This window comes from Ammospiza caudacuta, chromosome 4 (assembly GCF_027887145.1).
Source record: "Ammospiza caudacuta isolate bAmmCau1 chromosome 4, bAmmCau1.pri, whole genome shotgun sequence".
In the NCBI taxonomy this organism is placed as follows: Eukaryota; Metazoa; Chordata; class Aves; order Passeriformes; family Passerellidae; genus Ammospiza; species Ammospiza caudacuta.
Genome location: NC_080596.1, coordinates 52,070,685 through 52,313,841, shown reverse-complemented (window position 1 = coordinate 52,313,841; position 243,157 = coordinate 52,070,685). Strand labels below are relative to the sequence as shown.

The window sequence follows — 243,157 nt, the reverse complement described above, 5'->3', positions numbered from 1 at the left end:
ATAACATTTTTATAGACAGGGATCTTCAAAAGAGAAAAGGGTAGCAGAGAGAAATCCCACGGAGTATCCAAGCAAGTAATCAGCTGATTTGATCTTAATGGAATTCTGTTATTTCCACAATAACAGAAGTAAAGTCGATATTTATCAGAACAGTTGTACCATATGTAATTTTGTGTTAAAAAGTAGAAAAAAAAACGCATGTTGATTCCCTGAATGAACTCTGTGGGATACCCCAGGCCAAGATTTTTCTTAAGGCCCATGTTTCCTGCGGCTGGTAATTGCAACATTCTCCCAAAAGTTGGTAGATGTCTGGGAACAGATCTGAGGAAATTTCTGCACACAGAATTCTGAATTCCTTCAGCTTTCTTCATTCCACTGAGAACCAGGAGATGCAGCTGAGCCTTACAGCACACTGGGAATGCTGGTGCACTCCTCTGAGGAGCTGCCTTTCTTACCTGGCAGCCTACTGCCTGACACAGCTCCAGGCAAGGAGCCACAGGCAAAGGGCTAGCAATGTCCATGCAGCTGAGAAGCAACAGATCAGTCATCTTCTACCTATGATAAATAGGTATAATATATATTAAATAAATTAAATTAAGGAAGTCTTGCAAACTGAACTTTCCAAAACTGCAAAAAAATAGCACCAGGAGGGAGACAGCAGTAGGACCACATGTGCTGTCCATTGCAAACACATATCCATTAAATAGTTTTGAATTCTTTGAATTCAAATGAGACTTAACAGAGTAAGTCCATGAGCCATTGAATTTGCCTGCTTTGTGCTTATACACAAAAATTAATTCAAAGAAAGTAATTCAAAGAAAGTAATGAATTCTGCAGATTTGTAGTGTAAAATACAACCATCAGTGATTCATGTTTTGCATTACTAGATTTCCAAAAGACATTCACAGACAGACCTCAGGTAAGTAATTAAGCCCAGCTGATCCAGTGGTGAAGAGATACTGCAACCTCTCCTTACAGCTGCAGTGAACATTTTAGAAGAGCCAACATCTAACATGACATCTAAAAGTCTTTAGGTTAGAAAAAGAGGATCCTTTGTTTTGGATTACAAGAGCAAAGATCAGCTTTACTAGTCTTCAGCATTTCTTTTGCAGGCCCCTAACATGTCCATACACATATTTTTCTAGTTTATGGTTCAGCCAGATACTCCTGGCAAAGTTGATAGGTACATGGACTAAAATCAGTTACATTGTACAGTTCCAAGAAAAACAAAAATTTAAAAAAAGGGAGCAGAGTAAAAGCCATTAACAAAACAAGAGCAGAGCACATGCAAAACTCCTTAAGAACAGCATGTCCCAAAATAGGAGGATGTAGCCTTCTGCCCCAGGAGACACTGAACACACACCTATCCAAACCCCAGCCCCACAGGACATTCTGGGCAACACACACCAAGGCCTGTCTGCACCAAGAGCTGGAAGCCACCACCACCACCTGAGTCAGGAAACAGCTGCCAGCTCTTGGTGCAAAGTTTGGCAGCAGGGACTAATGACCCATCACATACAGAGGCAAGAGCCACTAACTGTAGGTGTAACTTCTAGAGAAAAAAGCAGAAGAAATCATTTCTCACCTGAGAGCAATAGCTTGGCAGCAAGGAAAAGCCAGTGGTTATTAGTGGCATGGCATGGCATGGCATGGCATGGCATGGCATGGCATGGCATGGCATGGCAAAATGAGTCCATTTATAGGTTACCCAGGCACAATGCCATCTGGAGCTAGAAATTATGGAGCACAAAAGAAACACAATCTCTTCCCATCAATAAATTGGAGTAATTTGGCTGACTTTATGCAATAAAGCTGAATAATGCTGTAATGCCAAGTTCCCTTACAGTTGTACTTTAGTAGTTTCCCTACCCCGAAGAACCAGACTTCAAGATCAGCACAGGTAAGGACCTATTGCTAATTAGGTTTTAGCTAAACTCCTATGCAGTTTGTGCAGCTCTCATGCAATTTCTACTGGAAGTCATTTTTGGCTGGGTTTCCTGAGGCATTGAGTTTCTACTGTCCCTGAGCATGTACATTTGTGTGCCTACCTGGAGTCTCCCAACAACATTTGAATCTATTGAGAATATCAACCAATAATTTTCTTTTTGTTCAAAAGCTAAAAGAACAGTACGGATCTGAGATACTAGATTCCTACAAGTTTCAACAAAGCAGAGGACAAAGCTCACATTGTCATCTGCCTCTTCTCTGGCAGAAAGAAACTTGATGAACTCCAGCCTTATTAGACACAAAACCCAGTCTTTTCAGTGAAACTGGAATATTTTTGACATTACATTGCTTTATGCACTGAACAGCACAGAGGTTGCAATTTTAGAATCTCTGCTGGTTCACCTAGTTCACCCTTACAGGAAATGTTCCTTCCCTTTGTACTGCAAGTGGAGGATTTCTTGACATAAATCACAAGGAAAGTCACCCAGGGGCTGAGGGCCACATTCCACCAGCTGTTTCCCATCACCAAGGAGCCTGTTCCCATGAATTCTCACATATTGAGGATGCATTGCTAACACGTCCTTGGGAGTATTAGTAAAAAAAGGCTGGATTATATCTGTTATGTAAAAAAATACTTTAAAAATGGGTTCTCTATTACAAAGCATGACCTCCCCACATCTGTGACTGTGCATTTCTTCCTACCTCCTTGGGCACCCAATCACCCTGCAGCCCAAGGAAGGCAAGAGATCACATGAGAATAATGAATTTCAGCATGTAGTAATGCTGAAATGTATATGCACAGGCTGAAAGAATTAAGTGACAAATAAAAAAGGTGGCATTTCTTAAAAGAAGACCAGGTGACTTTGGTCTACTTGCTGCCTTGGAGTGCAAAGGCAACTCTAATGGTGCTGTTTGTTTCTTGCCATGTGTATTTCTCAATTATTTTGTAAGTAACCTTGAATCTCCCAGAATTATAAAAGCATCCCTTCTTGTCTCATGCTGATGCAAATCTAAGAAATGGCCGGGTACTCACTCTTTTACATTTTTTATTGCAAAGTCCAATTGCATTTGAGTGTGAATACCAATGAGGAACTAATATAATTACATGGCAGCAGAAGCATGTCATATTGCTAGAGATCATCTCTGACCAATTTCTTTTAACTCATCCCTGGCTCTCTGTACCTGCACTGTCTCAAACAAAAGTATAAAATCAGTCCCACTGCCAAAGTGTAAGAAAGATGGTTTCCTTTAGCAGATCATGCCTTTTGGTGAGAACATCAGCCATCTCATCCACATCTGTGAACATACCAGTCTCCTTGTTCCTGTCTCTGAAACTTCATTTTCTGTTTTGATCTAGCTGACAACATATTACCTGATTTTTTTAGATTTTTAGAAGAAACTTTGAATGTTGTACACTATAGCTAACATTTCTGAAACAAATCAGGCAAATCATAATTTCAAGAAAGAGCTTATTGAGACTTTGGCATAGATAAAGAATTCAGGATTGGGTTTCACAAAGGAAGTTTCCAGCAGCTCTCAGATGATCCAGTGTCACTCTGGCTCCCATTTAAAACAATATAAATAGAAATACAACAGATCTGAAACCTCTGCCTTCGTAGCCCTCAAAAAAATCTATTTAATCTATATCCTAGGAATCCTTCCCCACAGATAGTCCATCACCAAAGCAGTTCCTGTGGAACTCTAACAGTTCCCAGTTATAAAAATCCCCACACCTTCCAGTGCCTTTCATTACTCTATTAGCTAAACTAGCTGAGTAACCCAATGCTTAAAAATAGCCAGAGCCTTCTCTCTGTAGTACTCTCCTCACAGGCCTGCAAAAATCCAAAGAATGATATTTGTGATATTTGCCTCATTTTCTAGGCTTTGGTGGGAGTCATTTGGTCCTTCTGGAGAAGCCCTAAAGCAGGTATGAACTAAAATTTTACAGAGGAAACAGTGTATACCACCAAATGTAACTGAGGTTGATTTAAAGTAAAAAAAAAATTATGGACTATCTTGATGCACTTATGAAAGCATTCATTAGTACTAGAAGAGTAAAAATCCCTTTACTGCTGATACTGCATTTTAAATATTAATTCACAAATCAAAATGATAGCAAAATGTGCATACTTCAGGATAGGGTGTTACTGGTTCTTAAAACCACCTAACCACCTTTCAGAAGAAAGCATAATTATGTCTCAATATGTTTCCCATCAGAAAGGCTTGCTTCAGAACTCAGAAATGTTCTACAGACTTATTAAGATCTTTTAAAAACACAGCTTCTTGGCATATATAATTGCTTTTGCTTTGCAAAAGCAGTTTTATAAACAATAGTCAATTCCATACTGACAGTTTTCTGCTCATATGTAGTTCTGGTTCCCTTTAGCATACCAAGATCAAAGCTGACATGGCTGATATGAAAAAAAAGATTTTTCTGAAATCAAGGGAAGAGTTCTGTGAAACAGAGAAAAATGCAATGAGCGCCAGCAGAGGGCAAGTAACATTATTTTTATAATTCACTTTTTATATTTTGGATCTAGACATGCTGATTTTCTGATTCAAATTGCAGGTCTGCTTATGCAATATGAATTTCTGTAGGTGCCTTTGAGGTGGTGAAATTAAAACTTCCTACAGTGTGTCTATTATATTGCAGGTACTGATTTCATTAGCTTTTGGTTCAAAAAGCCTCTTGTACAAAGTTTTGTTTCTGGTGTAAATTACATACTCAAGAGGCCTCTCCTTAGTACCTGCAAAACCAGAGAGATTTCCTGAACACCTTTATGATGGTTAGCTTGGGGGGTTTTGCCCATGCCACTGCAGGCCCCAGAAGTGAGCTGCTCTGCCAGGTAGGGACTGGGAGAACAGCAACCCATGGCCTTGAATTGGGCCAAAGGAGCAGCATCTCCTGGGAACGACACTTACCAGTTAGTGTGGTGGCATGTGCAAACTCCACAGCTATTCCACATGCTGCAGCCAGTTAATTAGAATGAGCTCACACATGGAAGAAGGTAGGAAAATACAGATATTGGCAAATAGAGCAGAAAAGCAAGGACAAAATTCAGTTCATTGATGCTAATTGGGTCTCTTTAAACTCTCACACCTTTGGCCTAATCCTTAGTCACAGGCACAAGTTTCTTTGTCAGTGGGGCTCCTCACACCACAAACTCTCCTCAAGATGTGCTTCTGGTTACAAGTTTGTTTCAGGTGTTTTTGTCCTGTGTAGGTTTGTCCTATTTACCCTGCTCATGTCTACCTGCATCCAGCAAAGTGTAGCTGAAGATGACACCACTGTAATGGGTCTTGTGAAAGGTCTGGCTTTTTTCATTAATCTGGTCTGGTACAGTCTCCACAAAGGCCTTATCTGTCACAACAGGAGACCTTGGCTTGTTCCAGAAGTACCTAATTCTCTGAGCAAAGAGAAAAAGAAATAAAATCTGACAGATAGTACAAAGAGCAAGCTCTGTTCTCCATTCTTTCTGGTCCTTTTCCTTGCCATCTGCTGGAGGCCATTATGTGCCTTTCATTTCTCTGTAGATATGTAAGGTCAGGATGCACATTTCAAATACAATGCCATGTTTTAGCTGCTGCTTCTCAACTGCTTGTCAACTGGAGCTCCAGTCCCCTTCTAGCCACTCACACTGTGTTGTTATGCCCCCTATTAAAAACTTAATTTTGATGGTTATATTAAAAAAAATCTTTTTCAATAAAGTCTAACACCTATTAAAAAAAAAGCATCTCATTGCACATTTATTTCTGTCAACAGCAGTATCAGAAACCTGTCTTCTTGTTAAAGCAAAAAACCATTGAAAAAAGATTTTTTCAGCCTTTTCTGTTCAGTGCTGCAGTAGAGGACAGACAAATGTAGGATGATACTACAGACTGAACACCACTACATACCCTTAATTAGAAATCCATTATTACATAAGTTGATAGAGAATTTAAAATGAAGCTATGTAAACACTTTAGGTCAACTATTAAGAAAAAGTCACAAATATTGAAAGTAGCATCTGTAGCAGATTCTTCAACAGAAGTTTCACTGGTTGTACATAAAAATGGAAGTTATTATTTGTGACCATTTGTTATTGAGAAAATACTACTAATTTTGTATTTTTGAGTGGTTGATGTTGAAAACTAAGAGGAAGCAAAAAAAAGTTCACTTCAGCAACACACTAAAAATTAGTTTTAAATATCCATCTTTCACTGAAGTACAGAATTTCTAGGTATTTTTTTGTTTAGTTTTCACAGTACATCTATAAATTATATGAATACATCAGCACACGAGTTTCTTCTATCCAAACAACATCCCAAATGATAGAGCACACTTTTATGAAATAAATTGCTGTTATTAAATCTGCAACTATAAATAAAAGTAGTTTCCATTCCTTTTGTCCTAAATTATAAAAAACAGCATGGCAACAATAAAAACAAAAAATAAAGCCTCTTTTCTCTAGAAAAGCCCTTCAGCAATACATGCCCATCAGATGAGCGAGAGTTATACCTTCAGACACGCTTCACACAATACATGGAGCATTTAAATACATAAGGAAGGCCATATTCTTCTATAAAGCAACTAGATCTGGAGAAAAAGAAAAAGCATAGTCAACACAAATATACCTATAAATAAAATGAAGAGACTTGATAAATTTATTCCTTACACTCACAATTAAAAAACCAGCATCCTCCTAACATGCTGCTGGACAACCTGTAGTAACTCTTTCCAGATTTTTAATAAAATTAAGCAATTATCAATTCCAACCTGATTTTTAGTTTGAATTTTGTACCATTTCTATAAGATCTCTGTCTGTTATTTAATCCATTATGAAATTTGTTGCTTATGGAAATTCAAGATTATGATAAAACCATATCTGCTAGAGGTTGCACTCCTTTCACTAAGATACATCTTCAACTCGTTCATCTTTAGAACTCTTTACCCACTTCTCCATTCTTCAATTGCGGACACTGAACATGTATGTCTGATTAAATAAAAGGGAAACAATGTATTTAGGTTTCCTATTTATTAGACCCATTAAAATCCTTTTTAGAAGCCTTTCTACAAGAGCTCATCTTCCTCCTCTGTGACCAGTACTCTGAAGTCCATTATTTTGTATTAGTGTACTAAACTTTGCATATATGAAAACCTATGGCACAACAAAATACAGTGGAATAAACTCAAGACCCTGATTTTGAAACTAGGAATAAAGTTAAGTCATCAATAATTTTCCTTATTATTACACAAAGCTTGCCTGAGACACACACATGCACACAATGAGAATCATACATCAGTATTCATGTAAGCATTACAGATCATTTGCTCTTTATGTATGGAAAAGTGCTCTAATAAATAGTAGAAACTGTAAGACCTCTGGTGTATCCTTCCCTAGTGTTAGTGCTTTTAACTTTTGTTACATACCACAATCAAAACTCCATCAGATTTCAGAAAAGTTTAGAGTAGAATTTACCAATTATCTCCTGTATTAAGTGAGCTAGGAATATCTTTCTCATAGTCTATGTAAGTCAGCTCCTCTCCAGCACTGCATCCCCTTTTGAGAACATTAATATTTTTAATTGAAAAGCTACCAACTAAGATACAAAACCTAAGCTAAAAACTACAACTTTACTCTGAATAAAGCTGCAGTGCTTTTTCTACTTCTGAGCACTGAACAGAGTGCCTAGAGAAATTGTGATGCCTGAATCACTGGGAAATACTCAAGACATCTGGAGACAGGCCTGTACATCCTGCTCTACATTACCCTGTTGGAGGAATGAAGAAAACCTCCAGAGTTCACACCCAACCTCAGCTGTTCTGTCATTCTACACTAGTTTTGTTTGTAAAGGTGATTTTCCCTAAAAGCTTCTAAAAAGATTGAGTTAAGTGATTCATAAATGAAAAAGCAGCCTACTACAATTATTCACACACAAAGTCAGGTGTTTATTTACCATATTTACAAGTATAAATACATTAATGCTACAAATACTCTCATTCTTTATTAGCATGGCACTTTAGATAAGGTAACATAAAATGCCAGTAAGATGCCTTGGTTTCACCAGGCACCTGTGCAGTCACTGCCAAAGTTTTACCAAAACAAATATGGCACATATTGTAAGTGATTATCTTCCAAATGTCTGTAAATCTTTAGTACTAAAAGCAACTGTACATTAGATTTTTATATTTTTGGTCAAATAGATACAAGAATTTATTATTTTTATTGAAGGATTAGTAATTCATTCAGTCATAAGAGTCTTCTGACTTCAGTATTTTACAGCACCAAAACCTTTCCACTTTGCAGTAAACACGTTTTTTCCCCAAATCATTTAGGGAGCCATCACCAGCAGATACTGTTGACCTGAATTCCATCATTTCAGTTGTAAGACAACCTTCAAAAAGGAGAAAAGGAACGAGATTAACGTTGGTTAAGAACAAAATTTAAGCAGCCTATGAGAAGAAGCCTATGAATCCCACAAAACCATGTCTTAAAATACCTTTCTTTACCCTTTACTGCACTCAAACCATTCTTTAGCTGCCTGCAATCAAAAAGCAGAATAGCAAGTCCAGGTGCAGTGAGATTCCTCCTGCACAAAGCAGAGCCAAGGGACCAATTCTGAAGTGAATTCCTCCTCGTGTGCCCACAGAACTAAGTATGGAGATGACACATCCCACAGCTTCCAGACAGACCCTCAAGCAGAACAAAGGGCATGAGAACACTCAAATCTGTCCTGGATGAATCCTTGCTCACATACTATTTTTATTTAGTTCTGCAGGAAGACAATCCATATGGAAGCAAGATGTGAAAGCTCATAAGGGCTATAATTTCCTATAAACACTATTTTCTTCAAATCCTTATTTTCCTTAGCCTTTTCTGTTAAGAAATCCAAGACCCTTCAGTGTCTCAGAAGCCTTATAGTTTCACTTGAAATTTTTTTCTTGGGTCACTATACTGTAATCTTTGTAACTTTCTTCCTGATTCACCATGTGCCATGGAAATTAAAGGACTTAATATGAACCAAACAACACTCCCAGACATTTTGTGAAGCTGAGGGAAACATGGGAGTTCTCACCAATCTTTCAGCATAGGATAGGGGTAATCAAATTAAAGAAATTAGATTTAGTCTAGATAGTAGGAAGAAACTTTTTACAATCAGTGTGGTGAAGCACAAGACACAGATGAAACACTGAAACATTGGAGAGTGGTCTGAGCAACCTGATCTAGTAAAAAATGTCCATGCTCATTGCAGTGAGCTTAGACTAGACAACCTTTACAGATCCTTTTCAATCCAAACTATGCTATGATTCTATGAATTCTGCTTAAAATAAATCAGTACCTAACAAGTCAGGAACAAAGTATTATATCAGTAGAAGTTACCTTATTTGCAGCTTCCAGTGCATTTATTAGGTTCTGCAACTCTTCCTTATTCATCTCTATAGAAATTGGCTTAATTTCACCATTTTCTCTCACATCCAAATCAAGATTGAGGAGTGGCATTTGCAGCATGGAGATCTTATCACTGGAGAGAGCAAGCTATGTAGATTGACACAATAACAATAAAGTATAAGGTGGAGCCATTAAATTTTTAGTCTTTCATAATGTCATATCTGTATTTTATATTGAACTTGTAATACCAGAACAAACATCAGCATGACAAAATTAACTTCAATAAGTAAAGTCTGCTGTTTTCAGGGTTTTTTCCTCCATTATTGGGATTTTTGTTTGTTTGTTAATACAAACAATACATTGAATAAAGACCATCCTCTTCACAGACTTGTCATATACACTTGCCAAAACCAATTTGTTAAAATTCTGGGCTACCACATTTTGGTATTCTAGGTGAAAACAAAGGATACATTTGCTCATTTTAAAATACATTAAAATCAAAGATCAGTTGATAGCACTATAGGTTAGTATTGAACAGACCTATCTTTATTTAGAGTACAGATTGCAGAAGAGCTCAATCATGGCAAGTTAAAAAAAATAAAAATCAGAGCCAGCTCAAGGGGGGAAAAAAAAAGTGGTTTTAAGAAAAATAATAGTTCAGACATGTACCAGAAATTTGCATCACAAAATAGAAAGAAACTCAAAAAATTCTCTAGACAAAAAACTTAAAAGAAGCCACAAACAAAAAACAAGAGTTCACGCAAGTTCATATTTTTGTCACTAGTAAATGCAGTTAGCAAGAGATCAAGCCAATAACAGTTCATCAAAAGCACATTATGATGCCATATCTGCTCTTGCAAAAACTTGTCTGTTTTGGGCATTGTTCTTGGATTTCCAAAGCTGTTTGCTGCAGAAATTATTGAGCACTCTTGTAAACATGGAAAACTATTTAACAGCTCTACAAATGTGTTTAACAGCTCTCACAGTCTAATCAAAACTATAAACAGTATAAGTAATGTTTTTAAGTCTTTGATCAAGCTTAAGGTCTTCATAACCTCAAACCACCATCCAAACTTAGGCAACTCCAACATCACTGGTTTATTACCAAAACAGAAAGTCCAATGATAAATTATTTCAATCCAAGTATTAAATGTCCATTGCAAAAATATGAACATTTGAAGAAAGTGAAGAAAACTTATCCTGAATCAGTCAACTAATCTTAAAATTAGGCATATACTTCTTCTTCCTTTGAGAGTAAACATTGTTTATTCTGGCCTCAAAATTATAACAGCATACAAAACGTTCAGGTGCTCCTGAATAGCACCAAGTCTCCCTGAGCAGCTTTAAAAGAAAAGAGGGGAAAAACAAAGTAAAACAAAATTTTAAAATTTACATTTCCAAATTTCTGACAAGTCTTTGATGTTTTTGCATCAGTCATTAACGTGCTTTTGCAATACCTATAAAAATTGAACCACTGTGCAGAGGCCTAATGGGACTAAACCAAGTTACTTCCCTGTTGTAGAACATTCCTTTCAAACATTGTCAAGGCAACAGTCTCACCTTTAACTGCCAGTCAAAATCCTGCAGCTGGGCAGAAGAGATTGCATGTACATTTTCTACTAGGGCATTCCTGATTTCTTCTTTTCTACCTTTCAGACATTTTGTGATTGCTTCTTGATAATCTGAATTTAACTCCACTATCTGCTGAGCAGCCTACAAAAATAAAAATAAAAATTAAAACCATGATTATTTGCACTATGAAGCACAGAATTAACATGTACCACCTGCAATAACTAAAATATCTAAGCTGATAGCTGCCCTTTGTGGCTGCTCTCTGTCTTTGGTAGTTAAGAGTCAGTGTTTACCACAGCAACACACAGAGAAAAAAATCATTTAAATTAAAAGACTCCAGAGAACAGAGGTTTTATCAGCTTTCTAACATGCAACCCTCAAATCAAGAGAACATCACACCCCCAAGCAACTCAGATGTAGGTCTGCAATTTTTTCTCAGCATCAGGGCAGAGGCTAAATACATCAGCTCAGCTGAAACAGAAATACTGATGTAGGGAGGTCCCCAAGGCTACATAGGCTCCCTCAATTTCTTTGACCCAGCTGCTAGCAGGTGGTCAAAATACCAGAAATATGCAAGAGATGAGAATTAATATTTCTAATAGATTTTGCAAAGTTTATACCTATAGGAATGTCCTGAACTACAGTACCTGCATCACACAGTCCTCCATTCACACTTAGATTTTTACAAAATTTATTTACATACAGTCAATATTTTATACCACTCCAATGGTATAAAATACAAATAAAGAAAACCAAACAAGAAAGTGAACTGGCTTTATTGTTAATGAGTAGTATTATATAAATAGATTTAATCTGGGGATACTCAAAATACCAATTTATGTAATTAAACCAATATTTTAACAAGTATCCTGTGATATTAGAAAAATATTTAAAAATCAGCATCTATTTCACTTTTTGTTGTAGATGTCTTGGCAGCCTAAATGCTGCTTACCTTCTACCTATTTAGGTTGAATCCACTACCTATAAATCCTACACTATAAAAATATTTTAGGATTAAACAAACTACAGAACTAATCACTCCAGTCATGATCTGTCCAAGTCAAGACAAATCAGTAATGAGCCCTTACCTCTTCATCAGACATATTTTTGCCAACTGCAGTTTTGAAATATCTCACAGTTTCTTCTAAAACCTCCATCCACTCCGACAAGCTCCAAACATTGCCATAATCCTGGTACCGAGGGTACGCACGGCCACAGATGCCATCAATTACCTTATGAAGGAACTGAAAGGAAGTGATACGTAATTTATAATTCTCTCACGGTTAATCCGTACTTCTGAGACTGAACATGAGACTGATCAAGCACTTCAGTTACCAACCCTCCCTCCACTGGGGACTGCCTCAGTGCTTCCGGACGGCAGAACAGGCACTCCCTGAACATGAACCCTCCTCCCTTCTCCCCTTAGAGACAGTTCACGAGGTGCGGCCCCAGGAATCACAACCCGGTTCACGTTCACCCTGCACTTACAAGCGGACTGCACAGCTGTGAGCACAACTTCAGCGCTGCCGAGATGCGGAGGCACAGGGCGGCTCAGCCCCCCGCGCACCGGGGCTGCCGCACAACCCGAGCTGCATTTCCGAGCCGTGGGCCTCCCTACTATCCCAAAGCACTGCCCTCTGCCACTGCGGCCTGGCGGGAGGAGAGGGACAGCCCGCTCTGAGCCCCGCGCCGCCGGCGGACCCTGCCTCCCTCACCGCTGTCGGAGGGCCCGGGCCCGGCCCACCTGCCCTGCCCGGCCCTGCCCGGAGCCCACCTCGAGCGCCCGTTCCGCCGGGAGCTTCTCCAGCAGCCTCGGCATCTCCACCTCGTGACCGCCCCGCCGCCAGCGCGCATGCGCACGTGCGAACACCCTCCCTCATCCGCCCGAGGACACGGGTTCGAGTCCCAGCCCCGGTGTCCCGACCGCCCGGCGCGCTTGGGGAGCAGAGTGTGCGCCGTGCGTCCTGCGGGCGAATGAACCAGAACCCCCCGAATTTTACAAGCTTTTATAGGCCATAACACTTAAGCTATGTTTGCATTCTGCCTGCCTTGCAGCTTTGGTTTTTGCCCCTGAACAAGTTAAATTTGCACTTGGTGGCAAGAGAGGAAGCTCAAGACTTAGAACGGGCACCACATCTTCTGTGATTTTAAATCAAATTGAGGAAGTCAGGAGAAACACTGACTGCAAAAGCCCGTGCTGCTTGTACAGTGTTTACCGTGAAGAGCTCATTTTTTTAATGCTTTATCAAAGTGTGAATTCAATCCTAGCCAGAATAGTGGAGGAGGTTTATGGAACAGCTTTTTACATTAGCAGTGACCTTCACTTCAACCATGGTTGAATTGAACACTTCAGCCATGTGTTGAATTGATGGGATGTGAATGCGAAGAAGCAAAATTGCTCTGATCACTTTTACAAGAAAATCTGTAAGAATTCAAGTCACAGCAGGTCACAAAACTGCACAGACTGTTATACCTGTAGGCAGACTTTATTTCACTGGAATCACAAGGCTAATTTACAGTCAAACAGTTATGCACATGTAGGTGCAACACTGGGCTGTAAGAATACCAAAGCAGCTACAAGTCCAAACTGGTGGATAGAAGGTGTTTGTGAAAAACCCACGCTGGTTAACTCAGTCTGCAGCACAACTTCTTCACAGTCATGTGGCCTTGTGGGAATGATGTGGTGCATTGGAGTTCTGGAGAAGAAATACATGGGGAAGAACCGACTTCAGGTTTTGCTGACTGAAAACTTTCAAATTCTCCCCATTTTCTTTAGGGTTTGCTACTGCTAGTAGATTAAGCTTTTAGGAAAATTTATTCCATTTTATTATGGAGAAATTACTCAAAGCTGCTGTTTAAATGAGGAGTAGATGAAATTTCAAATTTGAAAAATTATTTTCAATACTAATTTCCTTTATTCCCCCAGAGATTTGTTAGATAAGTGGAAACTTACCCACTTGGACTGACCTGTGTTGTGCGCTACAAAACAGAGCACCAGGGGGAGCGTCTGCTCCAAACAATTCAAACCCAGCCACAACAGGAGAAATACGAAGGTGATCCAGACTTGCAATGAAATAATTTACGAAATAAAGAGAGAGGTAGTGAGCGTCCCACTCAGTTGAAGGGGATCAAACAAGTGAAAAATGAAAGAGAGCAAAGAAGTAACGCATGAAGACAGGAACAGAGAGAAGAGCATAGGAAATGGCCATCCCACGTGACACTGTCCCAGTGAACATTTTCAAAGCAGCTAATTTTCTCCCAGTCTGAGGAATAAAATATTTCGCTTTTCATTTTTTCACATATATGTAGTTTCAAAGTAATATTTTTGATTCAGCCTATTGGCCCATGAGGAGCAAAGTCAGACAGCTCAAGGAAACCACAGCTGGGTTATAAATCCATCTTTCAGAGCTCATGTTCAGCTGGAGGGAAGTAGGGGATATAAAATTGGCCTTTGGCAGTTTGGACTTTGTTTGGAACTGCATTATTTGTATCTGCCATCAAGCCTTAATCTTTAAAAATGCCTGGTTTTCATGCTTCTGTACCACAGCAGTAACAACCCATATCACCCCTTGAAGTTAAGCTCTCAAATAGCCACAAAATCAGGGAGGGAAACTTGTAGAACGGTAAGTAACTAGGCATGGATTTCAGAGCAGCAAGGAAAGAAGCAATTTTATGAGAGAAAAGTGTAGAGTGAACTTTACATTATTTTATCCACATTGCTGATGACTTGTAGGGGGGGGGTTATTTGTTTATAAAGAAAACCCACAAGGTAAACTACAGTAATTAAACCCATTTTAAGATCAATCCTTTTGTTTCCCTTGGTTTTGGAAGAATGCCAGTAATTAAAACATTGGGAAATAATAACCATAGGTTATTAATATTATAGTAACATAAATTTTATTATAACAATATAGTAATAATTATATATTATTATATATAATATATAATTATTGCTATATATAATGTGTACATAGTATAGTAGGATAGTGTTGTAATGTTTTGCGGAGAAAAGAAGAAGTCTCAGTACATTGCTCTAAGTATATCCAGCTGGGGAGAACATCCAAGCACCAGTGTAAGTGTCCCACAAGGAACTATTAAACAGGTATGTCAATAGAAATAAATAGGTAACTGAGTATTTTACCCACACAAAGAGGACAGTAAAGGCATTTTTCAATGCAGTGGAAACACTGAGACTGCAGTTGAGATTGTGCTGAGCTAAACGTGGGTTGCTGTGGAGAAGGGAGGTCCCACTGGTCCCCTAGTCCCCATTGCCAGCTCAGTTTCCTCTCCCAGACCCTCATGCCTGCACTAAGGCCCTGGGGCTGCAGGATGAAACTGCAGCTGATGTAGATGAAAAGTAATTTTATTTTTGCATTCTTTTTTTTTTTCCCATGGGTTAGATTTCCACTGTGAACAGAGCACCATTTCTGACAGAAGTGACCTTTGCAGTTGGGAATGAGGGGTAAGACAAAACTACCCCTTCTGGTAGCCCATACTAGCCCATACTTAGATGAAATTGGTTGACACATGAATGTCAATCAGTGAACTTTAATTATTAAATCAGGAATCTTGAAAGTTCTTGTAGAAGCTTACATAGAATCATAATCATAGTGATGTGCTGCAGCTGAAGGAGGTTGAAAAGAACATATCTCTATTTAATGTTTACACTCTTATGAGCCAGTGAAGTTCATAGTGAGGCTGAATGAACATGACACTGATGTGCATAACATACTTTATCACCTATTTGCTGTTCATAATCTATAATCATAAGTCCTTCTGAATGACAAATCTGTTTCACAAATAATTTTACTTGTAAATTTTGGACATACAAAACCATGAGAAGTTTTGGTTCTTTTCCTCAGTCCCTATTCAGTGAACATAACACTCATGTATTCACTCTCTGAGACATGAGGAGTGCAGTGTGTCATGCACACTGTGGATACAGTCTGTGTCCACAGCTTCACACATCTCTCTATCATGTCTCCTTTTTCCAGTAAGAGATGTAACAAAAGGAACTTAAATGTTCCTGAATTCACGTCTCACTAATATTTCAAAATCATGTTGTTGGTTTCTGTAGCAGTTCTGTCCTTCCCACAGACTGCACTGAAGAACTAGCAACAGCTCTGAGGGGCATTGCTGTGGTTCAACACCCCTTAGAGTCACAGTTTATGCACTGAAATTTGTACTGCCTTTCATGGACAAAAGCATACTGAAGAGATCATTCAAAAGAGCTCTGCTACACTGTAAGATCTTGAGGGAGGAAATGCTACTGTTGGGAACACTCCAAGCATACTTGGAAGTACCAGATGGAAAAAAATACTGTACATATTACTTGAAATCAGTTACTATCACAGGTGTGTAAAATATCTGCACTATGTACCTCTCAATACCTGCCTGGCTGTGCCAGGAGCTGGTATCACACCTGGTATTCTGCAGGACAGAGGCACAGGAATAGCTTAGACTAGAAAAGTGACATCCTAAGTACTCCAAGAAGCCTGTAGTTGGCTTGAGCCATATCCCAACTAAAACAACTGCTTAGAAGACCAACTAGAGTCAGTAGCTGGGACTCTGCTCATGAGTACCACTGGTCACCACCTTTTGTAAGCAGCTGGGCACTACAGACCTACCCTGCCTCTCCTCTCCTGTCCCCAAGACACACTTCTTTGCATAAGCTTTGGTTGGAGAGGGAGGAGTCTTCATCTTCCATCCTGCAAGAACATTATGAATATTCTCCTAACTCTCCTTTCTACAATTCAGACCCTTTATTTCTTATCCCATGCTCAAGAAACCTGCAGAAAGTTTATCTTCTCTATCGATACCATTTCATAAGGAAAAATCTATTGTCACCATTTCTATCCTTCTATGTCTCTTTCTTCATGCTTTAAAATTCTGGATGAACTGAACACCAGGTACACATCAGGACTGGAATGATACTCACAATTTTCAGGCCTAATGATTGTAATGTCTGGAATTCAAAATGACAACAACAGAAAATTAGCAATCCCTTTTAGGGTAGATGTAGTAAAACTAAGTCAAAATATTCCCTTGCTTTTCCAAGCCCAAACTTAAGATTTCAGTATTAATAATGAATGGTAAGGATGTGTTAGTGCATTTCAAAAATCTTTGGACATCATAAAACAGAAAAAAAAAATGCCCATAGGGTAGATTATGGTGACTCTTAACCCTAGTAGTAAACAACAATTAGTAGATGCTGGAATATGCTGCATAGCAAGTTGCACCGACACGTCATAATAGCAGTGGGGAGAAAGTATTCCTAAAATAATAAACACCCCACTACAAACATGTAATCTACACAAGGACTTCAGGGTCTGTATTTATTATATAACTCTGAGTTGAGAGCTACTATTACAGCTTCTATGGATTTTACTTTTATCACATATTTTGAAATGAAATGAAAAGAGCAGCTGATGAAAGTTACACTGGCAATACTCTGTTTCTGCTGACAGAGGTTGTTTCAACCAAGGGCATATACAGAGAAGGCAACTGTGACAGACTAAGAAAAAACAGTTTGCATACAGATACATCCATACTGAGATTTTTTGACTAAATCTCTTCCAGGGTAAATAAAGCCAACTTTCTCCCAGGAATTCCTCATAAAATTTCTTGTAATTTATAAGTCTTTCTCAGTCTTGTCAATCTGTGTCCATCTTGGCAGCACATTGTATTAGCCAGATTTTCTGGACTTCTTTGTGGTCTCTAAATAATACAAAGCAGCTTTTCACATTTCTGCTTCCTACTGCTCTTGTCTTTTCCATGGGAAATAAGAATTTAATAGGCTTCTCCAAAAGATAGCAAAACAAATACTATGAAAGTGACAACTTCTCTCAAAGCTAACTGACTATTCAAGTCTTAATTTGAAAACTAGGTTTTTAGAAGGAATTGTCAGTGTCCTGGACAGCTTCTGCATATTTACCAGCTTTTCAAACTTTGCTAAGTCTTGTTGCAGTTGTATGACTACATGACCTAGGACTTCCATGACTCCTGCAACAAATTGTGCTTTGAATCATATTACTGCAATTCCCCTTTTTTTTGGTTCTTCTTCTTTTTTTTATCTTGAGCGTGTCTCAAATTAGCAAAGGCACAAAAAGAAGAGAGGCACTTTTTTACACTGGAAATTTTCTCATGGCTTAGTTCCTGATGAATAAGACACTGCATCAATCCAAACATCTCAGCTTGCCTATGTATAATTTCTCTCTGTACAAAAAAAAAAAATTCTAATTTTTCAAAAAACACTTCCAGCCATCTGAAAAAATCTGGACGCCCTCTAGTGCATGCCCAGGTGCAAGAGTTTTGTACATAGGAAAATGTACAAAAACCCTACATACAATAGGGTTTGCTATTGCAATAATGAATGGCAAAAATTGCTATAGGAATAATAAATAAAATAATGAATCTTATTATGTAGGGGAGAGTGGTATTTTGATTACTATTTTTCTCACACCAAGTTTTCAGTGAGTTGATTTTATTACATCAGGAGAGGTATTTTTAATAAAGTAGGTGACATTTACTATAATTTAGAATTACTCTGGAGCAAATTCTAGAGAAGAGCTATCTAGAAAATTTGTTTGCATTGTGAAAACATGACCTACTTGTTCTTCCAGGTGACACAATAAAAAATGTAGTCAGAAATTTTCATTTCACGATTTGGAGAATATTTCTAGAGAAATACTGAGCAACTTAAACCAGGAAATTTACAATTATGATAATTTTCCTAGTTTTTCTTAAATAATTATTCTCCATATACAGGCAAAATAAAGAGAAAATATAAATTGTTCACTTCAAAACAGGACATGTTTTCCTTATGTTATTTACAATGCAATATATTACAAAGTTCTAGCAAGGAGCAGTTGGTTTAATATTGTCACATAGTGCAGGTTACAAGTAAACCCTAAGCTTTCTTCTAAATTTGAACTTGACCTACAATACTTGTGAAAGTATAAATCTCTCTTGTCTTTACCATGGGTATTGCTTTCCATTCATTCATCTTGGATCTGTGATGCACTGGGCTCACCAAGTGGATCAGAAACATCCATGTGGTAACATTTCCTCCAAGTTAGCTAAAGCTGTACTTGTGCTTTGTCTCAGCCTTGGTCTACTTTTGTTTGGACTTTATCTTGGTTTACTGGCTCTAGAAGGTGAAATTATCAGATATAATGTCTGCTGGGGCAAAGTTTCACCTTCAAAAATGTTTAACTATACATAAACCATAAACATTATATTTTTTTCAGTGTGGTGTCTTGTGGACACTTTTAATCTGGTTCCAGGGTTCCTAACCTTAAATTAACCATTTTATGAGAAACCAGCCTTGGATTTTCCCTTGTGAAAAACACCTGAGAGAATAAAAAAGTTTGAGTGGTATCTTCATATCTATCTGCTGGATTATTTTTATTTGTTAAAAAAATTGATATAGTATTTGTGGTCTAAGTAGTTAAGTTAGAATACTGACAAAATTTGCTTGGCCGGCTGGAGTCACTGTCCAGTAGAAATTGTGTTAGAAAAACTGAAGGAAAATGTAATAGGAAAAAAAACCACTTGAAAAATATTATAACACAGACAGTAACTTTATGCAAGCAAAGACATAGAAAAAATACAACAGTTACTAAATATTTCATTTGATATCACTGACTCAGTTCCTTTTGTTAGCTGATAAAGTGGTTTGATAAAAAGAAAGTGTAGAATTAAGGTTATTTGTGGACCAGATAAATTCAACAAGCCAACTTGCTTCTATATACAATGAAAGGGAAGGCACATAAGTATATATCCTAAGTGCATATCAGAAGTGTTTTGACACTCAATTATACTGTAACAGTGTAAACCAGCTAATGACAAGTTAGATAGATATGGCTGAAGATTAGCCATGGAAACTGCCACATCAGAGCAAATAGAAAAAGAAGGAATAAAGCAATTTTCCAAGTGTATCAATCTGCCTATTTGCAATTCCACTTAGCTAGAACTACTTTCCAATCCTTCACACTCCTCTATCAGTACACAAGTATCAGCATTACATGGTGTTTCCTTTTTTTAGGGTTAGTTTTGTGTCTCCTTATTCAATGGGCCTGTGTTAGTTCACAGGGAGTGAATATGGATTGTTAGAAGCTTGAGTCGAGTCTCCCCACAGATTACCACCTCAGCTTCTCTATTGGGTAAAGTAAAAATGTCAGGATAAGAGGTCAATTCCTGATGCAGTAAGCTAATTTTAAATTATTTTCTGCTTGTCTTGTTAATTCAGAGCCTCTTAAAGACTCTCAATGAAAGACTTTCAGATTCCTTGTTAAATTCCAGCTGATAATTACTTTATGCAGAAAGGATAAGATGAAAATCTCTAGAACAAAAAGTCTCATCTCAGTGGCTTTCAGGTTGGAAGTTCCTAATACACACAATGCCACACCACAGTGAGTGGCAATCAGTAAGTCCTGTGCCAATAACAATAACTGCTACTGGCTGCTAATAACTGCTCTCCAGAACTGGCATCTAATGCCAGCTTCCTTATTCCTTCCATTCTGCAGTTGCCTAAACTTGATGGTATAAATCACAGGCAAAGAATGAGGATTACATGAGTGAGCATTAGTCAGTTATTCCCTTAAAACTTGTCTACACAAGCTATGTCACAGCAATTTATCCAACATTAACCAAGGTCTGAATGGATTGTTAAACTGCACTACACCTTTGGCTGGACGCTTTCATTCCTAATTTAGTTAGCCTTTGGTCAGGTTGATATGTTTCATTCTTATCTGGTTTACTTTAGCAAAACAAAGGTGGATTGATAAACACCAGGAACAAAAAGAATTATTTAATGGAAGCAGTGGTCACTGTTAGTATATGAGCAAATGGGTATGAAACTGAGTTTAGAAGCTACAATATAATTCTTAACCTTCACAGCAACCAAACTCTGGGGCAATTTTTTAGCAGAGTAATATGAGCAAAATACCTAAGTAGTTTTAGAAAAATTCAGTCAGTTTATGAAACAGATTATATGGCATGCTTGCAATTACAAGGATTTAATGACCCTGAAAATGCCTTTCAGGAAAGTTCCCAAATAATATTTACATTCAACTCTACCTCTTTCAAGATTTTAAAATGTATATAATTTACATAGGATGTATCTTGCATAATAAAATATTTTAAAAAATGCTCAATCTTTCAAACTGAGCATGTAGGCTCAGATTCACTAACAAACACTTCCATGTTGTGGTGTTTATTCTCCCTTATTCCAATTTTATTTGTAACCTGAAAGTAGTAATACCTTCTTGTCTCACAGGGAGCAGGAAAATTGAAGGAAAATTCATGCCTATTTATAAAATGCTCACTCAAGTGATAAAAACAATCTCCTCACAAGGAAATCAATAAACCAGTACAGATCTAGACAGTGTATGGTAAATAAAGGCTATGGCCACACACAAACTAGAGCAGATAAACAGCTGTTTGTTCACTGTGTATCCATCTTCCAGGGGTCCTGCCAGGAGATACATCTGATGATCTGGAGGAAATTACCTTAGTGATAAGCACAACAGACTGCTTTAATTTGCTCTGGCAGCATTGCTTAGGACTCTAAACACATATAAACACATTTATGAGCCAATGACCTGGTAAACAATTATTCAATGTACTTTAAAATTCAAGGGTTTTTTTTTTTAATCTCTGCTTTGGTTAAATTATTTATATTTACTGCAGAGCTAAGGAAGTAAAAACATCATGAAATTACTGGATAGTAATAAAATCCCTTTCTGGATATGTTATTATTAATATGTCACCACATCTTCAAATGTATTTCAACTAGAGTGGATATCATAATATGTCACTATTTACCTGTAAATATACACTGGATCTCCTCAGTATATCCACTGACCTGATATGAATGCACTAAGCTGATGTGGGAGTACCCACACTGCAGTAATGATAGCCATCTATGTCTACAACCCCAAATCCCCACTGGCACTGCTATTTATGTGTTTTGGCACTGGAATCATCAGTGGGTATGGTTCTCTGGGGAAGAGATTCTCCCAGAGAAGAATCATACCCAGGTTTTCACATTCCATTAACCTGAGGTGCTCTGGGAAATGTTTGATAGCATGCTATGGCAAACTTCCCTCTTCCTTTCAGGTCTTCATTGGAAAGTTTTCAGTTTGCCAACAAGTTTAGTCAGCAGTTCATGAGTTCCTCTCTTTCATGTGTCCCAAACAGCGTCTGTATGAGCACAGCAGGCTGAGTTGTTCATGCTTGTACTTGCAGTTATTGCAACCATGAACAGATGGAGAGTCTGAAATACACAAAGAGCTCTGTGACTGTCTTGGAGTCATCAACAGCTCTTGTGTCATTGGACTAATGTCAGGGAAATTCCTGAAACTTCAGGAAAGTGTGGGGGGGTGCAGAGCACACATGGTCACTCAGAGGGTTGGACCACGATAATACTTACTGGATTTAGTTATGAAAAGTATTCATAAAGACTGGAAAGAATAATCAGTTCTTGTCAGAAAGACAGATACTGAAGAAAAATGTACTTCTAATATCAAAATTATTTTAGTACTTACAAAGCAATACTTACAGGGCATTCACATCTCATCCATGACCAAAGTGTTGAGAAACTTCTTATTTAAAAACATACTTGTCTTCATATTATCACCAAGAGATAACAGAATTGTCATTATTCTTGTTTTCATTAGTGGTGGTTTCCAGCAGGGAAGGCACTAAATGGTTTAGGGCACTTAGTGGCACTAAGATCAGAATGGAATTGAATTAACTTAGCTCTTCTGTGTGACTCCAAAGCTGGTCTGAAGCCACTGTTTTAAACTGAATGTTTACAGTTAGTGTGTGGGCACTGACTGTTTACAGGAGCAAAAGGTAGTACTGACAGGTGAGGATCACATTCTTTTGTTATTACCACTACCCTGGATGACCTGAATTTCAAAGTTTTCCTTGTTCATGTGGCAGTTCAGGAGATGATATAAAAAACACCTGCAGATCTCTGGGGAAACAACAACAAAAAAAGGATATATCTGTGTGGAGGATGTTCAGTGTTATTACACTTCAGACACGCTGGATGGTTGCTTTGCATGCCTGGAATCAAGACCATTCATACTACTGGACAATTGTATTGAAGGATAAAAGTGCAAACGTGTAATGTGCAAATGTGACTTGGCAATGGCCAAGTCAGGAGTCAGCAGTGCCTCCCACTCACCTGATCAGCCTTGCCTCTCCAAACAGCTCCCATGCTCTGCTTCAGCACATCTAATTAGAGTGCACAGAGTGCTGCACTAAGGCAGCTGTGCTCTTTCTGGCAGCCAGAGTAGCTCATTTATGGCTTGCTCAGGTATTTCTGCATGCACTGATGTAGAGGCCTAATTGAGGCAATTGTTATTGCTGCACAAACAAGGCAAACAAAATAATACATTTCATAGTTGGAGGCTTACAGAATGGACTGTCATGTATAAAAAAATGAACGGGAAATGAAAGACTCTGGATATGAATTATTTACAGTTGCAATGGCACTACAGTAACTGTGGTTGGTGACAAGCCCTGTGATATTCTCTTCTTTGTCAAGCATCTTTGCCAACTTGAATGTTCCAATAAATCAATGTTAACTGATTAAATCACTTTAAAGTAACTGGGTTTTGGCAAAGCCTACTACCACCTTGTATCTTGCAGCAGCTTGCTCTGCCCTCCCCAGAGCTGATTCCTCTTTTCTGCAGCACCTGAGCCAGCAAGGGAGGTAGATCCTGCAAAGAAATAGAACTCTACATCTTTTTCTGCCAAGAACCTATGTCATTTCAAGACAGTAGTGACAGACTTTCTTCATGTAGAATTTTTATTCCATCTGACATGCCAATGTGTTTTGAGATTTCCACTAACCATATGGGCACTCCAAAGAGCAGACCATCAGCAGCTATACACTAAACGTAACCAAAATGTTTTCAGTGTGTGGTCAGGGGTGCAGGACATGCTAGAATGCAGGAAACAGTGGAAAAAACCACCATGCATATAGATGGGAAGGAGAGCACAACCGAGTACCACTGCTCAGCACAGCCCTCCCAGCTCTCTGCAAGGAATTGTTGACACTGGACAAGCACTGGGAACCCCAGTCTATTCCGATAGGGACCAAGAGATCTGCAAATAACATTTCCTGGTGGATTTTTTTCTTCTTCTTTCTTTTTCAGCAAAAGATGGTCTTGAATCAGGAATCCTCTCTCTTTCATGTAAAACGCTGTGTGATTTCATTGTAAGAGGCAGCCTCCAAGAGTGCCCTGGGAGGCAGTAAGATCATAAAGGAGAATGTGGGACTTCACAAGGGTTACTGATGAAAAAGGTAATAAAGGACAACGTGGGACTTTACAAGGATTATTGATGAAAAAACTCACTGAGATTCCTGACGGCAGTGATTTGTGTAAGGCAATTTGGGCAGATTCTCAATAGCCAGAGTCTTACTTCCTAAAAAACAAGAGGAAGTGTTTACTGACCTTGATTAGCCCAGTCGCTGGAAAATTTAGGTTTAGACAGGCCAAGCTGCCCTCAGTGTTGTAAATGACTGTAAAAAAGTAAGACCATCAGTCCTTTACGAGCTGTCAAGGGTGTAAGGTTCTGTGACAGTCGTACTCCTGCCCCAAACTCCATCTGCCGAGGCCTTAAGGCAAAGGAAAAACAAACCTTTAAACAATAACTAAACCTCTACGGCAGAGAGCAAAGCTCCCTCACCCAGGGAGCCGCTTTTGGAAGGGTCCCCGGCCGCAGCCCGGGCCGGCGTTCCCGCCTCAGTCACCGCTCGGGGGAGAAGGATCAGAGGGGAAAGGGGCGAAGGGAACGAGCGGCCGAGGGCTGCGGTGGGCAGCGGAGGGGCGGAGGCGGCCGGAGGGGCGGGCAGCACCGGCGGGGCGGGGCGGGTACGCGGCCATTCCCCGGGGATGTGCGCGGCTCCGTCGGTAAGTCCTGAGCAGTTTCATGGGGCAACTCGCCCGTGGGGCCGGGTGCGAGGATGGTGGTGCGGGAGGACAGCGGTGCCGGGCTCCGGGGCCGAGACGAGGCGGGGGAAACGCGGAAGCCGCGGCCGCGGGGGAGCTCCCCTCAGCCCGGCCGCCGGGCCGGAGAGCGCTGCCGGCACCGGAGCGGCCCCCAGAAACTCGGCCGTGGAAAAGGCCAGTGTGGGAGTTTGTGTTTTTAAGTGTCCCCGGGACCATGAGCGACCTCCACCCCCCCCCCCCTCCCCCCCCCACCGCCACCGCGTGTGTTCATCTCCTCGACTTTGACTCCAGAAACAAAAGTCTTTGTTTTAATAGCTCACCGTGGTGACTGAGGTGTCAGCTTTTTGCTACTTCACAGATTCATGGCAGGGAAGTAGACTGCAGTCCGTGTAAATCGCAGGGAAATTCCTGAAGGTCCAGGAAAGTACGCAGGAGTGCATAGTGCATGTTCACCCGCAGGATTGGATCACAGCAGTTACTGGACTGAATTATAAAAAGTATTCACAAAGATGAGAAAGAATAATCCAAGTTTGTATCTGAAGGACACACTGAAGAAAAATGTACTTCTAATAACAAAATTACTATTTTTTTAATACTTGCAAAGCAGTACTTACAGGGTATTCGTGTCTCTCCAATGACCATAGTGTTGGCAAACCTCTTACTTAATAACATACTTGTCTTCATATCATCACCAAAAGTTAACAGAATTGCCATTATTCTCGTTTTCATTAGTGGTGGTTTCCAGCAGGGAGGGCACTAAGTGGTTTACCTAGGATTGGGGTGAATCAAATTATTTTAGGTCTTCTGTGAGACTCCAAAGCTAGTCTGAAGCCAGTCCTCGAGACTGAATTTTTACAGTTTGTGCGTGGGCACTTACTGCTTACAGGAGCAAAAGGTAGGACTGACAGGTGAGGATCACATTCTTTTCTTAATTGCCACTGCCCTGGATGATCTGAATGCCAAAGGCAATAACCAGAACTGATACATGTTTTTAATGAACACTAGACTGAAATTGGGGCCAAGTGCTCTAAATGAGTACTCAAAGATACTCTCCAATCAGACATTCCTGTCCTACCTTGCTTATGCCAACATGAGTACTTTCATAGCTGTAATGATGGATTGGGAAATCCAATGGTGTTACTGTCTTTGAGTTAGTAAAAGGTCTTGCAGATCAGTGAGAACCAGGTTCAGTGAGTACCAGACTCATTATGAAGGAGTTGACTAAGCCAGGAGTGGAAGGCAGAAGTGAGCACAATTCTTTTCAGTGTTAACTTTTAACTCAGTTCAGCTGCTCAAGACAGTGATTATCTGGTGTCTTAGATAGTTTTGGGGTTACCAGGGTTAGAATTTCAGCATTCTTAACTCCTTGCATATTTTGTTTTTAGGCCTCTATATATTTTGGCTGAATTTTTATTAATAAAAACTTTAAAGATACACATTTGTAGTTGAGCCCTCAATTGCTGTAGGTTACTTCTCACTTTCAGGTTTGAAATAACATCTCAAGAGTATGTTTTATAGTCTTACAGGAAATCTCTAGTGGTTAAAGTGGATTCACAGGTTATTCCTGTCAATATATCCCCAAGCAGTAGGCTTGGGTTTTATTGCTCTGTGGCATATTTGATTGTCTTCCTGAGGTTGTACAAGAGTTGGTTTTGTCAAAAATTCACTAACCCTGGAGAATTAGACCTGAAAACCTCAATGCATACTTTGGGAATTTATGGAACTTTTGAGTAGCTGATAATGTAGGTATCTTAGAAAACCAGAAGAATAGAAAAAATAGTCAGAAACTTAATCTAGGATTTTAGGAACTCAAGTACAATTTCTTGCATTAATAGGTACTTTCAGTATAAATTTCAATGAGCGTGCTAGACCTTATCTAGACAAATGAGTTCTAGCCCTTCAGAAACCAGCAGTATGCCAGTGTGGATCCATTTCTCTTAAAAGTATTTATGGTAGCATAGGGAGTGTATGTGGCTACAAAGAAGAAAAAAAACAAACCAAATTCTTCTGTGTTACATGAACACCAGTATAAATTTTTAATATGGTCCACACCTTGGTCTTACTGTGAAATTTATGTGAATTTCACACATAGCAAAGCATTTGTAGTGACTAAATGCTGTCTGACCATAAGTTAAAGATATACCTGTGTGGAAAGACAGTCATAAAAAAAGACTTAAACTGTAAGGTTTTGGTTTACAGTTTTGAGACCAATGTGGCACATGAGAACATGGCATAAAGGAGAACTTTTCTGATGGAGAAAAGGATGTAAAATATTTTCATGGATGACCACTCTCCAGCAGTCCTCAGTTTTATTTTGGAACTATTTCACCTGAAATTTAAACCTAAAATTTGGTAGTGTATGGTTTGGTTGTGTCTATAGGTACAAGATCTGTTTGGCATCCTAAATAACTTTTCCCAAGATGAAGGAGATTTTCTGCTTTTATACTGTTTTATATTTTTCTCCTCCCACACTATAGTATGTTAACCAGTATCACTTCATGGTTTACTATTAAATTATCTTGCATCCATCCTTGTGTCGTGGCCTTGGCACTTCTTGGGTTTTAATGCATTCTGCTGGTTCTTTATAATTTGTGAAGAGCTGTTGATGGCTGGCTTAATGTGGGAACTCAGCACATCACTCTGGGTGTCCAGAGTTACCGAGACAGCCCTTGGGGGGCTTGGAGATCCTGGAATGTTGCCAAAAGTACCTGGTGGCTTGACTTTGGCCCTTCAAGGGGTGTGCCACCTGTTTGAGGACATGAGAGTCATTTGGGAGCGAATGGTGTAAGAATGATGTATCTACAGGGTGAAATATAGATTTTAGAGTTTTGGTACAGGGGGGTTATGGAGACAAGATGGAGGGGTCAGGGCATGTCTTGTCCTTCTTCTTTCTTCTTCTTGTCATCCATTTTCTGTGGTGATGTTGGCACTTTGGGATTGGTCTGTGGTGAAGGTGCACTTGCTAATATGGGTGAACGGTATTGGGAAATAAAGGTAAATATGATGTACGGAGCTTTTAGTATAAAAAGAGACAACCGCCCAGTGGGAGGTCAGAGTGCCCTTGGCTGCCTTGCTGGTCAGACCCGTGTTGGGCAGAAAGAAAATTCTGTAGATAAGAAATAATAAACAATTCGAAGACTGAAAATCTGAAGAGTCCAGACTCATCCTTTGAGGCGCGGGCTGTCCCAGGGCCATCCTACGCGTGTCCGGGCAGAGACGAACGGGACAAACAGCCGGAGCGGACATTTGGCGTTCCTGCCGGGCATCTCCCACCAAGGGCAGCAGCCCTGAAGCGCTGAGCGGGCAGCTCCCGAGCTGGACGTGTTCCCAGGAGAGCACTGATAACTCCTTGGGAAAGCAGCCAGAAGGGTCTGAAGAAGCAGCAGCAGCCACCAGGTACTTTTGGCAACATTCCAGGATCTCCGAGCACCCCCCCCCCCAAGGGTTGTCTTGGTAACTCTGGATATCTGGTGTTACAGGGCTTGCAAGGGTTCCTCAGGGGTTGAAGAGAGAGACGAGAATCTTGACTCCATGATCAGAAGGCTGGATTTATTAATTTATGATATAAGTTACGTTAAGACTGTACTAAAAGAAATAGAGAAGTTCAGAAGCTTGCTATGCTAAGAATATAAAAAGAATGAATCAACAATGGAGCTCTCTCTGATTCTGTCCCAGAGAGAACTTGTCTTTGATTGGCCCTTAATTGTACGCATGCAACATGGGCTAATCACAGGTGCACCTGTTGCATTCCACAGCAGCAGATAACCATTGTTTACATTCTCTTTCTGGGGCCTCAGCCTTCCAGAAGAGGGAAAAATCCTAAAGAAAGGGTTTTTCACAAAAGATGTCTGTGACACATCTGGAGTGATGTGCTGAGTTCCCACAGCTTAACATACTCATAATCAAGAAATTTCCTTTCTAAGATCCAAGGTTTTTTAAGGCTTGCAAGGTTTCAGTGTTGCCCATGCTAAATTATACTTTGTGCATGGATAGGAGTGCATGGTGAAATAGTGCCACAGCAGTTGATTGTTTATACTAACATCTGCCTTCCACTCTTAATTCAAGAATTCTTAGATCTCTTTGATAAATATATCTCAGAGTTTATGGTTGCAAATGATCACATAATTTTCTCAATTTGAAGTCTGGATTCCTGCAGGTTTTTGGCTATTTGTCCCATAAACTGACAGCAAAAGTCTCTTACCCAGATCTATTTGGCACATTAGAATGTCTCAGCAGATTTCCTATTGGCTTGCAAATGTGTGACAAATTTTTGAAATGTCATGTTACAGAGAAAGCAGCAAAGGAGAAAAGATTCGTTCTTCAGCGTGTGAATTGATCTTCAGCCCCTGGTTCCCTGAAGCTTCTTCATTTTTTGCTAGCTTCTGAGTTTTAAAACTCAGAAGTTTAAAAGAGGATAAGGAAGAGTTTTTAACGTTTAACCTATATATTTCTGTCAGTGTAATGACAAAAGTACTAATGTAGTTTAGTGAACCTGTGCAGTAACACTTGCTAAGAGGTTTAAATGGGACTGTTGTATGGATTGGGGATGATCCACACTTCCCCATTGTGTAGTGTGGCTTCCATCTAGGATAGCATTTTTTATATTCCCTGGTCACCCACAGCCTCAGACCTAAGGGGGAGATTCATTGTCTGAGCTGCTTGTCTTTGAGGTGCTGTAGAAAATTTTCAGCTAAGATAATGAATTTATTTTATTGCATTTCTGTTTGCCAACAAGTGCCTTACCATTTACCCTGACATATTACTTCTACTGGAAACTAGCCCAGATGAAGGCCTACTGTACACTGCCTGAGAAGCAGCAGGATAGAGACACACACCATAAACATGCATGTGTCAGAGGTCTGGGGAACATTCTTGTGAAATACGTCATTTACCAAGTGCATTTAACAAAGAATTTTCTGAAAGAAAAATGAGGACTAATTATTTGGAGATCATAGCAAAAGAGAAGGATGTTGTCAGAAGGGAGGAAGTGGTTAGGAGAAGCCAGGGTAAATGGTAAGGCACTGCACATGACATGTGAGCAAATGACCACAACATAATAGTAAGGTGCACTACCAGAGCAGGATAAACATAGGCTAAATTATCTACACATCTGTTTTGCTGGTGATCTTAAGAAATTATCTAGTATGAGAGCAGTCAGGGATTGCTCAGTGACTTGCCAAAGGCTACCAATAACATAACTGGAACTAAGGAATTTTTAGTGTCAGCTCCATCCCCCACCAGGAAAGCTGGGAGTAAAGGGTTGCATGCAGATATGCAGGTGATGCTTCACAGAATTGGAAGCTGACAGAATTTACAAAAGACAGTGGAAGTCACTGGAAAAGAAAACAACTTACAGACGTGAAATACACCTACAAGAGAATGCTTACGTGGGGCTTTATCATTCCAGGCCCTTCTTCTGGGGTACAGACCATTTAAAAGTAGGGATTTTCTCAGCATTACCACTAGCAGAGAGTTCTCAAAGCCTGTTTTTGTTGTGATATAGGATGGTCAGACAAGGAGAGTGTTGATCTGTCCTGTGGGAAAACTGATGCTGTTGTGCCTTGCTTTAACGAATAGCCAGCTATTGCCTGTTAACCCTATCTGGTCCCTCCAGTTTTTCATATCTCAAACTGCATTATAAGAAGAGGAAAGAATCAGAGCACGTGAAGGAATTGGTGTAGAAAAAAAGCAAGAAAGCATATAAACCCAGTGTCATATAATTGCCTTCCACTTTTCATTGTTATCATTATGTTAGTAACAGTTAGTAAGCTTACTACAAGAACTTCCCTTTTTGAGTGTAAGACATGTCTGAAATGCCTCTGTATCAGCTGTTTCCATTTAGCAAGATCAAGAGTGTTTACTTGGACAGTGTGTAGGGTGAAAATAAGGATAGGTTAGATTGTGTGAGGCTGTCCTCAGAACTTAGCAGGTGATGTTTTAGGCTTCCTGTTTTCAAATGCATGAACATTATTCCTGGGGGTTTTAAACATAAACATATTTTTTAGAAATTAACTTCTAAAAATAGTGCTTCAGAGTAACTCATCTTGTAGATCACTTGCCAATGTTTCAAGAAATATCTGCTGTTTTGTATTTCTTTAAGATCACATTAGCTGGGGAAACTCAAAACTTGGCTATGAAAAATAACATGACAAGAGGGTCAAATAATGTTTTAAGGGAATTAATTTATCAGAAAAATTGTTTAAAATAGCTTTTATTTGATATTTGGTGGCTTAATCCTCTAAAATGTCTAACATTAAGTTGATGAAACTCCTGACTGCAGAAAATGTGTTCAATACTTTATGAACCAAATTTATTGAAGAAGAAGAAGAATAAAATTACTCAAAATTGACTTAAGAAATGCAAAAGAGGTTTCTGAAGTTTGAAATATCAAAAGTGCTTTTTTAAAATGCTGATGCAAATTATTTGAAAAAAAAAATTGCAAAATAGTATCTCAGTCAAATCCCAGGTGAGTCAGAGGGCATTATGGCAGAGGAGGAGATCCAGATACTTTTTTCCCAGCATGTCTGTTAATTGTCTGATTCACCTCTCTGATGATAGGAGATTATTTTTTATTTCTCATACAATGTTTCCAGTGCTGTGGGTTTGTAGTTATTTCTCATCCCTACAATCTTCATTTTTCTTAGATGTGGTTACATTAGAATACTGGAGATACTGACAAAAACATGCAGTGCACAGAACTGAATCTGATGTTTCCTGTTCCTTTTTAAGCTCTGCTTCTCTGAGGAAGGGTGGGACAGAGGTTTTGGGCCTGTGTCAGGAGTCAGAGAGGATATGTTTGTGGTGAGGGGTGACTGCTCTTCAGCAGCATTGCATGTGCAGTTAAAACTATTAGCTCCTCATTCAGTGGTGGGGAATTCCTTCTTAACATGCTGCCATGTTAAAATGTCCAGTGCTCTTCCTCCCTGCTTTCCCATCTGCTTTATTTTGTATAAATAGTGGTCACTGGGCATCAAATGCTAGAAAAGAGAATAGATTATGGAAACCAAAAATACTTAGATTTTGGAAGGTTTTGAAATTTGTGAGGTATACTTTAGCTGTATGCATTATTTTGCCTATATAATTTTCACTGAATGAACAGGATCTCCTGTTTAAGCTTTTGCATTCCCATTAGCCCTGGGAGATCAAGAAAGACTTTCTTTCTTCTTCATCAGTGTCAGATGTTTGTTTGCCTGGTCTTATGAAAACAAACATGATTTTCACTACAAATATAACCTAATTTCAGATATCTGGCTGGCGGTATCTTGGGAAATTTCCTGGCATTTACTTCCTTAAGTTTGCTCCTAGGTCATTGTACACTGTAACAGTGTGTAGAGATATGTCAGATTATTGGGCACAAGTGTGGTTAATGGACACACCCTGCATGATTCATGCTAAAGATGAAGACTTGAAGGAATCTGATAAATTTTACAGACTAAATTGTGGTAAAACTCTCTGTGATAATCCAGCATATTTTTAGTTAAAGCAAACATTTATTTTAAAGGTCTTCCATTGTGCAAAATCTGTTTTACAATTACTGATTTGTCACAGCAGAGACAGTTAAGGAGAATTGTTGTTTCTTCAAATGGCCAGGCCTTAAGGTTGCCATCCAGAATCCAGAAGTTTGGGGCTTTTTTAATTGCTGAGTTGCTGAAATTCCTTATTGCTGGAAAAACACCCAACCTACCTCTTTTCAGCCAGTCATCTTTTAAAATTCTTTAATTTCCAGTTCTTTGTTCTTTAATTCAGTCCTGGCTTTTGTAGATGAGTCTGTGTTAATTTGGGGGTTTGGGAGCTCTAGGTTTATTGAAAGTCATGTATGGATTCCACTAGCAGTACGTTCTTCAGTCCCTAAGCATTTTTGAAAACCTTTCAATCTCTAACTTGTTGTCAGGCTCAGACAATTAACAGACATCCTGGGAAAAAAGTGTAAATTTACTGAAGCATCTCTTTCCCATGTGTACTGATCAGTGTTCATATGTATGTCTGTATGGTAGCCATACATTTAAAGTGATTAATTGGTGTGAAGTAGCTGCTCTAAATGTGAGTTCCCCTTTCTGGAGGAAGGGCTGACCCTGACTAAAATAGGATAGTAACCTCTCTGCAGAGGGCAGTCCCTCTGGGAACTGTCTCCCAGGCAGTAGGATTAGAGGAAGCAAAGATAGAAGATGCCACATTCTGTGAAAATCAGAGGATGCCATGTATTTTAAAAAATCTTCACTTCTTCTTTCTTGCTTCTCCTAGAAGTCCCAGACATTGCTACATTCCCTTGTGGCCTTTGGTAGTCTGATGATTACTGGGACCACAAGGTTTAGGACTGAGGAAAAAAGGAAAGCCATTTCCTCAGACTGGACCCTCATGATGTCTGGGGGAGCTGAAGGGCCTTGGAAGTACAGCAGGGTAGTGCCAGGGGATGCTGAGAGGAGATGTTATATAGAGTTTTTGGTGGGTTTTTTTTCTCCTTCATGTGCAGGTCATGGTTTGTAAAGAAGGTGATTTTCATGTACAGAGTTACAGTCTTGTGAGGCCCCATGACAGTCAGTAGCTACCACGTCTAATGGTGATAGGACAAAAATGTCCCATCTTAATTTGATGCGATGAAGAGGCCAGATAAGCATCAGAGAAAAGCTTTCTAGCTGTGACACCGACATCCTGGCTTTTTAGGAAGTGCGAAGAATCTCCTTTTTCAGAACAGAATGGGTTGATGTGGAGATATGAATAGTACCCAATTTTTAGAGGACCTGGTGAGGGCATTGCACTCACATGTCAAGAATTCTGAAGTTGTAATAGAAGAATCAACAAAGATATGTACAAGATAGTCTGGATAAAATAGTCAAGTTGATAGTTTGGAAAAGTCCTATTTAGAGCAACATTTTGGAAGAATCTGAGCAGGACAGAGTGGCATTTGTCAGTAGAAGAGAAAGATACCACATGAACAGAAGCTTGAATTGATTGAAACCAAAGTCAGGATTAGTTTGATAACCACACAGGAGAGTCTTTTGTAAAGAGATTTCCTTTAGAAAGATCCAGCAATTTTTAGAAGCAGCTTTTGTGTGGGAGTTTAGAAAGAGGCTTTATTAAAAAATTTTGCTAGAATCTACGCAGGCAGTAAGATACCAGATGGAAGGAATGTAACCCAGAGTGAGAAGTACTGGTGATTTTGGGCTTGTACAATTTATAGTTTTAAACAAATATGAGATGAACTGTTCTATGGAAGAAGTAATACAAGAAATGTAGCAACCATTAGTTAAAAGTTTCAAATTGTAAAAACCTTTGTTATAAAAACCAGCACTTTAGAGCTTCTACTAAAGCATGGTTTGTGCAAGAGGCCTTTTCTGACTGCACTGGGTGATTTGATAAAGTGAGCAACACATATATCTATAAATGAGTATCACCTATAGCTATGAACTTTGCCTCTCTGTAGGAAAAGAAATTCCTGGGTAGAATGCTAGAGCTTAGCTAGGTGGATAAAGGAGAAGCATTGGCATGAAATTTATTAATCCTCTGTCATTTGTTAAAAGTTCTCAAACCTCTTTAATTCACTAGAAGAAGTTTGGTTGATAATAGCTACTTAGTGCCTTTCACTGGCAAGTCCTCACTTCGTGTCTAAGGCTGTACTCAGATGCATATTATTAGATTGTTGACTTCTGAGTTTAAGAAGTTTTGTTAACCGTCAGCACGGACTGCAGTGTCTGAGATGAGGATTCCTTTCAAAATGCTGTTCTCTGCAGAATTAGCAGCTTGTCTGCCTTTCTGCACCATGCTACAGCATGAGAAACTGGTGGGTGGACTGCTATTACAAAAATATTGTGCATTTTAAACAGAGTAATCAAATTATAGAATCCTGAAAGGTTTGATGAAATTCAGATAAATTCAATCTTTGAAGCAGAAGTTCCTGACTTTACATAACCTATTAACAGTCTGGGTTGGGTTCATTATGAAAATTAGTTTTTTTTCCCTAGGTTCATTCAAAATGGTAGCTGTGACTTTTTGTTGAAGCCTTTACAGAATTGTTGTGTAACTTGCTGTATTTTCAGACATTTCAGAGAGATGATTCTCCTTGGACTGTAAAGTGTTTCAGGTGCAATGGCAGATCCCATCCGCTGGGCCCGATACCGATGGCAGCGACTGATATCAACAGAGGGCAGAGAGTGCAGCAGCAACAATTCAAGTACCAAGTGCTATCAATCATCAAAAACTACTGGCAAACATAGGATAGTGATACCCTGTTTGGGACATTTTAAGGAAGAGTATGAAAAAGTATCAAAACTGTACATGAACAACAAAATACGAACTACTAGGTATACTTTATTGAATTTTTTACCACGGAATTTATTTGAACAATTTCACAGGTAAGGAACTCCTTTTTGATTGTGGTAATTCTTCTGAAGCTGAATCCTTCTATTTAAACATTTGTGTGTGTTACTATATATTAAAAAATTATTCCTCTTGCTGACCTATCACTTCTGAAAAGATACATTATATATGGCCAGAGTTTCTTGAGTATCATCATTGTTGAGCTATTCCTTTTCTCCTTAGCTTATGTACTTTCTGCTTGTTCTGTTCTTTGGACTATGGAACTGTTCCTTGCTCTTGGAGCACTGCCACACACCAATCAACAGTGGGATTTTCAGCTTATTTCCTGCAATTGTCTATTTCTGCTTCCCTCGTGTCTTTCTGCCTTGCCAATTTTTTTCTCTTCTGCTTGGAGAGCTGCGGATTTGTCAAGCTACACAAGGAGGTTACAGGATGGCTCCCTTTTTAAAATATGTCATCTTCCCTAAGAGATGATAAAATTAAGTTTAAAGCACCTGGAAATCTGAGAGTGCAAAATTCATCAGTGCCTCACTCTGGAAAACATGTGCTTGGACAGCAGTCTGAAAATACAGGAGAATTCTTGGTTTCTGCATTACCTGGTCATGTATGTTAAGCAACTGTGTTGCTAAGTAGTCTATTGACTGGATAGTGAAAACAGAGTTTGGGATACTTATTCCTTAAATTGTGGGTGAAGAAAATATAAATTGCTGGTAACTTAAATGTCTGTATAGCATGGAGTGGGGAAATGAGGATCATTGCCTGCTCGCACAGTTAAATCCTGTGTTTTCTCTTTGTTTCAGAATTGCCAATTTATATTTCCTATTTCTGGCTGTCCTAAATTGGGTTCCTCTAGTTGAAGCTTTCCAAAAAGAAATTACAATGCTACCTCTGATTGGGGTTCTGACAATTATTGCAGTGAAGGATGGTCTGGAAGATTATTCAAGGTACAAAATGGATAAACAGATAAACAACTTAGTAACCAAAGTATATAGCAGGTAAGAGACAAGAGTGTTCGTGGTTTATTGTTATTATTTGACTATGACTATTATATGAAAGTAATAACTCTTTTGCTTACCTTCTGGATACTTATAGAAGCATAAAATAATGTAATTTGGAAAAGGTCTCTGAAGTCATTTAGTCTTAATCCCCCAGCTCAAGCAGGGCTGTTTAGATCTGTTCACTCAGGAACTAATTGTGACTAGATCACCAGTTTTGTTAAATGGTTATCATATTAGTGTAAAATCTGGAAAAAAAGTTCTACTTTGAGGCAAGTGAGTTCATGCGTGTGTTTGTACTGTACTAACCGAGGCACTTTGACTAGTTAAGCATTGTCAAACATAGCATTTGTTTTGAAAGGTGTATTTTTAATTATTTTTAAACAGCTTAATGGAAATTGAAAGGTTGCTAGTTTATCATTCATTAATGGCATCACGTCATACTCATAGTGTGATGCCATTTCCCCAAAGAGAACAAGATGGTTTTCTACTTGTGTGTATCACACAGTTCATTCAGTACAAGTGTTAACATCTGTATTCCACCATGCAGGACTGCAGTGTTATACAATGTGGGTGCAAGTCAGGCAGGCAATCTGCTAGTGGTGAGTCTGCTAGGCATCTATTATCATGGATGATAAAAAGACAGGAATGCATCATATTCTAAATTAGCCATCAAAAAACTACTCAAAGAATATACCAGTGCTGTCCACATAATTGTTTTTCTTGTATGCCTGTCATAAAAGGATATTCCAAGATGTAAAATACAAAAATGAAGGAAGTATAGTGAATGGGTTTTTTTTAATCTTTTTTGCATGCTCTGTTTCCATGTGGGAAAACAAGTATTTTGGAAAATGTCACTTTTTATATGTTGTAGTAGCCATCACAAATAGCACCTCTAGATTTTTCTCAGTTTCAGCTTATGCATTTGTAAAAAAATAACTGTTCTTCTGTGTATTTCAGGAAAGAGAAGAAATACACAGATGAGTGCTGGAAGAATGTCAATGTTGGGGACTTTGTCCGGCTTTCACGCAATGAAATCATTCCTGCTGACATGGTGCTGTTATATTCCAGTGACCCAGATGGGATCTGTTATATTGAAACTGCAGGCCTTGATGGAGAAACCAATCTAAAGCAGAGACAGGTGGTGAGAGGATATTCAGAGCAGGTAAAAATTGTGCTTTTCTGGTGGTGTAAGAAAGCTGACATGACAGGTGGTGAACTAAAAAAACCCAAACAGCTCTCTAGACTGCCTAATTCATGGTAGCTCAGCAATCCCCATCTGAAAATCAAGGTACTAGGTAACACAGTTCTAATTTGTTGCTTGAGTGGTTTTGGAGCAAATCTTTTCATGTTCACATAACCCAGAGAAAGACAGGTCTATTTCAAGTAATGAAAACCAGCAAAATTAACAATTAATGTAAACCTCAAGTAGTTACTTATGGTGCATAACATGTCATGGGTGAGAAATTGGAGTTTTTTAGAAGGGATTTCTGTGCTATCTAAAGGCCTAGAGAGAAGAGCAGGTACTATCTTTTTCACCCTTTCTTCACATTGCATACACTTTGTTACTCCCATATAATATTTTAATATTATTATGCCTAGCAGCCAGAATGATGGAGGCTGGCACAAAAAAGACAATATTAAAAGATTAAAGAGTCCTGACATTTCTGTAGACTTCAGTTCTGCTGCTGGAACACCATGCTTAAAACAACTGCAGGGAGCTTCAGTGTTGTCCATAACAATGGAGTGTTTAGACCTCTGGAGATAAAAATTACCTGAACTGCCTCTGAATTGACAGCAGTGGTGAGGAAATGAGGAGAAGTTGTCTCTAAGTGCCATTCCTTAGTGGGTCTGGTAATACCAAGGGTGTGACGTGCTATCCATGTACGAGGCTGTTTCTTATCCCCTAACAGTCACATGCTTACTTTTATTTTTACTTCTGTTTTTATTTTTATTTCTTGATTTAATCTTAAAACAGCAAAGCAGGAAGGACTGTTTGATCCTTTTTTATATACATATTATTACACAAAGCAAAATTCCAATGGTTCTTCAGGCTTACAGCATATTGAGGTGGCCCAATTCTTGTAGCAGCTCCTGCTACCAAGGTCTGATTTGAGTTCCACTCAAGAAAAAGACTTTTTCATTTTCTGAAAGCTTGTATCAAAATTCTAAGAAGAGTCATGCTGTCCAAAAAAATGTCAATTCTTTCACCAGGACTATTCATTTTCGTAATCAAATAGGAAAAAAATATTTATAGTTCCTGTAGAATCTTCTTGTCAGATGGCTTGGTTTTTGAATGTGCAGTCATGGTCTGCTTCACAGACCTTGAGTGCACCTCCAGCTGAGCTCCAGCCTGGGAATTTGTCCTTATAAACTCAGGCTGAGTAAAACTGGCAGTGCTGTGTAAGGGGTTGACTGACTGACCTCTCCCACTTTTTAACCTCAGAAGAAAAGGAATAAACAACACCAAATTAAAGAACATATGAATACAAGAACTACAGAGTCTTAATCTTTTTCCAAGGTTGTTATGTCCTGCTTCTTTGTGACTGAGGAAGTAGAAGCACAACGAGAAAGTTTATCAATGGGACACTGTTGATGCACATGGGATTCCTTTAAGAGAAGACAAGGCAAAATGAAAGCAGGAGGCAGGTGCTGAAACTCTCATAGTGATTTTTGAATTATTTTTTTCAATGGTTAAATGACAACAGGAAAGAAATGAGGAAACTAACTTGAGGCTTCTTAAATAGCAGTGGGTGATGAAACATAGAACACTGTCTCCAACCATCTTGGCATTCAAAGAGAAATACATAAAACAGAAGAGAACTGAGTTCCTGAGGGTGATAAAACAGTTTTGTGAACAAATTGACATTACTCTGCTGCTTTCAAGATACTAAAATGTTGCTTCCTCTTAGGAAGGGTTTAATCTTTTTCTTCTACCCCTCATGTGGTTAGCTGAACCATGTACAGGTTCATGGGGGTGGAGGAACTGATATGCCATTAGCACTAACACTGTGAGCAGCAAATATTTCCTATTAGATTACAAGAAGTAGCAAAGAACTGCAGCAGTTGGTTCCCTGTCAGCCTGTATGGTCAGTGACTGAATCCAGCCCTGGCTGCAGCATCCTCAAAGCTAGTGGCAAGTGCTGTTCTTTTCTTCTGGGAAGCCTCAGCCAAGCTGATCAAAGGCATTCCTAGGTCTCCCCTTCCACCTTAGCCATACACCCACTCCATTCCCATGCTATGTTATCAGATTGTGCGTGTGGCAGGAACACAGCACAGCCAAAGCAAGCGGGCTTGGCCCTGGGAATCTGCATCTCCCCATGTCAGTGAGTGTCTGATGCCTGTCATTCCCAGCTCCCTTACTCAGTTTCCATCTTTATTGTCTCCCTTCTTTAGGGACCTTTACACAAAATTCAAGTAATTCTAATTCTGCCAAAATTTAAATCTTCTCTTTTGTGCCAGGAAACATAAGAAAACTTCTCAAGAAATAACATACAAAGGCTTCTACCCTCAGTATTTGCTTTGCCAAAATTACAGTTATAATGAAAAAATATAGAAAATAGACTTATGGTCCAGGAAGATGTGAGTGTCCATATCAAGACAGCTGCTTTTGGACATAGTTTTTGTAACCTCTGTTTTATGCTGGCAGAGTGTAGATAGTTGTGTCCACTATAAATTACACCCAGAGTTTCAGTGCTTGCTGTTTCAAGGTACATTACAGGAAGCTCCACCAGCAATATATATTTAGATGTTTCTAGACAGTGGAAGAAAATAATTTACTGCTTTGACTATTTCACTTTGAGATTAGTTCTTATTTGGGTAATCAGTGTACAGTGCAAAATTCTTGCTAAGCATCTGTCAAACATTCTGTCTATAACATCTTATAGGAATGTTGTACCTCCAATGCAAATCAACATGAGAAGGGCCAGTAGGGAGACAGGTCTTTCACAGTTAAGTAAGTTTGCAAAGAAACTGAATATATCTGTGTCAAAGGCTGTGTTCATGCTGACTTCAGGTCGATGCAGTGCAACAAATCAATATAGCAAAACATAGCAAAAAAGAATTTTAATCAAGCTAACAAAGTACTTGTGACAATATGATGTCTTCTGAGTTTCAAATTCTACTTACAGGATTGTGTTTTAAGCTCACAGATGCTATTCTGCCAGTGTGAAGTCATCCAGTTGATAGAGTACAGCCTTCTCAGAGACTTGTAATTATTTTGAAGATATATTCACTAACACCTGTGAACTAGGTGAATTATGCTTGGGAGTTTGAAACCTTGGTCATTGGGTTTTTTTTAAAAAAGTAGAACAAATTACTTTCCAAAGAGTTAGTGGCAGATACTCAGCTTGGAAATGACTCAGTTTTACCAGAGGGAAGCCTGTGTTATACTAGAGACTAGAAGCATATTCATATGCCATCAATTGAAATTAAATCACAATAGCAGGTAATTCCATAGATAAGGCCTTTTGGTTTTTCTCTTACTTCTGGTCATGTTTATTCTCATTAATACGGGAGAGTTAGTTTACTTGACTTTTCACTGAAATTCTCACCTGCTTTTTGTTTGCAATATGTAGTTCTGGTCTTTTATAACAGCCTTTCTTTGGTACTTTTAAGTCTCAAACATCATTGCAAAGTTCTACCTGCTTGCTTTGTGTTAGCACGGAAACCATCCTGGTCATGGTTTTGGGAAAAAAAGTCTGTTTGCAAGAAATTCTGCTTGCAGAGAAGACAGTGTCTCTTTTTTCTGTTTTTTCATTATCATACAATGAGAAAAATCTATGGGAAATCTCTGCCTTTCAGATTACTGCTTTTGTGTTTTTTTCTTCCTCCTCATCCTTCCACACATTTTTTTTCCTCTCCAGTGTTCTCAAAATATCAACAATTCAACTGATACTTGACAGTGTTTAATATTTACAAGCAAGTCCTATGGTGTGTAAATCTGATTTATACTGAGTAGGAGACCATCAACACCACCAGCAACCTACAATTTAGAGGCTAAATTGTTAGGTAGTGATATCTGAACCTCTAAATTTACAATGTTTTTAGGTTCTACACATTTTGTCTGAGTTCTCTGGGTTTTTTTCCCTTCCCATGGCTTTAGGTCTCTGAAATTGATCCAGAAGAATTTTCCAGTAGAATAGAGTGTGAAAGTCCTAACAATGACCTCAATCGTTTCCGAGGCTTCGTGTAAGTAGGCTTGCTGGCTCTTTAAACTTATTGTCATTTGTTTTGGCATTCTTACTAATTTTAGGAGATCTTGTAATGTTTGCTTTAAGAAGTAGTGATATGGATAGAGGTCAGTTTGCACCACTGCATTTCTGAGTGCAGCACAACAGACAGAGCTCCAGAAGGGTTTTCTGAGCAGCAGATGGGGCACTGATGCTTTTTATTTTGTATTAAATATGTTGAACATCTTAGTTCAGGTTGTTTTGCAGACTTCATACTTGAAATAGCTGTTTTAAATCTGCTCTTCATAATATATGGTATCTGTAGTATTTGGTCTGGACCTCAGCCTGACTGGGCAAGCTGCATTGCTTAGAATTAGAAATCAGAAGGACTGGCTTACTTTCCTACTCTGATTTCTTTTGTGTAACCTTGAGTCAATTGATCAAACTCCTTTTGACCAGTATGCCTATCTCTGTCTTTTCTTCAGACTGGGTTTATGAGTTTTCTTCATGGTTAGGGTTGGAGGGGACATTAAGGTACTAGATGATTATTAAGGTCCCTTCCAACCCCAGCCATTCTGTGATTCTGTGATACTTACATGTTTATGACTTTCTATAGATAGTAGGAAAACAAACTACTTTTTTACCTGTTTTCAGGTTTTGAGCGTTAGAATGTCTTTATTCTTCCCTTTGCACACTGACACATTAGATATTTGAGAATAAAAAGAAATAAATATAAATCTTCGTCTCTGAGGAAGCACCTTGACAAAGAGTGGGCCTAGCTGCACTGGAAGTATACCACAGGAGTGATGGTGCTCACAGGAAATTTACGATGAGATTTAATATTTTTTTCAAATATTTTCTGATGCTGATAATCTGAATAGGATAGGGGTTTAGATTTCCAGTGTTTAGATTTCCAGTCTTTTCAATAGTGTTGCCTGCTTCTCAAATACCATATGGCAAATGTTCAGATTTTAAAGGGTGATCTGCTTTCCTGTTACTCCATTCATTTGAAAAGTCCAATCAGACATGTCAGGATGGCATTCAGTGACTTGCAGCTTCTTTGGGAAATCTGTTCCTAATGGTTTTGCAAAGCCTGGTTGGTAACTGCTGGATTCCTACAGCTGACATGAGGTGCTTTTTTTTTTTGCAGTGAGCATTCAAACATGGACCGAGTGGGTCTCAGCAAGGAAAACTTACTGCTCCGAGGATGCACAGTAAGAAACACAGAAGCTGTGGTAGGCATAGTGGTATATGCAGGTTAGTGAACTGCCCTGGCTTTCACAGACTTGCAAACAAGGTAGTTGTGTGCCCTAAGAAACAGAACTGTACAAAGGGGAATTGGGAGAGTAAAAGCTTGAATCCAGCAGAAGGCAGCCATAGGTAGAAATATTAAGAATTCATATCTGAGTTAAGTTTGTTTCTGTTTTCACCGTAACATCTGATACATCTGATTATTCCTGGAAGGGCAGATCTGTTGTGTGTGAACAGATCCTCATCCTCAACTTGTTAGTTGCAATGGTAAACTGAGATTTTGAAATGTATATGGAAATGTGTGACTTGCTTAGGACTTTTTTCTTAATCAAAACTGAAGCCTCTGCTGTTCTTCTGGTTCTGTTCTACAATTTGTAGAAAGGACAGAGTTTTTTACACTAATCAATATGATGTATCCAGCCAGATAGTTGTAACACAGGTGTAGGGTTTTGTAGAAAATGTTAAAATAATGGAAGGGTCAAGAATAATGTTTCTAAAGGAAAGAATATTAGTGACATTTTATGTAAGCTAATGAAAGTTGACTTATATATGACAGATTTTGATTTAACTTGTTCAGTTTTCTTTAGGACAGGATTCATGTGTTGTAGGAGAATCTGATTTACTCATATTTATAATGGCTGTTCAAATATTACTTAATAGAAATATTCTGTTTCCCAAAGCTTTGGAAATATAAAGCACTTGCAGTTGTGATACCTGTTATTAGAGAATTCCAACCTCCTTTTTGGTTGCAGGTCATGAAACCAAAGCTATGCTGAATAACAGCGGCCCTCATTACAAGCGTAGTAAATTGGAAAGAAAAGTGAACACTGATATTCTTTGGTGTGTTCTGCTCCTACTTTTGATGTGTTTAACTGGTGCAGTAGGTAAGTGAGAATTGCTCAGATTCCTGCTATTTTCCTTTCTCAGCCTACAATGGTTAGTTTTTTATTTTGTGGCTGATTGATTTTGTCAGTCTTCATCCAGGTGTAATTTCCTGAAAGGTGGGAGTTCTGTGAGGTTTAAGTTAATTTTGTCATGTTTGATCTGGAGTGTGGTTAAAAAGTTTGTTCCTGATGTGAATTTTTGGGTCTGGATCCTGTTTCTCCATTTGATTTATCTTTTTTCTAACTAACTGTTCAGCAAAACTCCTGTTTTCCCCTGGGATTTTTCAGGTAATTTGAGATACATGTACACGCTGAGGTGAGAGACCTAGTGTAACTAGAGTTGGACAGACTTGGTATTTTAGAGGTTGATTAAAGTATTAGCTTGAGTACATATAAACAGACTAACTTTTCTGACAGATCATAAAGGTGTTTAAAATATGTTAAAATACGTTTAATAAAACTTCTTCAGATTACACTTAAAAGTTATGACATGATAATGTGTTCACTAGTAGACTAAAACCTAAACAAGCAAGGATAAGAAAATTAATTGCCAGCAAGTTTTTTTGGAGGGAAGAAACTGTTTGTGAAGTGTAGTTAATTTTTGTTTATTTCTGAGATATGTTGTATAGATGCAGTTGATGGAAGGCATGTAAGGTGTTTCTTTACATATGTATTGAAACTTGGGACTCCTGTTGGGGAAAAAAACCTCAAGATATAAAATTGTAGTTTAAAAGCTTAGAAAAAACTGCAGAGTGTAACAGCTAACATAATAACTCTGAGCCGTGAAACGCTTTATGTAAAACTGATTGACTTTATCTTGTTTTTGTTTTCAAGGTCATGGACTTTGGTTAAGTAGGTATTCGGAAATACCTTTTTTTAACATCCCCAGGCCAGATGGGAAATCAAATCCTCCAGCATTAGCAGGCTTCTATATGTTCTGGACAATGATAATTTTGTTACAGGTAACTGATCTGCTTTGAACATGGGTCATATTCTGATCTCAATTGTACTCTTGAAGTAACTCTTTGGCTTCAGTAGAGCTACTTCGTGCTTGTAACTGGCCAAAGACCTTGGTGTTATTTAATCCCTATGTTTTATTTTGCTAGGTCTTGATCCCTGTTTCTCTCTATGTTTCAATTGAAATTGTCAAATTGGGACAAATTTATTTAATACAGAATGACATTGATTTTTACCATGAGAAAACAGACTCAAGTATTCAGTGTCGAGCACTAAATATTGCTGAAGACCTTGGCCAGATTCAGTATATTTTCTCTGACAAGACTGGAACCCTCACTGAAAATAAGATGGTTTTTCGGAGATGCAGCATTGCAGGACAGGAGTATTGCCATGAGGAAAATGGTAAGACACTCAACCTTTGTCCACCTGGATCATTTTTCCAACATATTTGAAACCATGAACTAAATATTCTTTACTCCTTATGGAAGAAGTTTCATGCTGTCTGTGAGTTTTAGGCACTGAAGTGCTAGTGTATGCTCATAGAATGCTGTTTTCACAGTGCAAGGTAAAACTTGAAAGCTGAATAGTGTACGTAGTTCCAGTGCTTTCCAGAGGTTTCAGCTTCTGGCATGTGGTCAAACACTCTCAGAACTCCAGTGCAAACACTTGGATATGTTCTTAATCAAGCACATGATAGCATAGGAGTGTTTCCATTTGCTGCAGAGATTCTTTACACAATTGATTTGTGGAGAGAAACAGAACTGCATTTACATCTCTGGCACAAAGGTGTTACACATGTCCAGACAAAGTTTGATTATTGAAACTTGCTTTTCAATTAAAAACTCAGAAAATGTGTATCTTTTTGCGAGGCGGTGTCCAATACTGAAACAATAAACACAGTTTGAATGAGTTCCTGCTGGCAGCTGTATTTATCAAACCTCTGACATACAATCCTGATCCATCATAACATAATGGCTAGAAAACTCGTCAGAAGTCTGGTCCTCTTTTTCTGGCTTAAAGCAGAATTGTTGCTATTATTCTTTATGAAATTCTTTGTTTTATTTCTTCAGAACCTCCAGTAAAGTCCTATTCAGTGCTTTCTCAGGCATTCCATTCTAATTTGTCCCATCACCTCTGACAAGGTTTTGTTGATACCTAGCCTGAGTTCATCTTGCCACAATATGGAGCCATTGGGTCTTCTGATAGCCACAGTGTTCACGGAAAACAAGCTATTACCTTCCTACCTCTATGCAATTTCTCTTCACTTGAACATGCATTTGACTCCCATCAATGTGCCCTTCTGGAGGTTGTATGACACTGGTTTATTTGAACTCCAGTTATGTAGAATTCAGATAATTTTTGTTCTGTCTTCTGGATTCAATCCAGTAGAATGCTGCTCAAACAGGAAGACAGTGTGGTGGCTTGTTACAGGTTTAATTTTTCATACATGGTGGATTATTCTTAACTATATAAGTAATTCCTTACTTTAGAGACGTTTCTTTTGCTCATGGAACAGTAATTTTGTTTCCCTTTCCTTAGCAAAGAGGTTGGAATCCTATCAAGAGATTGATTCAGAGGATGAGGATTCAGCTGATTGTCACTGTGGCTCTTCAACCCCTACATCAAAATGTCAGGGGCACAACTGCAGAGCTGTGTGTGAACCTTTGAAGAGAAAGTCTTTGAACCAGTTATCTAGTAGTTACTCTGCATTCAAAAGGCAAGATGAAGCAGGTGATATTCCCAACTCAGGACACATGGCTTTCAGCAGTCCCATAGTAAGTAGAAGCTGTTTGGTTTATTGCTAAATTTCTGAATTAACTCATGAAGGTATCTCTTTTTACTCCCATTTGATCAGATTGGTTGTCATTTAAGAAATCCCTTCTCTCTTCCACCAAAATTTGGGGTGTCATGATGGCTTGGTTGCATGCTGTTTACAGCTGACATTGTTGACATATGTTGGCTCATGAGGGTCTGTACTTTGACTCTTGCTGCTCTGCATCCATGATCAATTCAAATGAAATTACTGACTTAATAACAGTTTGTTCTTTTATTTTAAGAGGTTTCTAGCATTTTCCTTTGTTTTTAATAGGAAATATCAATATGGTCAATACTTATTTGAGGTTATGTGAGGAGAAAGCTCTGCTTCTGTACCTGAAGGTATCTGAATATCATTCATCATTGTTAATCTCTGTTGAAGTGTCTAAAGCTATGAACTAAGCCTTTAGTGTTTACGTCTTTGGGCAGGAAGTTTGCCATTTTCAATGGACTAGCACAAGGCAGTGAAGATGCCAGTGTTCCTCTGTTTCCTGGTATTACAACTCAGCACAGGAGGGAAGTTGTATGAACTTCTACATTTTGATCGTCTGTAACTGATTTAACCTCCAGAGGCTAAGTTTATAACCTGATGGAAACTTTTGTTCATTTCAAAATAGGAAACAGATGTTGTACCAGACACACAACTGCTGGAGAAGTTCAGTCAAATTTCTTTTCATTCCTATCAACAATCAGAAGAAGCTAGCAGCGAGTTATCTTTGGAGACAATGTATATCACTGATTTCTTTCTTGCTCTGGCAATCTGTAATACTGTTGTAGTCTCAGGCCCCAATCAGACACGTCAGAAGGTAAGGTCATGCTTTTGGTTATTTGACCATATTTGCAAGTAGCTGATCTCCTTTTGGTTCAGTTACAAAAATAAAAATACTATTAACTGACATTTAAAAAATTATCGTTTTCACCTCTGCATTTTTGTCCTATTAGGAAGAAGGTAATTACTATAAAACCATGGAGTGCAATGAGTTAATGAATAAAATAATACGGATAAAGTGGCTTCAATCTTCTTGTTTCTGTGACCATTTGTAACTTTTACAAGACAAATTTGGAGATTAAATTGCAGTTGTAATTTTTTCCATATTCTAGTTACGGGTTTCTTTAGATATGGGTATAACTTCCTGTAATAATACATTAACAGTCAGGTTACCTTCACAAGTAGATTATTGTTGGCTGAAAAATAAGAATAATCACTGAAGATTCACAGAATATTGAAACTAAGAATGCTCTTACCTCATGGAATACTATTCCCTGACTATTCAAATAGATATTCAGCAAAAGTATGGAAGATGAAGCTGTATATGTATATTAGTCTGAAGAAAAATTGCTTTGCAGAATGGCATAAAGTTGTTTCACCATGAATTAACAGTGCATTTTCTAGTCTGCCCTGGTTTAGTAGTTAGGAGTGCACACAACCTAGCTTTTATTAAAAAATAGTACTTTTGGGTTTTTTCAGTGTGGGATTTTCATAACTCTATTTTTTGCCAGTTTTGACTGTGTTGCAGGATAATTCCCAAGTTCAGCTTTGACTTCTTTCCCTCATTACCTGGTAATTTACATTTGCTGACTTTGTTTTTGGAAAAAAAAATTAGTGACATGTGCAGAACTAGATTTTCATGTCCGTCTAGGTAGTAAACCCACAGCCATAGCTGGAGACATTCACAAAACATATCCTGTGGGGTATAAAGTACCTTCTATTTATAAATAAGCTTTATGTTTTATTGTGCTTCCAAGCATTCCCAGAAAGTGTCCGGTAGGCAGCCTAGAGATCCATGTGAGGAGGATGAGTTCATAGTCAATAGTTACCTAATCCTTAAATGGGATGGAGACTCTCACAGGTGAGAATCTTGGTTTTTTGAGAGTAATATATCTGAATAACTTGCCAGCAGGGTAGAAGTTCTCCAAGTCACTGATAGGTAGATTGGGAGGAGCAATGTGGAAGGAGGTTTCTGAGTTCATGATTAGGGAATGACAGGAGATAACTCAAGGCCAACGGGAAGTTTCAGTGTTGCCATAGGAAGAGGCAATGAAAGGACATTCCTAGTCTCTGTTTCCATGATGTTGAATGGAGACACATTGCACCTTGCTGGAACTGTGGAGGACTGAGCCATAGTTTGTCCCTACTTTTTGATTTTCAGTGGCAAAGAGAACATGCTTCCTGGTAACTCATTCTTACGTCCTTACCAGCAGTGAGCGAGGAATGTCAGCCTTGTATCCCTATCCCTTATTTTTGTAAGCTGTTAGCTCCCTAGCTGTTCTGAGTAACAGGAAGCCAATTATTTTATAACACTGATCACAGGGGAACTTTCTTTTAATTCAAACCACTAAAAACTGTTGATAAGTTATCAACAGATAACTGTTGATCAACATAAACTGAATGTTTAGCAGTTAGTGTGAGGGGGTTGGTTTATTCTTCACAAATATTTTGCTAATTCAGCACAAGGGTTAAAGTGTTTAGTTCAGTGTGCCACAACTTCAAAAAGTTACAATGTCATACTTACTCTGTTCATTACTGGAAATTCTGAAGAGAAGTATTGCATGGAGTCATGAATTCAGCATGAAACACATCCAATTGTCAGACCTGAAGTACTTTTACAGCTTTTAGAGGCTGCTTACTGTACTCAAATGGTTTACCTGAGCTGGACATCTTTAAAACAAGCAGTCAAACACATGGTAAATTTTAAAATACTGCTTTCATTATGAAGCATACATATTTTGTAAGGTGTCCTTCCTTAATATAATAAAAAGGAAAAGTTTAACATAAATATTTTCTCTAACCATTCTGTTCCAGATGAGACTCTCTTCACTGAGTAGGATGCCTATTAAATCACTTGAGGAAATCAGGCAAATGTTCCAGAGGTTTTCAGTGTGGAGACTAAGTTCTTCTCCACTTCCAAGTGTAAAGGAGTCATCATCCGAGAGCCTCAATACTTTTGTGAGAAAACTGTCTATTTTTAGAATGAAACTGGCTTCACCTACTTTGGATGGAGATACTCAAAGGATTTCTGAACCTCACGCTATTGACAGCCCAGAAAATTCTCAAGTGCCTGGAGAAATCCATCTAGAGAATGTAGCTGCTGGTGGTGAACCCAACCATGCTGTGTCATCTATTGAATTATCTCCCACACCAAAACTTTGTTATGAAGCTGAGAGTCCAGATGAAGCTGCCTTGGTTCATGCTGCTAAGGCTTATAAATGTGTTTTACAGTCTAGGACTCCAGATCAAGTAACTGTGGAGTTTGCAGGTCTGGGGCCTTTAACGTTTCAGCTTTTGCATATCCTGCCTTTTGATTCACTGCGGAAAAGGATGTCAGTGGTGGTTCGGCATCCAGTCTCCAACCAAGTGGTGGTGTACACAAAAGGTGCAGACTCAGTCATGATGGATTTGTTGAGAAGTGCATCTGAAGGTATCTACAGAACTTGTAATTCACTCCTTAATGATAAGTTTTAACATTTTGCTACTTCAGGGATGTATTCAGACTTCAAAATTTTGTGCTAAATTGAGCCTAAACATGCATGTTTAATTTGCTTTCTCTTCTTTTTGTGTGACAGTACATAGTAATAATTCTGAAATTGAAGAGAAGATTAAAGAAAGAACTCAGCAGCATTTGGATGATTATGCCAGAAGAGGACTGCGCACTCTGTGTATTGCTAAGAAGGTATTTCTTTTAATACATATTTTGTAGAATGTTTGCAGTCTGTGACCAGCCTCAGTGGTACCACCAATGGAGCAAACATCATGTCTTCCAAACAGATTCTTCTATTGCCACATTTTGTTTATCCTGATGTTAATTTAGGAAGAACTTGTAAGAAAACCCAGATCAATTCCTGACATCTGTTAGATTGCCGTTTTTGTCAGTTCACGATGCCAAGCATTTAGCGTCTTAATTTTAAAACAGGGATTGTCAAATAGCCAGATTTTTCTTCAGGAGTCATAAGCAGGTCTCATTGTGTGAATCTTACCCTAGGTGGAATTCCAGACACAGAAAAGAGATTAAGTCACACCTGTTTTATTGGGTTTCACAAACAGTTGCAGTGTTACAAGCTGTGGATGCACAACTGAAGTGATGTTTTGAGATTCCATTTTAAATTCAAAGCTGCTTGGAAGTAAAATTCCATAGGGATTGAAACAGGTTAGAAGCCTCTTGATAAAGCTTTTTGCAAAGTGAAAGCACAGGCTGTGTAGCTGTGCAGCCATCGAGATGTACCCAGCTGTGCAGTGGTTCTGTGCCAGTGTCAGCACTGCAGGTGAGCAGCAGTGGGGTCATTGCACTGTGCCCATTGCCCTGCCTGCCTTCTATCCAAATGGAAATCTGTCAGGCAGCCCCAGGAACCTGCAGGGTGCCAATGAGTAAGTAGCCTGGAAAAGTAATCTAACACTCTGAACATTGTACTAAATCTATGGACATCCTGGAGCATGTAAGCAATGTGCTGCCAAGGGCTGCACTTGTAGGTTTGGGATGGGGACAGCAGAAGAACCATAAGAACACTTCTGATGCACTGTTCAAAACCCAGTGTAGATACATGCCTATGTTTTCCCTCCCTGTGTAGGTGATGAGTGATGCAGAATATGCTGAGTGGTTAAATCATCGTTTTTTAGCAGAAACCAACATTGACAATAGGGAGGACCTGCTGCTTGAGTCTGCCATGAGGCTTGAGACCAAACTAACTTTGCTTGGTAGGTAGAAAATACTGTAACTCCCAGGAAAATGCCTGTGATGTTCATAATTGGAATTTACTTGCAGAGAGCTGTGTTAATCTCAATCTGTGTAACACATAGCTTTTTACAGACTTAGAATTTATCATCACTCCTGAATTTTCATAAATCTCACTGGTAAGTTTGTACTAGTTGTAAAACACACTGAGAATAGATGGTGCTTTCCTGTTTTTTGTAAAAATCTACTGTTATGGGGTTTTTTTTGTTTCTTTTATTGTTAATATTATGTATTTTTCTATTTTCACTAGATTTTTAAAATGTAATTATAACAAACACATGAAATGATAGTAACAAGTCATAGGACTGCCTGTGCAAATACTCAGAGATACCCCACTTCTGGGCATATTTCCTATAAGTGTTGCATTCATGGCACAGCAGATGTGCTTGTGCTGTGTTCTCCTTTAACAACATAGAGAGAAGTAAGGCATGCTTCTGCCAGAACCATTCCTCTGAAGGTCATTCAGCTGTGCAGAAATGAAACAAAAGTGTTTGCTGTAGGTGTGTGGAAGGTAAAAACTGCAGGCAGTCTGGGATAATCATTTTAGAGAACTGCCCAGCAAATAACATTGGGAAAACAAAGTGCAAAGATCTGACTGTGGTGGTAAAGGCAGCTCATGCTAGAAGCTGAAGAGAGACAGATCCTATTGTGTAAAGTGTGCTCCTTCTCTCAGTTGGTGTCATATCTGCTTAGTGCAAATGCAATAAACCTTGATACTGAAGGAATTCTGGGATCACTGGCTTCAGTTTCTGGAGAGAAGCTACAGCAGTGCTGCAAACTAATGATTTTTTAAGGCTATACAGGTATCCTTTGCCACTAAAGCCAACAGAGAGAAGTCAAGCTGCTTTGGAGACCTGCTGTCTTGCAGGCTTGTGTCTCTGGTGTGACAATAAGCAATATGGGTTGGCCCTAACATTAAATGGAAGTGAAAATAAGGAGGTTAAGCAACTTTATACTGCAAGGTGCTTGCTTTCAGAAAATTCCAAGCACATCGTGGTAGCATGTCTGTTTTGGGATGTGGGTGCAAAGAGAAAACCAGCTCATCCTGTCACTCTTGAAGCATTTTGGTTCTGGAAATACAGCAGCACTAATCTTTCTGCTTCTCTGACTTTAGGTGCCACTGGCATTGAAGATCGCCTGCAGGAGGGTGTTCCAGACACAATACAGGCATTGCGGAAAGCTGGAATAAAAATATGGATGTTGACAGGTGACAAGAGAGAGACAGCTGTCAACATTGCCTATGCTTGTAAACTGCTGGAACCAGAGGACAGAATCTTCACTCTTATATCACAGACTAGGGTGAGTAGAAAAGTAGATTTTCTTCTCTGCTGAAAAATTCAATAGGGCTAGTCCACAGGACAATACAGAAAAGCAAATGTTGTTTGCTTGGGAAATCAAAGAACATTTGCTTTTCTGTATTGTTCTTCCTTGTGGGTAAAATATGAAATCCATTCTATGTATGTAGAAAGTCTGTTTGAAGATCTGTTTTTTTATATGCAGTCCCTACATTATGATTAATTATTTTAATTGAATAAACTTCCTGATTTCTCTCAGTGGTAAGCTAAGGAGTTGATATGGCCCAGGTTTGGAGGACTGTTCTTTAATTCTTTAATTTTTCTGTTTTTCTCTGCTTATATGTATCTTATGACATACAATTTGTATATGCCATAAAAGATAGTGTGGCAAGAATTAACTGTGGGGAAAATAAAGTGAAAAAAGGATTTTTAGTCCAGTTGTGTTTGAGGAAAGCTTGGAGTTTGATTTGTGACAACATTTTCCTTTTATTCTGCTGGGAAATTAGTGTCTTACTTGACAATGAGAACTAAGCCCCTTTTGCAGAAGTGTTCTTCCTCCCTCTAACTAGGCTCAGGAATAAAAACTAGGATTTGATACTGTTGCATTTCAAAGCAAAATGATGAGAAGATTTAAGAAGATGTATTTTTTTCTGTGTTGCATGTGCTTTATATATATTGATACCACAAACTTTTTGAGCATCTCATATTGATTCTGATAAGGTAAAACATTCCACAAGGCCAGTTCCACAGTAATTCATGGCAGCTCACCTGTAAGGTGATATGAAGAGCACTTTTGGCTTTGCATGCCAGACAAAAGAAACAGAGAGCAAAAGTTTTATCAAAGCTGTATTTATATTACAGAATCCTGTGGTTGCTCTTCCTGCTAATTTGTGAAAGTTTTCTGGCTTGTATAGGTTTTTCTCTCTTCTCTTAGTGCAATACCCAAGCAAACCTGCTCAAGCAAAGTTTATCACACTTTCATTAACAGCAGTCTACATCTTTTGTGATTTTAAAGGGGTATTCAGCCTCTTGTCTGAGCCTTTCAAGATAAATACTATACAAGGACAGCATTTGACATTTTCCCCATATCTACTTTATGAGTTAAAAAAAGGGAGGCAGACTACAAACAGAATTTCATAAGATGCCTTTCTCTTGTCTTTTATTAGGATGCCTGTGCCTTGGTAATGAGCAAAATTTTAGAAGATATCCAGAAGAATGCTTCTGTCAAAAAAAACCACAGTGAGAAACTTGGAAATGTCTCTGCAAGTCCCTCCACCCAAGCTCAAGGGTTCAATTCGGGCCTGGTTATTGATGGAAGGACTTTAGAGCATGTCCTTCATGACAGCCTACAGAATATTTTCTTGGAACTCACAGAAAAATGTCGGGCTGTAGTCTGTTGCCAAGCCACACCACTGCAGAAGAGTGTCCTGGTTCAACTGGTGCGAAATAAGCTAAAGGCAATGACGTTAGCTGTAGGTGAGTCTTGTGGTTATCATCCTTTCTCTGAAAAGAAGTAGAAGCCAGTTTCTTCTCTTGTATATTTTGTTAATGTCTGTCACAAAATTTATTTTATGAGCAAGGTAATCCTTTGAATTGTAGTTGTCTCTGACGTGAGATGATGCCTGTCTTCTGAAGTAGCAAATTCAGTCTATAAACTTAGGTCAGTATAAAGCAGTAAGAACAGCATGAGTCATTGTTATGAACCATGCAAAGCAGCAAGTGATAGCAATTTTTTTTCCATCATAACCACGCAAAATTAGGAGGCAGAGGGGAGATGACTGGCTGTGATTTAAAGCACTCATATTTTGTGGTGCATCATGCCAGCTAAATTCTGACAGAAGGAACATCTATGATCTATTTGGAGAACATAGCTCAGTTCAGTTGTGTGTTCCACTTACTAATCCTGTTTTCCTTAGTGTTTTTCAGTGTTGGCCATAAAAAGGTATTTCTCTGAACTCTCTGGTGTTTGTATTTGTCTTTTCATGCCACCTCCATAGCAATGTGATAGCCAGCAAAGCTAGTTTTGATTTTTCCTCTTTTCTCTGTAGGTGATGGTGCCAATGATGTCAGTATGATCCAGGTGGCTGACACTGGTGTGGGAATATCTGGCCAGGAAGGCATGCAGGTAGTGTATCCAAAGACAGCTGCAAATGATGTCAGGTTCCATTTTAAATCAGTTCAGAATGTACTCTGGAGACCCAATAGCTCCACAGTCTGTTCCCTTACATGGGCAAAACTTTGCAGCCTGAGCCTCACACCCCGTCCTCAGCATTCCACCAGGAGCAATCAGAAGCTGAATGCCACAGGTCAAGCTTCAAACAATAGTTTGCTGCCTGTCAGCGAGCTCCATATTCCTCATGTCCTGCAGGGAAATGAGCAGCCTAAGTGTCAGTGTCAGTGATTTCTATGCAGTGATTTATTGTGTGGTAAGAATGATGACAGCCATATTCCTGCCTGCTCTGTTGGACTGAGCTCTGTGTGTTAGTTGTAAAGTCTTGTATGGAAGGGGATATCTGAGGGAGGATAACCTGGCAAGCACTATGTATAAAAAATTGTAAAATAAAAATTTCCAGCAGTTGGTAAGTTGCTTGGTTGTTGGTATCTGAAGCTTGTTTTTAACAGTTTTGTTATAGCATATCCTTTTCTTCTTGTGTGTCACAGGCTGTGATGGCAAGTGACTTTGCAATCTCTCAGTTTAGACACCTCAGGAAGCTGCTGCTTGTCCATGGTCACTGGTGTTATAGGAGACTTACCAACATGGTGCTTTACTTCTTCTACAAGAATGTGGTATGTAGCTGTCCCATTCTAGGAGAATTTTGCGTATTTTTGACCACTGTTAGGTTTAGTGAGACTTTATTTTCTTTTTTCTCTTCCTATTGTGAATGGTTTCAAAAAGCATGTGTCAAACAATTCAGTTTCTCATTTGTCTGCAGAGGCCAGAGGCTCTTATTTCTTGGACTAAATTTCCCAGTCAAAGCCATTGTTTGATTTCATGAAACAGTGGGTGAGGGGCACTACTAATATGGTGGCAGCACAACTGTTTCAGCAAGTCATGTGTGATTTTTAAATGTTTCCACAGATTGCTATAACCAGACCTAAGACCTACTAGTTTTTCTCTTGTTTTTAAAGCATTTGTCAATGGCTAAAATTTCATCATGTCATCTTTGGCTTTTCAGACCTATGTGAATCTCCTGTTTTGGTACCAGTTTTTCTGCGGGTTTTCAGGCACTTCAATGACTGACTACTGGATCTTGATTCTTTTCAATCTCCTTTTTACATCGGTGCCACCCATCATTTACGGTGTCTTGGACAAAGATGTATCTGCAGAGATACTCATGGAACTCCCACAGCTTTACACAATGAGCCAGAAATCTGTGGTAGGTTACAGAGTGCTTGGCCTGAAGCAAAATGAAATGGTCAGCATTTGAGCCATTTCTGCCTTTCTTTTATGTTTCATCTCAGATAAACATTGTTTTAAATTCTCTGTTAGGAAATGTCAAGGCCTGTGCAATATGTGCACAAATAAAAACCTGGTTTTCAAAAGATTTTTTAGGGTCTTTTCAGTAATAGACCCAATCTTATCAGACATTTGGATGATAAAAGAAATTCAAGACTTTGGGTAAAGGGATGTACTAGACAAACATTGTTACCAGCATGTTTATTTCATTCATTGTGTCAGCTGTCCACATTCTTCCTCAAACTGGGAGTTGTTTGAACAAGATAAGGGCACTCTGTATACTCTATTTTTTTTCTTTGTCATGTAAAGGTCTCAACTGACAAAGAACCATAGCAGATTAATTTCAAATAATCCTCAAAGAACTTCTGTCAGTCAGGGTACTTTTCACCCTACAGGTATGTTCTGAAATTTGCCTTCCCATGTGAAAACACTATACATGATACTGGTCTGTCAGTAATTTCTGTCCAAACTTTTAGCACAGAAAACCAGAGGGAGTGGGACAGTAGTTTATAAATCAAAATTATATAACTTAGTGAGGTTTTTCCTGATTTCTGCTTTGCTTAGCATGAAATCTAGCATAATTTTAAATTTATATTTCTAAATATTTAATAATTAAAATAATATCTTCATTATAACAATTGAAGGCAGAGACATACTGAGCCTGAGACAAAATAGGTACTAATAGTCCAGAAAGAAGAAACATTGACTATATGAGTCACCTAAAACTCAACATTTTCTTTATGATCAGATCCTACAATATCATGAGAAGGCATTTCTTTACCATTATTTCCACAATGCCTTTAATAACATGCTTGAACTTTTGATCAGCCCTGCAGCGGTCAGGCAGTTGGATCACATAATCCCTTCCAACTGAAATATTTTATTTTGTTCTATTCTACTCTATTCTAACAAATACTACTAAAAAAAAAGAGCTACAACGTATTGTGTGCTAGCCTTGTCTCATTTATTATAACCTAGTAGAAGTTTAGGTCTGGTCTAGAAGGGAAAGAAGGTTATACACTGAATGGACAAATTGTTTACTTGTTTGTAGACTTCTACTTTTCTTTTTATATACACTTAAATACTTTATGTTTCTTGGTTTACAGTACTTTTGAAACACAAAGTATTCTTTAGGTACCAATCCAAACCTGTGTAGATTGGCTTGAGCAGGTCTGTGCTTTGTCAGTCAAAGAATTTTGTTTAAGTAAATGTTGCAAGGCCTCATTATTTGTTTTGATCTTCAGGATATGTACAATGCAGTGATCTGAGCTGAGATGCAGGTTTTGAAGCAACATAATCAGAATTACTGCATTGCATAATATATTTTCTTCTTTTCCTTTTTATTCCCTTATCTTCTGTTAGTTTTTTTGTCTTTTGTCCATCCCATCATTCCTTGCTCTGTGGTTGGAGTTATTATCATTTCCTTTCGTGCATGGAAGCACATGGAAATAATTGCTTGGACTTAAATACAGCATAGAAAAAAGAGAAGTGCTTTAAAAGATGGAATAAGATGCAACATCACAATATTGCACCATGACATCATGAGTGTAGAGCTTTGTATAAACCATAAAAAATAATGGAACAGTAAATGGGATTCATCTTTAGTAGATTAAAGTACTTTCCTGAAAGGCAGTAAGTTTTCCACATCACTTTCAGACAGTGGTTCAGTTCTTAAAAAAGGGCTGAAAAGCTCTTTGGAAAAACCCATCTCTCCAGTAATCATAGAGGACATCCTGGATGATTGGGCTTCTCACCTCTGTGTCTCACCTCAGTGCCTGAAGGAATGGGACATAGCTGAGCCTGAGCACAGGCAGCTATGGTTTCCTAGGTGGCTGATCTGTCATAGCAGTCTGCTGCTGCTGCTGAGGGAAAGTGTCTTATTCCCTTCTCCTTTTTTTCTTCCTGTTCCCTCTTCATCCATGTAGTTAAACTGTTTTCCTAGTGCCAGTTATCCCATCAGGTCCTCCCAGGAGCTGATTTAACTCACTAAAAAATCAATGTGTTATTCCAGCAGAAAAGTGAGTTGGTTTCTCACATCTGATGAGTTAAATTAGCTCACAGAGGAGTCCCATCTACACAGAAGAGTCAGACAGCACACATAACAAAAAGAGATGGAGATAGAAGAAGGTGGGACTTGGTATTCAGTGATGGCAAGCTGCAGGGTACTTCCCTGTCCATCAGCCCCCTCCCCTCCCTGGGACTCAGCTGAGGCTCTGGTACATCCATTCTGATAGGAACAGCTGCAGGATCAGAGTTCCCAGAGCTGGCTGCTGATTGAAATACTAAATGTTAGTGTGGAGGGAGATCTTTGTTCTAATAACTGTAACACAAAAGATGCCTTTTTACTTGGAAACTAACTGGAATTACTTCTGTAGATAATCTTTCCCCAGATCCAAATTAATGCTAGTTAAGGATGCAGCAATTTGTTCAATTTGTTACAATGCCATTATGTTTTTCTCTTACAGGCTTACTTGCCTTCAGCTTTCTGGATAACCTTGCTGGATGCTTTTTACCAAAGTCTCGTTTGCTTTTTTGTGCCTTACTTTGTAAGTGCTGGCTACAGAATATATTTATACATTTTGACTTACTTAAAACCTAAGCAAATTAGAGAATAGAATTAAGTATTTGATTTTTACTTCCTTAGTATATTCCATGGTATATGAATGTGTACTAAGATCATCATTGGAACAGAACTGAACTGTGTATGTACAAATATGTATGCTATTGAAGTTATTCATGCCACTTCATGTTAGGACTGTATATAAAGAATATTTGACACTGACCACTGTCTTCCTTTACAGACTTACTGTGGCTCAGACATAGACATTTTTTCTTTTGGAAACCCCATAAACACAGCAGCACTCTTCATTATGCTGTTACACCTTCTCATTGAGTGCAAATCTGTGGTGAGTACTTTGTTTCCCAAAGAGTATATTCCTTACAGAGTATGTGCATACAGCTTTCAGTAAAATTAAAGGGAAGAGAGGTCTTCAAATACAAAACAGAATAAGTATGAAAGGGTCAAACCCTAAATATTGTATTTATGTGGTCCTGTGAGCTCTCCTAACGCATCTGTCATTGGAACCAATAGAAATATGACTAAAATTAACAAAACTGGTCCTCAGAATTATTTTTTAATAGTGAAATGATCCTGCTTTCTTTTAAAGTAGGGTGGTTTGAGGGATGTTGAATCCCCCAAACTACCCTACTTTTACCAGTTTTGCAAATGGTCAAAAATCCACCAGTGATCTGCTGAAACTTCTTTGGTTTGCAAAGTTTGCATCTCAAAGACAACAGTGTAAATTGCTGAATTTGAATGCTTGGAATTGATTTTCTCTGTGGCCAGGATAAACAGCTCAGAGGTGTATTTTGATACCAGAACTGGAAAACCAATATGCTAAGAAACATTATTTCAGTTTTCAAGTCTGCACAAGCTAAAGCATCTGCCTTAGCTTGGATAAATCTAGAGTACTTACAAGGGTAATACTTGGGGGTTTGGCTTAATTTTAAAGAAAATACAATAATGGGTACGGTAGAAGAACACTTATTAATGAATTTTGGGTTTTCTTTGACTTTTTAGAAGTATTTTTAGGATTGTTTTGTAGTGGATGAAATGTCAAGTTGTGATTGTCTTTTCACTGTTCTTTTGAGAGTATGACAGCCATAATTAAAATGTCTTTATTGAGAATATATATATAGCATGGGTGTATTCACACTCTGATTAGAGAACTTAAATGTGTTTTGTTTGGCATTTTTTAATGTTGACAGGCTGTAAGAACAGTGACAATGTTGTTTTCTTAGTAGCTGCTATGGCCATTTAGGTGTAAAATTACAGAAAAACTCCAGTGTAGAAAGGTAACCAACGTCTCAAGCAAGATATATAAAGGTGGTGTCATGTGAAGATCTCACCTCCATTTGCTTGAGAAAGCTTTCTGTGCTACCAGTGAATGAGGTAGTAATCTGAGGCAAATGTCTTTCACAAAAGAATGAAAAGCTATGAATTTATGAGAATTTTAAGAAATTAAATGTCTGGAACACCTGTATACTGTAGAAGGAAGGCTCCATTCTTTCTGGATTGTTTTGTATGAAATTAGGAATATTATCTGAACAGATGTATCCTCTGTTACATTCAACAGCTGCCCTTGGAGGAAAAGTGTGTATGTTCATGTAAATACAGACATAACAGTCTTTCTATTTTACAGCTTAAATCTTATTTCTTTCCTTGCTGGAATTGCAGACATGGATACATGCAGTAGTTATCGTTGGCAGCATCCTATTTTACTTTGTGTTCACTCTGGCTGTTGGAGCAACCTACAAAACCCACAACCCACAATCAGACTTTTACTGGATCATGGAAAAGCACATGACAGACCCAGTATTTTACTTAGTTTGCCTCCTGACTACTTGCATTGCTCTGCTACCCAGGTGAGTTTCTGTTATAAAATTATAGATTACTGCTGTTACCAAAACTAGTTTTCTGTGAGTCAGTGATGTTATGAAACTCTGGCTAGGTCTTTCCTCCCTAGCATCCCACAGTAAAAATGAAGATTTCATTAATTTATTAAACCAAGATATATGAGGACAACTTTTTAGTTCCATTTAGTTCTCCAAGCAAATTTCAGTAATAAAAATTTTCTTTTGTGACTTATATAATATTAATTATTGTCTTTGGAGGGCAAAGAAACAGTAATTTTTGTAATCACAGAGTTCATAATTAAATATACATATCAGTTACATTAGTGACAAGAGTTGGACATGTACTATATATAGACAAAGAAATACTGTGCTTAGTCTGTGTTACTTTGTGAAATGATTTTCTGTTTGAAATTTATGTGATGAATATGTACAAGAGTATTTAGAGTGAAGAATGCATGTACAGGCTTCTTTGTGGGTTGGAAACATGCTGACTAGATTCACAAGGGGTCTTGATATTTTTTTTGTCTCACTGAAGTTCAAGTTTAATAATTAATTCACCCTGGAAGGGCAGTAGTATTGGGTGGAGGTGGAAGACTCCAGTATGGTGAGCAGGGAGACACCTGAATGAGCCAACAGAGCAAACCAAACCATGTGAAAGCCAGTGAAAGAGACTTCATCAAACCTTCCCTTTAGCTTTCTTTCGTAGCCACAGCTATCTTCATTTCACTGCCTGAGCATGAACTCAAGTCTGTAGCCTACAGTGAAGTGCCTCCAGTGCTAATTACTCATTGTTCTGTGTTGTGTCTCTTTCTTTCCCTCTTATATCATTTCAGAAAGAAGGAGACTTTAAATTGAATTGCACAGACAGTTACTGAGAAGAGTTGAGGAGATAAGTGCCGTCTCCTGCTCACCTGATGTAATTTAATGTCATTAGACACAGTCTGAGCACAGTTTCTGGATCAAGTGCTGTAGTACAGGCTGCATAAGTTATCAGTCCTGCCAGCAGCAAAGCTGGCAGAGCCATGCCTGCAGATGCCTGCAATGGCCACCAAGTATTAAGTCCTGTTTGAAAATGTCTGATCTGTGTCTCAAGCATGTCATCAAGAGTTTTAGTGCACTCACTGGGGATTATGACTGATCTGATCTGACTGATGATGGCTCACACTTCAGCAGAATGACAAACCATGAAGTGCAAGAAACACGTGGTTTTCTGTCCCTGCTCTCAGCTTGGTTCAGGTGGTGACAGTAGAGCCTTTTCTTTCACACACAGTAAATCTCCTCTACATGACAAATTATTAGATAAAGGCTGTTCTGAGACCTTTTGGTAGGGCTGTAGAGAGCCAAGGCAGGATAAAGGTTTCAGCTTGGTGGCTACTTCCAATGTGTGGCTGTTGAATTTTGAAGATGGCAGTGGTTTTCATGGTGAACTAAAGGCAAACTATTTAGAAATTGCTTAAGTCAAAAGTACTCTCCCTGTGTCAACAGGGAATCAGAAGATTTATAGCTGTTGTGGCTAATTTCAGCTTTTCTACTGCAGTGATTTGAAGCAGAAGTACCTATTATGGGACAACTGCTGTCACATGCATGTTTTTTCCAATGTTTATTTCTGATATGATCCTTTGTATGGTCCTGAAAAGCCTCCACCCAGGGCATTGTGAAACCAGGGTGTCCTCTGCAGCTTCTGGCATGAGGGAGTGAGATTGGGGCTTCCACTGGAGGTTTAAAGAAGTTCTCTTATGGAAGGACAGACATTGGATGCCCTGTTGCCTGAAAATCCACTGCAAAAACCTGTGATTTAAACCAACCTAAATTGCCAGTTAAGTCAGTTCTCATATCATAGAATTATAGAATGGCCTGTGTTGGAAGAGACCTTAAAGATCACCTAGTTCTAGTCCAAGAACTAGGCTTCAGGGCTACTTGAATGGTGTTTGGTTTCCTTTAGTCACTGGAAACAGTTTTGGGGTTCCTTTTAAACTGCTTATTTGTAACTGTGTTTATTTTGTAGGTATTTGATAAGAGTTCTCCAAGGAACACTGTTTCCATCTCCGGTGTTGAGAGCCAAGTGCCTTGTCAGACTGTCCCCCAAGGAGCAGAGGAAAGAAATTAAGAGATGGAAAGATGAGTGCAATGTGAATTATAGGGTGGAGCTCCAGCCTACTTCTGTGCCATCCAGCTCAGCTGAAGGTGCTGTATCAGAGGAAGAAAGAACTGACAGTGTTTTGCCAGCATCTAAAACACCTTTTCAGACCTGTTCAAGAGATAGGTTATTAAAGAACACCTCCTTCTTACCAGACATTCAGGATGAGTCTGGGAGTACAAGTGGCTTGAACTCTGAAGAGACTGAATTTACCAAAGGGAAATAATACATTTGGTGGCAATAGATCATGTGCCAAAGTCTCTGTGTGTGCTTCTGAAAAGGGCAGCAGTGCTGTAACTCCAGCACACAGAGCAGTTTTGAGTTCTATTTTGTGTGAAGAAGATGCTTTACTGTATTTTACAAAGTTGGAATGCTAGCTGGTTAAAGACAGGAGTAGTAACTGCTGATTTCTGCCATGCTGTGGTTTTGTTTTCTTCAGCCAAGGTAGATGACAAACACATTTCCTTAAAAGCTTGTTTGTAAGACTTTGCCGTAATTTATTAAGATATTCACAGTCTAAATGTCTGAATTATTTTTTATATTTCTTCACACACTAGACTTTGCATACTTCTTATTTCTTGTATGCAACATTGCATAACACCTCGTGGTGTTATGGACAGTGCATTGCATGAATGTGGATTCACAGAGTCCAGTTGAGGTAAGTCAGCCTGCTCCCTTACACTGTGCCCCAGAACCCTAGCATGCCCTGGCATTCATCAGTTGCTGAAGAATGAAGTAAGCTACAGGGCTGGGATGTTGTGTTACTGGTTGGCTTGTTTCAAGACTTTTTATTACATGTTGTAGTGTGTGTAGACAGTAATTTATGTAAGCAGTGTAGACCAGTTTGCTCACCAGGCTCTTGCATGGGCCATCTCCCTGCTGGACAAACACAATTTTAACCATAAGAGGGAAGCCCAAATGAGACATATGTAACATGGCTCCCTCACTGCCTTCTTCACATAAAGAGCAAACCCTAAGTGCAGCCTTTTGTTTTCCATGTCAGGTCATCCTCCAGGTGTGTCACTCCATTTTGACTCCATGTGCCATTTCACGTTGTCTGCCACCAAAATGGACTTTTTTCCTACCTCACCCAATTCAGATGTTGGCTGGCTGTCTTTTCTCTAAACTACCTCATGCCTGTACTGCAAAATTGTCAGCCAGCAGCAGTGAGGAGCTCCAGTCTGTCTTCAGGTCTTCTCTTACAAATAGCAGCTTTTAGCTGGTAACATCCCTCTTCTTCACTCTCAGGTGCTTTAAAATTTCTCCAAGCTTTTATAATAATCAGCTTATGTGTCTCTAAAGGCTGCTCAAAAGAAGGCATCTTGCATTGCATGTCTCACATTTAAGTGCTGTTGTTCATGTGTCTCCCAAGATAGATGAGTCCTGCCCTCTGCCAGTTTTCCACTGCTCACACACTGCACAAAAATTGGCTGAGGTGCATGTGGCAGCTTCTAGATTCCAGACTCTAAAATACTGCCTCCTTTTTACTTCCATTCCCAAAAAGTTACATGGACAATTTAGAGAGGAGCTTAGGAAATCTGTTTGTATTCACTAGCACCTGTTGAAATAAACAATTTCCTCAAACTGTAGCTGCTAATGAATTATTGGTGCTGAGCCCATTTTTAGTTCTGTTACTTTCTCAGACTTTTCTGTTTTCAAATTGCCCAGATTTGTGTGCTTATTTTTAGGCACCATGTTTCAGGCAAGGGCTCTGCTTTCTAATTGAACCATGAGCTTTCCACATCAATGATCAACATTACATATTCCATATCTTTTAAGATCTCTGAAAGAATTTAAACAAACACTGTGAGGTCTGGACAGCTGCTGCTATACAGGGCAGATATTGGGGGCATGCTGAGTTCATTCAAATGCCAGTCACCACATGTAACCAAATGTTTAAAACAGCTCTGTGTTCAAAAGGTAGAATGTAATTAGGACTGACTCTATCCCTAGTGTAAGTGAGGGGAGAAAATGTACTTTTTTTAGCCTGTAGAAGAAAAGTAGTGGAAGGAGAAAGTGATGACAGCCATTTCTGAATTTTTTTTTTTTTTTTAGTTCGGTTCAACATATGATAAAATGTTTTTGGTAGGTTCTAACATAAAGAAGAGGCCTTTGAAGTGACCGCAGACATTCAAACTCCAAGAGATCATGTTGTTTTGAGTTACTTTTTCAGATGTTTATCTGAAGCATCCTTCTTGCTGTGGGGAGGCACCTTGCTATGAGCATACTCCAAATTTCCCAAGTGGAACATCTCCGCTTTCTCTTCAAGAAATGAGAGCTGCAAGGCTGCAAGTTATGCAGGGAGACAAGCTGGTACTGGGGCAGAATCATACAGGAAGAGAGTTACTGGGATGAAGTGAAATCATCTACTCTGCTCCACAATCCCAAGGCAGGCTCAGCTCCACCCTTGTCCTTCCTAGTGGATGTTATCCTGCTGTAATGAACTCCAGAGAAACAAGCAGTGCTCTCCTGCCCTCAAATAGTGGTTTTGTTTTCATTATCTTACCTGAATGTTTCTTCTGCACTTTAAATCCATGGCCTCTCTGCACCTGTGGCCAGTGAGAGGAGATTGGTCCATGTTTTACAGGTCTCTATGACTGAGGTATGTTGAACTTTGATGGGGGGGCTCCAGCATTTCCAGTGACCTGAGGGAGTGCAGGCCTCAGCTCTGTCCCCCCTGCCTCTGTGAATAAGAGTTTGGGGACAGCACCAGCCTGTGACCTGCCCTCTTGCTGCCTCTGCTGCAGAAGCAGAACCTACCAGCAGATTTGACAGGTAGATGATCATTTACTGTCAGGAGTTTGCATTTTTTCATACAAAAGCTGTAAGTAAGATCAGAGTAAGATCAGAAGTAAAACCTTCTGACTAAGCCATGGCATCAAAATAATGACATGAAGAAATATGAGTGGGAGTCATCTGTTAGACCCAGCACCAGCTCCATGATGGACATTTAAATTGCTATTATGTGACTCTTTAGAAGCCTCAGCACTCCATTACTCACAACTTAGTGCAGTGAGGCTTTCAGGACACTGATCCTCTCTGCTGAGATTGTAAATGCTTTTGTACCACTTGAAGTAGTGAAAAGTAACACACGTGTGTGTGTGTGTGTGTGTGTTTATTGCATATTGGTACTCCATATTGATTAAAACTGCCCTCTACAGTTGTATTTTATTAGAGGATTTCAACAAGCAGTCTGGGTCATAACATAATTATCTGTTGGGTAAAACTTGCTTTGGGGGTTAGGTTGGGTTTTATTTTTGTTTGACTGTTAAGTTTTTTTGGTGTGGTGGTTGGGTTTGTTGGGTTTTTTTGTGGTGGACAAACAGAAGAAATAGCTGAAGGCATTTGCTGTGATTACTTGCTGTCTTTTATTGAAGGGAGATGAGGGTCATGAGTCTTTAGGAAGAGCTTTAAAATATTAATTGGCCATAACTAAAGTAGTGCCAAATGAAGGGTGGAAACACATTGCACTCCCTGTGCTTCTCAACAGTTCAATGTTCCCTTTATTATTTTTTTTCGCACTGAAAACACCACAATCACCTGCTTGCTTCTCCACTTAGGCACAGCATAATCTGTCTTTTCCATTTTGAAAATAAGCTTTTTAAGAGCATCTCACAGGTGCCTTCCACATGTCATGAAAGGAAGCACAGCATTTACACTTCTTTAATATGAAAACAGACCAAAAGAATCACTTTCAACTGCCCCAAACTTTACAGCTACATCTAGAACAGCCTTAACTCTGATTTTGATGTGCAGTGTTTGACTTACAGAAGAAAGTACATGTTTTAATTTTTTTTTCTTTCTCAGCAACCACACCTGTGCTAAAGATTTGTGGGTGGCAGTCAGCCACAGCCTTTGCTGAGTATTCTGGCAGCACAGTGAGCTTTGGTCTGTTCCTGGGGCACTGTTTGAGCTGATGTTTAGCCTGAGCTGTGTTTTCCACAGCCCCACTGGCTGCAGCACAAGGCTGAGGACTGGCTGAGGACCAGCTAAAGCAGAGAACCCACTGCTCCCACCAGCCCTGGCTCTTGGCCAAGGCTGATGGGCAACTTCCAAATGTGACTGTCTTAACAATGTTCCCATAGATGAATTTCAGTGTGAATTTTGTATTATTTGTTGTTATGTTACTCTTACCCTCATGGTCCTGGCTTCCTTATTGCAGTGGAAAGGTAAATTTTAACAGTGTTAAGCTTCTGTCTGCTTATTATTTTGATTTCAGCATGTGTACCATGTTGTTGAAATTCTGTGTACAACTTATAAGAGATTTTTTATTTAAAACTAATTGCATTCCAGAGCAAAATTATAGAACAAAATGTGTTCAGATTGCAGCTTTAATTTTTCAGATTTCTAAGTTCACAGTAGTTGTCCACAGCAGTATTCCCAGTAATATTTTGTATTGGAAGCACACACACAGAAAACACTAGAAGTTGTACAGTGGTGGTAGTGCCAGAATCTCCACAAGTACTGCAGTACTAACAGGGCTGCTAAAAAAGGTCAGCTAAGGATTCAAAAATGCCTTTTGAAGGCTATTTTTGGCATTATTGCTAAAGTTGTAACTTTTTACCTCCATATTATCATTTAGTCTCTCTAAAGATTAAAACACATGTTCAACAGAAGTTATTTGGAAAATGATTGTAAATTTTTATTAGTACAACTAGAAAGAAACATGTTGGCTTAACTGAGAGTGGCACTGCTTCCATTTGGAGATACAGCTGTGCTAGAAGCAAAACCAACAAACGTTACCTTACAATGAGGCTACACTGTGGGACAAACAGCGTAACTGTGATCACAGCCATTGTTCAGCACACAGGAAAAGGCCTGAGACAGTGGAAGGAGGAGCATGTTTGCCTATTTCATGTGCACACATAAAAAACCCCGTATAAAAATACATCTATAAAATTACAAATTTCCTCTTTATATGGAATGTTGTGTCAGACACAGTCATAGGAAAGGATAAGACCCAAGTGCTCCCTCCTAGAGCCATCTGGGATGGGGTTCAGCCTGGAATTTCTTCAGACTGATCCCATATAGGACAGGCCTGGACCTTATGTTTAAGCAAGCCTCTACTTCATTTCCTGGGAGGGACTCTGGAAACTGGTGGAAGGTCAAATCCAGGTAACTAAAATGTGTAGTTACATGTTATCGTTTGGTAATGCTAATATCTACATGAATGACTTATGTATTCTGGTGCTTTACAAAATTCAAAGCTGCTAACCACAGACCATATCTGGTGGAGAGCAGCCAGGCTGGGTTGCTTATTCTGGAGCAGCACCTCTTTGGAAAACACACTGGCCAGAACCTGTCTGACACCAGCCAGCTGGCTCTAACAACCACTGGGCCACCCACACCTCAGGGAACTCCTGAACCAGCTCCACGACTCAGAGCTTTTCTGCCCTACAGCCACAGAGATCCCAGCCCCAGAGGAAAGCTGAATGAGAACTGAGCTCCAGCCTCCATATCCTTGAGGCAAGGACATCAATAACCTGCTTCAGCTGTAATCTACTTGCACTAGATAAACATGGTCACAGCTGCCTTCTCTCTTTTATAGCTGGGGCAAGAAGAATATTTTAAGTGTTATATCCCTAAGATACTAAAAAACCCCAACACTCAAACCTAGCAAAGCCTCAAAGAGTTTTCCTTCTGAGCATGAAACAGTGACTGAGTAATCACTTAGTTTCAGAATCCATAACATAAATATTGAGTATTTATTAATATTTATGTCTACAGTGCAGTCTAGTGTGACTAGTGTTCTAATGTTAGCAATGTTTAAGGAGAAGATATGGAGAGAAGAAATAAATCTTCACAAAAGCAATAGATCTGTGGAGACAAGTTGCAACATGATTCATAGTACCTGAAATGTCCATGTGTTAGGTCTTTTTTATGCATGTTTTCACATGCAGCAGTCAGTCATGCTATTGACAAGGCCCTGCCGTGCTGTCATGGGGCCGTGCCAGAGGTAGCAGAGAGGATTATTATGTGCCTTAGGCTGGATTCACAGGGGACCAAGCACAGCACTGAAAACACAAATTTTAAATGCATTGTTCCCCAGTGGATTTGTCCTGTAGTCCTCAGATTCCTGACTTGTCCTATTGTGTGGCCTCCTAAAGGCTGATAGCTGTGCAGGACATCATCTACAGCAGTTGATAGGACATACTTCCCCTCTAGCACCATAAAAAGGTGCCAAGCTCCATCATAATCTTTTTCAACCAGATTCTTTTGAAGTTAAGTAAAGGCTCAGTGTCTTACTACTGCACAGAGCACTCCACATCTGGCTACCAAGCACTTGAGCTGGGCTCCTTGAGCCTTTGCTGGTGAAGCTGTTGTATTTTGCATCTGGTATTTCTAATACTCATTTCAACAGAAGCTGGAATCCCAAGTCTTCTATCAAACTCCTTCTGCTTTTTTCCTTTTCCCAAATGTTTTATCTTGCTGTCAAAATTAACCTTTAAATGCAAGGTACAAGAAGAGACCTATAAAAATTACCCAGTTCCCCAATATTGTGACAGTGCCCACACTGCATCTATTGCAATTTAAATCTGCATTTTCCATGTCTTACAAGATGTCCAAACTAGCTGACTCTAGGAGGGAAAACCATTGCAGTGGTATTGCCAATCCTCTTAGGTTTTTGGAGGGCTGGAGATGGTCAGTGCATGCTTTGTATGCTGAACACACATACAGTGTGAGGGGGAAAGCCAGTGGGGCACAGGTTTGATAAATACACTGCTCAGTGTAGTGCTGCTGAGACATGGGTGTTTCCTAGACACATTAGGACATTGGAAGTTTCAGAAGATTAAGTGCTAGAGGCTGTCCACAGAGTCTGAACAATAAAGTTTTGGTCTCTAGTGCCTCCGCTGGCAGTTACGTGTCTGTGGGCCTACTGGTTCCTGCATCACCCCAGAGAGATGCCCAGTCTGGCTCTGGGAACAGAAGCTGTGGAATGAGGACAGTACAGGGGTATGCCTATGCAAATGAACCACCCTGAGGGACAAAATGCACTAGCTCAGGCATGCCAGGAGCATATGGCTACACACCTTTAGAGACCTGCACGTGTGCTTTGATGTGTCCTGTGCCACATGGATGTACAAACCCATCAATCTCTTCCACACCCTCCAGCATGTGGTATGGCCCTGTTGAGAGTTGTCCTTGCGAATGTACATCCTGCAGGGCCGCATGAATGCACAAAGTTCCTTCCTCATCACAAGAAGTGAGTGAAAATGAATGTGCTACTAACTGAATAGTATTAAAATAGGTTATTTTAAAAAGTTCTTCTAGTCTGTGCTACTGCTTAGTTTTAATAGCTGAAAGGCAGAAAGTGGTTGATTCTTTTCTTTTAAGCTTTTTGCAGTGTTTAGAATAGCACCACAACACAGTTAAAAGAAAAGTCAAAAGGATTATTAATTCTACCACAAAGTATATTCATGAGCAGAGGATTTACCAGTAACATACACTGCATATTCCATTGCTCCACAACAAGAATAGACAGAGCTTGAAACTCCTTTTCACAGAGTTTCTGGACTGCAAAACCTTCAGTGTTGAAGTGCTGATTCCTTTTTTCTTTTGTCTGTCAGCATAATCCTTACCATCTGGAGTTAGTTTAGCAGAAAGGTGTGGATATATATTTGTCTTTCAATCCACTCAATAAAATGTGACACGTTACTGTAAACTCCAGGTCCCAAAACCTTGGAAAAGCAGACAGAGCCCCAGGATGTTAAACCAAACAGAGTCCAGCGCCCAGCAGTATGCTCGCACACAAGTGGTCCTCCACTGTCACCCTGCAACAGGAAAGTTAAAATCACTCTATTACACACGTGGCCAGCACTCATCATTAAAGCTATGTCACATTTCCCACAGCCATTTGCATTTAGCAAATAACTCAGCTGTAAAAACCTGCTGAACTGTGTAGCCACATGCAGCATTACCAGTATTTATTACCCATTACATTTGTACAAAAAATAACCTGCAAAAGGCTCATAAAAATTAAAAATTTAACTAATAAAGATAAACCCTAGAGTCTTCAAGCAGCATTTCAGTAGCATGAAGATAAGTTCTTTACACCAATATTAACAATAATAGTAATGATAAAAGTTGGGTTCAAGTATATAAATAGACAGCTGTCATTCCTAGAATACATAAAGTACGCTATACCTAATTAACATCACAGTGTTTTTATTTCTAAAAGCAATTTTGTTTCTGGAAACTTTCTCCTTACAGAGAAGCCTACCATGCAAGAGTCCACGGTGCCAGATTCGTAGCCTGCACACAGCATCCTGCTGGTGATGATTTTCATGTCAAAATATGACTGGCATTGCTCTAAGGAAATTATGCGAACCTCTCCTTCTTGAAGCTTGAAAGGCACTGAAAAGCAGAATTAGGTGTTTACTATACACAAAATCACAAATACTTACCTATTATGACTCCATGAGGTATGACAAACGTTTCCACTGGGATACATTATAAAGATTGCTCTCTATATATGTATTAAATGTAAGGAGCACTAGGTGTTGCATTCTGGAGAAGGACTAAGCACACAAGGACTGGTGTGACATTTGCTATTTATTGAGCATTCACACCTTGACATGCTGCAATTTGTGACTTATAAGATGGGGGCAGTAGTGGCTGGAAAATAGTAATGTGGGAGAAGTGGACAATAGGTTTGATTCACTGTTCCAGGGTAGGACCTCCCTGTTTCTTGGTGTCTGTCATGGTAAAACTTGGTAATAATCAGAACTATTTTGGCTATGTTTGGATAAATTTGACTTACAGAATGTACCAGGAACAGGAAATCAGGATCTGAACCTAATGAAATTATTGTAATATGTTCAAGAGACAATAAAAGACTTCTTCCTAGTCCAAGCAACTTAATGAGCTCAAATTCTAATCAAATTTGTTCAACCTAAATGCTATGTAGCCACAGTGGGTTTTGATGCTTCCTAGCATAAAACCTTTAAAATCAACTCTGACTACATTAGAGAACAAAAAACTATTTACCAGTCTGCAAAAAGAACCTGTCAGAGTTTTTCTCCTGACATCATGTAGAGATATTTTAGATGGGTAGAGATGCCAGTAAACAGCTTACCATTCCCATATCCAGTTTAATTTTTACCTCATCTAAACTGGCCACTACAACTGAAGTTCCACTGAAGCAATACAGAAAGAAAGATTTCCCTACCCAATGTATGGAAAAGCCATCCCTAGTAATTACTATAATAATAGCAAAGGCAGAAACACAATGGCTAGTGCACTAAAAGTGTTGGAGCCAGACTAATTTGCATACTCTTCATGCAGAATTATTTTACCTGACCAAAGATTTACATAACACAACAGTTCTTGACAAGGATTGTGGCAGCCCCAAAACAAGAAAACACACTAACCTATTCAGAGGTACAAAAACAACACTTGTGATTGTGGAATAATTTGTCCCACAAGTATGAAATAATTCATGACCCTGTTCCTCCAGCCTCTATGCCAGTGCTTCCAGTGTCCCCAGCCTTCTCTGAACTGAGAGGGTTTCTGAAGAGGTGCTACCTTTGCAATACTGTTCTGACTGCAACTTAGACAGGTAAAGTCATAACTAACGTGGGGGCGTTTCTTGATAGAAGTTTCCAGATCCTCAATATTTTTAAAAATCAAGTCAGTGTCTAAGTAAGTATTACGGAGCATAAATTGAGGCTGCTGCTTGAAAAAGCTAGGCTATAGTCACAGCTTGATCCCTTCAAGAGTAGTTACACTTCCCCATTATTTACTAAGATCCAGTAATAGTATAAATGGACAAAAGTTTGTAACATTATCACTTATTGGATTAACTCAGTAGAAGCTTCACAAGTTTTTCAAAAGTCACAGAAATACTCTTACTTTTCAAAAGTCACAGAAACACTGAGCTTACTTTTGTTGCCCATGTGTCCCCAGCCTGTGATGTAGCAGTAGGTGTCTGGCTGAACCAACTGGTTCTTGCTGGGCAAGCAGACAGGTCTTACATAGCTTGTCTCGTTGATGTTCTCATCAAGTTCCACAATGCTGATATCATAGTCTACAACTGCTCTGTTGTAGCGTGGATGGAGGATGATGGTCCTCACTAGTCGGGTCTGCATGAAACTTGATGGATGATCAAGATTGCTAATCCCAAACACTACTTTCCAGACAGCTGCACTTTCTCTCCTTTGTAAAAAAAAAAAAAAAAAAAAAAAAAAAAAGAAAAAAAAAGAAAAAAAAGTGACATTTCAGTCAAGGTTTTTCGTATTTCTTACAGCAAAGATCTGAGCAACAGAATTCAATGCTTTTAATTTCCCTCCTGCTTGCAATCAAACACATTAAAGCTCACTCCATCAGAAGATATGTAACCATCTATTAGTTGTTCTATTAAAGGCTGTCAATGTCATCCCTTGGATCCTTCCCAGCGTTACACACGCTCACTGGTGGGCACATCATGCAGATTTTGCTGGGGTGAGAATATTTTTCAGTAGTCTGCTGCTGACAGCAGTTAAGCCTCGCTGAAAACCCTAAGGAGTCTCAAATAAGCAATTTTATTGTGTAAATTAAATGGTTTTGATAGCCATGGGAAAAAAAACCTTATTTATTCAGCATTCAGTCTGTGCCAAGTATACTTTCTATGCCTAAGATCAAAGGTTACTTTGACTCTTAAATTTTTTTGAGACTTTTTTGGTAAACATACAAGACCACAAAGCAATGATACATATGATACAGGGGGGAACACTGAACTATTGTTTGTTGAGACACATCAGAAAAGCCTAGATTTTATGGAAGGCTTCGAGGCTGTAATCTCTCTGTCCTAACTGGTCACAGGATTAGTCGTGGGTTCTTTGTGGTTTCCAATTGGTCTGTGATGCTAAAAGCTCTCCAAAAAGTCACCTTTTTTCACAACTGCTGAAAGACAATTCATGTAACTAAGCACCTTTGACAGGACTGAAGCTTATTCAAAGCAGTGCAAGTAAAAGCATGCAAAATTTCAGCTTTTTGATAGTGCTCAAGAGGATTTTAATTCCTGTAATTTGTAAAAAAATGCAGTTGCTGAATCAAGACTATGTTTATCTTAAGAGTTAGATGAACATTCTGGCATTTAAGACTGTAATGATCATTTTAGCATCATGATCAATTCATGAGCTGCTCCATAAAGTTACAGAAATGAAGTACTGAGAATATTTATATACTACTGTGTTTATGACCATTGTAAAGTAGCATTACCTAGAGAAATAAGTAGTCAGCCAGAATGCATTGTCCTACACATTAAAAAAATCTCTAAATGTTTTGGTTACTTTGATGTAAGGCATTTCAAAATGGTCTTGAAACAACTCAAGGGGGACTATAATAAGAAAACTTGCAAACAACAAAATATTAATGCAGCCCTTTTTATTTATGCCCTCTACAAGTATTCATGGCTATTTGTATTGTTTTTATATGGTCCTTATGTTTTGTATTCCAAACTTCGCATGAGTTTCACAAAATGGAGCATTTTGTATAAAGGACGAGAACATTTTAAAATCCCTTTATATTGATGTATTATCTGGTTGGTTTGGGAAATTTTTAAAATACTTTATGTAAAAAAAAATTGTGACAAAGAATGGTCTTGCTGATGATACTTAAGCTTACAAAAAAAAAGTTCTTACAAATGAATAATTTCAAGGTTTCAGCTTCTGGGTACATCCTCCCCAGTCTATTCAGAAAGGCAGAAGAGAAATAAGTCCATATAACTTCTCAGTCAATTATTAGACCAGAATATCTTAGTACCTTCAGGTCTTTAGAATATAAATGAGAAAGAAGTTATACTATTAACTCACAGGGATATTATGCAGCTCTACATGAGGAGTAAATAAACAGCACAAAAATGTAGTGGCACTTTTTCTGCATTTGACAAAACTGGGAGAATTTTTACTTTATAATGTGACAGTTGCTTTGCTTATCTTTCAGTAATAAGAGGAATCTTATCCAGGAAATTCAACAGCAGTCCAATATTGCTGAACCTCTGTCTCACCCTTTATTTTAGATCACCAGGAAGTGTTCTTCCAAAGGATCGGAAATGTTCCGGGAGTGTATTTAAAAATAGATGGAGAAGGAAGAGAAACTCCTTCTGAACCCAAAATCTGATAAAATACAGTACTCTTGTTTGTATTACACAGGTTTAGCAAACTGTTAGTTTAGAAGGACAAACACCAAAAACTTAGTTTTTCAGAAATAAAAAAGACGAAATTTTTACTGAAAAAGTGAATGACTAACACTATTAAGAAATATCAGTTCAAGAGAATCTTGCTTAATATAGAATTTCTGCTGCCTTAAACATAAAGGAAGTGTTTTGTGCAGTTTAAAATAATTTGCAGTTTAAAGCAGGATTAAGTAACCATATGCCAAAGAAGTACTTGCTAACTACAGCAGAAAACACCTGTTTAAATTATCTTTAGAAATTCAATTTAAAAAATTTGGTACATGATGAAATAAATCAGGTAATAAAGCTCCCTCTGAAATCTGTGGTTCATCAAACAGAAATATTGGTTAGCACCAAAAAGTTGGCAATGATCAAAACAATTGCTAAGACATGTAAACACCCTCTGCACTCCAGACTGTCCTTCCACCATGGCCTCTGATACCAGGAGGCAGTCAGCTCTTAATACTGACTTGTTAATTATTGCAATCCTAATGAAAGAGTGGGCTGCATAAAAAGAAAAGGCAGTGATTTCAATATGTCATTTGCACCATGAATAAATACTCAGTTTTTCTTCCTACCAGTGGCCACAGCATTTTTTCAGGGTCTTTTCTACACTGGTACAGAGGATGATTTTTAAACTCATGGCAGTTGTATGAATTAGTGTTATATGGCAGCTATAGAATTAGTGCTTTGGTCTTTTTCCTTTTCCTGTTTCCTGCTAAAAGTTAGGGCATCTTCATTTAGCTTTCATCAGTAGACATGCCAGCAGAGAACAATAAAATGTGAAAACCTAAGCTGATGCCTGTTTGTACCTTTTACCTTCTTTTTAGTCTCCTAAATCCAGGTCTCTGTGACTGGCTGTTCTGCAAAGGTCTTTACCTCTTTACCTACATCCCATGTGTTTGCTAGAGGGAGAACTTGTAAATTCACACATGCAATATGTGAAAAACACTAATCACTTGTTTTTAAAATTTTAAAAGTCTAATAGTAATAAAATGGTTATAAAAATAGTACTACAATTGGTGTAATAATAATTTGGACAATTTTAATTAGGACAATATGAGACAATAGAAACAAAGAGTAATGGACGTCTGGGTACCTTTCTCTGGGCAGCACAAGCCCAAAAAAGGACACACATTAACAGAGGATTAACTCCTAAAAACAATAACTTGTTGCATATTCATACATTTCATACATAATGCATAAATTCTATTCAAATACAGGATTCTGTCTGGTCATCGTCAACTTCTTCATAATCTTAACAGCGTTGTTCTGCCTGAGCGAGGCGGGAAGAAGTTTGTTTCTCCTAAAAATGGAGGAATAAATTCTCTTTCTCTGAAAGATCTATGTGTCTTGTGACTGCTATCTCTGTGCGAGTCTTTTCTTTTAGAAAAAAAATATCTTACACAGCATAGTTTCTATTTTAACATTATGTTATAACCTAAAACTATACTTAACACACTACTTAAGAAAATTAATACAGCATTACTTTCTAACCCAACACACATAATATTCATTTCAACATTTGCGAAAAGCCAATCATAAAACAGGCATTTTTCACACAACACGCGAGCAGTGAAACGTCTGAGCGCTCTCACCCCTCGAAGCAGTGAGCGACGGTCAGGACCCATCTGTTGGCGATGAGCACACAGCCGCAGACGTGCCCGCTGGGCTCGCTCTGCAGGGAGCACTGCCAGGGCCAGCGCCCCGGCCGGCTCGTGCGGCCCCCCAGGATCCTCTTGCTCATGCGGGCGGCGGGGCGGCGGCCGCAGTCTGCGGGGACAGCGGCGTTAGTGGCACCGCGCTGGGCACAGCCCTTGACGTTGTCACAGCCCTGAAACGGCCTCATCCACTGCATTGCTCAGGGTAACCACCAACCAAGGCAAATCACCAAACCAAAGCCTTTGACACACACTTGTATCAAACACTGAGACGCTTTTTGCATCCCTTTGGATCAAAGGATTTGCTCTCCGATTATTAATTTTGTCTGAAATATTAACCAAGCTAAGTTTGGAATCTTGACTTCCTTTCACTCCGATTTCCTGATGGTTTTTTTTCCTTCTAGCTAGTGACATGTTTGGCCTACTTTGTATTATCCAGAAGAATTGCTTCTGGAAATCTGCTCAGTTAATAATAAGGTTTTTCTTAAGTCACGTGTGAGGTTAATGTCATGGTGTTTACTCAGCTACACAGCAGAAAACTCACTTTGCCTGCAGAAATTACTGAATGAGAATATTTGAAGATCTGAAGATGTTCTAGTACTTCGTCCATTACACTTTACAAGCCACTTCCACTAGAAGTTACACCAGACTACCACCTGCCAGTTACTACTCTAAAATAACCCTTCACTTTTGCTTCACTTTCTTTTTTGGATTTGAAAGACGCCAGGCTTGTTATTTATTGTTTGTACTCAGTTAATTTAGAGAACAAATGAACACCACCAGTTTTTGCAACTAGCATCCCAAGGGAGGATATGTTGCCATTGCATGTATGTGGGAATTTAGTGCTGAAGAAATAAACTGGAGCAATGTTTTTTTGTACCTTATAATTCTTACTGTGTTCATTTAACTTCATAGAGTTAGCAACATATGTCAGCACAAAATACCTTCAACGAGACTTCTGAACGCTCCTTTGAGCTTTTGCCTTTCTCTGACAAGTAGAAAATGTTTTGATTGGTTTCCCAAATTTAGCTGCTGTCTTGTAATTCCTTTTCCCTGACTCAACCTACTTCATAGTTCAAGTGTTCTTCAGCAAAGCTCCTCTTGTCTATAGAACATGGTTTCATCAGAGATGAAGAATTTCTGCATTTTCAAACCACTTAAAATTGCCCAACCTCCTGTGCCAACAGACTTGGTCCATAACTTTCTGCTTCAGGTTCTTCTGTCCTCCTGAACTAAACAAATAGATCACAGCTTCAACTCCCAGGCAGACACTCTGCTAACCACTCTGCTGGTTAAGGATATTTTCAGCAGGAAGTTTTATCAAATTACCTTTGGAAACCTAACTGCTGACAGAATTCCTTTAGTGGTATCAGCAATGGGCTACCTTAACACACAGCATCCTAGTCAAAATATAAGAAAAGCTGATGAGACTGAGTAAAGTAGGGAAAAATAAACCAGTGCAAAATTAGATTTTGCAGAGGTGTAGTAAAAAATTCAGAATGAATCCACACTAAACATCTGCATTTTCAAAGTGATTTAAAACATTTTGAAAAATATCTATTTTATAAGCACTTCTCTCTTACCTTCTTTAGTGCAAAAGAGAGCCACCTTGCTTCTGCTTTGACACGTCTGTCTAAATATTGAAACAAAACATGGTAGAAATCTCATTAATTGATTCATTTTGGTAATTTGAAAATCAGCACAGGTATTGTACTCATTGCTGTAATCCAGCTGTTAAAAATTCCCTCAAACTGTAAAAAGACAGTCAAGGAGCTTCTTATGCCAGATCATCCGTGGCTTCCAGCATCTGCCTGAAGATAATTCAGAATATTAGTTCAGCTTTACGATACATTTCATGAGTAGGTGTCATGTATTTTGCAGACTGCCTTGCTCCCTGGGCGTGGATCCAGCTCTGAGGTCAGCTGGGATGCACAGTCTGTCAAGTTCTTATTTACAGCACCTGAAAGCACAGATTGCCAGTCTCCTCTTCCTTACACTCAAAGGACAGGATTTTCTTTGAAATGCCTTTGCTAACAGATGATCTTTCATGGCCTAAGAGTTTGGCTATTTTAAAAGAATCCAGGAAATCTGCAGAAGGTATTAGAACAACAAAAACTTCTGCTTGCTGTTGAATATCTTCAGATAAGAGAGGGAAGAATTGATTTTTTTTTTGCCAAGGGAGGAGAAATCACAATTAAATCCAGCAAACACTGTTGCACAACTAGCTGATTGCCTTTTTATTTCCACAGTTTTTTCATTCCTACTGTGTACATGTTTTTCTGAGGCAGGTGCAGACCTGAATACACAGATCATTTCTTTGCCAGGTAATTCTTTGCAGACTTTAATCCCAGCAGGTAGGCAGCATCTTTAAAACTGCAACCACCTAAAAAGAGGCTGCATTTCATGTTAAATCATAGATACTAATGTGGGCAAAACAACAGTGTCAGCCAGCCCACGAGATTAGCTTGAATCTGGAATTTCACCAAACCTTTGTCCCTTACATTGCATATAACTCATTCATACACCGTAAGAATCAGTCTATTTCTCTTCCAGAAAACCCAGTTCAAAAAATTATTTTTCTAGAGATAGTAGAGATAGACAACCAATTTCAGGAAATTAAATTTTGTGCACAGTTTTGACAGGCAAAGAAAATACATGGAATATGACTGAGACCAGCCATGCTCGTGTTTTACACTTGTTTTTTTTTACTTACCATCCAGCCAGCTCTAAAGAGAAAACTTTTAAGCCTTTATGTGTGCACTGCCTGCACTGTGCTGTTCCCTCCTATCAAAACTTTTTGATTTAGTGGTGTGTTTGTTAGTTCTTGGCCAAGTTCCCATTAGTCCAGAAGCCTGGCAACTCCTTTAAACATCCAGCATACTCCACAGCAGAAACCTTTTACATGCTGCAGGTGACACAGATGAATACAGCCAGACTGCAGGGCTCAGGGGCACTTCCCAGTCATCTGCACTGGATGCAGCCAAAACAAAAACAGGCTCACCCTTCACGCACCCTTCCTCCTCAGCTTCTCACTTCTTCTTATCCATTTTCTGAATTCAGGGGGACTGGAAGATCTATTTCCTACATGTATTTTTCAATTATGCTATAGATTTAAAAATAATCACTACTGATGTCTCTTCCCTCCTTTAACCTGCACTTTGGGCAAAACTAAATCTTTTGTAAATACAATTTGTAACTCAAGAGGCTCCAGATCCATTACTTCATATGTTTTCTAGCAGACCTCTTCCAAAAATGTCAAAAAGTACCTTGAAATTTCTGCTTTGCACTTTAGTGACTGAACAGAATAGAATTGTGGATCTGCCTTTAAATCTGGTCACAACCCAAGGTGTTTATTCTTGTATTACTCTGGAGAAAAGCATTTAGATACTTTTAGGCTAGAGAAAAAAGACAGTGAGAAAGGAAAATCAGCGAGTTAAAAAGACAACTTTCAAGTATCCTTCAGTGATGCCCCTTCTAGATTAAAAACTATTAATTAACTTAAAGGAATGGGGAAAATACCAATGTAAAACAAAAAAGGTACAGAACTGAGATGTAAGAAAGCCAAATTAGGCCCTTGCAAGCCAATCTGTTTAGTTTTATGCCACTAGGGAATACTTTGAGTATAGAAAATAATGGAGCCAAGCAAAAGAAATGTAGATTTCTTCCTCAGATTTTTGTCTTCACACATATTGTATCTCTGCAGTTACTCAAGACATCTTTTCTTGTGAAACACAAGGATTTTATGTGGAAGAAGAATGTTCTGAAAGCTTCTGGGCATTTCAAAGGGAAATTATGAATGTGGTTTTTGAAGAATGCAGTTGCCCATGGGGATTAGGCTCTCCCAGGTTTGCCTTGGATTTTTACTTCACTGGCTCTTCAAAGTCACACTTTGAATGTCTCAACCATGAGATCCTGGCTTCTCATTAATAATTACCTCTTTAGTTGGGTTAATTAAAAGGAATCATCTGAAGCCAGAGCTAAGGAAACCTTCTGTAAGTGGATCTAGCCTCCACTGAAGGAGCTCCAGTTGCTCCAAATGAATTAATCCAGACTACTCAGGCTGCAGAGGATGGAAAGATGTGTCTGCAGATTTTGCTCTATAGTACTTGCAAGACTTTCTTGCTCAGCAGAGATTTATCCAAGCTGTTTGGTCCAGGTGCTTCAAGGGCATCACCTCTTTATCACTCCAATGCTCTTATTCTACCAGAACGGGCCCCTGACACTAAAGTAATTGCAGAATGTATCTTAACAACTAACATGAGAATTTGCTGGGATTTATACACAGACACCATGTTAAAATAGCTTACCAGAGTTTGTCATCCTGCACTGGTAAGTGACCACTCACAGCAGTGAAATAGGTCTTTTTAAACCTGTTACTTACCCATTCACTAGAAGTGCATGTAAAGTGGATGCATTTTTATTCTTCCAGTCTGAGTGCAAATTCAGCCATTTTTGGTCCTGCATTTGCTCACTCTCTATTACAATTTCTGTTTTGGATGGTCCTCTGAAACAAATGAAAAACATTGATAGAATGTTACAGTTATAAAGGTGAAGAGACCCTAACATACCTATTTACTCTAAAGACACACATCTGACTGATATTGCAAAGCCAGGAGTGGCAGATATACAGTTAGGAGAATGAAATCACCCTGAGAAGCGAGGCCAGCCAACATGACTGTCACACTGCACTTCCCAACAAGAAGCAGAACTGGAATCAGGAACAGCAAGAACCTTCTGCTGGCATTTACTGTAATGCATACATTGATCCTCTTTCAACGCTTTCTTGGCCTCGCAAAATGCAACAAAAAAAAAAATAAAATAGATCTTCATATGGAAAAGAGGTAACAGAAAAAATACGTTCTTAGATTCCTGTAATTGGAAATCCATTAAAATTTAACAGTAAAGAGCAGTCTAGGCCTTGTTAATAAGGCCTGAGAGCATCTCTAAGTCCAAGCTGCCTGCTTTGCGAAACAGAACAAATCACTGGTGACAATGTCAAACCTGTTCTTCTGCAGCAACCTAACAAGTATGTGAGGGTTAGAATGGTTCACCAGGAGATATTTCCATATATCCACTTCCTCAGCCTAGGTATTGCCTGATAGACTCAAGAAATTGCTATTTTATTATACCTTGACTGCCAAATGGAAAAAATAGAGCATTTCTAAATTACTTAACTTGTCATGCAGCTTTCCAGCACAGAACCATTCATGATTAGCCATCAATCCCTGTCAATTACAAGGACTTTGAAGCTGTGCTCACCCAAACACCAGTCAAAGGCCAAATTCTAAATCCTAACTCATGGAAAAGAGAATTAGAGAATTTCAGCAAAACTGTGATGTGTCCTTAAACTGGCCTCTGAACCCAGTCTCTCATGACAGTACCTGGTAATGCCAGCCAGGATATTAGCTTGTCTTTCAGTCCAGTTCTCAATACTGATTATATTTCTTTTATAAACAATCTTTACAAAACACCAGCACTCTTTATCCACGTGACTGCACAGACTAACAGAGATCAAAGAATTGTGTTTAATGGTAAAGTTGTCAGTGTACCCATATGGAAATATTTTCAACACAGCTGGCAGAATAAACCAAACTTTGAGGTCACGGCCCTGGACCCTGCCTGTTACATGACTTATTTTTCAGAACCTTCTCTGGGCACATTAAGCAAATGTTATTCCATGATCTCCTAACCAGAATGTGCAGGCATATGTTTGCTGCAAAAAGAGTTTTCCTTCTCCGTGCCTGCTTTTAGAATTCACATAAAGATCTGCTCTCTTCCATATTTCCCACCCTTTTCCCTACCAAACATGTGCAAACCTTTTTCTTACAAGGACATTCTGCCTTATGATCTCTGAACAATGATGTTCACCATTTGATAACTGTGTACAGTGGTATTTTATAAACTGGTAAATAGTATCTGATCTATAAAATATGTAACTCAAAAATGTGCAAAAAGGTGCAAATATCATGGCATTTGATTAATACCAAATACCAGATTTTTTTGATGAAGCCTGCAGTTCTGGATTACAGATTACAGTGATGCTACAATCAGAATTATGGAGATATGTGCTTCTAAATCAAGGTAACAACCTACAAAACACTTATATACCTGCATGAAATTTCATAGTTATTTTACTTAAATAAAGCAAAAGTCGAAAGATCATACCTATACCTTTTTTCTTTGGTGATCACTGTTTGATATAAAACACTCAAAGCCAGGATACCTTAATTTATATCTACCAGGATACCTTAATTTATATCTTTAGAATGGCTTCTATAAACATTTATGTTCCCCCCTTGATGTTGCTTCTAAAAGATTTTCTTTTAGATAGGCAAGGGCTGCCACTTGTCTCCTTTCATCTACTTAATGAGAAATAGCCAGAATGAAGGGGAACAAAGAGCCTCATTTCTAGATGAAGAAAGCTGGAGACAATGGTTAGCATTTGTGTAGAGACCAGAGCATTCTCAGAATCACTAGAGAATGAGAGAACATGAGCTAAAAATCTCAGGAATAAAGATTCAGGCTGGTGAGAGTTTCTAAGTGTGAGACTTTCAGAGGGGCTGCTGAGCCAGGAGCACACATTACACCAGGGACTCTAAAGCACTCAGAGAAAAGGAGGGAGGTGAAGCAATGGGTACCCCTTTTACCAGCCCCATCCTGTGCTCCAGAAACACAGCAGACAGCAGGATCTCCTTGGCCCCTCTTGGAGCTGTAGCACACACTTTCTTCTGAGTTTCTAAGACAACAAGGTTATATTGCTAATTACTTCTAGACATCAAGCTACGTCTTCAAGTTCAAAAACAGCTCTCCTGCCTGTTTTTTAGTTTAGTGACCTGTTGAAGTTGTAATATCTTTCAAGATTTCACACCAAACAAATAAATACTTTTTTATTAAATGCTTTCAGAAGGCTCCTTTACTTCTCTCAGTTTTCTGTTTTCCCTTTTGGTTTGAATATGCCATAATTGCACAGTGTTTGTAGACTGAAACCATACATACTGGAAGACAGTGTGCAGTTTGAGGTACATCAGTTTAAGATGATATTTAGAAACTGGAAAGAATCACACAAATGGCTTTCAGATTTTAGAGGGGCCTCTGGCACTGACTCTTAAGGAGGGGTTGAGGGTACTGAACTTGGTTATTCTTGTGAAGAGGAAGCTGAAGGGCAATTCAGCAGCAACCTGCAACTACTCAAAGAGGAGTTAAAACGTGACAGAAACAAATTTTTCTCAATAGTGCTGCATGGCATAACATGGGGAAACAGCCTTGACCTACAGCTTTGGAGACACAGGGCACACAAAAAGGAAATCCTTTTCATTAGGAAGGTGAAGCAGCCCTGGAACAGAGAGCCCCATCCATCAAAGTTTTCAAGACTTGGCTAAACAGAGCAGTGGTTGAACTGATCCCATCTGGCAATAGGGATCAGTGCTTCAAGTGGGAGAAGTGTCGATGGAAGGAGACCCGGACACCAGTTGGTTCATCGCAGGTCCGATTTATTGATCGATACAGCGGGTTAAATACAGTTCATAATAAGCTTCATACATATTGCAAAAGCTGAGCTCAGGATTGGTTAGTTACATATCAGCAACTACGCCTACTTCTGCATCTTTGTGGTTATTCTTTTGATACTTTCTGCGTATTTTCAGCAAGAATCTCTCTTCCCTATCCTCATGTTGCGGCAAGGGCATCATGTCCTTGCCTGTCATTGGTCACTGACTGCTGACTTCCCTTTCAAGCTTAACCAGCGGCATTATGTCACCATGGCCTTTCTCAGCTAACCAACTGTTAACAAAACTCGCCAAAGAAAAGGATTAGATGCTCTCCAGATGCCTGTTACAGTGAGGATTTTATGATTCTTTTGCACAATACAAACATACTGTAGTGACCAGAGCCTGTGATGAAGAGCTGAATCTTAAAGAAGGCCAACAATTACTAGATCAGACTTTCACACACCAGAGCATATTCAATATTACAGAACAGTCACTGAACCACTGAATCACAGAAATAATTAGGTTGGAAAAAGCTCCGAGATCATCAGGTCAGTCTTGCTCCTTCACAGAAAGATGTCTGCTAAATCTAATGACCATCACAGGGCACATAAAATTCTAACGCAGCTAATTCCTTTGATCTAAAAGTTTCCTTTAATCTAAGTCAATTCAAAATATTTAACAACCTATAAAATCAGTTACTTGTAAAATCAGGCAAAACATTTCAATTTGCAGTAGCACATTACTCAAGTAGGAATTTCCAATTTAAATTTTACTAATTTTTCAATTTTAACTTAAAAATTAGAATATTCCTTTAAAGAATTTAATTTCAAGCTAACGATTCTCTTATGTGTGTTTAAGAGAGAAATTTTTAGAATTAAGAGAGAAAAAGAGAACCTGGTCTGTGTTCTACATTAAAAATGTGCTATCAGTGGGGAAAAGTAATGTTTCATTAGATCAACTGTAAAATGGAAATATTTAATAAAAAGTTCTCAGAGCATTCTAGTCTGCTACCTGCTGATCACTGTGCACAACAGTCAAAGTTTACAGTAAAAAATAACCATTTTGACTTGCATACTAAATTATAACGAAAAAACAGAACACAAACTAGAAGGCAGGGACTAATTTTAGGTTATGAAGCTCATCATTCTGTTTGTAACATATCTGGGATACTTCTGTTCAGCAATGTTTTCAATACCTTATTCTCCCTTTTCCATTTGGAAGAAGTTGTTCAAATTCATTAAACTGCAAGTTTAGGATAAAGTATAATCCATAAACTGGATTACTTCTTGCTTTCAGGTAACAGTGACACATGTCAGTTTCCCTTCTGTAATTCCATTCTTGTAGGCCTCATGTGAGAGCAGGTTTGAGAAAGGAAGCCTTGAGTTAGGCCAGAAGGCAATGGATCACTCACATATGGGCACTCATCTAAAGCAAATTAGGCCTCTTTCAGAGCTGGAACAGCATCTGTTTCCTGTCTGTACATATTGGTTTAAATCTTCTTAGTCTTGACCAGAATTCTCTAAAGCCAAGCTGTGCCACAGAATATGGAGTAAAATATCAAAACCTTGATTGTAAGAGTAATAAAATCAAAGATATCTGAATTTTTAAAGTGAAAACATACTGAAACATAGAAAATAGAAATTAAAAGTATTCACTGCATTGATAGAAAAAGAAAAAAAAGTATGATTAAATTATTCTTGAAATTTTTTGGTAGAAAGTTGATAATCACTGTGATATTTTCAGGTTTCAAAATCCCTCTGTCTTATCTCCTAGCTGATAAACTAGTCAAGTCTACAAAAAATGAGTTAACTCATAGTGCAAAAAAATTACTTGCTTGCTTTATCTCTGCATGCTGGTTTTGGCCGGGATAGAGTTAATTTTCTTCACAGCTAGGATGAGGTTGTGTTTCAGATTTGTGCTGAAAACAGTGTTGATAACAGAGGCCTGACTTTGCAGCACTCTGTTCTCTGACTCTGTAAATTACAGGTTTCATAAAGTATCATTCTGTAGCTAAACCTGAAAAAAGATGCTTCAGTTGGAAGCATCTGAAGTTAAAGCTTCAAATACAATCCTAATTTTCTTAGCTGGAAGTATTAATTCAACTTCAAATTTAATGTTAAGTCCTTCATTTAAAGTCAATTAGCTTTTAATTTTAAAAATGGGATGAATTTCAGAGAAAAATGTTGACTTAAAACAAAATTCTAGTTGTTTAATTTCAAAAATTTGAAACAAACTATTTGATTTTTCAACCTTTTTTCCCCCATAATGAAAGTATTCACCGAATTTGAACAAAATTCACTTGTTTCTTTCTTCAACATCATCCTTTACAGAATGATTATTCACTAAGAAATCTTCCCATAGTGTAATTTATGCTTGCTTTTTTTCAAGTTATATAACATATTTATTCTTTTATTAGAATTTCTTCTTCTCTCATCTCTAACAGAACTTGAGAGCAACATTGTCATAGGCATTTTTACATTTTTGAGCTTACTTTTTACATCTGAAGCTTACACTGACATAATTTCACGAGCTAAGATCACCTTTGAAAGGACACCTGTGTGTTTAATGATACAGGGTCTATATGCAGAGGGCATCCTTCATTAGGATGCTTGGTAGGAGTCGAGGAGAGGGTGTGGAGGTCAAATAAGACTTTCCTGAATTACACAGCAGGAAGAGCCAACCTGAAGGAAGACCTGTTTGCCTGAAAGCTTGCCTGATAAAAGATGCTGTGTTTCTTGCAGTCCTTGCCCTTCTCAAAGTCTTTAGTCACCTCACTAAATTATAGAATAGGCTGCTCAGAGTCCCATCCAAGCTGACCTTGAATATTTCCAGGAATGAGGTGTCTACCATTCCTCTGGGTAACCTGTTCCAGTGTTTCACCATCCTCACTGTAAAACATTTATTCCTTATGTCTAGTCTAAATCTACACTATTTTAGTTTCAATATATAAGTCAAAAAAACCCCCAAAACCACTTCAGCTTGCAGATTTCAGAATAAATTTTCAATGCAGAGAGATTAATATCTGTTTAGTGTTAAAAGGAGTAAATCTGAATCTGGAAGCTCCTGTATAAAAAATGAAAGAAAAAAGGGGGCCGTAGGTTTAAAATGTACAAGTTACAGCATAAAACAGTTTGAAAAAGGATTTGTGACCAATCATTAGAATAAGAACATTTCCTGGTTTGGTAGCATTCCTGTATTTTTCTTTTAACCAATCACAGAACGGCTGGGCTTGGAAGGGACCTCTGCAGGTCAGGTATGGCCACCTATGGCCAACTACCCAGAAGAACATTCAGACAGCTCCAAGGCTGTTTGAGATAATAAAATTATGAGTAAGAATCATTTTACTTTTAAAAGAAAGAAAATACCCAATCATGGAACTGGAAAGTGTTATATGAAGGCACTGACCATACGTTTAATGACTGTTTGAAGAAACTGTCACGATTTGTCAGGAATCATAAGGTTGGAATTTCTTCAAAAACAGCCTTATCCAAATAGTTATATTTTAAACTACATATGTACATGAAAGATGAGACATAATCTATCAGATATTAGTCTAGTGTTGAAAGCGAAGGGAGACGACCCATCTTGTTGTTGATCAGCATCGACTACGATTTATTGATCAAATCAGTCACTTTTTATAATAGTGTTAATTAACTTCATGCATATTGCAAAATCCGAGCTCACGATAGGTTACAGAGAAAACTCTAACCCCTCCTTTTGTTTACAATACCCGTGGTTGTTTATTGAAACCAAAATTAGTGTTCTCACTGTGATATGAAAAGTTCTCAAAACCTTCATATCTGTTCCCAGAGCAGCCAAGGACTGTTATGAGAAGACTGTCTGAGAATCCTGCTGTTTATAGAAAAGGTGCCTGAGAACCTAGTTATTTACAAAATCAAGCCTGGGAACTGCTGCTTTACAGCTGCCTTTTACTTTCCCATCAGCTGTATACCTTCATGGCCTCTTTCTTTAAGCCATGCTTGAACCAGGCTCTCCACAGTCTAGCACAACTTCAATACACTGAATAAAGTCTACATATTTTAACACTGGTCTATTATTGCTCCAATTTACTAGAACAGCCTTCCACATCTACCACAGCTCTATTTTCAGTAAAATTCTGTAATGAGTTATTAGTTGCCATTCTTAAAAAATTAAATGAAATTTAATGTAAAAATGTAAATGTAAATGTAAAAATTGTAAATGTAAAAATTTCCTATCTTTCTACATCATCTACAGGATTAACAGAACACTGTGGCCATGGAAAACATTAACAAATTCAAGGCAGGTTAAGAGCATGTTACATTCTGTTGAATGGATCTAGAAATCTAGATTGAATGAATGAGTACAAATACTTCCTCTTTGGCACGGAATTTGTTTCACTAAATGTCATGTCTATTCTTGGAGAAAATTAAGTTTCATTCAGAAGTTCAAATTTATTACATGGGTATTACAGGATTCTGGGGTTTGTTTTTGTTACGTTCTTTGAGCAAATAAAACATTAGCTGCGCTTCCATTATTCCTCTTGCAGAAATCATTATAGAGTAATTAAAAAAACAAATTAGATTATGTGAAAACAAGAGTTTGTTTGCCCAGCAGCTTGACTGCTAAGTTGTCAAATATTCAAGATCTTTATGCCAAAGACATTGAGTGAAAATTACCAGAAAAGACAGAAAGCCAGGCAGCAACAACAAACTTGCCCACCCCTTTCATAAATACATGCACAGCAGATGCCACAGCAGAGGAAAGAAGGAAAAGGAGCTGCTGGTTTCAGTGGACCACCAGTGACACTGCCTCCAAGAAAAGGAGCAGCAGGCACAGGAAGAGATAACAGGAGATTTTTAAAAACAAGTAATTTGGTAGACAGCTGCAATTTTACACTGATACTAGACCAGAGCATGCCGGTGAAGTAAAATCTCCCCGTACTCTGCTGAGCACAAACTCTTGAAGTTTGTTGTATTTGCTCTATCATCCTAGTGCAGCCAAGAAAGACAAATTATTCCACTATATTTTCACAGAATGATAGAACAACTCCACTACTGCCTTTATCAAATTTCAGAGCTGAGCAGATCATGCTTTTATGATTGCCATTTCATCAACAAATAATGTGGACTTCCAAGTACATGGAAAGTGGTTTTTTTTCAACTGAACATCATGACAAAATACATTGTTCCAACATTCTCCCAGCATTCTGAACCTATGCAGTACACCCATCCTCAGCAGCACAGCCTCTAGAACACAACAGGACAGATGTGAGACAATGCTGTTCTGTTCTCTACCTGTGTTAACAGAAAAACCCATTGCCAGAGACTGCATTTAAATTCACTGTAATGAAATCTGGGCCTCAGTCAGAAGTTTCTGAATAAACTTATATGTCCTGACATAAAGAGGCAGTCAGATTAGGTGGCATGATAGTCCCATCTGGTTGTGAACTTTGAAACCTAAGACTTGAGCATTCCCAGTAAGCTCTTGGCATTACACACAAACAAATTTAACATCTTTTGTATTAGAGAAAAACGTAAGAACTGCTAAGAGTACATGTTGCATACATAGCTTGAGCACCAGCCATCAATAGTCCAAAGCCTTTCAGACAATGCTTAGAACTTGTGGCTTTGTGGGATGTTGCATCATGCATCACACAACACATTCCATGAGTGGTGCTATGAAAAACTGGAAAACCACATTGTCTGTGGAATTATAACTGGCAAACAGCCAGCAAAATTGCTTGCATTTTGTGAAATGGGCAGAATAGAATGAACTTTTCATGTTGCTTCAGACTGAAGGTTTGTATGTTCCCAACAGACACACTGCTATTCTGTAAAATGCGTTACCACTATCCATTAAATTAACCTAACTTTAACCACTATCACTTCATTATCTTCATTTGTTTTTTTCAGATTAATTTGGCCTAAAATATTAAAATATGTTATTTTTAAATAACTAAAATATCCAAAAGCTGTTAGAAAGACACTGCCTTTATATTTTAAACATTACCACCTTATATAGTAATTGGGAGTTTTTATTTGGCAAAGCACTAGACAGTTATTAAAAATAGTTTGCAGAGCTTTACAGAAAATAAAAATTCTAAAAGCTATCATTCATTGTAATTCCTGATCTAAGGCATTAATAAGTCTTTAATTTGATATCTCACTCATAATATGCATTATTTTTCTGTAAAAATAAACAAAAGCGCTATTAAAGCAAAATCAAGAGTTGCTGTAAATAATTATTAAGTAAGTAATTAACAGCCACAAAACTGGGTGGTTCTGCAGTGTGCTCTAATGTGGACAGAATTTGTACATTCACAGCTTTAATTTTCTGAAGGAGTAAAATGAAGCTGTTCCCATTGGGAATACTTGCAGAAAAGCACTGCATAAAACATTTCCTATTTATTTATTAATTTTTTTTTAATGCAAAAGGAGATGTTTTATCATTACTTGACTTCTGTGCAATATACAGTCTAATTTACCTGCACCCTCAATGGTGAGCATAAAGAGCTTGTTAAAAACACCAATATTGTCAACCTCACATTCAGCCATTCTTGTTGTAAGTCAATTAAATAATTTATACAGGATGTAAATACTAAGAGATGAAGTTCATAGCTTCAGATCAGATTAACAGTGGCATGAAACTTCAATTATAGAGTCTTCCATTTTACCATATAGAAAACATTAGCTTCTGTGACATTTTCACTGAATCCTTATGCAATGTTAACAAAATAATTAAACAGCTGCATTGCTCATATTACTCCTTTTGGAAATAAAGAGTATTTAAGAACTGGAGTATATAAGAACTGATTTTGGAAATCAGTTCTAGTAACGCATCATAATTTTTGTTTTCCTTATGGCTTTTCAAAGCTAATTTACTGTATTTTTGGCAGTGCCACTCCACAAAAACTAGAAAAATAGCTAAGAAAATCAGGCCTCAGGTTACTGACAAAATGGGGCATTAAGAAAGGAAAGACAAACACTGATCTGGTTTTCTGAAGTACTGCAAGAAAGAATTAGAAATTAGTGGAGTCAAACTGAAGTTGTAGACTTCAGAACTGAATTGACTCCAGAATTTCCTACTGCCTTGACACAATTTCCTGTCCCTACCAAGAATATCTTTTAGAAAAATTAATTTTTAGAATATATCACCTTGTTAGAAAATTGAGTTTTGAGATTTAAGAATCATTTTTGTCTCTTATGTTTCTTAAAAGTGCAGGATTGATGACACCTGTTAGCAAGCATCAGTGACGAAGCAGGAAGGTGTAGGTTTCCACCCACGCTGATTTCAGCCTAGACACACCCTTGAAAAATGGAGGGAACTAGAGGTGTTGTGATAGTTCAATACATTTTCATTTTCCCAGCAGCAAGCATCATGGAAAAGAGAAGCAAATTTTATGTTAGGACCAATGGCAAGGTGAACATGAGTCAGCAGTGCCCACACAGCCAGGAGGGCCAGCCCTGTCCTGGGGAGCATCAGGGACAGCATCACCAGCCAGGCAAGGGAGAGGATTGTCCTGCTCTGCTCTGCTCTGCACTGGGGTGGCCTCACCTTGAATACTGTGGGAAGTTCTGGGTGCCACAATCTGAGACATTAAACTGCTAGAGAGCATCCAAAAGATGGCCAGGAGGATGGTGAAGGGACAGGAAGGGAAGCTGTATGAGGAGTGTCTGCGGTAGTTGGTTACCTCTGCAGGGTAAGCAGAGGGGCAGACACTGATCTCTTCAATCTGGTGACCAGTGACAGGACTCAAGGGGATGGTATGAAACATCAGGGAGAAGTTTGGGTTAGGTAACAGGGAAAGGTTTTTCCTCCGGAGATGGCTGGGCACTGGAACAGGCTCTTCAGGGAAGTGTCACAGCACCATGCCTGTCTGACTTCAAGAAGGATTTGCACAGTGCTCTCAGGCAGAGGGTGTGTTTGTTGGAGTGTCCTGTGTAGGGCCAGGAGTTGGACTCAATGACACTGATGGGTCCCTTCCAACTCAGTATATTCTATCGCTCTACAAAGCTTTATTAGGATGCTATATAAAGCTAAAGCAAAAAGATAATGCAAATATTATTTAGATACACTAAACTAGACAGAGGAGTATAAAATTGTGTGTTATAATGGCAGGCAGTCCAGTTTCAGGTGGTCTTCAATTCGGAGCATCTGTCAGAATAGATGCCAAGTATCCCTGCAGTGCAAGACAATACAGAGTACATGAAGTGTACTTAACTAATCCAGGGTCTTTATCCTCCTTTGAGAAAGGTACAAAGAATGTCAGTTTGTGTAGTGGAGAACAGCTAACAGAAAAGACACCTCTTAATTCACACTGGCAAAAGACAGCCTTACATACCATCAGATTTGCCTCTTCCCAGTAAGAGACAGCTGTGAATATCAGAGCAGCTGAACTTGTTTTTTATCCAACAGTTGTATTTTGCATTGACTACTCCACAATTTAGTGTGCATGCAGTAAGACACTTAAAAGCTATTTCTTTTTCTGAGTTCCACACAGAAACCCTCTCTTTAACAATTTGTTGTCCAGAGATGCCCAAGTTAAATACATCCACTTGTCTAACCTACAGTATTTATTGCAGAAAGCAAATAAATGAAGATGATTTTTCTTGTATTTCCTAAGTCTGCTTTAATTCTTTAGGAAGAAACAGAGTATTACATTCTGAGCCTCAGCAGTAACTGTTAGTGCATGTACTGAGCCTTGGCAAAACACCATTATCTCTTCAAAACACTCTTAATAACAATCATGCAATGTTCATAAAGTTGTAAAGGTGAAAATGCCTAGATTTTAGTGAAATTCTGCCACAGTTCACAAAATTTCGTTACCTCTTTTCTCTGTGAACCATTTCCACACTAGGTCTAACATTGCAGTGAACAATGATAGTTCACATCTAACACCAGCACTCCAACTGTCCTAAGAAATCATCAAAGCTACAAACTACTGACCTTACCCTAAACCCATCTGATTGCAGGCCAGTTGGCTTAAGTTTTCTTGCCAGTCATCAGCACAAACATGGTTATCAGCAGCTGACCTGTGAACAGTCAGGAGCATCAAGGAATTCCTGGTTTTAGACAGTGTAACTGGAAAGAAAAAAAGGAAGAAAACTTCAGTACTATTTCAAATAATTTTATAGATGGAAAACTGATAACATGCAACTACATTCAAGATTCTGCCAAGTTGCTGGCACTTTTCCTAGCTTTACATGCTGAATAGCTATGCAACTTAAAACCAAGGCAAGTGTGGTTATCTGAACCTTGTTAGGAGTGAACAGCATGAGACACTGAACAGCAAAGGCATCGAGAGTGTAAAAATAAACCCAAATACTTCTAATTCACCAGCACAGATTCACATGGGTTGCTGATAACCTTAATTTTTATAGCCTTAATCTAGTTAGATAATCTAGATAGAAGGACCATCACCATTTCTTCTCTCTTAATCTGTATAAAAAAAATCAGGAACTGCTTTTATCACAAGCAAAAAAGATTCTCATAAGGTCCTTCCAAACCTCAATGTCTTCTTAATCTCTCCTCTATCCACAATACTTTCCAGATTACACACATCATCTACACGTTTTCTTGCTCTATCACTTTTCTTGTATCTTTGCACTGTGACACTTCACACTGAGCTTTTGCTTTCTCTTCTGCCTGCTTCCTTGCATGCTTTCCCAACCTCACCCCAGTCTTCTCTTGGCTAACAGAGGGAGCCCCTCTCCACCACTGTACTCTGAATTAAATCACCAGTGATTGCTACCATCACCCAAACACCACTTTGAGAAGAAACTTACCACAGTCCCATTCATCTGAGCTGTCAGTGCAGTCTGCCTGCCCATCACACCAGAGTTCACGGGGCACACACTCATGGTTGGCACATTCAAGTTCACTCTCGTCACAAAATGCTGCAAAGACAAAAACATGCTTCCTCCTGAGAAAGACATGATTGAAGTGAAATTCACATTGACATGGAAAATTGAGGAGAGTCAAGGAAGACACAGATCAGACCTATGGAAAATGAAGTGAAGCAGATTTGCAAGAAAATTCAGCATGGATACCACTGATGCAGAAAGTGGTTGCTGCCATGCAGTGACAGAGGGCATTGCAATTCAGAGGGAAGGAAGAGCGTCTATAAATGCAAGATCTGGGATTACTTAGTATCATTTGTGATCTTGTAATATGAAACCTGTTTTAGCACCTCAGAAGCTGTAAGAGAAAATACTGTTCTGTGCTTTTTAGCTGACTGATCCAAATTTGTTTAGTTCTTCATGGTTTTTGAAAAAAATATTTTACCACAATGAGTATCTATTTCCTCTCATCCACAGCAATTATATATTAATTTTTGAATTCTCCTTTGCTTTTGAAAATTTTGTATTTATTTTTATCTCCACTTTAGAGGTAGAGAACTGCTGTACTGATAGACATGTTCCAGTTCACAGCTGGTATCCTTACATATGGATTTCCAGACTCTGTTCAGTACGGGAACTACAATAGCTTCCATTTGCAAATGACTTTTCCTCCAACAACCTCCCTTCCAAAAGGCAGGCATGTAGAAGCACAGTAACTTCCTCACTAACATATTTCCAGCTTCTATAAACCCCATCATTAGGGAATTCTGAGACCTGGGGGAGGGCAGAGGGGGAGAAAATGCATGGAAGGGAGCTGCATTCAGTTGTGCCCATGTTTGGCTGATGTACAGCATTTATACTGCCAATTTATACAATCCAAGCACTTATTTGCAACACCAGTACAAAAAGTGCACTCCACGGGGAAAACCATACAGATAGAGCAGGCATTGCTGCCTACCCCTGGTCTTTCTACCTCTGGAATAAAGCACGCAAAACCAGAAAAAGCACTTTAACTCCACCTTCCAGAGAGAGCATAATTCAATAACTGGAACCCCTCTGCTGGGAAAACTTTGCTTCCATTTTACACTATTCAAGCCCCAAATCAAAAGCAGAGAGGAAATATACTCCGGTAATTATGAACTAGATTAACCTTAGCCCTTTGGTAATCTTTTCTCTGTCATAATCCTAATGTGTGATCACAAGTAAATCACTTTAATACCACATCCACTCTTTAGATTACAGCACAGAGCTTGGAAATTAAGTGGTATAATCTTTGTAATGAAAGCAGATTAAGAAATGTTTTGTGAGCTTCAGCTTCCCAAAGAGAAACAAAGTTTGATCTAGCAATACACACAGGCTGCTCTTCATTTTGGCAAACATATCCATAGGCTTCACTTAGGACACAAAATGTCTCCTCCAGAGACTCAGGAGCAACTTCTTTTAAATCACAAAACTATATCCAAACATCCCAGCAAAAATGACAAAATACCAGGTTTCCTCAGAGAATGAAAAATTTCAGTTTTCAGCCAACTTTGCCAACCAATGATCCCTCCTTTGCTGCGCAGACCTACTCCCAGTATGTCTTTCTGCTTCCTTGTGTTGGCAGCATGCCCACACACCAGTTTTCTCAAAAGAAGAGAATTCAGAAAGTGGAGCTAACCTCCCAGGGCACTCACTCCTAGCTTAGCATGCAGGGTGGGAGCCTGCAAAGCAGCTGCTGTGTGCAGATATTCCACCACTTCCCATCCCATTCTCGGATGGAAACAGAGGAAAGAGAACTGAGGGCAGCCCCCAGAGGGGAGCAGGGTGCAGGCTGCTCCCTGCCAGCACTCTGAACAGACTTGCACTGTGCACATGGACTGTGTGCCCATGCCACTCGTGCATCCTCCTAAGCTCTGTATCTTGATGCTATCACAGATTGGATTGCAGAAGGAACCTGTGGAGCCAAGCAGGGAGACAGAACCTAAGAAATGTCAATCAGGAAAGAAACTAAATAAGGCATTGTTTACAATAAAACGTAAGACATTTACCAAAAAACAGGTAAGTAGAAATCAAGGAAAAAAATGAGCAGTAGGCAGATATGAGCAATGCCTGTATGGAATGAAGTTAAAGAAACCTGGGAAAAGAAGTCAAAAATCTACAAGGAAAAAAAGAACAACTCTACAAAGGCACAAGAACAAGGAGGGAGAAAGAGAAATGAAAAAAAAGAAAAAGAGGACAAGAGTGACCAAACAGACAGCAAGGATCTCAGGATGTGAACAACAAAGGACAGAAGATGAGGAAAGAGGGAAATTGGTGCCACAGACAAACTGAAAGGGGAACTGAGGGAATGACTAAGTCTTTCTGCTATAGAAAGCATAAAGTCTTTTTACTTTGACTGATTTTGCACCTCAACATCCCAAAAATGTGATCAGCCTTTTAAGGGAGTAACAAACTGCATGAGTCCTTACAGCAATTCTTTTCATCCATCATGTCAGGGCAGTCTGGGAAACCATCACAGATCATAGTGTGTTTGATGCACACCTTCTTCAAAGGACACTCCCAAAGACCCCTTTCTCTACAACCTGGAGGCAGAGAAGCACATTTCTGAAATATTTGTATGCAATATTGAATCAAATGCTTTCTTCCTTAAAAGTCTTGAAACACACAAAATATTTTCACTTGCAATATAAATTTTAGAAGGTACTAAGAATAGTTACTAATGAAGAAATGGAAATAAGACTGGCACAGTGCACACTTGATAAATGGATCTAAATATTGTAACACTTCAAAATACCTCAGTGCTTTTGAAATAATAATTGTATTATGAGTGTCTATATCTATAATGGTTTGGGCATTAGCTCAATTAGCTCAAAACCCATACACCACTATTATTGAAATACATTTGCTAGTAATATAAGAACTTTTATAATTCTCAAGTCCATAGAAATTCCTCAGTCTTTCAAAAGCATATCCTATAAAAGCATGGAATCTCCATGAAACACTGTAGAAATACATGCTTTTTTTCTGGCAGTGCTGATGCAGAATTTAACACAGAATCAGAATGAAGGGTAGAAAGAGAAGTAATACAAAACTAGGTCAAAGTGCTTTGACAGAAAAATTCCTGTTGGTCAGCTAGAGGAAATTAAGAATAGGCCAAGGTACATTTTAAAAAATAATTTTCTCTTGTTTTATTCCACTTTTTATTTCCATCAGCTAAAAAAATATTTTATTGTGCTATCAGTTTAAATACTTTGACATACTAATGTCCTGCATGACTGACACTGGTTTTATAGGAAGCCATAAAAATGACATATTGTCCTGACTAAGCCAGATTATTTGATTGCCTTGTTTGGCCTGCTCTATAGATGATACTTTTCATTTTAATCTAAGGAAAAACTCAATTGATAGCCCTGATGTTCACACATACAAATAATTCAGGCATAAATTTAAAAACAGTATTTAAAGTAGCACCTCTCTTTGCCTGGACATGCAACTGTGAAAGCAGTAAGTTATAAGCAAATATATTGTTTCCAAGAAATTTTAATTCTGAAGTACATATTTTACAAATATGAACCACAGAATCCCTACTGGATTAATGGAAAAATCTGTTCAGGTTTTACCTGTACCTGGATGTGTGGGGTGCTTGATTTTGTTTAGATTTGAAAAAACATGTAAATAAAGGTTAAAGCCCAGAGAAATAACCAGTCTTAACCTTTGAAACTAATTCCTCACAATCAAATAACTTTCTTGGGTAGCACCACTTTCCAGGTCTCCTTCTTGACAATATTTCTGATAACTTTTGATGAAAAATTAATTGAAACCAAAAAAAAATCTTTACTCTTATATAGAACAAGGAATTCAATTTTAGGATCTTGTTATGAATACGAAATAAAAAAAGCTTAAACTCCCCATAATTTATGAACCTAGCAAATTTTTAGCAGCGTTCACATTTCATTTAATACACGTTTCCTTTTCTCTTCATCACGCATTACAGTGTTACACTGTGAAGCGTACCAGGACTCTCCAAAACTAATCACATAGACAAATACAGAGACATTTCCCTATGAAAAATTCACTAGTTACTAAATTCAGTGTTCAAGTACACTGTTTTGCTGGTAGAGATCACCTACCACCATTTGCAGTATTTATATTTCCTCTCTAATTATTTTTGTGACATGCATTTTTAATTCAATGAAAGGGAAGTGAAAACAGAGCTAGGAAAACTTGTCTATATGTAAATTAACCCCATCTCAAAAATATATTTTGACAAGAGATATGGTTTCATATATGATCTTGCCTTCCTTCTTCTTCATAATATGAATGAAGTTTCAAATTGTTGTCCAATTATATACATTTCCCACCCAATTATCATTAAATCATTAACATCAAGACCACCACATTTTTCTCTCACCTAAAATACTACAGGTCAAAACCCAGACTGCAGAAAATAGTGAGACAGTATTGGCCATGAATGTTATATCCTCAATTTCTTTAGTAGGTGTAGGATCCTGTTCTGCTCCCTGCCAGAGGCATTGCTCAGCAGCAGCAATTTAACGCATTCAATTACAACCAACTATAATATTTAATACCACAAAATCTCGTGACACTTTTAATAATAATATTTTTTGAAATTACCTTCCCTGCACTTTATTGCACTCAGAAGTCTCACTTCCAGTAACCCCAGTCAAATTTTCTCCCCAAATCCCAGTGTGGGTGGCACTAAAGTCTGAGGATTTCCGTGCAATTGCGTGGCTGAGATGTCCTCTCACACAGCCCATGAGAAAGCACAGCAGGGACTGCTGACAGAAGGAGACAGTGGCTGCTGAATCCAGCTCTGCTCTGCATGGGGAGAGTACACCTCTTTGGAGGGTTCTAACTTATATTTTTTGGCCAGAATAGTCTAAGCATAAGAAAGCTGCAGCTAGTCTTTTTCAGCCTCTTCCTGCCTGCACTGTAAAGCTGTTCCATATAGATCATTTAAAGCACTTCAAATACAAGGGTTTCAAATTAAACAGTCTGTCTTTTTTTAATGTTAGAAAACCAATTTAAAAGGATAAAGCCAAGAAAATTTGAGCTATCCATTTACACATGGAAAGATCATCAAGTTTTGATTTTGTCCTGCACACATGGAATATGAATAAGTTAGAAACAGCTACTCTTGGAGCTCTACAAGGACTTTTTGTTTTTCAGTAACAGTATTAGCCCTGGTCAATGTAATGTCACCCTGACAGCAGTAATTTGCTAGCTGATACAGTCTTCCATATTTATAGAAACTGATAAGAATTCTGCTGATTGCTTGTGACATTCTGTCTAGACTTTAGAGAGAGATCCACTCGAGAAACAAATGTTACATATTAGAACAATATTTCATATGTTAATGTCTAGTAGAACGAAATTATCCTAAAAGACACATAACAATTCGTTTTCTAAGGAGTTCAAAATTGGTGTCAACAAAAAAATATTTGGCAAGGAGGACAATTGAGACAATTGATTCAAAGTAAAGAGATGTCAAACTCTGAAAGAATCACCGTGACCATCAACTCTGACTTTCCTTTATAACACAAACAAGAGAATGACCTAATATTAAATCATGTTTCAGAGAGCATAACCTTTTTTTTTTATCCCTTTCTTTCTTTTTTACAGGGGTGGGGGGAGGGAAAGAAATAAAGAAAGAGGAGAGAGAATACAAGAATGATCTGGAGACTCCCAGAGACTGAGAATATATCGCTTATTGGGGGTAAATGAACCCTTGGCTACTGCAAACATTAAAACAATCTGCTTTTTAAAAAGAAGCATTTTATAAAGCTGCTAAGATTGAACTTTAGCCTAGTTTTAGCTTTCTGGTGTTGGATTTTATTTTACTGTCTCTGAGTAGAAATTCTCTTATTGCCACAGTTTTGTTGTTCACATAAACTCTGCTTCCCACTTAACCCTTTCTCAGTTTAAAGAAAATACACAGGTTGTACAACTTAATCCTACTCTGCTGCAATGTTTTCCAATCCTTTGCTCATAAGCACACCTCTTCTCTAAATCCTTAGTGATGTATGATTATTCTCTTTGCCCCTAGGGATGCCAGGCCTGCATGCAGACCTCCATGAAGGCTCCAGCTTAGTCAATTAATAAATATTTAGAACTCCTTTCTCCTTCTGAAACTGTCCTGCCAGCAGGTAAAAGGATATGTAATGAACAAGAGATTTCTTGATTCTTTCAGGCTCAATACATCCCCCTTAAGTTAAAAGTCAAAAGCATCTGTACTAAAAGTAAACTCAGAAACATACTGGGGAATAAACTCCAAGGGTTTATGCTTGTACTTGTAACTTGACCAATCTGAAAAAACATGCAGAATCCACTTCAGCAACACAATACATCATAATGGTATCTTTTGTCTATACATCCTAATGAGAACATTATCATGTATAAATTTAAAACTGCATTTACAGATTCAAGACTTAATCTGCCAGGGAGTTACATTTTAGCTCAGTAAAGCCTTCAGCAATATGAAAATAACTAAATCTGCAGAAATTTTTTAACTTGATTCTTTAAGGAATACTCAAAACATCGCAGAGTATGGTTGTCAGAATCTAAACGATCAGGTACCACAAATAGTACTCATGTTGATTAAGAAGGATCCTTGCTATAGTATTTTTACTGATACTGTAAATACACTTTTAGACACACAAAAAGGGGGGTTCTCCTTCTCTGAACTCTTGTGCTACAATTCAAATAACTGAACGAAAGCTGAAGCTCATTCTCCAGAGCTGCAGCTGCCCTCCATTGCAGCTGACAGCGCGTCCTTACCACAGCTGTCCTCGTCGCTGTCGTCCTCGCAGTCAGCCTGCCCGTCGCACCTCCGCGCTGCCAGCACGCACCGCCCCGAGCGGCACTTGAAGTGACTGGGGGAGCACTCTGCCAAGGACAACCAACAGGGACAAACAGCACTCCCTGAGATAAAGCTTCGTCACGCCATGGGCCCTCGTTTGTCACCCAGGCTCTTTCAGAAGGGTAAATAACACAGATAGAAAGCTTATGAGACTGGAATTATGTGTCAGGTGAGACTTCACAATTGCACCAGGAACGTGGTGGAGCAACATTTTCCAGAGCTCTCCCTTCCATGCTGCTCTCTGTCAAATGTCATTGCTTTGCCAAATCACTGGCATGCAATGTTTAGACCATGGGTATGAATTTCCTAGCTACTCTTCTCACCATTGTGGTGATGGTGTATTATGCATTGAAATAAGTATAAATAAATCCCCAGGATTTAAAAAAAAAAAAAAAAAAAAAAAGAAAAAGAGATTGACAATTATGTGTCTATTTCAACTAATGAAAACCGGGTATAACTTTCCATTAATTAACCCTTTCACTACTTCTGCCTCATCTCACAGTACCACTTTGGGACAAAGGAGTGGAACAGAGTCGGCAGATCTTTAAGGAACTCTTTCATTGAGTGCTAGCAATTCCCTGGAGCAAGAAATCAAGCAAAGAATTCTGCCAAGAGACTAGCATGGCTGAATAGAGGAACTCAGTTTGGAATAATTTCCACAGTTTAAATATTAAAATTAAAGGGGACATATAAAAAAACCAAAGACCAGTGACTTTGGGAACCCATTTAAATCTCTTATTTGCTGTAATATATGTAGGAGGTACCATCCACATCTTCATCTGGTGTTAGACAGGTTTGGTTATCTGAGTTCTCATCTGGAAACTGAGTGCAGTCTGTATCCTCTGGCCACTGCAGACCTACAATCCCAAGCACAGCCTCACAGCGCTCCTTAGACTGTACACATAATGTCCTGAGGAGACAAAGCAGAATTGTACCAAATAACTGAATGGCTCAGAAATTCACAGATACTAGAAGTTAATAATCCTAGCTGAAGTTAAACATGAAGATCAAGAAAAAAATCAGACAAACAGATGTTTTAATATGAAAAAAATACATATATCAAAGAATGCTATGATTGAAACATAAGTTACTGTTGCGCATTTATGTTATAAATAGGTTAATAACCAAATATAACTGCTCACAAATATGCTCTCCTCTGTAAGAGATGGCAGAGAACAATTTTTAAGAAGCACTAACTGCTCTCCTTCAGAGAAAAAAAACCAAACACATTTTGTATGAGTGAAATGCTACCTCTTCTGATTACGCTATCTCAGAAACCACAGGGCTTCAGAAGGTCAAAATATTTAAGCCTGCAAACAAAAGAGAGAAGAACTCCCTGGCAATTCAATAAAATTAAAACTTTGAGAAAAGCAAAGCTCAGACCAGCCCAGTCTTGAGGCTGTTGTCAGTTACAGCAACATAACACTTTCTTACATTTTCATCTGCTGTTAGACAAGTTTGGTTGGTCAGTCAGGAAAAGGCATGAATAAAGTCCTTCTGCAGCATTTTTTTAACCTTAAAAAAGATGGGAATCACTGCAAAATTTGTTCAATCCACTGAGATTAAAAATCATCCATGGTTTCTCTCAAAATACCCACTGGCAAAGGCTTCAAAATTACAAAGGTAAAAAGGCATAATAAAAAAATCCCCTAATGTTTGAAACATTTAGCCACTACTTTTGTCTGGAATCCTACTAGGTTGAAAAATATTCAATCAAAGGATTCCCCCCTTTTTATTAAATTGCTTTAATGTAATTTTAATTTGTCTTTATGTATTTTGATTATTTACACATCTTTCTTCTAGAGACAGTCCATTCAGGGAAGGCATCTCATTCCACTCATTTTCCTTTGACCTTTTAATGAATTGAGTTTTTTTATTTTCTCCACAGTGAAAAACTGAAGAGTCCTGGCAAACAGGGCTGCTTCTGGTTGCTGACTGCTCACCTGCACTGCTCCTCTGGGTTCAGCTGCAGGGCCTGTCTTGTTCTGTACACCTATCAATGGTCTGGATGCAGCGGTTTAGTGCACCATTAGCAAGCTTGCTGATTATACAAAACCAAGAGATGGTGTTGACTCTGAAGGGACAAGAGGCCTTTGCACTGGGTAATCATCAAGGACATGAAATTTAACAAGAACAAATGCCTGATCCTGTACCTAGGGTCGGGTAGCACTAGGCACAAATTGGAGAGCAGCCCTCCAAAGAGGGACCTCCAACGCTGACCTGAGCATCCTGGTCAGCAACAGCCTTTTCCTATAGAATTCCAAAGCAAAATTTTTGGCATTTTCAATGAAAGCATAAAACTGGGAAAAACTACTATGACAGACAGTCAAACATTAAATGAAATATGGTTTAGCATAGTACCTGCAAGGTGGGATCCGCTGATTTGTATGGGGGTCACATTTTGGTACTAAGATTGTGCAGGCAAAAAACATCAGGTACTTGTAGCAGTTGGTCTGAACCAAAGCTGGGAAAAGGGAAGACTCCCAGCTGATAGAGGCTTCCTTCTGTGTCCTGTGGCCCAGGTAGTTTGGGTAATAAGTATAGTTGTAAGGCAAGTTCATACAAAGTTCCAGAGTAATTGGTTCACACTGACCTTTCACAGAGAGAAAACAAACAGAACCACAAATGGTGTGAGATTAAATTAAATACAGAAGTAATTCCATACTTATTTAAGTAACTCCTTACTTATTTAAAATTTATCAGTCAGGGGATATCCTCTCAGATTTGAGAAATTACAAGTTCCAGAGCTAGAGATCTTAAAAGCCTATTCTTAACAGTAAAGGTGGGTTTGAACCCTGCTTACCTCATAACCCATTAAGATACTTTTATTTCCTTACTAATAGTCATTATCTTTCTGAGCAACATCTTAATGTTAAGGTGGTACAATAAACCATCCTTAAACCAGCACAGAGTGTACTGTACACAACACACTGGTGTACCTGCTATGCTAGCATGACACACCTCAAACTGACAGGGCAGTTGCCAAAATTAGGAAGACAAAAATCATCAGATACTTTAGGTTAGAAAGGCTCTCAGGAGGTCTCTACTCCAATGCCCTGATCAAAGCAGGTCAGCTCTGAGGACTGATCAGCTTTCTCAAGGCTTTAGACAGTCAGGTCATAAAAAGTCTCACTAGTGACAGAGACTGCACAGTTTCTCTGTGTAGAAAACAGAAGCCAGGATTTGCTTTTAATTTTTTTCATTGCTTACCAAGATCTGAAGGAGGAGACAATTAGGTTATGTATTGCACAAGCACTGAGCAAGAGACAGTCTACATGCTAATAATTTAACTTGGGTAAGACATAACTAGTAACAAATTAGACTGATAAGCAAAGACAGATGCAACAGCTGCAAGTCCATATGATTATATATACATTAGAGCTACATACAAAAATCTTCCAACTTTTGGGAGTTTATCACAGCAAATTTTGAACTAGCTGTGGGATCTCAGCACCTCAGGATGGAGGTGCAGAGAGGCCGAGACCACCCTTGGGGGGCTCGGGAATCCTGGAATGTTGCCAGAAGTGTCTGGTGGCAGGATTTTGATCCTACACAGGAGATGAGACCTGTATGAGGACTGGGAGGAATTCACTGGGTGAATGGTGAAGGGATAAGTTAGTTAAAGTGTAAAACACAGGGTTTAGGATTTTGGTACAGGGGGGTCTAAAGAAGTAAGATGGAGGAATTGGGGCGTGTCCTGTCCTTCTTCTTCTTCTTCTTGGCCTCCATCTTCTGTGGTGGTGGTGGCACTTTGGGATTGGTTATTACTAAAAGTGCACCGGTTAATAAGGGTAGAAGGTATTGGGGAGAAATGATAAATATTGTACACGTAACTTCGGGTATAAAGATAAGTGACCGCCCCGGGGGCTCGCAGTGTGCCCATGGCTGACTTGCTGTGCAGACCTCTGTCGGGCTGAAAGAAAATCTTTTAGATAAACAATTAATAAACACCAAGACCGAGACAAGATCAGAAGTCTCTCCTCGTCCTTTGAAGCGCCGGGCTCTTCAAGGCCATCTTTGGGCCTTTCCAAACAGCCTAAACAGCTCACAGAAAACCTTACAAGCCTAAACAGCAGAAAACTTTACAAGTGGCGTCCCTGGACCTAAACAGCCTAAACAGCCGAGAAACCGAGCAAATGTCATCCCTGAGCTATCACCGGTCGTAAATCAGCCGGGAGAAAAATGAACTCTACAACTAGCCAAGTATTTTGGATTTCTAAAATTTGTATAGCTTTTCTACTTCTTCTCACACTGGTATTCAGAAATATTTATTTTTCAATTTTCCACCATAACAGAAAACTACAGACAGAATTTCGTTTCAATTCAGATTGAAATTTAGCAATGAGATGATTGTGAAATTATTTAAACTTATTTATTCTGGGTATATTGAGAAAGTTTTTCCACAAAAAAGTATACCATTCAAAAGTAAAAGAATGGATAAATTTGTCTATTCTGGAAGCAAATATACCTTAATATGATTAATATTCTCTGTTAGCCAGTTGCTAGCATCAGTTACTAGCACAGTGTGACAATTGTGTCATCACATAGCTGTATCTTTGAGAGAAGGTGGAAGAAGATCCAACAGCCAATTATTCAGCTAACCAGCAGAACTGGGCATTCTTTATTGGTCTGGCATTTGGTGTTATAACTTTTTTTACTATGTACTCCTAATCTGTTCATCACAAAGCTCATTTTACATCCAGCTTTTCCTCACTGCTAAATCCTGGCATACTACCAATACTGAACTGTTTCTGTTGTCTCAAACCATTCAGTCACATCTTTGGGGTACATGAGGTTTAATGACTTTAACAGTTCTCCCCACATTACCTCCATTTCCTTTCCTTCATGATGAACTATCCCTTGTCCTTCCACACTTTTGCCTGAGATGCCCAGATCAGTTTGGGCTCATCTTTTGATTTTGGCCAGTAAACATCTTTCTTTCATGTGTACAGAACTCTGCACATTCATCAATATTTCAGGATGACCACAAAAGTACATGCAATATTCTAAGTGCTTGTGTAACATAACAGTATTCAAGATTAAAGGGTTGAAATGTATTTATACCATTCTCTTTTATTATACTTAGTATTTATACGGGTTTAAGTGAATTCTGGAAGAAAATCTGGTCTACTGAAATGCTGCTGGAGGACAGAGCTCTTTACATGTTGATAGCTCTTTTCAATATGATTATAATTTTCATGTTGTATTTAGAAAGATTACGTTATGTTACGTGCAAAAGTGTCACTGTAGGTTTGAAAATAATAACATTGACTCTCACACGCAATTCCTGATAATCCAGAGAGGAATAAACAGAACATATGGTCCATGTGTTCTGACACATTTTAAGTAACCCAAATGTTAGTCTTTCCTTCTTAGTCTGTCCTACAGCTTAAGAGGTCCTGCTACTCCCTTACCTACAATACATTTCACAGAAGAGAAAATTAAAATACCTCAATGTCAAATGCTACCAGTCCTAGTACATCAATAATCAAGAGCTTTGATGACATATTTTCTTCAATATTGCCCTTGTCAGAGCTTAGTCATTAGACATCTACATTAGCTAGAAAACTGAAGTATTACTTACTGTGTTCTACCCTCCATCCTCATTATAAACTGGAACACCCTAAAAGAGTAACAGTATGAAGCACATGCCCTACTTACTGCAGTTTGCCTGGCTGTTCCTCATCTCACAGGGAGAGGCTCCACAGGGATCAGGGCAGGAGGAGCACCTCTGGTCTCCCTCCTGACAGAGGGTTTGATCTGAGGGAAGTAGAAATGTACTTTTCAAATGATTTACCAGACTAATAAAAATGACTGGAGCATAATGAGAGAGTACAGTGTTTACATAAAAATTAAGTATTTCCTTTACATATTTCAGTAAGTACCCAACACCATTGCAAGTGCAGTAAGGAAGAAAAGTGTGCAACACTGCTCAGTTCTCACTTCCCTTACCCCTCTGTTCAATATAAAAAATTATACCCCAGTTTCTGAATGAGAGGCTTGGATTTCTGAAAGACATTTACCATGCAGAATATAAAAAGTCCTGCAAATCACAATTCAAAAAGAACAATAGGCCCTAGCTGAAAGAGATCACTGTCTGGGAATTGTTCTTCAATGCCATTTAGTTGATCTGTTTCTCATTTTATGATTGTTTTGGTTGACAATAAAAGACATCCTAAAGAAAGATCAGAGATGAACACTAAATGTCCTCCTTTGACTGGTTAAAAAACAAACAACAACAGAAAGAAATCCAAAAATGTTATGGTCCTAATAACGGACTTCAGAATAAATAAAACCAACACTTCATCAAAAGTTTCTGAACTACTTGAGTAGTTACTTTATCTGACAAATCCCTGGTCTTCTCTCTCTCATAGTTGTGCTAGCTCCTTTCCAAACCATTAAATTCTCTCTTCCATGTGCAAAAGGAGTCTTTTAGTTCACTATTCTGTAAGGAGAGACTAAATAGATGGTGTTCATCATCTCATCCTGTTTAAAATAGCTTATTGCCCTGATTGCTTAGTATTTGTATTGCACTACTGCCCATGAACATTAATCATGCATCCCCCCATTGGACATACAGAAGGTGCTGAAGAATGATCTAGTTTCAATAGCCTTGACAACAACCTTGTCTAATTGATATAGTCGTATCTACCATATTATAAAGTAGATTTACTTCCATTCATACATGTTATATATTGAAGCAACAGAGGTAATTTCTTTGCTACAGAGATTGACAATCTTATTTAACAGCTGCATCTGACTGCAAAATGGAACTTGAAAGGCAGGAAAAGCCTATTGACTTCTAGAGCTATTCCAAATATTTATATTAAAATTGTTTTTAAAGTTTGCTTCAACTCCTTCCTATACTTTAAAAATCCCTGTGCTATAAGGTAGATTCTTTTGATCCTAGCACAAATAATGCTGAATTTCTACAAACACACACACGGTACACTGTCTTTTGAAGAGATCACAGAAACAGTTGTGCATACATCTGTGTTAGATGTCTATTGTCACAAAGTGAATGAGAGCAGTACTCATAGACAGATATCTTACATTGCCTTAAGGCATGCAGTGAAGGAGACCACTTTTCTCTTCCAGACAGAGATGAAGCAACAGTCACTGAATATCTGAATGTATACACTGCTACTAGGACACAAGATCCTTTTATAGGCAAGGGGAAGTCACTACACCCTGACCTCAAACTTCCATGCTGATTTCTCATATTTACTGTGTTTGTAACAAAACCAGTACTCCAGACTCCATTAGGTCTAACTCCACTGACTCTGACAGACATATCCAAAATTTTAAAATTTTATTTGTAGAGCAGAAAAGTCTTTGTAATAAGTGAATGTCCTACTACATTTTTTTGCAGTTGCTGGAAACAACAAAATATTAAGAAATTTACTATTGTAAATTAAAAACAAGAATTCTGCCTTGCTTTTGCATGGACTTTGCAAGGAAATAAAGATGACTGAAATCTAAATTCTGCCAACACATTCCCATGCAAATTAGGATGGATGGGATATGGTTGCCTAAAGAAAGAATTTTTCTCTACACAATACTGCAAAATACTGGATAGAACTTTTGCACATTGAAGAATTAATAACAAAAATTAGGAAAATGTTTGTATTTAAAAGCTCTGCAGTTTAATGGCAAGCAGAAATCATGTAGTGATAATTATCACCCCATACTACTGCTTGAATATTTTAACCTATACCTATTCATCATACCAAAAAAAGATTTTTAACCATTGCTTCAACATCAAAAGGGAAAAAAGAGGCAGTGAGAACAAAATACATCACTGGCTTCTAGCCTATATCATGTAAGACAAAGGAAGGATAAAAGAATTCATAGGATAAGACTGAGACTGGACATCAAAAAAGAAGAATAAAAGGTGAACATTTTGTGAAAGTGCACAGTCAGAACTGAGGAGAAAAACTTGTTTCTGGATTTTAAGATTGCCACAGTCACAACTAGAAGATACTTCATGGAAGACCTTTATATTATGTCAACATTAAAAGTGAAGAAAAATAATATTAATTTTTCTGTTTCAGCTTCAGCTTCTCTGGTATTTTTTGGAATGAAAGTACTTAAATTGGAGTAGGAAGACCCCAAGAACTTTCTGTGAAAAGAAGGGATTGAGTAACATGCTTATGAAAGGATTTCTTTTAGACTGGTTTCCTAAAGAAACAAGGCTTATATAATCACACTCTGTGTCTATTTTATGATAACAGGTCTTTTCTACTCTAATAACTATTAAATAGCCTGTCCTATCAGCACTACACTTGCCAACACTAGCTTTCTGCATAAGGTCAACTATTTAAATTTATTTAAAATAATTAATTTAAAATTAATTTTTAAAAGACATTAATAATTCTTGCATTAAAGGAAGGTGGCAATCTGAACCTATACCTTGCCAGGAATAAGAGAATTACATGTGAAAAATACCTTCAAATTTTGAAATCATCATAACAACATTGCTTTCTGAGTGTCTTTGGAAAACCATGTTCTGGGGCTCCAGCCATTCCTTAGTTTCCTCTTCTCTCATAGAGTCCATAATAAGATAGCAATCAAGTAGCCTTGAGAACTCATGTTCTCATAAATTTTCCCTTAGTCACACTAAATCTTTAGTTTACTCATGAAAACATTCTTTCTCTGATTCCCAACTTCTGATAAAGAAAAGGATTTTAATGAGAAAATTCCTCCTCAAATGACACCAGTTCCTGTAACAGTAGATTCTCATTGCTCCAATGTATTTCAAGTGGCAGCTAATTATATCAGATAACTAAATACTGTGCTAAATATCACCCCCACTTCTTCACTTTTTAAAATAATTTTAAGTACTAAAATAAGTCTGCTTACAAATGCCTGTGTGAAAGCACACACCAAGCAGCCTTAGCAAGAGTTATTTGAAGGGTAAAAAAAGTAATTTGTCAGACAGCTTTAGCTAAAGGCACTGTGAAACATAGCAGTCAATGGTAGGTTTAGTGAGAAGAGTAAAATGAGGCATATCCTTACCTTCACTGCAGTTTTCTTCATCACTTCCATCTTTACAATCATTATCTCCATCACACTGGAATGCACTAGGAATGCACTGCCCATTTCTGCACTCCACCAGACCCTGACTGTGACATGCTAGAGAGACAAAAAATATTAAAAAGACAATATTCTGAGCTCAGTGACAAAAATACTATAAAGACAATCAATGAGCTCAGTGAAGCTCTGCACTATATCTGAACATCACACTGAAGTTATTTTAGGAGGAGCTGATATCAGTGCTTAGCACTGGAGATTAGGAGGCATTTCTCATTATGTGTCAGCTAATTTTCCAATAGCTGCACTGATCTTTACCTGCAGAGACTGACACTATAAATGTCAGGCATTAGCAACAGCCTGAGATGAAATCTTAGCTTCCCCAAGGAAAAAAATGTACACAATTTTTACTCATATAGTGGGAACATTACAATTAACAAAAAGCTAATTCTGTAATTAACAAGAAGCTCTAACACAAAGCAATGCTTTACTTCTTAACAAAGGCAAGAAATATTTAGTTTGCTGTTGCTGTCTACTGAAAACAGACATTTCTCAAGTGTGAACTTCTGAAATAAAATAAGTTTATAGTTTTGCCTTCTTTTTTTTTTAGTTTTTTTTTTTTTAGTTTTCAAAGAAAGAAAAAATAATTTAGAGATTAAGGGAACTTACAGCAATTGATCTCATCTGATTTGTCTATACAGTCATGGTCACCATCGCATACCCAATCAGCTGTTATACATCTCCCCTCTCCACACTGGTGATGTGTCACTGGATTGCAATCTACATAAAATGCAAATTTGAAGAAAGAAAAAGGATGCTAAGTTACTATTTGTATATTTTATATTACTGATCCATTGTTCTATGCTTATTAGCTAATCTTATTAATGACGCTTTTTGCATTAATAAATTATATTAAGAAATTTTTTCTATCTGCAGACTTTTATTATTAATTGTATTGCCTGTATAGTGATGCGCTCATTCTTTCTCCCAGCTGCACAGCTGTGACTATTTGTAAATAAACAAGTTTCTAAGATTTGTTAAGCCCATTAGAAGATCTGGCACACCTTCTCAGGGAATGGTTTCAGTTAACCAACATTTTCAGTAACCATCAGAGAAAATAATTTCCTTCATTTATCTTTTTATTAAGACATTCAAAAAATATTTCTCAAGTTCAGAAACTATATTTTTTGCATGTACTTGGAATTTTCCATAAGAATTATCTACAAAGAAATCATTCTAATTGTCATCTTACTCTTTCTACCTAAATGCACAAAGAGCCTTATGCTGAGCACACTGACTTTACACCAAAACAGAGAGAACAGACACAGTCCACTCCTCCAAATCTGCTATGAAAACCAAGTATAGCATGTACAAAAACTTATATTTTAAAAATTGTATAGAAAAAACCTATGTCAAGGTAGGAAAGATAGGAGAGAGATCAACATTTAGAAAAACTTAATCATGTTTAAACTAAGATTATTTATGAAAAGGAACCCACTAAATAACCAAAACTGACAAGAAAATATGGAAAAGTCTTAGAGTGTGCTGAATTTCAAGAAATTTTTAAAAATCTCAGAAAAAAATGTGCCTTGATTTTCAGTTTTTATATTCTTTGTGCTCTTCCTTAGAAAAGCATATGGAAAAAAGGGAGAAATAATATTTTAACTGTTAAAAATTATTTTAGAAAACTTAATTGTTCTCAGGTGTAGTAACAGAACCAAAAGTTAGTAAAAATCAGGCTGTCTACATTTCCCAATATCTACATGCTAAGATTATTCTTTTTTAATTTCAAAACTTCATTGATTCTCCTGTGGAAGTTAAGTATAGGTAGATACATATGGTAGGTAGGTAAGTGTCATGAAAACATGGAAAGTTGATTGACAAGACAATTTGAAAGAAACAGAATTTGATAATCAAAACATACAACTTCACTATCAATCTTATGTAAAAACACCAGCTATAAAACAGTTGGCACCAGCAGTGCCCTCATGTAGTCTGCTTTACTCCCAATTAAATCCAGTCAAACTAGCAACAAAGCATCTTTTGGAATTAGTTTAAAGCAAGTTGAAAACAGCAGTATTTCTTATAAATACCAAACCCTTCAATATTTGGATTGATCCAGAACTCTCCTTTAAACTGTTTCAAATTTCATATATAATCTGTGAGCTGTTTTCACTGTGTTCAAATGCAGTAAGAACAGGGTATATTACTCCTTCAGTAGTTTAAGGAAAATGTTTACTGGGTTAGGCAGTCCTGATATTTTAAAGACTTTAGAAAAGCACATAACTTTCATTTACCACAATTTTGCTCATCACTAAGGTCTCCACAGTCATCATATCCATCACAAACAAAGGTGTAATTGAGGCATTTTCCCGTGTCACAACGAAACACATCATTGCTGCAATCTACAAAACAAAGCATGTAAAATGTGAAGGTTGCATTGGAACATTCATATGAACTATGACTACACCAGATTAGCTAAAGAGACCTTAAAAATTACAGCTCTGTATTAATACTGGTGTTTACCAGTTTATGAGAAACTAATCTGAAAGAATATGAAAAATCAAAAGCCATTTTTAGAAATTTTTACTCTCTCCCTGCCAATGTTTTTTTGACCAATACCATAAGGAGAGAGTGCTCTGGCTGCACATACGGACCTAAATGTTTAATTAATTTATAGACATAAAAGTTCTCAAGAAATGTTGTAGGCATCACCATTTCAGATTACTAGGAAAATTCTGACTACCTGATGTGGCTGTTAAGTGGAGATGAAGATTCTAACAGCAAAATCAAGATCCCTAGACCCTACTTTTGAACCTGCCTTTGGTGTTACAATGGTTTCAAATGAGCTTTATGCTTAACACACTTTGGAGCTCAGGAGATCTAGCCTGGTGCCTTCTCATCACAGAACTCCTCTTACTGTCAGCACTGGGTGGGTTCATCATTTTTTCTCCATGACTGGATGCATCAGCAAAACCTGCCAGATATTCTCTGAGAATAACCATAACACTTGAATAATATCAGGTGCAATAAAAATATGGAACCTTTGTTGTAGTTGAAAAGGTTGAAGAGAAATTATGGTTTGTGGTATCTGGTCCCATAAGTAATAACTTTTGATTTCAAGCATACAGCTAGGAAGGGAGAAGACAGTTTCACTGTCTTCTTCTAGACCTTTCCTTGATCTCTAGCTTTCCAGGGAGAATGCCAAGACACAGAACAACTGGGTGGACAACACTGCCTTCCTGTTGGAGCTAAGCCACTGGAACGAAGGAAGTCCTTTGTGCCCGTTTTTACTGGCATATGTGGGCATTTTAAATTAATTATTCCCCAGAAAACAGAGAGAGAGCCCAAAAAGCAGGGACTGGAACCAAAGTGCCTCCTTTCTTCTGAGATGATCAACCACAAAACAACAGAATCAGGCTACCACTTCCCCCTCTCCTCTTGTGACTCCTGTGTTCATGACTGCACACTGGTTCCCCTTTCAAAGCAGGGTATCCTTCTAAGGATATTACACAGAAAGGTGCAGAACTCTTCCAGAAGGTGCAGTGGGGTTTCTACCCCTTCATATCAATGTCAACCAAGTGTTTCACTTCCTAGGTGAAAAACAACTCTGGAACTTGAACATGAGTCACTTCCTCTCCTTCCCCCACAGAAGTATTAGTGCTTTCCTCAAGTTTCACATTATCTTAGAAGGTTCAAAAAGAATTTATAGCTTAATAAGAAGGAAATGCTTCAGGATCTGAAGTAAAATAATATGGCTGAGCCATGAGCTACATACTCAATGGTTAATTCAACTTCAAAAAGAACCATTATTCATAAAACAGGGAATAACAAAAACCCCACAGTAAAAGAAAATAAATTTTAAGTTCTTGCTTCCTGTAAGCAGACCAAAACCCCACTGAGAGTAAATTCTAAACATCACTTGTTTTGAATATGCAACAGCATGAAGCACTCTGGCAACCTTTAATCTTACTGGTCAGTTTGTAACTGACAGTTTCTGTGCTTCTTCCACTGCTCCTCCTGCAAATGAAACAAAACTGCCTTTTTCTATGTTATTTCCTCTGGATAAATTTACTGTTTAATTTCCATTCATATCCCCATTCCTGTTTCCATCCATACCTCTGAAGCTGCTGCAGTGTCCTTCAGGGTAGACAACCCAGAGGCCCACACAGACAGGGTAAACAAAAAGAATACAGACTTCCTTGCAGGGAAAGAAGATTCACTTCATGAAAGTCTAACAGCCTTAATATACATTTTCTTCAAGATATTGGCAATAATGTATTGTAAAGGTAATTCGTTACTCTGTTAAGTAAGATGGGAACTTGGCAGCTGCCACTTGTAAAAGGCTCAAATTTTATAAATGATGGGGATATCCCCATTTTCACAAAAATTAAATACAATTTTACTTGTACTCCAATTTTACTGTGCTTCACTAAACACAAATGAAGCCTGGGGAATCTTCTGCATTCAACAATTTGGCCCTGAGATAAGCTCAACTGGTTAAACCATGGTGGAAAAGCTAACGTGGCAGGTTTGATCCCTGTATGACCCAGATCCAAAAGGACCTGCTGCACATGGGTCTGGGCAAACTCCTACAACATCTCTAAACTGGAGAGAGATGGATTTCATGGGTGGACTGTTTGGTGGATAAGGAATTGGTTGGATGGTCATGTCCCAAGGGTCAATAGCTCAGAATCCCAAAGAACATCAGTGACCAGTGGTGTCCCTTGGGGCTCTGTACCGGGACCAGTGTTATCTAATGTCTTCATTAATAACACAGATGAAGGGATGAAGCACAGCCCCAGCAAAGCTGCAGGAGAGAGGAGAGATGGTGTGGATGTCAAGCTGAGTGATGTGGTTATCACACCTGAAGGACAGGATGCCATACAGAGGGACCTGGACAAGCTCAAGAAGCGGGCACATGGGACTTCTGCGGTCTAGCAAGATCAAGTACAAGGTGCTGCACCTGGGTCAGGTGTCAACAACCCAGGTATCAACATAGGTTGGGGGATGAACAGATGGAAAGCAGCCCTGACAGAAAACTTGGGGGAACTGGTAGATGGGCAGCTGCACATGAGTCAGCAATGTGCACTTGCAGCCCAGAAAGCCAGTTGTATCCTGGGCTGCATCAGAAGCAGCGTGGCCAGAAGGCTGAGGAAGTGATTCTGTTCCTCTGCTCTGCTCTTGTGAAAGCCCACCTGGAGTGCTGCATCCAGCCCTAAGTGCCACAGCACAGGAAACACATGGACCTGTTGGAAGAGGTCCAGAAGAGGCTACAAAATCACCATAGGGATGGAACAGCTCTCCTTTGAAGAAAGGCTGAGTGAGGGCTGGGGTTGTTTCTCCTGCAGAAATAGCGGCCTTTCAGCACTTTAGGGGAGCTTATAGGAAAGATGGGGACAGACTTTTTAGCTGGGCCTCTTGTTATAGGACAAGGAATAATAGTTTTAGAAGAGGGTATTTTTAGACTAGACATAAGGAATAAATGTTTTACAATGAGGATGGTGAAACACTGGAACAGGTTACCCAGAGGAATGGTAGACACCCCATTCCTGGAAATATTCAAGGTCAGCTTGGATGGGACTCTGAGCAGCCTATTCTATAATTTAGTGAGGTGACTAAAGACTTTGAGAAGGGCAAGGACTGCAAGAAACACAGCATCTTTTATCAGGCAAGCTTTCAGGCAAACAGGTCTTCCTTCAGGTTGGCTCTTCCTGCTGTGTAATTCAGGAAAGTCTTATTTGACCTCCACACCCTCTCCTTGACTCCTACCAAGCATCCTAATGAAGGATGCCCTCTGCATATAGACCCTGTATCATTAAACACACAGGTGTCCTTTCAAAGGTAATACTAGCTCCTGAAATTTATGCTTGGTTTTTCAAGACATGTAATATGTCTTTTCCAAGACATTCTTTTACTACTAATTTCTTCTTTTCCCATTTCCAATAGAACTTGAGAGCCATATTTTCATAGGCATTTTTGAATCTTTTAGCTTACTTTAAATCTAAAGCTAATGCTGACATGAAAAATCGGAAAATAAAAACACACAATACTTTTTACATAATACACATTATCTCACCCTCCAAGAAATGAATTATAGGCTATTAAAGGAAAAGCAAGCTCTAGCCTTATTCATATTGATACCAGGAGGAAATTGCTCTCCTCATTTATTCCTTGGAGTATCCCAGATAAAATCTAACAACAACTTCCTTAAAAGCAGCTCTGTGAGTCTTGGAATGTCCAGGCTCTTAAATCACTAATAAGAACTAATCTTTTGAGTTGAGTCTAAACTGCACAGCCTGACATTTTTCAAAGTCTGAATGAGAAATCCTGTTTTGTGGTATCATGTCCTGTATAGTCCCCATTTAGTAATTTTTCCACATCTTCCTCTGTTCTTTTTCCTCTTGCCTTCTCATTGTTTTCTTAAGGTACGTTTGCTCCACTTCTCTAAAGGTGTTTGTAGTTCAAGGTGTTTTGTTAACAAAGAAAAACACATAGGAACTCTAAAGACAAGCTCTACCACAGACAAATACATGAAAATTAAGCTATCACATATGTACATTCTGCTGCAGCACATACTGGGATTAATTTAAATAAATCGCATCCAGGGTTGAGACCAAGAGAACTTTCTAAACAGATGGTCCAGCATCTAGTCTAAAATCAATGCCAAGGCCCAGGATAAAGCTACAACTAACAGTTTGCAGCTGATTATCAGAAGTGCTCCTTTCTGATGTACACTATTGATCCATTAAAAAAAAAATCCCCCCCCCCAAAAAAAAAAAACCCAAACCAAAAAAAAAACACAAAAAAAACCCCAAAAAACCTTCTTATTTCCACAAAACTCCCTCACTCCCTCAAGGTATAAAATTTGATAGATCAAAAGCACATGCTGTGGCCTTAGTGAGCAAAGCTAAACATAGTCCAAATGTCAATATATGCAAACACTATGCAAAGTTCCTGTTCTGTGCCAACAGCCTGCTTCAGCTTCCAGGTTTCCCTGAATGGATTCAGTACTTCAGCAGAACACTGCAAGGTTTAAGAAACTTACTACAATGGACCTCATCACTCCAATCATCACAGTCGTTGTAGCCATTGCACTGCAGTTTCCCTGGGATGCAAATCCCACTGGCACACATGAAACTCTCCTCTCCTCCACACAGTGCTGTAAGAGAGCAGAAAAGACAGAATGTGGAGAAAAAGCATTAGCATCAACACTACAAAGTTAGTGATACTACAGTCTTACAAATGTTAAACTGATACTCAATCCCCCACAGGGATTGAAACGTATTTCCAATTTGGAAAACATTAGGATAGCTCTCAGAGGAGCATCACTGAATGCAAGAAGTCAAGAGGAAAACCTAAAAGAAAAAACAATCTCAATTTTTGAGACAGCACAAAGCCATTTAAAATTTCTATCAATGAATGACCCATTTTAAAAGACCTCAACAAGCAGTCATGAAAGGACTACTACACCTGTTAAATCTGCCCTGGGATGAAGGAAGGAGCCTTATATGCTCATGTGGAATATGCCCAAAACATATAATAATTTCTGCTTAAGACTGGCTTTACTGTACAGCCCTCTGGTACTCCTCTCATTTGCCAAACTAATAGTTATACAGCGGATGCCTCAAGGTACCACTTAGCACTGGGCATGCTTCTTCAGTGCTTTTCAAAAATGACAAATAGCTCCAGCTTGCACTGGCTGCACATTAAACTATTTACCTAGATTTTTAGCTTTATTTGTGGTCCTAGAATAGCAGTCTTTTCTATCACACTATGGCAATGTCTCTACACACAAACATACACACTCTCGGCACCTTCACTGTTAGCTTTAAATTTTGTCAGCAGGAGATTTTTTTTTTCCAACATATTTACCTTCTTTTCTAAGCCTCACTATTATTTTATTATCCCAAAGATACGGGGCAAACTTAGACTTAGTCAACTGAAACACACTCTCTTTGTGGAAAATTCATTTGTAATAAAAACTTTTGAATAATTTCAAAATATTTTCCATTATATTTCTAGGTGTACTGTTCACTTGGACAGCAAATAATTTTGATTTTGCAATACAAACATCATTTTCTAGTTGGATAATGAGAACATGGTTATTGCAGTGAAAGCTGCTTATGCAATGTATTTTAAAGGAGGTAAACTCCTAACGCTAACTTTAATGAACAGTGCCCAAAATACTAATTAGGTACCCTAATACGAATTTAAACCAAAGATTTTCAACTGGTTTGTGCCATTTAATGTTTGTGACTCTTCATCAGTGACAAGGTAGTGCAAAACCACAAGGATCATCATTTTGCACACCCTAATGATGTGTTCCTCGGTAAGCTCCCTCACACTGTGTGCTTGGACACATTTCCTAACCTCTCTCTGAACAGTAACAGCCTCATCAGTATTCTACCAGTTTTGGAAAAGTATTATGAACTGCAAAATACAATAGGCTTAAGAAAAACATGAGATCAGATAACAGTCACTGTCTCATTTTATAGCATGAAAAATGAGGCAATGAGATAATAAAGTGAACATTATGAGGACTAATGAGTAATAACATCTAAGACACAAAAATCAGCATGTGATTTTTTTTGGACGGTAGAGACTGATGTCATTTTCAAAGACCAGTTCTTGTTGCCTTTACTTGTAGATGCAAATGTCTCAATTGCAAATAAGCTCCAGCTATACAAATGAAGAGTCCAGTTAACTGGAAGTGTTCAAAGAACAGTAGAGAAAATTTTTATTCAATTGCCTTGTTCAGCATGGTCATTGCAACAGTGACAGGGCAAGAATCTCACTTCACAGGATAATGTCACACTTCATTATGAGCTAATCTTTTTATCTCTCCAGTTCCCTGCCCTATACACTGCACCTCCCGATTTCTGCAGTCACTAAGCTCTACAGGGCCCCTGAGAAACAACAGACCTCCTTGGTATGGAAGTACTGGTTCCCTGGACACCAGTTTTTCCCACAAATGATGATGTCAGGTAAAAGTACAATATGACAGTATAATCAAAATTTTGTAATTCATTTTACAAGAAAGGCTCTTAGAGGTTGGAGAGACAACTTTAACTGACGGGTAATCTTACGTTCTTATAACTTGGCTTTTACACAATTTCCTTCATGTTTAAAAAGGAAAAGAGCATAAATAGCTCAAAAAGAACCATCTTGATTTGCTTTGATGGAGATCTCCATCAAAGATCTTCACTGGTACTAAGACTGCAAGAGTAATGGACTCCTATCTTTTGTGTGAATATGCCAGTCGGCCTGAGAGAATGGAAGTTAACAGCAGGAATATCAGATAACTTTTCTTACAGATCAAAAGAGAAAATGTTCCAGGGTCCCAAATTCATTTCTGGGCTATGAAAAAGTGTGTTGAAGCACTTATAAGTCATCCTGACTCTGCCTCCTTAATACATCTCTGTTTTGTTCTGGTCCTATCCCAAACCACTTCTCCATTTCTGCACACCTAAAGTGAGCATTTTGCTGTTCATCTTGTATGTTATACAAAAAACAAGAGGAAGAGTGAAATTAGTTTTCTTTATCTCTCAGTTTTAGCTTCCAGCTGCAATCAGATGGAATCTTTAGAAATTTTAATCTTACCTCTCGCAGTCTTCTAATAGGTAATGACTGGATATGTTTGGTCCAGGTTCAGGGCAAGGAGAGTACAGACATTGTGGACAGTACCTCCAATTAATGGAATTTCTGCTTTCTACCAAGCTTGTGCAAGAAGTTTTCAGCAGGCTGAAAACCGTTCCATCACAACTCCAAAGATCAGATTTTAATGGAAATTATAAAAGCCTTATCTAATGCTGTAAAGCAGACACTTTTCTTGAATGCTAAATTTTGATCTGGAACCTAGTGGATTTAGGTATGCAACCATTTATAAGACTTTACCGAACACAGGCTACACACTCAGAAACCCTGGTACTATAAGAAACAAAGTAGCAGCAGAAGAAATAATGTCTGAAATAGATGTCTGAAATAGGAAAAACACAGACCATTCCACTCAAAATTATTACAAATGGCAAAGGTGTTATTCTAAAGAAATATGATGGGAAATGTTAATTACTGATACCTCTGTAAATAATTTACACATTTAATAATAAAATCACACAAATATACACACACAAACTCCTGAAGAAGAATGTTATATAACATAAGCCCAAATAAAATGGAAGCAATCCTTGCTAATAGAGAAACTTGCTTGTTTTAGTCCTTACCCAGAAAGTTTTACAATCTAGATTAGCTTCCAAAATCCTGGACCAAACACCAGTGGCAGTAAAAAGTATTTAATTTCACCTGTGTCTGGTGTACTATCAAAAGTGCCTTTGAGGAGGCAAGACCATTTATTTGCTGTACTTTCCAACTAGATTACTGGAATGTCATCTATAGAAGATTATGTGGAAAGGTCCTTGGAAAGCTGTGGAGAGCACAGACTGAAATAAAGATTATTTTACCAGATTGACATCTGGTTGCATTTCAAGGTACAGCAATAGATAAAGCATTCTACACAACTGTGAAAATGACCATGGAAAGTGCTGCCAATTTTTTTTTCAAAGCAAAGAGACCACATTTACTACCTAATGCTATGCAAGAAGTAAGAGGTATTAAAACAAGCAAAGGCAGTGCTCTTCATGCAATACACTGACAAGCTGTAACATTCTGGAACACAATACTATGGATGCTAAAACGTACACAGACCCATGTAACAAAGGGACACATTAATTGAATAAAAATCTATGGCAGGTCACAAATTACAGAAGAATCCTTGAATCTCATGGATTCTTGAATGGAAAATGCAGGAGAATTTGGAAAAGTACTGCCACATAGTCTTGGCCTGTTCTTCTTTTCTGGGCATTTGATTTCCTCAGCTTTTGGAGTCAGAATTATAAAACAGATGCACTTTTTCTTTACCCAGTATAGTCATAACAGCACAATGGAACACAGAGGAATCCCTGTATTCTCTCACTTTTAGATTTTCATCACCTGCTTCCTCTACCATGTATGTATCCAGCAGTACAGTGTATGCATCTTGTTGCTGTCAATTCTAGAAAGTTTTGATCACACTATGATCACAATCATGGAATTAGAAAAGCTGGCAACTCCTTACCCCCAGGTAATTGTTCATTTCTCTATTTCCTTAGGATGCAAAATCCTGTGGGAGAAAAAAGACAAAAGACCTTTTTCTTTCCCTCAAGTGATGTGGCCTAAAAAGGCCACATAATATACTCCAAGCTGGAAAAGAAACAGGCAAAAAACAGGAATACAGGCAGAATAGGAGAATAAAAACCAGAGGAAACAACAAAATATAATGCAGGATCTACAGAATTAAAGTGATTTGGTGGGGGAAATAGTTTAAGCAACCGTGTGTGTTTCTTCACATGAAACAATAAGACAATCCTGAAAAACATTTTGTTTTCCTCAAAAAATTATTCCACTATTGCTGGTTTTGCAGCTGTTCAGCATCAATGTTACACATACACAAATCATAGTTTCACTGCATTAAGTAATTGCAAGGGCACAGGGAAAGATAGTGTATCTGCCTGATTTTAAAAGCTTTTTCTCAGAAAAATTATCTACTGGATGTATATAATTATATTGCCTATTGAAAAATAAATACTTGTTGCAATAAGGGATTTGAACTCTCTACACAAATTATTCCTCAAAGATAATTCTATTAATCAATGCCAGTTTGAATGAAGCTAGGGGTGACCTAATTGCAGCCCTCCAATACCTGCAGGGACCCTACAAGAAAGATGGAGAGGAACTTTTTATAAGAACAAGTAATAATAGGACAAGGGGAAAGGCTTCAAACTGAAAGAGAGTAGATTTAGATAAGATATTAGGAAGAAAATCTTTACTGTGAGGGTGGTGAGACACTGGACAGGTTGCTCAGAGAAGTTGTGGATGCCCCATCCCTGGAAGTGTTCAAGGCCAGGCTGGATGGGGCTCTGAGCATCCTGGTCTAGTGGAAGGTGTGACTTACTATGGTAGAGGGTTGGAATAAGATGATTTTAGGGTCCCTTCCAACTCAAGATCTCATGACAATGAAGTGCAGTTCAGGCCACAATGAAGTGCAGTTCAGGCACATCACTTCTTTAACAGAGACAGACATTATTCATAGTGTCTCTTTAGCAAAAATACAGAAGTGAACAATGTCTCATAACTCTATACTGTAATTTACATAGTTTTGTGGTATAAACAGTAGAAGCAACATATTCACTGCTGCTTTTGAAAGCATTTTACAATTCAAATTAACAGAAAAATAACTTCAGGGCTCTTTTGTGAGCTCCATGTCAATCTAAGTCAGATTTTTGTGTTGCTTTACTTCTCATTCAAGCTACTGGTTTTTCTTCTGATATAGTATTAACACCAACCGTTATGTTGGCTGGTCAAAGCTAATAAAATAACATTGTAAACAGGGTCAGTTGAGAGAGAGACTAAAGCAGAGCTGAAATTTTTCTGTGAGTAGGGATATGAGTATCAGCCCTCAGGAAGGTTTCTGGGATTTCTTCCCCCCAGAATGGATTATTGGTCACATGTGGAGTGAATTACTGATAATGCCTCCTGCTCACTCCCTTACATGCTCATAGCTCATTAAACTTGTGAAACCACTTCAACCACCTACCTTAAATCTCAAAATACAAATTCTTACAACTATTATTAGGGTAGCTGATTTTCTCACCTAATGAGAATTCACTTGTGTAAACAGGTACCAATAAGAAGGATATCAGCCTTCAGACCTGCAACTTCTTCTCAGTGACTCAGAGAGTGACTGAATGACTCAGACATTTTACATTCAGCAGATGTTCTTACTATAATAGCATGGCTTGAATTTTCCAGTACAATCAGTACATCTGTATTCACATCAGGGATGCATTTCATAATAGATTCCCCACAGTGGTATTGTACACTCAATTTCCAATGCTTGAGGAGCTAAATTTTAGACAAAGATAAATATCAGCCATGACACATGGACCAGTACGTATCCTCAAGAAAATCCCTATTCTAACCAATAAACATTTTTTAGAAGAACTGTTAACTGTTCCCAGGATAAATGCTCTAGATTCTAACTATAACATGACTCAAGCATATTTTCTCCAACAGGGCTTGGAACCATGGCATTCAAGGATTTTTTTGGAGTGACAGTCTTCAATTCAGAAAACGTGGAGGATATGGAGTTTTTAGCCAAAATCAGACAAAAATAAGCAAGAGAAAACAAGGGAAAATTTTGTTTGGGATTGAGTGACTGGGTGACACTGTACAAGAATCTGTGAAACAAGCATGTACAGCAGTCAGACCTTAATTTTGATAAACATAAGATATAACTAAAGATGCAAAAGAGAAGTACATCACACAAAACAGATTATATGCAAGGCATATGTGGGCAGGGAAGGATTCACTGCATGTAATCTGGAGGCACCAAACCCCAAAAGAAACCACAGAGTTGAGAAATAAACAGTCATAAGCCAAGGACATGCTCTTGACATTTCCAGGAACCGAACACAGAGAGGAGTGTGAAAAGCAGTTTTTGCTGAGCACTAGATGAAAAGGGATTAGAACAGAGAATCAGACTCAGCTTTTGGTTCTACTGTGGTTAGAGAAGTAAATTCTTTTAAATATACAAACTGCAAAAACAAATATTCAAGAACAATACAGTTTATTTCTGTAGCATAAGCAGCCTAGTGAACCCAAACTCTTACCTTTTTCAGTCACAGAAGAACCACATTAGAACCATTCTTTCAAATAAAAATAAAGGTCAAAATATTCTCCTTATTCATAGAATCATGAATAGATAGATTCATAGATTCATAGAATCATGGCTTGGGTTGGAAGAGACCTTAAAAATCATCTTATTCCAACCCCTCTGCCACAGTAAGTCACACCTTCCACTAGACCAGGTTGCTCAGAGCCCCATCCAGCCTGGCCTTGAACACTTCCAGGGATGGGGCATCCACAACTTCTCTGAGCAACCTGTTCCAGTGCCTCACCACCCCCACAGTAAAGATTTTCTTCCTAATATCTAATCTAAACCTACTCTAAGTCTGAAGCCATTTCCCCTTGTCCTGTCACCACATGTTTTTGTAAATAGCCTGTCTCCATCTTTCTTGTAGGCTCCCTGCAGGTCCTGGAGCACAGTTCAATCATAGTCTCTCATTCCACATGTAAACCATTCCTATCATCATGCACGATGAAAAACTCAATTTTAAAAACCCCTTTTGTTTTATAGAACAAGATGTCAGAACCGACAATAAGTAGAACAATAAGGATCTCCACAGTCTGTCAGGTAGGAGCAGCCAATCTCACATCTGACTCTACATTTTTTCCCCTGGTAAGAAAAAGCACTGTGTACTTACCCATAATTTCTGCAGTTCACTACCAGATGAATACCAATCCTGCCATGCAGATTATGGAATAATAATTAACCAGGCACTATTCTTAACAGCTCCTTCTCTAACAATAGTAAATATATTATTTTACCACAGGCTATTCTGAAACTGGAAAGTTTCATAAGTGACAAAATCTCTTCTGATTTAATCTAAGCTCAGCTCTCTAGATTTGGTGGGGCTTTCAAACACTCTGACCAGCTGTAACAAACAATTGTTACAGCAACCCTGTGAGCTAAAAGGACACTTTTAGCCCCACTTTACATAAGGAATTTGAGGCACAGAAAAAAAAATTATATTTACTTGCTTAATGTTCTGATTTAGAGAGATCTATTAGATCTATTTTTTTCAGCATACATATTATATATTTTTATCATACAGTTAATATACTGGTCCCAGCAGCTTTCACTACAGCAACTTGCACAAAATACCACAGGACTCTATAATAAAAATTTACGGACAGCGTTCAATTTAACTGGCAGTCATTCAACTTCAACAAGACACAATCCTTAGGATCCTTCCCTACCTCAGCCAGTACAAAAAGTTCCACAGATGAAGGCAGATATGGACAACAGTCTCCTTTACTTCACAACTCTTCAAAAATTTGCCTTTAGAGCTGGAGAGAATCCAGCTGGTAAAAGACTTGGTCTAATAATTTTAGGCTATATCATTATGTATACTCAGGAACTGCAAGGAGGTAGCCCAGGATACATCATCTATTTTAATTGTACCATTAACAAACATTCAAAGAAACAATTTAAAACTTCCCTGACCTTTTAAGGTAGATTTAAAGAATATATTCTCAGGGGTTTTTAATAAAAAATTGAAAAACAGTTTTCATCATACCATTTCTTCTTGTTTACTGTCACACAGAAGTCATTAGCAAAGCTAGAAGCCAAAGATAGACTGTACAAGCCTCAGTCTCCTCATCTCACAGAATGCCTATCAACAGCAAAGTCTCAGATGCCAGCAAGGGAACTCCAGCAATGGGGTCAGTGAGAAAAAGTCAGGCTTACTGCTCTCAGCTGTGATCTCACCTCTAGATCTGGATCTAGAGAACACAGCAGCACCTCTGAGGAGATGGAAATGTCTTGTTTTTAGAGACTGGCTGGAAAGCTGCCCAGTGGAAAATGACCAGAGAATGCTGGTCGCCAGCTGGCTGAACATGAGCCATTGAGTGCCCAGGTGGCCAAGCAGGCCAATGGCATCCTGGCCTGTGTCAGCAACAGTGTGGACAGCAGGACCAGGGCAATGATTGTCCCCTGCTGTACTTGGCACTGGTGAAGCCACAGCTGGAATCCTGTGTTTGTTTTGGCCCTCAGTACAAGAAAGACATTGAGGTGCTGGAGCATGTCTAGAGAAGGGCAATAGAACAGGGAAAGGGTCCACAGAGCGCAAGTCTTAGGAGGAGTGCTGAGGGATCTGGGCTTACTTGGCCTAGGGGAAAAAATGCTCAGGGGAGACCTGATCACTCTCTACAACTGCCAGAAAGGAGGTTGTATAAAGGTGGCAGTGAGCGTCTTCCTCCAAGTAACAAGCGATATGACAGGAGGAAAAAGCCTCGAGGAGAACCAGCAGAGGTTTCCCATTTCTTCATGGGAAGGCTGGCCAGTCATGGGAACAGGCCTCCCTGGTAAGTGGTGTTGTCATCTCCCTGCAGGTGTCTAAAAGATGCACAGATATGACACTTAGGGACATGGTTTAGTGGTGGATTTGGCAGTGCTGAGTTAACAGCTGGACTGGATGACCTTCAGTATCTTTTTCAAGACAAAAAATGATTCTATGGCTTTATGTGTGGGCAAATAAAGACCATGCTTTTTGAGAAGTTTACATCTTGATCAGTTTTGGGCTCATTTTTACAGCAAGGAAAAAGGAGATACACTTGAAATTTGGCCTGTGTATCGGGTTCCCATTGCAAATAACACACTTCTATTTATTAGAGCTAGCAAACAAAAAGTCAACGAACAGGTCATATTACTTTCCTTGAAACAGCTCAGAATTTTTGATGTAAAATAAAAAGGCCTTAAATCAACACAAGTTTGAAAAAAATCAGCCTGAACAATTAAAGCACTGCAAACTATAAACAACTGATAACGAGACTTTACTACAGTAATAAGATGGAACATAGAACAATAAATAATACTTTCACCCCAGATCTTTTCCTACACAAGAAGAAAATAAATTATTAAATGAAAACTCATAAACAGTGTAACAGTTAAGAATGGAAACATACACTGCTTTCCTTTTTCTTGGTGTGGTGAGAAGCATACCCTTGTAGTGGTGTCATTCTCAGTTTTGTTCTGGAATTGAGAGCACTTCAAAAAGTCTGGCCAAGAAGCATTCACCATACCCAGGACTGGTTCACAGCCTTCTTTTGCTGCCTCACAAAACGTCCTGCAGGGCAAGAGGCCTCGACTAAAGACAAGAAACAGAGCAAAATTAAAAATTATTATTACTTTAGCAGTATGTGAGAACTTTTTAGAAAGTGCAAAAAGTAATAATAAATGCTTTTGACAAATCTTGTGCTCTACAGGGCTACACCCATACCCTTACAGTGATTAAATTTTCGACCCAACATTTTTGCAGTTTATGTTTAAATGACTGCAGAACCTCTTAGGCTTTAGCAAATCAAGTTTTGCTTTATTAATAACCATTCACAATGCCACAGAAGAATCTTTTCCTGGTACACCACAGACATCTTTCTCTTTACATCTGACTCTCAGTTGTATCTGCCCATCTCAAAACTATGGCTAGAATTCCATATTCAGTCACAAGGAAGTGGCCTGAACTGAAGAAGTTTACAGTACCCAAAAATTTACCAACTTAGTGTTTCATTTTACAGTAACAGAGAATAACATGGTACTTTTTTAGCAACTGTGTGACATGGCAGAAACCATAAGAAAGAAATTTAAAAGCTGCCAGAGCTGCCTCACCACAATGTTAACTAAGAGTTTGATGTAAAGCAATATTCACTTGCATAAGTATTTGGAAGTCAGTACGGTTGCCTTTCTCTGCTTAGTATCTAGAAAGACAAGTGCGCTGCCAGTGCTGTTATGAGTTCTTTACATACTCTGGCTGGAACCACTTTTTTTAAAAGGGCGTTTTTAGAGATACATTCTCCAAGTAATGCTTCAGAGTTTTACACAAGTTTTGCACTTCACATGCTGCAGTACTGAACTTATCTCAGAATCAAATCAAGGAATTTATCTCTAAAATTGTCTCTTGCAGCTTCCAGGATGGCAGATTATTGTTGCCTGTAAAGAACCACATATATTCTAAAACAGCCCTTCTCACCACCAGATTTTTTATTGTGATCTGTTGAAAGACGGAAAATGTTTGCACCAAAGATCACCTATATGCTGTGTACAAAACCAAGAATGGTTTCATCTGAGGACAGAAGAGCTGCCACTTATTAGTTCTGCACATTGTACTGGCAAACTAAGTTTCTCTGACTTGTAAAGGCTCTTCAGATAAAGATGTTCTGAAATACTCTTCTTCTTTTTACAGAACCTATTCAATATGCAGAGAAAGAAAGGGCACAAGAGCTCTTCAGCAGCCATGACTGCCTCCTATCTGGAGCCTGAGAAACTCCTTAAATAAAGGGGATTTGATAGGGCAAGTGACTGTCTCCAGACATTTTTAAGCTTTTCCTTCTTAGCTAATATACTAATAACACTTCTGGTTTGACAGAGGTTCCCTAGTACAGAAAAATGCCAAAAGAAATGCTGCTACTTACTACAGAATGCACTTGAGTTCCAAAATATCTGTAAGAAATAAGATGTCACAAAACTAAAATGGAGTATTGATTTGACTTGTTGGTGATAACCCTGTATTTTATTCAATCTGATATGCGTAATTTAACTTTCTGTTCATTTTTTACAAAACAAAATAATATGCTACAAACTGTATTAGCGTGAAAAGCATTGTAAGCAGTGAGTCTACCTCATTTACTGGTGCAATCATCAGGAGCATACCTGATGATCACAAGCAGTAATCTGAAGGCATTACATTTTGCCCAGTATATTTTTTGTTCTCAAAAAAAAGTGTCAGTAGGGACATTACTTGAATTTAACAGGTCTCTGACAGAGATCTACTAATCACAGTTAAAACCAATCTGTACACATGATTTCTACCAGTGGGAATGGTATTTGCAAAAAGTCCCGAACAAATAAATAAATAAAGCATAAAGAGTTCTTGAGGACTCTCAGACAAAGTTTCATACAAGTCTGGAGTATTTGATATGATCTCTGTTTTTCCTGACCCACACCTAAATCATTAACTTTTAAAGCACCACACCTCAGCTATAGCCTGACATTTAACAACCAGGCAATAGTAGCATGTGTATGCCAATATCTTCAAATGTAACTACAGAAAACTTCCATCTATATGGTTCCTTGTTTTCAAAGGTCTTTCAACATACTGAACATTCTTTTAAATCAAAACTTAAAAAAAAATTAAAAAGCTATATTAAAATATAACTATGCAGAGTTATACTTACGCATAATTGTTAAAAAGCTTCTAAAAATGTTTTTTTTTTTTTTCAGAATATCTATCTGCACATTGAATTCTTTACATCTGTATGAGGAAAAATCCCAAAAATACAAAAAGTTCACCTCTTTTATTTACATGGTATTGGATTTGCATGGCAAGGTTCTTGTAGTGGGAGGGATACAGGGGTGGCTCCTGTAAGAAGCTGCCAGAAACTTCTCCTGTGTCTGACAGACCCAACTCCAGTCAGATGACAGACAGACCCACCACTGGCCAAAGCTGACCCCATCACTGATTGCTGCTGTACCTCTGCAATATTTAAGGAGGCAGGGAAAAAAATCTGCGCAAGGCAACTGCAGCCAGGAGAAAGGAGTGAAACTATGGGAGGGAAGCAACTCTAGATACCAAGGTCAGTGCAGCAGGTGGGGCAGAATGTGCAGTCCCTGGATGACTCTACTCTGGAATAGGTGGATGCCCAAAGGAAGCTGTGACCCTCAGGGACCCCACACTGGAGCAGTTTGCTGGCAGAACCTGTGACCCTTTGGTGAACCAACACTGGAGCAGCCTGAAGTTCCTGAAGGACTGCACACTGTGGGAGGGACCCACACTGCAGCAGTCCATGAAGAACGTAGCCCATGGCAAGGACTCACAATGGAGAAGTTCCTGGAGGGCTGTGTCCCCCATAGGAGGGACCCCACAGGTGGAGAAAAGGAAGTGTGTGAGGAGTCCTTCTCCTGAGAAGGAAGGAGTGACAGTGACAATATGTGATGAACTAACCACAGGCCACACTTGCCATCCCCTGCACCTCTGAGGGGACAGGAGGTAGAGAATTCATGACCAGATTTAAACACAGGAAGAAGAGAAGGCTATGAGGAAGTTATTTTAAGATTTGGGGTTACTTTTCTCATTGCCTTGCTCTGATTTGATTGGCAATGAATTAAATTCCTTTCCCCACGTCTAGTCTGCCTATGACAGTAGCTGGTGGGAGATCTCTCCCTGTCCACATCTCAATCCGTTCTACATTCCCAATCCAGCTGAGGAGGGGAATAACAGAGCAGCTTTGGAGAGCACCTGGTGACCAGCCAGGGTCAACCTACCACAGACATGCACAGAACAGTAATAATTTGGAAATTACCAGTCTTCTAAAAGACAACTACGTGGTGATCAAATAACCAAGCAGAATTTTTAGCCCCTAGAGAAGCTGTGACAAAACAGAAAACATGGGATTATCCAGTGATTACTGCAATATTTGGCCCAGTTTCAATGTTGAGTCATGTGTGCTCCATAAATTAAATATTTCTGGATAGTGATCAAGTTTATTATGGACTTATTGCTTAATTTGCTGGAGGATGAAAATATTATTAATAGTCTTTATCTTGATTAGTCTTATTTACAGCTATTCAGAGACTAATCATTTTTAAAATAAACTGGCAGGTCTATGGCAATCCTACCATAATTGATTTGGCACCAGTGGCAGGCATAGAAGCAGGTTGAAACACACTAGCATGTGATTCTGCTCTTCAGGATATTAATAGAAAAGCTCCTGAAATTGGAGTTTGATGAAAGAAAGAAAATACGACATATTTTTATCTCTGTGGTTGGTTTCCCCAGACCCAAAACCCACAAGTGAGTAAATTCAGCTGCATAGAAATGCCAAAATTAAGAAATGTAGGGAACAAAAAAAAAAAAGAGAAATCTTCTTTACAGCTTATTAAAAAGCATATTAAAGGTAGAGAGAATATATAAGGGCTTTAAATTTGCATAAGGTATCATTGAAGAAGCTGTCTATCAGAAATTTTGTACTAAATACTCATTGAAGCACATATATTCAATACAGTATATACTCTATTAAGTGATTTTAAGCTTCCAAAGAGGTTAAACACTGTCTGAAAGCAGAATATCTGACTTCCTTGTCATGACAATCACCGAGCGTTCACTTACACTGGAACTCAGATTGCCTAATTATAATCCTACAGGGACCTGCTCCTTAGAACTCAGAGATCTTTTACATTTTTAGATTTTTTTTTTTCAGAATTTACTCCTTCTCTTCTTTGCAATCACATTACAAAGGGGTCCTCAGTAGACTCTGTTTCTTAGTGTTTTAAGTACTAGAAGTTATCAAAGAAATAATACTCCAAGAAGCTGTAAGGAGAGGGAAGATCTTCATGGTGATTGTTTTCCTCTTGCTTCAGAATTGACCACATTTTCTAAGGTTAGCTCAAGATTCAAGCTAGGTAAAGAGTCTAACTCCCAACCTCAGGAGACACTGAGGGCATGTCTTTTCTGGAAGCAGCAGCACTGTATGCAGCTTAGTTCCCAAAAGACTGGATCTGGTTCCGTGCTACTTTCAGTTTTGCTGCTTGTAAGAGCTGGTTTTAGGCTGTAAATAAGAGGTCAAATAACTCATTCAATTGAAGAGTAATGTGACCAAAAAAATAGAAGCAATTGATTGGGTCCTCCAAAAGGATACATGGAAAGAAGGAATAAAATGTCATGAGAGGGAGAAGTAGAAATTGCTAGAGCTGAAAAAAGGATTAAATAAAATGAACAATTAACCATCCTGCAGAAGCTCCTCATGCAACCTGGTAAACACAATAATATATCTAGTGCTCAATATTATCTGTGGTATTTCTTTGTGTCTTCACAATAGTATCTCCACTGGTAAAAGCACTGCTATAGACATGCCCTGTTGAGAAATTAATTATTGCAATTTTACAATATTAAAACATTAGGTTAAAACAATAGAAGGTAAATGATTTGCAAAAGGCTTACAACCAAGTTGTTATGCCAGAGCTGAAATGCAGCACGAAGATCACTCTGAGAACACACAACTGTTGGCTGCATTGCTAAAGGTCACATTTGTGGCTCATTAGACAACCTGACTGCAGGCAGACTGATGAACATTTTCTGCTGGTTCTCATTACTGTTCTTTCCCCAGCTTCATCCCTTCAGTTGTTTCAGGATAACTTTTTCTGTGGCCACACAATAAGCTGTATTCAGGTACTGAGACAAGTTAAAAACAACTGCAGGATATTTTGCTGTATCATTCATACACAAGCACCCATGCTAAGAATGGTGACAGATCTCAGGCCTGAGGCAAAATAAATGAACTGGTAATACAATTGTGAGAGATTACTGGGGCAGGGAGGATGAGGGCAAGGACAAACTGAAACATCATGAAATAATGGGAAGAAGAAAACTGAGGTCACTCTTTATTGCTACAGCCCTGAAATCAAACAAGTTGGAATGATTAGCCCACACACCAGCCTTTGTGTGTTCTAACTGTCTTTAATACTTTTCATGATATTCTAACAATAATGACTTTCAGAAAGTATAAATGTCAGAAAAAGAAGTTTCTACAACAGAGCAAACACACACACACCCAGGATTACAGTTTTCTACAGTGACCATTCTTGTGAAATCGTTCTCAGTGCCCTCTCACAAGTACTTCAATATTGAGAGCAGCACAGTCACTGACAGTTTTATCAGACAAACTCATAAACCTCTCAATATCACTTCTTGATTCATGGATTTTTAAACAAATTGGTTGCTAATGTTTCACATAATCAAGAAAAATATGTATTTTTATCTTTTCTTGTTTGGTTTTCATCTCTAACTTTCAAGTTCATTTGAAAGTTTGAATTTCTATTTTGTCTCTTAGATAGGGGTTTAAATCAGAAATTTGCTTCTTTACATAATAAAATCTGAAAAGAAAGCAAGATTATTTTAGATTTTTGTATTTATTTCACTTGACAAAAATGTGTTGAATCCATATAGCAACTCTGAAAGATGGCATCTCAATTCCATGTAACACTTTGCAAAACTAAAAGCAAAGTACTACCTCCTACCTAGTTTTTAGCTTAAATGCACATAGTGTTCTCAAAACAGGTTCATGTGTGTAAGTACAAAGATGCAAAATTACCTGTAAAAGTATAGGGCTCATACTCTGAGAAACATGGAACATCTTAAAGGAAAAAAAAGGCCTCAGAGGTGAACATGGTAAAAGGCACAGCAGCTCAGTTTCCCGGGGTGGGAGCCTGAATAATGGTTAGAGTTGCTTAGACAAGATTAAGGCCGGGCATGAACTGGCTGAACTGCAGGTAAGTGTCCACTCATCTGCCCTCCACGGACTCAGCATAAGGATTTAAGGATTTATTAAGATAGTGCAGAAGGTCACTTCTAACTCATACACCCATGAATACCCCATTTACAGTCATGAAGCTTGGCAACTACAGATGAACCACAAGAGGAGTGCCCTTTCCAAGAGACTGAAAAAAGCCTGGGTTACACAATGAGAATGAAAAAGATGGAGATACTGAATGGATTGCCTGCAGCATGGAAGAACAATCTGTTTAAAGGCTATGAGAACAGAAAAGTGGCAAATCTGATTAAAAAGCTGGACTGGAATCTCTTCCGTGGGCCCACAGATTTTTTTTCACTAAGAATGACAGTTCAAATTAACTACTCCTTAACAGTTGCCATATCTTACGGCAACAGGAAAGAGACAGCTAAAGTGTTATACTTGCAAAAGTCTTAGAACACATCTGCTATCCAAGAGTACCATACCTAACAAATAGCTCACACAAAACTGTGAAAGCTGTTCAGACAGGGGGGAAATATAAACTCCTGATTCCACTGAAAGTGGAAGTGAGAACAAATCCATATATACCATTAGATAAAAAAGACTCTTCTTATCTATCCAAAAATGAGCAAAGGAAGCAGCGGCTGCTGTTGAATTTTACATCTTCTACATCAACTGCTGTTATTTAACATCTCTTTCAGGCTTAGAAATGCTTTTCAGAACATCTGGCCAAACTGTGTTGATATCCTTAAGAATGGACACATACAGTCTCTACAATGCAAGTTAGAATTTTTTGTCAGCGCAATAATTTATTTTGTAGACAAAACCCAGATAAACTATTTTGACCAAAATAAGGAGTCACATCTGAGTCAGCAGTGCCCTGGCAGCCAGGATGGACAACCCTGTCCTAGGATGCATCAGGCATAGCATCATTAGCTGGGCAAAGGAGGGGATTGTCCCACTCTGCTCTGCACTGGGGCAGCCTCACCTCAAGTCCTGGGGGCAGTTCTGGTAAGACAGATATTAAACTATTAAAGAGCATCCAAAGGAGGCCAATAAAGATGATGAAGGGTCTAAAGGGGAACCCATATGAGAAGAGACTGAGGACGCTTGGTCTGTTCAGCTTGGAGATGAGAAGACTGAGAGGAGGAGACCTCATCATAATCTGCAACTTCCTCATGAGGGGAAGTGGAGGGGCAGACACTGATCTCTTCAAGTCTGGGACCAGTGACAGGACTCGAGGAAACAGTATGAAGTTGAGTCAGGGGAGGTTTAGGTTGGGTATCAGGAAAAAGTTCTTGCCCCAGAGGATGTTTGGGCACTGGAACAGGCTCCCTAGGGAAGTGGTCACTGCACCAGCCTGACAGAGTTCAAGAAGCACTTGGACAATTCTCTCAGGCACGTGGTGTGACCCTTGGAGATGTTCCTGTGCAGGGCCAGGAGCTGGACTTTGATGATCCTTGTGGGTATCTTCCAACCCAGGATATTGTATGATTCTGTGAACCAGCAAGGAACAAATTCAGAAATCCCCTCTGACTCCTCAGTCACTTTCCACGACAGCACAAGATATCACAAATTGAGCTTATAATACTCGAACAATCAGAAACTCCTAAAGCATACACTGTACAGCCAAAGCATAAATATTGCAATGTAGCATTGAAAAGAAAAAAATCTATCAAAAATTTTCACTGTGTTTGTACAATGACCATAATCAGTTGGGATGATCTGTCCTGACTACAGCAATCAGCCCTTCCAGATTTCTCTTACTGATCCCATCATTGATTCAAAGACAACAGTGAAAATAGGAGAGAGGCACTAAATTCATTAATTAGAGCTTTAGTTCAGCCATGAATCAGTTGAAATAAGTGTTATTAAGAATATTGCTACAAATATCAGCTATTTTTACAATATTGTACTATCTGCCAAAATGACTCCTAAATGAAGTCAAATTTCTGAAAATCTTGCCTAGTATTTATTATGCAAATTATGAACACACCGTTTATTTAGTTTACTCTATAGAAATTTCATTAAAAAAACAAAACAAACTCCAAAAATGCCTGAAAATCCAGGTTACAAGATCTTTTGATTTCAGCAAACAGAATTCACACTTGGGAAAGAGAAGCTGGCACAGTGAAACTGAAGTCCTGTGCATTACACACCAGTATTTCAATCACTGCATTGCTACAGGAATACTGGACTAACTGGAAGTAAATCACGCATTGCACAGCTGCTCTAAGTATTTGTATCTTCAGGATAATAAATACACCCAAAACAATACTGTACCTAAAGAACTGCCTTCCATTTCCACAGATGATTGTGAGAGGTACCCTTAATTTCATGCAGTTTTTCAGAACTCATGTTTCCCTGTGCACTTCAGAGCATTGCCAAAAAGGAAGACCTCAAGAATCAAAACAAGTTAAAATTTTCTGAGCTGCATCTTATCAGGAATCCTAAAGAATCAGACACACTTCTTACTCATCGACATTCAAGGATCTTCTCTGTCAAGTAGAAAATCATTGTAAGCCATTATCATGCTGCTTCAAGTTCACATTAAAATTGTTTCACAAACAAATCTGTCAGAAGCAGATCTCATCAATTTAAGGAAGCTGTTCTACCCCCCATCAGCCTGCTACAAAAACTCTGCCCACCTCTCTTCCCTAATTCTTTGTGCCAGCACGGCACTTGATGCTGTTACACAATGGATAGCATCAGTCACTCCTAATTTAATTCAGATCAGTTTCCAAATCCAATCTATCATGGAGCTGACTAAATACTCTTGACAGGACATGGAAAAACATGTCCTGAGATGGGGAATAACAAGCAGGAGAATAGGATAATACTGAATCTTTCAGCACCACTAGCCTTTTATATAGCAATATCTATTGTGAAACAGTAACCTGGAACATGTTCTCCAGAAGGGTTGTGAAACCTTCACCCTCAGAGATCCTCAAAACCCAACTGAAAGTGGCCCTGAGGAGTTTCATTCATCTTTAATGCTCATTCTGATGTGACCCAGAAGAGTTCCAGAAGTTTCTCTCCTGCCCACCTGCGTAACCTTGTGATTCTAGTTTGACTGCCCTGCTCAGCCTGAGAGCCTGGTGCTTTCCTCTGGAGTCTCCAACAGGGCAACAATAACTTCTGACAGAAACAGACTTGTGAGGTAAGCATGTCTCACTAACTGAATCCTCAATAGGGTTTGAGTGCAGATAGTTTACAAGCTATTTATTAATATGATGGGCACTTAAAAATGTTAAAAATGAGCTGAAAAGCATAGGAATTTTTCAAGAATTCTTTAACCACACTTTAATCTGAAACCATTTTCTTTACTAATTGCTGCACAATAGGATGTACTCATATCTAGCAGAAGAGTTCTATCTACCATACTAAGATAAATTGTTACCTCATCTGTATGTTTCTGGTTGTGAGCCCAGATTTACACCAGTAAAACAGGAAGATCAGTGTTAATGCTCCTGCAATGTTTATGAAAATGCAATGTTTCACCTAAAGTTCCTACCCTACAACTATTGCAATTTATTAAATTAAATGAATTTTATTCTGTGAAAAAGCATTTTCTAAATTAGCAAACAGACATTAACAAAAAGCCATGCTAATTTTAAGAGTATTTGTAAAAGTTATTTAAACTACATAAATGATCACTATTTATTTATAAGAAATAATATATTATTATTAATAATATATTGCATGTGCAGAAGACTGACTTATGATCTCTAGTTAATATACCAACTTAGGAACCATAAACCACAGCTTATAACAGATAATACACACATAAAATCATTGCAACAACAGGGCTGAAGGAAATCAATCAATAACATATTCATTAATAAAATAACCAGCCCTCCCGATTTTCCTTTCTGCCTCCTTCCCTTAACTTCTCTGTGCAGCATTGTGAAATATAGTTTCAAGCAGACATTTCTATGCCCAGACTGTTCTCAAAAGTGTTTCTCTATATGATAGCCTTTTAACTCTGCTGCATCCATCGCACACACATTTGAAGTTACATCAGTGGGGAGGGTGAAACACTGCACAAAGTTTTGATGCTGCCTGCTACGGCAAAGGCTGGCTTCACACACTTTGGATCACACACATAATTCTGGCCAATGCAGGATGCCAATGTCTATATTTCCATATTGCTTTTCTAACTTTTTATTTTTTAATTAATTTCTGAGTTAATCCCCTCTTTCTTTATGATGACTTATTGATAAATTATTCATACCAGTAATTCTAAACAGTTTGTGGGCAGGGAAGGGACAGTTCTCTGAATGTCAAAAACACATTCTTTCCAGCATCCTCTCCGTCCTTTTCCCCTATATTTTGTCCCTGGTTTGTCCTTCCTGACACTGCACCTGTGTAAAAGAACTGGCATCACAGAGTTAACTTAAGGCTCCATACCTAGATCCAGTACCACCCTGAGCTATTGGGAACATTTAGGCTCACCCATAGCAGCCAAGCCTCAACAGTTACACAGACTAAAAGTCTCACTCATGTCTCAAGAAGAACATGTTATACTCATAGGACAGCAGAAATAAAATTTTGGTTTTTGAAAAATTATCTTTCCTTAGAGCACAAATTGGGGCTTGAGGATTTATTTACTTCTTGATTCTTTTTCTGCGCAAATATTTCATCACTTTCTGTTATCTGCATATTGTAGATTTGTTTTGATCCATGTATCTATTTATTACCTATTCAATTTTCCATTTCAAGTCACCCTGATTTTATTCACTGTCTCCTTACATTTAGAAATTCATGTCTGAAACACTGAATTCATCACTGAAACATGTTTTCAATCATGGCTTTGCATATGACATCTGTTACTGCACATAAACACTTTCAGAAGTACACAGGAACTATCTAGTGCTATTTTACTGATACATTAAACAGACAGTTTTGCTAGTTTGAAACTCTCCCCAATGCATTACGCCTCCCAACCATGTCACTTTCTCGTTGCTGTAAATTAGTTCTACTTCACCTTGAATTAGTGTGCTATCAATTTGATGGTAGACTGGAGCTGACATTGAGTACTGACATTGCATAAAGCCTTACAAAATGTTTCTCACAACACATTGACTATCTGCCATTAGCAACTCTATCCTCAACATTTTGCTTATCAAAAAATTACACCATAAAATCATTATTATAACAAGTTCTTAAATTACATCTATTGGAAGCTTATTAACTGCTAGAAAGGACAACATTAATAAAAAAATTATTCATTTGTTTTGGTGTTCTGGGCTTTTTCAAGTAACACAGACCCTGTGTATTCCTCAGTTTTTCTGCTGAACAATAACACATCAATTCCCTTGGGAGGATGCTTTAAATCAACAATAACAAGACACACAAAAAACCCCAAAAACTTGCAGACAGAGAACACTATTTATGTGGGCAAGCATTTGCAACACTATTACACTCTAATTTTTGTGTTCCTTTTTGACAGGTTTTGACTATACATGTTTTTCATTAGCTGGACCTCCAAGGTTTTGTGGTTCAAGTCACAACTGCACTTAAACAGACTTAAAAATTTAGATTTAAAAACTGAAGATTTAAAAACTGAAGACCGGATTATGACTCTGTTATATCCAAAGACAGATTTTACAACAGTGTGGGTTTGTTTTTGTCACACAATTCGTCTGCTGGATTCTGAAGGGCTGCAAGCCAAGTCATGGCAACATTTAAAACAAAAGACATGATTTCAAACATTCTATGTATAAACCACTTCATCCACTCAACATCACCTCTGCTTTATTGTGAATTGAATTCTAAATTCAATTCTAAACTTCTGTATCTCCTTGGCAAACAACTACTGCCAGAACTACAGCTGGAATAGCCTTTGTGGGTCATGTTAAATTCCTTAGGCTAAAGAGGCGCCATTAAAAAGGAAGTTGATTAAGAGCAACTTGCACAGGATGCGAAAGACAGGACTGCAAAACCCAGGAAACAACTGGTAGCCACTTATAAGCATCTGAGAAAAGTCTCTACTCCATGTGCCTGGATCATGGCAAGAACTACACCAGATGAAGTCATGAGAAAAACACAAAGAGACAACACGGTGGTAGGAGAAAACTGTCCCACCTTATTCCTTGGAGAACTGGAAAGTGATTGCCAGCAGTGCAGTAGCTTAATGTTTAAAAGGAAATACCACCAATTTCAATGAAAGCATCTCTGATAGGTTTATGAGAGAGGATTCTAAATGTCCTTCCAAGAGGGTTTCTCAATACCTTTTCTTCAAAAATTACTCTGAAGCTAACTTCATAAATGTGTAAAATTTCAACATTTCTTAAAACTGCAGAATGGCAAAGTTCCTTCTGCATCTATAATTTGACATCTCCACACAGGTTCACTATAAAAAGACAGCATAAAAGCTGGGTCACAGACTACCTATGGGATTGTTCATTCAGAGGTCCTAGCAGCTGCTGTTTTGTCTTGGCATATTTACCTGCTTTTGTTGCCAAAATCAAGTGGATTAAAACAAAATTGAAGCATGCCAGTGGAGGATTGCCTATACAAACTCATACATATCCACACATCATTCATACACAATTAAACCCATTGTGGACTTTGTGTAATAGATATTAACTCAAATGTATGCTGATAGCTTCCTTTTCAAAGCCTTAAAACAAAAATTCTCATTAGCTGTGTAAACAAGATCCATGTGATCAGTCAGCTTTTTCTCCTAAACACTTCAAAAAACTCAATTAACTCTAAAATGTAGGTTTTTAATAACATCTCATTATTTTAGTAAGTTTAGCTGTTATAAATGTGATAAAAGATAATTAATTTTACTGTCAGCAGGAAAAACAAAGAACATGGATAAGTTTCAAGTGAAGTTCACAAAAACAGGAAAAAGGAAATAACCACACCACTGGTCTCATTCATGGATTATACTAAACATGACAGGCAGATATCTATTACTCTATGAAGATTGATTCCTTTCCATTTTCTAACAGGACATGAATGAAATTGTTTTGAACAGTTGACAGCTTTTAATAAAAGACACCACACGTATTTCTGGATTTGTTTTTTGGACCTAATATTTCATCCTATTTTAAGCCCACAGCAAAAATCATACTATTTGGTTTTTCCTTTTTACTAATTACAGAAAAAAGATTAAGACAATCAACCAGAAAAAAATCAACTTATTGCTTTAGAAAATCAATGTATTTAATTGCTTAAGAAAATCAAACACAGAATCGAATTTGCCACAATGAGTCATATCAGCAGCTATTCAAAGAACATTTGACTGCATAAAAACTATTCACAACTTCTTAGAACCTATTTAGTATTAACCTAATTTTCATTAGTTAATTTCTCCCATTCCAAACATACCACGTTGACCTATTCTGACCTCTTTGGTTTTCTACAAGTCTTTACCTGGCTACTGCAGATACTGTAGCATAGATACTACAGCATAATAAAATATGTTGCATATAGATATTTACATCTAACTCTTTCCTAGAAAGAGTTAGAAAATCAAAGGAAGTCTTTTCCCTTTATTGTATTGTTTTGCTCTTTAGAATTAATCTGAGGGAGGAAAAAAAGGTTGACTTATGGCAGAGAGTTTTGCCATACATTCACTGTGCATTAGATCACAAGTGAATAAATAATGAAATTAATTTTCAGGGTTTAATCAAGATGAAAAATAATGTTGTTCCTAAAGATACAGGCTATAAATGTTACTGAGTAGTTCTCTGCTCTACTGCAAATTTCTTGCTCAGTTTTGGCTTCCTAAGCCATTAATGTGCCAACATTACTTTCTCTTCCCATCCTTTACTTGTTTTCTTCATGTTGGCTGTAAAATTCTGGAGGCAGGATGCTGCCCCTCAGTGCATGTTTGTACAGCATCCAGCATAAAAAGCCATGATCTCAAATGGACTCTTTGAGCCCTAACTGAAGACAAGCCATTTCACAAGCCTGTTTTCAAAGATATCTGACATGAAAAAAGCATAGTGAGCAAAAAAGTACAGAAAGGCAAGGTGCATTGGAATTTTAGTTTGGGAGCACTTTTTTAATTTGCATTGCCCTAATACTATTTTCTAGCCTAAATTAAGTTTGAATTCCAAAGATAGGAGACTCTGAGGAACTCTCAATAGAAGACATTTCCTCTGCTTTCTGGAATATACTTCTACAAAGAGGATTAATGCAAGTACTCAAGCTATTATTTCTGTTTCTAAGGCAGCACGACAGCACAGGGGTATGAGAATCCATAAGCTCCAAATTTATCCCCAGCACAAAAAGTCAAAATAAGACATGTATATGGGCCTTAAGGATCTTATATAGTCTGCCTATTTTTCCAAGTCTTTTGATAAAATTTGATTTTTTCATAGAGTGGAAGAAATATTAGAAAGCGTCAATCAACGAGTCTGTTTGCATTATGCAGTAATAAGCTGACCCACTATAAATTTCTCTAATGATTTTAAATCTTTAAATTTTATATTAATTTTGGCTTTAAAATACATCCTTTTCTTTTTGAAATCTGAAAACATTGCAAATTAACTTTTATTGTCTTCTTGAATTGTGGAATCCAATGCATGTGAGTTGCTATATATAAACATCCACTATGTTGCAGTAACTGACCTTTGGCCCACTCTTAGTGTCCTTCAGTGCTGAGGGAGAATTCACTAGATTAAGTCATTAATCATAACCAATAGCTCTGAGGACAGATCTCTCCTACAACCAAGTACCAGTGTTGCATGTGATGGTCAGAGGATACAGACTATTACTACCCAAAGGGACAAAGTTACTACTGGGAATGTTTTAGATGTCATTAGCTCAGCACATCTAGTTTAAGGTGTTCTTCCACTACTGGTATTAATTTTCATGTTTTCTTAGCAGTGCTAATGGACTGGGGTTGGACAGGGCTTTTAAAGGCAGATTTTTAAGTCGTATTGTCTTAAAGATCTCATCCAACCACTCAAGAAGGATGAAGTTGCATAACACCTTTATGTAAGCAGTCCCTTACTACAAAAATTATGGGTAAGCATGCAAAAAAGCCTTACAGCACTTCAAATTTCCACTTTCACACAGGTTTTAGTCGTACTTTAAAAATTTTTCTGTACTAGAAAGTAGTATATAGATACTGTTACATACTTTAATTTTTCTGTACTAGAAAGTAGTATATAGATACTGTTACATACTTTCTTAAAAGAGCAGGGATAGCTGATTTTATACGCAGTTGCTGAAATTAAACATTGCAAGCTTTTAAAATTACTGAATTTTTAATGTCACACATGGTTTCACTGCGGTAAGATACAGAAGAACATTTCTGAAGAGCAACAGTATTGTGGTAGTATTTAGAACTCCTCGTACCTAACTACACAAATACTGACTATGCTCTCTGCCTTGAAACTTAAGCTCCTTCAAGTGTTAATGAAAACATTGTCTATAAATACATGAAAAATAAACGGGAAACAGACATAAGTTTAAATATCAGAGAAAAGCTATGTAATGACAGCTCACTGAATGCCAAAGATTAGCGCTTGTAACTTTCCTTCTTGTTCCTTCTTGTAACACACTGCCACAATTATTACTCCCATGGCTGCAAGCTGCCAACAGACTCTCAACAATACCTAAGAATAGACATCCAGGCATCACAGGAGCTTCATCTCTTCCACAGTGTGTAAACAACATTTCTCACATTAAGCTTTACATACATTAGGGACAATTGCTCCACAAAGCAAAGAGAGAACAAATGAAAAGTGATGATCAGATATAGAACGGCTGACGTTAGAATGAGCCAGCTGTAACTGATGGCAGGAAATAATGACGATGTCAGTAACAGCTGCTCACAACATGAGGGGATGTTTTGTCACACTGTATGTTCTAGACAACAACAGCCCCCCAAAAAACACTACAGCAGATGGACGTTTCTGCATTCATTACCACCAGAGGCTTTCCACAGTGACTCTTCTGCTTCGCTATCTTTCTGCCAACCAGATTCCCTTATTCAACAGACCTAACAGGGGCTTGTCTCTTTCATTTTTGGTATCTGCACTCAGCATATACAAAGTAACTTCCCCCTACTATGTTATATGCTTTTCTCTAGATCTCACTGACAGGAGTTATGGGGCAGGGAAGGGATGGTGTTAATAACTACTTTATGCAGATCTGATGCTCCTTAAAATAAATTATTCTTGGCTGTAAAATATGTATTTGCCTGCAATAATTTGATGCTACAAAAAGGACAGTAATCACAAAAATCACTTAGTCGTCTACAGAAGAAAAAAAAAAAAAAAGGTATTCTTGTTTAAAGGAGAAACCAGAATTCAAATTAGGACAACTGAGGTTTAGCAAACTAGACTTAACTAACACTGTCAATCCACTCTTACTGTTCTTCCCGTGGTTGCCACTCTGACTGCAGTCACTGCATTTTCAGTGACATCCATGGCACACTCTGGAAACATGATTACTAAAACTGAAGTCAGATTCTAATATAATCTTACATCATTTGCAGTCTCACATTGGACCTTCTTCCCCACCAGTCTGCAGGGGCAACAGTATTTTCCACCAAAAAAAAAAATTAAAATACAAATAGAGGAACCACTGTGACCTCCAAGACATAAAACAGCAAATCAAAATCCAGTTGCAGCTTTGACATTGTTAATTAATGGGGGAAGGCTGCTGCTATAGAAAGCAGGAAAAACAAAAAGAGAAAAGAGGGGGAAGGGGGAAAAGGAAAAGTCCAAAGAAAACCCCTGACTCTTGAATGTCAAAGTATTTTGGTTGACTGAAAACCAGAGCAAAAACATGTCTTCAGGAAAGAAATGGAAAAGAAACATACAAAATTTATCCTTCCACCATTTCACTTATTTGATTGGTTTAAGAGTTTTGCACTTTTGATACACACAACTCACTCCCAACAGGTTTGTGAAAGTCAAATTCCAAAGAAGGCAGAATAAGTAAAGCAGCAAAGAAATGGCCTATTCTGTTGCTGAACATTTAAATGCATCAATATATTACCTAAACCCACTTTTCTTACTTTGTTCAATAATTTTTAGAGAAAATAGGTAATGTAAGGCTGTTTTTTATCAGATTTGTTAAGTAGAAAAATTGTATACTGAATTTGAGCAGAGGTGCTATAACTAAAAATGCGCTCAATTAAATAGGGTTAATTTAAAATAGCTTTTGGTAGGCTAAAGATATGTACACCACAAAGATACGTACACTTTGCATTTGTTTTAAACCACTCAGCCAGTCTAAACATCAGTCTAATTCCACTGTTATCTGTGCTGCCTTTCCTCCCACTAATCCTATCTGTGTAACCATCCTCTATCCTGGGTTAATTTTCTGTCACTTTAGTGAGCTTAATTAGCCAGTCCAGGAATCATTGTGATGCACTTCAGGCACATATTGCCTGGGGTGAGATAGTACCTTTTATTGGCAACTGAATTTTTGACCAGTTCTCACAGAACTTTCATAAGTATCCTACTCCTTCTAAACTGCAGAGCTGTCAACTTCCTGGGCTTGTTATGTTGTTTGAAACACATTGAAACACTCAATTGTCACATTCTCTTCCACTAAATTTCACAGTGGAGGAACTGGAAAAAAAAAATGAAAACAAGGAGAAAGAAATCTATCCTCTTTCACCCTCCAGAAACATCAAAGATCGTGTACATATATTTAAAAAATATTCCTTTTCCCCTTTTTGTGTCATGTTTGATTTCAGCTCTGCTAAACGTACTGATCCTATTTCAAATCAAACTCAATTTAAAACTGCATGCACATTATACTAATGTTATGAAATTATGTAAATGCAGAAAAACATACACTCATTAAACTTCCAGAATAGTTTGTCACCCTGAACATATCCTGCTAATTTAATACCCAAAATTTATTTAAAATATTAACTTTGCTGAAGGAAATGACTGAACAAATTTAAAGTTTAACAAACAGCCAGCCCAATCTATGACAACACTATACATATACAAGGCATTATTGTTACAAAACATTCCATTCTGGCACAGCCAGATTGGAGAAATTAGGCAGAAGAACTCTGGACAGGCTTCTTTAGGAAAATAAGCCTGATTGCCCCAATATCACAATTTTAGTTTACACAGTGACAACATTTTTCTAAAAGAGCTCTATTACAGTTGGCTTATCATGGCAAAAATGTTGTCAATAGCTTTGACAGACAGGAATTTTGCAGTGAGGTCATAGGCTTAGTTTGGATCTCCCCTTGTCTGATTAGACAGAGAGTATTTTACCGCGACTGGCTCTAGCCACTGATGGATTTTCATTCCCAAATACCTGTCATCACCATCACTGATGCATTCAGGAAGAGCGAGGCTGCAGCCGAACAGCATGATGTGCTGATAGCAGTTGAGACGATTGAGGTAACTGAAGAACTTCAGGAACTTTTCCATTTCAATACTCTTGACAATGGAGAGAACTGAAGTGACAGTGGTGTAGTTATATGGCAGCATTTGGCACTGGCTGTTGGTGATATTTCTGCAGGCACCTGTGATATCAAAACAGTATATTCAGAACAACAGTATGACCACTGAAGAGCACGTATTGAACTGAACAGTTAGTATATATAATATATAAACAATGCTGGTATCTCACAGGTAAGATTACATTCCATAATGCTATTATAATACAGTCAAAAAATAAGAAAAAAAATACACCAGAGAAGCTTAGCTTAGAAAACCAAATAAGCTTTTAGCTATTTCTACAATCCTCAAACTTATTACAAAACTGGAATAGAAATAAAACAAATTTCTTTCTGACACAGCCTGGATACAATAAAATTCAATGGAAGCTGAGAATAGAAGTCACACAGAAAAAAATGGGTTCTGAAGCTGCTCTGCCTTTAGCATTAGCATAAAGCTTCTCTTTTCACTACCATTCTACTTTGATAAGTAGAAATTTTATCAAGTGAAATTTCATCAAAATTATTCATGGGATCATCAGGCATCTCCTGAGGCACAACTGCAAGACAGTCCCTGCCACAGCATGTGGCAAGAAGTAAAGTACTGACATTTTTTGCTGAGAACACATGCATGGACTGCTTCAGACCTTTTTAAAATTTATGCAGTCCTGACAGAGAAGGGCGCAGTTCCTTGGAGCTATCTGATCCTTTTGTGGTACTCACTGGCTGGACAGCAGAGCAATGAATTCAAAATTCATTGATAAGAAGAAGGAATTTTGTGGCAATTATATAATTTTTAAAAGAAAGAAGATAATAAATCCAGGACCTGTCCTTGAAACAGAATGATCACACAGAGAAAAATATAAATAGTCTCTATCCATCATTCTTATAGGATCCTTTCATGCACTGTAAGGCTGCAATTATGGGGATTATAAACTAGTTTTGGCAATACCTACAGGAAGGTAAGAAGAGCAGTGAATGGGAATAACAGCATGTGAAAACACTGTTGATCAGAACAGCATGGTCCCTAGTTATATGGGTCATTTCTGACATTCATCTGAATTAAGAGTTTTCTGTTTATCACCAGCAATTGCCAAATGGATTGAACTGGTTAAAAAGTGCTTTTTTCTACTCCAACAATTGCAGTGCAAGTGTACAGTTTTATGTTCAGTCCTGCTGAAACTAATTTAAACCACACATTTTCCCTTTCCCATTTTCCTCTTCAAATTGTTCCTACAGCCTGCATCTGCACAAAATACATTGAACTAGCAGGCTGAGCTGACTGGAAATAACCACGTACCTTCTCTCCCAAAAGACAAAGTTCATCATAGCCCCCCAAAAAAGCAACTAGAACTGCAGCTAAGCTTAATCACTCTTTTTAGTTTTAAAAAACTGAGCCATGCCTGTAATGATCATAAGGCCATAGTTCCTCACCCAGAAGGGATTGCTGCTTCCAGATCTATGAGGCCATGCAATGAACTAGCTCTACATATCAGCCTGCCTGCCTTTTCTCTCTTCTCTTGCACCACAATGTTGTTTTTTGGTGGGCACAAGGTGAAAGAAGAGGAAGAGGAGAAAAACAACTATTTCACTTGGATCAAATAATTTGATTGACCGGCTTTTTGGCAAAAAAAATTTTTTTTCCAAGAGAGGAGAAGGGGTGGGGCAGTGCAGTGACAGAAACTAGAGGTTAAGATCAGAACTGCAGAAAGACAAAACAAGAGTTAGTACAGTGAAATCTTGTGGCTGGAGGGTGATGTGATATGTTTTAACCATTGCAGTAACCATCAAGGCCACAAGATCCTTGTAAACCATTACCATTTATTGGCTAAATTTGCCTTTGACAGAAATGCTAATAGTACTTCATTATATATCAGGTGTTGTAATAAAAACTATCCCTTTCTTCAGACCTTGTTTTTCTTGTAGTGTTAAAATTTTTGAGTATGACACTCCTAATGATTTGATTTTAATAGTCTACTACCATAGAATTAGTTTCTTAAATTTCTTGAGATCTGTTATCCTGAACTTAAGTGTATTTTTCCAAGAGTCCAAAGAGTACCCAAATAGTGCTCTTCCTACCAGTTGAAATGGTGGGAATTTCCTCCAGAATTTATTTTATTTACAATTAAAATAAAATTTAGATACAATTTCTCTCACTTTACTCACTTTATTTCTCTGGATTTTGCTTCCTCTTACACAGTTTAGTGCAAAATCTGCCTGTTTTTATCAGCTTTCTCAGTACCAGGTGTAGGTGGCAATGGGGGTTCACAGGCTGGACTCTGTGGCCAGAGACCAGAGCTGCCCCATGGCAGACATGGACAGCTGCACCTGGCACCCAGCAGGTAACCACAGGACACAGCTGTGAGGGCAGCACTGCTGGGAGAGCCAAATTCTGCACTGGGACTGAGTGAGGAAAATGGAAGTGTGAGAAAGAATCCTGTAACACTGAGCTGAGAGAAGAAAGGGGAAAGGCTCTTCAGGTACCACAGCAGGAATTTCCTCTGCAGCTCATGGAAGGGAGCTGGGATGGAGCAGTTTTCCACTCTGCAGCTTGTGGAGGGCTCTGTGCCAGAGCAGGTGGCCATGCCCTGAAGGAACTGCAGCCTGTGAAGAAGGCTTATCCTGAGGAACTGCAACCCATCCAGAGGGCCCACACCAGATCTGCTCTGGAAGGACTGCAGACCATGAGGAGATCCAGCAGTGAAGCAGGGAAAACTGAGAGAAGGAAGAAGCAGCAGAGTGGAAGTCTTAGGGACTGATCACAACCCCATTCCTCATCCTCCTGTGCCACTCACAGCAGGCAGGAGGTAGAGGAGGTGGAAATGAAGGAGTGAAACAAAGCCTGTGAAAGAAGGGCAGGATGAGGGAAAGTGTTTTAGTTCTTATATTTTTTGTCACTATTCAGTTCCGGTTTTAATTGGCAGTCTTTCAAATAATTTTCCTGGGTCTGTTTTGCACCTGATAGCAATCCATAAGTGATCTCTCTGCCTTTCACTCAACCTAAGATATTTTTCATCGTTTCCTGCCTCCCACTGTCCTGTGGAGGGGACGGAGTAAGAGAGAAACGGGGTGGATATCTGGCAGCCCATAAAGAGAAATCCACCACAGCCTAATAGAAAATGTCCTTTCTTTCCAAATTCAAGTAGCATGAACATATAATCGAGAACACTTTTTGAGAGACAATTGAGAATTGAAACAATTCTACAAAGTTAGTTTCATTTAATGCATTGCTGTATTGTCTCTTTAAATACTTAGCTGGCCTAGATCCCACTTTGCCATGTCATATTTGGATAATTTTTAGGTGCTTCTCACTGCATGGAGGTGACCATGGCAGGGAAGATAAACTCCATGCCAACCAAGCATAACTTAAATAGAGACCTCAGAGTCATGTGGAAAAAATTCAGTGATGTGGGGAGAGAAAGGGAAATTATAGGTCACCTTTCTGTATGGAAGGCTAGACAGAAGCAAGGACAGGGACACATCAAAGATGGAGTAACAGATTTAGGTCATTTGGATAATTCCCACTACAGGTTAAAGTTCTCATGAGTCTCAGTGTCAGACTATATTGACTATATAAGAATATAAATCAAAGGAAAACTTTACATGGACAGAAAAACAAAATTAAACTGTGGAAGGAAATAGCTTAAAAAAATCTAGATTTCAATTTTTTTCAAGCCTGATCAACATCTCTGTATAATTTTTACTATTTCCTCCAGTCTAAAACTCTCAATCCCTCTAACAAGCACTCTGTTGGTTAATCTGCAGCTGTTGGTGTCAGGACATGGTTTGAGTCATGGTTAAAAGTCAATAAGGAAACATCACAGAGAGTTTTGCCATCCTACTCAAAATATACCAGTCAATGTAAGTCAGTCACAATTTTCTTTATACTTTCAGTTTGGATCCAGTTCACTTGGCTTTGTTTTTAAATCAGATAGTTAAAGATCCTTCTTTTGTTTTTTTTTTTTTATTTTTTTTTCTGCTTTCCTTTAGTATTTCCCCTTCAAGACTCCTAAAAATGCTTATCCTTTAGCCATCTGTCCTGAATTTGCCATCATAAATAGTGAGATAATGAAAGCATTTCATTTCTTTGACAATTTCAGCTCTTCAGTGCCTGAATGATTCTTCCCATCTATTGGAGACCCCTGCAGTCTCCCCCATCCCGAGTCTCTCTTATTCTGGACACAGTGGAAATTACTGTTTATAGAACATAACCTCCTGTGTGATTATATTTCCTTTTGTATTTTATCTTTACCTTCTCTTCACTTTCTGTATTGCAATATCAGCTTCATCCTATAATTTCTACAACCTTGTATTGTTAATGCAGCTCTTATTTTCAGATAGACCTTTTATATCCCTATTTGTATACTTTCTCCTCCACCCAAGATCTCAGAAATGATCCAACAATTATGACATATAACAAGTGCATATTACCTTTTCAATCATGACTGCAATTTACTCTTCAACACATCCCACCTTGCTTGTGATGCTTTGTTATTTTCTGCTACTTGGATTTCATCCAACTTTTCTGCACTTAATGGTTTATGGTCTAGGTAAGATTTTTGAAAATTATTTACATAAGAATTTTAAAAACACTTACAAGGGTGTAAGCTATTTAGATACATATAATTTCAGCCTATTTCAATCTATAGTGACTGGGGTGCATTTTTTGGACCAATGTCTTCATTCCAAAGAACCAATACACTTTTATGTCCCTTGAGCCTCTGTTTCTTTTTTTTTTTCCCTCATGGAATGCGGAAACACTTAGAACACAAATACTGCAAATGTACCTTTATCTAAATAAAAAATTAAACACTTGTTTTCATCAGACTGCCTTGTCATCCTACCAAAATTCAGTCTATCTAAATGAATCACACGTGTTTTACATGCAGTTAAAATTGCAGATACTAACGAAAGCATTACAAAGACTGTTCCTAACTTTATTTTCCTATACATTTTGTATCACTAACTGAATATTTGAGACTGCCATACCAAGATCTAACATCTTTCATTGTATATCCAAAATGAGACATGTAGCTCTGAAGGCATCTATCTCATTAGAAGTGCACTATTTTAGTAAGCATTACTTGGATGCCTCGAATCAGAAGGGAGACATTTGTGAAAAATTGCAGAACCTCTCTGTCAGACCATGGGTCATTAAGGGAATTCTTAAGTTTAGCACTGTTCTCAAGATTGTGATGGAATAAACTGCTTAAAACTCTTTAGATCCTCACATCTAGGGATAAAAGTTAGCCATAGACTATATGGACAATTTTTTTCATAATTTCAGAGCACCAGCAGACCCTATTCAAATCAACAGGGAAGGTACATGCCAAATGACTTTTTAAAAGCTATACTTCAGCTTATTTTGAATTTTAATCTTGAGGCTAGACAGCTTCTCTACTTAGAGCATCTTTTAAGCATGTGCTGAAGTGCTGTCTGAATAGGAATGAAGTTAGCATATGCTCAAGTGTTGTTCTAAATAGTTGCCTTCCCTTTTTAAAGATATCACTCTCTTGACATCTGTAGCTCCTTGAGATTTAATGTGAACCAAGACACACTGTCGCCATAACACTAGAAAAATAAAAATTTGCTAAAGAGACATCTGTAAATGAAGAAGGTTCCAAATTCTTCATGACAAGGAAAGCGGAGTGAAAGAAATTGAAGTAAACACAATGAATGAAGAAGAGCTGAACCCCTGATCTGTGGCTCCTGCTAGGATTCTCTTCAATTGCACATAGTCCTTCTGTATTTATTCAGGTACATTTGCACAAAATCAAAACAGTATTTTAAAATTCCACTCATACTGAGGCTTAAAAAGAAACATCATGTACAAAATACATGCCAACTGCTCTGATTAGTTCAAAACTTCTTCTAGAATAATAGACACGATGCATTTCTGCAATTATATTAAATAACTATTGAATGATAATTTCATAGGAGTAATTTCAATAATGAAGTTCTAGTCAGTAAGAAGCTTATAAAATACAAATCACATTGTTCAAAAGCATTTATTTCTTAAGGTTTCCTTACTGATGTATATCAGGCAACATGTTTCATTATCTTACAACTAAAGCACAGGTCCTCTGAGAGAACTAAATCATTCCTTATTGTATATTCACCTTCTAAAAATAGCATAAAAAGCTGTAGTTTCAAGATTAAAATTAATCTCTAATTTTTAAAGATGGCGACTCAGTGAAAAGTAAATTATTCAACAGCTATCTTTCTCTAAACTGATGCCAACCACTACCACACAGTTATTTGCCAAAAGAAATCAAGAGACCAGTGTTTTCTTTGTTGCTGTTTCCCATTTATACCTGCTCTCTGTTTAAAAAATCCACTAAAACAGTAAGGGGATGCTTTATCACTACCTAAATTTGTAACATCCACACAGAACAACAAACCCACTGGTGACAGAATCACCATTCCATGATACTTCTTGTTTCCTTTGCAACTGACAAACTATTTAGTTGTACCGTGGAAATACCTAAAAGCATCCATTAAGCATTGACAAAGTGAAGGAAAAGACAAATTAACTCCATACTCTGGTGTAAAAGCACAATATTATAAACAACTGCCAACAGCAAGGTCCCCATTTCTAATAGCCTCTCTTGACAAGAACAAAATTGTGGGGTTGACCAGTATTTCTCATTCAAGAGGGCTACCACAGCCAATTAACCTTTGGTAAATACTGTGTCTGTAGATAATACAAAAGCAGAAGTGTGTGCAAACAGCAATATCACCATTACCAAAATGTAAAAATGCTGAAGGGATGGAAAACAATGTAAAAGAAGCCCCTATTCTAGCTGTAAAAAAAAAAACATTTCTCATTTACTGGAACAGAGATCCTCTACAGTATACTGCAAAATGGAAACATGGATTATTAAGAAGCACTTACATAAAAGCACTAATAGCTTTTATTTTAAGTGATAATAAATGATATTAGGCATAAATGATTCTTTGGGAAATTATCAGAAGCAATTTACACATGAAATGTGTAATGTCTTAGTCCCTAAAGAAAGGCTTAAGAGGAGTGCATTTATACAGCCTTATTATAGCACAAAGACATAATCTGAATATAAGCAGTAGTAAGTTGCTTACATTTACATGTGCGTAGATATTTGACAAACTCCTTTCTCCTGATGGCTCAATAACAGTGATGGTAGCCTAAAGAGAGAAGCGAGGTACTTCTCGAGTAAGTCTCCAACAGAAGGCCATGACTTTTCTAAAGTCAACTGACACAACCAGAAAACCATTTCACAAGACAACTGAACTGATGCAATGGTACCATACTGCTTCCTTTCAACCATGTGTGCTTGCCATTTCCTTTGAAACGATTTCTGTGCCAAACCACCCAAGAGCTAACTTAGCCAGGGTTAGGGCTGAGTCAGCTCACTGAGCAAACAAATGCCATAAAAGCATGCAGCACTGTATGGTTCAGAGCAAAGGGAATGGGGACACTTTGTCAGTATCACCAACTTTTAAACGAAGCCCGTCTGACTCATAATAGTTTATGTGGGGAAAAGGAAAACAAACCACAGAATAGCAAATCCCAGTCATGGATCTGAAACACAAGTCAGGCACCAGGAGTAGCTGAGAACTGGTCTGCATTTAATTTCATTCAGCTAATGAATTATACAATTTGAAAGGAATTAGAGATCGTCAACTCCCCCTTGTGCTCCACAAGGTAGCAAAGGGAGAGGTGGTAAGGCTACTGACCACCTGCAGTGGAGAGAAAAACAATTCATTATCTCCCAGGTAGGGAGTGGATTACCCATGAGGGAAATACAACTCTTATTTTAGATCAGAGGTGAAGTGTTGTCATAATTATTCTTTTAAAGCAATCTGTACCAGCTGCTTTAGAGTGGAACACCACACCCAGTCTGCCTCAGACACTTCTTGCTCAGAGCAAGTCTTAAATTCTAACTCAGTTATTCTCTTGACCAAAGAATATTGCACAAGGCTGGACACTTCATCAAGTCACTTCATTTTTTGGAGCCCCACTTTTGTCAGCAAGTTACTTCCAGATGCTGCTCTTCTAGGCTGAAGCACATACTTTTTAATCCCTTGGGCAGGCACAGCTGAGAACAGGTAAACTCAAAACCCAAGGCTGAGGCTGAATATTTACCCCCCTGCAAGCCTGTGTTCCAGATCTGGTATTTTGATTAGTCATCTCCTAATTACAGAATTCTTTAGTGAAATTTGAGACATATTTCTAAGAGCCTGCCATTAAACAAAAGGCACATATTGAAATTAATTTTACACTTAGATTTATCATTACAGGCTACTTTCCATGGTACATTAAGTTGGACAGGATTTTGCTATTCTTCTGAAATATGTGCATGACTTTACCCCTCTTGATAGGGCTTTTTTAAAAAAAGGGGGATAAAAAATTGTAGCCTCCATTGGAACCAGGCAGGCATCCAGATGGTTTTGGTTGGGTTTTTTTGTGGGTTTTTCTAACATGTTTTCAATAAGTGAAAATGAATGCTAGTTTGATTGACAACTTTTAATTATGTACCAATACTGTTATGTTCAAAACAAAAAAGCCCACAGTGCTTTTCTAAAAGACTTAAAATAGTTTAGGTTATGAATAGGTCAGCACAAAAATAAGCTGTGTCTGAGCTGTCCAGCTCTTTCTGGTTAATTACCTTTCTAGGATGGCCACTCTTCAGATCTATTTAATAAGAAATTAGGTGCCTTTTTTCCAGTACATCTCACAGTGATAATTACACCAACCTCAGTTTCAGATAAAACTAACACAGCAAACCCCTCCCTGCAAAATCTGTCTAGAACCTAAGAGCACAATACAGCACCTCACACTTGAAAAGAAAGACACTGCAAGTACACACAAAATATGCTTTGCAACCTGCAGCTTCCCATGTGGAAATTCACTGGGGAGGATTTAGATCTGGGTGCCGATCTTCAAAGCCCTGGAAAACTAAGACTGATCAGTCTAATAAATTAATTGTTTTCCCTATGGGAAATTCTCACAACTATATTTTTCAGAGGAAAGTATGTGTTTGTTTTGTTATAGCATTGTCATTGTCTCTAAGATTGATTGTGTTAGCCAGAAATACTGCAGTCTAGATCTTCTCAATCTGATAGCCCATTTTGCAAAATATGTGTTGCAGGACATGAGATACAAGTTTCCTGGCCATTTCTTTAAACAACTGCTACTGACTCTCCTGTTTATAACACTGGAAGTTTCTTTTAAGCATTGCATTTTTAAAATATTCAGTGAAGGTCTAATTCCTTTTCTACCACTACAGTCATAATGCTTCTGTTTGCAGATAACCCTACCTGGCTACATTAATGCAGTTATTCTTTAATGTTCCAGTTTTTGCTGTGTGAACAAAGAAGAATTCTAAAAAACTTTCTCAGCCTGAACAATTAGAGGTCAAAAACAACCCTTTTTTTTAGTGTGCAAAAGGAAAATGTTTAAGAGCTTAATGTGATTAAGTTTCTTCCAGCTTTATGTCAGTTCAGGTTGTATTTAAATCTTTGGAACAGGATGCCTGCAAGTTGCTTGTGCAAACTGAGATTTTTAAATCCTTGTACTTCAACTGCTTTTTGCAGAATGGAAAGTCTATTTTGTTCTTTCAAATAAATCCACTAATAAATATCAATAGCTTCCCTCAATGCTCTCTCTTATAGCTCATTGTTTAATTGCCTGTTTCAGCTGGAGAGAAACGACAAATTTCCCCATGAAAATTAGGATTATCTTAAATATCAAAATGTTCATGTTCTACTCCCAATTTTTTTATACCCTAGAATCACAGAACTATTGGTAGAAAGAGTCCTTTGGAAGTATCCACCTAACTTTCTGCTCCAAGTGAGGTTGCTGCCAGCACACTGTCATCCCTGACTTTGAGTCTCGGAAACACCCAAGGAAAAGGATTCAATCAATCATAAAATCACATACTGCTACCAGATGTAAGGTGTACCTTTGGAAACAAAGTCATCAATCACAATGTAGAACAGAAAAAATATATTAACATCATCTTTTTGTTGAAATAGCCACACAAATACCTTTTAAATGGTTTCATATAACCTGATGGGTCTGAAACAAAAGCCAGTGCCTGCAACTCTCAAACAATCATCTTCAGATATGCCTTGCTTCATTGTTACCATCCTTGAAAGTTTCACTAAGCATGTGAAGTTTTGCTTAGCCTCTTGGTCAATTCATGATTCAGTCTGACAACAAACATCTGTTTGACATGCAAACAACAAAGTATAAAAAGCCATGATGAATGCAAAACAGGCATAAAGCTAAAAGTCTTCCATTCTTTCAAGTTTTAAAGGAACACACATCCAGAACGCCAGAAGCACGTCATTTAAACTCAAACAAAGCTGATTTTATTTCCAAAGCTGAGCAGAAGTGGGAATCTCTCACTCTAAATGAAACCACTGAAAGACCAAAGAGTAAAGATACATGGAACTTCAAGGAGGGTGTGTTAGTTATTCACAGAACTAACTGCAATATTAATCCTAACAAATATTTGAAGTCTATTAGATATCTTACATGGAACATTGCTTCATCAGACTGAATTTCAAGAGATGAACTACAAACAGAAGAACTGCATTAATGAGCCACAAATTTATTAAAGAGAATTGAAATCACAAGCTTAGCTAGAGGTAATGTATGACAATGTTAACAATATCATTACAATTTTCATACAAGCATCTGAAATTTTTGGCAAACTTGCAGTTACCTGACAACAGTAACACACCAGGTAATAAAAGCTAGCAAGCCTTTTTTCCCTTATAAGTATAAATGATAATGAAAAATTGTTCCATATATTAAATAATGGCTTTTAAGAATCCTTTGGATTTCAGCTAATATATTTCACACGTAAGAAACTTCAGTTTCCTTTTCAAGCTATGCTCATGTACTCATAAAAAACAACAATGGTAAAACTGATGAAAACCAGGTTCTCGATAATGAATTTTGTGAAAATCCACGTTTCTCTCAGCTTACTAATTTTGCCCTGTGAAATGCAAATACAATTTCAAATTTCTTCAAGGGAAGAAAATCAGAATTTTGATTCTTTTGACTAGTGAAAAAAAATTTTAAATGAGAATTGTATTGCCAAATGTTAAGGCAGCTTTTTTCACTGTCTTTAATTTTGAGGGAAAATTTTGGTATAAGTGAGGTAATGAAACAGACTGTACTGCTGGAAGAGAAAACACTCTCAAGCATGGACTCAAGCATCAACAAAATTAATGGTTACCGTATTAGTCTAATTATGCTTGCATTTGCATGGCAAAGATACATCTGAGTGGCTAAATTCCTGCCCTTATAATTAGTACACTGCTTATGTTATTCTGTGCCAATCTGAAAAGCCAAAACCATTTCCCATTCAAGAGAAAATAATGTTTTAACAACATCTTGAATTCTTTTTTATTTTTGAGGACAAGAATACCCTAAAAATCTACCATGGGCCCAGTGCTGCTGTTACTCCTTACACAACTGAGTCTACTCCAACTTGTATGAGTAATTAAACAAAAATTGAGCTAAAAGACAAAATGGTTTATTAGATCACTGCTGGAAATATTGGGGATTAGGGAGACTCAAACTTTTGGACTGACTTGGGATGCAGTTACTGAATACCTTAGCTTCAGCAGGAAAAATGTCTTTAGTATGAGCAGCATAAGGTTGAGATACAGAGACATGGAATTTCTTGTTTCTGCCCTACTCATGACAAATTATGTCCAGCTATCCCCATCCTGGTTTTCATATTGCTTCTTCCTACCAAACAGAAAGGTGAGCTAGACCCTCTGTAGCAGCTCTGGGAGAACACAAAATTCTTTGTAGTAGAATTCTAATAGTGGCAGAAACCCAAATACATAATAAGAAACGCTGTGTAGTGACAAAGAGATTTATTTAATTTATAAATTGAACATAGTTGAGTGATAAAAGAATTAGGGTAACATCAAGGCTGAGTGGAGGACTGCAAAGAAAGATGCATTAGAAAGGTGAAAAGACCCAAGATTCCTTGGATGCAAGCAAGCAAACATAAATCCTGTGCTTTTTGAAACTCCTGCGCTTTCTGAAACTTTTGAGACAGGGACTCGCTTTTACGAGAACACTTTTCCACTTTATTCCTTAAAGCAATCGTTTAGGGCTCGGAGGGCGTTCACCCTCCTCCGCACTAGGGCAAGTGACCGTGTTTCGCTCGCCGGGAGCGCCCGCTGCCCCGATCCTGCCCCTCTACAGCCCCGCTCCAGTCGCACTCCTGCCCCGTTCCAGGCCCTTCTCCAGCTCCGTTCCTGCCCCGCTCCTCTCCCACTCCTGTCCCGTTCCAGGCCCGCTCCTCTCCCACTCCTGCCCCGCTCCTGCCCGGCTCCGGCCGCGAGGGACTCGCGTTCGCGGCGCCCTCTGGCGGCGGCGGCGCGGGGCAGGAGCGCGGCCGGGCCCCAAGCGGCGGCCGGGCCGTGCTGAGGGGCGCGTCCGGCCCTCAGCGCCGCTCACCGACGGCCGGGCCGCGGGGATGCCCCCATGGATGGGCATGGCTGAGGATCAAACTTGGCCCTGTTACTTTTCACGTTAGGATCTGGCCACCGGTATAGCTCTCCACTGAAATTGCTTCTGTGAAATGGCAGAGGTGCTACGAGACTGTCTGCTAGGGGAGATCTACGGGAGACTTGGCACAAAGAAAAAGCAGTATTGAATATACATATGCAAATACACCAGTGAATGGAACAAAAAAAATCAGACACTAATACCTCCTGTCCCAGTGTATATTCCATTCATCTACAGGATGTTTTTCTACGAAGAAGGTCGGCCCTCGCTCTCTCTACTTCTATCTCCCCAGTCATCAGTGTTACAAAACAGGGAGTCATGCTTCATCTGAATCGAGTCTCCCGCTTTACTGCCTCAGTGCAGTCTGCTTTTATTTCAAAGAGAAAAAGTAGCAATATATTGTATTAATATTTCCTTGGGGAACCTTGTTTTATTCTTTTTAATAGTTACTATTTAAAATGTGGTCTTTTTTCTTTTAAGCATTGATTGACAGATGAGTAGAATATTACTACATATACTTCTAAACTCTATGAATAAACACTACAGAACCTATTGATTCACCTGACTCCCATCCTGATGGTTTTGCTATCAGAAAACTCTCCAGTGAGCCGTCCTCATGACTTGGGACCATGGTCCATGCCTCCAGAAAACATTTAGGTACAAAGTCACACAAACTCAAATACCTCAATAGGAAAAACATATTTCTTCACTTGCTTCCCAACAGAGAGGTAACACAGGATACATTTAACTCAGAAGCTGACCTTTGGTAAGGGTCACTATTATGTATTCAAGAAAAATTATAGTAATATTGGGCAAATATAAGGAACAACCACCTAGGACTATAACAACAACTTCTGGCAACAAAAAATCTTGAACCTTCAGAAGTCAGAAGTTTCCAATGGACTATTGTTTCTACGAGCCCCAACAGACCAACCCCTCACAAAGTTTCTCCAAGCATTTCCATACTTTCTGGTTTTCCCATCATCCCGTGGCAGTAAGTCCATGAGGTCTCTTTTTTTAGCTTACTGCCTGATAGGAAAAAAAAAGAAAAAAAAAAAAAAAAAGGCAACTCCTCATATAATGAAAAACACTTGAGTAACGGTTCTATTTCACCTAGACACTCAAAATGGTCTGACTATTCATCACAATGACTTACTAACAAGCCAGCTGTCTTCCAGAAGGAAACAGTGTCTTCCTTCTATTTAGTGCCTCCCCACAACTAAGTCTTTCCATGTCTCTACTGGTCCGATTGCCTGCTATTTGCCTTTTCCAATTCAACTGTTATCTTTCTTAAGTTACACAGAGTGGCAGGAATTTCTTTTTTGTTCTTGGTAGACATCATGATGAGGATTCTCATGGAGACAGAATGGTGACTGCAGCAAACCATCAGGTCCCCATTTTGGTGGCAACACTAGCTTAAAGTCCAGCATTGTATTTGATAGAGTTTGCATTGTTTCCCACCGTCCAGCATTTTTTCGTATCTACTGGCACAGTCATTTAAACATTTCATCAGCCACTGTTTCCACTATGAAACCTTTATGTGATTCCCAGCTATTCATTTTAGGGAGCTCAATCTGTATTATCAGAAATGTTATAACTTTACTATTTTCTGTTTTCCCTGATCAGAAAACACTGTCTGTAAGATTCCACCAGCAACCTTCTTCACTCTGGAGCCTAGCCATTCATTCTTAGTTCTCCTTCTGTCTTCTAACAAATGCATAGTCTGTGACAAGAGGTAAGATTTCTTGGTGAAGACTCTTGTTAACAGCATTTTGAAAAGCCAAGTATGTTTTATTAGCCAGCATTTTCACTGTCGCCTTCAAAGAACTTTCTAATAAATTTGTGAGGCATTGTATCATTCATTCCTATTTACCCACTAATCCATTCTTTGCCAGAATTTCTGCCAAAGTACTTCCTTCTTCTTTAAAGGCCTTCTTAAATCACTGATGTCATTTGTGCCAAATTTAACTCCCCTCCAGTTAGCAACTCAGCAATGTCTTACTTATGTTAGTTTCAAGACTTTACTGAATACCATATGGTCACAATATTTATAATTTCTCTTATTAATGTCTTTTACTGAAGCTCTGGTCCACCAGTAAAGCAAATCCAGCACTAGGAATACCGACCAAAAACTTAACAGCCACATATGAATGCCAGTCCAAACGTGTTCACAGAATTTTGTCTGGTTGGCATTGAACTGGCAGTCTCTATGTCATATGACATATCATTTATCTTTCATTGTACTGCAATAAAACGAGCATAAAGTCCAAGTTACACATGCTTACTAAATGAACAGAAATGCATTCACCTCTCCACATTTGAACCAGATGAAACTTGTACAGATAGATGATCTGCTGGTGTGCCCTGATGATGATGAAGCATCAGTCTGACACACATTTAGAGGTTAATTTCCTTACAAGATACGCTTAAAAAACTCAAACCTCCGTTTCACATGGGTTCAAAAGTGATTACGTCAATTCATGGGAGGACAAACGAGCGCTCACCAGGACTCACTGCATATCACTGGAATCTGCTACCACATAGCGTTCAAGGGTCTCAGCAGGCCAGCCCTAGCTTATTCTTCTTCAGGCATGTGATAATGCTCACAGCTGGATTCAGACACTAAGAAAGAGAAACATTTGATCTGCTACCACTAATCTGATGTGGTCTTTAAGTTTTACTTGTCCCAAAAAAAAAAACTTTTACTCCAACAGAATATTCCAGTTTCACTGCACCAAAATTCATTTATATCTCAGTCCTCCACATCAGAATACTAAAGAACTTCCTGTGAACATCAGACCATGTCCTATGTTACCTTAGGGATCTCTCCATGAAGAAAGCTTATTTGACAAAAAAGATCAAAGAGACTAAAGATGAAGTATACGGAGTTTATTTGCAAAGGCAAATTAAGAAAAAAAAACAAGAAAGGAAGTGAGTAGAAGACAGTGCTAGAAAGCCCCTGCTTTCTAGTTGTCCATGCCTTGGAGAGCCATGGGAACACACAGTTATTATGAGATCAAATTCTTCTGAATATTTAATTTATTTTTTTTTAATCTACACACAGAATTAAGACAATGTCCCCATGAATATAGATAAGAAAAACACTTGAAAGTGGAATCAAAGAGTGCAAGGTTATTGATTAGTAATGTACTATCTCTGGGTTTTGGTTTTTGTTACCACAGTTTGGAATGGGATTTTTTTGTTGTTGTGTTGGGGTTTTTTTAAGAAATCTGTAGTGTATCAAATTTGACTTTGAAAACTTTCTGTCCTTTTCTCTTTATGCAGAAAATACTACGCCACAATAGAATTCCAAGTAGTCACGCCTGCTGAATATACACGCAGTCATACTGCTGTTGGAATGATCTGCACTTACCAGAATAGAACACATACTTGGAAAGTGCTAGAAGTGCCTCTCTGTATAATACCAAAAAGATCAGAAATTCAAACCTAAGGCTGTCCTGAGTCACTGTAGTGCTGTCCCTGCATTACCACGGTAGTAGGGGAAAATATCATGTGCCATACACATGTGCATATTACATATACATGTTATATGCATCTCAAAAGAGTTTATTCCAACATAGTAAGAAAAGACAAAAGAGCTTTACACTGTTTCATCTATATTTCCTGGATATATTTCAAACATGATTATGAAAATATTTGTAGTGTAGTACATTATGCTTTCTTGCTGTTCCTTGGCACAGTGATAATTTGCCGAGTTGCCAAAAGAAGAAATAAATTAACCACTAATAGGATTCAAGTGTCCATTTATATACATTTATTCTGAGTTTGGGGCGCAGGGAGAGAAAAAGAGAAAAATCTACCTAAGAAAAATCACTTAGCAAATAGAACCTGCAAAAAGCCTGCACCATTCAGATGGCTTATGAAGTCACTATAGTCTAGGGGAGAGAAAAAATACTGATAAATCATTGATTTACATTACATTTTCTCTATGACCTTATGAATAAGCTTTGCTCTGTGCTCTGGTGGGATTAAGAAAAAAGGAATGGCAACCAGCTCCAGAGAAATGGATTCACTTCAATATGGTACCCTTTTGTTTCAGCAATTAGCAAAGCAGTATCAGGGAATTCTTCACTACCACGAACATGATGAATCAATAACATTTACTATGACATTAATAAAATGCACCTACCTTCATAGTAAAAAAAAAAAAAAGTACTGATCCCAGTTAATTGTTGTTACTCTCTCTCAAAAATGCCAATGGAACTTCATTGCTACACAAAAAAATCTGCTTCAAATTAGAGAATTTATCCATTAAGACACAAAAAATTGTAACTGCAATTACATGCCAAGATCAAGAATGTACTTGCCACATGCATAGTTTTAAAGAAATAAAATATACAATCTATAGACTTAATAAGTGCACTAACTCATTTCTAGGCTTGGTAAGCCTGATTATCACCAATTGAAGAATGTATTTTAAGTTTTCATACTGAGAGAATTTACAGCATCTTCCTTAACAGGTTGAACAAATGTTCTGATAAGAAACCAGTTGATTGCAAGATGAAATGTACACAAAATTAATTATGGAAAGGGACACACGTTCCTTAGACCTCAAAGAAACACATAGGGGAACATGCCAATAGTATACTCTGTAGTTTTTTGGCCAGAACCATAGAGCCAAATAAAATATAAACTTACTTTTTTTCTGATCCATTTTTTGTGACACAGATGGACGGGTAGGACTTAATATTGGCAGAGTGGTCATCCTCTCAGTGCTGTTAAAAGAAGTCTCTGTAGACCATAACGTCATTTCCACTGCAGTGGCAAAGAGCTGGGTGCTGTCTTCAGAGCCCTCTGCCAAAGCAGCTTCAGAGGCAGGTTGATGACTGAGCACTGTGGCTTGAGTTGGGGGATCAAAGGAATTTTCCTGGAAAGACTCTCTAAATATATTTGAGTTCTTGTTCATTTGGTCAACGTGGGATAAAGGCGTGGTGGTCCAAGAAGAGGGCTGAGTGCTGAGATCCACTGTGGGATCAGTCTCGGAACTATTTTCAACCATATTTGGCAAAAGATCAGGAGACATTTCAAAGTCACCATTAACTGTGAGGCCTTCACTTCCATTTGAATAAAAGCACGTTTTTTCTAACACTCCTGAAATAAAGGAAAAAACCACCAAAATTACCATCACCTGGAAAAGTGTTACCAATTTGTTTTGGAAAGTTAATACTAACTAAATACTGATACAGATTTTAAAAGTATTTTAATATCAAAATTAAAATTAAAGACAAATTTAAGAATTCTATTTGGCAACAAAATGACAGGAGCACATAAAACATGGTTGCTGTAGGATAAATAGAGAAACAAATGCTTCCATGAGCTTAAACTATTTTAATCGTATTTATAGTATGTCACCCAAATACTTACATGTTTAAAACTATGGAGTGAAATTTCAAGAAGCTTCAACATGCATTCATTCTATTATTATGTTAACAAGATGGACAATGCTATTTTTTACTCCTCTTAAACTGCATCATCTCTTGTTTTCATAGTACCACCATCTTCAGAAATCCAATTCTGAAGCTTTAAGGGAATCAATACATTTTCAACATATTCCATATTCAGTAATTTGTAAAATGGGAAGAGATACTGTTTTCTCTGTATAAGATTATGTATTTCAACCACCACTGCTAAATATGGGGCCCTGAGTTATTTGTCATTCCTCTCTGATACTGGATTTTAAATATACAGTTATTGTCTAAAATTCTGTCACTTGCTGGCTTTATTTTTCAATCATTTGTTATATTATAGACAAAAATAGACTTTTCTTAGTTGCATATGTTGAATAGTTGCAAGTAATTATAATTCACAAACAGTAAGTAGATCTATCCCACAAGCCCTGGGAATTTAAACTACATAGTAAGAAAACTGATCTTTAACCTAGTAATCCAAATAATAAAGAAGACATCTTTAACATGTGTAGAGCACATAACTTATTTATCTATAATAAAAGCAACAGATATTATCTCAAATTCTTTACCCAAATGTGTTATGGTCATATGTAATGCTAGAAGAGAAGCACCACTCTGTATTACAATATAAGAAATTTTTGGTAAATAGTAAAAGTAATTTTTGCCACTGGCAGGTAAAACAGCTTAACAATCATAATAGACACAGTGCACCTAGACTTGATCATAAAAAAATTTAAAGGAATCATCAAAACATAAAGTCTTCCAAATGTACCAAGTACCTGGTCAACAATTGATAATTTTAGTAACTTTTCTTCATATTCATTTGACTCTTCATTAGCTGCTTGGTGCAGATGAACCCCAAATGGGTTCATCTGCACCAAGGGGTGATGGCAGGGGGGTTGGAATTAGATGATCTTTCTATGGTTCCATGACTCCTAAGTCCACAGAACACTCAGCACCATCTCTCCCAGACTTAATTTTCATTTTGGTTATTGCATTTACCAAAATGGCAGATTGCACCATCACCTCCCAGTTAGGCCTTGTTCACCCCCCACTGCCCGAGGCTCTGTACCCAGACAAACCCAGCTCCAGGCACCACACAGAGCCCAACAGGGTGTCCTGAGCCCATTCCCATTATTGAATTCCTCTTCTCACTTCTCTGTGCACTCTGCTGCTAGAATAAATTAGTTCACTGGTCCGAAATTCAAGGACTGGGCAGGCAGAAATGCTTATTAATCACAGCTACAAGTAACAGAAAATGCCAGAAGAATCCAACTTAAGTGCCTTTGGCTTGGAAAGCTTTATAGGTAAGGGAAAAAAGAGAACTGGAATAGCTGAGAAGGAGCAACATCATTTTCTTTTTTACTGAGCAACTTTTAACTATAGCAAATGCAAACAGCAAGAAAAACTGGTGAAATTTCTGAAATATAGTGAGTTTCAATTAAATAGTTACCACTTGAGATTTATCATATCATCATTTATCCAGGCTGGATTGTTTTGGCTCCAGTGTCACTAACTGTGAGTAAATCTTTATATCTAACTTCTACTGGACAAACCCAGGGGAACTTTATACATACATATATATATAAATGTTAGGGTTTCTGGTTTTCCACCAGCAGATGTTCATATGTCATTGGGGTTTGGAGGAATTTACTGTGTGTACTTTACAGAAACAACTAAAAATCTCCCACCAGCAAATGATTTAAGCAGCACTTTTTTTTTTGTTTGAGTCCTCTAGTAAAATCAAACAGTAAGTGCATTTTCACAAATAGGGACTAGTATTAATATAATTTGCCAAAGTCTAAGGAAGAGTGAGTCTCAGAAATTGTGGTCACTAAAATGTGGCTTTATCAGGTATTTGTGTTCAAACAAAGCACTGAATCTCTAGAATTCAGAAGCCTACTTTGTTTCAAGTTTCAAAATTTATCAGGTTTTTTTGCAGCTTTCAAAAAGTTACAATAAGCTTTTTGAACTCCTGTGGGAAAGTGCATAGTATTTTTCCATAATTCAAGAATAGCTTAAGGTATTTTTTCACATTCTCTCTCCTCCTCCTCCCTAGACTCGTCTCTTCTCTTCCACTCAGCATAAAAATAGAAAAAGGCTGTAAAACATTGGTCCCAAAGAGTTATTAATAAATTTTAAATTAAAGTTAAAATTATTAGCTATTTATATATCACTCAGCAGAAGTAGAAGCAATGCATTACAAGGTAAACTCTTGAAAATTGTTTGAAAACCCCCTTTGATTTAATACCATGGTCAAATAAATACTGTGAAACAAAATATTGAGGCTACCCACTAGATTCTATCCTCTTCTCAGACTTAGACTTATTTAATTCTTTTTCTGGAACAACAAATAATAACTATATCTATCAATGCCACGAGGTCATTTACTTCTTTCACTGAGATCCCCAAATGCTTGTTTGCTTTTTCCATCTATCATTCCAACAACTGCATTTTTTTGTTCTATTTTTAGTTTCCTAGTGATAACAACTCCTCTTAACAAGGGACCACGCAACAAAGCTCTTCGACACAAAAGAACTTCCTAATTGTATCATCCCCACTGACAATGAGCAGTATTAAAATTATTTTTAACAAATTTTCCCTCCAAAATAACATCAGCCTGGCTCAGGTATGCCCTTGAGGAGGCAGGTGTAGGTCCCTGGCATTCCCCACTTGCTAGCTCCAGATGACAACTCTGTTTCCACTCAGTTTCTAAGTTTTAGGTCACCTTCCTCAGTCACCTCTTTCTTCTCCCACATTTTCCTCCTGTCCTGTCCTTTTACCAGTGCACCATAAAGACTTTGGGGACTTTATTCCAGGCTGCAGAATCCACTCCCTGAACTGGGCTCCCATTCACTTTAATTTTCATCCTTCTCCCCACCCTTCCCCTAAAAACACAATTGTATATTTTAAATCCTAAATTAAGCTTAGTGGATATGTTTTTATAGCATCTGTATTTAAATTTAAAGATACCTAAGAAAACAGAGTGATGCTTTAAAACAATTAGTTCTTTCTTAATCTCTTCAGTGAAGAGAAATTAATTACTCTCTATCAATGTTTGCTAACAGACATGCAGCACATACAGAGCATGCATTTTATTCATGTACACACAGGCACACTACACCGAACTATTCTTCAGACTTGGGTTCATACAGAGCTGTAGATGGTAAATCATAAGCCAGATAGTTAATTAGTTGAGAAATAGATGTAACCATTTTCAATTTGTGTCTCCAGCTACAGCTGGGCATGTCCAGATGACAGAAACATGAAGTATGCTGGCTTTCATTGTGCTTGGTACAAAACAGAACTACTGGGACCAGACCCATTCATTTCAAAGCAACACTTTCCAGTAGTTTTAATGATCATTTCCATTTGCTGTTCACTTTGGGGGACTAATATTTTGCATAAATATGGACAGGTTTTAAAAAATTGACAGTTTACTTAAAAATGGACAGTTAAGAGATTTAAGAAATGGTCACACTGTTCAAGCTCATAAATTGAGATCCTGGCAGCATAAACTGTGGAAGATTTCTAGCTCTTCAGAGCAGGAAAGCTCCAAGAGACCAAGTCTATTTAAAAGCTAATGAAATAGAGCAAAGCAGTCTAACAAAGTATGGGTAATTGATGAGGAAGTTGTAAAGGAAATAAAGCATTAGTTCACTAGTACAGCTGGCCAGCACATCTGAACTGAGATTTTTCCTGCAGGGTCTGTACCCATGACTCTGCACTCTAGAGAAATGGGCACCTTACTGATACTATGAAGGTCCCATAGTATACCAAACTATTGCATGTCAGTTAAGCTGCAGTAATCTATCTTTCTTTCTTTTCTTTCTTTCCTTCTTCCTTCCTCTCACTTCCCTCCAACCTCCCTCCCATCAAATAATTTCTATTAGCCACTCAACTATCAACTTATTTCTTACACAGTAAGACTTCATACCAGTATTAGAATTCAGTTATTATTGACCTGAAATAAATATGAAGTAATATTTATTTCAGGTCAATAATAAGTATTATTAGTTACTGTAACAGACTATATTCTATTACACACACTTTAAATCCCCACACCATTAGTTCATCTAATTCTGGTCATCAAATATATTTGCTTCTAGGATGTCAATGCATGGAAAATGAAAGCTGCTGAGAAGAATAGTAAATTATAAAATGTTAATTCAAAAGCTGCTTCCGAAGGGACCTTTGCAGGTTTTAGACTTGGGTTATAACACCAAGCCTTATTCTTTACCCTACAGTAGTGACGTTGACTTAAGAGGAGACAGTCACGATTTTTGCTACATAAGTAGAATCTGAACTGGCCCCATTTCCCAGAGGATTTCATACATTTTAATCACAGGTCAATCCATGCCTGAGAAAGAGATTGAGTATAACTAATATAAATACACCTGCCTTTTTATCTGGTTTCTCACCAAAGAATGAAAATCTAGGGCAGAGGATATGAAAGATACAAATGGAATGCTAAACATAAGGAAAACAAATTTAATGGCTTCCTATTTCCTAATTGCAAGACTTACTTGATCTTAATCCATTTTAGACAGTTCTTGGTTCAGAAATACAACCCAAGACTTAGCTGTCAATCATAACATTCACTAGCTTTGGGGGTTTTCTTACTTCCTGAACTTAAACTAAATGAAAAGAACAGGCCTACAACATCGTTTGCATATCCTTTACAGACTGAATGGAGAAAACAGATTTAAGTTGGTCTGATTTTGACAGTACTTTTGAAACATCTTTACTTTCTTCCCAGGCTTGTTGTTTGACTGTTTGATGTTAATTGAAATTGGAGTGTTCAAAACAGGAAAATAGATTTATATCTCTATGTCTGGATACTGGAAACAATATCCCACTTATTTCAGATGTGCTTCTGAAGTACCTAAGGAAGCTCAATTCAAAAATGTTCTCATTAATAAAAAGAAAAATTAAAAAAACCCCAAAAACACTCAGCACTGAAAGCAAATTTTTAAACTTCTTTTTTCCTGAAAAAATAATGCTTTAACCTAGTTTCATTGTCCTTTTCATTTTGTACTTGAAGCAATTTAATGATATGTCAGCTTTTCTAAAAGTAACAAAGGGAAAACTTTTTAAAAAAATTATGCTAATAAATTAGCACTTTTTAATTATGAAAGACATATGCACAAAATTACTTAACAGACTAAGCCATTATGAAGTCTATGAATACCTTGAAACAGTTACCACAAAACATATTTGGGGTTCTGCATTGATACCTATTTTGTATGTAGAAGAAATGAACAAAATTTTCCTTATTTAAACAGTAATATTTTGTATGCTGTTCAGAAAAATTTGTGGCTTTATAAATTAAATTTCACCTGAAAATAAGAACCAGGTTTGCAGATGAATGTGTGACAAACGGATATATATTCCATTTCACTGACAGTGATCTAAAATGATAACAAAAGTATCTTTTTTACTGGTAAAATGGCTGCTGAACACTATCTACATGTTCAAGATAATATGTTCCTCAAAAATCTACCTTGAGAAAACCAGAAAAGGTTTCCTCATCAATACTTTAAATATGTTTCAAGGATATGAATGTAAATAGCAGATTTATTTCTCTGCAACAGTCACTAAGTAGATTTGCTTTTTAGATAGGTGTGCTAAGATGTATGTCTAATGTCTACAGTTATATTAGCACTTGAGAATGTGGTCTTAGTTTTAGTCTCTTTAAATTAAAAAGTGTCTCCTTAATTAAAAAAGCACTCACCTACAAAGGTAAGCAGGATCACCAGCAAAAGGATCAGAGCACAAATGCATGGAATCAGTATCAGGAGCAAAAGTCGAAGGAACTTGGCAGAAGCCAGTTTCTGAGAGCAGCCATCCCCCATACTATCCTCATCTGTTCCTAAGACCTGAAAAACAAAAATGCAGTTTCATCATGCTGGGGACCATCAGTAATTCCTATGTTTTCAATAGCAGTCCTCCCTCCCTACTACACAGCTACATGATTTAAATGTATGCTGTATATGGCTAATAGATTCTTAAGGACAGGTTGAATGTAAATTTTCTTCCTGCTGGACAGTCTAGCACAATCCATATCATTTATTAAATTTTACTCAATATCCACAGACCTATAGCTTCATTGAAATTTCTAAACATTTCTAATGAACTGGATGTTGGATAGCCATTTCATTTGAAAAAAATGCAAAACAGATAATAAACTTAAGGAATAAGGCTAAATGCAGATTATTTTATAATTTAAAACAATCCATTACTAATTATTCAAGAGCTCTGTGTTCTTGTTTCTTTTATTAAAGAATCAACATACTATTATAACCTTTATGTGACAATAGAAGAGTTATTTGCACAGTAATGATGTCTGATTTTTTAAGTACTTTATATAATGCAAATCACATTTTTTGTCCTATGAGTGGAATACAAAAGAATAGAGAAAAACAATTTTCTGAATTCAACTGAGCTGTACAAAAATTCAAGCCCCTGTAAAAGCCTAAATATGCATTTTATATTTTTTAAACCTAACTCCATTAATACTATGATCACATATACTGGAGAAACGTCATTGGTTTTAAACAGAAACAAAAACAAAATTCCAAATTAATATTTAATAGCAAGATTGAAACCCTTACAAAGTCAATGCCCCTTTGTTTGAAATTGACCAAAAAATAAAATCTTCCCTGTGATAACGTGAAACTAGATGGTAAGTTTATTCATTACAGACAGTGTCTTCCCAAAGGATGACTAATTGTTTATCCTCTTTGTCAGGAAGATCAATCACATCAAAGGTGGTTGTGTCAGGACACAAGAGTAAAGGCATCCATTACCCTGACAGCCTCTCCCTGAAGGACCTCAAGAGATTGAAGTCTACAACCTAAATAATATTAGTTCTTGTAAATGCCAGTCTCTGTGGGTTATCCCTTTGGCTGGCTCTGCTGAACGTGCTTTTCTGTAAAGAGCAGATCATCAGACTGACTGGCACAAACCAATTCCTTATTTCTTAAGGAATTGCTGCAAAGACACCGGATTTGTACCACTCCATAACCTCAGTCCCATTTACTGCACTGAATGAGAAGACCTCAGGCATAAGTAGGATTTGCAGAATTATCTTCTATCATTCTACAATATCTCCTGTTCCAGCATGGCACAAGAATATTTGGAAGGTAATTTTCCTTACTGATAATAGAATTACCAACTATTCCTGAAACCCCTGGTTACTAGACACTGCAAGACCCTTGACAGACAGTAGAAGCCAGGAAAACTGCATTTGTGAAGTTGTATGTGTCTTTTCTGACACTGCTAAGCATCACATCATCTGACCACTTCAACACTCATCCAGTGCAGTGTCTGTCCCATCTGACTTCTTTTCCTACTTCCACTGTTCAAAGTAAAGACATTAACACTGAAAATGCATATGGTATTGATATGGTGTGACATACTAGTAGCATCTCCCTTGATAGTCTATTCCAGTGATTCAGTCTCAACACAGTCCTACTACTAGATTTATCTAAGCAGGATGGTAAACTTAAAGATGTTGAATTTATCTGAAAATCTGAAACAGTTAGCTCAGGATGAGAACAAAGAGTGTCTGTTGAAACAGTCTGAGTGAGATGACAAGGTCTGTAATCTGATCCTCATCTTCCACAACACAAAAAATATAATCAATACTGCAGAGAGTTAATTGGTTGTCAGAAATATTTTCTCTTAATCAGCAGCTTATTCAGAAGTAGTAAATGTTTCAAACCAAGATTTCAGGATATCTCAGCTTAATTAATGCCCTTGTCCACAAGTGACATCTAAAACATTCAGTCACAGATAAAGTTAAGGATTTAGGTGAATATTACGAACTTCAATCCTGTAACATTCAGACAATACCTGCTTGACTTCCTGCAGTCCACACTTGTCTACCTTGTCCTGTTAAAGTCTTCAGTGTCTGCCTGACATTTTGCTTCTGGTAATGCTGGAATCTAGCAGCTTTAGCTGCTGTACTCATAGCAGGCTTCCCTGAATTCCACAGTCTGAGTTCCTACAGCCTTTATTAGGCCCCCTTGCGAGTTCTGAGCACAGGTAACAGAGGAATAACACAACTCTGCTAGGAACTCAGATGTCCCAAAACTCTGTCATAATTACTTCTGAAAGCACAGACAACGATGCAGTAGATGCAGTGCGCCCACAGGAAAGGGGGCAATTGAGTTCAATACCTACTTTGCCTGAAGCAGTTAAAAAATGAGATCTACAACTGAGCAGACTATCACAACCACACGAACACAGACTCCTCTTGAATCACAGCACGCCATGCCTTGAAATTATGATATTCTATAAAAAAGAACCTGGTTCTTCTGGGCCAGACAAGGAGCAGGACCATCACTACACAGCTCAGTGATCAAGGCACTCAGGAGCTGATTCTTAGTTTCTCCAAGACAAACAAACTTTAGATCCAGCTCAGTTTCCTAAAGAAATTACTCCCAACCAAGATGCACTTCTTGCAAGTCCCAAGCAGAAATGTCCAACTCTACCCAGTGTAATACAAAGTAAATTCTGACCTGTGACTCCACAAATAGTTTGTCTTAGGAGTAAAAACTTAGCAAGAAAGAACAAAATTTTTGTTCTCAAATATTTGAAAAAACATTCAGAAATAGTATCCATCATCACTTTTTGACTCCTTTTGTTAAGAGGGGATGACATTGATTATTTTGGAGGCACATGAGTTCTTAATAATCTCAAGCACAAGTGTTTAACTGAGAGCAGTTACCACCATTGTCATATATAAACCTTAGCGTCAACTTAGCAGAAACATTAAATGTGTGCCAATTGAAACAGTGATCCTGTGTTTATGTGAGAAACGTTTTCTAAAGTCTACTAGTGTTGTAGATACTACTTACTTTACATAAATTTTCGAGACTAAATGAGAACATCAAACATTTTCTTTCTTGTCTGCTCCTCAAAGCAATAAATCTCAATCTTTCTATTGACAACTCAGTGCCACAGATTTTAAAATGGGCTGTTGTATCCAAATTTACTTTCAATGTCTGCTCAAGAAAAGAATGCTGTATTGTTAAAGACATGCTTCTTTAAGCACCATGAATTGCGTGTTCTGTAGAACTGCAAAGTAAATATTTATAGGCAACTAAACAGTATGTTGTATTTTTCCCATCTACAGGAAAAGACCTCAGGAAAAACAATACACCTGTTTAAATCATCATCAGTGACTATGCAAGCATAAATTATTTTTTCCAGTTTCCCACTATTACCATTTTTCATCACTTGAACATCTACATTAGTTTTTTTTCTGTCAATTTCTCTGATGAATATGAATTAAAACTAGAAATAGTTTTGCTCTTTCCTATACCAACAATGAGAATTTAATAAAGTGTCCTATAGATAAACATGAATGACAAGAACACTTACTGTTTGTATATTCCCTGACAGTATTTCTTTGTCTCTTGCCACCAAATATTGCAATGCATAAAGAATACATGCACCAGCTTGAAGTGCTCTAGTATGACAATGGCATCTGCATAAACTGCAGACGTGCTGTTCTCTCAGTTCTTATAAATAATGGAATGGAGGAACAAATAATAGACTAAAGACATAAATAATGGAATTGTCAGATAAAAATGGGCCTGTGGAAGGAAACAGGGGTGCAAAATGCTTATTCCTTGGCTCACTTCAAGCTTCTAGGTTAGTGGCTGAGAGAAGAAACCTGTCTCCCTCAACTCTCTGTGTAGTTAACAGTTTCTCTGACTCATTCTGTAAGTCTGAGGTACCTGGTAGATACTTATATATCTCCCTTTCCAAGGAAAGGACAAGAAGACTTAAAAGCAGGATCCTTGAGGGCCCACTGAAATAAATCAACTGTAAATGCTAAAGATTTCAAAATGAAATAGATTTAGCCAAAAATATATATAGCACTGGACTAAAACATATTCTCAATACTTGAAGAACAGGTGCAAGTTCTCTTCCAACAACTGCTATTAGAAAACTCAATCTAAGAAATATTTTTCAGAATTAGATACTGTGTGCACTACAGTTAGGAAATATCTGTGTTTGTTTTTTAAGGCAACAAGTAATTTGCTTTTAATACAAACATGCTTTGTGTTTAACAAGAATATAGTCAGAAGAGAGGATACCTGACAACATCTGATAATTTCTTTTGACAGCTAAGAGTCTTTGTCCCTAACAAAATTACATTAACCACTGCTAACCTGAGTGTCATTCTTTCAGTAATGACTGCAATAAAGGAAATAGACTAAAAATAAATTCTGAGCTAATTTCAGTGTGTATTTTTAAATTTTAAATTTTAAAATTTTAAATTTTAAAATTCTAGGTTTATCTAGGACTGCTGGATCAGACTACTCAGTTTATTCTCTGGAACCACAGAGGGAAGAAAAAAGTAAGATGAAAAAGAGTGTGTAGTCCCATTTGACTGCAAAAAGACTAAGAATTCATTGGACCAAAATTCACAGCTTATTTTCTGCAAGACGTGGAAAGAATCTGATCTCATGGCTGTCATTTCAATAGCATGCCTGACATATTAAAGCAGAGAAATGACAGATTACATTAAGATTTATGGGTGAAAAGCCAATGGCAGCATGCAATTTTCCTTTTAGATACTAAAAGTATCTAAGTTACTAGTCTATAAAACAGCCTGAATCATGGTATAAGCACTCGACAAAAATATCTCCTGCTGTTGTCACCACAGAACTAACAGATGTTCTCCCAATAAAGAAGTATCATTAGACGTAATTGCCTACTGTCAGTATCTTCTGTGCATGATAGCGCCCTACACAGAAATGTAGAAGACACCTCCTAGATCAGAAGCATTGGTACATCTTGAGCAAGCCATACACCAAAGCATTATTTAGTGTTTGTAATGGAGAGAAATGGAAAGAAGTACTACCATGAAATCCAGAAAGAATGTCACAGGGCAGTGAACAGGTCACCTCATAATGCCACTGTCCTCAGAAGTCCTCATAATGCCATTGAGGAATCTGCTAACCAGCCAAGCAATAATTATGTAAGATTACATGACTATCTGCAGCTCTTTCCATATCCTTGATACTGTTCCTCTTCTAATGTTGAAGCAGGACTCAGTTGTCAGGTCTTGTGATTTCATCTGCTTTTATGATGCTGGTCTTAAATCTCTAGATACTGAACTGACATGACCCTACCAGCCATTACAGCTTTTCCTTTGCCATTAGAGGAAGATGGTTCCCATCTGTTATGGTTACAGAGCAAAAATTGAGCATGTGAAGTATCAATGTTTAAGCACAAAACACCACATATATATATATCAATTTAACCATACTCATTCTTACAGCCTTTTCTGATCAACTCATAATACTCGAAGGCCTGGTAATGAGTAACAGAAGCTGAAAATGGCCTACATTTTTTATCAGTTCTGTCCTGTTTACATGAATACTAGGAGGCAGCAATGCACCTCCATTCGACTACTTTATTGTCAAAAAAATATAACATCATACTTCAATAGTCATTGTAACAAGTAGAAAGTGTAAGATCAATCTCCCAGAGGTACAAAGTCACATACTAAAAAGACATACAGGCAAAAATTTGCAGAATATTTCATTTTCAGTGTTAGAGGAATTAGAGAGGCAAACTGAAACAGACGCTGACAAATAAATGTATAGGTAGCACGAGAAACTAAGCAGCTTTTGTCTGCATTTACAAGCAGTACCCAAATTCTAGTGTACACAAATTGAAGAACAGTAGTGTCACAGTTATTCTAAAAGGAAATAGTGCCATTTAGAGGGGGAAAAAACTTCTCATGCAGTAAAGTAGAAAAAAAAACAACCAAACACCTTTTCATACACAAGGCAGGAAAAAAACCCCAAACAAACAACCCTTTTCATACAGCAAATCAGCAAACATGGAAAGTATGTTATCATCACAAAGTTATTTGCCAATAAAATGCACTATTTTCCTGATAGTTCAAGTTTACTGTAATCTTGTAACTCCTCCCAGGGAATTGCATATGCTCAGACAAAATACGAATTGCTCACATAATCCATTTGAAGTTCATTTTGACGATCAGACCTCCCTTCTCTTCCATGAAATTAATCAATCCAAAATACAGAGTATCCCACTAAGGGAGATGTCATATAAAGCTGGGCATATTTTTCCAAAATAAGTATTTGGTTGGTGCTAGAGGCCAGATTCTTTTGCTTGAAGCATAAACATGAAAGCTTGGAGTTCTGAGCTTATTCTCATTTCATCTAGTTCTTCAGGTAAAGAATACTCTGTTCTATCCTGGCAATGTAGTGGACTGTAAAGGCACTTTGAAAAACATCTATTTGATATCAAAATAAACATAAATAATTTAATAATTGGTCTCCCTAAAAATATTTTATTTAGACATCAGAAAGCTACTGACAAGCAAACTCTTCACCTTGATTCTCCATTACAGGTAATCTATGCTTAACATCTCATGCAAAAGATGGAAGTGGAAAAGAAAGGATTTCCATGGATTCCATGTGTGATATCAATAACTGTTCTCCATCTCATTGTAAATAAGAACTAGACACACCATTAGCCAACATATACAGTCAGTACAAATCTGTCTTCAAAACTTGAATTAGAAAACAGGGAAAAAAGTATATTTATCATTACTAGAGAACAGTAGTATCACTCTTATGTTGTGATCCCTTCATTTTTAAAAAGAAGGGCTGCTTAATAATGATTTTGTTTTGGCATAAATGCTAATTGTTTACACACTTCGTTATATATTGTACATATTTACAATTATTTATCATTTCACTGATGTAAAGTTAAAACTACTGTGGGGATACTTCCCACATTTACAATGGAACTTTGTTGAATTCTCAAGAATGTTCAGATTAGGAAACAGTACAGCTGATGGCAAACTTACTACATTTCTAAGTTCTCTCTTCTTTACTACTCACAGCTGGTGGCAATGATGTGTGATGCTGCCATTCCTCATAAAATGAGCAAGGTTCAGTAAACATATGGAAGATAGCAAAGATTTTTTAAAAACTGAAGTGTGTATGAAAGGCAGTAATTTTAAGGATTAGACTATGGTTAGAATCATCTGATACTTCTCAGTGCCAGAACACGAACATCCATTCAGCCCACTTGCACAAGCAGTGGGAAATTGTTCTGGGGAAAGTACTCTTTAGCTAATGCAGAATTCATGCTCTAGGGGTTCTTAGTTTTCTTTAAGTTGCTACGGCTTGCAAAAATTACTCATGGAAGTTTCCACAGCGCCGTGCTGTTTTTCTGAACACACAGAGAGACTATTCTAATGCTTTCCTGACTACCCAGATGTTCATTGCATTGAGCTAAGCACGCTGAACAGCTATGGCAAGCCTCTGGCTACACTCTGCTGACAATCACAACCCAGCAAGCAGGGAGTAAGTAACACAGTACCCTCTTCAGGTTCCTGCCTAGCTGGGAATTCAATGAGCAGATGTCTGCAGAAGAGCCATTAGCATAAGAAAGGCAAATTTGAAAACCATAAAAAAAAAAAAACCCACAGAAAAATCTTAGTGGCCTACTTTCTGACAATAAAAAAAAATTGGAAAAAAAACAAAAACATTTTGAGGGGGTGGAGGGATACTGTTAGTTGAAAACTTCCTCTTAAAATAATCTTTCAAGCCTGGAAAACTAGAAAGGCCAAAAGGAAATCCTGCCTGTCCTGCGGCTCACATTCAGTGTATCAGTCACCCACTGCTTATGTAGAAATGCCACCAGAAGCCCCACCCCAAACAAAGTAGTTACGAGCTCATAATTGGACATATCTTTTTTTCCTGTTAATGCCTCATCAGTAGGGTTTAATCCTCTGTGCAATGCCTACTGCTGATTATGTAATTGCTAAGCCCATTTGAAATCAGAAGCTTTCAATTACATCAACTAGATGGAAAATAACAATGCAAGCTAAAAAATTGCAGGAATCTTTTTAAAAGCATTTGTCTCTTTATCTTTCATGCATTTTTAATCAATTTTTCATTAAAAATGCATAATTATTCTTCAACTATAAACATCTACCTAGAAGAAATTAAAATTTAGAATTTGAATGTATAATGGTAACTTAACCAATTTTTTTCTGAATTATGATTTAAAAAGATACTAACCCTTTGACCAAAGATAAGGCCAACAGAATATCAATCAAAGGAAAGGATTTGATTTAGTGTCAAAGCAAAGACTTATCTGTACAGCATAGCTGGATTTTTATTTGACCTTCTCCAAAAGATGAAAATGGGGTTATGAGATGTCACAAAGGTCGATAACCTACTACCTAAAAAATTTAGAGGTGACTCATTCATTTTTCAGTAGGGTACCACTTTGTTCAGAAACATGTCATCTTTGAACATTTTGCTTCAGTAAAAGAAAATAAAGAAAAGGAAGAATATTTTTTGAAACTACCAGGACACTGAGACAGAAATAACTGGAGAGGTGACTAGAGATTAAACCTATTTAATATTGCTGAACTTACAAAAGAAATGAGCCAATACAGAAAAGATCAAATGGGTTAACAAGGCACTTACATTGGTGTATGTATTTGACTAGGACTTTGATATAATAATTAAGCTTTATAGATCACACAAAGATTTGTGGGATAAAAACATCCATCTAAGTCACTGAGACAATAACAATCTAATTATTTCATCAAAAAATAAAAATTCTACTGTATTTATGGCTAGAAATATTCATTTTGTCATCCATAGAACAGATGCCAGATTTCCTTCCATTCACATTTTCTTTGGAAAACTCCAAGAGTCATAGAATAATCCCATCTATGATAAAGAAAAAGCAAATGAAAACCATCTGGAGCCTCAAACAATCCAAACCATCTCACACCATCAACACTATTCCATATCTCTCACTTTATAGGGAAAAGGATTTGTTAACAACTTCTAAACACATTCAATCATCATTTCAGACTTCCTTTCCAGGCTTGTCAACATGCACTTCAAATTATTTAAGCTAACACCCTTAAAATGGCTAAGCAGGGGCAAAACCAAGCTTATGAAAAGGCATTTACTACATAATTCTGATATGTAGTTGCTGCACATCGAAAGGCAATGTAAGAAAAAAAAAGAAGAAGAAAGAGAGCTACTTACTCTACAGTTCCCAATATTCTTTCAGATAAATTATCCATTTAGGCAATATTTGCAGATGCACAGAACTAGCTTTTTCAAACAATAAAGTATCTCTCAGCAACACCTGTCACTCATGGCAAAAAAGGAAAGGTTGTTAAGGCAAGGTGGGCTCAGCTGTGTTTCTTCCGCGAGATGTGAAAATGCAGAAGACTGGGAAAAGTCTGAGAAACATAGGCTGTGCTGCTTCAATAATCTCCAGGTGCCACTGGTTTCAGGACAGCTTTACCACAGGCAAAATAATCCACCCAGTAAAAAAATTTGATAGCAAAAGCGGCAGCAATGTAAAACATGTCCATGTTGCTCCACTGTCCCACAGAAGTCAGGAGAAAACATGATTGTGTATTACAGCTATCTGCGAGACTATTACATCCATGCAGAGCTGCAGGACTCAGAGATGTGGGATGGGAAACTTCTCAATGCTACCTACCAGAGGTTTTATTTCCAAGACAAAGACCTGGGTGCTTTCTGAAACCATTAGTGAGAGGAACAATGCAAGGAGCACATAAGCAATTTCTCACTGCTTCACTCAGAGGCAAAACAGGGAGAAAATGAGAGTCTCTTTCCTTAGGAAATGCTTCCTGAATCTTTGATGTTATCAAGAAATTTTCAATAATATTAGAGTGACAGTATAGGCTATTTTGAAACTAGGAGTTCTTTTGAGGTGATGAACAGTAATAGGAATTGCTCTGGGCAGTTGCTACTACTGCTAAATCATTGCCAAGTGAAATCTCTCTCTGGCATCAAACAAATCAGTTCTGAAAGATTCTAGCACATTAGTTTTAAAACACCAGGTTCTGTAAATGGCAGAACTGAGTGTTATATGTTTTAGGAAGGGAAGAAGGGAAAGACAGACTTTGACAACCATCAACCAGTCCCAAAGCAAGAGCACCATACACTGAATACTGGATTCTCCCTGAACTACAACACATGAATTGGAGTAGATGAAATCTGATGCAGTCCTAAAAAAGGAAACTCTACCTTCACTCCCTTTCCCTTAAAGAACTAGGTGAAGATCAATTAAATGTTCAACATATAAAACATTTCTTTTCCAAGAAAAAGTTGGCCTTGAAATTCTGGAAGAGCAATAGTTTACAGGAGCACCTGCAGTGATGCAACCTGACAGTCTTTTTTCCTACAGACTTACAGGAGCTGTCCCCCAGGGGCAGCACCTGAACCATCACAGCACAAACTTCACCATTCAAAAGCAGCTCTGTCAGTATCTATTCAGTTTCTACAGGTCAACGTGCTAAAAAAGTTCCTTATGCTAGAAACAACTCAAAAATACCAGAGAACTGTAAACTGTGTGGCATCCAAACAAGCCAATGATGCAAAGGTTCCATTCTAATGACAGAAATGATGAAAAGGAATGGAACGATGGCTGGATTATTTTCACTCCTTCATGATTTAGGGATAGGGGAAGAGGGACAGGGAAGCAGAAAACCACAGAGGCAACACTGCTACTCTGGGCAGTACCCTGGCCACCACTTGTGTCCCAATTACATGGACATCCACGTAGGTGGCAAGCTGTTGGCAGTGGGGGGACTGCAAGTTTGGCCTCCTTGAGAAGAGAGCAGGAGCTGCTGTGTGCCAGATATGCCCAGTTCCACCTGGAGCCACACCACAGGACACAGCTGAGCCCATCAACCAAGCTGGTGGCGCCTCTGTGAAAAAGTATTTAAGGGCACACGCGCCACACAGGCAGAAAAGCAGGAAAAGAGTGAGATACAGCAGAGCAAACACCAAGGTCAGAGAAGTACATGCTCCATGGTAGAGCAAATACTCCCTAAAGGACTGCAGCCCACAGAGGATTCACACCAGAGCAGAGGATGAGCAAGAATGAAGGAGTAGAAGAGAACCACAGTCCTTCCCTGCACTGTTCATGGCCTCACTGAAGGGACTGAGTGCCAACTGTGGCAATAACAAGGGGGAAGGAGTCTGAAGGGAAGCTGAGAGGTCTGGGCAGTGAGAGGTGTTTTCCTGAGGTGTTTTAATGCTTGCTTCATTTTTCCTTCTTGTTTCACAATATCTGAGTCAGTCAGTATGTATTAACCAGTAATAAACTAATTTACTCCACTCAAGTCTGTTTTATCCATGATGGTGACCACAAAGGGATCTCCCAGCCTTCATCTTGACCTATGAGCTTTCTCATTCTTTCTGTTTTCTTCCCCATCCCACAGGACGGGGTAGGGATAGAGCAAGTGGACATGTGGGATGGAAGTAAAATCTTTAAAAAAATCTTTAAAATCTTGGCTGTGGGCCAGGGCCAGGCCACCACCACCCCTGGAGTCGGCTGTGCCCTGAAGGGCACTGAGGGCCAACAACTGTGACATGGATGAACCAGCAGCATCAGACAGCATTTTCTGCTGTCTGTTGCTGGCTTTAACCCCCAGATATTCAAGTTTCGCAGGTAAAACAACCAGAAATAATATATGCACAATTTATTTACAAGCACTGCTTTAAATTGTAATGTCTAGAAACCATACCCAAGGAGCATCTATCCCTTCAGGGGAGCAGCGGTATGCACAAGGTAGGCACAGGGTGGAATCTAATTTAGACTTCAGAGGTAGCAACATTCTCACCTCTTTTTGAAATGAGAATCTCTTGCTTGACAGTCATCTCATTATTTTTACATTTAGGAAATTAACCATTTTTTGTATTTCTTTCATCTTTGCTGGTTAGAAATGCAAGCTGAAATTAAAAATGCTACTCAGAACTATCTGTTCCACAGCAAAAATGAATTATGCTTCCATCTGACAGCGACAAAAGCATTCACCACAGGGGCATTAAAGCGTACACAGACTTAGGAGCGGGGGAGCTCTCAGTGCTGACGGGAGCGCCCAGGGGACAGCGGGAGCCGGGCCCGGTGCGGCCCGAGAGCCGCCGGGACCTGCCGGCGGGGCTCCCCGGCAGCTCTATTTTTACTACGGTATGTTTTGCATTCAGACTTTCCACTGCAGGCGGCCCGGGTCAGGGGATCCGCTCTGCCGGGGGAATCTGACAGGTCAGCTCAGCCAGAGTTATTTATAGAGGGCGGGGGACTGAGGGAAAGGATGCGATCGGCATCATATTCTTCTGCCGCGGGGCAGCCGACTGCGAGAGGCGCCCAGGAGCAGCCCCTCCATCGCCCCTCAGCACAGCCGGGCAAGGCCGCCGCGGCCGGGAGAGCGGACAGCCCGCTGGACACGGGCACAGCCCGCTGGACACGGGGGCTGCTGCCGCGAGAGCCAAAGGGACAAGGCTCAGGCGCTCTTCCTTCCCTCTCTGTCCCCAGTTTAACTCCTGAGCCTCTCGGGGAGCGAGGGCTCACTCCCTGCAGTCTCAGCAACTGAGGGCGGGGGCTCCCGGAGTGAGGCCCAGGACAGTTGTAGTGAAACTGTACACAAGGCAACAACTGACTGCCGAGGACCAAGAGAATTAACAATTCAGTGGCAATGAGAATAGTCAGGCTGCAGCTATCTAGATACTGTCTTCAGTCACCTCATGAGTGCGAAGACTTTTGCAAAGAGGATTTAAGCTTTCTTTCTCCCACTATGACAATCCATCACTTCATAGCAGGTTATCACCTAGCCTTCTCTCCTGGCACTGGAGAACTCTGTGTATCCAGCTTGCCACTTATGAGGTCCATTTCTTTTCAGTAGGGAAAGAAACTAGGACAGATTACAAGCATCAGTATTTCAAACTGTAATCACACTGCCCCCCTCAAGCCCTGCTGCTTACTTAGCTGCTTCATCCTGAAGGCATTTAACTATCAGGAGGCGTCTGGCAGCCACATTTGAAAGGGCCTTAGTTGCATGTGCAAGTCTAAAACTGCCCTGCTGCAAGTGGCCTGACATCCGCCCCTGCCAAACCCTGGCTGACATTCAGAAACAAGACATTCATCTGGCCTTGTAAGCACTTGCTAAGGATGCCTGACACGCTGACAGGACTCTTCCCACACAATGTAGCTATAACCACCACCTTTTAAAACCTGACCCCACTAGGAGATAGTGCCAGTGTATGTAACTGCCTGACAGCATGACCTGTTCAGCCTGAAAGCACATGACCTGCTACCCAGGGCCTCCCAGTCCAGGTGGAGTCAAATCCACAGCTCCCACTTCCTAAGGAAGTACCAGTAGTGCTTATATTGTGTCTCCAGAACTGGGATGCACTGAATCTGCTGGGCCTCAGCATGGCAAAGATTGACAGAGCTCAAACATCCACTTAGCCACACTGAAGTGTTGTCTTCCTGCTTGTAAACAAAGGGTTTGTTTACAGTTCACCATTTGTTGGTTAGAGCAGTTGAGTCGGAGCTGCTGGATTTCTTCACCAGATACAACAATCCCAAAATTCCCTTGCCTGTTTCACCTTCAATTGAAAGGACCATTCTCCTTCTGACAAATGAGATTTCTGTCTAGGTGCTTATCCACCTCAGCCTCTGCACACATTCCTTGTCTGGCTGTGCGACTAATGACAAGAAATTATGTGTCTGGCAATACATGGGCTTAATACAATGCCAGGACAGTAATGTTCCTCAAGGGAGCTGAGTGCTAAGACCTAAACATGTATATCAGCTTAGCAGGAAAAGAAAAATTTTTAAAAAGGCAACTCCTACATTCAAGTAAACCCACATTTTAAAATAATTACTGGCACTGTTAACAGTCCTAGCTTTGACTTGTATCTGCAGACATCATCTAATACATAATTAACAGCCAAACAATAACAGAGATATATGAAATCGTCCTGTGCACATTTTATAGAACACCTCAAATCATGACACATTTTCAACCATCTACCTACAATACTTTTAATTCGCTGGACATTCCAGTTATTTGCACACAGTTGAGTGCCAGCTAAGACGTACGGAAAGGAAGTGAATGTTTCCTCAGTATTTTATAGTTCCAGCTCCAAAAGACCCAGGAAAAACAGTATTTTGTCCTGATGGCTTCATGAGACACTAAAAGCACAAGCAAGCTCCTCTAACATGGGAAAGCATGCTGTATGTACTACATGGCTCACCACCAGGAGAGCCTTCTCAGGAGGATGAGTGCTGGTGGCTTCCTTAAAAATGCATGCTGAGTGAGGATTACATATGGGGTTGGAGGGCCAAGCTTCTCCACAGGCAGCAAGACCTGCCTGTTTGGGTATTTCATAAATGGCCTTTGGAGGAGGGAAAAAAAGTCATGAGCATTTCAGTTCTAAAAGAGGTTTAAACACTGTTTAGGAATTCCTTTGTTCAGCTGGAGGAATCCCCATCTTCCCACAGAACCTAGATGTCCAAGGTCCTCTGGGGATACCACCAGCATTTATAGGGACACAGGCAGAGTAGTTCTCTAATTTCTTGTATTACAACTTCGCTGTTTGGACTATCTCAGTGAAACATTCATTCATTCATGTGCCACAGTACCCAAGAAGCTTATAACAGAGATCTCCAGCTAGAGCATCCATTACAAAAACAATCAATAGAATTTAGTCTGCTGACTGATCTCTCATTTAGGAACACAGGAAGGGTGTACGTACCCATATGAAAAAATCTACTATTACACTCTTACTGCTGAAAGCCAAAACTTCCCAAGAGATCCTGTGAATGCATTAAAAGCTCTAGATATTTGATTTCACTTCAGAGTTTCATAATCGCAACCAGACTGCCAGTAAATTAAGTTAATTAATTAACTGCCTCCCATGAAATGCATCCAAGGACTCTGCATTTTAAATCAAGTGCAGCAATGATACTACTGAAGTATACTGCCGTGTTTATAAACTTGTGAAACCCCCTGCTGCGGCATTTCGGTCGCGTACGATCGGTGTGACAGCGCGAGCAGCTCCGTCGCCCTCTCCGCAAGTGCCACGCATCAGGCTCAGCACTCCGGCGCGGCCCTCCCGGCGGCGGAGGGCGAGGGCAGCCGGTCTCTCCCTGCGGACGCTGCCGCTCGCTCGCCGTGGGCTCCCCGCTTGTAGAGCTGCGGTCCCCGCCGTGCCTGCCGCTCGGACAGCGCACCCGCGCCGGGGACACCGGGGAGACACCTGCGCCCCGGCCAGCGGAGGGAAGGACAGGCTCAGGGGACCCACCCTGCAAGCTCGCACTAGCGCAGCAGCCACCTCCTGCAGGTTCCCTCTCGCCTTCTCTTATGCAGCCTCTCCCATAACGGCGGCAGACTCCCTCATCCCTCCCCACAGGTGTGTGCTGCGAGACTGCCCACACCACACCTGCGCTATCGCCTCCGGACACTTGCAAGCACACAGGCTGGCTCTCTCTGGAATGATTAAGGGCTCCCTCTGTGACCCTGTAAGGATCACCTCCTAACGGCCAGCGGTACCATCCCGCCGGAGAGCCGTGGGAGGGGGCTCGGGGTGCCTCCGCCTGACCGCAAGGTGCACCGACGCAAGGATAAAGCCAGCTCCCGCTGATGCCGGGGGGCAACTACCGCGCTGGAGTCACGGTGCACCGGTTCCCCGGGAGCCCAGCCCCCGATAGAAATGCCATGACAGCCCTGACAGAGGTTAAGCATAAACTTTGCTCCTGCAAATCCTGGCCGGACCTGTTGTCGGATTCGAACAACTCTGCGCTCCTTCCAGCGGCAGAGCATTTACCAGGCACAGCAGCCCCGCTGATCTTCCGCACTTGGCGGGTCGAGGGCGCCGCTCGGCTCTCCCTGAGACGCCGACAACGAGCTCTTCTTCGCTGCGGCTCACCTGCCGCCTCTGAAAGCGGCCGTCCCCGGCGCGTCCCCGCAAGTTTAGACACAGGAGCGCTCCGGGACGGCCCCATCGGGGCAGGTCACTTGTCCCCAGCCGTCCTCTAGGCCGCCCCTCCGGGGGACACGGCCCCGTTTCTGCCTTTGAGCCACGGGTCCGTTCTCGCTACAACAGCTCGGCGAGGACTCCTCCTCCGCCTGCCCGAGCACCGTACCGCTCAGCCCCGCGGCGGCAGCGCAGGCTGTGCGCCGAGCACGGGAATTGCCACTGGGCCGGCTGCGGCCGGAACTGTCCCCTGAGCGCGCCGCCCCCGCCCGCAGCCCGGGGGTCACCGAGCAGCGGAGCCAGCCGCCCTCCCAGACGCCCGGCCCGCGCTCCCCAGGCGGCCCCCCGCGAGGAGGGGAGCGCCCCGAGGTTCGCCTTACCCGGCTGGCGGAGAGGACCTGCCGGTAGCGCTCCTCCTCCGCAGGCAGGGCAGGGAACTGTTGCGTGGAGAGCATGCTCTGGCTGCTGCTGACCCCTCTCCACTTTGGCAGCCCCCTCACCGTTCTCTACCTCGGTCTCTGACGAACCGCGTCCACCCGCCTCCTGCACAGACACACTTGCCAGGAGGGCTTTGCATTTTGTCTGCTCTGCAGACTCCCCCTCCCCGCTCCTCCACCCAATAATAATAAACCTCCGCGAGAAAGAGCCACATCCCCACCCCTTTCGCACACAAGGCTCTAGCCCTTGGGGACACGCTGAGAGACAGCCCACTTGCTAATTTCGCCCTAAAGCCATCCCCCAGGGAGGGAGGATGGAGTGGGCACAGCCTTTGCGCCCCTCCCCATCCCCCCATCCGGTTAAGGGACGCCTCGTCACGCGGCGAAGGGCTTCAGGTGGCAAGACAAGCCTGAGTCAGAGATGGTGTAGGGGGCAAGAACCCGCGGGGCTCGCCCCTCGCACCCCTTTACCTTGGCTCGCCGGGGCTCCGCCGCGCCCTGGCCCCCGGGTCGCCCGGACGCGCACTTGCGGCTGAAGCGATCCGAAGCCAGCCCAGCGCACGGACCTGCGGGCGCTCTTGGCCCACCGAGTCGAGGCGCAGAGTTCAGAGCGGAGGTTGGCAAGCGTGGGCCAGACTCCCGTATCCCTTCATTCATCCGCGGATGGACTTCCCTGCGCTTTATTTTACGTTACGCTCCGGCAAAGGCTTTCCTTTCAGCCCAGGGACGGAGAGTTTGGCGCCTGCAGGGACTGCAACGCTTCCCTCTGTAGCACAGCGGCTGGCCTGTCGCAGCCCGGCTTCTAACGCTCCAAAGAGAGCTGAAAGAGGCGCTGGCACCGCAGAAGCGGAGGGGAAAGAGCTCCAGCAGGAGGAACCTCCCGGCGCCAAAGACTCGTTTCCCCAGCTCGTTCCCCGCAGGAAAGCTCCGGCCCCAGCCCCCTGGCGACAAGCCTGCCGTGCCCCGTTCCTCCCCTGCGAGGAAGCGCTGCGCGGGAGAACAGCGGCGACTCGACGGCGTTACCCCTTGTCCCGACGCCGGTCCTGGTCCTGACCGGCCCCAATGATCCGGAGCTGGAGGGATGTGCTGGCTGTTGCATATCTATTGAAGCAAAATTCTCAGGCCAAGAGCCAAGTGCCGCCTGAAGCTGCAAATGACAGGGCAAATGTCCTACCCCCATGAGATACCAGCTTTTAAGACCTGCATTTGATCTATTTGTTCCCTTGCCCTGTGTTTGCATTCAAAGATGTCAAGTCTGACTGAAGCCCCGATCTGTACACACAACAGAGCTCACCAATACTATCCAAGAATGATAAAGTCAACAGGACAAAACAATGAGTACAAAATGGGCGGAAGTGTGTACTACCAGAATAGAAACAGTTCAGGACCCTTCCAAAAGTGCAGGGACTACTGCTGGGTTCTGAGATGACATCTGTAAACCAGAAAGGCTTCCAGTTTTTCCTGTGTATGATTTAGTACTTCTGAAATGCTATCATTCTAAATGTAAATCAGAAAACTCCCAAGAAAATGTGAACCACCACCTATGAACATGGACTCTAGCCCTGTCGGCACTCTTGACAATCAGTGAGGGTGATACCCCTCATCACAGCGTTTACATTTGTAAATATAAACACATTGTGTTATATATGTTTATGCTTAAATAATAAACAAGATGCTTAGCATTTTTTCCAGTTTCTTTTCCATACCTGTATTTCCATACCTTCAGATTCAGGCCCTGTTACCTTGCGTGCAAACGTTATGGTGCAGACAGCGTTCTCTGTGCTTCTGCAGTGCCAACATACTTAGAGGCTTCTGCTCATGGTAACTCAGTGCTGCACCTTTTACCTAACCAACCAAACATCTCTCCAAAACAACCTCCAGCATCTGCAGGAAAACAGTGGTGGTTTTAAAACAATTGCACCAAAAATAGGAAAAGCATGGAAAGAGAGAAATTATTTATGCAAAATAAATATTTTGTGCTGTAATACAGGAATCAAACCATAATTTGTGATTCATTACAGAGATTAGGTAGCCCAGTCAAAAATTCTAATAACAGTAAATGACAATGGGTATCTAAGAGGTGCAGTACATGACTCAGACTGCAAAGCCAGCTTGGCCTTGGCTGAGGATGGCTTCAGCTGGAGAACTGTGAATTCCAAACCCCAAGTCAGTCTTGACTCCTAATCTCAAACTATTTCCTCCAACAGGAGTGCCACTGAAACTGGAGTTTCGCAAGATTCAGCAGCATACAAAGAAAGCCTGAGTTCTGGTTTTGTTGGTGATTTTATGGAAATCACTGCATGAGCAACATACAGCATATATAATGCTTGGTTGAATGAAGCCACAGTTCCCTCAAAGCATGACTTATTTCTACACAGCTGCTGTTTAGCCTACCTTACAGCTGAGTTTGATGTATCACAAGTCATATTCATACACTATCCATACCACAGAATTGTTTTCTGGTAGCACAGCATGTAGACATCATAATGCCGTGTTCAAATAATTCATTAACATCTAACCATCTTAGTGGAAAGAAGTGTATCTCATTATCTTATAATTAATTTGACTTAATTTGATTTTTTTTTCCTTAATTTTTACCTTGCATTTCTTTTCCTAGGAAATTCAAGACACTACAGGTTCTTAATTTTCTAATTCTCTAAAGCAACTGACTAATTTACTTGAATAAGAGCAGACGGGAATACAAATATAATCATGAAGGAAGGGAGCAATTGAAATGCTCATAGATAACAACTGGTAACAGTATGCAACCCAAGCAGAAGAGGGATATCAAATCTAAATGAAAATGAGAACAGGGCCACACATGAGCCTGTTTGTGTGTGTCCAAACAAGAATGCTCCAACCTAAAGCACACACATCAAGCTTTCACTGCCTGGCACTGGAACACCCTTCAGACCAAGCATCTCTGTGCTCTAACCTCACAACACACAAGCTCATCACCCAGAGAAAGCTGGCACAGGGCAGATATGTTTTGGAGCCTGAACTACTACTGAGATAACAAACTCAGAGTTCACTGCTTTAAAGCCACAATCAAACATAAATGCATTTATGAACAAATTTTGGTGCTTTCTGCTTAGTAACATTTCTTTCTCTAGTAGTTAATGTCAGCACAAATGTCTAATAAATCATCTATATTTCTCCCTGTGAAGCCAAAAAAAAATCTACCAAGTCCATTCCCATTTTTTTCACCTTAATCGACTTCCTCAACCCATTTTCACAATTATGTCAGAGCAGTAACATGAAGGAACACAATTACATAGTTCCAGCATTCATCTGAGAAGGAAGAATCATCACTACCAGAGAAGGGGGCAGAAAGCATACCTAAATCTTGGGCTGCAGTGTGTCAGTCATCCTTACCTGGGAAGTTGCTGCTTCACTACACCAGTCCTTGAGAACAAACAAATTTTCAAGTTGTTTTTGATATATTTATTGTCCGACTTGGTTTTTACATTAAATTAACACACACAATAGATTGATACTGTTACAGGGAAAAAACTTGCCCTAGGAGTTTCCAATCCCAAACATACTGAACAGTTGTAAGAACCTTGGCTCAATGGAAGGATACATTTTCATCACAATGCATCCAGAATCAGGAAAAGCCACAATATTTTTCATTTTACACATACCTAAATATTCTTCATGTTAAGTCATCATCAGGCTTCTATCACTGTAATTTCCCTTCAACAGCAGGTCAGATTACATAATTTGTTTTAATGTATACTGATCAATATGCATTTTTTTTGTAAGCTGTTAACATTAAAAATATTTGCTCATTACATTATGTAACAGCACATTACATATAAATTGCTACCAAACCCTACCTTCAGCTCAAAATTTCTTTTCTAAAATTGCCATCTTTCATTAATATTGAATAAAAGGTGATTTTATCTGTATCTTTTACTTCAAAGGTTGTTGACAACACAGAGCTCCAACCAAAGAAAGGCAAAATATTAACTGTAAAAATATTTTAAAGAAATGAACAAAAACCTAGTAATTTATTAAACTGCAGATTGCTTGAACCCCCACACTTTTTTATGCCAAGAAATAAATATCTGGTTCAGCAGGCAGACCAACAGAGTGCAAATGACTCAGATGGTTGGATAAGATATACAGAACTATTTTGAATAAAATTTCAAAAATAGGTATGCCTTGCATATGCAAGGTTCAGAAGAGATACAAATCCTTTAAGAAAGGGAATACGCCCACTCACACACCTTTGTATGAACAGAATGAATTTGTATAGTAAAAATTCGTGGCAATCTTTAATGGAGATGATCAATGAGAAGCCTCTTCCTCTCCAGCATTTCCCACAAATATGCAGAAAAGAATACTAAGAACTTCTTCAAACATCTAATAAGTGCAGTTAATTAGTATAACTCGCTAGAGAGAGGTTTCTTCTCTTTGCTGTACAAGCAAGGATAAACTTTCCATTGTAATTATTTTAAAGCTAGCAGTAAATAAAAAAAAATTAGTGACAGTCATGCAAGATAAAAGCTGTTTCCACAAAGTTCTCATTCATGTTGATTTCCATGTTTCAGCCAGAAAGGTATCTTTTTGTACTTTTGGATAAACCATCACATTTTACTTCATCTGAACAAAAATGCCTCTCCTTTTTCCTTAGTGACAGAAGAGTTACTGACATATGCAGTCACAATAGAATAGCATCACCTCACTCTTGTTAAACATATCTGAAATTATCTTCCAGGCATTAATATGATACAAAAAAGTTAAAGCAACAATATGAAACAATGTTTACCTTTTATACTAGAAAAATAAGAAATTCAATGGAGATGCCATTTTGCACAGTGTAATTTCAATTAATTCTACAACTTTAAATACTAATGGTCTGACACATAAGTAATATGTATCTCTAAAATTTAATTTACAACCAAAGTACTATAGAACAGCATCAATTCATGCTAAATATTGCCAAATTTTCCCCACCTTTCTCCTCATTGACCAAACTTCTGTGAAAAACTGAAAAGAAACTAATTTCATCTGTTTTCTTAATCTATATAATCAAAAGCTTCTGCCTTTTTGCAGCTTTTCTATTTTATTTTCTTGCTGCTGAATCAGAATTACAATTCGATATCTGTTCAAATTAATACTGGGTCCCTTCACAAGTAAGTCAAAATCAACCAGAAGAGCTTTCAAGCAAACTGCAACATTTTCTGCTTACTCATACATATGGTCCCACTGCTTTTGCAGGATTTGTTATTAAATTATATGCCAGAATTACAAGGGCATAATACTGATACCTGTTGGTCATGCACCCCATTTTTTGCAGGAGTTGTAATCACTGTGCAGTAACCTGCAATGCTCAAGTATCAGCAAAAAGTTTCTAGCAGAGGTTTAAAAATTCAGTTTTCTGATTTCCCCATTCCTGAATTAAACTTGCAGTCTCTCAGCTGAGACTACATAGCCTCTCTGATAATCCTGAAGCCAGATAAAAGCCTTCCAGTTCTACCCACCAATACTGATAACCTAAAGCAAGGTATTCACAAGTGTCAGTAAGAAAACATTTAAACATTTGGAAGTTTAGCTAGAAGGTTTAAATGTGACTACCAAGCATCAGATGGCTTCAGAACATCACATTACTCTCTTGTTACACTGTCCAATTACATTTTTGCACACCTGTGCAAATATCCAACTCTGACATTTATCCACACGAATAGTCAATTGATACTCTTAGGTTTAATTTCAGAGTGTTTTTCTGCTGCTGGCAGTTGGGGCAACAGTGAGAATGCAGCCTTGTACCCTGAAACTTCTTGACATCCCTGTTCAGCATATGCATCTGTCCACTAAAGGAACTTTTCAGTTAGTTCAATTTTGAGGAAACAAGGGTGGGAAGGGGTAGGGTGAAACAACAGAAAAGCAAGCCCCACCATTTGTAAGGGGGGGGGGGGGGCACTGTTTTGTTTGTGATACAGCTGAATTGAAAGATAGTTCACATTTCCTTTATCTAACAAAGCTCTGAACAAGGCCCCAGAATATGCAAGCCTAAGTGACCCAAGGTCCCCTGTTAGGTGCCATAATTAAAACTGGTGTGAAGCATAGAATTATTGTGTGATACAACAAAGATGAGCATAAGAACACTAACCTTCAATAAACAACTAAGCTGATTTTACAGGAAACATATATTCAATAAACCATTTTATACTAAGCTATTCTTAATATTATGAAATGGAGACAAGGAAAAATAACAGAATAATAGAAGAGATGTTAACAAATCCCAGTCAAACTATCAGCATTTCAGTGTAGACTAGAATCTACTATTACTTTTGGTGTCCGACTTCAGTTTTGTGCTGTGAATGTAGTAACACAAAAGGTGACATTTCTTCTCTCCTTTACATTTTTCTTTGCGAAGAGTATACATACATAATCTATGCTTATTAAGTTCCGTTACACACAGACTAATGTAGGAATAACAGCTACCTAAAATCCAACTGAGGTATATGAAATATTGAGTTGTTTTCAGTCATTGTAGACCATGAGCCATGCAACCATCACAACAGCAACTCCGAACACTGGCAGCATAATGAAGTTCTTGTACTTTTGCCATGATGATTGTTCAACTTCTACCTCATCCTTTCTTCTCTTATTCTTTCTTCGCCCTTTTAATCTGTTTTCAAAAGCTTCCAGTTCAGCCTAGATAAAGAGAACCACAGGTAGTTGACATTTGTATCAGAATTAAAAACAAGGAAATATGAAGGTTTTAAATAACATTACCAAGTAACATTCCATAGAAGTAACTGTCAGCCAGAAGTTACACATCTCACAGATGTGTACTACACCCACAGATTGGCACTACATCCCACAGGTACAAAGCACACTGCTTTCAAGTATTAAACCATTGTTTAGTCCCCTATAAAAACATTGCCAAAAATGCAGCCAACTGAAGATTTGCATGCTCAGTTTTTTAACTCAGGCTGAAAACATTAAGCTAAAAATAATGCTATTTCCATGAAATATGTTAAAAATACTTTTTTTTTTTTAAATTAAAAAACACATTTGCATTTAAGCTAATTTACCAACTTCTATAAGGGCATAGGCTGAAATCTTCAAAGACATTCCCTTGTAATAAAGATGCATTCTGCCAAAACTAAATCATAAGTAAATAAAAACATAAGTAACTAAAACTCTATGTTATTTCCCTCAATTCTTTATATTTGCATGGTCACTAAATTTTAGAATAATTGCTATAATCTTAGATACACACAAAAATATTGTATTTGTTAAGTGTTGTAACTTGAACATTTAATCACTCATATAAATATAAGAGGTATATAATATCCTTCAGTAGGAAGCACATGCCTATAGGCCCAAAAATGGAGCAAAACAATTGTAAAAGTAAGAATGCCAGGCTTCCAACATAGAATGGTAGTTTCAGGGTCCCTTCTGGAATAAACAATAGGATCTCTGATCCCTGTTCCTCATCCCCCTCCACATTTATTTTAAAAGAGCATCATGAGAATACAGAAAAAACTCATTTGAGTGTACAAAGCTGAAATAAAACCGGAACTAGGCAGCTAGAATAAAGAGTGAAGACTAGGATGAGGCTCCAATGAGAAGGTATCTAATTGCTAGGAAGACCTGAGACAGACTAAAGTCAGAAAAAGTCTGATGATTTCCTGGATTTTTGGTCAAGTTGTTAGCTACCAGAGAAAACATGAGACAAGGCACTAGGGAGCAGAGAAACCAGATGGAGTGAAAGGAAGTGAGGTGGGAGTAGCAGAGCGCAGCAAGGCAGGACTGGCTGGGCAAAAGGCACAAGACTGAGCTGAAGCAGAGGAATCATGGACAGTGAACAGGGACAAAGCCTGGCCAGAGAGGAAATAAATCTGTGTGACTACAACTGCAGTGCTGCCAGGAAGAGGGACTAAGACAATACAGTAGGTGCATTATAAAAACAAGAAAAAGACTCTTTTGGGAAATGGAGAGTAGTAGTTCAGTAAATAAAATTTTCATTCAAACTCAAGGTTGCCTGATGTCTGGTCTTCCTTCACTGACAACAAATATTTGTCAGTTTCACAAAGCAGCTCTTTCCTTCCTGAGCCTGATACCACTGTTAGCAGGAGAAAGGGACCTATTTTGAAGTCTATTCCTTTGTACCTAATAAAGGCAGAAATTGTTGGCACTTCTCTGATGATATGGGAGAAGAGTTCAGACAAAGTCACAGCCCATTTGAAACAAGATTACTCTCAACTAGGTAATCCTCCCTTAGAAAAGCAAAGTATTTTAATGAAACAGTTTTTCAAAATCCAAAATCTGAAGGCAAGGGCAGAGTTTTTATGGTTTTAAAGACAATATGGCAGTATTTCATGACAGTATTTCATTTACTTGAGTGAAAGACACTCAAGTAAAATTTGGAGCTTCTATAGTTACTATACACTTGTGATCAGTACATTTTAAAAGCAGAAAGCTCTAGGAATTACAATAGTTCAATTAAAATATAGTGCTCAAACAAAATTATGTAATAGCTATTGAATTGCTTTCCTAGTGAACTCTACAAAAACCTGTCTAAAAATAAATATATAATTTACAAAACCAAGTAATGCAAATAACAGTGAAAAAGTGTATTTACTGAAAGTGAGGATATATTTTTATTAATGGGGAGGGGAACACTTGACTATTTAACTTCTAAGGATCTGTTAAAAAATTTTCTTTGGACATAAAAAAAAGGGAAAATAAATCTTTCCTACAAGTCAGTAAATTACCCTTCAGGTTCAAGACCCTAACTTCCAGTATTGAAACTCTAAACAGTTAGCTTGAAAATTTAACTAAACCTTTTACAATGGAGAGGAACAGACAGAGCTTGGTCTGAGTTGTTAAATAATCAAAGTGCTGATCTTTTTTCCACCTCTAGCAGTTGTGAAAACCCTGGCCTCACAGGGCCTCTGAATTAGAAGCAGAGGGAAAGTTTGGCTGCTAGGGCCACAACAAGAAGCCTAGCCAAGCCATCTCTTCCACTAAGAAACAAGTGATTCCATCTGTAAATGGTATTAGCAAAAGTTGCTACCAAATATAGCAAATACCAAAATATAAATGCACAGACTTACTAGAGCACTAACTAATTTGTATATAAAACATTTAATGAAGTATTAATCAAAATAGTTTTAAGAAACTGTGACTAACAGATGAACAGTCTCTACAAAAATGTGCTAATGACATTGAGGAAGGTGGTACAAGATGCATACTTTTGTCAGAAGGGAGTACACTCAAAAATATACTTTTAATGTGACCCAACACCCTACGACAGTGACGTCCTCCAACTTCCATCAACAGATGGCAGATAATGAGTTCTAACTGGATGGGAACCAATGTTACATAAAAAGGCTGCAGTAGTTGAGGTTAGTACTTGCATGCAGTTCTAGAGCCTATTTATTAGTTACAGCTGTCTCTTTTTTTAACAACTTGTTTTGTCTTTTTTTTTTTTTTTTTACTGTTTCTATCCTACTGCTTCCTAATGCACTAAATAACTAAATTAACCTTCTAATAGCGTTCATTATATATAGGTGAAGTTTTCCATCCCTGAAGTTGCATCCATCACAAAACACATATGCAGGAACAGTGGCCATATATTGCCTAAAGTTACTACAGTGGAGCTGGAACTGTGAGACTTCAAAGGATGTACAAGTAGAAAGCAATGGTGGTGTGACTGCAGAGAGAAACAATCACTGCTGAAGAACCCAGCCAAAATCCAGCACACTCTGTTGGTGGAGCGAATCTGCTACTGTTACAGAGGAGCCTCCTTACTGAGACTTTACTAGAGGGACTATAAATCAAGTGATTTTGAGCAGAAATCATTAGTATTTGGGTGAGATGGCATCTGGAATGCATGCAAACACTCAGTACAAGACAAACATTAGCAAATTTGGCTTTCTAGCTCTAGGACTGTAAACGTGTTCTTCACATGTTTAAATGGCCATTAGCATACATCAGTACTCAGCTTGCAGAACCAACACCTACAGATTTTTGCCAATTTGTTTCAGACACCTGTATGTAAGTCACACTTCCTGACCTATATGCCAGAAGTAACATTTCCAGGGTCAGCTTAGAGAATAAGAATTAAAAGAACTGTCTAGGAGTTATATGAGGAAATATGTGCTCAATTCTATAGCCAGCTGAGATATGAATGTTGCAACAAACATTGCAGGATGATCACAGAACAGTGCCCAGTGCTCTGAACAGATGCATAACCATGTTTTTCTTGCAGGATGAGCAGATAAGGTTCTCCTCTGATAAGCAAAAACATGCCTTGCCAGAGCAATTTAGATGTAACATTTTCATAAATTACTTAGAGAACTTAAAAAGTGTGTATAACAGAAATTATGACCCACAGAGAGACTGTCTGTCCTAATGAGATTGGGGAAATGGCACAAGTGCATCAGCTCTGTAAGCCTCCCTTGCCCCCCTTTCAAGAAGGGAGCAAGCCACTGATCCCTGATAAAAACAGTGTGACATGCAGGTGAAAACACAAGTGTAAACCAAATACACAAACACTGTGATAACTGAGTAAAAGGAGTCAGAAAGCACAAACCAGACATGGAATATGATTTGGTGTCAAATGCTCACTCAGGCACAGGAACACATGAACTGGCTGGAAGGCGTGCAGACTCCAGATGGCAAACCTGTCCTAGCCATCACCAACTGGGCTTAGAGCGTTTGCCTGAATGTGACCAGCACCTCCAGGCAGCTGGCACAGCAGCTTTGTGGATTACAATGCCAACCACATGCCCTCACCACCAATTACACTAAATCCATGTTTCCTCCCCCAGCCCAGAGACCTTGAAGGACAAAGACTCTTCTAGCTGTCCTTGTTCTTTCATGATAGGAGGGGGAAGGGCAGCTTCACCCAATATTTAAATCTTGCAGAGGCTATTCAGTATTCTGTAGTGTTTATGCTGTATAAAGTGTTTGATTAAAATAAAGCATACTTACTAGTTTAAAAATAAATTACCTTGTACAAAGCTATAGTAATACAAAGTTACCGTTTTGCACAAAATTATGAAAATTGCTTGCAGAAATGTGGCCTCAACCATTGTAAATAATTTACAGCACACAGAGTATGGTAACAGCTGACAGGAATGACTGTGCATATCACATTAAAAACTATAAAATTTTAATAGCATGTAAATGACATTATTTACTAAAAGAACAAGGTGGGTATGATGTGGATGAGGAAAAAGAAAGCCTAATACCTGTTGTCTTCGCTTCTCCTCTTCAAGAGCAGCTTTCGTTTCTGCTTCTTTTATCTGTCCAGACACACAAAGTTGTAATAAATTGTTGTAAACAGCAGCTAAACCTATTTTCTTAAGAAGTCATAATTACTCCTATAGAATGGTTCTCAGTAAAAGCCTGCAAACTTTCTGTCATGTGAGCTCCACCATCCAAAAGCCACATGAAAAGTAGTCATGCAAGATACTATTGATAACTCTATGGAAATATTTTGCAGAATTCAAGGAAGCAAATTAAATGCTAAAAAGTATTAAGAAAAAAATGGTGCAGAAAACATTGTCAATACATAAAGATGTCACATACTTGAATCTTAGCACCTGCATTCCATTTTGGTCCTAGAATAATAAATAAATGTGAAACCTGAATGTATACAAAAGACAACAGGATGGAGTGGCTCCCATCTGAAGATATGCATAGCTAGGATTCATCAGGTGACTAACAGGACACCAAATCCTGGAGAGTACACAGATGCCAAACAGGGATAAAACATCAATAATTATGTTTCATAATGCAAAGGCATGAAATTAATTTACCAGGAGGTTGGCTCACAATAGAGGAAAGTATTCTACTCCCACAGAGTATTTGGCTAAATCTAGAATTTCAGTACTACAGGACATTTGTAGATGCCAAAATTTTATGTCAACTGAAAAACAACCAGGCATGTTAATAGGAGATAAATCCAACAAAGGCCATTAGAAAGACACCATCTCACCCTCTTAAGTTACCACAGGAACAGTATATGGAAGAAGTTTCTCTATCTCCCTTTTTTATACCTTTTTTAGGCTTTTAGCATTGCAGTCACTGAATCACTCCCTTAGAAAATTTAGATGTAAAAATCTATTAATAACTTGAAATGAAAAAATCTTGATCCTAGTAGCTGGATGATTTGCATACTAACAATGAAAACAGTTTACTGACTACTGTTTGCACAGGTAGAATTGATTACAAATAATTTCCAATTCAAGAGCGTTGGATGACTAAGGAGAAAGCACACTAGCTCATGCTTTAGAATGCTGTAGATCAAACAGCAGGGACTGGGGGCAGGGCCAAAAGTACAGTCCTATTTGCAGGTTTTCTGACTAATTTTGAAATTACTAAACCTTGTATCAAATAAAAGCACTACTGAGAATTTCATTAATTTAGATACAATGGCAGAGTCTCTTTAGAAATGTCTGTAAAGGACCTTTTCAGCCATGCACATCTGCAATCTGAAAATCTGGTGTGCAAAAAGCTACACAATGAGCCCCCTTGTTTTTCACTGCCACCTAATGGCAAAACTTCATCTACAAAAGAAAAAGTGGCCTTCAAATCTGGAAAAGAGCAACAGAAAAGCTTCTTTTTACTCTGGTGTGGTCATGTTTGTATAAGATACACAGGTATAACGTACACAGATAAAGGGAACCTTAACTATTATAATCACAGCATGGGAAAACATTTCTAGGACTATTTCTTTAATAAAATGTACAGTAAAAGACACATTCAATTCCTAGGAATCTAATGAGTAAGAAATGCTTACTCAATAGGTGCCAAACATGAAAAGTTTCATTAAGAATTAATGCACTTTGGTTTTAGAAATTAATGGATGTCTTAAAAATGTGCAAACTAATTTATCTTTGTAAATGTTTGCAGTTTTCACCAAGTTTTTTTCCAGTCTGGACACATTCAAGAGTAATAGACATAAATAAGCCACTTGATTAAAGTGCCTATATTAGTAGGCTATTGTAGTATGCAATTTGATAATAAATCAACACAGGTTACAAAAAGGTGCCTAGAAAGAACTTGAATAAAATTTAATCACTTTATATAAAAACCCCAGAATGGGTTTATAATATATATAAATACCCATTCTTCTGAGAAGAAGGTAGACACAGCTAGGTTGTGCCATCCAGTATGTCTGTGGCATTGCTTACAGCAGAGACTTGTGGCCATTTGCTCATGCCTTAGACCATTTCTACCTGTGGATTACATCAGGGCAAGACATTGGCAGGAGCATCTGCTCCAGGCAGACAGCATTGACACTGCAGCACTCTGAGACAGGCTGCTGGGTCTCAGCTCATGCACTCTTACTGTCAGCTCACCTGGCTTTAGGGAGGGACTCCATACACTATGAACTTATCATCTTCACATTCTTCCTGGAACTATTTGTTGTGGTTGGCATTCCCTAAAGGCATATCCCAAGAGCTTTAGCATTCAACCTGCTTGCAAAGTTGCAGGATTTGGTCAGTGTGGTACTTGCTAGAACTTGTCAATCAATCTTGAAAATCTGAGCAGAAGCTGACTTGTTGGCCTTACCCATTGAGTTCTTGGCTTGTACATTTATAACATCTAACACTTACCTGATAAAACCCAAGCAACTTAGCATCAATTCTTTTTGTGTATGTTTTTATTAAAGGTTTGTAATAGCAAGGAGCCTATCCTGTCTTTCTGTGTGATAAATTATGAAGCAAATTCTTTACTTCATAAAAGAGCTGAGCTCGGGAGAAGCCACATTAACAGCAGTCCAGGTAGTATTCTGCAGTTACCAGAAAGTCTCAATTCTTCCAGTATAGGATAACTAATACCACATGGCAGATTATACTCCACACTGGACAAGCTGAGCAACTGATAGCTGCAAAACCTTGATTGGAAAGACAGATCTTAGAATACTCTGTAAAGCAGTCTGACTCTAGTCTTACAGCACTAATAATGACTATTTTATCATCACTGATCATCACTTGTTCTCAGTGAAAGAGGAAAGAACCAGTTCCAATCAATTCAAATAAAAAAAAAGCATAATACTGTTTAAAAATAGTATTTGAGTCAATTAACACCATTCATAAATTCAAGACTGAAAAAATAGCTACTATTCAACAGCACATCCACTTATGTTGCATTTCTGCAGGTACTGCCTTGAAAAATAATGTGTTCTTTTTTCTACTTTTCTTGAAGCTCTAAGAAGGAATTATAGCTCCAATGGTTACATTACCTCATATGCTTTCCTCTTCATTTCCTTGCATAACGCATCACATTCCAGTGAAACTTGGCCTTCTTGTATCTTGCTGCACTGCACTTCCTGTTAAGCAGAATTTGTCTTTTATAATCATTTCCTTATATAAGATTTTAATTCTCAACTTCTTTATGAAAATAATAAAACTTTCTTATTTAGTGAAACATTGGTTTAACATATAAAGTTAATGACTGAATGTTATTTCAACCTGTAATTATGTATTAAATTGTCCTTTTTTTTCTTCTTTCTAATAAGCTAAGCTGAAAGGAAGAATAAATCTACAGTCCAGTTTAATTTTTCTCCTCTTTACTCATCTGTTTGCCTTAGACAAATAAGACAACCTTCTGAACCTTTGCATTTAGAGTGTCAGTAATTTCATATCTATTATCTTAACTGGCTTAGATTACAGGACATAGTCTGGTCATGGGGGGGGAAATTAAGTCATTGTCATTCATACTTTCTCCCCTTTTCCTAGTACTGATTAAAAAAAAAAAAACAAACAACAAAGTGGTTATCTGTAAGCAGAGGGTACTCAGTTTTAAGCACTTATTCTATATATGTCATCTTTTCTCTTGCTGAGCATCCCACCTGCAAGACTTCTTGGATGCACAAGACACTTTTTGGAGAAGCTGAGGACTCTGGGGAACTGCTGGATGGTTCAGAAGTTAATTTGGGTCCAGAAAGGTAATTTGAACATGACAGATTATGGGGTTTTTTCATTAAGACATTATCATTTGTCAAAACTTCATATAAATTTCTGTTGTTCCCCTCATAACAGTGTATAGCTATAGTAAACCTGTTATATTACTTTGTCCTTATCTGTGTTAGAAGCTAAGAATGCTGACACCCATACTTGTTTTTAGGTTTGCAGGGAATCTTAATTAATTATAGTAGTTCAGGTTTCACAATATCTGTGCTAATTCCAACTTCTGTACATTTTCCCAATATTGTCATAAAAATGTCATTTTTATTCTCAAATCACTCCAGGTCATCTGAGTATTTTTCTCACAAAAATTTAAGTGTGAATAAAGTTAAAGCTATTGTAAGTCAGGCAGCTAACATATTTTAGAACTAACAAGATTTTATATTCTCCAGTGAATCTGCAGATATCTTCAGTGAATCTGCCCAGATCCTCAGTGATGTGAATTGTAACAGCCCTACTATAGCAACAGGCCCTATTCCAATCTGCAGCATCCATACAAGCTCATGAACATGTAAGGAATACGCATCCTTCAAAAACTGCATCTTGTAAATTTACCTTTTTCAGTCTCTTACAGAGACATCGGAGTTTGACCTTCTGGCTGCAGTTAAGAGGACAGCTACCTGAATGGCAAATCTCTTTACACCGGTGACCACAGGGCAGCTGTAAGGAACAAAACACAAATTAAACTCCCTCATCAATAAAGCATTGCAAAATTACCAAGAACCTATGGAATTGGTTTTATTTCAGACAGAGAATTTTAACAGAAAACTCATTCAGGTAATCAGTCTTTAACTTATGAAATAATTGATTTTTCTTTTCTTTTTTTTGTGGGGGGAAATGTTTGCTTATTATATACTAGATTTCAGTTCCTGTAGGATGATTTCTCTTTTATTGGCACAGCTTCATTGGAAGACAATTTCTCCTTTCACATGTTTCAAGAACAGTCATTTCCACAGTAACATATACAACAATCACGCTAGCCATCTCTATGCTGGGGGAATACAAATGGATAAGGTAGAAAACCCTGAAAACTGAAATTATGTGTACTGTACCTACTTGTAGATTAGACAGAGTAATAAAGGAAGAGAAAAAAATCAGAAGCAAAAATATCGCAAAAAAAAAAGTTCTATTCAAGCATTATCTGAACTATGCAAAAGTCAAATAAAGGTCACCAAAATTCTTATCATGGCAAAAATAATTTCACAAAATCCTAAATTCATGCATTTGGTAGATTATCTTATTTCTGCCATGTGAAAGATAAAGTCTTTTTTTACTGCCAGTGTAATTTTTAACTTACAAAGAAAATATCGTTCATTTACTGTGTAAGAATTGAGTTACTAATTTAAGTATGCTGATTGATAAGAATGTAGCAGTGCTCCCAGCATTGCATTAGATAAAATATGTCAGGAAAGTAAACAGATTTTTTTCATTGTTAAGAACTTGACTAAAAATATCCCTTGCTCATAAGAAGTCTTTCCAGTAACCATTTTTCATTTTCAATTACATAACCTAATACTGTTAATAACCAAAGATAGAATCTCACAGAAGATATCTAAGCAACTTACTTATAGAGAGCTTTAAAGCCCCCAACTACTTAAAATAGCATTAGACAGTGTTCTTTATCAAAAGTGAAATTTCATCTCTTCACTGTCATTAAGGGATTAACACAAATTGGAAAATGCCCTAAGACATATAATTTTAAGATTCGTTTTTCCCATGTATTAAAAATTCAAAATGTATACATACTACATCACTTCATCCACAAGAATGAAAACAGTAAGTAAGTATCAAACCCAGGTGGGTACAACTTTGATTAGTAAATCTGGGTTTTCACAAGTCCATTGGAATGGGCACAACATCTGAGCCAGTATCATGAAACACACACCTAAACAGAACATGAATCTTTCAGACTAAAATTATGGAACACATACACATGACTTAATGTCCATGACAATCACAAACCATTATAGATACTTTGTGCTTTTGGCTCAGTTTCCTAGTTATTGTTTCAGCACATTTCATACAGGACTAGAAGAAACCTTTAAGTCACCATGTTCTGTCCTGAAATCCAGTCCTCCTACAGGCAGGTACCTCATATATCCTTCCAGCACTGGATGAACACTTACCATGGAAACAGTCCCCCATTCTGAGCCTATTCTACTATTTCACTAAGGAGGTCACTACAAGATGTAAGAGCTTATTTTTTTTTTAGTTTCCTAGGTTTGTTCTAGCTAGTCTAAGCTGCAGTTCTTATCCCCATATTGAAGTACTTCTGTCTTTTCTTAAAAGGCTCTTTATTATCATAGTATTGCCTTAATTGAATTTCAACTTTGCTCAATCAATGTTTCTTGAATACACAGCCAGAACTGCATGTAATATTTCAAGTGACATCTCAGCAAGAAGGACTTTGTACAATGCCTTAATTGCACCTCATTCTTAGTAGAGCATGTTCCCCAAAACATCTTCAGCTCTCATTGCATTTCTCTCCAGCTAATCATGCTGTGAAAATAAGAATATCTGCTGTTTCCTGGGAGCTTATTATAAGCTTCGTATGTATGGTCTTATTGTTTTGGGGTGTTTTTCTGTATTTAATAACATGACCCCAATACATGTGTTCTACAGATGCACTTCCTCAATTCTCATACACTGACAACCCCCCACAACTTTTCATTAGAAAACTACAATGTTTTTACTGCCAAGGTCATTACTGAAAATAATGCAAAGTTAAGCGTCAGTTCAGTCCTTGAAAAATCTTCCTTATTGTTAGTATCTCTTGCTCCATCTTTTTCTTTAGTTTTGATGTTGTTTTGGGGGAGGAAGTTGGGTGGTTTTTACAAAAGATAATCAAACACAGTTGTTTCTTTTAGCCACCTTCATGCTGGTATTAACCCTCTCCTGTCCTAACTAGATATTCACTAAGTAGCATTGATTCACTCACTCAGCTGAAGCCACATGCAGCAGATCTCACCTATTCATTTTATCCGGAGGGGAAAATATATAAATTGGTCACCTTATCAAAGAAGGAATCTAGGTTTTTTTCAGGCACAAGTGATCATCAGCAAATATTTTTCCCTTAAATCAAAATGTTATTTTGCCTCATTTTGAAAATATGAGGGGAGAACCTTGTCTAAATCTTGTATGCTACCAAGGCGAGACTACAACTCAGAACATGGAATCTAATGGCTGAGTCTCCTCACAACTGACCACAGTCTCTGCAAAACCAATTTGCTACTGCATGAACACTGTCTCCTGGCTCCCTACACAAGAGCATCAGACACAGTAACTCCATCCAGTCTCACCTCCAAGTCACCTCATGCTGGCTAGAACAAGCCATGGCTAGAACCATTACTTCCAGCTTACTCTTCCATAGTAATTAGGCACATACTCATTAATAGTGTCAAAGCCCAGTCGTATCCTGACTAACACGTCAGAGTTGCAAATTCAAGACAGTAACCCTCATCTCATCCTCTAAGTGCTTCTGCAATAAAATTCTTAGACACCATTAGACCAAAATATTTATAGCACAGGAGTATGTTTAATCCAATACTGAAAAGCAAATGCACACACTTAAGTTTCCCTGCCAGCTTTTTTCTTGTCCTATATCTCTGTGTGGGGAACTTTCTTCTTACTCCCTCCACTGTAAAAACAACACTAAAAAAATATGAAGAGAAGCTGTGAAATGAATGGCAAAACAACATTTCCCCATGACTGCAGAAAACAAAAGCAATCATTCTGCTGCTTCTGCTGGATAAAAAATGTAATGGGAAAGGATTTTTTTTGCTTGTTTTTAAGTGTCAGTACTGAACTACTTGGTGCTCAAAGTGTGTGCCCCCTTTGGGGGGGCACTGTACAAAATCTCTTGTCAATAGCTTCTGGACTAAAGCCCAAATTGGACAGGCTTTATGTTTGATATGGCAAGGCTATTAAAAGAAGGGATTTAATCCAAAGCTCTGAAAAAAAAAAAAAAAAAACAAACAAAAAATGTCCTACAAATATTTTTTCCATAGGCAGTGCATTCAAGTCTTAACATTATACCCAATGATGATAAACTCTGTCAACACTTATGGAGATTTAAGTGAACTCCAACAGAAGGCAGTAAACAACCTTTGAGTTACTACACATCTCATAACACAGAAAATAGCCTGGTCCTAAAGAAAATAGCACTTTTGAGTACCAATTCCAAAAGCTAAGTACAAAAGAGAATTTTATCACTTCCAATTTTTTGGAATTTTTACAAATTTTTACAATCCACATACATTTGCAGTGTGTGTTTGCAGAATTAAATTTTATTTCCAGAATGCTTAATTAGTTCAATGCATTAAAAAAACTCCAAAAATTTATCATAATGGAGTCATGTATTCCACATCAAGACAAAAGTAGAGTGCACAGTAAAACTACAAAGTATGGCTATTTTGTCAAAAAATACTAACTACATGGAATAAAGTATTAAATACAGATTCACAAATACTAACAGGAAAACAAAGACAATGAAAACTGATCGACTTAAAATTTCTATGTTAGAATTGCCTCAAAACATCTGCAAGCATAAGAATTTAATCACTCTGATTAAGAAAAAAATAAAGTTAAATTTCCTTTAACAGGATATCTTGTTATTACTACCAAACAAAAGAATTAACTTTTTAATTAAAATATCTCATTTATAACAGTTGTTGCAGTATTGAAGACAATGCTTCTCCCTAAAGCAGAAAGGAAATTCAGCATTGCATACAGCTGACAAGTTACATTTTTAGTTTTATACTGCCATAGCCAAAAGAAAAGCATGAAACTTCTCAATTTTTTTCAAGTTTCTGTAGCATTTTTGCAAAGGACCAGACAATATAATTGGTTTTCTTTATCCCCAAATGTACCACGGCAACTGTAAAACAAATGTGGTAGCTGTCCTACCACTGTCTACTAATATTGTCTACTGCAATTTCCATTAACCAAAAACATCTCAAAATGATAACTGCAGTAAAATACTGCATTCTGTTGAACCTAAGTTGCACTATGGTAAGCTAGAAGTGATAGTGTACACTGATTTATAGGAAAAATCAACTTCACTGAGCTCTGCAAATGACTCGATGTCAGCTCCTGACACGGAATAACAAAATTCTCAAGAAACACTAATTTGAAATTTACTTGAGGCTCCAGAACTACACACAAAAACACTCCCAAATTAGTTTTGGGCAGACATTTTAGATCTGCAATTTATAAATGCTCCAAAATCAGTAGTCATATACATCTTATCTCTGGTCAAGTTGTTTCTAAGTTCTTGCCTCATAAGACAAAGACTTAAAAACAACAAAATGGGCTTGGCTTGTGTTTGCTGGGGAGAGGTGGTGATGGAAGTGGCAGAGTGGTGTCTGTTAAGGCTGCCCCTTCAAATTGTGTTTATCAATGATTCCTTTAAAAGAGAACTATCAGTATAATTTGTATTATGATACAGGTATCTCATTTTCTCAAAGCTGCAGTGATATATTTTCTTCATAAAACACAAACAGACAAAACATCCCTAGAACTGTTCAGTATTCAGAGAAATGGAACAGATTTTTTAGACAAAAAAAAGTAAAAACCCCAGACAGTACCCATGTAGTTATCAAAGTAGGATCTGAAGAAAGTAGGAAGAATTGTAACACAAAGATATGAACTACCTGAAGCAAGAAGGTACTAATAGCTAATTTCTATATTTCATGAAAGACTGTAAGAGCCAGAGCTAGCATCACAGAAAAGGAAGAACATGCATTTTCCCATCATCAATTACAGTAAAACAATGCTCTGGATAGCAGAAGCTAGAAAAAAACCTTATTTTCCAAAGCATTTATAGGAGTAAGAATTTTAGAGCTGCTTCATAAAACGAATGTAAATTCTGTTGCTGTACTCCTTATTTCACATCCCACCAAACTAAGTAAAAAAGACATTATCTGTGGAACAGGGCAATTCTGAACTGCAAGCTGAAGTTTGGGACCACTGCTAGGTGGATTTTAAATCCCAGACTAAGTCTGGGGAATACGTTCAGAAAAATCACAACAGTTATATTAACCAAAGATGAGCTATGGGAAACAAAAGACTCTTTGAAGAGGAGCTGAAGTACAGAACATACAGTTCATGATAAAAGATTGCAAGCACTCTTGAAAATACAGAGAAGGAAGTCACGGAGCAAATAAACTCAAAGTAACAGAGAAGGACATGAAAGGACAAAATTAAGAGATAAATGGACAAATAAGTAATATCTCAAAGTGTTCCCCACCAGCTTTCAGACATCCAGATGAGAAAATTGTGACAGGAACATTCATGTACAGAAAAAAAATCCATCAGATAGGCATCTACAAGGGCAAAAAGCAGAAAACACAAGTATGTACAGAGCACAGCCTTCCTGTTGGGGTTAACCCAATCTTGTCTGAAAAGCAGAGCATCAGACACTGCTGGGAAAGCAGAAGAAATCTTGTAAATTTTTGTATTTAATCAAAATAATAATAATAAAAAATTTTCTAATAAAGACAAGGACTCAAATTTGAAGTTTCTGACACTGGATGATAATGAAATTCCTGCTTTTCCACTTTACATGTTTTCTAACCCTCCAGGAAATGGAGTAAAGAAAGAGCTGTCACTCTCAGCACAATTAATGGCAACTAAGGAACAAACATAACACAGTAAGTAACGCAGTGATTTCTGAAAGCACACAAGCACCACACAACTGCAGTACTGAGAGGGACAAGGACAAAGTCCTTTGGCCCATCCCTCACATCCAGTTGTGGGTGACACTGCTGTAAGAGACATCCTGAAACATTTCTAAACTGCTTCTGATGAAAATTTGGTAGCTTCTCCTGCCCTGTTTCACAAAGTTTATTATTTAAACATAGTATTGAACAGGAATTTTTTTTTACTGATGCTACTGGCTCATAGTCTAAGTATCATGTAGTAAGGATATTATTCTTCTCTTCTTCACAGCAAACCTTTAGATGCACCCAGATACAGCAGACAGACTAACTGGCTTGTCTTCCATTTTACACTACTTAACATATATTTCACTAATTCACCAGGACATTATTATCTCATCTCATTTATTAAGTATAAAATCCCTTAGCCTCCAAATTGCACAGATAGGGATTCTAAACCTGCACTTACATGAGAATAGCAAGCACAATTCTTATCATTTTTCCTAATCAAACAGCATATTATCATTTATGAGACATAGATTGATGACTAGTTTTTAACCATGTAAGAGGACATACTCTTCCACATTCAAGCTCATCTGTGTGTTTAAACATCCAAGCCATTCGTGCTTTGGAGACAAAGCCCTGTCCCTTTAATATACTCCTCCTAGTTGACAGCAATATATTAATAATTGTCCTTGAAGTACAGTCCACTAACCACCTTCACATCTATTATTTAACATATTCACTTAGACTAAGCTTCTCTAGTTTGCTTGGCCTATATTCACAAAATGCCACATACCCATCAGCTGAAGTATTTCTTTGTTAATATGGCTTACCTCTTTTGGACACTGATTTCTGCAGGAAATAAGAAGCTCCTTTTCTTTTACATCAGCACATGTTAGTTTTCTGTAAAAGGAAAGATGTATTTGTGTTAAAAAAACCCCCAAACAATTTAAAAACAACAGAAGTCAATGCAATTAGGGGTGTATATAATTCAGTATATTTCACTGTAAATAAAAGCGGACTCATTTGTCCACATCCTGAGTGACTAATATAAACTGCCCTGTTTTACAGACAAACCCACAAAAATTTAGAGGACTTGAGGTACTTTAAAGAAAATTAAGAAAAAAATACTTGCATATGATGAATATTTTCAGCAGAATTCTCAAGTTTCAACTTATATTTCGTGAAGTCTAGCTTAAAATCTATCCACACACACAAATGATTTAAAAAGTGTATAAATTGAAAGACTAACCAGTTTTTCAATTAAAGCTAGAAATTGAAAGACATTAACTGCAAAGACAAAGACCTTTTAGACTAACTACATTCATTCTAAAACTTGTATAAAATTCTTCTTTATATACTCTAAAATAAGCACATATAGAACAAATTTTATGTAGATTACATTATATTTGCATAATTTAAAGGATTATCTGTATTATAAAATCAATTTCTGTTCATGAGATCCATGCATTTATAGCAGTTTCAGCAGTAAAAGCAAATAAAATACTTGCAAAATTTAAATAGAAAAAAACCATTATCTTAGAAATTATAATCAAGAAAAGTTTTATAAATTGCCGTAAGAGTAGCTCCCATCCCCAGTCATTTCAAATTATTTCCAGTTAATAGCATTGAAATGAAAAGCTGGTTTTTGTTCTGACACTTACAAGCATTCAATGTACAGTACTGATAGTTTGCAGTGACACTTTATTTTAAGCATCTGGAGACATGATGGGCAGTCCCCAGGATGACAGGGCAAAACACATCGGTGAGGACAGCCAGCTGGCCGGGGCTTGGTGCACTCCTCTTCACACTGCGAACACTCTGGACCCGCCTAACAAAATTAAAACAAAGTACTAAAGAAAATGCCAAGTATTTGTTTTGTGGGTGTCATTAATGATCTGTTACATAGAAGAAGGAGTTGGGGTGTTTTTACTATGAGAATCAAGCTATTCAGTAAGATATTTCACAAGCAAGAGTAATTATTAAAATATGTTTTTTAAGAAAAAAACAGAAATGCCAGTGTTTGTCAGTCAAAGAGAATTCTGTTTTCCCTTCTGGGCTTAAAAGAAGCTCCTTAATATTAGTGCTTTGGAAAGTGACCATAATCCCTGTTAATTCTCTAAGGAAAATTGTTAAAAAAATAAGTCATTACATATTCAAAACCAACTTATTCCACTCACCATGTTCTTGTAATGCTTGAGTCATTACATACTACCCTCTAATGCAGGGGTGGTAGGATTGGTTTGCTTGATTTTAAAAAGCAAATTTAAGTCATTCCATTTCCATACATATATGATATTTTGTATAATCTTCCAAATAGAATTATTAACTTGGGAACATTCTAGGAACTGCCTAAGGTCTTGCTTCTACTCCACAGACTACACAAGTCTCCCAAAGCTGTGATGTCACTCTCATTCCAGCTGAAGCGATCACCGGCACAAGGTGATCAACAGCACAGTAAATGAAGCTTCATTTCTACTCATATTCTTAACAACACTTCCAGAACCCCAGTCTGCAACCAAATAGACCCAGACAGATTGACATGATTTATCAACTGAACCTACACATCACAATATTTAAGGCCCACTATCACATTCAATGTATAGTTTCCAAGAAGTCAGCCAAAGGAAAGCAAATTTATCCAGGAATGAAGCTACAAAAAGCTTCCCCAAAAGGACTTTTCCAACACCAGTGTTCCACTTTATGCTGTTCAAAATAACAGCATAAGAATTTTAAGGTTTTAATAGTTTTTCCCCAGTTCCCTTTCCTTCTCCATCTATAGCTGAACAAATTTTGCTGAAGTTTAAAAAGAAACCTTTGTACAATGATTTTTTACAAATCTTGACTCACAAAAATTCAAATCAAAGAAAAACAACAGCAACTAAAGCCATTTAGAAAACTGTCATATAACATTTAACAGTAGGTAAAAGTAAAGAGCTGGCCTTTCTGCAACATTTTTCTAACACAACATGCAGAACAAACTGAAATTCCAGACAGAAAAATTACTACTCAGACATATAAGCCAGAAATTAAATCAGCCCTGACTACATTTAGTCTACCAAAACAAGAGAACAAAAGCTCTAAAGGTCAACACAAACTTGAGTTCATAAGAATTGAAGAAAATTGAGAAATGAGATTTACCCATGCTTTGCAGGTACATAGACTCTCATTCTTCTGAGAATGTACTGCCTCATTCAAAATGGAGCCAGGAATAGTCCTGACTCATTCACATTTTAATTGGCTTAACTGAGGCAGCAGGCAGGCAGCTCTTATAGCCAGAACTAGGGATGCTTAACTGTCACTCACTATTTACTGATGTCACTCTGTTGCTGCACTGTTCCACCAGTTGCACTAACAGCCCATACTCCTCACACAAAATTTCCACAATCATAAATTAATGCGTTACGATATACAGTTATTAAATGACAACACCACCACATCCAGGACACGAATCCACAGAGATATTATGCTATTTAAGTTCAGTGTAAGCTAGTTAAAATATAACATTCCTGCTTTACACCCAACTCAATGCTTCTGTGTTTTCTAAATGCCCAGACTGCCCATGGTGCAACATTTTCTAAAGTAATGCTTAAAAAAAAACTTGAGAAGCTGTTTTCCTCCAAATCATGGCTCTCCCAAACCATACAACATATATATGTGCCTCTAACTGCTCATAACTTGAACAATTTTAGTTTTACACTTTTGTTTCACATTATCTTCAGCAGTCAACACCTGCAACTTAACTGCATAAATTACAGTTTCTAGTAAACACTGATAAATTCATGTTCATATAATCACTTAAAGCAAAAGCATATTGACAGTGGTTCTATCTAATCACTTGAAGAACACGTAGCTGTGGTTAAAACAACAGCAGTTTTTTCTCTAATACAATGCTTCGTTTATAAAAGATAAGCACAGAGCTCCATTCATATTTAAGTTCCTAAATGTATACTTAAAATATACTTTTTGCAACTTAGAAAGCCAAGCCACACAGGCCTATTGTTCTAGTCTTCATATCTTCGCTACTGCTAATATATTTTTTCTGCTGCTCCAGCATTTCTCTATTCTGACAAGTCTCTGGAGCCTGTCCTTTTCTTACTTTCTTGAAATCTTCTGATTTTATAAATTCCCACACATGAATACATCATCCCAGTACTTTGAAAAGTCTTCAGCAATTCTGCAACATTTCCAGTGCTCTCCTAAAGGTCTCCCAGCCTCCTCAACCCATTTAAACTCTCCTCAGTAAACAGCTTCCCCAGTAGATTGCAAGTGCATTTGTATACAGGGATCAGTATCGGTAGCTCCCCTTGATCTTGACAGCTACTTTTTGTAACTTCAGAAGAGACTTCTCTAGAGTGTTAAATAAAGTTCTGATGAAATCAAAGTAATGTCATCACAAGACAAAATTATAGAATTTGCAAAAAACACAATGCTGTCTCAGGTTTATAGTCTAAGGAAATATAGATTAGCTAACTGTCACAGCATCAATGGGAACAGCACACATGCAAGTCTCCCAGTGGGATCTGGAATAGATCTTTACCTGCCAGCTGTAAATTCCTTATTTTCCAAGTAAAACTGAAGACAATTTCCATATAAAATACAAAAACAAAAGCAAACAGGAAATTACCCTACCTTCTTTCCATCTGCACTGCTGTTGGATTTAGTAACACGATGACATTCTTTCATACAGGTATGATTCTGACAATCAAGAAGCCGCCCACAAAATCTCTTACACGAGTAGGGATTTGCAGAGTGACATGGTAATGGACTAACCTAAAAGTTAAAAATAAATAAATAAATATAGATATGCAGGTGGGATATATATACAAGCATTGCACATATGTAGCCTGTGAGATATATAAATTTACACACACAGAGACACAGAATTATTACAGAGAAGCTTTGGTTCTCCTTTGAAAAAGAAGAAACACCAGAGAAATTCCATTTGATTTTTTAAGTATCATTTGGGTTTGTGTCCACATAACAATGTATCCACACAAATTTGTTTTACACCGACTATAACAGGAAAAAGGCACACTTCATTAAACAAGCTAACTTTTGTAGCATAGTTTCCCTTTCTTTTTGAAAGATTATTTTGCACTCAAATCTTTTAGCACCATTTGCTCCATCTTTCTGAATTACACTCATGTCTTCCATTAAAGGTTTCTAGGGTGCTTTACTATTATTGCAAAAGACAGTAACAGTTTGCTTTTACAGGGCTAATTGTGTTATGGTCAACATAAATCAAAAATATTTTACAGTCTCAAAAACAGAAAACCTCCAAGCCAGAAATTCTAAAAAGCAAATACTGACTACATCAAATATAACTCCCAGGAAAAGTAAGGAGAAGCAGAAATAGTTCCAGAACAGGACTAAGATTTTAATGTCTTATGTCACATTTGTACTTTCCAGTTTGGGGTCAACACTCCAGTTAACAGAACTCTGCAGAAACCTTCAGAGCATCTACTTTAAAGGCATTACTCTTCATTGGTACTGAAACCAGTGTAAATTCCTAAGTAGGTTACTTGCCTAAAGTTGAATAGTACAAGTCCCTCCATACAAAAGGATTAGAGGAAACTCACCGTTAGCATTTTCCAACCATTATATAATACTCACACAAAAAAAAAATTAGTTTTCTGTCATGCTGTCAAAAAAATTGATTTTGTTTCTTAATTTCATGTCATTTCTCAGAGAAAAACAAACTATTTGTGATGTTATTACACAAGAGGCTAATGTGACATAACTCACTTTGACTAGACTAAGGGTGTGATTTTATGTTGCAACTGTGGTTGACTGAACTGCTTTGCAGGGTACCCATTCTTTTTCTCTCTTCAAACTCTACAGCTCTCACAGCACTCTCCTACCACTTTGAACAAGTCCTACCACACATCTCTCTTTACAGAAGGATGATTCAAATAATCAAAATGGAAGAAAAGGAATCAATAGAAAAAAGTTTCTTGACTTTTGCCAGTGGCCTGGCCATACAAGCAGGTGAACACCGGAAAAGAGAGATGACCCCACAGGGCAGAATGAGGGACAGCCTCCCTTCAGCACTGGCCATGTTATCCTCCCTCAAGCACACAAAGCACAATTTAAATCCACTTGCCTATATAAATTTTTCTGGGCTTCACCCAAAAAATACTACTCCACTACATCACTTCAAAATCCAGTACATTCACAAGACTTCTGAACTCCCCTGATCATCCTGACTCACCAAGACTGAAGGGAAGTCTGCATGGCAGGCTGAACATCAAGCATGGCATACACAGGAGAAAACCTTGAGGCCATCACATCCAACCACTTTGACACCCGTGTCAGAGCTGAAGCTCATGCTGGCTAAAGCACCAATATCTCAACCACACCTGGTCCCTACTGCCCCTTGCAAACATCCTCCTCTGTCTCTGATGGATGCTTCTGGTGACAAAAGGAAAAGCCAGCAAGCAGTGGGTCTGAAGCAGAGAACAGTACCCTACCCAGAATGCACTTAGCAATCACCAAAGGTTTTGATGTTCCTAATATCCCACCCCTTCACATCCTACTCCATCTCTCTCCCCAGAGCACAACATCCTTTCAGTAGCAATGTAAGTAGTCAAAGGATTACAAGATAAAAGAAGGAAAAAAAAGATGTATTAATCATTACATTCCACCCACTTCTCTACCTTTCCTTGCTCTCCCATTGCCACTCAGATTTTGATGACTATGCTTCTGCCCATGGCTCAGACACTGACACCAGATCAGGGCAACAACAGCAATTAGCTCCAGCTGTTCCATAATGCTGGTGAGACTTCTTTTACCAGGAGTTAGTCTTCCACCAGATAAGGACACAATCCCTAGCTCCAGTTACAGCCAAGCACTTAGGCAGAATTGGAGCATCCCTCCCAGGAGCATTGCTCAAGCACACAGATGAGGGGCACTGTAAAACAAAGGCAGACTGGTGAAGCACACAAGTCAGCCAGGCAACAATGGCAGCTTTCAGAGGTCTAACTAGAAGGAACATTCCAGCCCTCTGGCTGCATCCAGCAGGGCTTCAGCTTGAGCTCAGTAAGATACAACCACCTCCTGGAATCAACAGACACTGTAGCCAAAAATTGAAAATTTTCAATTAATTTAAGCCTATATTATTTTTTTCTCCATTTATCTGCTGTGGATCTAAGTAATAAATCCAGCTGAGAAAGTAAACTTTTACTTCCTACAGTAGGAATGAGTTTCTGAAAAGGTTAAATGAGGGCTGGAATTCTTAATACAAAGACAAACATCAAAGTAGCCACAAACTCCAGGAGGCTGATGAGCTGAAGAATGAAGAAGGCAGATGAGAACCATAAGTATTTTATGAAAGCTGAATGGGGAAAAAAAAAAAGGCAACATTTTCAGACTACAGGTCTTCCACAAGGAAAGGAAGGAAAGAAAAAAAAAAACACATGACAACTTTCAAAAGCTTTCCAGGAAATCTCCCAAATGCAAAAAAGCGATTAACACATAAATCAATTAAAATATGAAAACAGAAATCAACAGGGCAAGGAAATTCTGGAAACCTTTATAAGGTGTTTAGCCATACATACAAAGTCATCAAGTTTCACATTAAATTTTACCTAGAGGCAAAGTAATGGTCTTCCTCCTATGAAAAAAACAGAACTAAAACCCACTCAGAATATTAAAACATACCATTAAATTCCTATCAAAAGAAAAAAAGAAACACCCAAGAAGAGTTCAATGATATGCCCAGCCTGATACAGGATATTTAGAAGGAAGCAGAACCAGAGTGTTTTCCTTCCTCTAGAACATTTAAAGAAATTAGGCAACTAGAAGAAAATCACACATAGCAGATAAATTGATATCACAGTCACTAAATATTTCCTTCTTTGTCATAATTTACCTTGCATCAGCTTTAATGTATGTTTCCGATCAAAAAGAGATTTAGAATAACTTGATTTTAAAAGAGCATATGTGTACTACTGCTCTGAAATTCCAATGTATATAAAAGTTAAGAAAAGTTAGAACATCAAGATTTCTTTTTTGGGATGGCATCAACTGTTGATAGCTGTTTTTTCTGACATACAACCTAAAACAAAATTGAGAGTTACTTTTAAGAGCCTACAAATGGAAGAATGATGAGTTATTTATTTTTATAAATACATGTAAAATTATTTAAGAGAAGGTTGTAGACTTCAACTAAAAGAAATGTTCTTTTAGCTTAAACATCATGTAGAATCATACTCCCACTAAGCAGATTTTATATAATTACATCATCTGAAAAGTAATTTTAAGTCTGTTCTTAAGTGATAAATTGCTTGTTCTAAATGCCAGAACATGTAAGAGCTCAAACTAAATCAATCCCTTAAAAATACTTCCTAAATTAAGTACCAAATAGAAATAAAATAAAACAACCCCATACACAACCTTCCCAATGAGCAACCAACTCCAATATCTACACAAATTAAATTTACTGTCCAAATATTAAAAAATTAGACAGTAGATTTGCTTGTTATACAAGTCCTAAGGTGTTTGCTTTTGTTCTCAATTCTACACATTGTCATCAGGCATCCTGATAAAACACAAGAAGACTTTACAGCCTGCTTCATTCCTAGTTTCTTTCTTTTTTATCTCTTCCATTACAGGAGGTATAACAACAGTCCAACATAAGTAGTAGCATAGTACAGCAAAAAACACCTACTCACAGCCAAAGTTTGCTTAAGAAAATTGCTCCTACTACTTTTGTCACTTGTGAACAGTCCCCATCTGCCAGTGAAAATCCCTTCAGGAGCTGGACCCTTCTACTGGAGGGAAGCATTCCTAAATACATATACTTTCTCTTATTAACAAAAGTAAATTAATTTGAGCTGAGATTATTTGTTAGGAACCAATGTGGCTGTAAAACAGTGAACAGACACTACATGTTTTTCTTTTCTTTCCAGAGATCTCAGAGCAACACAAAAATGTACAATGAACACAAAATCCACTGCAAACAAAATACACTTCGTATACATATTAATGACTTATTCTTTTCCATAACTTCCACCAAAATCTCAAATAGGAGACAATTTCACTCGAGGAACTGCTGCACTTCAGCAGGAAGGTAGCACCGCCCTCTGCAGGCTGACAGAAGTCACAGTTCATCTAGAGCACCATGCAGCATCAAAAAATCTAAACAATTAAAGTCAGCTGTAGACTCACAGGGATTTGTCCTTATTGTCTATGCAAATCCATACAGAAAACATAACCCAAAGTCACTGGATAATTTTGCTAAGACTAGTATGCAACAGAAACTGAATTGTTTTTTTAAATTATTCTGAAACAAGTAGTAATAAGTATGTAGTAATTGTTACTATTTTCTCTATTAAGTGTAGCAATACTGTCCTTCTGCTGTGAGGAAGGACAAACTTCACAGTCATCATCTGAACAGGACCAAATCCTTTTACACTGTCTAGATCACGTTCTAGACTGGGTCTATTGACCACAGCTTGCATTTTGTTTAACATAAATTCATAGAAGTTTGGGTGAGATTCGGGATGTCCTATTAAAAATCATATCACTGACTAAATAACAAACTGGCTGTGGAAAAACAAAGCAAAGCCCATCTGTTTCAGCAACAAACAGACAAGCACTGTTGATCTTTTCATCCACTTTCAGGACAAGCTTTTCTTCAGCAACCATCAAGCTGCAAAACAGCTCGATGGAAAGGCTGCATTCACAGCGTGGATGGGTTAGGAATGTGCTGCCCCAACAGACTGCAGCTACACTGGTAACAACATTTGAAGGTGTCACCAAAACATAATCAAGGCACCATTACAACACACAGCAAGACATTATTAATAAAGGTAAAAGGAAAAAAAATTAGGTATCTTCAATATTTTTGTATTTATTTAGTGTTTTCTACAATTTTTACTTGCTTAAAATTATCCTCGGGATTTTTTTAATATAGTTAGTCAGGCTTTGACGCTGAATTTATAGCAGACATACCAGCAGACAAAACCATAACAGCAAAATGTTTTGTTTTAATTAGTTTAGCAATCATCTTCTGAAATCAAGAAAAGATACTTGACCTTACATTTTGTAACTTTTAGAAATTATTGTGAATCATGATGACAGCTACCAAGTTTCAATTAGATTCTCTTCTCATGTAAGCCAAAAGAGACAGCAACTTCATCTAGAACTAGAGAAGGCTACACACCAGAAAAATAAGTTATTAACTACCACTAAAGAAATTTCCACTCTACTGTCTGATTTCATCCATGTGTGCTTAGATCCAAGTCACGTGAGGATTTTCCTGTATGACATTATATTCCTAACCCTTTTAAAATATACACAGCAGTTCATAGAACTCAAGAGTGTGTGACAGAGAGAGAATACTAACTATAGAGTGAGGGGAGAAAAACATAAACATTTAATAAGAAGACCACCAAAAAACATTTAAACACAATTTAAACACCTGCAAGAAAACACAAGGAGCTACATAAATCATGAGATTAAATGTCTGTCCATGAATATGTAAGCTGTTGTGTTAAAGTACGTGATTGGTTTAAAAATATGTATTAAAAATCTACTAATTTTTTTAATGCCTTTTGTTTTCCAGACTTACAAAGTAAGATAACTGCCATATTTCACTTCACAATGCAGTTTCCATGACTCACCTCATGCTGTCCAAGACATTCCCTGTTAAAAAATAAAAAAAAATAAGAGATTAGAAAATGCCTATTTCTTTTGGGGGGCTTCAAACAGTGGCAGTGCTTTTCACACAAAAATTAGTGCAATCTATTTTTTTAAAGTGCAAACTAAGAAAATCACCCATCTATGCAGCTCAATGCCTCCTCCTTTTCAACAGTGGTTTGGATTGCTGTGTTTTATAATGAAAATATCAAAATTTGTTTAATTGCAAATTAATTGTAGTTGTATATGAAATCAGTTACTTTTTAGAAAGTAACCTGCTTTTGTTCCAAATAGCATCTTCTTTTTCTCTACTAATACATCATATTTTTCAGTTATTTCAGAGGTCTAGTCTGAAGAACAGTTATTTTTTTAAAAATATCCCTGGTAACTTTTTGGACACAAAATTATTACCTTCCATATAAAACCTCCTTTTTTAATTTGCCTTTCTTATTTTATTTTACTACTTACACTGGTATAGGAACCTCACAGGGAGGGCACGGGAGTGCAGTCTGAATGAAGGCTGGCTCAGATGGCTGTTCCCAAGGCCCTGCAGACTGATGCTGAGAGCAAAAGACACCAGCTGAATACAAAACATAAATGGAACTATCTCCCTGACCATAAACAAATGTACAATCTAAAGCCTTTCCAATTCTAAGAAATTCACTTTCTATTAACTAGCTTTTTACTAATGGAAATCTCCACATCCCATATAGACAAAAAAATTACAGTTTTATCCTTAGCCTGGTTAGGGATAGGAAAATTTTAAGTCCTGCAGATCCTAGTGCTAAAAATTAAGCACCAAGCCAAATGAAAAAGACCAGTAAAACAGTTCTAACCAGTTAATAAAGGTAAAAATATTTCAACTAGTAAGCTACTTCAATTACCATCATGCAGTGCATAACACATGTTATGTTAAAAACTGCCAATTTCTGACCTCTAACTTGTGCAAAATTTGATGGTTTTGTGAATACCGCACTTAAATTTTTTTTGGTTCTTATGCTAAAAGCAATTGATTAAAGCTGAAATTAAATGTTTTTAATACAACTCCAACAAGAATCTTATCTTTTGAGCAATTCAAGTATGTATTACAAAATTAGCTAGATTGCAACAAAGGAGCTAGAACCACTTAGCATCATGCTGAGCAGTATGCCTACCCTCTGGGCTTGATTATGTGTTTACTCTGAACTCCAAAAGCCCCAAAACAGAAGATTCAGGTCAAACTGATGCTCATTGTTCAAACACAGATAATGCACCATTTTTCACTGTTTACTTACTGAGCCCGTTTGCTTCACAAGTGCCTCATCATGGCAGGAAACAGGGCACAAATGGCCACAGGTTAAGGTTTTCTGGCAGGGCTGGCGACACGGAGGGCACCGCCCAAAGTGACAGTAGTGTTTCTCCTGCGTAGGATGGTGACAGGTAGGTGGCCGACTGAAGTAAAATCCAAGAATGAATCAATATGACAGCAGGAAATACAAAGTTACAGTCACTGGGCAAGTATGTTCAACATAAAAAGAACTGAAATGAAAAAGCTGTTGGTGTTTTTTGTGAATTAGTTTACTTTTCATCTTCAGCGGGTTGTAAACCCTACAATAAAATTAGAGAGGAATTCTAAATAAAATATCAGAGTTGGTTTACATATTCAAACAGCTGTTTCAATCATAATTCTACTCTGCACTACATAATCTTGCTACATCCCAGCAGAAAATATTCTTTTTCTTTTGCTAGTTTTCTAGATAAACTGCCTCACTGAGATACTTCAAAACATACCAGAGGAGACTTGAAGAAATGAGCTGGTCTACAGAGTTGGAAGAGCTTGGTAAGACAGAATGTCCCCCATGAAGCAGGCAAGCTGCTCATGAAACCTCTGTGTTTCATGACAATGACAATCTGATAGGAGAGATTATTGCTAATCTGCATCGGCATAGTCAGGGATTCAGAAGACTGAGAAGTAATAACTGTAATCAGATAATGAACAAGTTTTGCCTTTCAAGGTATATTTTACCACTTTCTTTAAGAACACTTTAAACTCCACTAAAGAACAGGAAACAGACCCACTTTCTATACTGACCTGCACAGCTGCTTGCACTTGGGAGGTTTGATGGTGCGCTCTCTGCCACAGGGCACTTTGATGACAGTTTTTCCACAACTGCATTTCACATCTACAGTCTCCGGACATGGATTACAACTACCTAAAAATAAATATATTAACAATGTGAAAGGCAAGTAAGAGATAACCCTTTTATCACATTTATAAAAGAAACCCAGTTATTTGGATCACACAACACTTAAATGTTTTCAATTTGTATTTCAGTCTTACATACCTATGAAGAAATGTCATCTTTCATCTAAATTCAAAAAGGGACACTGAAAAACTGGTACAATAAAGTTTTGCAGATTTAGTATGATATTCATGCTCAGCCCATGTATAATGAATGCTTCCTCCCTGACAACATCTTCCATCTCTATAAAGTTAGGAATCTGATGCATTTTAAAAACTGTATCTGTAAAAGATCTATGTTTTAATTCATAACTCTCCCACACCCTTTCTTCACCAAGTGACAACTGCTAAGTTTTATCATTGAGTAATTTAAAAGCAAGAATATGAATCTGCTAAAAAAAGCAAAGATGTCAGATTTTAGCTTACTAATCATGTTGCATTCTGAAGCTTTAAAGAAAACAACTGAAGACATTTACAGCAAAAAATTTTAAGCAATTCTGACTTGTTAGCAGGATCTGAAAAGCAGCATTTCAAGAAGCAGATGTCTCACTGGCAAAAGGCTGCTGAAGAGAAAAGGATGGAAGCACTACAGTCTTCATATTGCAAAGTAAATTAAATAAGACTGTAGTGTTCAGCATGCACAGAAACATAGAATCATTTGGGCTGGAAGAGATCTTAAAGATGATTTAGATCTAACCCCTCTGCCATGGGCAGGGACACATTTCACTAGACTACACTGCTCATAGTCCCTCCCTCAAAACACTGCCAGGGATGGAGCATCCAAAACTCCTCTGGACAACCAGTTCCAATGCCTCACCACTCTCACAGTAAAAAAATCTCTTTCTAATCTAATCTAATCTAATCTAATCTAATCTAATCTAATCTAATCTAATCTAATCATATTCTCTTTTCACCGAAAGAATTGTCCTGCCCCTTGTCCAGCCACTGCCTGTCTTTGTAAAAAGTCCCTCTCCATCTTTCTTGTAGGCTGCCTTAGGGACTGGAAGGCTGCCAGTCTCCTCCAGGTTTAACAACCCCAATTCTCTCACCCTTTCCTCACAGGAGAGGTGCCCATACCTCTCACCATCTTAGTGGCCCTTCTCTGGACTCTCTCCAACAGGTCCATGTCCTTCCTGTGCTAGGACCCCAGAGTTGGATGCAATGTTTCATGTGGGGTCTCACCAGAGCAGAGCAGAGGGGCAGAATCCCCTCCCTGCCCTGCTGCCCACGGGGCTCTGGATGCAGCCAGGACACCTTTGGCTCTCTGGGCTGTGAGTGCCCATGGCTGGGTCATGTCCAGCCTCTCACAGCACCCTCAAGTCCCTCTCAGCAGGGCTGCTCTGGATCTGTTCATCCCTCAGCCTATGTATATACCAGGGACTGCCCCAACCCTGGGGTGCAGCACCTTGCACCTGGTTGGTAAACATCATGAGATTCCAAGGGCCCCCTTCTCAAGCTTGTCCAGCTACTTTTGCAAAATAAACCAAAGGTCTAAAGCTATAGTGCCCAGAGTGGCTAATATGTCTACAATTCACTTAAATATCCTGTTAAGAAGACAACTGGCTACATTCTCAAAAATACAGAAAGGCAGAGATCAGAGATTCAGAGAGCCTGAAGGTAAGGTGAGAGCACACTGTTCTCAAATCAAGTGTTATAATGTACTACAGTAGGAAGCAAAACATTTCTATTCCCTGGCAACATACTGTAAATTTCAGCAGGCACAATAAATATTTAAGAAAAGAAGGAAAAAAAAAAAAAAAAAAAAAAACAAAAACATGAACAGAATAGATTAAGTTACCTTTTTCCTGCTAAAGGCCAAGTGTTTATTATCACCAACCTCTAAAAATGCTGAGATTTGGTGCCTTTTAAAGGACCCTATCTGAGAAGTTATTTTCTATGAGGCATTATTTCCTTTAATATCAGTGGTCACTGCAATCTGACAGCTCATAGGAAAATCACCCTGACCTGGTATTATATACTAAAGATAAAATAATTAATCATAACTTTCAGTAGCTATTAAAATATTGGTATATAGGGAGAAACAACTGAATATAAATATTTTTATATTAACATAATTGCCTTTATAAGGAATACTTTCAAACATTTATGAAGATGTTACAAACTTTACAGGACTGTATTTTGTTAAAACACAGAGAATTTAGAAAAGAAAATAAATGTATCATCTGGTATCACTAGTGATTACCTTCATTATATGCAACTTTAGTGAGTAAATAGACAATTATGTTCTTTTGATAAGTTATTCTTCAAAGTGTATATATTTGTTATTTACATTCTCGAGGATCACTTTTGTTTTCTTACAGACATTGCTTTATTGTTTTCATGTTAATTACTAGAAATCTTTGTCACTTTTAGCCAGCAGCACCAAATACAAACAATCATTCAACATAAAAGCTTATCCCATAATACAGCATAAGCTCTTGAGTTTTCCAATCAGAATTTTATTCTAGCATTTAGTTATCAACCAAACTAACATGGAAAAGCAATGTTACCAGTTTTCTTCTGACAGTACACCAAAAAAATTACATATTTCCAAGATTTTAGAGAGCTACAGGGGATGGAGAAGAAAGGGAAGGGAAAGAGAATAGGGGGCACAGTATACAGAGAAAAACCTAACTACTAGTTTATTGTGACAGATTTAATAGGAAGTTAACAGGTACAACTACCACATTTACCTATCCTCTTCTCCTAAAAGTCACTGCCTCAGAAGGAAGACTGGCTGAACAAGTTGTGATTTATTTCCTGAGTCATTGCAATTTATACTTCAGAATACTAAGGAAAATTACAGAGGCTACTTGGCTGCTGTTTCAGCAGGGCAGCAGCTTCTGTGGGGAAAATTGCTGAGAGGGCAGACAATTTTCCAGTCATTCCAATTTAACCCCCTACCAAGCCAATGTCCAAGCAATCTGCCAGGTAATTTTGCCCATTTCCAGCATCTTCCTAACCAAGGTCACTGGATTCCAAAGCAAACTTTTTTGTTATCCTTCTCAGTCAGTAACAAGTTCTTATTTTCTTTTACCAGTAGGATACTGATATATATTCAAACTCCATCATGGTTTTTTTTTCATTTTAAGCCCACTTGTACCACATGTTGCATTCTAGGATTTTTTAAAACTGTCCAGACTCAATCAGCAGCAGTCATTTCTTGTATGCATTTGGATTTTGTTATGCATATTCAGTGAACAGAATTATTGAGAAATGGAAGTCAAGCCATGGCTTTTGTATTACACAACTGGAAAGGAGACAAGAGCATTTTCAGAGGAAAAGTATTAAGCAAAATCACCACATAAAAATTGAGGTTGCCACTATGTAAGTCCTTAAGTTCTAACCAGCACTTTCAAACACACTGTCCCCACAAAAAGCCCACATGCAACAACGGAGAGAATTTATTAAGCACTACACACAGTCATGCAAGCATGAAATTTGGCAAAAAATAAGCAATATTCCATCACTACAGGGATTCTTCACCTGTTCTTACCTCTGTGGCAGCCTGAAGGGCATTTGTGATTTCTGCAGCCAAGAGTTCGCCCGCAGACTTGATCACAAGGTGGACAGTTTCCAGAACAGCACTATTAAAAAAAGCCCCATGAAATCTAATAACCGGACACTGATATTTTTGGTGTACACTTTCCCTCTTCTACTATCTCATTTTTTCAATACTTATTTTAAAAAAAAGTCAGTGTAATTTAGTCAAATTTCCTCAAACCCGTTCCAGAAAAAAGGCTACCTGTGAAGTGGTTTAAACATTTTTTTTATTACAAAATAACAAGAGAACACATTTTAATGCATCATTTCAACACATTAAAAAGGCAGAGGGCTTCAAAAAAGCATAAAGCTCAAAATATTATAATATTTTAATCACAAATAATTTCAGAAGATAGGACATCTAACAGTTCACCTCATTATTCTGCAATTTCTTCCACTTTTGTGCTCTATTGTCCCCAGCACAAAAATGTTGCTAACCATTTTTTTATACACCCTTTACCTCTGTAGTAAAGGCAGATAATTTCAAGACCAGTTATTTATTTTCTATTCTTAAATCAGTAACATGAAAGAATCAAAAAATTTCATAAAACCATCACATCAGTGGATGTTGTATCAGGAGAGAACATCACCTCTTCTATTAACTTGAAAAGTACCTTCCAACAAGAAACCTCGATTTTCCACCATGGAGGTGTCAACATTGCATTTACTTGTTTTGTAATCTTTTTACATAAAATAAATTTACCACAACAATAATATTCAAAAATACTTAAGAGTTAAACTGTATTTTTTCATGCCTGTTTGTGGTAAGTAGTCCAACTTTCCCGAAGTATTAATTCAAAACTAGGAGGCAACTTTCAGGCTCTCTTGAATGAATAAACTGAAAAGATATTTCTGATACTTTTGACTTAAAATAAGAAGTGAAACAAATCTCCAATTCCCAACTGTCAGACCACTGCTGCTTGCACTGCTGTGTATTTGGGATGGAATGCTGGGCTGTGAAAAATAAAGAGTGTGTCCCTGACAAAATTTTAAGTGTTTCCCAGCTCTTCCTGCAAAGCAGGGAAATAAATTGATTTAACTGCCGGAGAAAGCATAAAGCATCAGTGACTACTCAAGAACCTGACAACAAAACTGCCTTCAGGAACTGTAGAGTTGTCAAAATCCCCTCCCTGCTTATAAGGCCAGAGAGTGTTACTTGATGTCATCCTTTTCAGAGAATTCTGGTACATTCAAAACTAATTTCAGTGACATGGAAGAAAATTCCTCTTGCTACACAGTAACATGAGGTGGAGCACCAAGCTGATGTGGTTTTATCTAGACTTTTTTCACAAGTCAGCTAAACAATGCATTTGAGAAAGATCATCTGTGGGCTCTTACCTTCCTGCGGCACTGGTGCTTCTGGCAGTCGCGGATTTTGGCGCACTTGGTTTCACACAGGTATGGCTTATGGCACGGCATGCGCTTGGTGTGCTTCCCACAGCGACACTGCTTTTCAACCTCCTGGGCACCAGCACAGGCAAAAAAAGCAGGATGTTTTTCATATAAGAGGGAAAAAAAAGGAAAATAAAATGTTCTACTACTATCTGTAAAGGAAAGTTCGAGGAAAAGTAACATTTCACTGCATACACAAGGCAAGCGTGTCCTGCAAGATAAGTGTAACTGCAAAACAAATTAGTACAAAAAAGTACCTCTCCTGCACATGAAAGTAGATTCACCCCTAGTGTATACAGATAATTTAAGAAGTAGATGAGCAGGTTTATCTGACCTTCATCATGGCTGTCAAGTGATGATTACTATCACCTAGATTTTGTAGCCAAAGCTGGTTCAGGAAGAGACAGCTGAGACCTGACAGAGCAATGGCTTTGTAGGCCAGACCACAGAAGCTCCAGAGATATCTAGAGCACAGTAAATTTCTTACTGTTAATTTTCTTAGAAAGAAGAAAATAGCGTTATTTTATACCACCTTCCATCTCACTAATGAAGGAATATCATAGAAAGACAAAGCCAGAAGGAAGCTAGAAAAGATAGGGGAAATTTGTCTTTTAGGGCATAATAATTTTTAAAAAATGAAATAAATCCAAGCTAAAGCAATACCCTCATCCACAGGTGCAGCCTCAACTCAATACAGTGCTCAACTACTTACTCAGAGTTGTGCTGAGGTGGGAGGGGAATAATGAAAGAACATGTAGTTTTTAATAAACAGAGTGACAGATTTTGTGATAGATGTGATTTCATTTTCCTTAGGTGACTTGCACTGTTCCAGGCACATAGTTGAAGAGCCCAAACAAAATGTGAACCTGATAAAGTAAGACTAACCTGTCTGCATATTTCACAGGGACCCCGATGACAGCGCTGTGAACATTTATGGATTCCACATTCCAGAACTTTGTCACAACTATCACCACAGGTGGGCACATCTTCTGTACAAGGCAATGTGAACTCTAGATGAAGAGAGGAAAGTACAAGTAAACATTTAGGGAACAAAAAAAAAAAAGCCAAAATATTTAGGAAAAAAATGCAACATATAGTAAGTTCAAATGACAGTTGTCTTTTGTTTTTTTCAAAGCTTCCTTAGATTTACTTAGTTATTCCCATCAAAAATTAAACCCCTGGTGCTAAATAAAGCTTTGAAAGCCATGCAAAAAAAAGTTAATGTACTGTCATGGTTGACAGTGAGAACTTTTTATGGACCCTGCCCTGCAGAATTAGCCTAAACCACTGACTGTGAAAGACTGGAGGACTTTTTATTCAATTTATCAGTAAAAAAAAAAAGTAGCTTACTTGTTTTTCCACATGGGCAGGACCTTTTTCCAGAACGAGGACAGTCTCCACAGGGACCAGCATGACAAACTTGCTCACATGTGTGATTGCCACATGGCAAACACTTCCCACACACCTGAGAAATTCAGAGAAATCAGTGAATGCAATGAAATAGAACTACATACCAAGCCAAAGCAAGCCAAGGGTAAAAAGCAGGAGTGAAATGCTTCTGGATGGAATTTCACTTTTTCTGAATTTTGTTAATAAATGTTGTATTTTCCAGATTCACGAAATAAAACTGATTGTCCCTGCAGTGATCCTGCCTGGAAGGCCACAATACAGTGAGGAGCTGGTGATTCACAAAACCTGAGTAGTTGCAGGTGTGTGCTGGGCTGCACCTACAGCTCAGCCTTCAGGCCTGCATTGTGGGCACACAGGCTTTGGCCACAGGATAAACTTACTGTACACAAGAAAGTGGAGGCACCTCCCACTTGGTACCAGTGATTATGCTGTCTGCATGTCCTTGCCTTTATCTAAAGAGCAGCAAGAAGTTCTCATCTGAACAGCCTTTGTGTTTGACTGCAGAAATTATGATCAAGGATGCTTTCCTCTTGTAAGATCCTACAATAACCTTCAACGACCAAAGTGGGGTCTGCACTGTATGCTGCACATCTATCATGGCCCATTCAATGCTGCACAGCTTGGGGCTCCAGAGATCTAAAGCGACATGCTAGTCTTTAGATTATACTCCTTTTCTCTACAGTGTTAGCTGAAATAAACTGCATTTTAACTGATACTTCACAGAGGCCAAGTACCTTCCTTACTGGGACCAGAATGGCCAAGTACCCCCTGATACAGCCTCCCCTCCACCACTTAATTTTTAAAATTATTTTTATTTTTTCCAGTCTGTCAATCCATAGCCTTGGTCTTAAGCACAGGCTGCAAATACACTTCAAAGAATTAATCACAAAGCTTTCATTCTGCTACAGTCCTAAAATTAGGTATGAAACTCTTGTCTGCTAAGCTGTGGTTTCATTCTTATTTTTGAAGGCAACAGCTGAAATTTCAACCTCAAATAAAAGAAAAAGAGTATACAAAGTTAAATTCACTGCTAGAGTAACCCCAGAACAATTCCAGAACAGTAACATCTTAACTATTATAGAAAATTAATGGAGCCACCAATTAAATCTCTACTCAAACAATGCTTAATTTGTACACTTCCAAAAGCAAATTTTTTTTTCTTACTGAATACATTTTTCCAATCCTTAATACATCAAGTAATCAAATTTTATAAAGGTGAGAAATCTGTTTAAAAGGATAGGTTCAACATACCTGATCACACTGCCACTGAGGGCTTGCACAAAGCCTCTCTGCTGTCTGTCTCCCACAGATACACCGTTGTTTACTGACACGTGGACAAGGCTGACAATCTCCTGCATGCAATTGCAAAGTGACACAGAGTAGGAATTGCAAAAGAATGATGTATCTTCACAACAGAAACAGCTACTGCTCTGAAATTTAAAAAGGTTGGCCTACCTGCATGACAGGGATTCTCACAAACATGCTGTCCACACAGCAGCATTCGCCCACACGGCAGGCGGCAAGACCACGCCTTGGCACTGCACCGTCGGGGCACTGCTTTGGCCTTCTTACAGTGACACGTTGTTGTGACCATCTTTGGGCAAGGTGGACATGGTCCTAATGACAGGAAAAACAGTATCTTGCTAATGACAGGAAAAACAGCATCTTGTTAATGACCATTCATCTTGTTAATGGCCATTCAGCATTGACTACATCGCTTCTATTCCGGGAATTTTAAATATACTTAAGAGATGCTAAGTTGAACTGTATAACAGGTATCTAAATACAGGTCACACAACCAAGAAACACAAAGGATTTACCTGGATGACAAAGCAGCAAACATTTATGACCACAGGAAGGCTTGAATTCCCTCTCACATATTTGACCACAGGAGTGAGGTACCAGCCATGGGTCCACTGCTGGATTCTCCACTTTTCCACAGTAACAGTAATACCTACTGGGAGTTTCAGAGCGTTTGTATTCAAACCTACATTTTGGACTAAAACAAGGGGAAAAGGAGTCAAAACAAAAATAACTTCTTAAAACAATTTAAAAAAAAAAGCAGTTTTATCATTTTGGCTTCCCAAGACTGTTTCAATGCTACCAATTAATATTTTTACAGCTACTATAATGAATAACAGAAGTAAAACAGAAGAAAGGTCTTTCTATATGTCAGATATTATAATACATTAATTAGAATGTCTAAGGAATTGCTTTGTTAATGCAATTTCTCTTCTCTAAGAATACATATAGGCAAAAATAAGCACAGCAAAAATCAGAACAGTTTTTATGTCAAGTAATATCAAAAGAACCTATGCAACAGTTACCCTACTTAAATAGAACCAATTTAAAAAAGGATTAAAAACCAGGGGTTTACTAGTAGCAGTCTATTAGTCATGTAAAACAAAGTTTAGCAATGCTATTAAAACCAAGCATACTAATTAGAATTTTATATGAAAAAATTTAGATTCAAGATGTACACCTTCATTGTTCACCCCTGATGTTGAGAGAAGTTAAAAAAATAATTATTGCTAAAGGTAGACAGACACTAGAGGCCTGCGATTTATAAAGTGCCACAGGCCCAACAGGCCCCACAGAAGCCATGAGCAAGGGAGGCAACACGAGGAAGGAGAAACAAAGCAATTCACATTGCTGGCGACACTGAGAAAAGACAACAGACAAGAAAGTCCCCCTCAGAGAAGAACAGAAAGACTCTGAAAGACCTATGCACTCATTTTTATCAATTAAAACATCAATTTGCCCTGATATAATATATTACAGACCATGAACCATTTGTCTATAGTGATAGCATAGTTTGAGCATGTCCTTACAATGTAAAATAAAATACCATTTGCCTGAAGAGGCATTATCAACTTGAGATGCTGCCAGGCAACAACTGACACTTTATTTCCTAAACAAAACTGCTTAGGAAACTGTATTCATGTAGCCACATTATTACCTCCTTCTTTATACCATCTCAAGGAAAACTGCAAGACCTAATTTAATGTTTGGATTATAACGAGACTAAAAAAAATAAACAAATCTTACTATTTGACAATATTTTTTAAACTTATTTCATGGTGCCAACTTTAAAAGTGAAAAATATGTAAAGCCATTCAGAAATAAATATCAGAAGTTGAGACACATGACAGATAAGTTACCTTCCAAGAGGTTAAAACAAATTTGATGCAGCAAGGTTTTAGTTACAGTGTGAAATTTTTCTGATTCATGTTAACAGAAACTTACATAATTTTAAAAAGCAAAGAAAAGTCAGCCTTCTGAACAGTTTTTTTGTTGTTGTTGTTGTGCACATGATGTACAAATACCACTCCTTCTAAAGGAACACCAGTTTGCCTGGTCTTCCCAACAGAAATAACTTTGTAAATGTACCATGAGGAGCTCACCATGGCCAGGGATAGTCTTTCTTCCCAAAGTCATCATCTGTCAGAGGAGAAGATACAAGGAAGAGGCTGTCCTTGGCCCACTTTTGGATACACACCAGATGAAATATACAAAAGCATCCACAACAGCTCCAGACCTAAAGAGCAGACATCAAGCACTTTAAATTAGGTTTCTGTTTCCACTGATTAAAATCCGTAACATCTGAAGAAACACTTCCCTTCCAAAATGGTTTTTCAAAGATAGATTATACCCACTGTTAGATCAGTACATAGATTCATACCTGTTACAGATTCATACCTGTAATCTTTTTTCCAACTCCCGTGGGAAGTTTTTGCCAAGGCTGATGGAGCCCAAAGTACTCAGATAATCAGAGAAATGTTGATTTAAACACTGTTGGAGGTCATGTAGCACAAACTGATGCCCAAAGAAGGACTATTGCCAGCTTAGCTCTGTTCAGACACAGCTTTGCCAAGCAAAGCTGGAAAGCCCTGAGGGATGGGGACTCCACCACCATTGTGAGCAAGCTACTCCAACCATCATATTGCCTTCCTAGAACCCAAACTGCACCTCCCAAGGCCCAGTGTGTGCCACTCTCTCTTATTAAACCACCTGGCACCATAAAGATGACTTTGGTTTTACCCAAAACTGTAACAATTTGGTAAGAAAAGTGCAGAAGAAAATTTTAACTATTTTTTTAATAACTTCAGACAATGTTATGAAATAATACTGTGAAAATGCAGATATTTTCTCCAGTAACTTACAGAGGACAGTGCCAATGACTAAGTTTCTATAACTTCCCAAAACTAAAGCTAAGCAGGAGACATTATATAAACAAACAGACTTGGCAAAAATTCTACAGATTCAAGATAATTAGCAAACCACTGAGCTATAAAAGAAGGCTTTCAAGTTACCAAATCATCTCACTTCCACTAAGGTAAGATTAACTCTATCAAGAGCCACAGAAATATGAAGCAAAACTCATTGAGGTCTGAAAGAATATGGATTAAATATGTTAAGAATTTGTACAAAATATATTGCATTTCTTTTTAGAAAGAAGTTACTGACTACAGTTTCATTGGGTACTTGTAGTCTGTGTAAATCTATAATAAGAAATTTAAATATTTTCTGAAATTATTTATTATTATTTTGTTGTTATTTTTATTATTATTATTTCACTTCATTTCTTCTTCATGTCAAAGACACAGTTGATGCCTCAGGTTTTAGCTTTTATATTTTCCAGATTCTGTACTGCTTTGTGGGGAGCTCTGAGCTTCATATTAAGGGATGGTGAGCTCTCTTCACAGAGTAGCTTAGACCAAACAATTACTTCTCTAGCTGGGGACGCAAGGACAACCGATCCAAATCTCAGGCCCAAGAGCACAAACAACAGTGGAATAAAGAGAGAAAAACAAGGAGAATGAGACTTCATAACCTAAAGCTATAACTGGACAATTAACTCCAATATGCAAATGGACCAGAACTTAGAAAAGTGAGAGACCTTGTGACTGGTTGCCCCTTTTTTGTGACCATTTTGGGTTTATCTTGGGTGTAGCCCTGCCTGGGCTCTTGTACTGCCCCAGGTGTGTCCATTTAATAAATACCTACTTTATTCCTTTAGCTCTGCCTAGTCTCTGTTCCAGGTCATCCTTCACAAAGCATCACAGTTCTACATGTTTTTGGTTCATGTATCTCTATCAGAAAGAGGAAAAAATATTTGTCCTGAAATCTTTCCCATAGAAAATGTACCTATATGAAATAGGACAAACTTCTCTGACACACACACTTCTTTTTCACCTGATCAGCATTAAGGGCAGTGAAGTTTATCTTAGTTTCCCTGCTGTAAGCTTAACAATATCTCCTAATGTTCTAGTATTTCATGTTTTCCTTTGTTATTTCATAGCATACGGAATACACAATTGCAAGCACTGGCATTCAAGCACTTATCTTTGTCACCTGCTACTACCTAAAACTTAAAAATAGCTATTTTACACAATGATAAGAAACATATGACAAAAAAAAGGACACATTCTGATTACAAGCTACACATGTAACCTCTTGCATCTTCCAGTGTTTCAAAATCCAAAGACGCCAAATTTGCATTTAGTACTTTTACCATTTTAAAGCTATCAATCCCCATAATAACCTCAATAATATAATACAAGTTATTCAGACAGTAACATTTGTTTTGCTCTAAAAGATTACTGTAAAGTACTTACAGCTTGGTTCCTTTTAACTGAAGCAATGCAGATGAGACATGTCATGGCCCCTGACTGAAAAGCCTCATTCATGTACTGTCTTGTACGTTCCAGTTCACTTGCATCTCCATCTTAATGGAAAAAGATTTTTAAAGGAATTAGTAACATTTGATCTGTTATTTTGTACATGTTGAAACTACTGCACAAGTGTTTTTTCTCTGAATAAAGCCAGTCATGTATTATTTAAAAAGCCACACTTCAGACAGTTAAGAGCTATACCATTGCTTCTGCACAAAAAGACAAGAAGTACACCCAGCATGCACTGCTGGGAAAGAACATTTTTAATGTAAGACATGATAGAGTGCCTTCCTTCCAACTACAGTACAATTTTAATACAATAATACTGCATTGACTATGCTTTCAGACCAAAATAAAAGTCAATAAATTAAAAAAACATTACCAGTTTGACTGGTGTAAATGGTAAATGTTTTGTCCAAAATCTTCCCTTGTTTTGCTTCAGCATCTTCATCATCATCTTCAGACGAGGAGCTTAATTGGTCTTCAACTAGCTTTTTTGCTGCAGCCTGGTTGGCCTTCTTAATTTCATCAAATTTCTTCAGTGAAGATAATTCTATTAAGAGAAAATACTAATGATGATTAACACCATGATAGCTAATTGTAAATACCACATTCAGTTCTACATACTTTCACTTGTCCTTTTCTTTAAAGAGTTTGCTGATTTTATTTTTTAAGAGTACTACATCCCTACCATTTCAATACCACACAAGAAGAGCAAAATTGTATTTACTTCTTTATTGTGCATTATAATAAAATTCACAGCAGGATTATCTATCAATACTGCCAACAAATCAAACCTAACATACCAGAGCAGAAGCAACTATAATGCTGCTTTATGAAAAGGATACTTAAAAAAACCCCAGACATCCCACACAAACACAACTGACACACATGAGGAAGAGAAAAACAAAACACGACCCACGGTTTTGTTTATAAGAAATTTACAGCTGTTATAACTTGCAGGTACCACACAGGTATTTCTCCAGCATGTGGTATTTCTTAAATTATGACTTTCACTGATCTCCCTCAGATTCAAGAAATCTTTACTGCAAGAGTGTGTTCATACTATTTCACAGGAGATTTTTCTATTAGACCCAATATATTTACCAGGGTTTCATCAAGTTTAGCTTTAAGGCTTTTCTTAAGAAACTATGCTGCCACTGAAAAGAGCTGTCTTTGGCACTTCTCTGCTGTATTTGCCGAGGACGAACTTGCACTCCCAGCTGCCGCGTACACCGAGCACCCGTACCTTTCCCAGACCGAAGCCAAGTGTTTCGCTGACCAGCGCACCCAATGCTGTCTCTACCGAGCAACTCCCCTGGCTCTTTCCAACCTGACAGAAACATTTCATCCATTACTTCACACTTTCCTCTAATGCTTCAGGAAGACGGTGCACCCAGTCCACCCTGGCGAGGGCTTAGCCCCTCAACTCCTCGCCACTGCCCGAGGCCTCCGCGTCTCTCCCCGGCAGGAGCCTGCAGGCAGGACCCGGCACATGGCGAGCACCGGCTCGACACCGCCGAGCAGCGCGGGAGGGGGCGGGGGCCCGCCAGCCTCCCTTCCCCGCGCCGCCGGGGACAGCCCCGACCTCGCATCTGCAGGGGTTCCGGGCACGGCCGGCTCCCCAGCCCGGGGCCCGGCAGCGCGGGTAGGGGGCGGAACGCAACACTCACCGCTGGCCCCGTCGCCGATGGGCCCCGCTGCCGCAGCGCGGGCAGCGCCGCGGCCCCGAGCGGCCGGGGGCCGGGCGGCCACCCCAGAGCGAGCGGCGAGCTCGTCCCCGGGCCGGCCGCGGCCCCGGCCGCCCTGACGCCACTGAGCCTCCATTTGTCCCTCGCCAGAGAGCGAAGGACGGCGCTGGGACCAGACCCTCCGCCTCCCCCGCTACCGGCACAGCCGCCCGGGGAGCGCTCCGCCCGGCCCAGCCCGGCCTGGCCGCTCCGCCCGGCCGTGGAGGCGGTGGCGCCGCCGGTGCTCCCGCGGCAGCGCGACTACAACTCCCGGCGCTCCCCGCGCGGCGGGCGGGTCTGCCTCAGCCGGCCGGGCTCGGAGCCGGGGCTGCGGCGCTGTGCCCAGGTCACAGGGCGTCCCAGCTTGGAAAGGGTGTGAGATCGCCGTCATTAACCCAGCGCTGCCACGTCCAACATTGAACCGTGTCCCCAAGTGCCACATCCATACGGCTTTTAAATACCTCAAGGGATGGTGACTCCAGCACTTCCCTGGGCAGCCTGTTCTAGTGCTTGACAACCGTTTCGGCTGAAATTTTTCCTAGTTACTAGGAAACCTAGTTACTAATCTAAGTAATCTAAACGAATCTAACCTCTCCTGGCGCAAATTTCCTCTCGTCCTGTCTCTCGTTGCTTAGGAGAAGACACCGCCCCCCATCCCCTCTCTACCGCCTCCCTTCAGGTGCTGTTCCAGCGATCAGGGCCCCTGAGCCGCCTCCTTTTCTCCGCAGGGAATGTCGGGCAGCTGCTCCGGCGGCGCGCGGCTCTTGCCGGCATTTTCTGCGCAGCTCCTGTAACTCCTATAACTTCATAGCTCCTGGAGGATGAGAGTTAAAAACCGACCACAAAGCCTGTTTAGAAACTTGACTGAAGCACATCCAGAAAGTTTTAGCATACAGAAACATGTATTGAGGAACCCGTGTGCCTCCCAAGTTCTGAGAAATAATGGCAGGTTGAAATAATTGTAATTTTATTGACATTTCCTTATAGCACTTGCATTATGTCGTGTGCCAGGAGGAAACTTTGCATTTAGCCTTTTTTCAGCAAATACCTTTTCATGAAAGTCGTTATAGAAGATTTCCAACCATAAGTAGTCTGAAAATAGTAAGCAAACCACTGGAGATAAATTCTGGTTTTCTGTTTATTTTGAAATTGTTTAAATCAAAGAGTTTTTATTCTCAAGAAAGAGGCAGCTAGTGAATACAATTCATGTCTTAGACTGAAGAATCAATACTGAAAAAAAAAAGTTAACAGTAGATATCTGTCCTTTTTTTAATAAAATCTTCATATCACACATTTATCTAATAAAAAGTCTTCAGCACTTCATCAAAGTACCTTCTAAGTGCCTAGTAGCCATATAGGATATGTTGCTGCTGGCATACAGATTGCAAATTATATTCAAGACCTGAGCTGGAAGAATGTTGATTGCAAAGTCCAACTCTCACAATATAGCTAAATACCAGAATAATCCTTGTTCCTGTGTACAGGGATAGAATCTTTACTGGCAGGATGGCATACCTTTTCCCCTTATGAAGCCATTTATCCTTCAAAGCACAGATCAACAGGGCATGAACAGCCATTTTGTGTTTATATTTACCCTTGTTGTTTTATATGTATCTTATGCATTAGGTACTTCAGAAAATTTCATCCTTGCGGTAAATCAGGAGTTATTTCTAAATCTCTGGCATGCTGGAAAGCATCAACATTACAAAATATAAAACAGCCAGAAAGGAATGCACTTTATAAAATACCCAATTTATATTATTTCCATCTCATTAAGGAGAGAATGCAAGTGTAGAGAGATTATTGACAGTAACATGTACATATGTATTTTTTAAGAGTGGCAGTCCAGTTACTCAGGGTAATCAAACTTCCCTAAATAATGAATTATCCATTCTCTCTTTACAGTCCCTTGCTTCACTCCCTTTCATCAAATTTTAGCAATTTTATGTGCCTATGATCAAATTCTACTGAAAATACCCAGCTGCAAACACTCAGCCAAGACCATAACTAAGCAAACTATTTTTTTGCAAATGGAAAAAGAAAAAAGGATCCAAGGAGATAATGCATTTTAAAGCAGTTGAAATTTGATCTAACATATGAATCTACAGACCTTAGTATCTCAGAAGTAGTTATGAAAAAAAGACATTCTCTGTCAGTGGGAAAAAGCAGCCTCTTTAGTCATATTCTTCCCCCAACAGCATCTACAGAAGACCCTGGAGGAAGAATTTGGCCTGTTGCTGTCATGTCTTCCCCTTGCACTCTGCCAGCATAAACAAGTGTTACATTAGGGACATAAACATTTTTAATTACAAATCTTCAAAACTTGATAGTCCATGTTCTGCAGCTACATGATTACATGGAACAGAACAATCTTTAATGCATATTTTTATTTGTATATTGTTTGTATAATATTTGTTCTTATTGTGAAAAGAACACTAGATTATGAGCTATCCATATCTTTCATATTGATGCTTGCATAAAGTTGTATTTTCTCCTCTCTGTATTCCAGCCTTTGCATGTACTATCCTGAAAAAAGGTATATTTCAAACTGCCCACTTATATTTCAAGAAATCAGCCAAGGTGGACCTAATGAAGTAATAGTATTTTCCAAATCTTACAGCCTTCAGTAGTCTCATCTACATTGTAAATGAGAGTAGATAATATTAGTAGATATACCTAATCATTTTTATAATATTGTGTACTTAATTAATTTCAGGTTAACCAATAGATATTAAAATGTGCTCATTTATACACAAATGTAATATAAAGGTTAATGACTTCAAATAATATAATTGCTACCAAACCTTTCATTCTTTCCATAAGCAGACACAAAGAAATTATTTTAAAACAACAAGCAAAACTTCCAATATTTGCCAGTATGTGACAGTGCATGTGCATCTGTCACAGGGCAGCATTACAGAGAGTATGAAACATATTAGCAGGTAATAACACCTGTTTGTGCAAGAGCAAAGTGTTATCTTCCATTCTCATTCTTGATTCTTCTTTTTCTGTCCCAAAACTGCCAAGTATGCGCTACTTGTCAGAGATTAGTGGCATTGTCTCAACAAATAATTTTTTGTAATTAATAGTCAGGTATTACAAAGATTAGAAAGCGATGTGTTCAGCCCCAGTCAGGATTTGACCCTCAGTCTTATTGGCAACTTCCATTGTTTTTATTCTGCTTTTGACAATCCAGGTTTATCTGTGGATGGATCTGCTTCTTCTAAGGCTGCAAATTCTTCCTCTATAACTGGCTTCAATATTTTCTCTATTTGTGTAAGTCTTTTTTTCACTTTCTGTTGTGCACCTTCATACTCAGCCAACAACCTGGCAAACTTTGTTTGCAACCTGTCCATAGCACGTTCCATGTAGGCGACCTTCTCTTCCAGATCTTTAGGATCACTTCCTAAATTTGCAATTTCAATGTCCAGCAACCCATCTTTCATTAGGATTTGTTTGCCTTTTTCTTCCAGCATAGCCTTTGCATCTGGATACTCTGTTAAAGCCTCCATGAGATCATCTTTAGACAGACAAAACAAGTCTGAGTATCCAATACTTTTAATATTGGCTGTTCTTCGATTGCCAGCTTTGCTACCCTTGATGTTAAGAATGCTGATTTCTCCGAAGTAGCTGCCATCACTTAGGACCACAAATTGGGTAATTCCATCATCAGCAACTACTGCCAGCTTGCCTTCTTTGATAATGTACATCTCTCGTCCAATATCTCCTTTTCTGCAAATATAATCTCCAGGACTGTATACTTGGGGCTGGAGTTTCAAAACCAGTTCAACCAGCAAACCCGCTTCACAGTCCGCAAAAATCCGAACTTTTTTTAGCGTTTCAAGGTGAACGTTGATTGCAATCTCTGCTCTTAGTTTATCTGGCAGGTACTTCAAGACTTCCCTTTCATCCACAGCCTTTTTGTTTGTCCACAGGTAGTCAAACCACTTTATAACTCTTTTTTCCATGTCCTTACTCACATTCCGAAAGTGCATATACTGCTTGATAGCATCAATCCTTGCTTGGAACTCCGCCCTGGCAGCATTCATGTTGGAGATCATTGAGCCCACGTTACCAACGATGGTAGCAAAGATCAGTACTCCAACCAAGAAGTCAACAACCACAAAGAAATACTCAGAATCTCTTACAGGAGGGGGGGTTTCACCAATAGTAGTCAGGGTCAGGGTTGACCAGTAGAGACTGTAGACATATTTTCTCGTCAGGCGGGCAAATTCAGGATCTGAGGTGTTGGGGTAGACCCACGTGTCAGCCCCAAATCCAATGGCTTTTGAGATGGAGTAGTACACACAGGCGTTCCAGTGAATAATAATCACAATGTACATGACAAGGTTAGAGATCCTGAAGATATTTGGGTAGTTTGTTCTTGTTTCTGTTCTCTGGAAGAATTCAAACATCCGAGCTACTCTGAGTAGTCTGTTTATTCTTAATTCTGGGTAATTCAATCCTAACTTAAAGTATAAGAGATCAGTTGGTAAGATTGACAGAAAATCTAATTTGAATTGAAAAGATTTCTTGTATTTCTCTCGTAGCTTATGTTCTTCTTTCACCAGAAGACCTTGCTCCAGGTAACCTAAAATAAAATTGTGAATAATAAAAGAAGCTACAGGTTCAAATATGTTGAGTTTAAGGTCAGTCCAAATCTACTTTGAAAAATATTTTGGGTGCAAATTCCATATGGAACATAATTTCTCTTACTTTTTACTATTTAATTTCTTATTTCCAAATAGTCAGCTCAGTACTATATGGTTTAGCTATGAAAGATAAACAATTCTAGATCTGAATATTTTCCTCCACTTTTCCACTATGGTGAACATCTGGAAAAAAAAAACCAAAAAACATCTTCCCCTCCAAAGAAACCTCCACAAGCTATAGGAAGGGTGATTAATGAGGAAAAGAATCTGAACACAGGAATTGCAGTTCCATATTGAGTGTATCTACTTAATAGCTCCATATCTTAATATTTTAAAATAAATAGTTGTAGCTGAAGTTAATGGGATGTCTTGCTTGCTCAATAGTCTTGAAAATCAAGTAAATACTTGAATCTCCCATTAATACAAAAACCAGATCTAGGTGCTTGTTTTTCAGAACCCCTGATCCTTTCTTGGCTGCACTTCTTTTTTTGTCTTGTTGAGTCAGCTGCAGGCAGAACAGCTTGTACCTGCATATCTCAAACTTTATGTATCCTTTGAGTAATACATAAAATTTCATCAGAATTTCTCCTACTTTTACAGTAAGGCTGCAGTCTTTCAGAAATCTATCTCAGTGTCTTTTTTTCACTATTGCACCGCATCAAGGCTATTCAGATAAGAGAAGTAGTAGGGTTTTGATTAAAAAAAAAACTGGCATAAAAATGTAAAAAGGAGTAATTAATCCTTGAGTATATTTACCTGTCCTTGTCCGCACAAACATATCAGCAATATAAATGGCATCAGAAACATAATCAATAATAAACCATGCCACTAAGTAATCGTGCTGAAGCTCGTCAAAACAGGCTCTGAATATGAAAAAACAAAAGTAAATTACCATAAAACAAAAATTAAATACTTGTATGAATCAATGACTATTTTTTTTATCTAGTCAGGAATATTATGATTTTCCAGAAGTTCTAGGTAGTCACTAAAGGAGTACATCACCTAGCAATAATCATGGTCCAGTTGTACATGACAGGCATTGTGATGCAAAACAACCAGTTGTAATATATATTTCCTGCTGGATCAATGGTGAAAATATCTTTCTTCTTCCTGAGTGGTAAGCAGGGGAAAAAATGAAATTTAATGAGAGACTTGAAATACACATCTCATTTTTGAGGAATTAAGCATTCCAGAAATTATTATTGTGAAATAAATGGTCTTTATCAAAGTTAAACTTCCTTGCTCAAGTGCATGGAAGATAGCTGGTACAACTTGGTGTGACACAAATTTAAAATTTTGCTGACGAAAGTCAGCTTGGCAGTCTCACTTCACTTCATAGTAGCACATGTGATTTTTAAATTATTTTTTCCTACACAAATAACTCTCTTGTCTGATAATTTATTTTATCATTAAAAAAAGATTATGTGACCATTAATTTTTAGATAAATATAAATTATGAGATGAATCATGCCTTTCTCACAGGGAAAATCTGGCCCTGAGGAAGATAAAACATTGGCATAGTTTACATAAAGATACCAAAGAATAGGAAATCATACAACACAGGTTTCTATTGCACTGTCTTGAGTTTCTTTTCCTTAGCCAGAAAATTATGAATTTACCAAGCAGACCATAAAGCAACAACTTTTAGAGCATTGAAGAGTTTACTGGCTTGTAGGTGCCTTTGAATGTGGAAGAGGTTGCTTTATACTGGCACATCATTTGCTGCAGTGTGTTGTACAAGAGATATTAGATAATCAGAATCCAAAGGAGACATATCTTGATTAATGTTTCAGATCACCTCCACGCATGCATATTTCTGTTGCCCATATATGAAGTTAAGTCAAAACAACTCTGCTTTAGGAAGAACAACAGCAGTTTTTACACTCATTCACTAAAGTACAAACAACTTTACAGGACCTCTGAATGAATTTGTTCTTACTTCAAAAGCAATTTTATTACATAACATAGCTGGACCTAAACAAAAAATACTTACTCTTCTGTATTTTCTTTCTTCTTCAACTTATCTTTATTTTTATTTTTCTCCTTTTTTTCTTTGGTCTTTTGTGTGTCTCCATCCTTTTTCTTCTCTGGCTTGCTAAGAAATAGATTAACATTTTCCATTGTTAAGGACCAAGTAAAACATATGTAGAAAAAATAACTAAATCTCTTAGAAATAGTAATATTACTCTTCATCTTACCTCTTCTTTTCTTTTTTCCTTTTCTTCTCCTCTCTAAGAAAAAGAAAAATATCATAGGGTCATGGGATTCACATCCTGTTTCTTCAACATCTATTTATTATAAGCATCTGAATTCAGTAAGGATAACATTGTACTTATGTGTTTAGCCTTCAAAAAAAGTGTTTTTCTTACTGCTTGTTATTTCACCTAGAACTACTTTTGTTATAAATCAATAGATACAATATCAGTAACTTTGGTAATAAGAATCATCAACATCATAACTGATGTACATGAAGTGAAATGTATGTGCAGTCTCTTTTGGGCTTACTTGAATGACATAACTGTTTCTAATGAAACAATTAGACATTTATTATAATTATTTATTTCTGCTTTTATAATCAAAATTGCATTGCTCTCATTTTATCAAATGGCAAAGATACTTACTCATCTTTATTACTATTATTGTTAATATTGTAGCATGCAAAACCTCCAGGTAGATACTGTTGCCTGGGAAACAACAAAACAACACAGTTATATGATATCTGCTGAAATTTAAAAAACAAAAATGTCCTAAATATTTACAATAAGCAATATACTGTAATCTTAAAAACTTTGACTTTTACTAAGAGTGAAGAAAATTATATGATAGCAAATGTATGTGTATGTGCTTAGATAATCCTATGTAAATCACCAAACTAAAAAAAAAACAAAACAAAAAACAAATGGACAAAAACTATATTTAACATACCTGTTTCCCCCTTCATGCATCAGTCCATGGTCCTTACTGGTGTCATGCACTACCACACTGGGAACAATTGCATGGGAGTGATGGGTCTCAATCACTCCTACCTTCATGGTCAGGACTGTTTTAACTTGGGTAATTGAAGAAGGCTGAATAAAAAAAGAATCAAGTCATTTCACCACTAGAATAAGTAGCTTCTTTTTATTTCCCTCTAAAAATGAATCCTTTACATTCTTGCTTTCCAAGATTGTAAAGCAAGAATGTAAAGGATTAATTTTCAAATATTCTTAGCCCAACAAGAATATTTGCGGTTTCCTGTCTCCCATGACATTCCCACCAGACAAGAAAATGACCTGGCAATTCCTGATAAAGGGAACGTTGTACACATCTTTAGGGAAGCATTAATTTAGGTCTTTCTCCTGAGTTTTGACACATACTTTGAAAATATTTAAGCAATTGTGTTTGAAACATCTACTGCTGTTTCTCTGGGTTTTGAACCAAAGGCCAGAAACACTGTATCAACATGGAGAAACAGATTCATGCACAGATGGCATCCTGAAAACCAGACTAAGTATCCCCTGGTTGTAGGTCCAAAGAAATCTCAGTATATCTGGTAACAGAGACTTACACTCTAATGTAGTGGTTTCCTTACTCATACAGCAGGTGGTAAATAAACACCTAAATAGAAGTATTAGTGGCTCTTTATGTCTGATCTGTTCATCTCAAGGGGAAAAAAAAACCCTGAAAATGTTTTCTAGCTAATACAGTGCATTCTACTGCATAATTTTCTAGAACTGGTGTAATTAACTTCTGCTCTCCTTTTTCACCACTTATTCCTACAGTTATATCTTGGCATCAGTGAGACTGCCAGCTCTTTAGGCATGAATTCTACCAGTGTGGTTTGCTCTTGCCAGGGCCATTTAAAGAGAATTATAAAGCAGATATTGATACTGCTGTCCACCACAGTAACAATATCCCTGTATGTGTGAAATCAGAGTATAGAGATCTCTGTAAGCCACAAGCTGGCAAATGAGTGACTGTACCACTGATAAGTGAAGTCAAATGCCATAGGGATCAGTCTCACAGCAGTTTATTCTGGCACACCACAAAGGAGGAGCAGAATGACACAGCTGACATCCTGCCAGACTTGACTTCCCTTATTTGTCACTGAAACTAAAAATATGCCTATACAGGAAATAGGAGGGGAAATTCATGTTTCCAGCACTCATCAGACATGAATGACACATGGTGCAAAAAATAATACAGCAATATCACAGAATAACAGAATATTCTGATTTGGAAAGGACCCACAAGGACCACTGAGCCCAACCCTTAAGTGAATGGCCCATACAAGGATCAAATCCACAGTCTTGGTGTTATAAACACCATGCTCTGACCAACTGAGATCTAACATTCTACACAATAGAAAGATAAAGATTGAAAATTAAGATGTGTTATTCCTTGAATAGTCCTAAATACAGTCCAATATTACTGGTCAGACTTTCAATGTTTACCAGCATGGATCAGGTCTAAGACAAATAGACATAAAAATATTCTAAGTATCTAAGATATGGTAAACTTCAGGTTAGATTCATCAGGAGACTAAAAGCTGTACCAGGGTTTCCAGTGACTTACTGCTTGAAAGTGAGAGGATTGAAATTACACGAGGTTCAATTAAGTAGCTTTATATCTGCTTACAGGTGCTCTGAAATCTCTATTAATGCTGGCACACACAATTCCATCCTGATTAAACCTATATCCTCCACAGGACCACACAAATAATGGTGCAAAATAAAGCTGTATCCAGCTCAGCACCAGACAAGTTCAAATGCATTATTCTCAAGGGAAATAATTTCTCCAACAGAGTGGGCTCAGTTCATGTTAGTACTAACAGTACCAGCATTTCTACATAGGCATATATTTTTCATGTTTACTTTTGCTCTTTGAGTCTTCTTTAGTTTAAAAAAAAAAAAAAAATTACATACTGCTCTCCAGACATACTGATTTGCACTTGTTCTGGAGTTTAAAGATGATGATAAGTATGTTAAAATAGAACGTGTCTAAAATCACACCGATCCAGAGTATGGAGCCTGAAGGCTGGGGGAAAAAAAAATCTGTGTCCTGTACATTCCCATCTTCTTCAGGTTAATAGGATTTTCTTTGCATTTTTTCAAATAAAAAAATTCCTCTGGTTCTGTTGGTGTCTGTTGTAAGCAGAGGTACTGTGGGATACTGTGTGTTCTGCCATGGCAGCCATGCATAGGATTTGCTGGGAAAGAGGAGCTGCCATTGGAGGCAGGACTGGACATTTCATATTACTGAGGCACTGAAAGCATTAAGTGGCATAGAAAATGAAGTATTAACTACCCTGTAGTCTCAAAATACCAAGTTTGAATGTCAGGCTTAGGTAAGTGCTGCACCAGCTTCTTTTCCTGTCAGTCAGGATGTGTAGCACAAGAGTATCTTCAAATTCCCTTAGTCTAAAAGCAAATTGTGGGGAGTTTA

General features: G+C 38.3%; 5 protein-coding genes across 7 annotated transcripts; 1 reads left to right on the top strand and 4 right to left on the bottom strand.

Moving 5' to 3' along the window:
* Positions 1-7,861: 7,861 nt before the first annotated feature.
* On the bottom strand, positions 7,862-12,763 carry COMMD8 (COMM domain containing 8). 2 transcript variants are annotated; one of them, XM_058804076.1, is made up of 5 exons: positions 12,664-12,752; positions 11,978-12,133; positions 10,878-11,030; positions 9,309-9,464; positions 7,862-8,322 (listed from the first exon to the last, which is right to left on the bottom strand). In XM_058804076.1, exons 1-5 carry the CDS (start codon positions 12,706-12,708, stop codon positions 8,302-8,304), a joined length of 531 nt encoding a protein of 176 aa, XP_058660059.1. In that variant the 5' UTR covers positions 12,709-12,752; the 3' UTR covers positions 7,862-8,301. The 2 variants fall into 2 exon arrangements, with proteins under 2 accessions (XP_058660059.1, XP_058660058.1); XM_058804075.1 differs by lacking the exon at positions 7,862-8,322 and having other exon boundaries at positions 9,276-9,464; positions 12,664-12,763.
* A 12,035-nt stretch (positions 12,764-24,798) lies between these two features.
* ATP10D (ATPase phospholipid transporting 10D (putative)) lies at positions 24,799-64,382 on the top strand. The gene is made up of 23 exons (XM_058803648.1): positions 24,799-24,820; positions 34,894-35,208; positions 35,974-36,168; positions 37,129-37,333; positions 41,273-41,358; positions 42,490-42,596; positions 43,343-43,474; positions 44,309-44,436; positions 44,581-44,833; positions 45,971-46,206; positions 46,864-47,052; positions 49,050-49,665; positions 49,811-49,917; positions 50,810-50,936; positions 52,088-52,272; positions 53,435-53,744; positions 54,317-54,393; positions 54,930-55,055; positions 55,445-55,645; positions 58,191-58,271; positions 58,527-58,631; positions 59,963-60,150; positions 62,147-64,382. The coding sequence occupies exons 2-23, from the start codon at positions 34,943-34,945 to the stop codon at positions 62,502-62,504; spliced, it is 4,278 nt and encodes a 1,425-aa protein (XP_058659631.1). The 5' UTR covers positions 24,799-24,820; positions 34,894-34,942; the 3' UTR covers positions 62,505-64,382.
* Positions 64,383-65,660: 1,278 nt separating this feature from the next.
* Positions 65,661-185,519, bottom strand: CORIN (corin, serine peptidase). Of its 2 annotated transcripts, none has more exons than XM_058803488.1 (22): positions 185,334-185,519; positions 168,324-168,468; positions 161,820-162,272; positions 144,514-144,724; positions 125,920-126,101; positions 116,345-116,458; positions 111,594-111,701; positions 109,966-110,076; positions 109,282-109,398; positions 105,925-106,023; positions 102,625-102,856; positions 101,028-101,173; positions 100,182-100,289; positions 95,852-95,965; positions 93,348-93,458; positions 92,514-92,643; positions 80,475-80,597; positions 77,677-77,726; positions 76,031-76,205; positions 72,162-72,433; positions 70,500-70,633; positions 65,661-70,050 (listed from the first exon to the last, which is right to left on the bottom strand). In XM_058803488.1, exons 1-22 carry the CDS (start codon positions 185,517-185,519, stop codon positions 69,868-69,870), a joined length of 3,504 nt encoding a protein of 1,167 aa, XP_058659471.1. In that variant the 3' UTR covers positions 65,661-69,867. The 2 variants fall into 2 exon arrangements, with proteins under 2 accessions (XP_058659471.1, XP_058659472.1); XM_058803489.1 differs by lacking the exon at positions 185,334-185,519 and adding an exon at positions 184,806-185,002.
* A 2,799-nt stretch (positions 185,520-188,318) lies between these two features.
* On the bottom strand, positions 188,319-233,178 carry NFXL1 (nuclear transcription factor, X-box binding like 1). The gene is made up of 22 exons (XM_058803298.1): positions 233,025-233,178; positions 231,734-231,904; positions 231,295-231,404; positions 229,081-229,214; positions 227,497-227,675; positions 227,132-227,293; positions 226,928-227,028; positions 225,617-225,731; positions 225,152-225,276; positions 224,213-224,335; positions 222,828-222,918; positions 219,182-219,302; positions 218,385-218,541; positions 217,579-217,670; positions 217,095-217,116; positions 211,099-211,239; positions 208,131-208,297; positions 207,300-207,369; positions 200,363-200,467; positions 199,084-199,170; positions 196,082-196,135; positions 188,319-191,528 (listed from the first exon to the last, which is right to left on the bottom strand). The coding sequence occupies exons 1-22, from the start codon at positions 233,176-233,178 to the stop codon at positions 191,355-191,357; spliced, it is 2,655 nt and encodes an 884-aa protein (XP_058659281.1). The 3' UTR covers positions 188,319-191,354.
* A 3,076-nt stretch (positions 233,179-236,254) lies between these two features.
* On the bottom strand, positions 236,255-240,765 carry CNGA1 (cyclic nucleotide gated channel subunit alpha 1). The gene is given in 7 exon segments (XM_058804146.1): positions 236,255-237,672; positions 238,490-238,596; positions 238,736-238,843; positions 239,727-239,828; positions 239,932-239,957; positions 240,351-240,421; positions 240,654-240,765. Coding segments are annotated over 7 exon segments (1,944 nt in total).
* Positions 240,766-243,157: the final 2,392 nt, after the last annotated feature.

Coding starts and splice junctions, on each gene's coding strand:
- NFXL1 (XM_058803298.1), bottom strand. CDS start 233,178: ATGGAGGCTCAGTGGCGTCAGGGCGGCCGGGGCCGCGGCCGGCCCGGG. Junction 231,405..231,733: donor CATTTACACCAGTCAAACTG/GTAATGTTTTTT, acceptor TTTTCCATTAAG/ATGGAGATGCAAGTGAACTG. Junction 219,303..222,827: donor CCCTTCAGGCTGCCACAGAG/GTAAGAACAGGT, acceptor ATTTATTTTTAG/GTAGTTGTAATCCATGTCCG.
- COMMD8 (XM_058804075.1), bottom strand. CDS start 12,708: ATGCCGAGGCTGCTGGAGAAGCTCCCGGCGGAACGGGCGCTCGAG. Junction 12,134..12,663: donor CGGCGGAACGGGCGCTCGAG/GTGGGCTCCGGG, acceptor ACTTCCTTTCAG/TTCCTTCATAAGGTAATTGA. Junction 9,465..10,877: donor ATTTTGACTGGCAGTTAAAG/GTGAGACTGTTG, acceptor CAATCTACATAG/CTTGCTCTCTCCAGTGATAA.
- ATP10D (XM_058803648.1), top strand. CDS start 34,943: ATGGCAGATCCCATCCGCTGGGCCCGATACCGATGGCAGCGACTGATA. Junction 37,334..41,272: donor TGAGAGGATATTCAGAGCAG/GTAAAAATTGTG, acceptor CCATGGCTTTAG/GTCTCTGAAATTGATCCAGA. Junction 47,053..49,049: donor CCAATCAGACACGTCAGAAG/GTAAGGTCATGC, acceptor ATTCTGTTCCAG/ATGAGACTCTCTTCACTGAG.
- CORIN (XM_058803488.1), bottom strand. CDS start 185,519: ATGAATGAAGGGATACGGGAGTCTGGCCCACGCTTGCCAACCTCCGCT. Junction 93,459..95,851: donor GATGGATGAAAAGAATTGCT/GTAAGGACTCAT, acceptor TTGTCTTTGCAG/CATTTTGTGACGAGAGTGAA. Junction 70,051..70,499: donor GCACCGTGGACTCTTGCATG/GTAGGCTTCTCT, acceptor TTCCTGTTGCAG/GGTGACAGTGGAGGACCACT.